At 45.3% G+C, this 288358-nt stretch overlaps 1 protein-coding gene and 1 long non-coding RNA gene across 23 annotated transcripts; both read right to left on the bottom strand.

Annotated features, from left to right (window-relative positions):
- Positions 1-12361: 12361 nt before the first annotated feature.
- On the bottom strand, positions 12362-193436 carry CAMK2B (calcium/calmodulin dependent protein kinase II beta). 22 transcript variants are annotated; one of them, XM_077262699.1, is made up of 23 exons: positions 192945-193426; positions 158167-158261; positions 99560-99619; positions 98296-98350; positions 76479-76544; positions 57056-57128; positions 55990-56092; positions 51936-52019; positions 48441-48535; positions 48195-48317; positions 47972-48055; positions 47845-47887; positions 45448-45522; positions 36651-36688; positions 31699-31770; positions 29552-29596; positions 25769-25817; positions 21563-21691; positions 19917-20036; positions 17468-17543; positions 15611-15657; positions 14158-14392; positions 12389-12983 (listed from the first exon to the last, which is right to left on the bottom strand). In XM_077262699.1, the coding sequence occupies exons 1-22, from the start codon at positions 193001-193003 to the stop codon at positions 14160-14162; spliced, it is 1824 nt and encodes a 607-aa protein (XP_077118814.1). In that variant the 5' UTR covers positions 193004-193426; the 3' UTR covers positions 12389-12983; positions 14158-14159. The 22 variants fall into 22 exon arrangements, with proteins under 22 accessions (XP_077118815.1, XP_077118826.1, XP_077118814.1 ...); XM_077262695.1 differs by having other exon boundaries at positions 15563-15657; XM_077262696.1 differs by lacking the exon at positions 57056-57128 and adding an exon at positions 75184-75256 and having other exon boundaries at positions 15563-15657; positions 192945-193143.
- On the bottom strand, positions 138056-141939 carry LOC143773349 (uncharacterized). Its single transcript, XR_013215153.1, has 3 exons — positions 140952-141939; positions 140728-140905; positions 138056-140681 (listed from the first exon to the last, which is right to left on the bottom strand). It is a non-coding gene; the product is annotated as an uncharacterized LOC143773349 (long non-coding RNA).
- Positions 193437-288358: the final 94922 nt, after the last annotated feature.

Here is a 288358-nt window from a genome sequence, read left to right on the forward strand (position 1 = left end):
GCAAAACCCGTATGACTGGTGGCCTGAGGCTTTTTATAGGGACTCTAGAGACGCCCCGGCCCCCACAAGTTGCCACCGTGTCTCCTGTGTATAAAGGTTGGGCAGCCAACGTGTCGTGCCAGTCTCTGAAGTAATGCATAGAGATCCTTACTCCCTCGGTATTCTGGCCACCGGTATTCCTGCGCTGCAGAAGGAGGCAGCCTCTCACAGGACAGAACTCCTTCTGGTTTCCTCTCCTTTTGCTATGACTTCGTTACTCACTGCAATACACTTCTCTTCTATATCTCTTTCTTTGGATGCTGCCGCACGTGGGGCAGGCGCAGCTCCGTGGACCCTCGTCCTCCTCAGACCTCAGTCTGGATCTGACTGGGAATCATTCCAGCCAGCTCGGCCTGGAGACCTTTCTCTCTCGGTCCCCAGCCAGGAACTCCCTAACTTTCCCTCCAACTACCAGTTTTACCTAACTGTGAGGAGTGGCCTAGTAGATAGAACCTTTGCTCCCCCTGGTGGCTGGAGTGTGAAGTGTGTTGTGTGTGGTTGTGATACCTGGACAGAAGATCTCCTTTATTGCCTTCAGACGTAATATCGCTCCCCCTGGTGGAAGAACAGCATTACTGCAATGACCAGGACTCTGGGGCGCTGCACTCTCCCCCGTTAAATCCAGTACTCCCGGACTGGGAAAAGAAAACAACAATTACAGGTTAGCAAAAGACATGCAAAATTTTGAATGCTATAAAACAAGTTAACATAACTGTGCTTCCCTTTATGGGAGGTGAGAACACTTGAACGTTGCAAACAATAACATATTTACATTGTGCGCGCGACTTTAAATTAAGTAAACAACAATTATTAATTAACTAACTATAAACGACCATCACCCATACGGGTATACTATCTATTAAGTGCAAGAACAAAAACAGTATCTCTCTTTATTCAAGTGCAAATACCCTCTAAGGGTGTACTATAAAACTTCAAAGTGCAAATCAATATGCTATTCTGACTCTTTCTACATATGCAGGACTATCTGTCTACCCCCACGGGCTTACTGCATTTTTCTTCAGTTTATTCCTATGAAACCTAACATTTACTTTAACTTCAATTTTATTCAAAGTACATCACTAAACATTTCGTACTCTTGGCTACATACTATCAGCTATGTATAAACATTATTACTATCTAACTACTTAAGGCAACATTATCACTCTTAGGCGAGGTGCAACAAGTAAACATTCCCTTTAAGGGTAAACCCAAGTCTCTCAATGAGGTAGTGCAAACAATCAAGATGCAAGTCAATCATCAACTTGTAAAACAGCAAGAACTTTCACGATGTCATCTGGAACAGTCTCTTCGAAAAGCTCTTCTTGTAAAACCAGTAGAGAGCACCTTTAAGAAGGTGCAAACTATTTACAGGTACAGTTTGTGATCATACACAGCCCATGATTCTGCAGTTCTTTAAAAACAATTATAACTTGTGCAAAAACAGGTTTGAACTTGGAATCCTCCTGGAACTGAGGACCCCTTTAAGGCATAACCCTGGACAGGTTTTAGCAGCAAAGAAACAGGAAAAGTTTTTTTAAGGAGAACTATTTACATTCCTTCTTCAGGGTTTCAAAGTTTATTTGAACCATTCTGGAAGTAGTACCTGTGGGGGTAGTCGTCTTGGATACTGACGACTAGCTGGTACTACATAGAGTGCATCCGCACTCCTGATGGGTGTTACGCCGCTGCCGTTGCCGCCCACTCATACTCGCCTGTCTTCGGCGTCTCGGCACGCCTCCTCTCCTGCGGCGTCCTCCTCTCTGCACTCGCTCCCGGTCTCTGTTGCTTGTCGGGCGCGCACGCACGCCAGATTCAGCACTGCATGCGCGCACCTCTAACCTTCCTGGTGGCGCTCCTTCCCTCCTCTCTTTCGTCTTGGAGGATCTTCACCCGGAAGTGCCTTGCTGTTTTTGTATGTAAGCTTCCGTTCGCTCCTCTGTGCCTGAAGATCACTTGTGCTCTGCTAGTGCTCTTGGCCCCTCGTTTGTGCTTTATGCTCTTTTGATTCTGGATCTTCCGTTGCCTCTTCCTGCCCTCTCTGTGTTACCAGCACTGTACCACTGCAGTCCTCCTGCCGTCCCTGAGTCACCAAGTCCTGTATCACCGCAGTCCTCCTGCCGTCCCTGAGTTACCAGTCCTGTACCACCACAGCCCTTTCGCTGTCCTTGCATTACCTGTCCTGTATCACCGTAGTCCTGCTGCCGTCCCTGTCCCACCAGACCAGTTTCATTGCAGTCCAGTGCCTCCTTTTATTCCTCTGCTCCCTCTTATCCTTTCGTCTGTTCCCTCTTGCTTCCCCAGCTTCCGTGGTGATAGTCCCTCACGGGCCTGCCCCTAACTCTCCCTGTATAGGGGGCGGTCCACCTGGTCAGCTCGTCCGTGGGGGGATCGTCATCACGGTCCGGTGGGTCCACTTTCCATCTTTTCCCTAGTCTAATGCTCACAATGGGAGTCTGTGTAGCTTGAGTATGAGCATTTGCTGCGGCAAAGGTAGCAGCTGCTGCAAGATCAGTCACTAGAACGGAGTCAGTAGCGGTGGCACGAACAGTCACTGGAGTGGTGTCGGTCATCAGGGCAGGGTCATTCTTCATACCTGCTTCAGATGCGGTCCCTCCGGTGCCGGTCTGCTCCACCTCCGCTGGGGTCTGGAACGCTGGTTGCAGGGCCTTATGCTGCGGCATTGTCATCTCTGTTTGCAGCATCTTGCTTTCCGGCATGGCCTTGCTTTCTGGCTTCGGAGCGCTGGAACTTCTTTCTTGCTCCGGACCAGAAGAGGCTGCCAACAGATGTCTGATGAGGCTCCCGATGAAGGTCTTCTTCCACCCGGCCACAGCTTCCAGCTCCTGGCGCACAAGCTGACAGGTGCGTTCTTCCTTTTATTTCCGCAGGAGGTCCGGATTCATCATCGGTGAAGGGTGCAGTTCTTGAAGGCCCTGGCTGGGAGAGTCCTCGTGCTCCATCCCATGCTCCGGGGTCCGCTCACCTCCCTCCGCCATGTTGGTTTTCGGCACCTCCTCCTTCCTCCGGAGGGCGGTTCCTTCTTCCACCATCCCAGATCAGGAGGCGGACCTTTCTTGTTGACGGGCATATCTCCCGGACATAGTAGTATCTGTGAGGGGCTGGCTCCACTTTCGCGCCGTTCTTCCATGCTACTCTCGCGATGACACGCCCCACTCCTCCTGCACGCCACATGGTGCTGTAATGGCGGCGATTTTGGCTGGAATTTTGTCGGTAATGGCGATACACAATCCTTAAGCAAATCACAGTTCCAACACAGTTCTGACAGTTCTTAGGCGCACATGACCCGATTCTTAGGCTTAAGTAGATCCTGTTTGTGACGCCAAGATGGATCGCCCCCCCATGTAAGGGCAATGGGGTACTCGGCACCGGGTCCTTCGGTTTGGGGGATGTCACGGTGGCCTGACCCGGTCCGTGGCCCCTTGAGGGGTGTCCAATAAAAAGGAAAAGGTCTTTAAAGGGGAAGTGTTCGTGACGCCACCTGTGGTATTCGGTCAGGATGACCGACGCTGCTTAGGGGTACGCTGGAGTGATGTTATGGCAGCTTGATGGTATACCTTCCCACAGGTGAAGTGTATCCCCAGGGCTTCTCAGAGTGTAGATGGTGTGAGGCGCAGTGAATAACGAGGACACAAGGTTGCAGTCTCTTTACCTTTACTGAAGGCTTCAGTGTCCTCAGTCCAGGGCACCGGATAACAGGGTAGGCAGAGTCTGGACGGTCCGAAGGCAAATCCAGAGTCTCCTTATCCAGGTGGAATGCAATAGCCTTCCCATGCGCACAGTAACACAGTAGGTCCCTACTTGCATAAGCTTCAATAAGGTCCTCACTGTTATTACTTCTCTCTCTGTTCCCCATGGTCGGATAGAACAAAACACGTATGACTGGTGGCCTGAGGCTTTTTATAGGGACCCTAGAGACGCCCCGGCCCCCACAATTTGCCACCGTGTCTCCTGTGTATAAAGGTTGGGCAGCCAATGTAGAATTAACTGTCCTGCCAGTCTCTGAAGTAAAGCATAGAGATCCTTACTCCCTCGGTATTCTGGTCACCGGTATTCCTGCGCTGCAGAAGGAGGCAGCCTCTCACAGGACAGAACTCCTTCTGGTTTCCTCTCCTTTTGCTATGACTTCGTTTCTCACTCACTGCAATACACGTCTCTTCTATATCTCTTTCTTTGGATGCTGCCGCACGTGGTGCAGGCGCAGCTCCGTGGACCCTCGTCCTCCTCAGACCTCAGTCTGGATCTGACTGGGAATCATTCCAGCCAGCTCGGCCTGGAGACCTTTCTCTCTCGTTCCCCAGCCAGGAGCTCCCTAACTTTCCCTCCAACTACCAGTTTTACTTAACTGTGAGGAGTTGCCTAGTAGATAGAACCTTTGCTCCCCCTGGTGGCTGGAGTGTGAAGTGTGTTGTGTGTGGTGATACCTGGACAGAAGATCTCCTTTATTGCCTTCAGACGTAATATCGCTCCCCCTGGTGGAAGAACAACATTACTGCAACGACCAGGACTCTGGGGCGCTGCATGTCAATTGACGACTTTTTCATAGAGAACACAGGAGCGCTCGACCAAATCGAGCACTATTGTATATGGGAGTGTCGGCTGAGATAGCTCTCGACAGGACGATTGTCCGAAGCATCGTTTGACCTACAGCCCTCTAATGTGCCGGACGGTGTTACATGGTTTGTGTACAGACCATGATTCTCTTACCGGCAGTGGATCTCTTCTAGGTACAGTATAGTGATTTCTGGTCAGGAGATCCTTGGACAAACGGTTAATTACGGTCCAAAACATGGTCAAGTGAGTGTAGCCTTATATGAGCAATTCCTGCTTTTAGCGTCTTGTCCATGACCCTTTTGTACGGGACATAATCTTGCTCTGTGCTTCTTTGGAGGCTTCATTGGACCAAACTTGATGTTCTGTGGTCATGTAATAAAGACAGGTGGCAAGGCAGATGTGTAGTGATCACTATTGTACCCCATACTTATTCTGGATCCTAGACATGGATACCTTATATCAGATGATATATGAAAAAAAGCTTTTCAGACCGGCATGTGCAACCACCAAGGGTCTCCAGTCTTCATAGACATCACTATGAGGCTGGGACGGGGTGACATGTAGGAATTTGCTTAAGGTTCCAGTAATGGATGCCAACAATTTATGTAGTATGTAAAATAAATCATTATTCTGCCTTTTGATATTTTAAACAATAGGGTAAAGTGCAAAACAGAACAATTAATTGTCATCTGAAGGAAACCATCACCTTTTGCACCAAGACTTGTGGGGTGCATGGGTGTAGAACAAAGCAGACCCTCACCCATGACTATTGTCCTGTGCACCTCACACTTGCACTTGCTTGACTTTCTTTGGGTGCTCTTAATCCTTCTTCAAAGCAATTTAACCTTTCTGTTGAATGTTCTTGAAAATTGATGGTTGATTTAGGGGCAATGTTACAACAACATCGTCCTTACCATTAAAGACCTTTTGATGACTGCAAGTGTTAATGGGAAACTGTCACCCCCTGTAACATCTGGTGGTTGTCGAGCCCCAGTGCAGGAGCCACCGCAGGATAGTTAAGACACCAATGGACGTAGAAGGATGAAATATTGCAATTGCAGGGTGCAGGCGCGGGACAACTGTAACACCCCAGGTAACCGGCTTTTACAGTGGTATTGCCTTCCTCTCGGGGAGGGTGATGCCATGCTTGGAAGCAAGGAAGGATCCCTATAACAGCTAACCAGTGCATGCAACAGTGTTCTGACTCCAGGCCAGAAGGGGGAGCTCGAGACCCGGATTCAGGGGAACTTCCCTATATATTCTGGCTGGAGGAGGAGTTAGTAGGCAGTCTGTCAGAGGGACAGAGGAGAGAGGAAGCAGATAGAGAGAGTCTGAGAGAGGAAAGCTGGGGCGTGCAGACAAGTACAGCTCCTGGACAGAGGAAAGAGAAACAGAGCAGTCTGTAGGAGACTGAAAGGGGAAGAGAAGCAAAGGAGAGTGAAGAGCTAGAGAGAAGCTGTGACTGAGCTTCCTCCACACTGAAGCACAGGAACCGGTGGCTGGAAGACCGAGGCTGTGTGGGACTGTATGCCAGACAGCAGAAACCGGCGGACAGCAGATTGGAAGTTGCCCGTCCACCATTAACACCCGAAGGCACAGCAGCGCATAGAGCCCGGAGTCATCTGAGAGACCCCTGTAAAAAGTTGCCTGCCATGTGGGTAGTGTCCTACCAAAAGGGAGAGAGAGAAAGTGAGGACCTTGTGTGAGGCTTAAGGCAGCAAGGAACTACAACACAGCGCATAGTGGAAGGCTTCCAAACCCACCTGGCTAGGGGGATTCCCAAATCACTTCCAAGCTGGCCAGACCACACCAGCACCTGTGATCCATACCTTGGACTGTGGCTGCCTTACACCATTGAAAAGGTAAAGAGAATGCAACTTTGTGTCCTCTGGTTCTTTCTACACCACCTACCACCTGTCCCAACTACATCGGGATCCCTGGGGATCCAGCTTCACCTGTAGGAAGCCATATCATCCCTGCTGCAGTACCATCATTCCCAGAGGACCCCTTTAAGCAGCGTCGGTCATCCCTGACCGAATACCACAGGTGGTGTCACAAACAAACTTTATTCTTTATTCAACAACCCCTTTAAAGACCAATCCCTTTTACTTGGACGCTCAGGGCCACGAACCGGGTCACTGCCACCGTGACGTATTCCTTTAAGAACCGGCCCGGTACCGAGTAACCCCTAGGCCCTGGCGGGAGCTTCACAACCCTGAGACATCACAGGAGCCTGTGACGCTGATGGGAGGCGACATGCATGACAGAGTTTTCTTCTAGGCACTGCAAAGCTTTACAGACATTATCATCACTGTCCCCATTGAGGCTCACAACCTAAATTCCCTATCACTATGTCTTTGGAGTGTGGGAGGAAACTGGAGAACCCGGAGGAAACCCACGCAAACATGGGAGAACATGCAAACTTCTCCAGATGTCGTCCTTGGTTGAATTTGAACCCAGGACTCCAGCGCTGCAAAGCTAGAGTGCTAACCACTGAGTCGCTAATGCATGGTTTCGGCCAGGTCCCTCTCCACTTGCTGCCAGCACAGGTCTGTCACTGCGTCCGGGAATAGAGAGAGATCTATCACTCCAGGGGAGCGGGCTGGGAGAGGCCATGGCATTTCAGAATTAAACATCCATGGTTGAAATGGTGGATCGGGCAGCATGTGTCAGCTATCAGGATCCCTCTAACACTTTCTCTGTTTTGGTGCTTGAGTTAATTTTCATGGCCGGGAATAACATTTTTTTTTTGCAGTTTATCTGTTCATTCTTTAGAACAATCTAGAGTTAGTGCAAATTGCCTAAAAAAAAAAAAAAAAAACTGATGCAGCAAACTTTGTGGAAACCAAAATTTGTGTCAGTCTGCAAACTTTTGGCCACGACTGGACACCTGAGTTCATGGGCACTATGAGGACCTTTGGGTCCTCATATTTGGGTTGTCCTGGCATAGAAATAGGTGCCGATTTGCAGTTCTAGGCATTGGGCACAACACAAGGTGCGGAGCTCTGTTCACAATTTATATTTGGCCACTGTCAAAGCTTAAAACAGCTGATCGGCTGTGGGATCGGATGTTGGACCCCCACAATCATATTTCGGGGCAACGCCTTTAAAGTAAACCTGTCACCCCCAAAATCGATGGTAAGGTAAGCTCACCGGCATCAGGGGCTTATCTACAGCATTCTGTAATGCTGTAGATAAGCCGCCGATGTTACCTGAAAGAGGAGAAAAAGAGGTTAGATTATACTCACCCAGGGGCGGTTCCGCTCCGATGGGCGTCTCAGGTCCGGTCCGGGGCCTCCTATCTTCATTCCATGACGTCCTCTTCTGGTCTCCGCACCGCTGCTTCGGCGCAGGCGTACTTTGTCTGCCCTGTTGAGGGCAGAGCAAAGTACTGCAGTGCGCAGGCGCCGGTAAGGTCAGAGAGGCCCGGCGCCTGCGCACTGCAGTACTTTGCTCTGCCCTCAACAGGGCAGACAAAGTACGCCTGCGCCGAAGCCGCGGAGACCAGAAGAGGACGTCATGGAATGAAGATGGGAGGCACCGGAGCAGACCTGAGACGCCCATTTTACCACGGACCACAGCGGGACCGCCCAGGTGAGCATATTATAACCTCTTTTTCTCCTCTTTCAGGTAACATTGGGGGCTTATCTACAGCATTACAGAATGCTGTAGATAAGCCCCTGATGACGGTGAGCTTACCTCACCATCGATTTTGGGGGTGACAGGTTCCCTTTAAAAACTTTCATGCTATCTAAGCATCTTCTCTATACCCCATGATTAGAAGGGACCTCCATAATGCTCCACTCTGCCACAATGTTACCAAAAAACGTCAGGAATGGTGAAACCTGAGCTACCGGCTTGAAATGTGCCACATGTATCTGAAGTATCCAGTGTCGGACTCGGGTGCCAAGGGTCCACCACTAACCAACTCCAGGAACCCCACATTTCAACTACATGCAAATGTGACATTATCCTCAATCACAAATGTATATAACAATGAACCAGGTGGATTGTTACATGCGTCTGTACATAGTGGTGTGGTGGTGGTGTGGTGTCATTTTATGTTTGGGTGTGTGTGTGTAGCCCATTCACTATCTCCATCTACCCCCCACCTCCTGAAGATGGCTGGACCATCATTGTAAATACATCATTGTAAATACACACCTGTACTTTGTATCTCCCCACCTCATTGTAGATTGTAAGCTCTCACGAGCAGGGTCGTCTTATTTTGCTTTATTACTGTATTGTTAACGTTGTTACCTATGACTGTTGTGTTTGAAACTGTTAAACTGTAAAGAGCTGCGGAATATGTTGGCGCTATATAAATAAAGATTATTATTATTATTATTATATAGAGCCAAGTACTGCTCATGTAGGAAGGTGGTGGCCAGGGCCGGACTGGCCATCGGGCAGTTCTGGCAAATGCCAGAAGGGCCGGTGCCAGTAGTGGGCCACTGCGCGCCGACTCACCCTTCCCTCCCCCAGCGCCGCCGCATTCAACTATACCGGCGTCTATGACGCCGGTACAGTTGAATGCAATGATGGAGGAGAGAGCGTCACCTGATGCTCCCTCTGCCATCATTCCCCGCTCTGCCTCTGACACTGCGGTTGCACGTGCACTCACTGTGTCCCAGGCAGTGCAGCGGCAGCCGCCGAGACAGGAGCAGGGAGCAACGCGGACACGAGGTGAGGAGTGTGTTTGGTTTTTTTTTACTGGACTGTGGGGCCATTCTAGGGGGGAGGAGAGATGTGGGCTCTGCTGTATACTACTATGTGGGCTCTGCTGTATACTACTATGTGGGCTGTGCTATATACTACTGTGTGGGCTCTGCTGTATATTACTATGTGGGCTGTGCTGTATACTACTATGTGGGCTGTGCTATATACTAGTATGTGAGCTGTGCTATATACTACTATGTGGGCTCTGCTGTATACTACTGTGTGGGCTCTGCTGTATACTACTATGTGGGCAGTGCTGTATACTACTATGTGGGCTCTGCTGTATACTACTATGTGGGCAGTGCTGTATACTACTGTGTGGGCTCTGCTGTATACTATGTGGGCAGTGCTGTATACTACTATGTGAGCTCTGCTGTATACTACTATGTGGGTTCTGCTGTATACTACTATGTGGGCAGTGATGTATACTACTATGTGGGCTCTGCTGTATACTACTTTGTGGGCTGTGCTATATACTACTGTGTGGGCAGTGCTGTATACTGCTAAGTGGGCTGTGCTGTATACTGCTACGTGGGCTGTGCTGTATACTGCTACGTGGGCTGTGTTATCTGCTATGCGGGTTGTGCTATATACTATGGGGGGTATATTATATTCTATGGGGGAGGCCCTGTTATATACTATGTGGCTGTTATATACTATTGTGGGGTATATTATATTCTATGGGGGAGACTGTTATATACTATGGGGGGCTGCATTATATTCTATGGGGGCTACATTATATATTATGGGGAGGTGGGCTGTATTATATTCTATGGAGTGGCTCCATTATACTCTGGAGTGGCTGCATTATATTCTGTAGGGTGGTGGCTGCATTATACTATATGTGGGCTGCATTATACTATATCGAGGACTATGGGGAATACGTTATACTATATGAAGAACTATGGGGTGCATTATACTATGGGAAATGAATTGTACTACATGGATGACTATGGCGGTGCATTATACTATATGGAGCACTATGAGGAGTGTATTTTGCTATATGGATGACTGAGCAGTGTATTTTAATATATGGAGGACTATAGTGAGTGTATTATACTATATGGAGGACTGTGGTGCACATTATAATATATGGAGGACTATGGGGTGTATTTTACTAAACAAGTAAAATGCTGCATATTCAGATTGTTTTTGCTGGAACAAAAATCATTGTTCTCAGCGGCACATCGCCGGTGTAAACTGTAGATGTGCTGCTGATAACATGATACTGTATGGTGATCTGTTAGTGATTGTTCTGTCCCATCATTATTCCTCAGCTGGTGGAAAGAGGCGTTGAACAAGCGTTGAACAACTTCAGTATTGTCGATCAAACTCATTTAGCGGCCTGAACTCAGCGCTTGTAAATACAACCGAAATGCTTTTGTGTGATGTGCAATATGTTAGCATTTGGGGCCCCATTTTAAACTTTGCCTAGGGCCCCACTTTGCCTAAAACTGGCCCTGCCTTCAAGTGTACAAAGATATTATACAGTCACCATGTGACAAGTGGGCCTGTGTAACTTCAAATGCCAGGGCTGAATTTTAGTCCCAGTCCGGCCCTGGTGGTGGCCCACCAGAGGATTCTCCTTTTCTCCAGTGGGCCAGTCCAACCCTGGAAGTAGCGGTATAGATTATTGAATGGGCATAGCAAGAAAAGAAAAGTCACACGTGATACAGTTTTCTTTTTAATTTGCAATATTCTGAAACAAATCAAGAGGAAGGTTTTTTTTGTTTTTTTTTTAAATCCGTTAGTCTTGATCCCCTTATTTTGACACTTACAAGGCTCAGAAAAAAAGAGTGAGAAAGAGACGAGAAAACAGAAATGTAAAGGAAGACAGCAGCAAAAGAACCCCACTGGCATTCATAAAACGAACAAGCTGTCCTCTTGTTTCTCTTATATATATAGATTTATGTATATATATATATGTATTTATAGGATTTCTGTTTAAAGGGCATGCAGAAAAATTAAACAGCAACAAATGAAAACAAGTCAGGCCGGAGATTCGCCTCTCCTCTCCCTTGGGGTCACTGCTCTGAACCCTGTAAACTTGAGTTAATTGGCAATAGGGGTAGGAGTGCTACACGCACCCCACTCTTAGTCTGTTGGGGTTCCGCAGAAGACTCTGTCCCACCAATCTAGATCAGGCACATTTGAGATAATTGCATTTCTGCTTCCATCAATCCCTGAAGATTTGGTTGCTGCTTCTTTCCAGCACATTTAAAGTGGACTCCCAACGCTCACCTATGTGGTTTGAGATTCCACGTGTCTATGCCCTTTTTGTAGTGACACTACGGAGACATGAGGGGGTTGACATACCTCCAATGGCTATCTTCATGCAATAGGTGACTGGTCCACTTCAAGGGCAACACTGTGCATTCTGGAAGATTCAGTACTAACCCAAATTACCCTTGGGTTACGCTTTCCCACCTTGCGAACACAGGAAATCCTATAAAACCTAAACCTTCTGCAAAAATGCCATACCCTACAAAAAAAACCCTAGTAACTAGAATTCACGAAAGTATCTCCTCGCGGGCCAAAGAATGAAACCCAGGCTACGTTAAAGGAAATATATATAGATAAGGTGTACTTTGGAATCCCTGCTATATATATGTATATGCGTCTCAGTATTATAAGGTGACGTCATGGATCCAATGTGCTGACCCCACATGTCAGAGGAGATTGGCACTCACTGAGAACTGACGGACAATAAGCACACTCCATAAAATGCGCCGGCCATGCTTTGGGACTGGCTCTCCCACTGCAGACAATGGATAAAACCATTATTTACAGGGCTTGGGATTGTTGTGAATTATGTATATATATATATATATATATATATATATATATATATATATATATTGTTGGAATATATATATATATTATTTTTATTATTTTTGCATTCCTAAAGCAAAGTAAAACAACATAAAGGGGTTGCAGTGGGGGCCCCCGGGAGAACCGGTTTGCAGAAAATGAATTAAAAAAAATATATATTTTTTTTGTTTATAACTTTTTTTTTTGTTAGGTTTTTTTTAGAACACTTTTTTTTTTTCTTTGTTTTCTCTGTTCTGTTTGGACGACTCATTTCACGTTGGACGCGCAAACACACGGGAAGGAACAGCTCCACGGGAAGGTCACAGTTCTCTCCCCCCAGCCCCTCAAGATTTCAGACAATCCCTTCACCCCTCCACAGCACCCCCCTACCCCCCAAATAAAGCCAAAAAAGACGAAAGGGAAGAGGGCTGAAGGTCAAATATTTCTCTGCGACAAGTCAATGAATGCACTTACTCCCCCGTACAATAGTAGGGGGGTCTTACAGCTGCCCCTCTTCCCCAGCGTAGAAGGGGTAATGCTTAAAGGTCAAAAAAGGAAACACACAGGAGGCTTAGTCCTACGACCTTGTCTTGTCCTCTTGCAAACATTTCATGAGTCCAGGCAGTGGATGTCTGGGAGACGTGTGCACATGGGGGGATTGAGGGCAACAAGAATAGAAGAAGTCTGAATTTGGAGGGGTTGAGGGGGAGGAGGGATGAGAGGGAACGGCACAAGCATGCGGTCACGTGCTTTTCCTCGCCGCTGGAACTCTCTGAGCGGCGGAGCCAAAAGTCTCTGGAACTTCCTCTTTTCTGGTGAAGCCAGGAGAGCATTACTGGAGGCTGCACAAAAACAAAGACATCGGTAACGAAATATGGCAAATTATTGCATTACTAAACACAAAAATCCAAAAATGCCTGGTTGGGGCCCAGGGCAGTGGGACCGGCCGGGGAGCATGGTAAAGCAAATAAAAATGGGCAAAAATTTCGGCCTCTAGTAGAGACAGACCCCAAAAGTCTTGCAACAGTAATTGCAGTGAAATGTGGTCCTACAAAGTATTGACTCAGAAGGCTGAATACAAATGCACAAATTTTCAGATTTATATTTTTTTTTAAAGAACTAGAAAACCATATATCATTTCCATTAGGGGAGCTTTCACATTGCGTTTAGGCACCCATTCGGTGGCCCCGTCGGGGCTTACGTCCAGACCGCCCGCACAAGACTATAGACTATGATGGTGCCGACAGAGCAAATGCGCGCAATGCCATGCATAATTTTTGGACGTATACGCCTACTGGAGGCGGACACTCAGACGTAGTAGATGCCCGAAAATGATGCACGGCAGAGATCACGTTCGCTCTGTCGGCACCATAGTCTATGGCTCCGGTGGCTCATATGTTCTAATCCCAGTTTACGGAGGGGTTCGGACGTAAATCCCGACGAGGCTACTGAACGGATGCCTGAACACAGTGTGAAAGCGCCCTTACACTACACCAATACTCACTAATTTGTGTTAGAATATAATTTAAAATACATTCAAATTTGTGGGTGTAACGTCAAAAAAATGTGGAGAAGTTCACAGGGTATGAATACTTTTTCAAGACACTGTAGATAATAAGAACTGCCATTAAGGCAGCAGTCTAATCTTTTATATTCCAAATTGCTTGTGTTTCAATAAAAATACAGAAATCCCCCCCTCTATGGAAGCAATAAATGACTATAAAACGATCTAGCGCTACCATAAAAAGCAGCTTTATAAGTTGTCTTTATAGCCCATATATCATTCGGCAAACACAGGGCGTAAATTATCCCCCCATATATTAGTAACGGAAGCGCAAAAGTTTTTTCTACAGACATAAAATGACTGTTCTTTATGGGCAGGAATCTTGTCGAGCGCTGAGCTATTTCTTATAAGATTACCAAGCAATATTCTGTAGACTGGCGAGATCTCCAACGTGCCAGTGCATTTGTGTTACAAAATACAAAAAATATAACATTATTATAAGAGTGACTTACTGTCACTGGAGGGGTGCCACGGGGGCCCCTGAGCAGTGGAAGTGGACATTCTGCCACTTGCCATCACGACGATGCCAAACACGGGTCTCTTCGGATTGGCTGGTACGAGGTCGACCCTGTGTATCGATGTACTGTGTCAGGCGTATGTAGGCGATACAGGCGGCGTCCTCTCCTACCACGTGAACGTGAGGATTCAAGATGGTCGTGTGGATTGGCTTGTTGTTCTTGGACAGCACTAGACAAAGGAAAGACGTAAATTAATTCAAAGCTTTCTAATATAATCCGTGTTCCTGGCGTAGCGTTAGGAAATTATTTGATATGATAGAATTGTGGTGTACCTGTTGACGCTAGAGTTGTGGAGTGTGGTTTAGGCCGCGGGCACACTGCTGGATTATGGCTTTGTATTGGGACGTGAATCCCTACTGTCCAACATATTCCTGCACTTTAATATTTTAGCATCCAAAAACTCTCCAAAATAAAGAACGCCAAAAAGAAATCACAGGACGGTATAGTCTACCTCTCTAGCAGGGATCTGTTAGGTGGCACAGGGGATCCCTCATTCCTGACCCTTTATCTATTCTAGATTCTCACTTAAAGAGTATTCCCATCTCCAAGATCCTATCCCAATATTCTGTAGGTGTAATAATAATACTATTAGCAAATACATCCAATTAGAAATGTAGTGTAGTTTTTCTGATTACCTAGGTCGCTTACCTCATGTGCAGGGCATCTGAGTGCAGTCCGATTTTCACAGACTTTACACAATGGAGAAGATGGAGAATTTTTTTTTCCATCTTCTCCACATCCGAGAAAATCAGATCACACTCTGATCAAACTCTGATCATAGTGTGATTTCTTGGATGAGAGAAAATACGGTTGTGTGACCCAAGCCTAAGAGACAGCTCATTGATTTCACCAAATCCTAGTTCCCAAATTGATGCTATCATTAATATTAATGGTTTATCTAGTGAATAAACATCATCTTTTTTTAGGCTACATTCACATGGGGTATTGAATCACATCCGCAAACTGGGAAGGTCACTGGCTCCATCTGTCGCTCCGCGTGCTCGTCCGCATAGTGGACGGGTGCATGACCTGCCTGCATTTAGTTTAAACGCACCCTTAGGAAATTCAGAGTTAATCGAGAGGGATCCACCCTTCCAGGATTATCATATATTAGCAGGGTAGACAGAAGCTCTCCACTATATCTTACTCTCTAAGAGGCAACAGGTGTCCATGGATTCCACAGAATATTACTAAAGTTTTTGTGGCCAGGTGGATCTTTGTGACCTCCTTATCTACGGGGAACCCTTTGAACAAAAAAAGGATTGCCAAAAGTGGTCACACAAAAGACAAACACAAACATGTTCCCAGAAAGAGAATAACAAATAATTGTCATATTTACAGTTTTCAAAGTAAAATCGATGAAAATCTATTCCTTCCACAAGGTTACCCAAAGCTTCTGGCTCAAAAGTGGTCAATCCTGGGTCACAAATCTTCCTGAAAATGAAAGTTAAGTGAGAGGTCTCATTATTCTGAGAATACAGTAATATATTGTATTAACTAAATATAGTCATTCATTAAAGATTGCACTCAGCAAAAGTCAAAGTGTGGTCAGCATACGTAATTTCCTACTTCAGTGCATGTCCACAACAGTCTCCATTTGTATTAACTGAATGCTGATACCATAAAGGTGTCTAGATTCTGGTAATTGCCTGAAAATTGTTCCTAATATGTGTATGCAAGTTTGTTTTTAATTAAAAGTATATATTTTTGAATAAAGAAATAGTGTTCTGATGTGTTTTTATTACAATTTTTCAAACATCAACCATTTGTCTTTTGTAGCCTGCATGTATTCTCATCCATTGCAAGCTGCCCAGTGCGGCTCAGTGTGAGATTCATCACATTAACTCTCTGATAGATCAGTCCGGTCTATAACCTTATTCTTTGCTCTTCTGAGCACAAATCCAAGCTGACATCTTTACAAACAAATAAAAAAGGTGGACCAAAAGGGATAACTGCTCTATGGGCATTCAGGAGGACAAAGAGAGAGGTAGAGACTGTGTAATCAGAGAGCTTATCTGATGGATTTCACAGGAAACAGGACTGAGCAGTGTGCAGTGTATAGGAATACATGCAGGCCACAAAAGACAAGCAGTTGCATATTTTTAATAAAGAGCAATTACAAAATTATTTTTACGCTGTGCAGTGCCAATGTCTTCCAGTCCTTGTTTTAACAAGCTGGCAGCAATGATATGACCACTGCAGTCAATCAATGTCTTCAGGTCTCATGTGGCGGGTGATGATGGCAGTAAAGCGGCGTGTGACGGCTGAGACCACTGAGCGGCTGCAGTATTTATATCATTCCTGGCGGCTGGTAAACAAACACAGGAAATGATCACAGAAGCATCTGCAGTAGATTGGCGTGGGATTAAAACGGTGCGTATTGATTTTTTTTTGTTATATATTTTACTCACTTATATAGCGCCATTAATGCCACAGCGCTTTAGAGACATTATCGGCACTGTCCCCGATGGGGCTCACAATCTAGATTCCCTATCAGTATGTCTTTGGAGTGTGGGAGGAAACCGGAGAACCCGGAGGAAACCCACACAAACACGGGGAGAACATACAAACTCCTTGCAGATTTGGTCCTTGGTGGGATTTGAACCCAGGACTCCAGCGCTGCAAGGAAATCTGTGTCTCAGCCTTTACCTCATGCTTCCCTCAAATTACTTAGCAAATGCCTGCTGACAGATTCTCTTTAAAGGGCACATGTCACTCCCAAATCTCAAATTAAACTATTTAGACAGTCACACATAGGAGTTAGTCCCAGCCCTGCATGTCCACAGTGACTTTGTAGGAGCTCAGCGGTGTCACATTGCTCGATTCCGTCTCTCCTGTCTGCAGCGGCCGCTCGCTGCCCAGAGGATTGCAAAGTATTGGGCAGCTGACGCAAACAAGATAGAGGGAAAAGAAAGCTCCTGCATGGACATTGTTTGCGTGCGCGCTTGCTGCGCTCCTGCACTGTCAGTGTGCACACACAGGCAAGGACTTTGGCTCAGGCAGCTGTCTCTCTGGGCAAAAGAGTGCTATCAATCAAGCAAAATGAGACCTTTTATCTAAAACTAGTGACATTCATACTACAGGTATGATTTTTTTTTTAGGGACTAAGTCCCCTTTATGACTGTAGAAGTGGTTTAGTTTAAGTTTTGGTGATGACAGACTCCCTTTAAGAATTAAAATATGTATAGTGAATATGTCCTCATCCCCCCCCCATTACTATACAGTATGGTCATGAAGAACTCACGCATATGCCTCGAAGTCTCCATTATTCACTGCCTCGATCAGTTGTTCTGTTATCTTAATGATTTCCTGTTTTCGAGCTAGAATAACAAAATAGCCATTAAATAGAGAGATAAATTTTCAGAGGGTAAGCGAGAAAGCCACAAACATGGTCAGCGGAAGGATTAGAAGATGGCAAGAAGATGATAGTGGATATAGGGAACGATGGTGGGTTATTAAGGAGATAAATCAAGTACAATGCAAAAGGAAAACAAAAAGGTTTCAGGAGCACGAACACAGATATGAAGACTAAAAGTAGTGTAAAAAGGGGTTCATGTTATTTGACCCAATGGAACCTGTGGTGTAAAAGAACCTGACATATTGTAAAGTGAAGACACTGTGTTACCGTAGAGTGCAGTCTATGAACGGTAACAGTATTAATGTGACCCCCGTTCCATTAGACCAGCATCCATTAGCTTACTAGCACAATTCCCCACATGACAACAATGGCAATCAAAGATTTAATAAGAGGGGCGGGTGGGATGCTCCACAGTCAACGGTCACTCATAGAAGATGGACACCCCCTGATGAACCTTCCTTTTGTTCCCATCTATTGAAACACACCAATCAGGTAAACTTTACACCATTCTTGATCCATATTCTCCTCCCCACGATTCCCACTCTAAAGCCTAATGCTAAATGTTAACCCCTTACACACTAAAGTTTGGGCCTAAAGTCATGGGGCCCTCCCATAAAGGGGTTGTCCACTACTTGGACAACCCCTTCTCAATCCCTATGTTTCCCGACAGTAAAATAATAGCACTTATACTGACATCCGATGCCGGCGCTATTCCAACCATGTCGGCTCTGGCTCTCCCGGGGCTCAGCGATGGCTTCACTCACCTCTCGTAATTTACATTTGGAGGAAGAGAGAGCGCAGCAGCAGCTCTCACTTCCTCCAGATGTCTTGGTTTGTCTGGAGGAGGGGAGAGTGAAGCCAGCACTGATTGGCCACAGGGATCGCGTAACATAATGTCATGTGAGCCCCGGGAAAGCCAGTGCCGACACCTCGGGAACAGCGCCGGGATTGGAAGTCGGCATAATTGTTATTATTTTACTGGGAGAGAAACATAGGATTAGGATAGAAAACAAATCAATGGCCTGTAGAGATCAGTTGAAAAATTTGCGGGATCGTGGTGCAACGGCCAGGCCGGTAGTCCATGGACACTGGGTTATTGCGCTACAAACCACCTCTTATCTGTTAGTATCCCGAGTTCCTCTTTTAATTCACTGGCCGGGCATGATGTTGTGTGTGCATCATGCCACAATAATGATGTTGCACCAGGCCGGCTAAGCAAAAGAAAAGAAGGCGATGTCAGCAGGTAGGAGATGATTCGTAGGGCTCCCGTCCAGTGGCTATGGAATCCATGGCCGCTGGACTAGGGTCCTGCAAATTCACTCATCTATACTTGGCCATAAATCTGGAACATCAGGTTGTGAGCTGCTGTTTTTGGTCCTGCCTAGGAAGCCTTACGTGCCCTAATAAGTGCCCAATTTGATGAGACAACCAATTTAATGGATAGAAATTAGAAAGTAATAAGAAAGTTTTTCAATACCCTAAACAAAATAATAGGGAATACGAGGAAGAAGATTTAATTTATTTCAGGAAAATAAGCAAATTATTTGAGAGAACATAAAAAATATGGAAGACAATTCTACTTAAAGTAATCAAAGAGCAGAAGGATAAAAGAGAGATAAAAGGAAAAAGAAGATAATGAGTAGAAAATAGACAACTGTATAAATAAGTACAAGTGGTATGAAAAAAATCAGATATCTATAGAAAAAGGATATGCTTTAGAAGGAGAACAAAGAGAAAAAGAGCGTCATGCTGAGAAGATATGTGATGAGTAGGAGCACAGAACTTGTCGTAAGTGGGTCAGACAGGGCTTGCAAGAAATGGAAAAGCATAGTGGAAAATTAAAAATCATCATAAGAGAAAATAAAACTGCAGAAAAAGACCATTCTGGTTAGAAAAATTGTAGAAGAAGAGGAAAAAGTTTGGTGGTTAGGACAAGACAGAGGATTGTGGAAGTTAATAAAAGAGTCTTGTGCTTTGTGTGTAATAATAATAAGAATTTAAGAAATAATAAAAACGAGTTTAAGATGATGAAACGTGAATTCTGAGTGTCACAGAAAAGTACAACTTACGATGAGAAGTGTGTCAAAGACAGAAATTGAGGATGAATTCAACAAGTAAAACTGGAGATCAATAAACATTGTTCATTATGGTGGAACACTTTGAGAGCTGATGTTGGTAAGATGATGTAGACAAGCATCTGAAAGGACCCAGAAGATAGCGTAGAAGAAAGGTGAAGAAATGATATGATGGAAGTCAATGGATAAGAAAGAGGTCCATAGCTGGAAGGCGGTGGGAGCCCGTGTGAGATGCGTTTGTATGCGCGAGTTCTACTTACGCTGTACAAACGGAGAGTTTAGGTGGGGCTGGGAAAGCCGATGCTGCGTGTTGGAGTACTGCACTCCCTCTGCTTCTGAGCCTCGTCTGACTGTGTTAAATATATCTGTAAATCTAGCAGCTGGGAGGGGGACAAAAAGACAGGTACCAGGGAAAGGGATAGAAACCGAGACAAGTGACAGAGGCAGAAAGACAAGAGACAGAAGCAGAAGTCGACAGGAAGAGTGACAGATTGGCAGAGACAAAGGTAGAAGAACAAGAGACAGATCCAAGGAGGTAAAGGAGAGATACAAGTATAGAGATAAGACATAAGAAATGGCAGCAAAACAGAGAGGTAAAGACAAGAGACAGTAACAGAGTTAGTAAGGTTGAGACAGAGGAGTACAGAGAAAGAGTGGAAATGTGGTGGAGAGGTAGCAAGTAAGAAGATGAGACAAATGTAGAAGTACAAGTGATGCAGAGATGCAGAAGCATAGTTGACAAAAAGTTGTAGAAAAACAAAGAATTAACAGCAAAAAAATAAGTAAGAGATAGAAGAAACAGAGTGGTGGAGTAGGTATATAAGGAAGAAGAAGTCGTAAAATAGACAAAGAGACAAAGAGGACATGAGACAGAAGTAAAACATTGGTGGAGACAACGAATCGAAAGATAAGACAAACGGAGAGGTAGCAAAATACAAAAGTACATATGGAATAAAAGTAGAGGTAGTGAAGCAGAGTCAAAGATCGAAACAGATGCAGCGATAAATTGATATAGGACAGAAGTAGACAAGTAGAGACACAGCAGTAGCAAAAAAAAAAGTTGGATAAGAAGAAAAAGAGAGGTAAGCAGCAACAAGACATCAGAGATAAAGATAGAAAAACAAGACAAAGGCCAAAGTGGAGAGATAAAGGATAAATTAAGCGAAAAGCAGAGACAGTAGGCAGAGAGAATATGTAAAGAATGAAGAGAAGTGGGCACAGGTGCAGAAACGAGATAGAGAGGAACAAAGCCAAAAAATAGAGACAGAAGAGCAAAGATAAGTAAAGAGTTTGCGATGCAGAAATGAATCAGGGCAGAAGGCCAGAATATAGAGGAAAATCAAGATTAAATCAAGATAGAAAAAAAAAGACAGGAAGAGCAGTTAGAGATATAGATATTGGAAAGAAGAGTGCAAAAATAAAAGGATTTAGAGATTTAGAGGGGTTGGACCAGTAGGGAAAGAACCAAAGAAAAAAAGAAGAAAACAGATATCAACACAGAAAGAACAGAGACGGCAGCAATGTGAGTGACAAGAAACACAAACAACATCTCATCACAAAAAGGACAATGCCAGTCCCCCACTCCCCCCGTAGTTAGTATTGGCAGTGGCAATCCCCACACACATCACAGTGACAGAAACACGAGGGCCGCTCCGATGAGTCTACCCTTAACTCCCTACCGATTAACAACGCCACAGCCTAATACTCAGATATTCCCATTACATTGTACAATCATGCCATAGCTTTATGCATCAATTAGGAATTACATTATATAGTTAAAAACACCGTAAAAATTGTAATGTAGCATTGAAGCCTACATTTTTAAAGAAGAGATCTTTACTACTGAATAAAACATTTTTCATGCATAGTTTTTATGGTTCTCCTGTTTCCCCATCCTATTACTTACGCTGTGCAAGAGGTGAATGGGGGAAGGATGGGGAGAGGGGCTGCTGAGCGACCGCAGCTTGGGGTCCCTCAGCATCCAGAGCCCCCGAGCCCCGTCTCACTGAGCTTAAAATGTCTGAGAACTTCAGCACTAGAGAGAACCGGGAGAGAAGAGGAGTTGAAGTTGGACAGAGAAGGAGTATATTCCAAAGAGGCATGGCGGGGAAATGAGAACAGCAATTGATGAGGAAAATGGTGGCAGGCCAATTATGAGATTTAGAAGGTATGTAATGATGGGTGAGAGCTAAAGACAAAGAAAACTGGGAGTGGGAAAAAAGAGGAATACCAAAATAATGAGCTATTATGTCTGAATGGGTCAAAATTAGTGATCGGCGCACCCATGTATGTTCAGGTCTGCCGGACTTGGACGAACTTTATAAAAAAAGTTCGGTGTGGGTACAAGAACAGTCCCAAACCCCATTCAAGTGATTGGGGGGCCCAAACATACGGCGTTTTCCACGCTATCCTCTGTGTGACAACGTGAGAAACACCGGATTTGACCGGTGGAAACCTTACTGAAGTTACCGCCAGTCACAGCTATAGGGTATCACTGACCGCTGCGGGTTCCCACGCTGAGTACAGCATGTGAGCCAGTGGTTGTGACTGGGTGGTAAAAAGGTTACCGCTGGGCAGGCGCTGGGTGATGACTACTACTGTCATCAGTGTCACCTGCTCTCACAGCAGAGAGCAGGCGACGTCGATGAGAGTATTCACCTGCCAGCGCCTGTGCATAGTGGTAGCTTTTGGGTTCGCTCACACTTGCATGTAAAATCGGCAAGTGCAATGTGAGAAAAAAAAAAATCGCATTGCATTCTCTACAATAATATTAAATCAGGCAGTGTTCATCTGCAAATTTTTCCTCCCCTGGAATTGGGGTGAGGAAAAAAATAGCATCATGTTGTGTATGGCCGCATAAAACGGCTGACACTCACCAATGCAAGTCAGTGGATGCCAAAAAAAAAATAAAATCACACGGCATACGGACCATGTGTGTCGTCCGATTTTTAACCTCACTCCATCAGCTGAGTACAGTAAATTCGCAGCGTGAACTGTCAGAATAGATAGATATCAGTGAGATATATAATTAGTGCAGTTCGTGTGTAGCTTACTGTACATGAAAAAAAATAGCATGGGTCCCCCTTATTTTTAATATCCAGCTGAGGGAAAGCAGACAGCTGGGGGCTGGTGTTATTATTCTGGTAATGGGGTAATATTTATGAAGCTTCCCAGCCTATTAATAACAGCCTTTACAGGTTATTAAAAAAGGGTCCCGAAAAAAGTGATGTTGAGTCCCCCTATTTTTAATAACCAGCAAAGGCTAAGCAGACAGCTGTGTGCTGATATTAACCCCTTTCTGACATTGGGCGTAAATGTACGCTGATGTCGGACTCCACCTCAGTGCCAGAGCCCGCACCTTTCCGGGCACATGTAGGCTGATTTATACAGCTGACATATGCCCGCAACAGCCACGGGTGGAATCGTGATCCACCCGCAGCTGTTAACCTATTAAATGCCGCTGTCAAACTCTGACAGGGGCATTTAACTAGCGCTTCTGGCAAGCACGCCAGAAATGCTGCGCATCGGTGACCCCATCACGTGATCGTGGATCACAGATGGGTTGGCATGACAATCAGAGATCTCCAGCAGACCTCTATGGTTGTCATTAGCCGGAGGTCGGCGCTCATAGCAAGTGAGCAATTCTGCTACATATATGCGATCTGATTATTGCCTGTATGTAGCAGAGCTGATCAGACAGCTGCAGCTTCTAGTCTCCCATGGAGACTATTGAAGCATGCAAAAACTAAAAAAAAATATTTTTTAAAAATAAAAAATCTAAAAGTTCGCCCCATTCAAAGTAAAACAATAAAAAAAGTAAACACACACATATTTGGTGTTTCTGTGTTCAGAATTGCCCGATCTATCAACATAAAAAAAATTATCCCGATCGCTAAATGGCGTATCGAGAAAAAAAGTCAAACCGACAGAATTACTTTTTTTGGTCACCGCTATATTGCAATAAAATGCAATAACGGGTGATCAAAAGATCGTATGTACACCAAAATGGTATCATTAAACACGTCAGCTCGGCAAACAAAAAAAATAAGCCCTCACCCAACCAGAGATCACGAAAAATGGAGACGAAACGGGTATCGGAAAATTGCGCAATTTTTATTTATTTATTTTTTAACAAACTTAATGACCTGGAGAATCATAATGGCAGGTCAGTTTTAGCATTTAGTGAACATGGTAAAAAAAAAAAAAAGAAAAAAAAAAAAACTGTGGGATTTCACTTTTGTTTGCAATTTCGCTGCAATTTTTTTCCTGTTTTTGAGTACACAACATGGTAAAACCAATGGTATCATTCAAAAGTACAACTCATCCTGCAAAAAAACAAGCCCTCACCTGGCCATTTTGACCCAAAAAAAAAAAAAGCTATGGCTCTGGGAAGAAGGGGAGCAAAAAATTAAAAGGCAAAACCAAAAATACCTCTGGTCATTAAGGGGTTAATAGGCTGGGAAGGTGCCATGCATATTGGCCCTCTCCCAGAATAATAACACCAGCCCTCAGCTGTCCCAGAAATGGTGGATCCATTAGATGTGCCAATTCTGGTGCTTAGCCTCTGCACTTCTGCTTGCTCTGGTGCGTTAGCAAGTGGGGTAATGGTTTTGGGGTTGATGTCAGTAGTGTAATGTCTGCTGACATCAAGCCCAAGAGTTAGTAATGCTGCCAGCGGTGAAATCAGAAAGGCTACCGCAGTTTATCAACTATGAACTGCGATAAGCTTACTGACATCAGCGCTCGTTGCAGCAGCCAGATTCCCACACTACTTTCATAGTGTTCTTGCTGTTGTGCTGAGCGGTCACATTACTGATGTCACCGCTCAGCACTGCATCCGGATGTAGCATAGTAGGGGAATGTCGTGGGATGTGGGTTGGATTTATGGTGGACTCCTTTGGATTATATTATTTTTTAAAGGTAATAAATGGGTACAAGAGGGTCAGGGAGTGCTTTTTACAGTTGAAGGACTTTTCTGTGTGTCTCTATTGCTTTTGACTACGGGCTGAGTAATGGGGGTGTCTTATAGACGCCTCTCCATTACTAACCACTGGGCTTGATGTCAGCGGACATTACACATCTAACATCAACCCCAAATTTTACCCCACTTGCCAACGCACCAGGGCAAGCGGGAAGAGCCAGGCAAAGAGCCAGAATTGGTGCATCTAATAGATGGGCCTTTTCTGGGGTGGCTGAGGACTGCTATTTTTAGGCTGGGGAAAGACAAATATCCATGGACCTTCCCAGACTGAGAATACCAGCCCCCAGCTGTCTGCTTTACCTTGGCTGGTTATCAAAAATAGGGCTCACCCCACGTCATTATTAAATAATTATTTAAATAACTAAAAAAGGATGTGGGGGGCCCCTCTATTTTTAACAACCAGGCACGATAAAGCAGGCAGCCTGCAGCTGTTTGCTTTACCCTCGCTTGTTATCAGAAATAGAGGTGAATCTACATCTTTTTTTTTTTCCTTTATTTTTTTTTAACATACTGTGCCGGCCAATCACACGCATACCAATACTTGACATGGCTGTGATGGGGCCAGAAGTGCCCACACCAGAAAAGCTTGTTGATCGACTGCGCTGCAGCATTTCAGCAAGCTTTATGCGGGCTGCCGAACCCGAACAGTAACACGGACTTCGAGGAGAAGTCCGTGTTTGGTGTCCGTGCACAGACACTAGCTGTCAGGTTCGGAGCCCAAACTTTACTGTTCGTGTTCGATCATCAGTAGTCAAAATCTAAAAAAAAAAGCAATGGAGTAAACAGTTCTTTGAGCAAGTGAATGAATGATTGAAGATATGATAAACTTTTTACAGGGACAGCACATTTAACACATAACAACAGGAAATTACATGGCATGAACGTACCGACGTTACATGGTAACTATACCGTGTACATGTCCATATGTTTGTAAGGTACGAATCCGTGTTGTGTCATTATTGTCATTATATAATGAGGCATATGATATGGCTATAAGAAACATGGCGGAGATGTGTATCAGTATTTTTTACAGTCTCATTGATCAACCAGATGGTCAGTCCACTATAGAAGTTGTAGGTGGTTAATAGAAAGAGAGACGAGATTCTCGTATGCAGGCTGGATCTACCATACCTTTCATCTCCTCATCCTCTGGGTTGGTGTGTGTACTGTCCGAGGATTCCTGCGGGAGAGAGAGAGTAAAACCGTGGGATGTTTAGAAAGGTATAGAAAGCGAAAATCACACTGGTTACAGAGGACATCTATAGGACAATCATGTGATCACGGAATCACAACCAAGATTTATGTAGCTTAACCCCTGGAGAACAATCCCAAAAATACTCTCTTCTCCTTTAAAGCCGACATTACAAAAGCCGCACATCCATTGTTTTATTCTACTGGAAGGAATCTTTGGTGTAGACATATTGGATGCTCCATATATATCCAGATTAACACTGATACCCTATTATCTTAGACTTCAACACCAGGAGAAACTTCAAAAAACAAACCAAGTCAAGCTACGAAAAAGATATACCTGTGACAAGGACAATAAAACTGTGCTTTGTTCACCACAGAACAAAATGGACAGCTATTCAGGGTCCACCAATGAAGGGCTCATGGCCTTCTACTGAGCGGCTAGACCCATGTTATAAAATGATGATGGCGCTCATGTAGCGCTGCGTCTACTTCACAGCCGCGCAAGTGGGCAGGACGCTGCTGTGCAGGGCCACGCTGCAGTACAGTCCCATTAAAGGAGTATCCCCATCTCCAAGATCCTATCCAAAATATTTAGTAGGTGTAATAATAATAATATTAGCAACTAACTCAAATTAGAAACGTAGTATAGTTCTTCTGACTCACTATGTCACTAACCTCATGTGTAGGCCATTGCACATTAGGTATCCATGGTTATGACCACTCACAGTGACAGTTAGTTAGTGGTCGTAACCATGGATATCTAAGCTATTGCAATGTCCTGCGTACAGTGAATCAGGAGAACTATGCTCCATTTCTAATTGGAGGTATTTGCTTATATTATTATTATTATTTCATCTTCTTGGGATCGGATCTTGGAGATGGGAATACCCCTTTAAGTTAATGGGGTCATTCTGCAGTTCCCCGCACAGTTATGTGGCATTGATCACCACTGTGCAGGAAAAACTACATCAGTGTTGCCACTCCTTCATTCTCAGGACTGATTAGAGTCCTAGAAGTCAGAATTTGGACCCCCACAAGCAGGGACGGACTGGGAGTGAAATTCGGCCCTGGCATTAGAAAGCACATAGGCTGATGCTGTTCCTCCCCCTGATGCTCAACTGCACCCTGAGGACGCTGATACTGTTAACAGCATAGCAGAAAATGCCGCCCACGACTGGACCAGCCCACCTGGCATTTGCCAGAATTACCAGATTGCCAGTCCGGCCCTACACTACAAGTCATAAAGTTAACACATGTCCTAACGATATGTCAACACTTTGTTACATGGGAAAACCCCTTTAAACAGATCCCGACAAGTATGGCAGATCATCTGTCAATCTACATGTAAGATGGCAGCCGGGCTGACCCCGATATCAACCACACCATGACGTAACTCATGTATGAACTGCTAAGGATCAGTAAGGCAACCTTTTTTGTAGGAAAATTAATTTAATCTGTGTCATTATGAAGCAATAAAATGTTTTTTGGATTCGATGGAAGTGATGTTTGGGGTAAGGAAATCCTAAAAGAGTAATAATAATAGATTTATCATAAGGCCAGATTTCTAAAAACTGTCTGAAAGAACAACCGCCTCTATGACCCATAGCAACCAATCATAGCGCAGCTTTCATTTTACTAAAGCTGTTTAAGGAATAAAAGGTGAGCTCTGACTGGCTGCTTTGGGCAACAAACACTGCCTTTCATTTAGGCAGTTTTGATAGTGCCTCATTTATCAGAACGGTCTAAAGTCAAAGCTGTTTTGGTTGCCCATAGCTCTTATTTTTAACTCCTTATTTGCCCCCTGACAAACCTGTACATCATACACTGGGTGTTACTGAGCCCCCTCCATACAAGTCAGATGAGGGTGCAGCGTTCAACAGCCGGCATCTGCCTCCAAGAGTCAGAGATGGGAGCGACAAAGCTTAGATCGATGTGATTTAACGAATTAGATGCTGCTGTCAATCACTGACAATAGCATTGAAAATAAAAAAAAATTGTTTTTAAAAGTACTCCAAGAAGCTACAAATTAGAATCAACCTCATTTTTCCTATCTCAAAATAAAGAAATTAAAAATAAACATATTTAATATCACCACATCCACTAAAAATGCTAAAACGCCTAATAAATAAATTGAAATGCGAAAATTGACATTTTTAAGTCCTCTGCAAGCCCCCAAAAATTCAATAAAGATAAAGAACACTAAAAACATTAGGCTACTTTCACACATCAGGTTTTCGCCGTCAGGCTGAATCCGGCTACTTTTGAAAAAAACGGATTCCTTGCAAATTGTAAAAAACTGATGCAACGGATCCATTTTTTTTTTGCCAGATCCGACTAGCTGATATCCGGGCACAAGCTGGGAGAGAGACAGAAAGAAAAGAGAGAGAAAGAAGAGAGAGAGAGAGAAAGAAGAGAGAGAGAGAAAGAAGAGAGAGAAAGAAGAGAGAGAGAGAAAGGAGAGAGAGAGAGAGAGAGAAAGAAGAGAGAGAGAGAGAAAGAAGAGAGAGAAGAGAGAAAGAAGAGATAGAGAGAAAGAAGAGAGAAAGGAGAGAGAAGAAAGAAGAGAGAGAGAAAGAAGAGAGAGAAGAGAGAAAGGAGAGAGAAGAGAGAAAGGAGAGAGAGAAGAGAGACAAGAGAGAAAGAAGAAAGAGAGAAAGAAGAGAGAAAGGAGAGAGAAAGGAGAGAGAGAAGAGAGAAAGAAGAGAGAAAGGAGAGAGAGAAAGAAGAGAGAGAGAAAAAAGAAAGAGAAATAAGAGAGAAAGAAGAGAGAAAAAATGCTGCTACAGGGCATGCTCAATTGAAAAAAAAACGGAATCGGTTGCCGGATTCATCTTTTCACCTCACATTTCACCCGTTTTCCGCCTGAACCATTGCTGTTTAGTTTTTCGACGGACAGAAAAAACGTTCCTATGTACGTTTTCTACGGCCGCCGGAAAACGGATTTTCAACGGATCTGGCAAAAAACGGATGAAACATGAGCCCATCCGGTGCTAATACAAGTCTAAGAGGAAAATAAAAGATCCGTTTTTTCCAAAATTCGCCAGATTGTGCATGGGGGCGAAAACCTGATGTGTGAAAGTAGCCTTATATACCTCCAAAAATACTACCAATACACCATATGTACCAATAAAAACTAAAGCTCTAAACGCAAAAAAAAAAGCTCTCATACAGCTCCATCAACGGAGAAAGAATAAAATTAGGGGTCTCAGAAAATGGTGATATAAGCCAAATTTTTTTTTGTACAAGGCTTTTCTTTAATACAAGTGAATGGTGTCATTTAAAGGTTTAAAAAAAAGATCAAGCCTATAAACGCACAAAAACTTAAGATAGGGGTCCCGATTACTAAACATTCCTAAAACCACATAAGTAACGCCATCTCAGTTACATTTAGATTAATGGGAGTGCTGGAGATCGGGGCCATATAGGAAGCTATCAGTGATATGAATGGCAAATGGCGGGCGAGGGCCCTGTTATAGATTTTGCATTGGGGCCAAAAAATTTCAATTTGCGCCCCTGAAAAAAAGACTAGGCAAAAAGGGTCTCGTGTCTCCTCCAAGGATAAAATCAAGATGTATCACAGACCTATGGAAAACCTACCAGTCAAGATAGAATATAAAGAAACGCACATGGCACTATGTAAAATAGCAACCCCCCTACCGCTGCCTAAAGAGGGGCAGGAAACGTGACATATGAACAGAGAGGTAAAGATATGGCAAATACCTTTATCCCGTCCACCAGGTTATGAATTACTGTGGTTTGAGGCTCCTATAGAGGAAGAAAGAATGAGAAACGGGAAGGAGGAGAGAACTAGAATAGGGAGGAGGGACAGGTACGAGGGTAGATTTCGGATGGCAGGAGAGGGGGCGGTAAGGCTGGATTTAGATGTCAGTCTGAGCAGTAACGGCAGATCACAGTGGTAATCGCCATGTTTGTATATTGAGATGGGAAGGATGTTTTGCTCCTATCATTATTAGTCCTGCAGTTACGGTGTAATATAAGATTAAGGGCTCGCTCACACGAGCATATACATCGGAAGAACGCAGGATGAATGTTATACTACGGGGCACTGCAGATCTGCGATTATTTTCTCATACCGACTCAGCAAATCAGATCACACGCACCCACTCAAGTCTATGGGTGCATGGAAAACATCGGACTGCCTTCGGATGACATCTGAGTGCAGTCCGATTTCTGTTGACTCACATAATGGACAAGATGGATAAGTCTTGTTCTTCATCTTCTCTGCACTTCTGCTACAATTATCCCATCGGAGAGAATGGGATCACACTGAGCTGACAGTCAGATCAGAGTGGCATTAACAAGCCTCGTTCACATGTTCAGTATTTGGTCAGGATTTTATGTCCGTATTTGTCAGACAAAATCAGGAACAATCATAGGAAAAGTATAACAGAAACATGTCACCACTTCTGCATTTATCACCCACTCCTGGTTTTGGCTTACAAATACTGAGGTAAAATACTGACCAAATACTGAATGTGTGAGCGTGGCTTTGTGTATTGCAACCACAGAGGTTCCCAATTTCATCCCCTTGATCAGGATCTGCCGACCATCTGTTCTGTGTGGGTTCTCTGACTGTACATTAATGGCAGATGTTTGGAGAAACAAGCGTCTGGATTGTTTTAAGAGGTAATTTCGTGACAGAAGTGTCTCCCTCTTCCCATTATAATAAAAATGCAGGCTCGATTAAAGGGGTTGACATGTGCGACATGTTCGAGTCCCCGCGGCTGCATGTTTCGCAGCTGGTGGACAGCCACAGAGCATGTGGAGATTGCCTGACAAACACGGGCAATTCCCGCAATTTTTTGTGACTGTCTAACAGCCGTGAAACATGCAGCCGCGGGGACTCGAACATGTCACTCGAGCACCCGCGATCCTCAGATCCTAGGCAAACTGGAGTAACGAGCACTTGCGCTCATCACTACTGACCACCGCTCCCTATTGAGCTGCTGAGCACCGCACTCGGCTTATTTCCAGAAGCCCTATAGAGAATGAATGGAGTGGTGGTCGGGCATCAGATCTGCCGCTCCGTTTTGTAATGTAATGTGGATAAATGTTCCCCATCAAGGATAAAAATTCCCTGTTTTGCTGATTGATACGGTTCCCGGTCGTCGGCCCCTCACCGATCAGCAGGTTATCACCTATCCCAGGTATTGGCGATAACTTGTTTTCTCTGGACAACCCCTTTAAGCTAATCCATGTATACAGGGTGGTCCGAGGACGCAGCTATGTAACTAAACGGGTGCTTGGCCGAAAATTATCTTATGTGCTGTATATGGCCACAAATAATCTCTATATACAAATTTCAAGCTCAGATCTAGGTCCTGATTAATTACTAATCAGGATATCCGTCTGATTGGAACTAAATGAACTAAATTCGCTTCATATAAACCCAGCCTAAGCCGGGGGGGACAGAGGTGAGGGCTGGAAAAAAGATGGTGGGTCCGGAGGACTGAAAAAAATGGAGGAGTGGAAAGACAGGCAAAGACTACTGGACAAATCACAGACCTCTAACTACCACACAGAAAGATAACAGACTAATCTACACCACAGACAGATGACAGACTTCCCAATCCAGAGACAGACCACAAACTTCTGAGCCACAGACAGATTACAACAGAAGTCCAGGACCCCACAGAGACACCTTCCGGAGACAGACCACAGACGTCTCCCAACCACAGACACAAAACAAACTTTCCCGAGGTAAAGGACAGCAAGAAGTGTTTTCTCCACATACAAGAGGACCAGACGTCTCAATGTGCCCTCTGTCCACGGCCCCCCTCCGGTTGTGTTCCCCACAATGCCACAAATACACAAAGTGCTGCTCCGGCCCTTCCCTGTACTCATACCAGGGCAGCTGGAGGAATGGGGCCCTTCGGACTGGTCACTCCAGCGCTGTTCTTGGTACTGTTTGTCTGGGGCTTGAGATGGAGAGATACAGAGAGAGAATTACATGTACAAAACATTTTATAACACACCAGCTATCGACCAGTGCCCCAATCAGTAACGGGGGCAAACGCTGCGATGGTAAAGGCCTTCCGAGTACATGGTGAACATGGTGAAGATGGTAAAATGCTCCATGGCCTACCCCATTTTATCAACCATCCACCGATTTATTGACGATTGGTGAACCTGGTTAACACTTAGGGCTTAAAGGGGTTATTTTACTAATTTAGGATAACACCAATCCACAAAATAGGTGACAATGTATGATAGGTGGACGTGGAACTCCTGGGAACGGAGGTCCTATGTCCCCATTGAGACTGTAGCAGTGATGCGAATATGTGACCACCAGCAGTGGTCCTGTACACGCACTACCCTTGCCATAGACCCAAAGAAGGGAATGAAGTGGTGGTTACACATGTGCATCACCTCATTCTTCACAGAGGGGCACGGAGCCCCCTTTCTTAGGAAAGGTGGGGTTTCAGAGATACATACAGTTATATGAAAAAGTTTGGGCACCCCTATTAATCCTAAGCTTAATGATTTATAAAAATTGTTTTTTTTGCAACAGCTTTTTCAGTTTCATATATCTAATAACTGTTGGACACAGTAATGTTTCTGCCTTGAAATGAGGTTTATTGTACTAACAGAAAATGTGCAATCTGCATTCAAACAAAATTTGACAGGTGCATAAGTATGGGCACCCTTATCATTTTCTTGTTTTAAATACTACCTACTTTTTACTGACTTACTAAAGCACTTTTTTTGGTTTTGTAACCTCATTGAGCTTTGAACTTCATAGCCAGGTGTATACAATCATGAGAAAAGCTACTTAAAGTGGCCACTTGCAAGTTGTTCTCCTGTTTGAATCTCCTCTGAAGAGTGGCATCATGGGCTCCTCAAAACAACTGTCAAATGATCTGAAAACAAAGATTATTCAACATAGTTGTTCAGGGGAAGGATACAAAAGCTGTCTAAGAGATTTAACCTGACAATTTCCACTGTGAGGAACATAGTAAGGAAATGGAAGAACACAGGTACAGTTCTTGTTAAGGCCAGAAGTGGCAGGCCAAGAAAAACATCAGAAAGGCAGAGAAGAAGAATGGTGAGATCAGTCAAGGACAATCCTCAGACCACCTCCAGAGAGCTGCAGCATCAACTTGCTGCAGATGGTGTCACTGTGCATTGGTCAACTATACAACGCACTTTGCACAAGGAGAAGCTGTATGGGAGAGTGATGCGAAAGAAGCCGTTTCTGCAAGCACCCCACAAACAGAGTCGGCTGAGGTATGCAAAAGCACATTTGGAGAAGTCAATTTCTTTTTGGAAGAAGGTCCTGTGGACTGATGAAACCAAGATTGAGTTGTTTGGTCATACAAAAAGGCGTTATGCATGGCGGCAAAAAAACACAGTGCGTTGTATAGTTGACCGATGCACAGTGACACCATCTGCAGCAAGTTGATGCTGCAGCTCTCTGGAGGTGGTCTAAGGATTGTCCTTGACTGATCTCACCATTCTTCTCTGCCTTTCTGATGTTTTTCTTGGCCTGCCATTTCTGGCCTTAACATGAACTGTACCTGTGTTCTTCCATTTCCTTACTATGTTCCTCACAGTGGAAATTGACAGGTTAAACCTCTGAGACAGCTTTTTGTATCCTTCCCCTGAACAACTATGTTGAATAATCTTTGTTTTCAGATCATTTGACAGTTGTTTTGAGGAGCCCATGATGCCACTCTTCAGAGGAGATTCAAACAGGAGAACAACTTGCAAGTGGCCACTTTAAGTAGCTTTTCTCATGATTGCATATACCTGGCTATGAAGTTCAAAGCTCAATGAGGTTACAAAACCAAAAAAAGTGCTTTAGTAAGTCAGTAAAAAGTAGGTAGGAGGATTTAACACAAGAAAATGATAAGGGTGCCCATACTTATGCACCTGTCAAATTTTGTTTGAATGCAGATTGCACATTTTCTGTTGGTACAATAAACCTCATTTCAAGGCAGAAACATTACTGTGTCCAACAGTTATTAGATATATGAAACTGAAATAGCTGTTGCAAAAAAAAACAATTTTTATAAAACATTAAGCTTAAGATTAATAGGGGTGCCCAAACTTTTTCATATGACTGTACATTTATCACATGCCTAGTGGATAGGTGGTCGATGTTGTTGGTGAGATAGGTGCTAAAATAATAGGGTAACAGTTTTGCTCCTGCATTCCAACATGACAGCTGAAAACAGTGATTGGCTGCAGTGGTCACATTAAGGATTGATACAATGAAATCGCAGGAGGACCGCCAGCGTCGTGACTCTGGAGAAGCGGAGGCTTGAATATGTCACTAGTGCTTCGGATTTACAAATGTTCACAGCGTGTAGATAAGAAAGGTAAAATCTCATCCACATGGTAAGTGCTATAATATGCTCTCAGCTCTACTGCAACGTTCTGCTCAGATCGCCCATTACTGCAACGTAATTATGATCTGGGGGAAGAGAGAAGTTACTAAATAAAACCTATGACAGCACTTATCTCACAGGTAGGGAATGTGTCATCAGAAAAAGACATAGGCCCTGATTCACCAGTCTTCATGAGGGGGTGGGTTGGAGGCAGACCTCCCGGATTCATTAAAGGGAATCTGTCAGCAGGTTTTGCTATGTAATCTGACATCAGCATGATGTAGGAACAGAGACTCTGAGTCCAGTGATATATCACTTAGTTTACTGGGTACAGCAGATATGATACAATCACGGTTTTCTCTACTGCAGATCTAGCAGAGCTTGGAACGCCGAGCCCTGCATAACCCCACCCACACCACTGATTGGCTGCTTATCAGTAGTGGGGGCGTGGTTACACAGAACAACTTGACTAGGAGGCTCCAGACACCTAGTCCTGTAGTGATAATCTCCTGCTAATATAACACTGATCTAACTGAAACAGTAAAACACAGCCAAGTAAGTGACACATCACGGGTATCAGGGTTTCTACTCCTACTTCTTGCTGATCTGAGGTTACTTAGCAAAAACCTGCTGACAGATTCCCTTTAAGAAGCACACACATCTTAATGAATCAGGAGAGTCTGACAAGTGGTTTGTGCCTCCTTGCAGGACACAACAAACTTCGTGGACTGGAGTAAGATTTCTGAACTAAGGAACATGACAGCTCATCATAAATTAGACAAGCTGTGACGTCACACCCTCGAAGTAAAAATGTCAAAAGGTGCAAAATTTTGAGACTTTTCAAAGCTATTTATACCAGAATTCTGGCGTAATTGCTTTGATGAATCAGGGACATGGTGTTTAAATCAGGCTTTTTCATGTATGGCCTAAACATTTTTTGTAATTTTTTTTTTCTGGAATGTTTTTTTTTAATATCACGTGTATTGCGATTGGTTGCAACCTGTGTTATCAGCTGCATATAGAGGTGATATCTGTCAATGTAATCCTGCCTCTGTTGATAATGAGACTACTGAAAAGTCCAAGGTAAAGAACAGGAAGCTCGAATTGAAAAAAAAAAAAGAAATTCTTGTATTTTCTCTGAGGCCATAAACATACCTGTCATTTTATTGCTCTTGAACTTTGCCTAATAGCAATAATGAAGAAATACCCTCATATTTTTGGATCTACCATGTGAATGAGATTTTACTACGCTTGTTTGGACACTATGGGACATATTCATCAAGCCTAATGTGCCAGAATTCCGACGTAATTTGTGCCAAAAACTGTATTTCATGACTTGCTTCATATTAGTCATGTGTCTAAGACATTAAGGCACTTTGTGCCTTGTCCGACAAGGGGGCGTGACCCCATTGAGAGGTGGGGGGTTTAGCAGGAAAGGTGCTCTGCCTGACTTGCAACATCCGTGCATCAACATTTTGGGGCAAATTTCTGCACAAATAGGTTGGACAATTAATGGGTACTGCAAACTTAGACTCCATATTCTTAAAGGGGTTTACTGAAAATCTTTTTTCCTGCTGCAGTTTCATAACAAACTGCTTTTTACTCACCGTCCCTGGGTTCAGCACTGAGTCTCTGATGCTGCTCCCTGTGTGGCGCTGATATCATGTCGACAGTACAGCAGCCAGGCAGTTAGCTTAAAGGGGAAACCTGTTTATATTGAACCTTCTGATTGGCTGCTGCGCTGTTGACTAGTCAATATCAGCCAATACTGGGATCAGTACCAGAAACTGAGCGCTGGAGACAGTGAGTAAAGAGTAGTTTGCTATTTTATAACAACGAATGAACATTTTATAAAAGGGCACAACTCCTTTAAGATTAAACAGCAAGAACAACTTTGATAAATCTGGCGTATTTTTAGACTGTCCAAAAATTAGTCAGTAATGATAAACTTACCGTGTATGGTAGCAAAATTTTACATATGTAAAACATGACAAAAAATACAAAAACATTGTCGGTTTCACTGGTGGCACACCCAGTTAATTCACCCAGGGTACTCAGTGGGGGTCCCAGTGATCGGTTCTCCAGTGATCATACACTTACCATAGATTTCGTTGATACATTTTAAATGTAGCTCTAGTTGATAAATGTTGTTCACAGGTAAACGCCTTTGATTAATAGATCAGTGAGAAATAGGAAGGGTGCAGTCAGACGGTCGGATAAATTGGACTGAGATCGTAACGTAATGCACGGACTGGCTGGTGGCTCTCCTGAGCATGACAGATGCATAGACATAAATGAAGCAGTTGCGCTCAGATTGGGAGAGCCACCAGCCAGTCTGTGCTTTACATTCCGATCTATATGTCCGTAAGAGCAGCCCCAAATCATGTCAGCGCACGTCTGGAACGTTAACAGAGAAAAGTTCGAGAATGTCTTACAGAGTCTACTATGATTATACATGTATACATTACCTTTCCAACATCCGTCTTCTTATTCAACAAACTCTTAGCTGCTGCAAAGGGTCCAAGAGAGACAGAGAGACTATGGTCAGCAATGTAATACGCTCCATGACCCAATACACATGGCCAAAGAATACCTGCTTTATTCACTACCCAGTATTATATATCATCTTTTGGCTATATGTCTAGAAATTGTTTTCCTTGTGCACTACAAATAATTTCCCAAAATTAATATTTTTTAAGTGTTCAGATTCCATAAAGTTCACACTTTCTAGTTTACACTTCTGGGACTACTAGCGGATAGATGGGCAGGAACGAAGAGGGTTATAGATGTGACCATGGAGCATTGGTGGTGCTGCTATCAATGAACACAGGATTATTAGGAACAGCCAAGGTCAATACGCTACACTTAGATTGTAAACCTCGATACCCCAGTCCTAGTGGCCGCTGAGCGTCTTGATGATGCCTAGAATGAAGCCCTGGCCCCTTTTCTCATACAGCGTCTGCCTTAAAAGTATTGTCCAGGGTTTGGGCACAAGTATGCAGTCACTTTATAGGACTGCTCACTTGTGAATTCTCACAATGTGTAGTGTGCACATTGTCAGGATTCTCCAGTTCCGATGCCGGGAGCAGTGGGGCACATGACCGCAAGTATGCGATTTGCATTTATACAGATGCTAACTAGACATGGTGTGGCATTGCTCAATAAAAGTGAATTCCATCTAGTCGGAATGTGGCTGGAAGTATGCAAATCGCAAACATGCGATCACATGATTGGCTACTTCTAGCATCGGCAACGGAGAATCCTGACTGCGTGCACACTGCGTTAGTGTGCAGTCACATAGAGTTTTTCCAGATTTGCGACCCAAACATGGTCAACCACTTTAAATTGGGACAACTATTAACAACGGAACTAATTTGATATTGACAGCATAGTCTAAGGTCATGTTCATATACTTAGTAGTTATTTCTATTTTTAGATCCGTTTTGGGATGACAAAGAAAAAACGGAAATAAAATGATCCAGCGCGGGATCCATTTATTTGAATGGGAACAGAAATATCCTAAAATGTCTTCTGTCGGACCGCAATCCGATGTTTAGCTAGATCAAAAAACGGAGTCTGCAGAACTTTTTTGTTCGGCCAAAAATATGGATAGTAACTAGTCTATGGAAAACGGATCATAACGGATATTTATCTGTTATGTCATCTCTCAACTAATCCATTTTTTAAGTACCAAGTTGGCTCGAGAATACTAGATGTATACAGAGACACCTCTACTAAAAACGAATCCATTGCAAACGGAACATAAACAGATGCAAAATAGGACCCAAAATGGGCTCTGTTTGTAATGGATCCAGTTTTAGTGTAAAATGGTTGTACCGCATTGGGTACAAGTCTGTAGTCACTCTATGTGACTGCAGACTTGTGAATCCTCACATCACTCACTGAGCGCTGTGGCTATTCCCCGACACCTGGCGCATGACAAGTATGCGGTTTGCATACATGAGTTCACATGACGGCTAGGCGTGTGCACCTCACTCAGTGTCAGGGTATTATATTACATCTGTCTTTGTGCATAATCTCCAAAAATGGTGACAGCAGAAGGGTAGCACGGGCACTTCTTCCACACACGTCACTGCAAATATACAATTCTGACCACTGCTTTCTGGTTCTGCTATACTTACCTAATTTTGCTGCTGGAGGACAAGGAGGACTCAATGGGCTAATTTTTACCTGTAGCTAAGCCCCTTTTTAAAGGTCATTCATCCTTCACACCCCCTTGATTGGATGCAGGGACTCAGTCTGATGATGGAGCATTCCAGCATCAAGCACAAGAAGCCTTTTCGAAATATTGGTTTTCCAGGTGGTATAGAGAGGTTCGAAAGCGCTTGGAAAACTTGCCAACTTTTCCAGAAGTTTGAGAGGCCTCTCTTTTTTTATGCAAGTCTCCCGAAAGATCCAGGTGAGTTGGCAAGTTTAATGTCAGCTGTCTCTTTGTGTAGTTTGCATGGCATAGCTATAAGTGTGCATAGGTAGGAAACCCATCCAGGACTTGATGCCTGAGGGGTCCCCTGTGCCAAATCAGAAGACCCCAATATTATACTTTTTTTAAGGTTCTAGATAATCATCATATACAAATCTGACCTTGCTCTCCTATTTCTGCCATACCTGCCCACTTTTACTGCTGGAGAACTACCATTGTGCCATAGATCAGTAGGTTTGTGGACTGTGGCATTAGTAAGTGGCACTACGAAGGTCTACTACTTGTTGTGGACTGTGGCACTATGAAGGTCTACTACTTGTATTGCAGCACGCCATTGTTTTCATGGTATATAGCAAAGAAACTCGGCACTCAACTTAACGTGATCAAGTGAGCTTTTAATGGTGTCCACAAGGTTGTAACAGAAACTTTTCTGTCCAGATAATGGACCTTCATCAGTCACCGTTATAGTATATGTAGAGATATGGGTGGACCTGTAATAGAGTGCAGGGTTGAGTATGTCACCACGGAACAGACATACCAACTGTTGAGGGGAATTTCTTCTCCAAGGAGTAAACGGGGTTAATAGAGATAAAGCAAACAGTAAACAGTTAAGCAGAATCGAAAGGGTTAACGAGTGTTCTTGTAACTTATCAGTCCAGGGAGGTCCTGACTGGAGGGTTCTTATTCCAATGTGGGTACAGTCACCAGCAGCGCTTGAGATCCTGAAGTCTCTCCTCTGTCTCCTGGGAACTGGAGACTCCGGGGTTAAGTCTTTTCCAGTGAAGCTGAAAGCAGGAAGTAACTCAGCCACTCTGCTGGGAGTCTCTGTATGGCTACGTTCACATTTGCGTTGTGCGCCGCAGCGTCGGCGCCGCAGCGCACAACGCAAACAAAAACGCGGCAAAACGCACGCTAAAACGCTGCGTTTTGCGCCGCATGCGTCGTTTTTGGCCGAAAGTTGGACGCAAAAAAAATGCAACTTGATGCGTTTCTTGCGTCCAACGCTTGCGGCCATGCGGCGCAAAACGCAGCACAACGCATGTCCATGCGCCCCCATGTTAAATATAGGGGCGCATGACGCATGCGGCGCCGCTGCGGCGCCCGACGCTGCGGCGCTGACCGCAAATGTGAACGTAGCCTATATCAGGCTAGCAGGCTTTCTGCAGTTGCAATGCTACACACACACTGAACAGTTTACTTGTCACACTCAGGGGTCCTGGCTTGTCACTGCGGTCACCGGGGCTGCGAGCTCAGGTCACTGTCAGGGGATACGTCTTCTCTGATTACGGAGACTTCCAAGTCCACACTCTCACATCCAGCCTCCACTACGGCTGGTATCTCAGCCTCAGTGCCCTCATGGGGAGCACTCTCTTTCGGGGAGAATGGCGCTGCAGCCTGCTCTCTGTCTAGCGCGCTGTCCCCTCTGTCTCGCGCGCTCTGCTCTCTAGTGATGTGTCGTTCGCGAACGAGCCGACACAAAGAGCCGGCTCCCTGCTGTGAACGATGGGAGCCGGCACACCAGTGAGAGCCACTAAAATTCCTGAATGGCTCTCACTGGGTGTAAAATCCAGGACTTCGGCAGGCGTAACTCCGCCCACCTGAGCAAAACTCCGCCCACTCTTCAATTTAATTGGCTCTCTAAGAAGTGGGTGGAGTTTCTGTGGTAGGTGGGCGGAGTTTCGGACGCCTGATCAGGTATTCAATAGGGATCTAATACGATCCAAAAAGAGCCGGTTCACGAGCCGAAAGAGCCGGCTCTTTTTGTTGAGCGGAGCCATGAGAGCCGGATCACCAAAAAGAGCCGGACTGCCCATCACTACTGCTCTCCTGCTCTTTTCTGACCACACCCCCCTCTCTTCCTCTCTGCCCCCAGCAGTCACCTGGTCCCTTCTGTCCAGGGCAGAAAGTCTTCCCCCTGACAACCCAGCTGTCTGACTAAGTGGTTCCAGGTAAGGAGCAGGAAAAGCAACCTCCTTACAGACCCATGAGATCACTTATTGCTAGATGCTAGAGGTAATCAATCCAGGCTATTTGTGAAATGACTGCCTTATCAGACCATATAGTAGAGTGCTGCCTGCATGTAGAGGAGGAATGACCTGTATGAGGGCTAGCTGGTCTCCAGAAAGCCCGGGTAGTGTGCACCTGCCTGAATGGCATGGGGATGCACGCACGGATGAGCGGTGGATACTGCGTCCCCACGCCATCCAAGCAGGTGCACACTACCCGGGCTTTCTGGAGACCAGCTAGCCCTCATACAGGTCATTCCTCCTCTACATGCAGGCAGAACTCTACTATATGGTCTGATCTCTCAGCCCCTATCCTGACCACTCACACCTCAATAAAGGCAGTAATTCGCAAATAGCCTGGATTGGTTACCTCTAGCAATAAGTGATCTCATGGGTCCACCCATATCTCTACATATACTATAACGGTGACTGATGAAGGTCCATTATCAGGACCGAAACGTTTCTGTTACTACCTTGTGGACACCATTAAAACATCACTTGATCACGTTAAGTTGAGTGCCGAGTTTCTTTGCTATATATCTTACGGTGTGGGAACCTACTCTGGCACCTCCATTAAAAGGCTTATTTATTTACACTATTGTTTTCATGGTGTCCTGATTTTGTAACTTATTTTATTTCATAGCAAATGATATTGGCACCATTTCACCTAATGTTAGTAATAAATTTGGAGAGGTTGCGTTTAGGTCAGAAACTCCAAAAGAAGGCAAATAGGAAGAGTACAGGCATGTCTTGCTTGTGCCTGGTGCCCCTGACTGCAGAATCTATCCTTCTCAGACACAATGTGGAAAAAGCAGAATATACATTTCCGCGGTATAAAATTAACGCCAGCCATTATAAAACGGGAACCAAAGTACTAGAACTTACCTTGCAATAAATAGAAAAAGGAACGGAAGAATACACAGGAGAAAGACAGAGGTGGGGATGAGAGCCGAGAGAACGTAAGAGAGGGTAAAAGTAGGACGCCAGATATAGGACAGTGTAACAAAGGGGGAGAAAGAAAGAGAAAAAGATAAATTGTGAAACGGTGAGAAAAAGACAGGGGGAAGAGGAAAAGGTACAAAGAAGTAATATACACAGGGTGGGCACTTTAAATGGCAAATTTGTGCAAAATTCGGGCATCGGCAGGCCGGCAAGACAGGACATCCAACACATGCCCAACCACTGAGACACCATCCAAACCACAACGCTCACATCCACTGCCCTTGGGTTAGATGCATGGAACCTGCCTGAGACTCCTAAGAGGCCTGGACATCGTACGCTGCATACATATATATGGGCACCGATTTACATATATACCTGTTATCATTGACTGTAAAAAACCCCCCCACAAAATAATAGATTCAAAACCATATAACGGTGTAAATAGGCTGTAAAACGGAAATGGTAGACTATTATACTGCAAAGGTAGTTCTGTCTTTTTGTTTGCCCAGTGGCTTACTCCCCTCTCCACCTTTTTCTAAAAACACTTGCGTTCTCAGACGAGCTGAATGTGCAGGTGTAAGGGGCCGGAAAAGATGGGTAATATGACTTCCATCTTGCTTGTACGGGAACCTTTATACTTTGGAGGATCTTTCTCATCATAGACAACCGCCTTTACATGGGAGGTGCCATAGCTAGTAGGGTCCAGCTGATTTTGCTCAGCTTGACTGACAGGTCACTCACTAAAGACCTCCTAATCAAGGCAAGCCAAGTGGGGAGAAGCTAGGAGAGCCGCCCAGCGGACTGTTATGCCGGTGCCCGGACTCTTCTATCTTGATTGGCTGATTTTTTAAAGGATAGACCCGAATCATCAAACAGCTTGTGCCACGAAAATGCTATGAAATTTTAGAAAATTTTGCGTAACATGTAGTTGCGCAAATTTTTTGTGCCGTTTGGCATTTTTACCTTAGCTCTAATAAATGATTTGAAATTGATGGAGCTAAGCAGGATGTGACATTGCCCATAACCTAATTATAATTTATGTAGAAAAAGTGGCATAAAATACAGCAGAAATATACCCAAGTCACAGAGTAACATTTCCGTCTCTGGTGCACAGCCAGTAAAAGATGCACCATATTCATTTGGGGCCGAGCACCTCTCTAGTGAACTCTCCATCAAGGCTGGCATGCAAAATCCAATCTTCAGGAATTGGCCTCTGTTTTTTAGGAAAATTTACCATCTTAGGCCACATTCACAAGTTCAGTATTTTACCTCAGAATTTATAAGCCAAAAACAGGAGAGGAACAATCAGAAGGAAAGTATAATAGAAACACGTCACCACTGAGGTAATACTGAGGTAAAATACTGAGCAAATACAGAACGTGTGAAAGTGGTCTTAAGCTATGTGCACACGTTGCGGATTTGGATGCCGTTTTCCATCCGGTTTACAGTACCATGTAAACCTACAGAAAACAAAATCCGCATTGCCCAAGGTGCGGAAAATACCGTGGTGCGTTTTACCTGCGGATTTTTCAAAATCTGTGTGGAACAATCAGCACACGAATCCGCAACGTGTGAACATAGCCTAACAGCCTAAAGCACAAGTGAATACAGAGGGACTTGTTCAGATTTGGATAGCGTAAAATTGATGATGTGTTCCCATTAGGGCAGGTGCAGACGAACGCATATTCTTGTTCAAGAGAATCGGGACGATTCTGCAAATTACACTATAATCAGAGATTGATCAGAGTGTGATTACAGTGTACTCTGATTCTCTCATATGAGGAAAAGATGGAAAAAAAATGTCTCTATCTTCTCCATTCTGTCAGACTGTGAAAATCACACTGCACTCACATGTCATCCAAGTGCCGTCCGATGGTTTACATGGACTCATTGACTTGCACGGCCGTGTGCGATCCAAATATCGGCTAAAGCTGTGATTTTTTTCATCGGAAGAAAGAATTGGACATATGCAAAGCCCCATAGACTAACATTTGTTCAAGTGCGATCTAATGTTTTGAGAATACGGTTGTCTGAACAAGCCCTTAAAATTAACCTATACTGTAGGTGATATCACGGGCAGATTTTATTTTCTGCTGTGTTTTAATTATTGGGAATAGTAGTCAATTTATTGTAATTTCCAAAAATCTCCAGGGACTACCTGAGTGTTTGTTTATTTTATACTCTTCATGAATATAGGCGTTCTGCACATAAATTAAATTTGGGCGGTTCATACATCAAAGCAAATGGCAGAATTCATAGCTGCATAATAAGGGTTCATTCAGATGTCAGTTTTTTTCACATACATGAAAATTGGACTGAGTTTCATCAGTGATTTTCATCGGATTTATCAAAGTTTGGTCAGAGTTTCATCAGCTTTTTTCGTATGTGAAAAAAAAGGTTTCTCTATTGTCTCCTATCTAATAGTATTTCAAAAATGGATGGCAACCAAGTGCTGTAAAAAAAATTTTCACTAACCCATAGAGCTACATCGAGTTTGATCCGATACTTGGAACAATATTGGACATGTCTCCGCAATTTTGCACAGACCTCAAAAAGTCATGAACATGTGAACAGCTTCATAGGTACGAGTGATATCTGTGTTCTGTGAGAGATTTAGAATCCTAGAATCCTAGAATCTTGGAGTTGGAAGGGACCTCCAGGGTCATCATGTCCAACCGCCTGTTCAATGCAGGAGTCACTAAGCCATCCCAGATAGATGTCTGTCCAGCCTCTGTTAGAAGACTTCCATTGATGGAGAACTCACCACCTCTCGTGGCAGGCCTGAAGACATTAACCCCTTGCTTACTCTAATAATAGCTTTTATGCACAGTGACACTCATCTACAACATATACACACATGCACAGTACATGTAAAGAGCACAGTGAGCTTGTTATATCATGAGTGCCATGTACACTGTCAGACTGCGGCTGTAGGTACCTTCTAGGCACGTGCCATGCACAGGACATGCCCAAGCATCCAAGCATGCACCATGGCACATGTACATACACACTACATGCAGCATCTCCAGGGATCACCCAGATAGGAGCCCATATATACAGTACTGTCTACATATCCTGAACTCGGCACAGACAAACACCGGGACATAGTAGGAGAAATGTATACAAACTCAGGGTCGGATATACATGGCACACATTGGCTGCCATTTGGTCATGGCCAAAAAATGTACAAACTGATTCTTGATTCGTAAATTGCAAAAATAAAATTAATAATAATGATTTTTGCAGTATCCCAACCTTGGCTCACTATTCACGTCAATACCCACTTTACTATTCTCAGGTGTAATCTTCTACTACATCTTGGTCCCTAATTCTGGGTTCACACATTGTGCATTAGGTGCGGATTTTACACACGGATTTTCCTGCACATAAAATCCGCAGATTCCGAAAGTGCCAGAAAATTAGATGAGTTTTAATATAATCTCATCTATTTGCTGTGGGGGGGTTTTATTGGAAATTCCTAGTGTAAATTAATTTTTGTGACATTTTCAATTGCGGAAATGTACTTTTATAGTGCAGAATGTATTTATTCTTTTCAATATGGACCCTAAATTCTAAGGTGAATATTAATGGGCTGGCATTGATTTTCTGAACCTTTTATATTAAAACCATTGAATTAGTTAGGAAAATATGTCCGGATTCTTGATGCAGAAATGCTGCGGATTTCAGTTTTGTAAAATCTGCTCCATATAGCAATGTGCAAACCCAGCTTTAATGGGCTTCTTCCAGCTAAGTCTCTTTGTAATAACCCAATCAAGCAGGCAGCTAGGAAAAAAGCAGCCACATGCAGTCACTTCTCAGGGGGGAAAGAAGGGGCAGGTGTGGGGGATAAGGGCACGTGCCATGAGACACTACTACCTTGTTCCACCAACCCCAGGGCTGTACTAGTGGCGGCGGTGGTGATTGTGGCAGGAGCTGTGGTCTGTCTGCCCACTGCGAGGATGACAGAGATCAGAGAAAAAGAGGACGGGGCAGGATTGTTGAGAATGGAGAATAGTGAGCGGTTCGGTGACAGGTTACCGCAGGGCCGTTGTGGTGAACAGGCGAAAGGGAAAGTCAGACATCACATGAAGTAATGGGGAAGGAAGGATGGTAGAGGAAGGAGAATGCAACACATGAGTACAGACAGCCAAGAGAAGAGGAAGAGTGAACAGACCACCAAGGAGAGGTGAGGAGTGTGGGTATGTGGAGATGTGGGATAGTGAGGAGAGGGAGGAAGAGGAGAGATGAAGTAAGTAGAGTAAGGCAGAATGAAAATAAAAAAAAGAGTACAGCAGAGAGATCAGCACATTATGTCCAGTTAGAGATGAGCAATTTGATTAGGGCTGCCCTGGAGCGGCGTTCAGTCCAGTCCTCCATGGCTGCTGGTCTTTACTTCTGCTCTGCATCTTTGGTGCTTAGTAGGACTCACGACATCATGACTAGTAAGTGCTCAAGGAGCACCAGAAGCTGGGCCGGGGCTGTTGTGGATGATCGAACTGGACGCTGGACCAGGCAGCACAAATCAAATTGCTCCAGCAATAACTTCAGTGAATGGTAATTTCCAGATTGGGCTCTGGTCTATACAGCACTGGCTGTATCATGATAGGCTCATATAGAACTGGTTATATAGAAATGGGCTCATATAGCACTGGTTATATCAGAATTGGCCCATATGGTACTGGTTATATCAGAATAGGCCCATATAGTACTGGTTATATCAGAATGGGCTCATATAGTACTGGTTATATCAGAATTGACCCATATAGTGCTGGCTATATCAGAATGGGCTCATATAGCCCAGGGCCTATTCTGATATAACCAGTACCATATGGGCCAATTCTGATATAACCAGAAGTGCTATATAGCACTGGCTATATAGGAATGGGCTCATATAGTACTGGTTATATCATAATGGGCTCATATAGCACTGGTTATATAGGAATGGGCTCACATAGTACTGGTTATATCATAATGGGCTCACGTAGCACTGGTTATATAGGAATGGGCCCACATAGTACTGCTTATATAAAAATGGGCCCATGTAGTACTGGTTATATCATAATGGGCTCATATAGCACTGGTTATATAGGAATGGGCTCATATAGAACTGGTTATATCATAATGGGCTCATATAGCTCTGGTTATATAAAATGGGATCATATAGCTCTGGTTATATCAGAATGGGCTCATATAGCTCTGGTTATATCAGAGTGGGCTCATATAGCTCTGGTTATATCAGAATGGGCTTATTAGCTGTGGTTATATCAGAATGGGCTCATATAGTACTGGGTATATCAAAATTGGCCCATACAGTACTGGTTATATCAGAATGGAACCATATAGTGCTGGCTATATCAGAATAGGCTCATATAGCACTTGTTATATAGAAATGGGCTCATATAGCTCTGGTTATATCATAATGGGCTCATATAGTACTGGTTATATATGAATGGGCTCATATAGTACTGGCTATATGATGATTGGCTCATGTAGCACTGGTTATATAGGAAAGGGCTCATATAGTACTGGTTATGTCATAATGGGCTCATATAGCTCTGGTTATAATAGACTGGGCTCATATAGCTCTGGTTATATTAGAGTGGGCTCACATAGCTCAGGTTATATCAGAATGGGCTTATATAGCTCTGGTTATATCAGAATGGGCTCATATAGCTCTGGTTATATCAGAATGGGCTCAACTAGCACTGGTTATATCATAATGGGCTCATATAGTACTGGTTATATAGGAATGGGCTCATATAGTACTGGTTATATGATGATTGGCTCATGTAGCACTGGTTATATAGGAAAGGACTCATATAGTACTGGATATGTCATAATGGGCTCATATAGCTCTGGTTATATCAGAGTGGGCTCATATAGCTCTGGTTATATCAGAGTGGGCTCAAATAGCTCTGGTTATATCAGAATGGGCTCATATAGCTTTGGTTATATCAGAATGGGCTCATATAGCTCTGGTTATATAAGAATGGGCTCATTTAGCACTGGTTATATAAAAATGACACCATATAGTTCTGGTTATAATAGAATGGGCTCATATAGCTTTGGTTATATCAGAATGGGCTCTGCAGTATATAACACTGGGTATAGTGTAGAATTAACATGTTATCTGCAGAGCATTGCACTGGTTATACCAGAGGAGGATCTTCAGTAATGGGGGAATTACATTGTGGGGGTATTACATTGGTATCCAATCCATATTAATTCTATGGCACAAATACTTATTCTTTGTCTCGATGATCAATCGCTTACCAGAAAAGTTCCTTGTTGCCAACATTGTAGTTAGGATAGCCCCCTACGAATGTACATAATGAGAATTATTGTACTGGCTGTGAAGACGCAGGAGCCTACAAACCTGCGTAGTAGAGCTGATACTCACCTTCAGCTTTCGGCGGGCATTGAACTTCTTGAGGCACTCCACAGTCTCTTGTCTGTGCATCATTGAGGCCACGGTCGAGCGTTGCTATGTAGAGGGAAATGAAGCCAGAATCAAAAGATATCCCTGCAAAACTTTGCTGAGACAGTTCCACTAGAATATATTTAATATCCATAAATACAATCCTAATCATAGCAGAAAGTCAGCACAAAATGGCACCACTTACACAGACCCATGGGTGCTTGAGAGCTTCGTGTGCGGTTATACGCTTGGCAGGGTTAATGGTCAACATCTGGTTAATGAGATTCTTAGCCTCGGGTGTCACCGTGTCCCACTCCGGAGAAGGGAACTAGATGGAGAGACGTATAAGGCCTAACTACATATTCTCACATTATATACCGCAGGTTTAGGTATCTTCTGGTAACCCTATAGAGTATTGTACGAGATACGCGAGGACGGGTTGTCCACTCACATCGTATGCTCCGGCTTTAATTTGCTGGTAGAGTTTGTGCTGATCTTCATCCCAAAATGGAGGATATCCAACCAAAAGAATATACAGGATGACACCTGTTCAGAGAAAAAAAAAAACATGGTATTATCCAGAGCTCTTCTAACTTAAGAAAGCTAATGATATAGTCAGATCCAGTCTGAGGGGTCAAGAGGGGAACAAAATGGTTAATTCAGCGGTATTCTTGGTTTATGTCAGGTACAGGTGGATCAGTCTATCATTACTGACATCCATGGATAGGTTTTGATATTTTGCCATGCACTTCTGTAGCCCACTCCCATCCCACATCCTCATAGTCCCTTTCCCATCCCTTGCTCTCCGTTTGCTTTCTGTCAACAGGTGAGCGATAAATAGTTAGATAATAGATAGATAGTTAGATAATATATAGATAGATAGATAGATAGATAGATAGATTGATAAATAGATAGATAATAGAGAGATAGATAGTTAGATAATAGATAGATTATTATTATTACTATTTATTATTATTATACATTTTTATAGCGCCATTTATTCCATGGTGCTTTACATGTGAATACGGGGCAAATATAGACAAATACAATAAACATGAGCAATAAACAAGGCACTAACAGGTACAGAAGGAGGGAAGACCCTGCCCGCAAGGGCTCACAGTCTGCAGGGGATGGGTGAGGATACACTAGGAGAGGGTAGAGCTGGTTGTGCGGTGGTTCAGTAGGTTAAGGATCACTGCAGGCTAGATAGATAGATAATAGAGAGATAGACAGAAAGATAATAGAGATAGATAGATAGATAGATAGATAGATAGATAGATAGATAGATAGATAATAGAGATATATATATATATAGATAGACAGATAGATAGATAGATAGATAGATAGATAGATAGATAGATAGATAGATAGATAGATAGATAGATAGATATTAGATAGATGATAGATAATACATAGATAGATAGATACATATGACATAGATAAATGATAGAAATAGAGAAATAGAGAGATAATAGATAGACAATAGATAGATGGTAGATAATAGATAGATAGATAGATAGATAGATAGATAGATAGATAGATAGATAGATAGATAGATAGATAGCAGCACGGTGGCTCAGTGGTTAGCACAGCAGCCTTGCAGCGCTGGAGTCCTGGGTTCAAACCCCACTAAGGACAACATCTGCAAAGAGTTTGTATGTTTGTGTGGGTTTCCTCCCACATTCCAAAGTCATACTGATAGGGAATTTAGATTGTGATCCCCAATGGGGACAGCAATGATAATGTGTGCAAACTGTAATGCGCTGTGGAATATGTTAGCGCTATATAAAAATAAAGATTATTATTATTATAGATAGATAGATAGATAGATACAGTGCCTTGCGAAAGTATTTGGCTCCCTGGAACTTTTCAACCTTTTCCCACATATCATGCTTCAAACACAAAGATACCAAATGTTAATTTTTGGTGAAGAATCAACAACAAGTGGAACACAATTGTTAAGTTGAACGTAATTTATTGGTTATTTTAAATTTTTGTGGAAATTCAAAAACTGAAAAGTGGGGCGTGCAATATTATTCGGCCCCTTTAACTTAATTCTTTGTTGAGCAACCATTTCCTGCGATTACAGCTGCAAGTCACTTGGGGTATGTATCTATCAGTTTTGTACATCAAGAGACTGAAATTCTTGCCCATTCTTCCTTGGCAAACAGCTCGAGCTCAGTGAGGTTTGATGGAGATCGTTTGTGAACTGCAGTTTTCAGCTCTTCCCACAGATTCTCGATTGGATTGAGGTCTGGACTCTTTACTTTTTACTACCCTTTACTTTCAGTGCAGCAAACTCACTCCAGAATTTCATTGTGGATCTCTGAATGAACCAATGTTGTCCTAAATGCCTAATGATGATAAATATAATCCACCTGTGTGTAATCAAGTCTCCGTATAAATGCTCCTGCTCTGTGATAGTCTCAGGTTCTGTTTGAAGCACAGAGAGCATCATGGAGACCAAGGAACACAACAGGCAGGTCCGTGATACTGTTGTGGAGAAGTTTAAAGCCGGATTTGGATACAAAATGATTTCTAAAACTTTAAACATCCCAAGGAGCACTGTGCAAGCGATCATATTGAAATGGAAGGAGTATCATACCACTGCAAATCTACCAAGACCCGGCCGTCCCTCAAAACTTTCATCTCAAACAAGGAGAAGACTGATCAGAGATGGAGTCAAGAGGTCCATGATCACTATGGATGAACTGCAGAGATCTACAGCTGAGGTGGGACAGTCTGTCCATAGAACAACAATCAGTCGTACACTGCACAAATCTGACCTTTATGGAAGAGTGGCAAGAAGAAAGCCATTTCTCAAAGATATCCATAAAAAGTGTTGTCTAAAGTTTGCAACAAGCCACCTGGGAGACACACCAAACATGTGGAAGAAGGTGTTCTGGTCAGATGAAACCAAAATTTAACTTTTTGGCAACAATGCTAAACGATATGTTTGGCGTAAAGGCAACACAGCTCATCACCCTGAACACACCATCCCCACTGTCAAACATGGTGGTGGCAGCATCATGGTTTGAGCCTGCTTTTCTTCAGCAGGGACAGGGAAGATGGTTAAAATTGATGGGAAGATGGATGGAGCCAAATACAGGACCATTCTTGAAGAAATCCTGTTGGAGTCTGCAAAAGACCTGAGACTGGGACGGAGATTTGTCTTCCAACAAGACAATGATCCCAAACATAAAGCAAAATCTACAATGGAATGGTTCACAAATAAATGTATCCAGGTGTTAGAATGGCCAAGTCAAAGTCCAGACCTCAATCCAATCGAGAATCTGTGGAAAGAGCTGAAAACTGCTCTTCACAAACGATCTCCATCAAACCTCACTGAGCTCGACCTGTTTACCAAGGAAGAATGGGCAAGAATTTCAGTCTCTCGATGTACAAAACTGATAGCGACATACCCCAAGCGACTTGCAGCTGTAATCGCAGGAAATTGTGGCGCAACAAAGTATTAAGTTAAAGGGGCCGAATAACATTGCACGCCCCACTCTTCAGTTTTTGAACTTCCACAAAAATTTAACATAACCAATAAATTTCGTTCAACTTCACAATTGTGTTCCACTTGTTGTTGATTCTTCACCAAAAATTTACATTTGGTATCTTTATGTTTGAAGCATGATACGTGGGAAAAGGTTGAAAAGTTCCTGGGAGCCGAATATTTTCGCAAGGCACTGTAGATAGATGATAGATAATAGATACAGAGATGATAGATAATAGACAGATACATATTAGATAGATAGATAGATAATAGACATATAGATACATAGATAATAGATACAGCACTTTTAGTACTGCACACAACATCCAGATGAGAAGAAAACATTCTGAACCAAACACATGTTGAATTGTAAATGACACCTGCAGTTCGCGCCATATGGCTTACTGAATTATAATGTCACAGTCATTGCAACGTGTGTGTGCTTACCACATGCCCAAATATCCACTGGTTTTCCATATGCCTCTTTTCGGAGCACCTCTGGGGAAAGGTACCCTGGGGTTCCAGCAAAGCCTGGCACAGAGAGAAGATAATGAGAGCCAGCCCGTACCTCCAGCTGCCAGCAATTTATACAGAGAGCTGCGTGCCAGGGGACTTGGTCACATATTCGCTTACGATAACTCCTGTGTTGAAGATATTTTTTTAGTTTCAGGGACATGAACACAAACAGCCTAATTTTATCTCAATAACTTTGGGCAGATGAAGGATTAAGGTGGATTAAAATGGCTAGTCAATCATTCGATTAATGCCACAGGCAAGAAGCACCAAGTGAACCTGCCTAATCCGTCAGTCTGTGAACAGGCTTCAGACCTGAAAGAAAGGGTGGGGTGTACAGGCCTCATGATAATTTACAGAGTGGGACTTAAGGGGTTAACTTGTTTAAAAGTAAGCACAGGGTGGATTTTATGGGATACCTGCAAGGAAGCTGATGGGTGAGGTAGGAATTGGGGGCAGGGTTATGGGGGGCTATATAATGGGAAGGGAGGATTGTTACCGCCTCTTGCTTCATGGATCCAGCTGCATCGGGACATAAAAAAGATGGAGAAATGGCAGATCTGGTGGCATTGTTGGACCTGGTTTGGGCAGCCACGGCAGTACATGGGGTCCAGGTGGTGCAGGAGCAGCTTCTTGCGGCCTGCATATCCCCACTGGCAGTAGCAATGAGTCTATCCACCCCTGCAGCGCATGCTCAGCAGTTACTGCCGCCAGAACGCTATTCAGTTGAGAATTCGAGAGGTGCCAGAAGGCATTTTAGGAGCCCCTCGCGGACCCTCTGGGGCTGGAGGAGCATAGTTGACCTACGGCTTTTTCTCTGGATCACAGGGGGAATTCTCGCCAAAGCCGCAGTCTACTGGAAGTGGGCATTCCCGCCCTGAGGCCTTCTTCTGGTTCAAGCCTGGTAGGCCCCAGACATGCATAGCGGTGACCCCCGGTGATTTGTTGGCTGGGGGTCGAACACAGCGCCAGGGGGATGTCGAGCAAGGCTTTTTGTAAAAAAATGGGAGGGGGGGGGGAACCCAATACTGTTTTTTAAATTATTAATTTAAATAATTAAAAATTATGTTGTGGGGACCCCTCTATTCTTGATAACCAGCCCTGCTGAAGCTGACAGCTGAGGGTTGAGCACCCAGCTGTGAGCTTTGCCTGGCTGGTTATCAAAAATACAGGGGAACCCACACCGTTTAAAAAAAAATAATATTTATTTACAGCGCAAGAGCCAGCTAATGAATACTCCCATCAGCTGCTCCTGATCTCGCTGTTATTGGCAGCAGCAGGTGTCGGATGATGGGAGCAGTAGTCCCATCCGCTGACACCAGTGACCGGAGGTAAACTTTATATCTCTGATCACAGCTGAGACCTCAAAAGTCAGCGTGGGTACTGCGGCTCTCTGACCAGCGGTGATGATTTCATCTCCGATCAGAAGTGGTGCTTGCACATGACAGCGTGGCAAGCACTAGATGTTCGGGCCTCTCATTCAAGTAAATGGGGTCCGGGTTCAGCTCCGAGTAATGTTCTGGTACCCGAACCTGAACTTTTTATAACTGTTCGGTCGAACCCACCGGACCCGAACATCCAGGCATCCGCCCATCTCTAATGTTTAATAAAGCTGTTGTGACCATTTTAACCAAGTCGCAATCAGTCACATGTTTATTTTTGGATATTTTAGATGTGGTGGAGAGACTGATGGTAATAATTGGAACAACCAAAATCCCTCTTTAACTTGTCATGGTGTCACTCACCATCTTTACTGTGCTAATGTAGAATAGTAAACTAATTTTAATAAAAAGAAAAAAACAATGTTGCTTTTGCTATTGGCACAAATGAAGCATCTGCACAAGCATCTCTGAACTTATCTCCAGACTGAATCGTTATAAAATCTTTTGTGAAAAAAGGAAATATCTGCAGTCACTCTATGTAACAGCAGATTATCTGACTGTAATAGTGCGCAACATGTACGCTGTCAGGTTTCTCCTTTATTTCCAGTCAATCGGGGGATCAAGTGGCCACAAGTATGTAATTTGTCTACTTGCGGTCACATACAGACGAGGTCCTCATTCGTCTCCCTTAATTTTCATTGCAAATCACAAACTTGGGATGGTGTGACCACCAGATGGAGCTGGAAATAAAGAAGAATCCTGATAGTGTGCAGGTTGCACATTGTCAGGATTATGCAATCTGCAGCTACTGAAGAAATGTATGTTGCATCTGGAAAAACACTTTAAAGCTTACTAGTTGAGCATGAGCTCACAGGAGGTAAAGACTTACAGTCCATTTAGACAAGCAGATAATCGTGGAACGAGAGTTTGTAGGTACACTCATTGTGGATTATTGGCCCGTCTAAGTAGTACGGCTCGTTTATCAGGTGCGAATAAGCTGGTTTAAAAATCATTGTTGGCAGAACATAGTCCTGTGTAAACAGATGATGTGCTGCCGATACCAATTATATACTATGAGCACAGAATGATCATATTAACAATTGCTCTGTGAATGTAGAATGTTTGTCACCCTGTGTAAACATGCTTGTAAATTACCACGATTGGTGTATGCAGCTGATCAGCAGTCAAGTCCCGAAGTGGCAGGTGTTAATGTACCATTACCAAAAACCAGTCTTGGTCCAGAGAATTTCACCTCAGGATCTTTTTGCAAGGCTGTATGTAAGCGATTCACAACTAATGTTCATTTTTCAACATCCATCCATCATGCTTCATTTTGCCTTCATGCATTTATGTAACGGAGTGGAGAAGCTGTAGACAGCCCCTTGAAGATCTTATGTCGATATAATCTATTGTCATGCTTGATATATTGTTTTATCTAATTTGTGGCCTTCAGCATCTAGTTAGCCAGAGGATACTGTTAACATGTGGAGAGGAGTTATATGGGCAAAAGGAACTCAGTTCCTGTTGGTCAGGCGGATAGTGGAAAGTAAGATAAAAGGGAAAGACCTATGGTCCTATTGTTCAGAATCGTTTTATCGTTGTTGTATGCGAAGAAAGGAGGAGACCATTCTGGGATAGCAAGATCTGAAGTGAACAATTATTAAGTGGTAGAAGGATTTCTTATCTCAGGCAAATGGGGGCCTACAGCAAGCATTATCTATACTAGGTAAGAAGGTAAAGTGTAGAGAGACCTGAGGGCCACAGAGAAGACTAGCCAGGCTGGGATACGTATTCTCCTAAAGGGATTGTCACAAGTGTGCACAGGTCAAGGGTCATGTGGCCCACATCAATTTGAAGTTGTGAATAGCTGTGAGGGGCCGTATTCTGGACCCACCTGGACCCATGCAGCACTCACAAGGAAAGATGGAGGATCCCAAGATGGTTTGCTTGTTGATTTCCTGCCTCTGGATTGTGCAGAAGATGTACACTTTAAGTGTCATGCCTGCTATCTGGTGTATATACGTTCCACCAGTTTGATTAGTAAAGAGAATTTTATTTTTGCACTCTGGTGTCCATTTTTCATCTCTACATCATCAGGTCTTGGCCTGGCCGGTTTATCTTAAAGGTAGCAGCATACACACCCAGTCAGGAGATCACTTTTTCTGTAATGCCCGGGACACGGAAGCGACCCTCGGCCAGGGAGTCCGCTAGCGTTACATTTACAATCATATGTTGCTTATTTTTACTTTGGCCATGGATAGATTTAGGGGTCATTTTCTCCAAACTGGGGCAGGCATCAGGAGCAGGGTGTTACTAAATTTCAGATGGCACAATTTATGACAGTTCATCTTCGTTGCATACTTATCAACAAGTTCCCAAAGTAGGTAATGTAACCCGCGCCCTCAGCCCCAGCCTGGAACCATCCCCAAAACAGCCCAACCTGGCCACCTGGCCAATCCTTACTGGGATTGTCTCTGCTAAATTGTGACGGTTGCAAGTTGTCCATGTATGATGATAGCTTAACATCAATGTGTCATTGTTTACCTACCTCTGGTATCAGAAAAAAACATATACTGTAGTAATTCCCATGTTGAAACAGAACTTACCAAACCAGGCCTGCTGTTCTCCTTGCACTTCTATGGCCAGGCCAAAGTCCGCCAGCTTGACTGCAGCTCCTTTGCATTTGCTGGCAAGGAGAAGGTTTTCTGGCTGTTATTAACAGAGATATGGTTAGAGGAAGTGACAAGCCAGGACGTTTTATAGTTGCCAGGTACAATCACTCAGGGTGGATTTAGGTGCCCTCAGTAAAGGTAACCAGACTTAAAGCCAAACGAAGGATGTTTGATAAAAATGATATTAAACAGCTTTACGCTGTCTTGAAACCTTTCCCGTAAGTAGGTCTGGTCACCTTCTCTTCATTTCATTGTATGGTCTCCATCTCTGCTACCTGATGTTCTACAGGTGAACACCGACACTAATATCTGGTAATGGTCCGCCTGTGTTGGTTCCATTCAATGAGTAGGAGATTGTAAAATGATATCAAATAATTGGGCCACCTGCTTGGCCAAACGCCCATTGAATGTGGTCAGTGGATTCCATTGGAATGCATTAGTTTGGATAATTTAGAGAAACTATAGATATCAGTGAAAAATTACCTAATTTTAAGATCGTACATTCTCTTGCCCATTGATGTTTTTCAGGCATGGTTGCATTTTGCCACCAGAACTAGAAGAAATGACTTTTGGTTGGGCACCTCTATTCTAGCTGGTAGGACAGGTAGCATCAGAGAGATGGTGAGCATACTGTTGCCGAGCAGGGGAAGATTGGAAAGGATGGAGAACATTGGGAAAATGATGATTCTTTATTCTTTAGGTACAAAAAGTGGATACATTGAAGTTTGGCACTGAATCACACATAGAAACATAAAATAGATATCATATTCCACAGCATGCCATGCATCCTTGCCCCAAAAAAGGTAGGTTTCCAACCCCATCGTCCGCATGCCATGATAACCACAACTGTACCACCATCCACAGTGTTAGCCAGATACAACTTGCCACCAGCATGCAGGGAACACTCCCAGGACGGGCGATGAATTGGAAGGAGAAATGGGCGATGTCCAGCCTGACATGCAGATGCTAAAGAAGATGGCATGGGGGATACAAAACTCACCTTCAGGTCCCTGTGGACAACCCCCATTTGGTGACAGTGGAGGACTGCTTCAAGAATCTGCTGGATGCAATGACTGCGTGCAAACAGCAGGGGGGGCGTTAGTAAGGTCTGTGTGCTCCCTGCCAGCTGATGGAGGAGGGAAGGGGCAGGAGGGGAGGGAGGGGATGCCTGCCAACCAAAATCAACCATTGCACGGGAAGGGGTAAAACCCTTTTGTTGCGATTTGTGATTCCTCCCTGATTTTATTAAAAATCTTCGTTTTGACTCTTAGATGTAGGTCTCACATGCACTGAATAAAAGAGACTAAACCAAGAAAATATTGTCCAGTTCCCTATCTTATAGCGTATAAACAGGGACGCAGGTTATGGAGCCAAGCGAAGGATTGGAGTTCTACTTCTGTTTGGATTCACGCACCAATTTTGCTAGTGGCATACACAGTACAGAGGGGGCTTCAAAGCAAAAATTGGAAGGGACCCAATTATTGTGCTCAGGACAGAAAGCCTAGGCATTTATTTTCCCATTAATGCCAATTCCACGTCCATTGAGCCAAATTCTTCACCTTGTGTGAATTGGGTCCTACACAAAATATTACAGCTTAAGGGAATTGGATCAACCATACTTTCTTCAAGACTCCTATTGCAGATTCATGGTTTAAGTTAAAGAAATAAAATGTATGGAAGACTGCATGTGTAGCTCCAGCCTTTCCCCAGTTTCATACACAGTCGATGCCTATAACCCTGACACTTTGTAAGTAATTTAGATGTAAACTAACAAACAAGACTCACTTTTCAGAATTATGGCGAACCAGGATCTGAGGAAAGGGTGACTTAGCGGGTGATTATTTATTTTTTATCAGCACTAGTGATGAGCGATTGTGCTCTGATGAGGCATTATCCGAGCATGTTCATGTGCTAACCGAGTGTCTTCGGCGTGGTCGAAAAGTATGTTCTAGTCCCTGAGGCTGCATGTCTCATGGCTGTTCGACAGTAGCAACACATGCAGGAATAGCACAACGAACAGCCGCGAGACACGCAGCCACGGGGACGCGAACATATTTTTCAAACATACTGGCTTATCCATTCAAGTCTATCCGAAAAAAAATTGGATGCCGTACGGAGCCACAGTATAGCAAACAAAAAAAAAAACAGATTGTGCACGGGTGACAAGTGGGAAAAAAAAAATCATCCTAGTTTTCTGGATGAAAATTCGACCAATTTTTTTTATACTGTCGTGTGATCCTATCCTTAAAGAGGACCTGACATTTGCCATAAATATGTCAATTTTAAAGATGGTGCGAATGCAGCTGTTCTCCTGAATTGGACTTGATTTCTTTTGTTCCTGCTCCTCGAATATAGCCCGCTCTTCCCTGTATGTAAATCTAGCCTTGATAGACAAGTGGTCATGGTCATCAACCCTTCTCTGCAGGCATCTTGCTGATAATCATGCCTACTTGGCTAAAATACTAGAATTATATACTGGGCCAAGTTGGATATACAGTGGCATGTAAAAGTTTGGACACCCCAGGTCAGAATTACTATTATTGTACACAGTTAAGCAAATTGAAGATGAATTGATCTCTAAATGGCCTAAAGTTAAACATGACACATTTCTATTTTAGGCAAAAAAAAATATAGAGCACACTGTCAATCAAAGTGCTGAGGAGTGATTACAGTGCGCTCATTGTATAGCGAGCCGTAACCGTATCTGCTACTTGCACTGTACAGATGACTGGAAGCGAGCAGCTGTAGGGAGAATATTACTTTTTTTTTCCTGTAGTCACTGCTCCAATGTGCTGTCTAAACAGAATTTAAAGGTGTTGTCCTGTACTTTAAAATAAATGGCCTATGCTTGGGATTGGTCATCAGTACCAGATCAGTGGGTGTGCGATACCCGGCCTCCAAGCCAATCATCTGTTCCCAGTGCCAGCCGATGTAATTAGTTGTAAAGCTACATAGCACAGCTCCACCAACTGTATAGTGGCCATGTTTGGGTACTGCCCCTATGAGGATGAATACGTGTAGACCTGCAGTACCTTGCTGCACCCACTATGCAGTTGACGGAGCGGTGCTGTTGTGCTCCACAAGTAAGCACATCCGGCAGTCACCGGCACCAGGAACAGCTGATCGGCGGGGGTGCTGGGTGTCACAGCCGCACTGATCTGGTATGGGTGACCTATCCTAAAAATATACCATCAATATGAAAGTACTGGACAATCTCTTTATACACTATTCACCTGCAATTTACCCCTATATCTGCATGTAAATAGTATATTTTCAACTAACTTGACATTATAATGTGTGCATAAGTTTGACATTGAAAAGAAAAAATGTAACATATATGGTCAGGTTTTCCTTTAAGGCGTTCACCATGTCATCTTTAAAATTATCTGTAGGGGCATAGAACCTAAATCCAAATTTGAGTCACTTACTGAGCTTCTTGATAAAACACTGCATTATTTTCTGCAGCTCTGCTAGCCCTCTCAGTGATGAGCTCCTGCTATGTAGACCTCCATAATTATGAGCCCTGGCTATCCTCGCTCAGCTCCACTGATTGGCAGCTTTCTATGCACAGTGTATGCGGAAAGCTGTAAATCAATGGTGCAGGTGGAGTTAGACTGAGCTCATCGGCGAGAAGACTAGCATAGGTGCAGTATATAAAATTGTTATATCATCAAAGCGGAATACAGTGGTGGCAGCAGCTTGGAGGGAATTTGATCAGATCCTATCTTCACGCTGCAGCTTTCTCCAGAAAAACTTAACGGGCAGTGCAGATTTTTAAAGCTGTAGCATGTCAATGTCCTATTCTGATGTGGATTGTTCACAAATTTGTTGGAGATTTTCCCAATACTCCGCAAAAAAGTAGTAGGAAATAAGCTAAAAAGCACCCCTAATGGCAGCTAAAAGGGTTTAAATATGGAAATTAAAGGGGTTGATTAGGGTAAAATAAGTATATTTTAACATCAAATCGGGGGAATAACAACGCCTTTAATGCAAGCAGATTTTTTTTAGATTAAAAAAAGAAAGGTGTTCAGATATGGACATTCAGTTTAGCATTGAGGCAGCACAGCTACACATAAGGGACTAACACAAATCACAAAGACACACATCGATCTTATCGATGAGAACGTAAAATCCTGACTGCAGGCAAAAGCTGGCATGTGAAGCAGTTTACTTTTTCCTTCCCCAAATACCTGTATGGTACCAACATATTATTAATTCATGTGTGGTAATAAGGTTGGAATTACTTATCTGGTGCTACATAGGGAGATATAGCAAGGGAAGAGCAGCAGTATTAAGGGTAAAAATGTCACAGGAGACCCCTGAAACCAGAGAGGTGGGTGAAATAGATAGATTATGATGATGATAGATAGATAGATAGATAGATAGATAGATAGATAGATAGATAGATAGATAGATAGATAGATAGATAGATAGATAGATAGATAGATAGATAGTCAAAAAAAGGAAAGTCTAACTCCAAAATAAATAAGAAGGTGATATTGCCTGGGAAGTCCAGAACCATATACTGCTCTGCTGGTGCTGCACCTAATTTTTCCTGATTAATAGAGATATACATACAGTGGGGGAAATAAGTATTTGATCCTTTGCCGATTTTGTAAGTTTGCCCACTGACAAATACATGAACAATCTATAATTTTAAGGGTAGGTTAATTTTAATATTGAGAGATAGAATATCATAAATAAAATCCAGAAAATCACATGACCGCGTATCGCCAATATAGGATCCTTTTTGTAGGTAATCTTCCGCCCCAACTACCCTGCTCCCTTAACAACTCCATTTACCCACCCTAGAAATTCACACAAACACATTAATTTCTTTTGGATAATTTGGCCACAGCGGCCATTTTATTAACAAACAATTACATGAATAACAACATGTATACCATTGTAAATGTAAACAACCTTGAGGGGAGGGTTCTTGGAGCTAAAAAATCTGGCTCATAATAGGCAGAAAGCCACCACAAAAATTTTAACCTAAAACACTTATTTACCCTCAGCCGTAACCAGCAGCTCGAGGGCACCATGTAACCCGTTTCGGGCAAACAAACCCCAAAGCTCCCGAGGTAAACTCCCCGTCCAGAGCCCGTAACAGAAGCCAGATCAACCCTATTAGCATCATCACCAACTCCAAGAACCCCACCCCCCGCCACACATGAACAGCCCTGACCCACCTCAGGCTCGTGAGTGCCCCACCACCGCCATAGCCCTTTCGACTCCTTCCTGTAAACCGAGGGCCCACAAATCCAAACCAATGTCATTGAGATGCACTCCGTCCTCCCTCCAAAAATTACCGATCCCGGACTCTAGTTCAAAATGTCTCACGGCAATGCCCCCGTTCCGAGACACAAAGCTCGCCACCATCCTATTCAGCTTCACCCTGGCCCTATTAATCCCTTTATGAGAACGGGCCTCCCGCCATGTCCGCCGTGGCACAATGTCCGACCAAACCGTCATTACACCAGGAAAAGATATCCACAGTCTCAAAAAATCGAACCGGATATCCCGAATCAGTTCCCTCACTGGTTTTGCTCCTAAATCGTTACCTCCAAGATGAACAACCACGATGTCCGGGGGGCGATCCAAATGGGCGGCGCGGGAAAATTCCGACAACAAACTACGCCACAACATACCCCGAAAACCCATCCATCGAATGACCACTGCATCCCTACCAAAACCCAATTGCCTACCATTCGGCCTAGCATCAGCCCGGAGGGCACCCCAGTAAACGAAAGAGTGTCCAACAATCCAAGCCAAGAAGGGGGTCCGACCTGGAAAACATAACAACAATTAACACTACGCAAAAGCTTGCCCCAGCATCATGGACTCAATGTCGAACATAAGACATATAACGATTCGAACTCCATCTGCCTATTTTCTTAATCACATCCGGACCCAAGCCCAAACCATCGGCTTCGGAAGCGGCCCCAATTCTAAATGAGTGCGACCCGAAATTATCCGGGTTAACACCCAGGAATCCCAAGCCTTTCTTCAATATGGCTACAAATTGGAAACGCGACAGAAAATCCCCTTTTTGGTGTTGTAACAAAGGGCCTGACCTAACCCGGCACATACTCCAATATGCTTCCAAACAGTGTTGCGGGCACATATCGCTACCAGCAACCCTTCCCAACACTACCTTCTTTCCCCTACCCAGCTGATCAGTCTTTGAACGCCTGATCCAGAAGACGATACCGCCATCCCAAAAATCCACATCTTCCACTAGAAGACCACCCGCCTTGCCTTTGCTCGGGGAAACCAACTCTCCCAAGCGCAAAGCGCCAAAAAATGCTAAAGAAAAGGCCAACCGAAACAGTACCACCTCGAACTGAGAACAATAAATGTTCCCTAAAGCCTCACCTAACTGCTGCAACATCCCAAAAGAAATGGGCCTGCGCTTATCAAAAGTCACATTGCCTTTCCTAAAACCCTTCAATGCCTGTCTTATCACGAAATCCTTGGTAACATCCCTTAAACCCTGCAACTGAAAACCGAAAGCTAAACCTGCAATAATCTTGTTCAACCTTGACACAGACCAACCCCACTCCACTACCTTACCTATCAGGGCCAATAACGCCAGTGTCCTATCGCTGTCGGACTCGACCGAGCCGCATTGGGCCAACCAACCTTCCCACATACCCCATGCCGCTGCATACTCTGACCATGTCCTGCTTGACACGGAAGCTTGGATCAATCGACCTCCCCGTCCGCAACAATCTGCCACAAATGCGAAGGACATCCTGCTCCCGTCGCCTCCGAATCTGGTGCCAATTTCCGGAATCGTTCCCACTGCAAACGAGACAAAGCATCGGCTATAGAGTTTTGAACGCCTGGCACGTGCACCGCCGAAATCCATGCATTCAAATCCAAACACTTCAACACCAACTCCCTAACCAGCCTAATTACCGGGGGGGGAGGAAGATGATAGGCTGTTGATCACGGACACCACGCTCGAGTTATCACAATGAAAACGGACCCGCCGGTCCTTAAAAATGTCGCCCCAAATAAACACCGACACCACAATTGGGAACAGCTCCAACAACGCTAAATTCTTGGTAAGCCCATTTCTTCTCCAATCTGCCGGCCACACCCCCGCACTCCATTTTCCTCCACAATAGGCACCATAACCAACTCCACCTGCTGCGTCCGTGTAGATCTCGCAGTCAAAGACATTCAGATCCTCCCGCTGAATAAGCGACCTGCCGTTATAATTTTCCAAGAAACGCTGCCAAACAAGCAGGTCGTCCTTATGCTCTCTACTCAGACGGATAAAATGATGGGCCGACCGGACCCCTGCCGTAGCCCTGGACAATCTGCGGCAAAAAATCCTGCCCATCGGCATAATACGACACGCAAAATTCAGGCGGCCAAGCAACGACTGCAACTCCTTCAGAGTCGTTTTCCACAATTTTCCGATACTGAACACCTCCTGCTTAAGCAACAACAACTTGTCGTCCGGCAACCTGCACTCCATTTTTCAGAATCAATCAAAATCCCTAGGAAACTCAACACCGTGCATGGGCCCTCCGTTTTATCCCGCGCCAAAGGAACACCGAACTGTCCGGCCACCCATTTCATGGTAGCCAGTAGATGTCCACAGACCGCTGAATCCGGTGGACCAACAAACAAAAAATCATCCAAGTAATGAATGACCGAAGGAACATCCGAAACATCTCTAACTACCCATTCCAAAAGAGTACTGAAAGTCTCGAACAACGAGCAAGAAATCGAACAGCCCATAGGCAAACACCTGTCCAAGTAAAAACCCCCCTCCCACCAACAACCTAACAAAGGAATGCTCTGCGGGTGTACCGGCAAAAGCCTAAACGCTGACTCGATGTCAATCTTTGCCAACAAGGCCCCGGCCCCATACCTCCGCACCCACTGCACAGCCGCATCGAATGACGTGTACACAACGGAGCACAATTCCTCAACAATCCCATCGTTAACAGAGGATCCCTTGGGATATGACAGATGCTGAATTAGCCAAAACTTATTCGGCTCCTTCTTAGGTACGACCCCGAGCGGGGAAACAATCACACCTGCCATGGGCAACGAACTAAACGGCCCCGCCATTCTTCCCAATTCGACCTCTTTTGCCAACTTAGCCGTAACAACCTCCGTATGCAAACTTGCTGACCTCAAATTTTTTGTAGAAAAGGGGACCACATGCGTCGGGTGAGGAATCTTAAAACCGTCAAGAGAACCGTCCCTAATAACCTCCGCCTTTTGACGGTCCGGGTATCTATTTAGATAGGGGGCCATCTTTTGAAGCCTCACTGGCGTCACCCCCTTGACCGCCACCCACTGGTGGCTTGCCCCTTGATTTTTTGAAACACTTAGATGCCCCGTGTGGGGCCCCGTTACAATGTGAGCACACGTGTTTAAACTTGCAGGTAGCGCCATACTTGCACTGGCCATCATTAAATTGCCAGCAAGTCCCCGTTCATTCCTTTGCCCCCTGTGACCCCTGTCCTCCTCCACCTTGTCCTGACTGCTGACTGCTACCCCCCCGCCCCCCTGAAAGGACTGCCCATATCGCACAGGGGCCATCACCTTCAACCACAATCCAATGTCCTTTTGATCCCATTTTATCTCGGGGCTAACCGCTTTCCGCTGCCTAAATTGTTCATCGTATCGCAGCCAGGCCTGGCCCCCATAAGTACAATGTGCTTCTCCAATGGCATCAAAATAACAAAAAAGGCCCGAGCTATTCTCTGGGGATTTCTCTCCTATAACACTCGCCAGAATGGCAAAAGCCTGCTGCCAGTTTACGAACGTCTGAGGAATCAAGCGCCAACGTCTCTTTTCCTCCTCTTCCTATCATCTTTCTTTCCTTTGTCCAAGTTAAATTTTTCCAAAGGAAGGAGAGAGAAAATCTCCAAGTATTCATCCTTCCAAATTTTTTCCTTCACCTCTTTCTTCAAATGGGCCCCCAGCGGGCGCTCAAAACACACGTAGACCTCTCCCTTCGCCCTATCATCTAACTTCACCGCATCGCTCTTCCCCGTCTCAATTTGCACCGACACCGACACCCCAGCCACTGGAGCCGGCGGCCCGCTACCAGAGCTCGCAATCTTGCTAGCCCCCCCCCGCTCCGCGACCAGAATCTGGCAACCAAGCCCCTGTGGGCGACGCGCCCAGACCATCCACCACCCCACCATCCATACTCCTCAAAATCTGCGACATACCCACCAAAAGCTCTCTATCGCCCGGAACTCCTGCACTACCACCCCCACCCCGCTCCGCTAACCCCGCCACACCCGGCACAGGAAAAAGACAGGACATATACTCACGGGGCTGCGCAGGTGCTGTGTCCCCACCAGCCGTGCCTCCTGAATCCTGCCGCTCTCCCTCGTCACGATGATCGCTCCCGGAGTCAATGCTGCCACTCAGTTGCCCCAGGCCCACGCCCCTGGCCTCCACGTCACCAGGGGGGACCGAGACTGGCGAAGGCGACCGGTCCCTCGACCTCCTGCTGGATCTCGACCTGGCATCCTCCGTAGGTCCTCTGTGCTCTTCAGCCGGACTGGCCCCTCTGGCCGCCACTCCCGCGGCACGACCGCGTCCCGATCCCTGCCGAACCACTGCAGCCCGCCTGCCCGACATCCTGCTCTGCCGACCTGTCCCCAAGCCGGGTGCACCGTGCGGCCGTGGTCCCGGTGCGCCCGCCGCTGTCCTGTCCGCCTCCAGGCTCCTTGTTGGTGCTGCCCTCGCTGGGCTCCTTCCTCTCCCCGTCGCAGATGCCGCCGCCGCTGGAGCTGCTCCCCGGCGGGTCCTGGCTGTAGTCCCTGGCGCTGCGGCGCCCTCGCGCCCGATGCTAGGCCACACTTCCGGTGCGGCCCTGACTTCCGGTGCAGCGCTGGCGACTGGTCGTGCCTGCACCATCGTCCCAGCGCCTCGTCGCCTCGCGCCGGCAGAGCCGCCGGATGGATTCCTGCCGGAGGAGGGGGCGGGCGGTGTGGCTGCACCGCGTCCCACAGCCCCCGCAGGGTCCCAGGAGGGGCTCCACGGCCTGCGTCTGCCGCGTGGTGTCACCTCGGGGGACAATCTCTCGGGCAGCCTCGTCCTCCTGGTCCTGCTGCCCCGGCTCCCGCTGTCTCCCAGCAGCCCAGTGAGCTGCTCCTCGAGCCATCCGGCCCCACTGGACCGAGCCTCCCTACGAAGCTGGGCGACCAAGCTGTCCACTGTGGCCATGGTGAGTAAACGCTGTGGCAGCAGGTCCACTCTCTTCACCTGTCACAGCAAGACTGATCCCTTCCCGCACTTTTTCCCCAGCCCCCACCTCCTGATTCTAACAAAACCCCGCCCCATACCTAAACCTACCAATCCTGAGACACCTATTTATCTCTTTTAAAAAATTCTCCACTCCTCCCCATGGCAACGCAGTCATGTGGGGGCTTCCTTTTAGCTGCACCCAATACAGCCCCCCCTCTTTGTATAAATTATATATATTTATTTTCATTTTGCAGTGAGAAATAAGTATTTGATCCCCTACCAACCATTAAGAGTTCTGGCTCCTAATCAACTCGTTACCTGCACTAATGACAGCTGTCTTACATAGTCACCTTTATAAAAGACTCCTGTCCACAGACTCAATTAATCAGTCAGACTCTAACCTCTACAACATGGGCAAGACCAAAGAGCTTTGTAAGGATGTCAGGGACAAGATCATAGACCTGCACAATGCTGGAATGGGCTACAAAACCATAAGTAAGATGCTGGGTGAGAAGGAGACAACGGTTGGTGCTATGGTAAGAAAATGAAAGAAAGACAAAATGACTGTCAATCAACATCGATCTGGGGCACCATGCAAAATCTCACCTCGCTGGGTATCCTTGATCATGAGGATGGTGAGAGATCAGTGTAAAACTACATGGAAGGAACTTGTTAATGATCTCAAAGCAGCTGGGACCACAGTAACCAAGAATACCATTGGTAACACATTACACCTTAAAGGTTTAAAATCCTTCAGTGCCCACATGGTCCCCCTGCTCAAGAAGGCATATGTGCAGGCCCATCTGAAGTCTGCCAATGAACACCTGGATGATTCTGTGAGTGATTGGGAGAAGGTGCTGTGGTCAGATGAGACAGACATTGATCTCTTTGGCATTAACTCAACTCATGTTTGGAGGAAGAGAAATGCTGCCTATGACCCAAAGAACACTGTCCCCACTGTCAAGCATGGAGGTGGAAATATTATGTTTTGGGGGTGTATCTCTGCTAAGGGCACAGGACTAGTGATGAGTGAGTATACTTGTTGCTCGGGTTTTCCAAGTATTTGTAAGTGCTCGGAGATTTAGTTTTTGTGGACACAGCTGCATGATTTACGGCTGTTAGCCAGCCTGAGTACATGTGGGGGTTGCCTGGTTGCTAGGGAATCCCCACATGTATTCAAGCTGGCTAGCAGCTGTAAATCATTCAGCTGTGGCAAGGAAAACTAAATCTCTGAACACTAACAAATACTCTGAGATCACCTGAGCGTGCTCGGGAAAACCCAAGCAACAAGTACACTCGCTCATTACTACACAGGACTACTTCACCGCATCAATGGGAGAATGGATGGAGCCATGTACCGTAAAATCCTGAGTGACAACCTCATTCCCTCCACCAGGACATTAAAAATGGATCGTGGCAGGGTCTTCCAAGACATTGACCCAAGACATACAGCCAAGGCAACAAAGGAGTAGCTCAAAAAGAAGCACATTAAGGTCATGGAGTGGCCTAGCCAGTCTCCCAACCTCAATCCCATAGAAAACTTATGGAGGGAGTCGAAGCTCTGAGTTGCCAAGCGACAGCCTCAAAATATTAATGATTAAGAGATGATCTGCAAAGAGGAGTGAACCAAAATTCCTCCTGACATGTACGCAAACCTCATCATCAACCGCTACAAAAATGTCTGACTGCTGTGCTTGCCAATAAGGGATTTACCACAAAGTATTAAGTCTTGTTTGCCAGAGGGATCAAATACTTATTTCTCACTGCACAATGCAAATAAATTTACAGAATTTATACAATGTGATTTTCTGGATTTGATTTTTGATATTCTATCTCTCAATGTTAACCTACCCTTAAAATTATAGACTGTTCATGTCTTTGTCAGTGGGCAAACTTACAAAATCAGCAAGGGATCAATTACTTATTTCCCCCACTGTAGATAGATCGATAGATAGATAGATAGATAGATAGATAGATAGATAGACAGACAGATAGATATATAGATGCACCAAGTATGAAAAGCTATGTTTGAAATATCCAAGGCACCAAATGTTCTCCTCCAAAAAATTATATTTATTGGTCACAGCATACACAGTCTAAAAAAATGTGACGGTTCGGACGCATAGGCCCTCTCTCACGTCATATATATATGGCTTGAGAAAAGCCCTATGTGGCTGAAACGTTGCATTTTACCCAGGATAATCCGATTAATTCCCAATACTCACAGTTTTAAGCATGGCCTAAAAACGCATATCTTTAGACTGGCCTATCGCCATACTTATTCACCCATTCCTGTTTTGCCCATACAATATTTTCTTCAAGATCAGGACCCTCACACACCCCCTCCATGCACTTAATAGGCCTCTGTGTCTGTAGTATACACATACTGGTTGGTGATGATGGCTGTGCAGCGCCCCAGAGTCCTGGTCGTTGCAGTACTGTGGCTCCGCCACTAAGGGGAGCTATGGTACGTCTGATGGTACTGAAGGAGTTCATCTGAGCAGGTATCACAGACACCAATACATTTCACCGCCGGGCCTCCAGGGGGAGCTAAGGGTTCTATTTACTAGGCCACTCTCCACAACACTGGTAAAACTGGGGGTCAGGCAGGAAGTTAGACAGAAAGCTGCCTGGGTTGGAGCCAGGCAACACCTTGTGGCAGAGGGTGTTGCAGGAGAAGATTCAGTAGGGTCCCTGTCAGGGGTGGGATCCTGACAGAGACTTGGCAACTTGAGCGAACGTAACGGGACCGTGCCTGCTCAGTATAGCGGCGGCGCCCAAGGAGGGATTGGAAGCGAGATAGATTGTGCTGAGTGAGAAACGAGATCAAAGCAACAAGGAGAATACCAGTAGGGGTCGTGCTGTAAGACCGAGGCAACATCCTACTGAGGCGCACAACCGGCGGCCGGAACGCCGAGGGAGTATTACAATATTCAGCTTCAAGCAATACTCTAAACCAATGGCAGGACAGTCAGTCAAAGGCAGGCTGTCTCATCTAAATCACCTATGCAGTCTTGGGGGGCAACCTGTGGAGAGGGGCGACTCTAGGGTCCCGGAAGAGCTCCGAGCCTACCCGTCATACGGGTGCCGTTCCAACCGTAACATCAGGGAGGGATGGAGGATTAGCAGAACATCATCTAACCGAGTTGTGAGGGAACTTAAGAAACAGACACAACTGTTGTGGGGACTTTCCATAAGCACAGCAGGGAAGGACCGCAACACATAGCGCTAGAAGGAAGGCACAGATTTCCACCTGTAAAGAGAACTCTGGAGGTGCCATTGGACCGGCCGGACTTGCGCAGCCTGGTTATCCGGATTCCAGACTGAGGACCCAGAGATCTTCAGTAAAGAGGTAAAGAGACTGCAACCTGGTGTCCTCGTTATTTATTGCACCGCACCACCTCCACTACCATCATCCATCATATCTATCACTGTACGCCCCTCGGCAGGGTCACGGACCGGGCCTAGCCACCGTGACAACCCCAGAGCAGAGACTCAGAGGCCTGGTATCGGGTACCCCTCGGCCCTGCGGCAGTGGGGGCGCTACAACTTGGCGTCACGAACAGGATCTACTTAAGCCTGAAGAATCAGGTCATGTGTGCCTTGGAACTGTGATTTATCATGCATGGACTGTGCTTTATTACAAGGACTGTGTGTTGCCACTTGCCGCCAGAAGTTCCCACCAAAACCGCCGCCATTACAGCGCTAAGGAGAGCGCAGGAGCAGAAGAAGGGCGTGGAAGTGGGCGTGAACAAGCTGAAGAGCGCGAAAGACAATGGCCGCCCAGTCTAAATATCTCGGCCCCTTGAGGACGTGTCCGTCAGCAGCCGAGATCCGCCTCCTGATCCTTAATGGTGAGCGGAGACAACGAAAGCGAAACCGCCCATGGAGGAGAGAGCGGGAAAAGGACCAGGAAGAAGCAGTGAGCAACATGGAGGACGCCATGGCGAGCCGCCCGGAGCCGGAGCGTGGGTTCGGAGCAGAGGACTCCCCCAGCCACCCGGAGGGGCACCGCAACCAGGCCTCCACCGCTGATGCTGAATTCCTGCAGGCCGGAGTGGACGAGCTCAGCGACCGACCCCGGCGGACGCAGCTGAGCACTGGGGCCGGGTGGAAGAAGGCCATCATCGAGAGCCTCCCCAGATTTCTGTCGGCAGCCTCGCTTGGTCCGGATCAGGAAAGAAGGTCCAGCGCTCCGAAGCTGGGAAGCAAGGCCCTGCCGGAAAGCGAGGTGCTGCAAGCAGAGATGACAGCGTCGCAGCACAAGGCCCCGCTACCAGCGTTCCAGACCCCAGCGGAGACGGAGCAGACCGGCACCGGAGGGACCGCATCTGAAGCAGGTATGAGAGACGACCCTGCCCTGACTACTGACACCACTTCAGTGACTGCTAGTGCCACAGCTGCTGACTCTGTTCCAGTGACTGACCTTGCAGCAGCCGCTACCTCTGCTGCAGCAAATGCCCATACTCAAGCTGCGCGGACCTCCATCGCTGCGCATGATTTAACCGTACATGAAAGACGGATTAACGGCGTTTGTCCAGCACTGGGTGTAACCCTGTACCTCACTTTTCCCAGGCCAAGAGGGGTTAAGTGCCAGGTACAGCCCTGGAAGCCGTCCAACTAAACCTCGGAAACCTGAAACTGTAAATAGTTAACTGTTTGTTTTCTACTGTTTTGCTGCTAAACCCATTTAGGGTTAACTTTTAAAGGGATCCCTTTGTTGACCCGGGATCCCTATTGTTTTGTTTGTTTTTCTAAGTTTTGCACAAGTTTTCAGAACTGCCGCAATCATGAACAGTGCATGATACAAACTTTTTGTAAATAGTTTGCACCTTCTTAAAGGTGCTCCCTACTGGTTTTACTTAAAGAGAGACTCTTTGCGAAGATACCGCACCGGAGCCTTTGATGAGTATGGACTGGTAGCCTGAGAAGATATGCTACCTCATAAAGACTTGGCCCCCTCTTAAAGGGGATGTTAATCTGTGTACTTATGAGTAATACTGCCTTAGAACAGTAAAGTGATAATGCTGATATGTAATCGTTAATGTAACTAAATAGTTAATTGTAAAAGAATGCTGATAATGTTCCCCGAAGGAAAGTGAAAGTTAGAAGAAAGATGCAGTGGGCCCGTAGGGGTGCATTACATGTCAGTAAGAAAGTAATGAGAAAGTTTAATGTTTTATAGAAAATGTTTGATAATGTTGATAGAAAATGAGGACAGAAAGTGAACCCGTAGGGGTTAGTTAGTGAGTCCTCTTAGGAGCCATATAGAGATGGCTCATTGATCCTAAACTGAAAGTAATGTTATGTTCTATACTGTGTATAGTAGTTGAAGAGACAGAAGGCTCGGGCTGAAAGGAGCGGTCCTGTAAGAAAGGAGAGGCAGTAGGTCTGGTGCCGTTAGGACAGGCGGTCCTGCAGATTTAAAGAAGGAGAATGTAAAAGTTAAATTGCCTTATAATGTGATTATAAGAAGGTCTTTAGCGGATTCAGAGTGTACGTCCTTAAAGGCAATGTTAAATTATTGTTCAAGAATTTGTACTAAGTAGAATACCCGGTTGGGTAAGAACAGTTACTTATAGCATGTTGCTATGATATTTAACCTTGTTTGTAACGTTCAAGTGTCCTCACCTCCCATAAAGGGAAGCTCTGTTCAAGTATACTTATTGTTATTTGCACTCAACAAATTGTATGTCTTTTTGCTAATCTGTATTGTTGTTTTCTTCCCAGTCCCGGAGTACTGGATTTAACCGGGGGGGAGTGCAGCGCCCCAGAGTCCTGGTCGTTGCAGTACTGTGGCTCCGCCACTAAGGGGAGCTATGGTACGTCTGATGGCACTGAAGGAGTTCATCTGAGCAGGTATCACAGACACCAATACATTTCACCGCTGGGCCTCCAGGGGGAGCTAAGGGTTCTATTTACTAGGCCACTCTCCACAACACTGGTAAAACTGGGGGTCAGGCAGGAAGTTAGAGAGAAAGCTGACTGGGTTGGAGCCAGGCAACACCTTGTGGCAGAGGGTGTTGCAGGAGAAGATTCAGTAGGGTCCCTGTCAGGGGTGGGATCCTGACAGAGACTTGGCAACTTGAGCGAACGTAACGGGACCGTGCCTGCTTAGTATAGCGGCGGCGCCCAAGGAGGGATTGGAAGCGAGATAGATTGTGCTGAGTGAGAAACGAGATCAAAGCAACAAGGAGAATACCAGTAGGGGTCGTGCTGTAAGACCGAGGCAACATCCTACTGAGGCGCATAACCGGCGGCCGGAACGCCGAGGGAGTATTACAATATTCAGCTTCAAGCAATACTCTAAACCAACGGCAGGACAGTCAGTCAAAGGCGGGCTGTCTCATCTAAATCACCTATGCAGTCTTGGGGGGCAACCTGTGGAGAGGGGCGACTCTAGGGTCCCGGAAGAGCTCCGAGCCTACCCGTCATACGGGTGCCGTTCCAACCGTAACATCAGGGAGGGACGGAGGATTAGCAGAACATCATCTAACCGAGTTGTGAGGGAACTTAAGAAACAGACACAACAGTTGTGGGGACTTTCCGTAAGCACAGCAGGGAAGGACCACAACATATAGCGCTAGAAGGAAGGCACAGATTTCCACCTGTAAAGAGAACTCTGGAGGTGCCATTGGACCGGCTGGACTTGCGCAGCCTGGTTATCCGGATTCCGGACTGAGGACCCAGAGATCTTCAGTAAAGAGGTAAAGAGACTGCAACCTGGTGTCCTCGTTATTTATTGCGCCGCACCACCTCCACTACCATCATCCATCATATCTATCACTGTACGCCCCTCGGCAGGGTCACGGACCGGGCCTAGCCACCGTGACAACCCCAGAGCAGAGACTCAGAGGCCCGGTATCGGGTACCCCTCGGCCCTGCGGCAGTGGGGGCGCTACAGGTGGACCGTACAATATAAGCACTTTTTACCATTCACATATCGTGTCTCCACTATTTCCTAAAGAACGTCTGGTACCATGGATATTTCGAATTTTGTGGGGTTTGGTAATATTGTGAGGAGTTGCACCTAGGTTGCGCACACCTCGGAGTGGTGCATGAGATGACATAATTTTGAACCATGAAAAGCTTTGTGACCTCTGGTCCTTCAGCTCACGTTTATAGTAGAGTCCAGTAATGGAGTAGGGGCACACATGCAATGATGACCATGATCATTAGGATGGGTGTGGGACAGAGAATATTGTAATTGAGAGACACATGGAAGAGACAGGAGAGAGCACAGGAGGGGGAGGACATAGAAGAGACAGATGGAGGAGGAGATAGACTAAAAATAGGTGCCAAAGCCAGCAAAAAACAAGCATAAGAAACAAAGCGGCGAGGAGGAGGAGAGGGAATGAGAAGTGTAATGTGATGAGAAAACTAGGGGAGAAGATGAGGAATAAGTCTATATACTACAGGGGCAAGAAAGAAGAAAGCAGAGGACTGGATTAAAACTCTATAAAGGGGAGAAGAAGAGTACGGATGACTGGAGGAGAGAGAAGAGAGGGCAGATATGAGTCTATAGGATGCAGTGCACATCATGCAACGAATTACAGAGCATCACGCCACAGGCTCTGTCCTGTTCTCCTGAAATGCTATCCATCCCCATGTCCCCATGGGCAGGTGCGCAGAGCTGTGCATGCTGCAACTTGGACTTCTTTTTCAAAAACTGGGTAACGCGGACTCTGTTTATTGGGTCGGACAAAGTTGGATAAAGAGAATAGCTGAAAGATGGGGACTGCAGGCACCGAGATGGCAGTAATAAAGCTAAAAAAAATAATGCAACATGACACAAACGGGGCAATAAACAGAGAGTATTGTGCTCGGATAGTCACAACTCATACAATTCATACTATAGAAACATACATATATTGCAGGATTGATCTAATGCAGTAAGGATTCGGTGTCGTACCTTCTGGAAGACGATTGGCGGCCCTATACACATGAGCATACGGTTCTATCACTCTGCACAGGACTGTTACCAGATAGGTTAAAAGTGGACCAGTTGGTATCACTATGAGTCTTTTGCTGTTGATGTTTTCAGTAAATTTATGTTTTTTAGAAATATTGGTTCACCCAGTACCTTGGACAATCAAGCACTTGCACCTAGGCTCGGGCTACACAGTGGCTTTAACCGTGAACCAAGACACGTGATTTAAGATGGTTCTATGCCGCTGCTACATCGCGGCACAGCGCAAATACATGGGGTTGCAAAATAGCGTGACTGCGACAAGCAAGTTGCAAAAAGTCTGATTTTTTTGCAACTTGCTTTTCATGGTCGTAGTTCTTTGTGGGACATGTTGAGACCCCATTTATTGGCATTATGCCACAATGTAGCAGCGGCACAACCTGGTTCGTGGCCAAAATCGTCATGCAGCCCCAGATTTACTGATCACGTTACATGTCTCTAACCATGCCAGATTGCCAATTGTAGACAAAAGGGCAGACCTGGTTAGCTATAGGATCAGGCAGGGCATGCAGTGTTATTGGGGTATATTACATGGTGCCTGAATGGACTTTTTTTCATGCAAGCATGCGCCACGTGTGTACTTGATGTGTGCTGTTTTTATCACTAAGTAGTACCTACAACATATGTATGTTTAATTAAGTTCCTTAGGCAGACCCCAGCGCACACCTCAGTGTGTACGGGTGCATAAGTCGCTTGTTGCTGCACAGCCTTTTAATAGATAAGCAGTTTTCGGTTGCACCCCTTCATGCCCGCCTGGATGCACATTCCGGTCATTGCTTTGCACCATCCTCTCTTGCTCCCCCATGCACTGTGTCTCCAGAGCCAGATGATATAGTGATGTGAGGGGTGCAGTACCCACCATGTGCCAGTTCTCACCTGGGACCCCCATGCCATGTCACCCCCTCCCCTTTAGGAATACTAACCTTCAAGTCCCTGTGTACAATGTCACAGGAGTGTGTGAAACAAACACTTTCTAATATCTGATGGAGACAGTGACTGTAAAACAAAAACCAGCAGACCCACAGGGTGGTATAGGAGGACGATGAGATGGGACAAATAAGTGGGGAGGGGGGTGAGAGCACATCAGGGATACAAAGCATATGACATTTGGGTATATGATGGCGGGAAAGGGTACAGTAGTAAGGAAGTGGTGGGTGGCATGCGGAAAAGGATGGATGGCACGAGAGACATGTGGGAAAACCGTGCACCAGGTAAAAAGGCAGACAATATGCATGGTAACAACAGTATAAACACCACCAATATATCACAGAAAGGGAAAAGAGACGGAGGGAGAAAACAGATTGAGAAAAGGAAGAAGGGGACAAGAGGAGAAAACACAGTGTCTTAACATCACGAAACATCACATTAGAATAGAGGCAGCATGCAGGACTATACAGGGACTGCGCACTACAAACAGGCTGCCTGCCGCTCTGTGTGGTGTTACACTAGAAGTCTCAGCATGCTCTGCCAGTCATCACTGGTAGTACGAAAAAATAATTTTTTCTAAAAAAAAAAAAGACCCCATTTATCAAATCTGGTGTGGACAAAAAAGAGCTGTTGCCCATAGCAACCAGAGGCCATAACTTATTTAATAGCAACGAGCGACTCATTCGGTTTCTGCGGGAATTAATTATCACAAATGGGACCCAGAGGACCTCATGGGTCAAGATAACTGGACTCTGATTTCAACAGGAAACACACTTGATAGATGAGGCCTAGAAGGCCTTGTTTATCCAAACTAACAGTAAAACAGCCTTAGTAACCAATCAGAGGTCAGCTTTCATTTCTCAGACTGTCGTGGGACAATGAAAGCTGTTCTCTGATTGGTTGCTATGAGCAAGAAAGACAACGTACTGTTGGTTTTGATAAACGAGGCGCACTGTGGATATGACAATCCTCAATACTGCTGTGTGGGCAAGATGAAACTGCAGGCTCCTGGATATGGAGAAACAGTGATGATATTGGACTGTATTACATGTCTATTGTCAATTTGGAGGCCAAAAGAAAAGTTGCATCACCTGAAATATAGAGCGATAGCCCTTCTTCTAGGAAAAATTACAGCCCCTCAATTGGTTAACACATTTAGATTTCATTTTTGTTCAAGAAATATGTATGTGATTTACACCGAGGCAAGCTAACAAGTCATTTTGACATTGGCTGGAAGGGGATAGGGATGAGGTGTAAGGGGAAGGGTACTCTTGGTCAGGAGGGTGCTCACCTGGCATCAGCTTCACTGTAATATTCTCTTGCCACAATATCCTCAAATAGCTCCCCTCCTGTGACCCTGGGACACAGAACACAAGTCAAAGATATAGATTCCAAACGCCATAAAATACAAAACATGCAACACATTTTTTGGTATTAAAGAGGAGGACGTTTCACTGAATTTTTTAATTTAAACTACGTACCTCCTCCAATTGGCGCTGCTCCACTGATTCCCAAACAGTTTTTCTCTTTCTTCTACGCCCCTCCGTTACAAAGTTATGCCACCCAGTAAAAATGATGCATATTTTCCCAACCAACTGGGTGGATACAATGGAACTTCTCTGGAGGTGTTTGCGTTTTTCTTCTCTGACGCTGGCCAGTCAGAGCATGGCGGCGCCGACAGAAAAGACCCTTGGTATAGACTCTTGGTTAAAGGGAAAGTTTGCAGGATTATTGCCGGGAGGGAAACATGACTTTGAAAAAATGGAGGGTACAGAAGAAAAAAAAACTGTTCCAGAATCAGTGGAGCAGAGGAGATACTCAGTTTAAACTAAAAAATCCAGTGGAAGGTCCTCATTAAAGGGGACATCCCAGCTCTGATTCCAAAAAAGTTGTGACGCTGTGTAAAATGTAAAGAAAACAAGAATGTAACGATTTGGAAATCTCTTATGGTCATATTTTAATCACACACAAAAAATAGAACAGATCAGAAGTCGAAAGTTAGACATTTTTACATTTCATTTGAAAAAAAAAATCATTTAGAAACTGATAGCAACAACACATCTCAAAAAAGATGGGACAGCGTTAAGAAAAAGCTGGAAAAATAAGTGCTATTAATAAACAGCTGGAGGATTAATTTTTAGCTTGGTCCCATGACTGCATTTAAAAAGAGCATGTAAGAGAGGCAGAGTCTCTCAGAAGCAAAGATGGTCAGAGATTCATCAATCTGTGAATGACTGCATCTAAAAATTGTGGAACAATTTCAGAAAAATGTTCCTTAACATGAAACTGCAAAGATTTTGAATATTACACCATTTACAGTACATAATATCAACAAAAGGTTCAGATATTCTGGAAAAATACATATGCAGAAGGGACGAGGCCGACGGTCAATACTGGATGCTCGTGATCTATGGACCCACACAGGCTGCACTGCATTAAAAACGGGCATAATTCGGTCTTGCAAATACCTGCATGGGCTCAGGAATACCTTCAGAAATCATTGTCTGTGAACACAGTTCACCGTGCAAACCACAAATGTAAGATAAAGCTCTATTATACAAAGAAGAAGCCCTGTATCAACACAACCCAGAAACGCTGCCATCTTCTCTGAGCCAAAGTTAATTTAAAATGGACTTAGGCAAAATGGAATACTGTTCTGTGGTCAGATGAATCAAACCGTAAAGGGCCACTGTCACCCCCTCCAGCCGTTATAAACTAAAAGAGCCACCTTGTGCAGCAGTAATGCTACATTCTAACAAGGTGGCTCTTTTAGTTTTAGGTTCAAGTATACTCCAAATAAAGCGTTTTTATACTTAGCCACAATTCCTGTCTCTAGCCAGGTAGGCGGGTCCTCACTCCCCAGCTTGGCCAGCTCCTCTGCCGTCACTCCAATCTTCCTGCGCTTTCGCTGCCGCCCCCTCAGCGCTGTTATCGCTTCAGAACCGGCACCTGCACTGTGTACTGGTGTCCTGCGCAGATGCAGTAAGCTCTGGCCGTTGACGTTCCAGACAGGCTTGCACACTGCGCCTGCGCGGGCATTGCGGCCACCCACCTTTGGAATCCCAGCCCCACACTATGTGTTATGCATTATGCACAGTGCGGGGTGGGGATTCCAAAGGTGGCTGGCCGCAATGCAGGTGCAGTGTGCAAGCCTGTCTGGAACGTCAGACGGCCAGAGCTTACTGCGTCTGCGCAGGACACCAGTACACAGTGCAGGTGCCGGTTCTGAAACGATAACAGCGCTGAGGGGGCGGCAGCGAAAGCGCAGGAAGATTGGAGTGACGGCAGAGGAGCTGGTCAAGCTGGGGAGTGAGGACCCGCCTACCTGGCTAGAGACAGGAATTGTGGCTAAGTATAAAAACGCTTTATTTGGGGTATACTTGAACCTAAAACTAAAAGAGCCACCTTGTTAGAATGCAGCATTACTGCTGCACAAGGTGGCTCTTTTAGTTTATAACGGCTGGAGGGGGGTGACAGTGGCCCTTTAAAATCTTTATGGAAACCACAAATGCCGTGTCCTGCAGACTCAAGAGGAGAGGGACCATCCAGCTTGTTATCAGCTCACAGTTCCTGCACCCACGATGGTATGGGGCAGCATTAGTGCCGATGGCACGGGCATCTTATAACGCACTATCAACGCCGATCATTATATAGAGGTGTTAGTCCAGCATATGTTCCCATCCAGACAACGTCCATTTCAGGGAAGCCCTTGCATATTTCAGCAAGACAATGCTAAACCACATACTGCATCCATCACCATCATGGCTTCACAGAAGAAGAGTCCGGGTGATGAACCGGCTGCCTGTAGTCCAGACCTTCCATCAATAGAAAATATTTGGCGCATTATGAAATGAAAAATCCGGCAAAGAAGATGCCTGACTGCAGAGCAGCTAGAATCAGATCAGAATGGCGCCATATTGCTCTCCCAAAACTCCAGCAATTGTTCTTATCAGTTCCTAGATGTCTACAGTCTGATGTTAAAAAGAGGGAATGTTACATAGTGGCAGACACGGCCCTGTCCCAATGTTCTTGAGAAGTGCTGCTGCCATCAATTTCTAAAGGAGCTAATTTTTTTCAAATGAAATGGAAAAATGTCTAACATTCACCGTCTGGTCTGTGTTCTATGTTCTACTGTGAATAAAATATGGCCATAAAAGACTTCCATATCATTGCATTCTTATTTTCTTCACATTTTACACAGCGTCTCAATTTGGGGTTGTAATTTGGTTTGCATATGACCTTTTTACAAAGCATAAAGGATGTTTTATGGTAATGATGAGCAAACAGAGAAACATAGAGAAGTGGGTTCCTGGGATCTAGAGTATCTAATAGGTGCTCATCCATGGCACACAGTGCTTAATTAGGCCACTTAATTGCTTATCTCCTTAGGAAAAGTAACTACCTGCCAAGGCGAAAGCAATGTCATGGTGTCCTGGAGAACAAGGCCGAATAATGGTCTATGAAGTCCGCTTGTCCAACAACCTTGTAAAACACTTTTATTTTTAGAATATTAGTGATGAAATACCAAGAAGATTATACAACTATTACTAGGACAATCACAACCACCAAGCAGTACAAAATAAAATTAACATATGGCTCCTGACTCATCAAGAAAGGCGCGCTGGAGTAAGAGGCACTAAACTCGTTGGGGTGTGCGACTCTTAAAGAATTTGGCACATTTTTCAAATGCTCTGCGCCATGGCAAGAAAAGTACTCCAGACAGGGACTGGAGTACATTTCTGTCATAAGTTATGCTAAAGCGAACCTGTCACCTCTTTTTTGGCCTACCAGCTAAAAATATCCGTTAATTGAGTGGCACATGCGCATTGCTGCTTTTCGGCTTTTGCCAAGCTGAGGAGGGGTGGAGTGAGGGAACCGAAGCAACGCCTATCGGACCAGACCAAACACATTACCATACAGCACGGGAACAATAAAAAAGGTTTTTATGGGTGATACTTGGGGAGTCAGGGGGTTTCAGAAGTAGTTGTGGAATGCATAACTGACACTCAATTAACTGATATTTTTAGCTCGTAGGCCAAAAAAGAGGTGACAGGTTCCCTTTAAATAATGTTGAGTTTGGCCATTCCCAGCTAAGCTCTGCCCACTTTTCAAAAATTTGAAGGCGCTGGCTGGCGCTGGTGTAAAAATCCCAAAAGTTACAAGATTTTTGAGTAGCCGGTTAGCACTCATCATTGCACACATCAGTGCACGCTATGAGTTTATAGAGTTAAACGAATGCAGATTTTGGGATGAATTTGTTGCAAAATCAAAGGCAAATTTTTTTTTCACCCTGTTTGCACTCTTCGGAAAGTTCTGCTGTCCAGGAGGTTTTTGTAGGGATTGCAAGGTGGGGAGAGTTGCCATCTTTTCTGGGAGTCTGAGATGGATGTTTTGCCTTTTTTGCTCAGATTTTCTGGGAGAATTTGCAAGTGCGCACATGTAGAGTGGGATATCTATCCCCGATTTGCCATTTGGCAGGGGTGGAAGACAAGAGCAGAATTATATGGAAGATGCAGTAGGTTGCAGTCGCACTTGGGCATGGAGCCTAAGGTGGGCCCAAAAGAACGTTTGTCCCATATGAGAAGTCCAACACTATCAAAGCCCCCGTGATCGTGACTCTGCTGGAGATTTCAAATTAGCATCCATGAGGTTCAATTTACATCACTGGTATGAGATGCTGTATTGGTGTAGAACTCAAGAGAGGGGCCCACCGGGAGATTCTCCTGTTACCCTATGGGCCAGTCCGAGCCTGGCTGGACCCCAATAGGTAGAAGGGGTGATCAAGAATAGCTATTACTTGCAAATAAAGAATTGCAGAAAGCAAAAGGTGCTGGCTCTCCGCAGGGTGGGGGCTGTTACAGTCTAATTAAAGATGGATTCGGGTGCTAGTAGCTACACACTGGGTTATATATAGAATGATGAGTCCTAAAATGTGTCACTGCAGCACCTGCTTTCAATAGAAAAAGGAGGGGAGCTGCATAAATTGTGGCACAAAATGTGCGCCGGGAAAGAACAAAGGCGTGTTCATGGCAGGATGGAGGCATACCAAGAGGTGTGCGTGTGTGAGAAATAGCACAGAACTGTGCACATGATGGAGACTGACAATCATGTGGGTGGAGGATGCAAGATAGAAGTCAAGAAGTAGATGTGATGATCGGTAATAATAGAGAATTGGGGGAATGCAGTGGAGGTGGCGTAGGTGGAGGGTGCTGGGCAGCAGGGACAGTGGCATCGCGGGGAAATGGGCGCTAAAGCTGCGGATGAGGTCAGCACAAGAATAGCAGAGGTGGCTGCAGGGGAGGATTGAGAGGCAGTGAATAGCAGATACACTCATGTCTTCATCTAACGCCCACAGAGCTGTAACACCAAACACAGCCTGGTGTATTTATAGGCTGCGTCCCCCCTCCTCTGTGCCTGCACCAAAATCCTCTGCAGGAAGAGCAGTGCGGAGTGAGCTCTGCTATACACGGTAGCTCCAACCTCACATCAAAAGCCTGGAGATCAGCCATCTTGACCAGCGATGCAGGTGCACGGCGTTCTGCATTATACATGCATCATTCATTCATTTTATTCTGTACATTCCACCTGCCGTAGATGATGTTCCATGGAGTAAGTTGTGCCAAATGACAGAAGTCAACAAATGTAAAACCTACAGCAGGTCTTTAATAGAAATTGTTTTTTTCATATGGGCCAAAGGGACCTTTTGGGCCCCCGAGGCTCCAGGGCCCGGGTGCGATTGCAACCCCTGCACCTATTATAGCCATGTATATGACATTGATAGCCCTGCGCTGTATGATACATACAGACACATGTGCAGACACATGTACAGACAGGGAAACGCTCACTAAAAGTAGAAGTTTATTGCTCAAGTACAGAACACGTAATATATATACACCGAGAGATAATAGGGATAATATTCCAATAAATAGCTAATTAGTCTAATAATGGAGGAGATCAATGAGACATGACAAGATGCTATAGTGGTATCTAGATTAGTGGCTCCTTTCCTACGCTATGACTATATCCCCATCTTAAGGGGGCTACTGATTATAAGGGCTCGTGTACATGGCTGTATTTTCCAACCGCGGGAGATCTGACAAACTTCAGATTGCACTCGAACCAATGTTAGTCTATGCGGCCGTGCACATGTCAGATGTTTGTCTAGGACTGAGTCAGTCCGTGGAAAGAATTGCTGCATGCTGGATTTTGGATTACACTGCAAGTCAATGAGTCCATGAGAAACATCGTACTGCACTCGGATGACATCTGAGTGCAGTCTGATTTCCACGGATTGTCAGAACGGAGACATTTTCTAGAGAATCGGATCACGCTATGATGAGACACATGCATGGATTGTCTGTTTATTAGGCAATCCATGTGGAGCGCCCCCAGACGCAGGGCAGTGGGGTACTCGGTACCGGGTCCCTCTGTCTCGGTTCTGGGGATGTCACGGTGGCCCGACCCGGTCCGTGGCCCTGCTAAGGGGCGCCCAATTAAAGGTGATGAAAGTTTGTCAAGTGTTCGTGACGCCACCTGTGGTGTTCGGTCAGGGTGACCGACGCTGCTAGGGGTCCGCTGGGGTGCTGGAATGGCAGCTAGATGGTGTAACTTCCCACAGGTGAAGTATGTCCCCAGGGCTTCCCTTGAGGTGTAGATGGTGATGGTGTAGGTCGCAGTAAATGACGAGGACACAGGGTTGCAGTCTCTTTACCTTTTACTGAAGGCTTTGGCATCCGCAATCCAGAGCACTGCTAACAGGGCTGGCTGAGACCGGCCGGTCCGAAGGCACATCCAGAGTTCCCTTTGCAGGTGGAAATCAGTAGCCTACCTACTAGCGCCTGTGTGTTGTAGTACTTCCCTGCTGAGCACCACAGGATAGTCCTCACAACCATCGTGTATGTTTCTGTTTCTCTCTCCGTCCCCCAGATGGTATGGATAGGACGCACCCGTATTACGGGGTAGGCCTGGAGTTATTTTATAGGGACCTTAGAGACGCCCCTCTCCCACAATTGCCTCCGTTGTCTTCATAGGTATTAAGGTCGGGCAGCCAACTTGGAATCGACTGTCCTGTCGGTCTCTGAAGTAATGCGTAGAGCCTATTACTCCCTCGGTGTTCCGGCCACCGGCTACGCGCCTCAGAAGGATGTTGCCGATCTCGGGGCACGACTCCTCCTGGTGTTATCTCCTTGTGCTGTGATCTCGTTTCTCACTTCTCCACAATATACTTCGCTTCGTGTCCTTTCTTAGGATGCTGCCGCAATGAGGTGCAGGCGCAGCTCCGTAACGCTCTATCTCGTGCTAGGCCACTGTCAGGATCCCACCCCTGACAGGTCCTCCCTGGGTCTCCCCAGTCAGCTTTCTCTCTAACTTCCTATCCGACTCCCAGTTTTACCAGACTGTGAGGAGTGGCCTAGTAAATAGGACCTTTTGCTCCCCCTGGTGGCCGGAGTGTGAAATGTAGTGTGTGACTGTGATACCTGGTCAGGTGAACTCTTTTAGTACAATCAGACGTACCATCACTCCCCCTGGTGGAAGAGCGACAATACTGCAATGACCAGGACTCTGGGGCACTGCACTTGCGTGTGTTGCAGCTGTTGAAATAGCCAAAAGACATGCAGGCGCAGGGACTCAAACATAATATTCGAGCACGCCGAAGTCACTCGGTTAGCGCTCGAGCATGCTGAGATAACACCTTATCCGAGCATGTTTGCTCATCACTAAAGGAAACTAACCTCGAGATATCACTATTGTGTCTTTTGTGCCATCACAGTCTTATTGCTCTCCTACATTATACTATACTACAGATTTCAGCTTTTAGTGAGCGTATAAAAAAAAGGCTTGTATTTAGATTTTTAGGGTAGTGCTTTTTCCAGTGTTAGTATTTATAGTCATCACCTCAACGTAAATTGTAATTTTATTTTTTTAGGGGGCAGCCAGTATTTGTAAGCTAATACATCGCTCTCAGATACATGTAGCACAGACTACTTATTAACCAGAGCACATGCATGCTGCATCCTTAGACCGGGGACTGGCACCATGCCGTTGTAAGACACAGTGGGACACATGCATAGTTCTATTAGGGAAAATTGTCAGTGTTGCTAGGTTACAGGCAATTTTACATTTACCAAATCAATGATTATTTGTATGTCCTTTTTTTTTTTTTTTCATTTTGCTAGAAAACATGTTCCCGTGAGGAGTTTTGAGTGACTAACAGTGAACAGGTCTAACAGTCTGCACCTTATTATATGCACAAGTATCCAATCTATAGTGCTACTGGCACCAATTTGTGCTTCTCATACATACATAGATGTGACTCAATACTTGTCTCATGAAGACAGCCCCATTCATTATGACAGGATGTCAACAAAAGAGGTGCCCTGATAGGGAGTAGGGTATTACACTACATGGCAAAGGTTTTTCCTTCCTTGTCAGCTGAATAAAGCATCTAGTCTTTGCAATCTATTTGCAGACTACAGATTGTTTTATCGGAATGTTTCCATATCTAAGGTTCTATGCACACCAACACTGCTGCTGCTTTTTAGTAAATGTTTTACTTCACCTCACAGTGCTGGATTTACAGTTACACTGCTCAATACTACTTTATAATGTCTTCAATGAAGCTGCAGTGTCTGAGTGAGATAAGGGAGCAGGATCTACTCTTGTTCCAAAAAGATATAAGAGCAGGATCTTATCTTGTCTCAGAGAGATAGGGGAGCATGATCTCCTCTAGTTTCAGAGAGATAGGGGAGCAGGATCTCTCCTTGTCTCAGAGAGATAGGGGAGCAGGATCTCTCCTTGTCTCAGAGAGATAGGGGAGCAGGATCTCACCTTGTCTCAGAGAGATAGGGGATCAGGATCTCTCCTTGTCTCAGAGAGATAGGGGAGCAGGATCTCACCTTGTCTCAGAGAGATAGGGGAGCAGGATCTCACCCTGTCTCACACAAATCACCTAAGCAGACAACGGAGGCAGCTGTGGGAGAGGGGCGACTCTAGGGTCCCGGAAGAACTCCAGGCCTACCCCGTCATACGGGTGCGTCCTACCATATCACCTGGGGGACGGAGAGAACAAACATCAGAGACAGACAGAATCAGTTGTGAGGACTATCCCGGGAGCTCAGCAGGGAAGGACTACAACACACAGCGCTAGAAGGTAGACACTGATTCCCACCTGTAAAGAGAACTCCTGATGTGCCTTTGGACCGGCCGGTCTCAGACAGCCCTGTTGACAGCGCTCTGGACTAAGGATTCTAAAACCTTCAGTAAAGAGGTAAAGAGACTGCAACCTGGTGTCCTCGTTATTTATTGCGACTGGCACTTCACAACTTCACCATCATTCACCACTCTTTTACCGGACGTCCCCCTGACAGGCAGGGCCACGGACCGGGCTTAGCCGCCGTGACAACCCCCCAAAACAGAGACTCTGAGGCCCGGTGCCGGGTACCCCTCGGCCCTGCGGCAGTGGGGGCGCTCCATTTTGGCGTCACGAACAGGATCTACTTAAGCCTGAAGAATCAGGTCATGTGTGCCTTGGAACTGTGATTTATTGTGCTTGGACTGTGTATTGCCATTTACCGCCAAAATTCGCCATTGCCGCGCACGGGGGGAGGAGCCTTAGTTTCGTGGGTGGAACCGGCCAAAAGAAGCGCGGAACGGAAAGCGCGGTAAGGCGCCAATCCCGGAAGAGGAACTCCGACTTCCAGCAGGTTAGTGGGAGGAAGGGACAGCCATGTCCGAGTCGGGAGGAGAGGAGGTGGCGGCTGCAGCCGCGGACGCAGGGGCAGCTCCGGTCCCCGCAGCGGGCGAAGCCGCGGCCCTAATACCACCACTGGCAGCCCCGGAGCCCGCCCCCCCATCAGCCAGGTGGACACTGCCGCTACCACAAAGGCCATAATGCCCTTCTCTATGCCATACCTGCCCGGAGCGGCCTGGCTCCCGCGATACTCTGGGGAGTCACATACATTCACTGACATTAAAGAAGGGCTCTGCAGCCTGCTCGAGTTCTATCCCCTGACCGAGCCTCAGAAGGTTCATATGATAATCGGCCAACTCTTTGGAGCAGCTCTGAGAGAAGTGAAGTCCTGGCCCGCCGCAGATAAGGGAACGGCACAGCAGATTTTTGCAAAGCTTAAAGCCACCTTCGATACCCGTACAGCTACAGAAATTAAATTGACTTTCTATGGGTGCAAACAGAGACCGCAGGATAGCTTACGGGACTATGCCCTTAATCTCCAGGAGGCGATGCGGGCCATTAAGCAGAGTGACCCCGACAGCATGCAGGATGAGGATAAACTTCTGAAGGAGCGGTTCATTGAGGGGCTCCTGTGCAGTCACCAACGGGGCCAATTGTACTTCTTGGCCATGCAAAATCCAGACTTGACTTTTGCGCAATTCAAGGATAAAGCTATCCAGGAATTGCAGGAGCGACAGCCTAGCCGTGCAGCACCTCTCAGGCGCCCCGCTCTCACATACCACCAGGAGGTGGCGTCGGATGTTCCAGTCGCCGCCGAGGCCGATGCCCAGAGCCTAGAAGACGATTCCCCTGCAGGACTCCGCCTCCAGATGCAGGAGCTGACCAAGAGCGTTGCTGCCCTGGCCCGGACGGTGCAGTCCCTACAGGAGGCCCCCAAGGAGAAGATCCAGCTGGCCTCCAGACCGGAGGATGTTCCTTGGATGCGACAGAGGAGGACTCCGCCGACCAGAGGCCGGGCCGACGATCGCTTCCATCAGGATGGACGACCTATCTGCCGCCGCTGTCATCAGGTGGGCCACCTTGCAAGGTACTGTCCTTTAAACGAGCAACCCCTGGGGCAAAGGGCCAACCCCCAGGAGTAGGACGGTCAGGCCCGCAGCATTGGAGAACCAAATACATTGGAGGACGACCAGTTCTCCCTGTAGTGGTTGATGGGATCCCCTTGAACGCTTTGCTGGACACCGGTTCTCAGGTGACAACTATACCTTACGTGCTTTATAAACGGTATTGGGAGGACACCGATATTACTCGTGGCCCTGACGATGATTTCACCATAATAGCCAGTAATGGTCAGCCGTTACCACAAGTGGGGTATAAGGAAGTCACCATCAAAGTGGGGCGGGTGGAATTGAAAGCCCAAGGGATTGTGATTGTTGATATTGATCGTCGAGAATGTAATCCCATGATGACTCTTGGTACTAATGTTATAGAAAATTGTCTTGCAGAAGTTATTGTTTTGTTGCAACAGGTGGCAGAAACTGCTGGTCACAGTGAGCAACGTGCCCTGCAGAAGGAAATCAGAGCTCTGATGCAGAGACAGCAGGTAGAGCTGACTGGTGGTGAGATTGGTCGTGTCACTGTGAGTGATTCAAACCCCATCGCGATACCCCCCAGGAGTGAAATGTTAATATGGTGTCGGGCAGCCATAGGCCTCAGGGGAAAGGACTACCAGGCCTTGGTAGAACCCGTATATTCAGACAATAGGCCTACTATTCTAACCGCCAGGGGGGTGGTTGACGTTCGCCAGGGGAGGGTGCCTGTACGTGTCCTCAATTGTGGGGAGGAAGAAGTTCACCTCACCAAGTATGCCACACTCGCCAAATTGTTCACTGTTAATAATAGTGTGATACAGACACCTGAACCCTTGGTCCCGTCAAACGTGGCAGGGGACAACGCTTCTGCAGAGCACTCGAAAGACTGGTGTCGGGAATTGCATGTGGGCACTGATTCTACCCCATTCCATCAAAAACAGGGGGCCTACAGGGTGGTACACGAGTACGAGCAGGTATTCAGCAAACACCCCTTAGATTTCGGGCAGGTGAAAGGGATCCAACATCATATCCCCACGGGAGATCACTGACCCATAAAAGAGAGATATCGTCCTGTACCCCCAGCTCATTACCAGTGTGCCAAAGACATGTTGCGGGAAATGAAGGAGGCTGGGGTGGTGAGAGACAGCTGTAGCCCCTGGGCAGCTCCATTAGTCCTTGTTAAAAAGAAAGATGGCACCATGAGGATGTGTGTTGATTACAGGCAGTTGAATCGCATTACACATAAGGACGCATACCCACTGCCCAGGATAGAGGAGTCTCTGGCTGCTTTAAAATCTGCTAACTATTTCTCTACCTTAGATCTCACCAGTGGGTACTGGCAGGTTCCTGTGGCGGAGGCGGACAAAGAGAAGACGGCCTTCACGACACCAATGGGTCTCTGCGAATTCAATTACATGCCCTTCGGATTGTGCAATGCTCCAGGGACGTTCCAGAGGATGATGGAGTGCTGCCTGGGACACATGAACTTTGAAACCGTGCTGCTGTATTTGGATGATGTTATTGTTTTCTCTAAGACCTACGAAGACCATCTGAAGCACATGGCCGAGGTGTTTGAAGCTCTGTCCAACTTTGGCTTAAAGGTGAAACCGTCCAAGTGTCATCTGCTGAAACCTAAAGTGCAGTACCTGGGCCATGTGGTGAGCGCTGAAGGAGTGGCCCCAGACCCAGACAAGGTCACGGTGATCAAGGACTGGCCAAAGCCCAGTGACCTCCACGAAGTCCGGCAGTTCCTCGGGCTGGTCGGCTATTACCGGAGGTTCATCAAGGACTTCACCAAGAAGGCCGCACCTTTGCAAAACCTGTTGGTGGGACAACCAAAGAAGACTAAGGGGAGGAACACCCCATTTGACTGGAATGAGGAGCTGGAGGGATCCTTTACTTGTTTGAAGTCGGCACTGACGGGTGAAGAGGTACTGGCCTACCCCGAATATGACCAACCGTTTGTGCTGTACACGGATGCCAGCAATGTGGGATTGGGAGCCGTGCTGTCCCAGGTCCAGAAAGGCAAAGAGAGGGTGATCGCTTACGCCAGCAGAAAACTCCATCCCACGGAAAGAAACCCTGACAACTACAGTTCCTTTAAGCTGGAATTCCTTGCCATCGTCTGGGCAGTGACAGAGAGGTTTAAACACTACCTGGCCTCCGCGAAATTCACCGTCTTCACGGACAACAATCCGCTAACGCATCTGGACACTGCCAAACTCGGGGCCTTGGAACAGCGGTGGATGGCCCGGCTGTCCAACTATGATTTCACCATCAAGTACCGGGCAGGACACAAGAATGCTAATGCCGATGCCTTGTCCCGAATGCCCAATTTGCCAGAAACGGGAGAAGACCCGGAGGCACTTGAAGAGGTGGAGCTGCCTGCCTTCCATCGCCCCAAAGCCACTCAGAACTCTCATCATGTGAAGAACAGGCACAAGAACCAACCGGATGCCACGCTGAATCCCCTGCCCCATCACGGATGGGCGGAAACCCAGGATGGTGACCCCGCGGTCCGTCGGGTGAAAGAGCTCTTGACGCAGGTAGGGTTGCACCCTGGCCCAGATGATCCACAGGAGACCCAACAGCTGTGGAAGGGGAGAAGCAAATTGTTTATCCATGATGGCAAGCTGTGCCGGAGGAGCATCGACCCACGTACTCATGAATTGGTGTGGCAGATAGTGGTGCCAAGGCGAGATGCGCCCATGGTTCTGGGAGCCTACCACGATGGAGCCGGACACTTCGGATGGAGGAAGCTAGAGAGACTACTCCGAGGGAGGTTCTATTGGGCTGGCATGAAGAGAGCCATTGAGAAGTGGTGTCGGGAGTGTGGTCCATGTAGTCTACGCAGGAAGGACCGTGGTAGTCAACGGGCTCCCCTGCGGCCTATCATCACCAAACGGCCGCTCGAACTGGTCGCACTGGATCATGTGAAACTGACACCTAGCCGGTCAGGCTATATCTACGCCCTTACCATCGTAGATCACTACTCCAGATTTTTGGTGGTCGTACCTGTTAAGGATCTAACAGCTAGGACTGCCGCCAAAGCCTTCCAGCAGTATTTTTGTCGGCCCCACGGCTACCCGGAGAAGGTACTGACCGATCAGGGACCAGCATTCGAAGCAGAAGTGTTCCAAGAGTTCTGCCAACTGTACGGGTGTAAGAAGATCAGAACCACCCCATACCATCCTCAAACCAATGGGATGTGCGAAAAGATGAACCAAGTGGTGATCGACTTATTGAAGACCTTACCCGTGGAGGAACGGAACATGTGGCCGACCAAGTTGCCTGACTTGGTGGATATGTACAACCACATCCCAGTAAATTCCACCAATTGCACTCCAGCGTACCTGATGCGAGGAAGGTCTAGAAAGTTACCTGTTGATCTGGACATGGGGGTCCTAGTCCCCGAAGATACCTCGTCGGATGCGGATTGGGATGCAGAAAGGCAGCGAAGGTACCGCCAAGTACAGGAGTGCGTGGAAAAAAGTCTTGCCCAGGCTAGGCAGAAACAAGAAAGGGACTACAACCAGCGTGCTCCTGCGATTCCCCTGTCCCCTGGTGAGCAAGTACTCAAGCGAAAGAGGAGACTACACAAGCTCGATGACCAATGGGAAGCGGAACCGTATACCATCCTGCCATCCGATTTCGACAACACGAAGGTCTGTCTCATCAGCAAGGACGGAGGGGAGACCTCGACAGCGATATCCAGGGATCACTTTAAGGTCTGCCCCGATAAGTTGAGAGAGAAGGACGCGGCCCCAGAAATCTCCCCACCGGTGGAAAAGGAGAAGATGATCCACACCGTCCTTGGAGACTTTCCCCAGTCCTGGACTCAGATAAATCACGCCATCGTGGTACCTGTTCTAACGTTCCCACAGCCGGACCCACCAGAAACAATGGTAGTACCCGACCATCTGGCCCCGCAACCTCAACAAGCCCTACCTGAAGATGCTGTGCCGACCGCTGAACTGGCAGATCCTCCCTCTGCTATCGGTGAGCCTGCCGTACCCACTGTTGCTAGCAGCAGCCCTGAGAGCTCTAGCCTGCCAGCGCTACCCAGACTCACTAGAAGTGTAGCCAGAAGACAGTGCACTACACCAGCGGTAGCAAGTATAGCGGGCCCTGTTAGGTCAATAGCAACCCCTGCGCTGCGAAGGTCCACGCGCAGCACTCAGAATCAAACTCCCCTCCGCTACAAAACTTGGAGGTATTAATAAGGGCTGCTATTTAGTTGAAAATGTTTGTGTACATATCTTTTGTTACAGGTTGTAAAATGGACAATAGAGTAATGGACGGTGAATTGCTCAAAAACTTTCCAAAGGGGGGACCCCTTTGTTTACCCGGGGTCCCCGCTGTTTCAATCATTGAACTGAGAGTCATAAACTGTGCATGACCTAACTTTTGCAACGTTCAAGAGTCCTCACCTCCCATAAAGGGAAGCACTGTTATGTTTAATTGTTTATGCTATTTCAAAATTTTGTGTGTTTTCTGTTAACATGTATTGTTGTTCTTGTTTTCCCAGCCCGGGAGTACTGGATTTAACCGGGGGGAGTGCAGCGCCCCAGAGTCCTGGTCGTTGCAGTGATGTCGCTCTGCCACTAAGGGGAGTGATGTTACGTCTGATTGCACTAAAGGAGTTTCTCTGATCAGGTAACACTCGCACTTCACTTCACACTCCGGCCACCAGGAGGGGTGGTTCTATCTAGTAGGCCACTCCTCACACTCTGGTAAAACTGGGGGTTGGACAGGAAGACAGGGAGAGAAGTAACTGGGAAGAGCTAGTGAGAGGACCTGTCAGGGATGGGATCCTGGCAGACTCCTAAGAGCAGAACTAACCAGTGAACAACGGGAATACAGAAAAGAGGCATTAGGACCAGAAGGAGTCGTGCTGTTAGACCGAGGCAACATCCTTCTGAGGCACAAACAGTCGGTGGCCGGAACGCCGAGCAAGTAAGAGACTCTAAGTACTACTGCAAACCACGGCCGGACAGCCAATTATAGGTTGGCTGTCTCACACAAATCACCTAAGCAGACAACGGAGGCAGCTGTGGGAGAGGGGCGACTCTAGGGTCCCGGAAGAACTCCAGGCCTACCCCGTCATACGGGTGCGTCCTACCATATCACCTGGGGGACGGAGAGAGGACGAACATCGGAGGCAGACAGAATCAGTTGTGAGGACTATCCCGGGAGCTCAGCAGGGAAGGACTACAACACACAGCGCTAGAAGGTAGACACTGATTCCCACCTGTAAAGAGAACTCCTGATGTGCCTTTGGACCGGCCGGTCTCAAACAGCCCTGTTGACAGCGCTCTGGACTGAGGATTCTAAAACCTTCAATAAAGAGGTAAAGAGACTGCAACCTGGTGTCCTCGTTATTTATTGCGACTGGCACTTCACAACTTCACCATCATTCACCACTCTTTTACCGGACGTCCCCCTGACAGGCAGGGCCACGGACCGGGCTTAGCCGCCGTGACAACCCCCCAGAACAGAGACTCTGAGGCCTGGTGCCGGGTACCCCTCGGCCCTGCGGCAGTGGGGGCGCTCCATAAGCATACACTTGTAAGCAGGTAGTTAGGCATACGTTGGACAAATTCTTATTTTGTAAAAGTCTGCACCACATTTATTAAAGTAGCTGATATGTTTCAGGGTTCACAACAGCAAAAGCATTTGTCATGTTTTCTGCAAGGGTGAAGACAATCATAATGCATGCGCCTTCTGATCTCCAAGCTAGGGGGCAGTATCGTCTTCTTTTACAGAGAGTATAATGTCGCTCATCACTTCTCACCATATTGGAATACATGAATTTACATGAAGTGACATCTGTTTAAAATTGCAATACAAACCGTAATTTGCCACTGCAGCAATTCCTAAATAAGAACTTGATCTACATGTGATAAAATATTAAGTCGTGATCCTTAAAAACCACATTCAAACTGAATTTTTTTTTAAATTGTTCATTTGCTTTGCAAATGCAAAGTTAAAGGGGTTGTCCAGTGAAAATAAGTGAAAACACAGCATAGATGATAACATTAAGATCTCGAGGGTCCAGTCGTTGGGAGACATACCAATTGTCAGAACGGGGAACTTTCACCCCTGTTAGAATGGAGCGGCGGTGCTCATGCCCGACTGCCCTCCCATTCATTCACTAGGGGTCTGTCAAGCATTCAAGTGTTCTTTGGCATGAATAAAGTAAGGTTTCATCTAGAAAAAAAACCTGATGATTTTTATATCCGTCTGATATCCAAATGATGTCCATTTTATAAAACAACATATTAAAATATAATAAGCTAAATACAGGTTCCTATTTGAATAATTGCAATGCATCCATGAAAATGCATGATATACGGATACCACCTATATGATCCGGATCATGCACCCCCCATTGACTTATAATGTGCGAGTGTGAACCGAAAAACGGATTAAATTAGTGCATGCTGTGATTTTTTTTACACGCATGCCAGCAGTCCGTGTATAAAAAAGTTCATGTGAACTGCCATATTGACTTGCATTGGTCGTTGTGCTGTCCATATGCCATCTGCTTTGCATACGGACAGCACCAAGACGTTTAGTACGCTCATCTGAATGAGCCCAAATGACGATAAAAGTGCCCCATTCGGATGGGAGGGAGGGTTGGGTTTTTTTCCGGTTAAGTGTTAAATTCATGATATTTATTGGATATCATTACCTGTATAAACTACTATGAATTTAATAAACAGAGTTAAAAAAAAAAAAAAAGTGCCCCATTCTGACGATCAGTGCTGGTCCAGTGGTCGTAGCCCCAACAATCTATAAGTTATAAAGATATCTCCATAAAGAAACTTTCTAAACAGTCTTCATTACAATATTCTACCTTTTGCTTTTGTAGAGTGTCTGTTAATACTTTGTCTAGCTCAGCAAAAAAGATCCAAACCTGTCAGATCTTCTACTCTTGGTTCTGATGGCTCTCTAAACTACGAAAGACAGCAATACCCTGTATACATCCATATGTTACATGGAGCCATTATTACTGGGTGTGAGGCAGTGAGGGGAATCATATATGAACGTCGTTACGTGTCCCCCAGTATGTGCATAGAAACATACCCGCTGGAGAGTATTGTAATTACAGCCACAGCTGTGGATACAATGCAAAATAAAGCTGAGTGCGGACTTGCCCCAAAAATGTGCAATAGGTCTAGAGCAGAAGTGTCAAACTGCATTCCTCGAGGGCCGCCAACAGGTCATGTTTTCAGGATTTCCTTGTATTGCACAGGTGATAATTTAATCACCTGCACAGAATGATTCCAGCACCTTGTGGAATGCTAAGGAAATCCTGAAAACATGACCTGTTGGCGGCCCTCGAGGAATGCAGTTTGACACCTCTGGTCTAGAGGAAGGTTCATCCGAAACGCGCGTCGGGAGGGTGGGAGACGGCATGGCGCATCACTCATCGCTCGTCATCACTTGGTATGTTACTAGATATGTCATATGAATGCCTTGTTGATATCAATCTGTCCCTAGTGGTTGGATACCATTTATATGAATGTTTGGCACTCCAGACTGGGCACTAAACTACCGGTATGTCTAATTTTGACTGTTTGAGTGTCTATGCCACTCTGTCCCCCTACCATGCAGGTTGCAGGTGTTTGCCAATTTTAGCTTTTGCTGTCACTCATGACCTGTTGTATTTGTATTTCTAATAAAATTTATATTTGTAATATTTTGGACTAGTACACTGTTTTTCTTGTGGTAATATAGTCTAATTAGTGTGTCCTGCACATCCAATAATTTTGGCTTTTACATCTAATGTGTTGTTATGATGATGTTCCATCTCCTTAGAAGCCCTGTATGTTTTCCGTGTTTCTATAGGTCTAGAGGAAGCCTGGTATTTGGGGTACATGATTATGCGTGGTGTTATCAAACCCCAATTAAACAAAATTCAAGCCACTCAAAAGTGGGCCTTGCCTCTTACTATGAAAGTAAGAAGAGCATTCCTTGACATCATTCTGTATTACCAACGAATTATACCTAATTTTGCCGTGAGATAGGCATCTTTGACTAATCTCTTAAAGGAAAGAAAATCGGTCAGGGTTCTGTGGAACCATCAGGCAGAAGAAGCATTCCAGATAATGAAGTTGGCACTGTGTGGACAACTCATCCTCACCAGCCGCAACGTTAAGAACAGTTTTATCGTGCTAATGGATGCCTTTGAGGAAGGCCTAGGGGCGGTTCTGTCACCCTGGTTTCTGTTTTGATGAAGAGGTCCTGCGCGGCCTCGAAACACGTTGACCCTGTAAATCTGTTTTATGAATACATTTTATCTGTTGAAATCCATTGTGGATTCATCAGCAGCAGTGCAGGAGTGACATCTCCCTCCCTATCGTTTCGCAGGAGCCACATGTGACTCTTAGTGGCCCTGCAAGTGGCTTCCTACATTCCTAGCGGAAACTCAAAGTATTATTGTGCATTAGTTGGAACAGGGGGATGACAGCATTTCTAGAACTTGTTACCAGGGTTAAAACCATATCACTGCGATTTCACACTATTGTTAAAACCATATTACTTGCAGGGCTGTACTGTATATGTACTGAGCCCAAGGGGGTCACGTGTTGCGGCTGCAGTTTATTTATTTATTTTTTACTGCAATCACATTTAAAAAACACAGCACGATTGCAGTGTGTGAACACAGCTTAATCCAAGTCAATTATTATTATTATTGTCACAATTCACTTGATTAACTAAGCAATTGTGAAAATGATATAGTAATGGTACATAATAAACAATAATAATAATAATATAGACTCCTCAACACTGAAATTACAACTCCAGGATGAAAAAGTCTTAGAATTATGGAAATCACAGGATGAATAGACATATTAATGATATGCAAATACGGTAATAGAAAAATGGAAACAAAATTTTCAAAATCTCTCTATTTCTTTATTAAAGAGTGCCAAATGCAGAAATCCACACACAGCCTTGTCTGCTATCAATGAGGTTATTAATGGTTGTCTGGTGAATGTTCTTCCATGCTGAATGCACTTGCACATATCATCAAGATCTGCTGCTGGCAGTTCTTTTTGCAATTGCCAACAAATGCTGGCCTAGATGTGCTTGGTGGGAGACAAATCCAGAGACACTACAGGACATAGTAGCACGTTTAGACCCACAGGCTGCTCACAGTAGTACAAGGTGTTGGTAAACTGCTCCTGGGACAATTTGGAGAAATGGCGGTACCACTGGACCAAACAACTAAATCAATGTAACGCCGAGCTGTTAGTGGACCTGGAATGAAGACCACAGAGGCCCAGCTACCATAGATTATGTCATGTCACACCATGTAGGACTGGTGTGACGTTACGTCATTGAAGGTCTCTTCATGGTGTTACCCCCATGGTCTCCAGACCAGTCTGTGACTATCATTGCATCCTAGAGAAAAACGGGACTCATCGTTAAAGAGGATAGACCCTCATTCCAGCTTCCATTGCCATCTTGCTCTGTACCATGTTAGCCTTTGGTAGCTATGACATGAGGTCAATGAAGAGGCCACCATGAGTCCTTTCCCTTGCCAGACTGTGTCCGCACTGATCGGACATTGTAAGACGGTGGCAGCAAAAATGCTTGAAGGGGTTATCCCACATTTGAGCTCCAGCAGACACTGAGCTCTTATGTCACTGGCTTGATTTATGATGAGCTCACTGGACAGATGATGATGTAGGGGATGTGAAAGTATTGTTGTTCCCTTCTCCCCAACCCCTTTAAGTGTTTGTAATTAATGTGTTCGTACACAGTGGTACTGCTACACATAAAGTGTATTACCACCATGTACAAGAGCATTGCTGTACCTATTGTATATGGCTCTGAATATTTGATTGTTTACATGCCATTGTTTGCACACACATATGTTTTATAGGGAAAGTTTGTCCGCGGGCCTAGTATAGTGCTAGGGGCGTAGTGTCCATAGTTGGCCACTAGAGGGGGGGGGGCATTATAGTAAATAGTTAGAGTAGGAGGGGCACAGTGGGAATAAGAGGAGTTAGTGCTTCCTAGTTAGTCAGGGCCTGGGCGACTGTGCAGCTCACTGGGCTGCCTAGCCAAGAGTCACTGTGCCCCACAACATTAAGAAAGGTGCCCAGCATAGAACAGGACACCAAAGAATTCCTCTAGGAGGAAAGGAGTACGGGAACGCTGCGGACGCAGCTGAAGGAATCTGTCCCCATAGAGAGAGGAGTTTGTTCAGCCGGGCAGCACAAGCAAGATGTGGCAGGTCTTTGCCTGGGTGGCAGTACTTAGAACCGGGGCGAAGCGGTGTAGGACTCCCCCATGTGAGGCAAAAATTCCGGATGGAATAGATCCTGCGGGGCTGGAAGATTCGGTCTGACCCTCGGCTGAGCATAGTGAAGAAAAGGACAGAGAAGGGACAGAAAGGAACAAATCAACTGTGATACTTAAAGTGCCTGTATTTGAACAAGCTGTGCTGAGTAAAAGAGTTAACATTGAAGTTGAGCTGGAGTGTGCCTCCTTTATTGCGGGACCGTCTGTGAGGAATGCATCTCCGTACCGGGCAAGTCCAGATGGCGCAGAGAGCCAGCTACAAGGTACTGCAACAGAGCGATGTGAACTTACGCAGGAGGGGGTCCAGGGAGTGATACAGGGATTGCTGTCGGCCATGGCTACCTCCCTGGCTCCCCCTTCCTACAATGACATAAATACTCACTTCTGTGATAAGAAAAAAAAATAGGCAGGGAAATGTGTTCCCTCACACAAACAAGCAGCTGAGAGTCTCTGTAGTGTTATCAGTAGATTCACTTTCTCCCCTCACCAGGAGCTTTATACGTGCGACCATGATCTGCAGCAGCTCTTCATGGTCAGACACAGCCATTACACAGTACACAGCAGGGGCACATTCATTTTTTTAAACACATCCAATTGTGGAACTCATAAATATTCCAAGATCTATTGGTTAAAGTGTACTTTGCCTATGGGACAAACCCTTCAAATCCAATCGCCAAGCTATTCATGTGTTTCCAAGAGGAAGAACAGAGGAACCGCACAATACAAGGTCTAAGAGAAGATGCTCCATATTTGTTATTACATGGGGAATAGAAGTATTTACTAGAACAGATATACCGAAACTATTCTTGCATTTCCAGAAAGAATAACTAAGTCAGTGTAACACAAAGTGCTAAGAAAATAATTATTTCATGGAATGTGCACATAGTGTATTTAGTAAAACAGACATGGTAGGGGTGGAAACAGGTTCTCTTTAATTTGCTATTAAAATATCACATTTTTGTTTTATTTATTGAAAGTGGTAATGATGAAATTAGCCAATTACTTACAGATCGAAAATGAGATAGTGGAACCCTTCTTCTGATATACTGTCATGGAGGCGTACTAGAAAGAGAAGAGAAAGAGACATTTAAGAATAGAGTAGAGATAGCAATCATTGATATTTTGAGTTACGTCGCCAACCTCAAAATGCCAATTGTTATGACAGAATCGTGCTGTTCTCGTACTGGTTTTCTCCAGGATAGAAACCCCAGTAGGAAACTGATACTAGAACTGATCCCATGTTTTGCTGTGGAAGCAGTTTTGACTTTCGGTACATCATTTTTGATATTACCACAAATAGAATTGTCCATAAATAATGAAATACTAACTCAACATAGAGGAATCAGCCCCATACATTGCCAGTAGGTACTGTAACCTTGCCATGATATTAAAATAATATGTACATGTAATCTATCTAGCAGAGGAAGTATTTGTGGTTACAGGATAGGCTAATCATGACTACTTCTATAAATCGTGTAAAGGTTTTCTAGAGCAAGCAGGTAGGAGTCATACATAAAGTTGGCTGTTCCCGACAATTTTGGAGGGACAATATGACCATAATGTGGCCTATGAACTCTACCTCCAGAGATGATCTCACAGTAAAGAAGAATTGGACATGTTGAATGTTGTCCCCAGAGGTGTCTGGTAGAAGCTAACCCTCCTTTCCCCATACATAAGCATGTATGCTTGGCCAAGTGTGCATGTCTATGGGGGGTCTGGAGAGCCAGCCCATCGAAAGCTAAGTTCATCCAACAATTATCTAACAGGTATGGCCACGTCTGTACAATTTGGGACCCCAAAAAGAATTCACATTACAGAGCTGTCCTCTGACAATTATTCCTCCCTATCCCTCTCTCCATATACATCCAGCCAAGCATGTAGGTGTTCTCAGAAGGACCACTGCCAGATACCATTGATGGTGCCAGTGGCATAATTTTAAGTTCATAGGCCTCAATGTAAAATCTCCAAAAAGGCCCCCAACTATCACAGGTCAATAACAGTAATTGTAATTTCATTTGTCCCCCTAAGCTCCAGGGACCGAGTGCGATTACAACCCCTGCACCACCCACTATGGTTACGTCCTTGACGATTGCTTATCTCGTTGGGAATAAAATAATTGAGCAGAGGAAATGGAAAAACACTGGATCACCTTCTGGGAAGAGTCAGTAGCCCTCCTAAAATCGTCAGGTTCAGGACATACATCTGGTCAGATTAAGCAAAATTTTTTGAAGTGGTGAATCTGCCCAATAAAAAAGGTAATTATGGTCTTACCAATATTTGGGTGCTTTAACAGGCGGCAGATCCGGGCTTCACGCTCTAGTTTCTGATGATCTGTGTAGTGAGAAGAGAGGGCTCAGGTTAGCACAGAGGCTCTAGGCAGATTTTCCAATGGCGGTCCGTGTACTGAGATCTGCATTGTTCACACTTTAAACAACACCTTTTAATACACAAGACAACAGATAGCATACTTGTTCACTCCAGAATAGGACGGACGCTTTGTACTGAGTGGAATATATAGTGGAGGCAGAAGATCTGAAATAATTGAAGGGGGACTTTGTAAATAAAGAGAGGGCGGAGAGGACAATGGTACGGTACCTTCACCTATAGCACTAAAGAGTTGTTGGGCGCTCCAATTTTCCCATAATACTATATGTTATCGTAAGGAGAATTTTTATACTGAAGGCTATTTACTATACCCATACCAAGAATTGCCAACTATATATCGGTCAGCATAATCCTGAACTGTGCAAAAATCCATAATTATTAAGCGCAACCCATCAGTCATCCATAGTTAGATCCTAACCGTCTTCTATAAAAACTATGGAGGAAGCCTCGTCTACATGAACCCCATTGCCATCTCCAGATCAGAAACTTAAGCTGGTTTTACAAAAAGATAATAGAAAAATAGCATCTAACTAAACAAGCACAAGAACTCCAGGGTGCAAGAATGTAAGAAAAAATGGGACCCTTGAGGAAGCCACAGTCCTGGCGATACGTCTGGCAATTTTGTCTCTTTATAAACTTTTTCTAACTCATGTTTGACCCTTATTGGGATTTCTTTATGTATATTTTGTTTGTTTGTTTTTTTACTTAAAGTTACTGATGTTACATCTTGGGTTAGTTAAGAAGTACTTTGGCTATTTTTGTACATCTGGTCATCATTATGTTACTGATACACTCTATTGTATGTATTGCTATACACCTCTTGTGAACAGAAAAGGGCCTCTTATTACGGCTGGCCTGTTGCATTTGGTGCAAGCAATTGGATGCCTTTTTATTTGTTTTGTATTCTAAATTTAAATAAAGGTATATATTTTTTCATTATATTTTCTTAATTTGTAAAGCGCTGCGGAATATGTTGGCGCTATATAAATAAAATTATTATTATTATTATTATATACTGGCTGCACATCTTCGCTTTGCACAGTATGTCTCTCATTTTTTTTTCTATATAACTTCACCTGAATGTGATGTAGCAGTCTACATTTTATTAGTTATGAACACAACAATTTTTTTTACAAGTATTAAATAGTAATTAAAGGGGTTATCCAGCCTTAGGCAACAAGTTTGCTTACTGCACTGTGTGGATTCTCCGCGGGTGAACATGTGATCGCAAGTAGGCGATTTGCCTGCTTACAGCCACATTCCGACTAGTCTGTATCCGGCCTTGCTCAATACATTTGAATCGCAGTGCCCATCTAGTCGGCATGTGATCACATATATGCAAATCACATATGCAGCGCCCCCACCGCCGCAGGGCCGAGGGGTACCCGGTACCGGGCCTCTGAGTCTCTGCTCTGGGGTTGTCACGGTGGCTAGGCCCGGTCCGTGACCCTGCTGGTGGGGAGGCGACGTACAGTGAATGATAGATGTGGATAGTGTGGTGGTGCGGTGCAGTAAATAACGAGGACACCAGGTTGCAGTCTCTTTACCTCTTTACTGAAGATCTCTGGGTCCTCAGTCCGGATCCCGGATAACCAGGCTGCGCAAGTCCGGCCGGTCCGATGGCACCTCCAGAGTTCTCTTTGCAGGTGGAAATCTGTGCCTTCCTTCTAGCGCTATGTGTTGCGGTCCTTCCCTGCTGTGCTTACGGAAAGTCCCCACAACTGCTGTGTCTGTTTCTTAAGTTCCCTCACAACACGATTAGATGATGTTCTGCTAATCCTCCGTCCCTCCCTGATGTTACGGTTAGGACGGCACCCGTTTGACGGGTAGGCTCAGAGCTCTTCCGGGACCCTAGAGTCGCCCCTCTCCACAAGTTGCCCCCCAAGACTGCATAGGTGATTTAGGTGAGACAGCCCGCCTGAGACTGACTGTCCTGCCGTAGGTTCGAAGTATTGCCTGAAGCTGTATATAGAAATACTTCCTTCGGCGTTCCGGCCACCGGTTGTTTGCGCCTCAGTAGGATGTTGCCTCGGTCTTACAGCACGACTCCTACTGGTGTTCTCCTCTTGCTTTGATCTCGTTTCTCACTCAGCACAATCTATCTCGCTTCTAATCCTTCCTTGGGCACCGCCGCTATGCTGAGCAGGCACGGTCCTGTTACGTTCTTTCCTGTAGCCAGGCCTCTGGCAGGATCCCACCCCTGACAGGGACCCTACCGAATCTTCCCCCACAGCACCCTCTGCCACAAGGTGTTGCCTGGTTCCAACCCAGTCAGCTTTCCTCTCTAACTTCCTGCCTGACCCCCAGTTTTACCAGTCTGTGAGGAGTGGCCTAATGAATAGAACCCTTAGCTCCCCCTGGTGGCCCGACGGTGAAATGTATTGGTGTCTGTGATACCTGGTCAGATGAACTCCTTCAGTGCCATCAGATGTACCATAGCTCCCCTTAGTGGCGGAGCCACAGTACTGCAACGACCAGGACTCTGGGGCGCTGCACATACTTGCGGTCACGTGCCCACTGCTCCCAGCACCAGAGAATCCTCACGCCATAAAAGACGACATGCAGAGAATTTGACAGCTTCTTAATCATTTATGAGGCTGTTGAGCTCAGGTCAGAGATCCCTGCACATTCTGTACAATACGTTCTGTACACGGTCCGTGTTTCATGGACACTTGAAGTCGCCAGTAGGTTGCACAGTCTCAATGTTCATCATAAACAAGTGAGCATGCCGCACAGTCCTGACTCTCGGAGCCCACCGTATATAATAGCACGTGAATGCGACAAGCGTGATTGTTGATGTCATGCTGATTAACAACTTGTGTCCTACAGTCATGCAGCCGGGAATTGGCTGTCAATCAGCATGACATCCGCAGTCCTACCTTGTCAACAGAGCAGAGCGTAAGTGAAGTCGTTGCACTGTTGGAGCCGCAGAATTGGTCTGTGACAGCTCTGTGCCAGCAGACATTGGACACATCAGGCAGGTAGTTAGGCTGATAGTAAAAAATAAATATATAGTCTGGAATAACCCCTTTAAATTCTGATTCAAGAAAACTACCAAGGTCCAACAGCCCTAAGTTGTTGGGCTAGTTTTTTGGGAGCCACAATCATGGATACTGCTGTACAATAGCTTCAAAAACAAAGGTGAAAAATCACTTAAAAATATATTTTTCATATGTATACTACACCATAACCAACATCCAAAAACCACCATCCTGCACATTTCCATCCTTAAAAAATGTATGAAAACCGTATCCATTTTTCATACAATTGCAGTCTGTGGAAGATGGATATCCATATATTGCAATATGTTTTTATTCTTTTTTTCTACATTCTTTCTTTCATATATATATTTTTTTTTTAAAGTCATGGGAAAACTTGACAATCCCCCACCCACATCCTTAAAAATACTTTTTTTTAAAGCTGAGAACGGATGCAATTTATGTTAAGAAACATAATAAAATATATAATCACTGCACTCGTACAGGAGAAGGTTTACTTCAAGGGGATAATTTATTGCTGAAAAGTGAGGCGACAGGAAAAAATGTAACGTTTCGGCCAATCAGTGGCCTTGATCGCAATGTCGCCTTTCGTAGGTTCTTTTCTAGAATTTGAACATGTAGTGTCGTTGAGGTAGATAAATATGAGGGTGTATACATATAATCCACACTGAGGGAAAAAATTTTTTTTTTGCACTGGGGTCCAAAAGACGCCAAGGTAGGAATGCATACAGTGTGCATCGACAGGCAATAAGATTGGTATTTGGTTTTGAAAAATGGACACGTCTGTGTTTAAATGGAGTTACTGTGCTGGTCGGCGTTAGTGATACAGTGGAAATGCTGAGATATATATATCCAGGCAAGGAGGATTTATAGCCAAAAGAGGGTTTGGAAACAAGTCCGTTGGGGGCACAGCTGTGCCTGCAGATCAGGCAGTTTCTCTGGAGTTGCTGCAGGAGCCAGCATTGGTGGCTAAATGGGAGATGCTGACACAGACATGTCTGAGCAGAAGCACCACCGGACTGGACCTGGGCCGGATAGGGTTAGACCCGCATAGCAGGCTGAGCACAGCGTAGAAAAAGCTCAGCAAGGACACCAGACTCCATCTTTAACAAATGAGCCTAGGAAGTTCACAGTCACTGGGTACGGGGTGTTAGACACAGAAGGACTTCAGGAACATAACACAGAGGACACAGTTCAGACAGGATCAGGTACTGGATATGTAGCCTCCAGAATAGGCAGATCTGGGTACTCTGCCCCCAAAACAGGCGTAAAAACAAGACACTAACGGATCTGGGTATTCTGCCCCCAGAGCAGGCGGGATTTGGGTATTCTGCCTCCAGACCAGGAGGAAAAACAAGACACTAACGGATCTGGGTACTCTGCCCCCAGAACAGGTGGAAAACAGGTATCGGCTCTCCCAGAGCATACTGCAGACAGAACGGGAGCTAGATACCTCACACACAAGGCAAGACTCAGAAACACAATGCAATGCTCTGGCAACGCCCAACAGGAAAGAGAGAGTTTATATAGGAGCTGCCCCTCAGCGATAGGCTGAGGAAAGCAACACAGGTGCACACACAAACCCCAATAAAAGCAGGGTAGGTATGGCCGCGCGCACCCTAAGCACAAACAGAAACCATTGCAGCACAAACAGCACAGGGACTGTGGCTTAGGGCACCTGGCCTGAACACACATGGAAAGTCATGCACCAGCTGCAGAGGACCTTGCAACCTACGGATAGCTTCCACAGCGGCAGCCAGGGACCGCACATACAGGTGGTCATGCAGCAGAGCAAAGACATCACAGCACATGTACAGCTACGCAGCGGCACAGGGAACTGAGCCGCATCCATACAGGTAACAGACTACAGTATCCCTGCAAGTTAGAGGGAGAGGAGCAAAGGGTTAAAGCAGATACATGCCGAGTAACGTCGAAGAAACAAGGTATAAACCCACTGGAGTTACAGCATCTTTTGGACCCCAGTGCAAATTTTTTTTTCCCTCAGTGTGGATTGTATGTTTACACCCTCATATTTATCTACCTCAACGATACTACATGTCCAAATTCTAGAAAATAACCTACGAAAGGCGACATTGAGATCAAGGCCACTGATTGGCCGAAACATTAAATTTTTTCCTGTCGCCTCACATTTCACCAATAAATTATCCACTTGAAGCAAAACTTCTCCTGTACGAGTGCAGTGATTATATATTTTATTATCGATGGCATTACTGGCTCCTTTCACTAGCACCGTCACCTCCACAGAAGTCGAGTGCTAGCCTTCTTCTTCTTCTATCTTAAGAAACAGACATACTTGCTTTAAAATGCATCCGTTTTACAAGGATACATTTGTTTGTTTACAATATGCAAATGTGTAGCTGTAAAAAAAAAATACCAAAAATGTGGTGTGAATTAGGCCTAAAACATTTTTCTAGAACTGGTTTTCAGGATGAAAAAATTAAAATGCTGTGGATCCTCCTCTTTCAGAAAGCTCAAAAATAAAAACGACAGACTTGGTGCAAAAAAGTTTACAAAAGGAGCAGAACTTTTAGAAATATGTGTAAAAACAAAAAATAACAAAAACATCTCCACACTGTTGTTCCTATAAAGAAGTACCATGAAGTAGGAGTTTGCAGTTCCCATAGCGGCATCAAAATAAATTTCCTGAACCTTTTTTATATAGTGTAAGCACATTTATTTTGTTCCAAGTCCGGTATGCCCCCCGGACCCCTACTCCACTGACAGGTTCTTCCATTAGCATAATTTATTTATTACTTCCTATTAATCTCTTCTGTGGGAGACTATCTATGATGCATTCTTTCAAGAACGATAATCATCTCCTAGAACTCGGTGACTACTTGTAGTCAATTGCTTAAATATTAAAATATTTTTGCCACCGTTTTTAGTTGAGGTAGGGCAAGAGCTCCCTGGCACACACATGACTACCACCAATACCAGCTGATAGGGGCAACCTACTTGCGCTCATGTAGGGTATGTAGGAAGGTGAGCAATCAGAGGTCCACTTTCTGTCGCAGGATTGGGAGAGGTGTCAGACTGAAGAACATTGGGCCCACCAGAGGATTCGATTCTGAGGGCCCAACTTTCTCCCCCAGTCAACCTAGGAGCTGCAAGGTTTGCACTATGAAATCTCCTGAAGAAGAAGCCAGGGCCCACCGGAGGAATATCCAGTTCTCTGGTGGGCCAGTCCAACCCTGATTAGGAGTATGGTGCCATTGCCACACAATGAATGGTTACATGTCTAGGCCATGAAGACCTATCTCCGATGGTATGGAGCCAATTGGGGCACGCGGGGATGATAAAAAGCAAATTAGATTCAGAGATATGACAGCAAATTGATCCTTTGCAAGAAAGTCTTGCTACTGCTCCTCATTTTTCTCTTTGCTAAGAACAAATATCCTTCCCATTGGCCCCCAAACCTTGTGGTGCAGGGCTGTGAACCCCCACTATTTAACAAAAACCTATGGCACCACACATAATAAGACTTTAGACAAGTAAGGATGGCTTAAGTCCTTAGGAAGCCCGCCTGCCGGGTTTTCACAATCTCAGAACTGCATTCATAGACGTTTCTTTAATGGCACCATCTCACAGGGATAAAGCGTTTCAGGTAGTGAATCCCCTGTGTCAGATCAAGATAAAGGAAATTCTTTGACGAAACTCTTGAATCGTGGAAACCACTTCTCAATAAAAGTTGACATTGTCACAAATGATATCAAAAAGTGTTTTCCTATTTTCTCTTCCATTTGAACATTTTTAGCAGCTCTATTAAAGAGGTTGTCTAGCCTTGGGGTACAGAGCTCAGTCTATGTGACTTCAGACTTGTGAATCCTCATAGTGTGCACAGTCATAATTCTCCAGTGCCTGGGCCAGGAGCGGGTGGTCATACGACCGACTGGAGGTATGTAATTTACATCATTTTGGTCATATTCCAACTAGACATGTCCGGCCTTGCTTAGTACTAGTGAATTGAGCGAGGCCGCATATGTCTAGGCGGCATGTGACCATATGTATGCAAATACATGCGGTCGCATGTCTACTCCCAGCGCCAGCATTGAAGAATCCTGACAGCGGCCACACTGCACGTTGTGAGTATTCATAAGTCTGCAGTCATACAGCGTGACTTCAAACTTGTACCACAATCCTGGATGACTCCTTTAAGGAAAACTGCCAGCTCTACCCTCACCTACTGTATCCTTGTAGATTGTGAGCCCTCGCGGGCAAGATCCTCTCTAATTCTGCACCAGTCACGACTTGCATTGTTTAAGATTACTGTACTTATTTTTTTTCTGTATACCCCTTTTCACATGTAAAGCGCCACGGAATAAATGGCGCTATAATAATAAATAATAATAATAATAATCTTTTTGGTTTTGGAACTCAAGATCATAAACTTCCACCAATGTTAATATTTGTATGAAATGTCAAAAGATGGTTTTAAGGTTTTTTTGCCAAAATCCATAGGGTAGGGTATAACTTGGTGATTGCTGGGGGTCTTACTACTGGGATTCCCCCCAGTGATCGCAAGATAAGGACTCTGCCAAGAATGTGCACCTCCACTTCATTCAATGTCAATGGGACTGCTGGAAATAGCCGAATACAGCGCTCGTCTTTCTCTGGCAGGTCTACAGAAAGTGAATGGAGTGTAGGGAGAGCATGTGCAGGTCTGTTCCATGTGGGATGGTGCCGCAGAGCACCAATATTAGTAATAGATCAGTGCTGTCTGTACGGCATTCTTAAAGTGAGCCTTAGTTTCATTGTTGGAGTATCGGTTTAAGTATCATTGGAACCTCACATGACGTAGACTTCAATAATCAGAGATACAACGATACCTTTTGGAGTCCTAAACTGCGAAGTGCTGAAATGTTCTAACATTTTCTAACCATTATTCACTCATTCCCTAGGAAACTGGGATAATTCCATGGAAAAATGTTTAAAATCTGTGACGGTCCCAGGAGAATAGGTCTACTGACGACTGTGTGACAGAAATGACTCATCTTTATTTTTTGCTTGTTTGGACAAAGCATTGTGCCGAAATTGCAGTTATGAGCACTCAGCCCCCAGGTTGAGATACCAAGTGACAAGATGCTGAGAGCCCGCTGCCAGCACGGCCAGCACTAGGCAGCAATAAGTCAGTACACGTCCTCCACATGACATCACATCCTGCTTCCTATTGGCTAACTCCCATCAATCAATTTCCAGCATTGTGCCCCCAGCCAGCTGCATTGTAGCCAGCTTTAATTTCACGGCTGACGGATTAGCACTTCTGGTGACCTCAGCAATGAGAGTACCATGACTGACTGGCGCAAAATGCCTTATCAGGCAAATAAAACCACAAACTACAAAAATGTAATACGCAATGAGTACCACTAAATAAACTCATTTGTCACAATCTTCTGATAGTAAAACAACAACTTAAAGGGATTGCTGTGGTTGTGTGTGATAGTAATAACCATAACTTGGATTGCAGATTTTCAACTTTAACACTAGACCAAAATTGCAGCAGCTAGAAAGTAGTAGCTCAGACAGATGCCCCCCAGAAGGGGCTTAGGGGAGGGTTCCATGATTCAGGAGGGATGCTAGGCCTGGTTCGGTGTGTGAGGGGTTAATTTTTGGGGAGAGATTTGAGTGGGTAAGGGGAGGGGAATGAGGGGTGAGGGGGTTTGAGGGTCTTTTTAGGTTGGTTAGTAGGAGGGACTGTTGTGGGGCATAGATAGGTTAGTGTCACGAAAGGGGCAGGCATTCTACACCTGGATGCCGGACTTACATCTTCATTAGGACAGTGAACTTACATCGTGGACTTACACCTATGAAGATGGAGGCCTTGCTTCAAGAGATGAGGTCTATGGCGGAACAGAGAAGCCAGCAGTGGTGTTATGACCCCAATGGCGAGGGTCTCAGAGATATCAGCAAGTCTGCGAAGTACAAAAATCCAGCTCATAGGGCAGTGGTAACTGGGTTGACCATATATCTACTCCTAACGCCAACACTAGAAGTAGCCGGGGAACATGCCTACGTTGGTCGCTAGATGTCTCGCACCAGCCGGAGAGCTAACTACCCCTAGAAGAGGAAAACAAAGACCTCTCTTGCCTCCAGAGAAAAGACCCCAAAAGTAGGATAGAAGCCCCCCACAAATAATAACGGTGAGGTAAGAGGAAATGACAAACACAGAGATGAACTAGGTTTAGCAAAGAGAGGCCCACTTACTAATAGCAGAATGTAGAAAGATAACTTATATGGTCAACAAAAACCCTATCAAAAATCCACACTGGAGATTCAAGAACCCCCGAACCGTCTAACGGCCCGGGGGGAGAACACCAGCCACCCTAGAGCTTCCAGCAAGGTCAGGATACAGATTATATACAAGCTGGACAAAAATGCAAACAAAAACAAATAGCAAAAAGCAAGAAAGCAGACTTAGCTTAATCAAACAGGAACCAGGATCAGAAGACAAGAGCACTACAGATTAGCTCTGATATCAACGTTGCCAGGCATTGAACTGAAGGTCCAGGGAGCTTATATAGCAACACCCCTGACCTAACGACCCAGGTGAGCATACAAGGGATGAATGACATACCCAGAGTCAAATCACTAGTAGCCACTAGAGGGAGCCAAAAGGTAAATTCACAACACAGTGGCTCCAGAGCCAGATGGAGCAGTGGACTACAGCCAGAGGAGTCAGCGAGGTGACCGAAGAACTGGTACCTCCAAAATGTTCAAGGAGGTCCCAGCCTCCAGAGAGACTCAGCCCTGATGTGACTCCTCCTGCAAGACGAGCCCCAGCAGAAACCCATCAGGGCCGCCAGCAGTGCCTCTGCCTTCACCGTCAGCATGGCGATCAAGGAGGAATCCACTGCGCTAGCCTGGTATCAGGGAGGAGGTGAGTAATGTCACTGGCCCCTCCTCCTCTTCTGAGTTGCGGCATGGCATCAGCGTGCTGACGCAGTCGGCGGCGTCACGTGAGCTGGCCATGAAACCAGAACTGCAGCCTGCTCAGCTGCGTAGTTCCCACTAGCAGGAGAAGCCGGGAGAAGATCTGCGGTAGGCATCGGGGTCGGTGACGCAACACAGCAGACCCGGGTGTACCAGCAGGAGGGCCAGGAGCCAGCGGTGCTGTCAGTGCTAGGGAGCAGCACAAATGGGCTAAGAAGCAGCAGGGTGGTTCCAGGAGTGCTAGCTGCAGGCATACAGCTGAAGTCCCTGCTCCTTTTCCCAGACGGCGAACAACTCACACCAGCACGACAAGATTGGGTTGTGGGTTGACTATGCCAGGTTGTCATGGAGATGTCCCCAGGCCTGAGTCTGCATCAGAAGAAGAGGGCCAAATGTCATCAGGCAGTGAAAACCAGAGCAGTCGAGGTGGAGGACACGTGACGGCTGTTTCGGGGGTCCCTCGTAAATGTCTGTTCAAGGGTACATACTGGTGATGGTGGTGTGATGGGTTTGAGTTTGGTCGCTGGTAGTAGAGAGAGATCAGAGGACATGGTGGCAGAATTTTTTCGTATGGTTAGCGGTTGGTTATCTCCAGTGGCTGGTGCAGGTCCTAGAGGTGTTTGGCAAGGTAGTGTTCCCACAGTTGGAACAGCCATCTCAGCAGAACCCCTTTCAAGTGTTTTCAAGTGTGTTACTTCGAAGACCCCCATTACTCCTGCTTCTACTTCGAGCAGCAAGGTAGATTTGGTTTGGTTGGTTGACAGATTTAGAGGAGAAGTCTGTGTTTGTTTTGATGGTCCAATGGGGGATCATTTGAAGCAGGAAGTGAGAGAGAAAATCAGGAAGGACAAATATGTTGAGATTTTCCTGGGAGTTCTAGAGGTGTCAGCAGCATCCTTCCAGTACAAGAAAAGATGTTTGTTGGCAATTCAATGAAAAAGAGTGTCGTTTTGGATCATCATGCAAGTTTAAGCATGAACTCTCCATACCAAATATTTTAAGAAGGGAAAGGGCCAAGCCAGTGAGTCTTCAGCAAAAAGGGAAGACTTCGGTGAGAGTAGATTGGATGCTACCTTTTTTAAGTGGTATCCTGATGGGGATGCGGCCTCTTCTTGCAACAGCGTTTCAGTTTTAGTTTTAAGATCTCATGTTTGGTTGAACCATTTACTGTACAGCTGAACATTTTAAGGTCGACCCGTATGCACGGGGATATTGTTAGGGACAAGTTATAGAAAGAAGTTGAGCTCGGCAGGATGGCAGGACCTTTTTATTCCCAGCCATGGCTCGATTTGTGGGGTTCCACCTTGGGAGTGGTTCCTAAAAAGGAGCCTAATAAGTTTAAGCTAATACACCATTTGTCATATCTGACCGGTTCGTCGGCTAATTACGGTATAAGTCCAGAGTTGGTGTCAGTTTCCTATGTACATTTTGATAAGGCAATCGAATGGGTGCGTAGGTGTGGACGGGGGTTGTTGATGGATAAAACAAATATTGAGTCCACATCCCATTTGCTTCTGGATCATCCGGAGAGTTTTCATTTGTTGGGCTGTTTTGGGGATGATACTTTTTATGTAGATTGCTGTTTGCCTATGTGTTGTTCGATTTCATGCACTTATTTTTTAAGAAATTAAGCTGTTTCATTGAATGGCCAAGGAGAGACAAGTCCGGTTTGGACTCAGTTTTGCATCACTTGGAAGATATATTTTGTAATAGACCATAGGGGTCAGTATTTCATTGGCTCATGAAAAGACAGAGGGACCGTCAACGGGTGGGTACATTTTTGCAGGGTGTTTTCGCACAGGATTGCACAAGCTACAGATGGTGTTAATTTTGTTTAGTTGAATGGGGAGCATAAAGCGTATCTGAAGGTTTGGGCTCAGTTCTTGCAGTTTATGATGGACAATCAATGTGGTTGGAGCCAGTAGTATCCATTGTGGACTTGTTGCTTTATACTGATACATCAGGGTCGGGCAGTTTTGGGTGGTTGTTGTTGTGTTGGTGAATGGCCGGATACAAGGAGAGCTTCCTGTGTGATTAAGAACATGGCCTTGCTGGAAATCTTTCCTATTGTGGTGGCTTTGAAAGTTTGGGGCTCTGAACTTAAGAACACAAAAGCATGTTTAATGGGTGACAATTTAAGCGCGGTCCATAGTATAAATAACATGTTGGCAGGATCGCCACCGCTTTATTGTGTCACATGGTTTTGAAGTGCTTCAAATTTAATGTCTGGTTTTGTGCTGCCCATATATGTGGGATGCAGAATTCAATAGCTGACGCTTTGTCTCGGTAGTGGGATCTTATTTCGGTTGAGCCATGAAATCGGTTAGGAATTCGGTCTCCCTGGGCACTTGGACAAAGTATGTGGCAGCTTGGCATCAGTGGCAGGAGCTTATGAACGCAGTAGGGGAGCAAGGTTCGGGGGTTGACAGGTTTTGTGTTACTTTATATGATCGGGAAAACATTTCAAGAGGGTTTGTCGTTGGCTGTTGTTTCTGGCCGGATTTACGGTTTTCTTTGAGTAAATGGGTTGGAAGGATGTTGCGAAAATATTTTTTTGTTCGTCAAGGGCTGAAAGCGTTTTGGAACAGTTGGGTGGTGAAGGATTGGCATCGTCCAGTATCTTTCTCGATTTTGAGTAAGTTATTAAGTTGCCTCTCCCACCTCCGTTTTTAGGTGGTTATACTATTTATTAATGGGATTTTTATATTATTTGTTGTTGTTAACTTAATAAATGAGGCTGCAGTGGCCTGTTTACATTCAACTTCACGCAGTGATGATTTATTTCAGGTAAGAGGTTGGGAAAGGGTTAACTGTGGGGCCTTATATTTAAGGTTGGGCCATTTAGTCATATAATTCCAGAGTCACAAAGTGGCCGTGACTTTTAGGAATATGTGCCACGTTCGCTACAGTCGGCTCCACTCACTCAGTTTTCTTCAGCGGTTGCATGATTGTCACATTAGTCAGTGGCTGACTAATGGGTGTCCACATGTCATGATCTCACCCGCTTGTTAGTATGATCTGGCTATAGTATAACAGGATGATGAATCCTGTCCGCCAATGCCTGATGTTTATGCAAACTCTGAAGATAATTACCGTATGTGGATCTTAGCTAATGTGGCATGTACTCCCAAAAGCCATGGCTGCTTCATTCTACCTGCTGAGAAGGATAAAGTGGTCCAAATGCCACCATTCAATTGATGGGTAGAACCATAATCTCTTTTCCAGGAGCATATGATTATCCATCTACCTGTCTCATATCTATCTAACTAGATAGAAAAATATAAGCAGCAATTTTTCATGCAACAATGGGTTCAAAGCCCCCAAGGTTATAACCAAATCGTCTTGTTTACAAACCCTAAAAATGGGAGCAAAAATTCAATGTCAGATGGGAAGCACGGTAATCGGATTAAAATAGTTTTTCTCCCCATCTGACCTTGGATTGATTACCCATCTGACCCATCTATTCCCTATCTATCTATCTATCTATCTATCTATCTATCTATCTATCTATCTATCTATCTATCTGTCTATAAGTTTTCTATGTAACTTGGTTGTTCGGTTACAACCTGTGGGCTGACACCAGCTGCCACTTTCATATGCTTGTGCCACCTCAGTTTTTGTGTTCGGTCGATACTCCAAAAATCTCTATTTCATTTCTATCTTTAGCACATTTTTCTATTTTCATTTCTATTAACAATGCAGACCTCCCCTTTCTTTCTCCTTTACCACCCTGCCTATTACGCAGCTTTTTATAACCCAAAATTGAGGTCAGCCCCACAGAGAGGCACATGGGGGCCTTGAATGAGGTTACGCAGCACGAGTGGTGAGGTAACTGTGCTACATAAGGTGAAACATGTCTGTTCCACAAGGTGTGTGAAAACCGACCTAATAATGATGAAGTCATTTCTTGCTCGGCAGCACACACACCATTGATCAGTGGGTTAGTCATCCTGCCTGTCAGGCCAGCGCTACAATGGAGCCGGAGTACCTGTAAAAAGGTCTGTTGTAACGAGCATCGTATCCCAGCGGTCACTGTTTGCTATTTTAACCCTTTTATGATTTAATTTTTGCCTATCACCATTTCATTTCACATATTTGGACCAGGAAGGCAAAAGCACCTTGGCCCCGATTCATTACCACAGGCATTTTATACTCCAGTCTCAGTGAGGGGCAGGTAGGAATAACATACGCCAAATTCATTAAGAAGTGGACTTTGACTCATCCTATCAGTGACATTCACCTCCATGTGCCAGTCAGAGACTGGAGTAACATTTCTACAGTAAGGAATTCCGTCACTTTGCATGAATTTGATGGGTGGGTGGGTGGTCGTAGTGATGCCCCTTCCCAGCTCCTCCCCAGCTCTGCTATTTTGTCAGAGCTGTTTGTAACTGGTAAGAAAACACCAAACATCCCTTCTTCTTTTTTCTTCTGAGGTGAATGGAAAAACTGCCAAAATGTGGACTTTTTATACCTAAAATCTTCCCGGTCTTTTATGAAACAGCCAATCATAGTCCACAAAAAGTGCACCAAAAACAGCTGGACATAACTGTCATGAACCTGCTCGTTACCCCGCAGCTTACCAGAATGACCTTTTGACTTCAGTTTGAACATAAGGAAACCATTTTAACCCCATTGCGACTTTCGCAGTACTAGTTCTGCTCTGCAGGAGGTGCATTTGTGACCAGAGCAGTACTAGTACGGTGCCGCAATCACTGCAATCACCAAATTTGTAGCTAAAAAAGATTTTTGTGGGAAGAATGTGATTTTTTTTTACTTTCACGGCTTAACATTATAAACTTCTGTGAAGCACCTGGGGGTTCAAGGTGCTCAATACACATCTAGATAAGTTCCCAAAGGGGTCTAGTTTCCAAAATGGTGTCACTTGTGGGGGGCTTCCACTGTTTAGGCACATCAGCGGCTCTCCAAACTGGACATGGTGTCCACTAATTATTCCATCAAATTTTGCATTCAAAAAGTCAAATGGCGCTCCTTCCCTTCCAAGCCCTGCCGTGCGCCCAAACAGTGGTTTTCCCTCACATATGGGGTATTGGTGTACTCAGGAGAAATGGCACAACAAATTTTATGGAGCAATTTCTCCTGTTGCCCTTATGAAAATGCAAAATATGGAGCTAAAAAAGATTTCTTTGGGAAAAATGTGATTTTTTTATTTCCACGGCTCTACGCTATAAACTTCTCTGAAGCACCTGTGGGTTCAAGGTGCTCAATACACATCTAGATAAGTTCCATAAGGGGTCTAGTTTCCAAAATAGTGTCACTTGTTGGGGGTTTCCACTGTTTAGGCACATCAGGAGCTCCCCAAACGCAACATGGCGTCCGCTAATTATTCCAGCATATTTTACATTCAAAAAGTCAAATGGCACTCCTTCCCTTCCGAGCCCTGTCGTGTGCCAAAACAGTGGTTTTCCCCTACATATCGTATTTTACATCAGTATTTGTAAGTCAAAACCGGGAGTGGGTGATAAATCCAGAAGTGGTGACGTGTCTCTATTATACTTTTCCTCTAATTGTTCCACTCCTGGTTTTGGCTTACAAATACTGATGTAAAATACTGACCAAATACTGCTAGTGTGACAGGCAGCCTAAAGGAAAATTTTTGCAAAAGAATAATAAATTTTTATTTTTTTCATTCCGCATTCCAAAAATTCCTGTGAAGCACCTGAAGGGTTAACAAACTTCCTGAATGTGGTTTTGAGTACCTTGAGGGGTGCAATTTTTAGAATGGTGTCATTTTGGGGTATTTTCTGTCATATAGGCCTCTCAAAGTCACTTCAAGTGTGAGGTGGTTCCTAAAAAAATGGTTTTGCAAAATTTTGTTGTAAAAATGAGAAATCGATGGTCAATTTTAACCCTTATAACTTGCTAACAAAAAAAATATGTTTACAAAATTGTGCTGATGTAAAGTAGACATGTGAGAAATATTATTTATTAACTATGTTGTGCCATATAACTCTCTGATTTAAGGGCATAAAAATTAAAAAGTTTGAAAATTGCAAAATTTTCAAAAATGTCGCCAAATTTCCATTTTTTCACAAATAAACGCAAGTCATATCGAAGAAATTTTAACGCTATCATAAAGTACAATATGTCACGAGAAATCAGCCTCAGAATCACCAGGATCCGTTGAAGCGTTCCAGAGTTATTACCTCATAAAGTGACAGTGGTCAGAATTGGAAAAATTGGCCTGGTCATTAAGGTGAAAACAGGCTAAGTCTCAAAGGGTTTAAACACATATTAAAAACAACACCAAAATGGTAGAATAATTAAAATAGGGTCTGTGTTCCCATGAGACTCCCCCCTACATTTATAATCAGGAGGGGGCTGCCATTCTCTCTATCCTTCCTTAATTGGGCCTCAGTCTTCACCGTCACCCAGCATGGTACTTCATAGTACTTATCCCCAATAATGGTACTACAGTAAGTGAGAGTCCTGCGGTTCCACGTCCTTTTCCCCTTAAGGAAGCTACTTGGCCACTATGACCGTTACTCATCTTCTCTGTTGACCGACACCTTGCAACTACCGCCCGGGACACTCTCTTCGTCTCAGATTCCCTGCGTGAGCCGTTCGGTTACCTCCTGGACTTGCAAGCTCAGTATTGCGTAGCTAGGTTTTCTGCCACAGATTCTGTCTCTTGGTATTCACTCACTCCTTCTGTCACTTTCTAGTGTCTCTCTTCTGGATTTCACTATCTGTTCCCTTGGTCTCCACTTACTTCAGACACACCCTTGTCATGCGACTCTGCTTACTGATCAAACCTTATGTCTGCTTCAACTACAAGCCATGCCCTATCTGACCTCCTAACAGGAAACTGTCTCTGTCTGGTCACTTTAGCCCCTCCAAATCTGGGCTAGTCCTAATTATTAACAATAACCTCCTTACTGTCGGTCAACAAAGCTGTCACTAATAGTGCATGTCACAATACTCATTACTTATTACCACAATACATGTGTCTTCAAGGAGGAACATGGGCAATATGTCCATCTCCTTACATATTCAAGGTGTTTTACTTCAGTTTACTGGCAAAAACTATTTTCCCAATTTGAAGGCTACTCAGAACAGTTACTGGCAGTCGCTACTATCAGATAGTGATACAAATGATAAATGGGAGCTCATTAAAACTAAATTGGTCGATCAGACTGTAAAATATATTCCTATAAGTAACAAGTAGAGATGCCAAAAATTAAACCCTATATGGCTTGCACCTATATTTAGGTTATAAGGTTATTAATCACAAAAAGAGGCATTTAGTACATATAAATCTGAGGGGTCAGCAACACCATTTAAAAAATACAGAAAAAAACGAGCTGAATAGAATCTGTAAAAAAGTAATCAAATAATCTAAAAAAGAAAATGAATGGCAGTAACTGAAAAAGCTAGACAAATCAGAAGACATTCATTGTATATATAAATATAAAAAAACAAGGTCAGTACGAGTGGGACTTCTAAATAATGGTAACGAGGAGATGGTCGTTAAGGATCAAAAGAAGTTAGAACTACTAAATGGGTTCCTAATCTAACATCTAATATACTCAGTAGGTCAAATGTAGATATGATGCAAGCAAAGTTACAGACAATCAATGTGGGCAAGACTGGCTGCATCCAAGGGTTCTTAGGGAACTTGGTTTAGTTATTACTGTGTTCCGATACATAATCCTTAGAGACTCTAGTGACTGGTACTGTAACTGGCGCAAAGCTAATGTGATGCCCATTTTCAAAAAGGATTCCAAGTCTTAACTGGTAAATTATATACCTGTAAGTTTTTAATATCCATTGTGGGAAGAAAAATGTTTGAGGGGCTTATAAGGGATTGTATACAGGAGTGTGTCATAGAAAATAACATTGTAAGTGATAGCCGGTTTTGCTAAGGACAGAAGTTGTCAAACTAACCTGGTTCGTTTTTATGAAGCGGTGAGTAAAAATTTGGACAGAAGGGTAAATGTGTTTTTGGACTGGAAAGGAACGGCATTTGACACTGTCCCACATGGATGCCAAAAGGATAAATTAAGGTATTAGAAACTAAGGTTTGTAACTGCATAGAAAACTGTCTCAAAGATCGCACCCAGAGAGTAGTGTTGAATGACTGGTGCTAATAATGGTCTCCAGTTATAAGATGTGACCCCCAAGGTTCAGTATGAATCTGCTATTATTCAACTTATTTATTAATGATATAGACGATGGGATTAATAGTGTTGTTTCTATTTTTGCACATGATACAAAGTTATGTGCAGTTTTTGAAAAATCTTCATAAGTTACAGGCTGATTTGGACATCCACTTTGCAGATGAGGTTCAATGTGGAGAAATGTAAAGTTATGCACATGGACACTAATAATGTCCGGGAATCTTGTGTTCTAGTAAACTAGGAGAGTCACTTGCAGCGCCCCAGAGTCCTGGTCGTTGCAGTACTGACGCTCCGCCGCTAAGGGGAGTGATGGTACGTCTGATGGCACTTAAGGAGTTCACCTGACCAGGTATCACAGACACCAATACACTTCATAGTCTGGCCTCCAGGGGGAGCAAAGGGCACTATGTATTAGGCCACTCCTCACAATCTGGTAAAACTGGGGGTTAGATAGGAAGTTAGACAGAAGCTGACTGGGTTGGAACCAGGCAACATCCTGTGGCAGAGGGTGTTGCAGTGGAAGATTCAGGGGGGTCCCTGTCAGGGGTGGGATCCTGACAGAGGCCTAGCGAACAAGAGAGAACGTTAAGGAACCGCACCTGCACTACATCGCGGTGGTATCTCAAGAAAGGACAAGAAGCGAGGTTTATTGTGAAGAGTGAGAAACGAGATCACAGCAAAAAGGAGATAACACCAGTAGGAGTCGTGCTGTAAGATCGAGGCAACATCCTACTGAGGCGCGTAGCCGGTGGCCGGAACGCCGAGGAAGTATTGGGCGCCAAGCATTACTTCAAACCAACGGCAGGACAGTTAATTATAGGTTGGCTGTCTCACCTAAATCACCTAAGCAGACATAGGGGGCAACTGTGGGAGAGGGGCATCACTAGGGTCCCGGAAGAACTCCAGGCCTACCCGTCATACGGGTGCGTCCTAGCCATATCATCTGGGGGACGGAGAAGAACATCAGAACAGACTTAAGTTGTGGGAAAGAACATCAGAAACAGACACAACAGTTGTGAGGACTATCCCGTGGTGCTCAGCAGGGAAGTACTACAACACACAGGCGCTAGAAGGAAGGCACAGATTTCCACCTGCAAAGGGAACTCTGGAGGTGCCATCGGGCCGGCCGGTCTCAAACAGCCCTGTTAACCGTACTCCGGATTGAGGATTTTGAAGCCTTCAGTAAAGAGGTAAAGAGACTGCAACCCTGTGTCCTCGTTATTCACCGTGACTTGCACCACGCACCACCACTTTCACCTTTCATTGGACGCCCCTTAGCAGGGTCACGGACCTGGTCTAGCCACCGTGACAACCCCAGAACTGAGACAGAGAGGCCCGGTACCGAGTACCCCGCAGCCCTGCGTCTGGGGGCGCTCCACACTTGCAGAGAAGCATCTGGGTGTACTTGTAGATAACAGACTAAGAGCTCATTCGCATGTCCAGTTTTTCCACTTACGAGAAAAACGGATCAGTTATTCTGATCAGACTTTGATCAGTGTGTGGTCCGAGTGTCATTGGTTTTTCTCATACATGGAGAATCACAAATGGCCTATACAAAAATTATAGTCAAAAGCTGTTTTATGTAAAACCACCTCAAAAGACAAGGGGTTACTTCCTTCATCTGGAGATAGAAAGGTTCAATCTCCAGAAGAGACAAAGAAGAACTACTGATCAGTGGAATATTCTACAACAAGAGCCGGTCACAACGGGAACTGTTGATGGTTTCAAAAAAGGCTTAGATACTTTTTTTTTAAGAAAATAGAATAAATAATTATGTACATGTGTAAGATTCTCAGTGGAACGACAATTGGGATTAGAAAGTAAATATGAGGTCTTTTGAGGTAGACTGGATCATGCATTATGGTCCCATCCCTTGGTTGAACTTGATGGACACGCACTTTTGTATGTAACTAGGATCCTGACAAAACCCCTTTAACGTAGACACAACGATGGACAATTTTGACCATTTATTATGTAGACACAACCCCTAGATAAGAGAAATACCAGAACCAAAACCGAGAAAGGTTAAAAAACGTAATTGCGCCAAGGGATGGACATTTGGGGTGGAACAAACAAGTGCCCAGTGTCTAAGATGAGGCTGGTGTAGGATTGGCATGGACCATGACCACGACGATTCAGACTTTGCTATGTACACCTTTGGGATCAGAGTTTTTGTATTTTAGCCCAAAGTGTGGCATCGATTCAGCTGCCACGTCAAAGTTAATGTGCCGTGTCACAATTGATGAAGGACAGTCTCTCCCAGCAGGCACTCTGTATTTTATAATTATCTAGCTCTTGTCGGTGGTTGTTTTCTGCGCTAGACTGTCAATGGGCACATGGTGGCCATCAACCCCGGACTGTTATCTGCCTGGTCTGGTAGGTCATAAAATGGGCCTCCTGGCTGCTGCTGTCAGTGTACCATCGGTATATAGGTGCCAGCCTCCTCCAGTATTTTCTGAATACGGTACATTATTTCTCGGGTTTTGTAATAGCATAGCATAGTACTCTATTTCATACAAAGGTAAAGACCCCAATTCATTAAGACTGGAGTTTTTGTACGGCACAAGCCACTTATTGAATTCGGCACATTTACTGAGGCGCCTCTGTGCACCTTGCCAGAAATGTTACTCCAGTCCCAGACTGGAGTAACATTTCTGTTGAAAGAAACGCTGCCAGTTTAGATAGTCATCTTTAGGCCGGGGTCACACTAGTGTAGAATACGGACGAGTGCTATGCGAAAAAAACATTGCATAGCACTCGGTCCACTGCTAATCTATGGGGCAGCTCCCATCACCGTTTTTTTTCTCTGGCGTATTCAGCATGCGAGTGAAATTGCAGCATGCTGCGATTGAACATGTATATCGCCCGAGTCTCGCCAAAGCAAGTCTATGGGTGCACCACACAGACCATCAGTATAGCCAATTGAGCCATAAAATTCAATGGGGAAAAACAGTGAGAAATGTAAAGTCATACGCATGTCATATGGATACATAGATGCGAGAAAATCGCATCATAGCATTGCAAACTAATTACACACGGATGACCATACAGAGAACACTTGTGCGACTCTTGGCAGAGAGACTCGGACCGATTTTCCATACAGTAAGGCTACTTTCACACTAGCGTCGTACTCGGCCCGTCGCAGTGCGTCGGGCCGACGTACCGACGCTAGCGTTGTATACGACGCACAATGGGGGCAGCGGATGCATCTTTCCAGCGCATCCGCCGCCCCATTGTGAGGTGTGGGGAGGTGGGGGCGGAGTTCCGGCCGCGCATGCGCGGTCGGAAATGGCGGTCCGTCGGCAGCAAAAAACGTTACATGTAACGTTTTTTGCAGCCGACGGTCCGCCACAACACGGCGCAACCGTCGCACGACGGTTGCGACGTGTGGCAATGCGTCGCAAATGCGTCGCTAATGTTAGTCAATGGTGAAAAAACGCATCCTGCAAGCACTTTTGCAGGATGCGTTTAAAAAACGCATTGCGACGTATTGCAAAAAACGCTAGTGTGAAACTACCCTAAGTGTAACTTCGGCCTTAAGCACACACACAAAAAAAAAATTGCAATCCTAATAAGAGCTTGTTCAAACAGCATTTTTGCTGCTTTTTTCATGCATTTTTTTTGTGTGGGAAAAAAATGCAGCATTTTACAGTAATTGCAAAAAAATGCCATTTCTAAAATTTCATTCCTTTTTTACTCTTTGTGTTTTTGAGTTATTATGCGTTCATTTTGTAACCGCAGCATTAACATTCTTGCAGCATTTTTGGTTTTTTTTACCCATTCAAATGAATGCATCAAAAACGCACGTAATGGAATCAGCATTTTTCCTGCCAACACTTTTTTTGCGCAGAAAAAAAAAACGCGGCAAAAAACACTGTGTAAACATTCCCTAAAAGACACACACGATTGAATAGCTCCGCACTCACATTTATTTTTAGACCACGTTCACATGTTCAGTATTTGGTGATTTTTTTACCTCAGTATTTGTAAGCCAAAATCAGGAGTGGAACAAACAGAGGGAAAGTATAATAGAAGCACGTCACCACTTCTGTATTTATCACCCACTCCTGGTTTTGGATTACAAATACTGAGGTAAAAAACTGACCAAATACTGACCGTGTGAACGTGGCCTTATGGTCATTCTCGCGATGGACCTAATAGTGCAGGCAGTCGTGACCACGGTTAATTCACTATATAAAGGTTCAGTGATGAGTCTGGGTTTAGTAAGGTCCTTGCTGATTCAGTCATGTCAGCTCTATCCGAGTGCAAAGTGATGTTTCCACACCGCATAGACTTGTGTAGGTGCGTGCAATCCGATTCTCAGATGTGCACTGCCTCATAGGTTAACACTGGTCCTAGTGCAATCCAGTTTTTTATTGGATTGCACTGGTCCGATTTATTAGCTTGACTGTGCGAGCCCTAAGGATTACCATTGTCCTCCCATTCACAGTCTGGTATGAACAGCAGTGATGAGCCAAAGTTAGACTGGGCAGGGTCACACAAATGGTAACAACAATTTGTCAGTTTATTCATATATTTCCAGGAGGAATAATAGGAAAGCCACAAAAAAAGGTAATGCTCCATAATTATTTAATAGGGAATACAAGTATTCACCAACAAAGACAAGTGAGGAGAACGGAGAGGTCCTTGTTACTTCTTCCTGTAAGGATCTGAGTATTTGGATGCAGAAATTTCTGCACCATTTCTGCAACTCTTGGCTGGAAAAACACCAAAAATGTCTGCATCCAAATACTCAGCGTGTTCACAGACCCTAATAATCCTCTGCTGACTGCCTGCAGACCTGGTATATGAGCACTATATGGCGACGTTATAGGGTAGAATGGGTTATGTTGGTGGACACTTGTGCCTGACTAACAGTACAAGTGTATGTCCCATCTGGGACATTTGTGGCATATTGATGGGGTATATTATCTGTGTTTGATACATACAGGTTCCTATTAGAAATGAATGGAGCGAGCCGCACATGTGCAGCCACCTCTCCTTTTCTGGAAGCCATCATTGGGTTACCATTCTGCAGCAGGACCTGCATTTATCAAACATACGCTGTATGGCATATCCTTTAAACTTGCCATAAATGTCCCAAAATGGGACACGCAAATTGCCTCTTCAGAGAGGAGGAGGACTTGAACTCTATAGCGCCACCCGTTGGAAGCAGCGATCCTACCGACCCTTGAAATGTGACTTAGGATAGAAGCCAAATCAAAATCTCAATTTGCCGACACGGTGTTTCAGGGTATTGCCCCTCATGAGTGCAAAGTATGAGAACTCATTTGGCTAAATGAGAGGTTCTGGACTGAGGTCTAAGTGGTACATTTTCTCCTTGTAGGATTGCCGCTTCCAACAGGTGGCGCTATAGAGTTCATGTCCTCTTCCTCTCTGAAGAAGAAATTTGCATATTACATTTCCCAGAGGAGCATTGCATGGCGAATAAGCCCCTTTACATTGGCATGCCAGAGCCGGCATGTCACTCTCCACAAGGAGAAATGTGTTATGACCCCAATGGCGAGGGTCTCAGAGGAACGTGGAAGTCTGCAGAATACAAAAATCCAGCTCATAGGGCAGTGGTAACTGGGTTGACCATATATCTACTCCTAACGCCAACACTAGAAGTAGCCGGGGATCATTCCTACGTTGATTCTAGATGACACGCTCCAGCCGGAGAATCTAGCTACCCCTAGTAGAGGAAAACAAAAGACCTTTCTTGCCTCCAGAGAAGGGGACCCCAAAGCTGGATAGAAGCCCCCCACAAATAATAACGGTGAGGTAAGAGGAAATGACAAACACAGAAATGAACCAGGTTTAGCACAGAGAGGCCCGCTTACTGATAGCAGAATAAAGAAAGGTAACTTATATGGTCAACAAAAACCCTATCAAAATCCACACTGGAAATTCAAGAACCCCCGAACCGTCTAACGGTCCGGGGGGAGAACACCAGCCCCCTAGAGCTTCCAGCAAAGGTCAGGATATAGATTTGGAACAAGCTGGACAAAAATACAAAACCAAAACAAATAGCAAAAAGCAAAAAGCAGACTTAGCTGAAATTACTGGAACCAGGATCAGTAGACAAGAGCACAGCAGACTAGCTCTGATAACTACGTTGCCAGGCATAGAACTGAAGGTCCAGGGAGCTTAAATAGCAACACCCCTAACTAACGACCCAGGTGCGGATAAAAGGAATGACAGAAAATTCAGAGTCCAAAAAACTAGTAACCACTAGAGGGAGCAAAAAGCGAATTCACAACAGTACCCCCCCCTTAGTGAGGGGTCACCGAACCCTCACCACGACCACCAGGGCGATCAGGATGAGCGGCATGAAAGGCACGAACTAAATCGGCCGCATGAACATCAGAGGCGACCACCCAGGAATTATCCTCCTGACCATAGCCCTTCCACTTGACCAGGTACTGAAGCCTCCGCCTGGAGAGGCGAGAATCCAAGATCTTCTCCACCACGTACTCCAACTCGCCCTCAACCAACACCGGAGCAGGAGGCTCAGCAGAAGGAACTACAGGCACAATGTACCGCCGCAACAAGGACCTATGAAATACATTGTGAATAGCAAACGACACAGGAAGATCCAGACGAAAAGATACAGGATTAAGGATTTCCAATATCTTGTAAGGCCCAATAAAACGAGGTTTAAATTTGGGAGAGGAGACCTTCATAGGAACAAAGCGGGAAGAAAGCCATACCAAATCCCCAACGCGTAGTCGGGGACCCACACCGCGGCGGCGGTTGGCAAAGCGCTGAGCCTTCTCCTGTGACAACTTCAAGTTGTCCACCACATGATTCCAGATCCGCTGCAACCTATCCACCACAGAATCCACCCCAGGACAGTCAGAAGGCTCCACATGACCCGAAGAAAAGCGAGGATGGAAACCAGAGTTGCAGAAGAAAGGCGAAACCAAGGTGGCGGAACTAGCCCGATTATTAAGGGCAAACTCAGCCAACGGCAAAAATGTCACCCAATCGTCCTGATCAGCAGAGACAAAACACCTCAAATAAGCCTCCAAAGTCTGATTGGTTCGCTCCGTCTGTCCATTAGTCTGAGGATGGAAAGCAGACGAAAACAACAAATCAATGCCCATCCTACTACAAAAGGATCGCCAGAACCTGGAAACGAACTGGGATCCTCTGTCTGACACAATATTCTCAGGGATGCCGTGCAAACGAACCACGTTCTGGAAAAACACAGGAACCAGATCGGAAGAGGAAGGCAGCTTAGGCAAAGGAACCAAATGGACCATCTTGGAGAAGCGATCACATATCACCCAGATAACGGACATGCCCTGAGATAGCGGAAGATCAGAAATGAAATCCATGGAGATATGTGTCCAAGGTCTCTTCGGGACAGGCAAGGGCAAGAGCAAACCGCTGGCACGAGAACAGCAAGGCTTAGCTCGAGCACAAGTCCCACAGGACTGCACAAATGACCGCATATCCCTTGACAAGGAAGGCCACCAAAAGGACCTGGCCACCAGATCTCTGGTGCCAAAAATTCCCGGGTGACCTGCCAACACCGAGGAATGAACCTCGGAAATGACTCTGCTGGTCCACTTATCCGGGACAAACAGTCTGTCAGGTGGACAAGACTCAGGCCTATCAGCCTGAAATCTCTGCAACACACGTCGCAGATCCGGAGAAATAGCTGACAAGATAACTCCATCTTTAAGAATACCAACAGGATCAGCGACTCCAGGAGCATCAGGCACAAAGCTCCTAGAAAGAGCATCGGCCTTCACATTCTTTGAACCTGGTAAATACGAGACAACAAAATCAAAGCGGGAGAAAAACAATGACCAGCGGGCCTGTCTCGGATTAAGGCGTTTAGCAGACTCGAGATACATCAGATTTTTGTGATCAGTCAGGACCACCACACGATGCTTAGCACCCTCGAGCCAATGACGCCACTCCTCAAATGCCCATTTCATGGCCAACAACTCCCGATTGCCCACATCATAATTTCGCTCGGCAGGCGAAAACTTCCTAGAGAAAAAGGCACAAGGTTTCATAACAGAGCAACCAGGGCCTCTCTGCGACAAAACGGCCCCTGCTCCAATCTCTGAAGCATCCACCTCAACCTGAAAGGGAAGTGAGACATCGGGCTGGCACAAAACAGGCGCCGAAGTAAACCGGCGTTTCAACTCCTGGAAAGCCTCCACGGCAGCAGGAGCCCAGTTAGCTACATCGGAGCCCTTCTTGGTCATATCCGTCAAAGGTTTCACAATGCTAGAAAAATTAGCGATAAAACGACGGTAGAAGTTAGCGAAGCCCAAGAACTTCTGAAGACTCTTAACTGACGAGGGCTGAGTCCAATCAAGAATAGCTCGGACCTTGACTGGGTCCATCTCCACAGCAGAAGGGGAAAAAATGAACCCCAAAAAGGGAACCTTCTGTACACCAAAGAGACACTTTGAGCCCTTGACAAACAAAGAATTTTCACGCAAAATTTTAAAGACCAACCTGACCTGCTCCACATGCGAATCCCAATTATCAGAAAAAACCAAAATATCATCCAGATAAACAATCAAAAATTTATCCAGATACTTCCGGAAAATGTCATGCATAAAGGACTGAAAAACTGAAGGCGCATTGGAGAGCCCAAAAGGCATCACCAAGTACTCAAAATGACCTTCGGGCGTATTGAATGCGGTTTTCCATTCATCACCTTGTTTAATGCGCACAAGGTTGTACGCACCACGAAGGTCTATCTTGGTGAACCACTTGGCACCTTTAATCCGGGCAAACAAGTCAGACAACAGCGGCAAAGGATACTGAAATTTGACAGTGATCTTATTTAAAAGCCGATAATCAATACAAGGTCTCAAAGATCCGTCCTTTTTTGCCACAAAAAAGAATCCCGCACCAAGAGGGGAAGAAGACGGACGAATATGTCCTTTCTCCAGAGACTCCTTGATATATGAACGCATAGCGGTATGCTCAGGTACCGACAGATTAAACAGTCTTCCCTTTGGAAATTTACTGCCTGGGATCAAATCTATAGCACAGTCACAGTCCCTATGAGGAGGCAGTGCACTGGACTCAGACTCACTGAAGACATCCTGATAATCAGACAAATACTCCGGAACTTCCGAAGGCGTAGAAGAAGCAATAGACACAGGCAGGGAATCCCCATGAATACCACGACAGCCCCAACTTGAGACTGACATAGCCTTCCAGTCCAGGACTGGATTATGGGTCTGTAACCATGGCAGCCCTAAAACAACCAAATCATGCATTTTATGTAAAACCAGGAAACGTATCACCTCGTGGTGTTCAGGAGTCATGCACATGGTAACCTGTGTCCAATACTGCGGTTTATTTGCTGCCAATGGCGTAGCATCAATACCTCTAAGAGGAATAGGATTTTCTAATGGTTCAAGAGTAAAACCACAGCGCTTAGCAAATGAGAGATCCATAAGACTCAGGGCAGCACCTGAATCTACAAACGCCATGACAGGATAAGATGACAGTGAGCAAATCAAAGTTACAGACAGAATAAATTTAGGTTGCAAATTACCAACGGTGACAGGACTAACAACCTTAGCTATACGTTTAGAGCATGCTGAGATAACATGTGTAGAATCACCACAGTAGTAGCACAAGCCATTCCGGCGTCTATGAATTTTCCGCTCATTTCTAGTCAGGATTCTATCACATTGCATTAAATCAGGTGTCTGTTCAGACAACACCATGAGGGAATTTGCGGTTTTTCTATCACATTGCACCGAATTAGGTGTCTGTTCAGACAACACCATGAGGGAATTTGCGGTTTTGCGCTCCCGCAACCGCCGGTCAATTTGAATAGCCAGTGCCATAGTATCATTCAGACCTGTGGGAATGGGAAAACCCACCATAACATTTTTAATGGCTTCAGAAAGGCCATTTCTAAAATTAGCGGCCAGTGCACACTCGTTCCAATGTGTCAGCACGGACCATTTCCGAAATTTTTGGCAATACACTTCAGCCTCGTCCTGCCCCTGAGACATAGCCAGCAAGGCCTTTTCTGCCTGAATCTCAAGATTGGGTTCCTCATAAAGTAAACCGAGCGCCAGAAAAAACGCATCAATATCAGCCAATGCCGGATCTCCTGGCGCCAGCGAAAAAGCCCAATCCTGAGGGTCGCCCCGTAAGAACGAAATAACAATTTTTACTTGCTGAGCAGAGTCTCCAGATGAACAGGGTCTCAGGGACAAAAACAATTTACAATTATTCACGAAATTCCTAAACTTAAACCTGTCTCCGGAAAACAGTTCAGGAATCGGTATTTTAGGTTCTGACCTAGGATTTCTGATAACATAGTCTTGTATGCCCTGCACACGAGTAGCCAGCTGGTCCACACTTGTAATCAAGGTCTGGACATTCATGTCTGCAGCAAGCATAGCCACTCTGAGGTAAAGGGGAAGAAGAAAAAAAAAAAAAAAAAAACTCAGAATCTTCTTTCTTATAATCCCTCTTCTGCAATGCATTAAACATTTAATACTGGCCTGGCAAACTGTTATGACCCCAATGGCGAGGGTCTCAGAGGAACGTGGAAGTCTGCAGAATACAAAAATCCAGCTCATAGGGCAGTGGTAACTGGGTTGACCATATATCTACTCCTAACGCCAACACTAGAAGTAGCCGGGGATCATTCCTACGTTGATTCTAGATGACACGCTCCAGCCGGAGAATCTAGCTACCCCTAGTAGAGGAAAACAAAAGACCTTTCTTGCCTCCAGAGAAGGGGACCCCAAAGCTGGATAGAAGCCCCCCACAAATAATAACGGTGAGGTAAGAGGAAATGACAAACACAGAAATGAACCAGGTTTAGCACAGAGAGGCCCGCTTACTGATAGCAGAATAAAGAAAGGTAACTTATATGGTCAACAAAAACCCTATCAAAATCCACACTGGAAATTCAAGAACCCCCGAACCGTCTAACGGTCCGGGGGGAGAACACCAGCCCCCTAGAGCTTCCAGCAAAGGTCAGGATATAGATTTGGAACAAGCTGGACAAAAATACAAAACCAAAACAAATAGCAAAAAGCAAAAAGCAGACTTAGCTGAAATTACTGGAACCAGGATCAGTAGACAAGAGCACAGCAGACTAGCTCTGATAACTACGTTGCCAGGCATAGAACTGAAGGTCCAGGGAGCTTAAATAGCAACACCCCTAACTAACGACCCAGGTGCGGATAAAAAGAATGACAGAAAATCCAGAGTCCAAAAAACTAGTAACCACTAGAGGGAGCAAAAAGCGAATTCACAACAGAAATGTTACCTCTTAGACCTCAGTCCAAATGGGACAAACTCTGTATCCCACCTGTACTGTTCTACTTGTGGTGATGGCGTGGTTTATGTATTTAAAGGGAATGGCACCGGACGTGAATATATGTAGTTATTTTAACGGGGGGCAAACGTGCTGATTGAGGAGTTGCCCAACCCATTTTAAAGGAAATGATGTTAATATTTTTTTTTTGTGATGGGGTAGGGGTGAGCAATATGGTAAGTGAGCTGGTGGGGTCTGTGTGCTGGGGCTGATTTTTAGTCCCAGGTGGCCATCCCTCGGTGGGATCTCTGTGCCCTCTGCCAGCAGGTGATGTCTAGCAGGAGACTGGTCAGGGAGCGCTGAGCGTTTCGCCGTCTGCGTGTCTGTTGGCAGTGTGTGGCTGTGTCTGGATCAGGCTGTTAGTTATGCACAGAATGTTCTGTCTGATGCACTGAGGCTGCTCCACACACTACCTGCAATGCAGAGACGACTGCCATCTCGCTGTAACCTCTTCCCTGCCAGGGTGTAGCTAAACAAATGCTTTATAACTTCTTCTGTGCCAAAGATAAACCCATAAACGTCAGCGGCTTCGACGCAGAAGGATGCTGAGAAGTCATCCATTACATGAGAATAATCAGCCCCCTAGTTCTTACCCCGCCAGGAACGACTTACCCAGTAATAACCATATTAACTATAACAGTACCACTGGGACCGTGTATATCCACGACGCCTCTCTGGTCAATATACAAAGCTTTTTTCTAATATCCTCGGACTAGAACAAGTCTTCCACATACTCAGATACATTTTACTTTCCGTAGGGTCCAGTGGCATCAGTCTGCTAAAAATATTCCAGCGTTTTGCAGATCAGTAGTTGAGCTCGAAAACTGTCAATCAATTTTTATGAGCCAAAAATCTGCTCCGAGCAGCTGTCACTTCCTTCCTTATTCACTTCTCGGCGTTATGTGGATTATTCAGCAGAGGGCGACAATGGAGAAGATTTGTAAAATCCCAATGCATGCTGGGAGTAAAATTGAAAAATAAAAAGCTAATTTTCAAAACTTATGTTTTCACTTTTTTTTTAGGAATAATTTATAGGATTGTATTCATTTTTATATCAGTGGTAGATGGGACTATACTTCAAGCGAGTGACTTTAGACCTCTCACTACAATGGTGGAGATGTGGTGCATCTTGGACTTTTGGCTAAGATCAAGTGTAGTATAATTCGAAAAAGCGGGTTTGGTCTGGGCTGCCCTAGTAGGTCGATACATTATGCACATTGGGTACGGTGCACACAGAAGTAAGCCAGGTGGCTTATATAGTCATCGGATGGAAAAATTGGCCCTCCACGATTGCAGCCATTAGATTAGGTAAGTTTGGGAGTCTGGCTTGAGGTGCTAGGTGCCCCATGAATGGCGACCCTGGGGTGCCTTAACTCACTGAGCATGGGAAACCCACTTGAGTTTGTGGCACTTTTATACCGCACTTCACTTCTTTAGTCTTTTTGATTACACACCCTTTTCCTGGATTTTTGGCTTAGATTGGGAATTTTTAAATTCCCGGTAGACGGTTCGGCCAGTATTACACTAGGAACACCTTCATTATTTAATTAATTGTTTTTCACTTGTGTGTCACCCTTTGCACGTGTATCTGTCACTATGACTTTTCAGGGTGCTGCTCCCTTACGGGTTCACTCCTGTTCAGTCTAGGTGGGGAGTGTGTGACCATCAGGTTCTATTCCCCCCCTGACCCCTGACTCTCCTCTTGGGAAAGGAGCTGACCATCGATGGCTCCTAGCTCTCACTTGGGTAGGAACGCAGGCAGATGCTGGGAGCAAGATTGGGTCTCCCATGGCTTCAGCTATGGGAGGCTACTAGTCTCTGACCCTCGCTGTGGCCTTCTAACTCGGAGGGATGGGGAACGTTATTGGGGACCTTTGTCCTTTTGGAGAGGGTTATGATTGGCTGCATCCTAATGCACTTTTTTTGTGGCACCATTTAGTCACTTTCTTAGTGCACTCGGGTATACAGAGCACAGTCTTGGGCATTCAAAGAAAAAATAGATAGAGATGCGGTGCTGCATCTTCCTTGCATGGTGCTTTATCCTTCCTGAAAAATGGTTCCTGTTAGCTGTAACTTTGCTCCCACTTGACTTTTAGGCAAGATACGGAAAACACATTAAAGAACAAAAATTAACAGCGTAGAACGGTTATAAGTGGAAATTTTGGTGCCAGAAATAAGATTGGATAAGGAGGGCAAAAAGAACAAATGCGCTGCGCTGGGACCACTAGTGTCTATCGTCTTTCACTACTCCCCTGTGGACATCTTGCCTCAAGTCTAAAGCTCAGACAGTGGATACATATCCTCTTTTAGACATACCAATTGTTGGTCATTTTCCATGCAGATAAAGCAGATGTGTTTTCAATGGAAGGAAGCTCCATGCGCCTGTACACAATGTGCCTGTGCCTATCATTTGGTCCAACTCAGCCAATCTGACTCGACTGCAGAGCATTGCCTAATACTGCAATTTTTGTTCTATGCGGACTGTGACAAATTGTTAGTGACGTGAGCCATTGATTACTGGGGGTCTGTTGTGCACTGGGAGAACACATACACCAAAAATGTGGTCCTTTGCATAAAGAATTAGCTGCAGCTTTATAAAAAAAAAAGTCTTAATGGACGTGGTTTGGAATTAAAAATAAATAATTGGCCAACCCCCTATAAATGCCAGAGTCGCCCTGGGTGAAATAAGAAATGATTAAACACTTCTCACACATCAGCGCAGTACCAGTGATGTCGGTGCTGGAAGACCCGGCACTCACATAAAATTATGTCCCGTGAGTGCTGCAGCCAATCAGTGATCAGATGCTGCTCATCAATATTCCATCTGAGCAGACACTGATTGGCTGCGGCACTCATGTGACATAACAATATCACATCAGCACCGAGACACCCGGTGCCGACATTGCCATAATTGCACTGGTGCAAGAGGTGAGTATAAGCTTTTCTTATATTACTCAGGGAACTCAAGGGGTCTTTCAACAAATTTTTCATTTTGAACTGGAAATAGTGGCGGCAGATCGGATTAAAAGTTTTTTTTATTATGTCTTCTCTCCATTGCGGAGATATTAGCAATAAACTTATTTGGTACCTAATGAGTTAACTTTAGTTAAGTCCAAGTGGGTGGTATCAGATAATTTTCACTGGGGGTGTGTACTTTTGCCTCCTATATGACACTGACCAATCATAAGTAGGCAGCAACATAGAAGTGCAGAAGGATCTGTGATGATGTCATCAGAGTCACATGGCCTGAGTCCACAGGTCCTGCAAGCCGGAGTGTGCAGCCTAAATAAACACTGAAGATATGTTACACAGCACAGAAGTGTGGGAACATTAACTCCAATTAGTATTCCCAGATCTTCTGTGCTGTGTAATATACCTTCAGTGGCTATTTAGGCTGCACACTCTGGCTTCCAGGACCATGGACTCAGGTCATGTGACCCTGATGACATAATCACAGACCCTTACACACTTCTATGTTGCTGCCTGCTTATGATTGGTCAATGTCATACAGGAAGCAGAAGTACACGCCCCTAGTGAAAAATGTCTAATAACACCTACTTGGGCTTAAAAAAAATTACAAAGCGGAAACATACTAAAATGCATATGTGTTTTTTACCTGTGGGTTTTGCTCATGAAATGCACAGAGAAAAAACACAACATCAGAAACTCATTGTGGGAACTTAATCTAAAAAAGGAGACATCTGGCATTTCTGACAAACTAATGTATAATTTATCAGGTAGGTGCTTGGTAAGACATCCTCTGCACATGTAAATAAAGGCCAGTTTCAGACTAATGTACTACGGGAATCATCTATATTTCAAGCCATTAGAGCCGCTGTCCGTCAAGGTCTTGTGGCCATAATGGCGCTGCATCCATGTCAAGACTGATAAATGTAAACTTGGGCTAATAATAATAATAATAATAATAATAAATAGACTATATAAAGATACATGAATAACATACAAGACATTTTCATAATAATGCTAATAATAATAATTATATTATTTTCGTTATTATTATTCTGAATATATATTTTATCCATACACCTGTATATAATCAATAAATCTTCATTACAGATAAGACAGGATCATTGGGTTCTTTCATACAAACTAGAACATTATTTCAACCCTTCCTATTCCAGGCGACCCTTGAATCGTACTCCTACTACATGTTGAGTATTAATAGAGTTTATGTTCTTGGAACCTCCACGTTCTGTGTGTAAAGACACATCTATCCTGTTATCTTGCTTTCCGGCAACTAGAAATTAAATATCTATTCCTGATCCAGTTTTCTGCAAATTAAATGAAGATCCTCTGGGCTTTAATCCATTTCCTGCCAGGTAGAGCGAAAACATCTGTTAACGTACAGGTAGAAGGATATCATCTATCTGGTGCATCCTTCACTTGGGAGATACAACCCATCTATGTGTTAACCCCAAGATAATACATGGCAGGAGATTCAGCATCTAATAATAAGCTATTGATTGAAATGATGTTTTATAGGTACTGTAGGTCTAAACACAAACTAATACCTTCGATTTGGGTATGCTCACATGTGGCAGATTTGCACTTTGCGTATCCGGGGTACTTTGCCATATAATCTGCCTCAGAAGGCTAACATTGCAATGGATGGGTAGTATGAGCTGCCACGGTTGCGCATATGGACTGGCCCCATTTGGGCTAATAGGTAAGAATTATGGCTCATTCCGTTTTCACTGATAACACTCGTACCTATAACAGTCTATGGGGAAGTTAACATGTTCAATTTTTTCCTCGGTACAAGTAAAGAGTGAAGACATGCCTGATTTTGATCCAAGTCTTGGATAAAACTCTGCAATGCAAGTTTGTGGGTCCGTGAAAAAAAAATTGGACGGCGCTTGGATGCCATCTGTGTGCGGTATGTTTTTCATGGATGTTTATTCTTTTTTATCTGAGAAAAACCTGCTGAAAATCTGACCAAACTCTAATGCTAAAAACTGTCACACGGACCAAACTATGATGGTAAAAACTGACACACGGGCCATACTCTGATGGTAAAAAGTGACACACGGACCACACTCTGATGGTAAAAACAGACACACGGACCACACTCTGATGGTAAAAAGTGACACATGGACCAAACTATGATGGTAAAAACTGACACACGGGCCATACTCTGATGGTAAAAACTGACACACGGACCACACTCTGATGGTAAAAACAGACACACGGACCAAACTCTGATGGTAAAAACAGACACACGGACCAAACTCTGATGGTAAAAACAGACACACGGACCAAACTCTGATGGTAAAAAAAGACACACGGACCAAACTCTGATGGTAAAAAGTGACACACGGACAAAACTCTGATGGTACAAAGTGACACACGGACCACACTCTGATGGTAAAAACAGACACACGGACCACACTCTGATGGTAAAAAGTGACACACGGACCACACTCTGATGGTAAAAACAGACACACGGACCAAACTCTGATGGTAAAAAAAGACACGGACCACACTCTGATGGTAAAAAGTGACACACGGACAAAACTCTGATGGCAAAAACAGACACACGGACCACACTCTGATGGTAAAAACTGACACACGGACCACACTCTGATGGTAAAAACTGACTCACGGACCGAACTCTGATGGTACAAAGTGACACATGGACCACACTCTGATGGTAAAAACTGACACACGGACCAAACTCTGATGGTAAAAAAAGACACGGACCAAACTCTGATGGTAAAAACTGACACACGGACCGAACTCTGATGGTACAAAGTGACACACGGACCACACTCTGATGGTAAAAACTGACACACGGACCACACTCTGATGGTAAAAACTGACACACGGACCACACTCTGATGGTAAAAAGTGACACACGGACCGAACTCTGATGGTAAAAACAGACACACGGACCAAACTCTGATGGTAAAAACTGACACACGGACCACACTCTGATGGTAAAAACTGACACACGGACCACACTCTGATGGTAAAAACTGACTCACGGACCGAACTCTGATGGTACAAAGTGACACATGGACCACACTCTGATGGTAAAAACTGACACACGGACCAAACTCTGATGGTAAAAAAAGACACGGACCAAACTCTGATGGTAAAAACTGACACACGGACCGAACTCTGATGGTACAAAGTGACACACGGACCACACTCTGATGGTAAAAACTGACACACGGACCACACTCTGATGGTAAAAACTGACACACGGACCACACTCTGATGGTAAAAACTGACACACGGACCGAACTCTGATGGTGCAAAGTGACACATGCACCACACTCTGATGGTAAAAAGTGACACATGCACCACACTCTGATGGTAAAAAGTGACACACGGACCACACTCTGATGGTAAAAACAGACACATGGACCAAACTCCGATGGTAAAAACTGACACACTGACCAAACTCTGATGGTAAACACTGACACACAGACCAAACTTTGATGGTAAAAACAAACACAAGGACCAAACTCCAATGGTAATAACTCACACACGGACCAAACTCTGATGCTAAAACTGACTAACGGACCAAACTCTGATGGTCAAAACTGACACACAGACCAAACTCTGATGGTAAAAAGTGACACATGGACCACACTCTAATGGTAAAAACTGACACACGGACCAAACTCTGATGGTAAAAACAAACACACGGACCAGACTCTGATGGTCAAAACTGACCCACAGCCCAAACTCTGATGGTCAAAACAGACATACGGACCAAACTCTGATGGAAATTTTTCGTAGCATGTAATCAGAGTGGTAAAAACCTCATGCATAGGATATGGATTGTCATCAACGCAGAATGCTGTAATCTGCATCAAATCCTCAACATGTGAAAACATTCTAAATATTGTTTGCCAGATCTATAGAAAAGAGAATATCTCAGTTGAAGCCAGCTCTAAAATGTAACCCATGTGTATGACCCTAGTCTAATGGTATGTGCACACAATGTTTTTTTCCAGGTGGATTCCACCTGTAACCCACCTGAAAAAGCAAAAATATTGAACATAATGCACAGCAATGTAAAAACACTGTGTATTTGCTGTGCGCTTATTTAGTCTTTTGTTACTTCTTTTAAACGCTTCAAGCTTTGAAAGCCATGAAGCTGCTTAAAGAAGTGACCACTCTATTCTTCTGGTGGCTTCCGCTTGGAATAGCCAGAATTGACTTCTGACCAGTTCATTGTCAGTTTTGCTGCTGCCTTCTTTTTAAAACATTACATTTTAGGAATACCGGTTTACATGTGGTTTTAGAACAAGTGGTATTCAAGGTGTAAAACATTAATATGTCGATCACAAAATAGAGAAATCACTTATGTTGTCTTATGTGAGGTCTAAAAGTGCATCTGCGACACCCGCTAGGGCCGTGGGGTACTCGGAACTGGGTCGCACGGTTCTTAAAGGGGCTGTCACGGCAGCAGTGATCCGGTCTGTCACCCTGGGCGTGCAATTAAAGGGGATGAATGATGGAAAGGAATAATGTTTATATAGAAAAAGGGGATTATTCGTGATGCCACCTGTGGTAATCGGCTAGAGATGGCCGATGCTGCTTAAGGGGTCCGCTGGGGCCGGTGGTGTTGCAGCTGAGATAGTTTGACTCCCCACAGGTGGAGCGGGGCCCCAGGGCTACCAGTACAGTCTTTGAGGGGTTGTGGATGTTGGGGTACAGGAATGATTGGAGGACACAAGGGCACTGGTGACAGGTGATCTTGGAGGTCTGGGCAGCCAGGAAGCATTACGGGATCCACCTAGCCAGGTGGGGTTGGAAGCCTTCCTACTGCGCCATTCCCTGGTGCTTGGTACTTTTAGATCTCCTCAAGTCCCTCTCTGTCTGTCCACTTAGTGAAACACTACCCACATGGGAGGCAGCTTGAGCCTGTTCCAGGTGCACTCCCTCATGGTGACTCCGGGCTCTGATATGCGGCTGTGCCTTCGGGTGTCAGCTGGAGCCGGGAGACCTGCAATCTCCTGTCCCCCGGACTTGGCTGCGGGGCCTGCAGTTCCCACACAACCATGGATTCCGGTGTCCGGTCTTGGCGCTCCGTACTGAGGTGTGCTCAGTCGCAGCTCCAGTCCCAGGCTCTCCTCACTTCTTGCCTCCTCTTCCTTCACTCTCTCAGACTACACTAACTAAGCCCGCCTCCAGGCCAGAACTTATAGGGAAGATCCCCTGAAACCGGGTTTAGAGCTCCCCCTTCTGGTCTGGAGTCAGGAAATTGTTGCATGCGAACTGTATTACCTGCCAAGGGGATCCCTTTTTGCTTCCTGGCATGACATCACCCCCTGTGAGGGAGGCAATGCCACTGTGGCAACCAGACTCCTGGGGTGCCACACATCTTCAGTCCAGCCACATGGATAAAACCTAAAATCGACTTTATTGAGTGTTGAGTAAAAGCTTGTTGTAATAGAGTAACATCATAAAATGAGGTACAGAGCTTACACTTTTCGAGTAATTAACCCGCTCTTAATCATGGCACACAGTGTTTTTGCGGTGAACACTGTACGCCAAGATTAAGATTGGGTTAACCACTCGAAACACGTAGGATTTGCACCTCATTTTTACGTTGTTGCAACATGTTTTTACTCAACATTCAATAATGAAGGTTTTATCCTCTATTCCTGTAACTGGAATAAAGATGTATTTTTGGAGTCTCATTGGAAGGCTACACAAGAGCATGGTCCGTGCTTTGGACTAAGCCTATCTATACCCGGTAAGATGGTATACGTTTTGGACTTACGAAAGGTCTACCATAATTTACCCTTTGAAAAAGACAAAATAAAACAAATCAGAAATATGCATTGATGTGAAGGTCTCCTGCTCCAGCTATCGCATATGTTTGTTTCTTTATAAATGAGGCCTCATTCACACTTATGTTAGAACATGCATGTGTCGATATTTGCATTAATTCCTTTTTTATTTTTTATTTTTTCATTTTTCTTTTTGCAAGGATGGGTTAAATCCAGTACACAGGCTGATTTCCAAGATCTACGACGAGGTGGGGGATGTAAAGAGGAGGGGGGGGGGGGGGTGCTGTAGGAATCGGCTAAGGTGGGGGGAATAGATGCGACAGAGTGGTATCCATGGTTACCAGCATCACAGTCAGCAGGGCACGCGCCAGCAGGAGAAATATTTTTAACCATAGATTCGATCTCACATTTGTACTGTATCACAGTGCCATCCTCTGCTATTCCTGTACTGACCTAGAATACACAGCCGCTGCCACCACTCATCCAGATGTGACCCACGTTGGCCTGGTAGCATCCATCCACTCTTACATATATTTCTATGGACCTTTCCTACATCTCGTAGAATCCTAATGTTAGGTGAATTAGCGTTCCTTACTCTATATGATTATTATGGTAATCACCCATCAGGGCACCTTATCCCCCCACACCTCAATTCCTTCTTCTCCAGTGAACCTGCATTCATTTCCCATGAGCAGAATTCATCCAGACCACCTAACAAAAGCAAAATGTTCCCAACCTCCACCCTACATTTGGCTGTGGTGCAGCTCTCCTCCCAGCGTGTGGGAAGCTGCCCGTACATTCCACCATCTGTGCCTCGCACCATCTGAATAATGCACAGGTGGGGTATGGGATAAAGGGATGCTCACAGCATTGCTCCCAGACAAGACTAGGATAGTATGAGAAAGGTATATTGCTCTGTTTTATCTTGTACTAATATAATCTGAGGTCCTGATATACATTAAATAACTGGCATTTAGAAATAGGCTTTAAAATTGGTGGTCGAGGAGCTAGACCGCCTCCCTTTGTGAACTCATTGACTCTTTTAAAGAAGACCAGGCAACAGGTCAAAAGTGTCCTGTTTTTGCTGTTATTTTCCGCTGCTCCTAGTTGTTTTTTTTTTTACATTGGCCATATGGTTCTAGAGATATGGGCCTTTTTATGCAGTGCTAATTTTGATGGTCTTTACTAAGGGGGTGGGGCTCACAGGGTAAAAATGCAGAGTAGCCTCAAGACACACCCCAGAGGATCCAGAGAGCCACAAATCATTATAAAGACCATAAAAAACTGGCACAAAAAAAGTTCATATCTCTGGTATCATATGGCAGCTTTAAAAAAAAACAAAAAATAAAACAGATTACTCAGTGGAGCTGTGGAATAAAATAAGAACAAAAATTGGACACTTTTATCCTGGTGACAGGTCCTCTTTAACCCCCCACTGATATATGACGTACAGGTACATCATATACCGGCTCGCTGACTTTGATGTGGGCTTGTAAGCCGAGTCTGAATTTTTCACAGCAGATGATAGCTGTGATATTCAGCCATCATCAGCCTCTAACGGTGTTGGTGAAGTGTAGGTGGTAAATGCCGCTGTCAGTGTCTAACAGCATCATGCACTGAGCGACGACAGGGGGTGAATCTTTCTATGCACCCACCGCAGCTCCCATAATGTGATAGTTGAGCGCCAATGGGTTGCCATGACTGCCAGGGGTCGGCTAAAGATCTCCATGCTTGTCATGATGGCACTCCTGTGAAAACCAGCCTGCAGCTGGCATTCATAGGAGACTGTGATTTTCGCTATACAGAATAATACTGTATTATTTATCTGTATAGTACAAGCAATAGGACGATCACAGGTTCAAGACCCCTAAGGGGACTAATAAATACAGTAGAAAGTGAAAAAAATATTTTAAAAAATATGAAAACCATAAAAAAATATAAAAGCTTGAATCACTCCTCATTTCCCCATTAAAAATAAAGAAATAAAAAATGCACAAATTTGGTATATAATTTGGTATAAAATTTATTAATCCAACCGGTAATTTACTTAATGAGAGAAGAAAATCAAAACTCCAAAATTACTTTTTATCAACAGCTACAACATTGCAACAAAATAGAATAAGGGGCAATCAAAGCATTATAAACCCTAAAATGTTATCAATAGAATTGTTGTTTCAGTACGCAAAAAACAAGCCATCACACGGCTCCATCGACCAAAACTTGAAAATGTTACAATAGAAAAATACTTTGTGAGAAGTCATTTAAAGCCAAGCAATTAAAACCATAATGAATTGTTACCTATTCAGTACAAATATTCAATGACATGCCCAGCGAACACAGACAGAAGAGGGCCCCTGTAAAAGAACAGTATTTGGGCCCTTTGCAGCCCAAGAGCTCATCATAATGCACAATTCTACTAGCTTTGGAGATGAATGAGGCCCCCTTACTTTCTAGGCCCCTGTGATGTTGCCCATGTTGCACTAATGGTATATTCGCCCATCAAGACATATCCCTGAGTCGACGATATGTTCCACATTCTTTATGAATCTGACATTCTTCACATATTAGCACTGCCCCGAGGTACCATTTCAGGTGGGAGGAACATCCGTATCAATCATTATTTATCATCTTAGTGTATGTGGAGCTTTCTACAAATTAAAAAATTACAGAAATCGCAAATAAAAAAAAAGAGCATCTCGTATGGACTTTTAGTCAACCTTTGGTCACCATGCTGTGTCTAGCTTATGGACCTTTAGTCAACCTTGGGCCATCATGCTGTTGTCTAGCTGATGGATCTTTAGTCAACCTTGAGCCACCATGCTGTGGTCTAGCTGATATACATTTAGTCAACCTTGGGCTACCATACTGTGGTCTAGCTGATGGACCTTTAGTCAACTTTGGGCCACCATGCTGTGGTCTAGCTATGGACCTTTAGTCAACCTTGGGCCACCATGCTGTGGTCTAGCTGATGGACCTTTAGTCAACCTTGGGCCACCATGCTGTGGTCTAGCTGATGGACCTTTAGTCAACTTTGGGACCCAATGCTGTGATCTAGCTGATGGACCTTTAGTTAACTTTGGGCCACCATACTGTGGTCTAGCTGATGGACCTTTAGTCAGTCTTGGGCCACCACGCTGTGGTCTAGCTGATGGACCTTTAGTCAACCTTGGGCCATCATGCTGTAGTCTAGCTGATGGACCTTTAGTCAACCTTGGGCCACCATGTTGTGGGCTAGCTGATGGACCTTTAATCAACATTGGGCCACCATGCTGTGGTTAAGCTGATGGGCAAATCTCTATAAATATTAGCATTGGCCAGTTAAGGTGCATTCATAATGGACAATTATTAGGAACAATTGTTCTTAGAATCGCTGGTTTCTCAGTAGTTGGGCAATGTAACCAAGCCACAGATCACCCGACGAACGAGCAAAACGTTCGTTTATTGGATGGAATGATTTTTAAGATTGCTTAAAATTGTTTTTGGCAGCACATCATCCTGTGTAAACAGCCTTTGATGGCCTGTGTGCATAGAACGATCTTTTAGTGATCATTCTGTACTAGAGTTGGTGCCAATCTATTGACACATCCTATTCCATCAGGTCATGACAGTGGTCTGTGGCAGCTGAATGGAAGCAGGAATACCGCCTCTTGGTTGGTACTCTTCTTTTGATTAAAGACCTACCGCTACGTCATCATTATGGTATGATACACATGTGATGTCACACTAGGCCAGCTAATCAAAAGATGAGCCGCAGAAGCCGTCGGATAAGACGTTGCTCTGTCGCTCCCAACTAGCAATCATAGACCAATGGAACGGGATGTCTAAAACAATTTGCACCAACTCTATTCTTAACGCATTGGAAACACGGTACACCTGTCTGAACGCGCTGCTAAACGAATGCCACGCATTGACTTTTATGTAACCAATCTGTAGTCGTTTGATGCCATGGATCAGCCAGTGTATACGAACCCTAAAATAGGTAATACCAATGCCTATTACTCCTAATCCCTAGACTAATTATTGCCAAAGTATGCTTTCCGCCAAGACTGAAGAGAAAATATTGAACTCTCCCTTCACCTTATTGAATAACCCTGTTTGGGCTTCATTTTACCACTTTAATAAAATCATTGAAGGAAGAGCAAACAAGACACATGAAATGAAGACAGGTAGGATGCTCTGCTACTGCCACGACTCACTGATGACATAAATTATGTTGTAACAAGCAGGATTTTAAAAGAAACATGCAAGATCTAATTAATTAATAAGGTAATAAAAAAAGTATGAGTAGGCGGCAATGGTGCAGCAAAAGCAATGGCAATGACGTTGTCTGCAAAGGGGCCCAGGGGCTCCATTCTGACATAATATTTGTTAGAATCTGGGACCCATCGATACCACATTCTTTCATTTATCTAATAGGCTTAAAGGAGACAACAAATCTAGCTATACTTAAATATCCTATTCTTCATTCAGAACAGTTTGTGGGCATACTATAAATCCTGAATTGTCAATATATCACTATATTTTTTTTTATTCTTGAAGCTAATTGGACTTATTGCAAAATATGTCACAGGGTGCACACCAACCATGTACCTGATACACACCTCTACTGTTTCTAACTCTAGGCTCCCCATCTCCCTCCTGCTGTTACTGGCTCTCTCTGTTCTGCATGTTGGGTTATCACAGTAAACCAGTGGGCTCCATTGACATCACGCTTCCTGGCCTTATAGGGTGGCTCAGGCAGCTGGATGCCTCTTGAGTATTCAGGTAGTTGACGTTTAGGCCGCTACGATGAACTGCTTTGCTGCGCCAGCTCTGCTAATGCCTCCTCACTTACCCAGCTCTCCTATAATGCTGGGAGCTCTACTCTATCTGAGGATCTACACTACTGGGCCTCCAGACATACTCAGCACTACTATGTCGCTGGGCTATGCTATATTGCTTCAGTGCGCTTTCTGATATACACAGTTTTGCTGCATCTTTTTACTCTGCTAGCAGGTAGGAGGAGGTTTGAAGGTCTCTCATCTGGCCATGGAATACTTACATGACTGCTGGACCAGGTTACTGCAAATCAGTCTGCTCATCTCTAATAGGCAAACTTGCCACTTAGGCAATAGACTCATTTTGCATAGCCAGGTACCTACCAGCAGGGCAAACTCATGATTACAGTGCTAAATTACAAATACACTTATGCCTGTCAGCAAACTGGGTGTTACGCATTTGTCTTTGATCAGGGTTTAGCTTCCCTCACCTTGGTCCTCTAGATTATGTTGTGCTCCACGTCAGGCTTTACAGATGGCTCGGTGTGATCCCATGTGAGCATCCACCAGGGGCTTAAATAAGGCGCTTCACACACACCTGTGTCTTGGTATTAAGAATTTAGTGATCCTTATTTCTGTCTGTCTGTGGCCTCCAGTATCTGTGATACCTGTCTGCGGTCTCCAAGACGTCTCCTGGCATCCTGCGGCTTCCAATCACTCAGTCTCCTGCACACCTGTGGGTGGTCTCCAGTACCTCTGTTATCTCTCTCCCACTTGCCTCACCTGCATTCTGCACCAAAATCCATGGACCGTGTGCTCACCTGGACCTTGGGCTTGGAGGATTAAGTGAGCTTAATACAGGAATTTTTTTCGTAGGGTGAGAGGCACTGACCTAAATCTAACTTCCTTATTTGCTAAGTTTTTCCTTCATCTGAGGCAAAGATTGAATTTGCTGCCCTAACCCTGTATGGAGTTACCCTAGCCAAAGCAAATTGCTTTTTTGGTGCCGCTGTCCTGGTAGAAAAGCACTCAAAGCTACATCATTGGTTTATGGAGTATGATAGAAAAATGAAGTATATAGAGAAAACCCAAAGAAATATAGGGATGGATATGAATCTAGGACTCCATTGGTAAAGGTGGCAACTGTGCTACCCAAGCTATGCTATGGCATACAGCAGCCCTTCTACACCAAGATGTAAAGTGGGTCAGGTGCCACCTCACCTTGATAACGGAAGATCTCTGAAGTTACTATATTTATTCCATTTTACAGCTCCAAAATAATGGAGTTTGTACCAATAATAACGACTGTAAAATATTAATCTCTCAATGCTGCATCCAGAATGAAGCAGTGACTGATGATGCCGCATGTTGAGCTTCTTTTCATCACGGTAAATTATTCATTCTTCAACCACCTTCCTACTCTCCACCCATAAACTTCTAATGATTAATCACAGCTCAATTCCCCTTTCCTAAGCCATATATCCAGGAGCCCTCATACAGATACTATTTAGGGCTCAGGCACTGGCGCTTGTGTATATACCTAAAATCCACTATATATTACTGATATAACATACTTAAACTCATCACATCAACACATTAAAGAAGCACTCCTCCTATCAAAGTTTTAGCCTCTTAATATATATTATATAGCACTGTGTACTTACCATTGGTCATTTTCCTTTCCTACTCAGTTAATTCTTCTCTTCTCCATTAGGTCTATGACATCACGTGATTAACAACAGACTATCTGAATCTTTCTAAGCTCTGCGTAGAAACAGTAAGTATAATTTCATTGCATGAGTCATCACTAGAACTACAATTCATTGCAAAATCCCTGGCAGCCCAGCTCCACCTCCTCTTCAACTCCTGACCCAGCTGCTCCTTTCCTCCCCCCTGCCAGGGCCCATGCAATGATGCAGAATTGTAGTTCTAATGATAACTCATGCAGGTAAGAGACCTTCTGTTTCTACAAAGAGCTTAGAAAGATTCAGCTAGTCTGTTTTTAATCACGTGTTGTCACAGATCTAATGGAAAAAAGAAGAATTAACTGGGTAGAAGGCAAAATGAGCAATTGTAAGTGCACAGTGCTATATAATATGATGGGTGCAATATATTAAGAAGATAAAAACGTTGATTGGAGGAGGAGGAGTGCTTCTTTAATTCCGCTTTCCACTCAAGGCATCACTAAATTTTGAAAGGCAAAATATTAGAGGTTAAAAATGGTGCACACCCCGACGTGCGTTTCGGATATAATCCTTCGTCAGTGGGTAACAAATGATTATATACCCTGATGAAGGATTATATCTGAAACGCATGTCTTATACAAGTGAGGTATTTAATTATGACCTCATGTTTGGTGCTTTCTTTTGAGTTTTCTGATTTATTCCGAATGGTCTGCCATTCCAATCCTAGCATGCATATGTTATCGACTCCTGTAATATTAAATATCTAATGGTATATATTGTTTCTGACATATATATTGCTTCGGCCAGTGTTTCAGCTTATACAGTATAGAGTATAGAAAAAAGACTATACAAGTTTTGCATCTCCATAATTGTACCAGTCTCAAAAATCATGTTGCAAGGTCATTTTTACTGCACAATGTACACCGTAAAGACAAAACCCATAAAACATTGAGGGAATTGAGTTTTTTTTCCAACATTTGAATTACCATTTTTTTCACATTATGCTATAAAGTGAATGGTGTTATTCCAAAGTACAACTTGCTCTGTACAAAACACAAGACCTTCTACAGCAATGTTCACATAAAAGTAAAAAAGTTATGACTCTTTAACCCCTTCACGACATGCGCCGTACTAGTACGGCGCATGCCGTGTCTCCCCCTTTGATGTGGGCTCCGGCGGTGAGCCCACGTCAAAGTCGCGACATGTCAGCCGTTTTGTACAGCTGACATGTGCGCGCAATAGTGGCGGGTGAAATCGCTATTCACCCGCCGCTATTAACCTGTTAAATGCCGCTGTCAAACGCAGACAGCGGCATTTAACTACCGCATCCGGCCGGGCGGCCGGAAATGACGTCATCGCCGACCCCCGTCACATGATCGGGGGTCGGCGATGCATCAGGAAGGTAACCATAGAGGTCCTTGAGACCTCTATGGTTACTGATGCCGGCCTACTGTGAGCGCCCCCCTGTGGTCGGCGCTCACAGCACACCTGCATTTCAGCTACATAACAGCGATCTGATGATCGCTGTTATGTAGCAGAGCCGATCGGGCTGTGCCTGCTTCTAGCCTTCCATGGAGGCTATTGAAGCATGGCAAATGTGATAAAAAAAAGTTTTTAAAAATGTGAAAAAAATATTAAAAATATAAAAGTTTAAATCACCCCCCTTTCGCCCCATCCTAAATAAAACAATAAAAAAAAAAATCAAACCTACACATATTTGGTATCGCCGCGTTCAGAATCGCCCGATCTATCAATAAAAAAAAGCATTAACCTGATCGCTAAACAGCGTAGCGAGAAAAAAATCCGAAACGCCAGAATTACGTTTTTTTGGTCGCCGCGACATTGCGTTAAAATGCAATAACGGGCGATCAAAAGAATGTATCTGCGCCGAAATGGTACCATTAAAAATGCCAGCTTGGCATGCAAAAAATAAGCCCTCACCCGACCCCAGATCACGAAAATTGGAGACGCTACGGGTATCGGAAAATGGCACTTTTTTTTTTTTTTTTTTTAAGCAAAGTTTGGAATTTTTTTTCACCACTTGGATAAAAAATAACCTAGTCATGTTAGGTGTCTATGAACTCGTAATGACCTAGAGAATCATAATGGCAGGATAGTTTTAGCATTTAGTGAACCTAGCAAAAAAGCCAGACAAAAAACAAGTGTGGGATTGCACTTTTTTTGCAATTTCACCGCACTTGGAATTTTCTTCCTGTTTTCTAGTACACGACATGGTAAAACCAATGATGTCGTTCAAAAGTACAACTTGTCCCGCAAAAAATAAGCTCTCACATGGCCATATTGACGGAAAAATAAAAAAGTTATGGCTCTGGGAAGGAGGGGAGTGAAAAACGAAAACGCAAAAACGAAAAAGGGCCGCGACTTGAAGGGGTTAAAAGACAAAACAAAAGCACAAAAATGCTAAATCACCTTGTTGGGAAGGGGACACGCTAACATAGTACTGTGGGTACGGAAAGTATTCAGAACCCTTTCAATTTTTCACTCTTTGTTTCATTGCAGACACTAGGTAAATTAAAAAAAAGTTCATTTTTTTCTCATTAATGTTCACTCTGCAGCCCATCGTGATTGAAAAAAAAACCCAGAAATGTAGAAAGTTTTTCAAATTTAATAAAAAAGAAAAACTGAAATATCACATGTTCATAAGTATTCAGACCCTTTGCTCAGACACTCATATTTAAGTCACATGCTGTCCATTTCCTTGTGATCCTCCTTGAGATGGTTCTACTCCTTCATTGGAGTCCAGCTGTGTTTAATTAAACTGATAGGACTTGATTTGGAAAGGCACACACCTGTCTATATAAGACCTCACAGCTCACAGTGCATGTCAGACCAAATGAGAATCATGAGGTCAAAGGAACTGGCCAAGGAGCTCAGAGACAGAATTGTAGCAAGGCACAGATCTGGCCAAGGTTACAACAGAATTTCTGCAGTACTCAAGGTTTCTAAGAGCACAGTGGCCTCCATAATCCTTAAATGGAAGAAGTTTGGGACAATCAGAAGTCTTCCTAGACCTGGCCATCCAGCCAAACTGAGCATTCGTGGGAGAAGAGCCTTGGTGAGAGAGGTAAAGCAGAACCCCAAGATCACTGTGGCTGAGCTCCACAGATGCAGTAGGGAGATGGGAGAAAGTTCCATAAAGTCAACTATCACTGCAGCCCTCCACCAGTCGGGCTTTTATGGCAGAGTGGCCCGATGGAAGCCTCTCCTCAGCGCAAGACCTATGAAAGCATGCATAGAGTTTGCTAAAAAAACACATGAAGGTCTCCCAGAATATGAGAAATAAGATTCTCTGGTCTGATGAGACGAAGATAGACCTTTTTGGTGATAATTATAAGCAGTATGTGTGGAGAAAACTAGGCACTGCTCATCACCTGCCCAATACAATCCCAACAGTGAAACATAGCGGTGGCAGCATCATGCTATGGGGGTGTTTTTCAGCTGCAGGGACAGGACAACTGGTTGTCATTGAAGGACACATGAATGCATGGATGAAAACCTCTTCCAGAGTGCTCTGGACCTCAGACTTGCCTGAAGGTTCACCTTACAACAAGACAATGTACTCAGCTAAAATAACAAAGTAGTGGCTTCAGAACAACTCTGTGACCATTCTTGACTGGCCCAGCCAGAGCCCTGACCTAAACCCAATTGAGCATCTCTGGAGAGACCTGAAAATGGCGTCCACCAACATTCACCATCCGCTCTGACGGAACTGGAGAGGATCTGCAAGGAAGAATGGCAGAGGATCCCCAAATCCAGGTGTGAAAAACTTGTTACATCATTCCCAAGAAGACTCATGGCTGTACTAGCTCAAAAGGTGCTTCTACTCAGTACTGAGCTAAGGGTCGGAATACTTAAGACCATGTGATATTTAAGTTTTTCTTTTTTAATATATTTGCAAAAATTTATACATTTCTGTTTTTTTTTCAGTCAAGATGGGGTGCAGAGTGTACATTAATGAGAAAAAAATGAACTTTTTTTGAATTTACCAAATGGCTGCAATGAAACAAAGAGTGACAAGTTTAAAAGGGTATGAATACTTTCCGTACCCACTGTATGTGCATAACTTGAGAACGCCATCATGGTCCCACATCTCTACGAGCTATAGGGGCTATATTCAGATAGGTGAGAACATTTAATATTGTCTTATTGCGGTTTTATTTATTGGCTCTTCAGGACAGCTGAAATGTCCTCCTCTCTGTAATTGGGATTAAAGCAAAGTCTTTTTTTATTGAGGTTGAATTAATTTAATAAGCACCGTAATCACCTTGTATATAGATCAATAATGGTCGGATGAAGGTGAATTTTATGTCTCTAGTTGCCTTCTAAAAGCCTTAGTGTGTCTACGGTATAAACCTATGTATGTAAAATGCAAAATTAGCTCTAACTTGATCTGTATGAATAACCAGAGCTCATGAAAACTGGAGCACCTTCATCCATATCATAAATATCCGGTGTCCCATGAAAACCCATCTGGGCAGAACGAGGGAGTGTTACAGCAACCAATCACACTTCTTAATTTTTCTAGGACATAAAAAGGTACCTTATAATTGACGGTGTGCATTATAGCCTATGTATCCGAGAACCAATTAGTAATAAATGTCCTCCTGTATGATAAAGTGCTGTGTCTGCATGTGCACGGTGACGATACGCTACCCATGCTATTAGGATTTACCCAACAGATGTTGGCAACTTACTTAGATTGCGGCTGTTGTCAGCATTTTATATTGTAAGTCCATCGTACCTGGCTTCCCAAAGGTAGTCTCATTAATAATCCCAATCCACCACATAAATTCCTAATCAGCAATTGCCGAAAATATCACTGGAATATATATGTTTTCATTCTAGTAATGACAGGTTCAGGGTCTATTCACAAGGGTTATTGTGACGGTTTCGGGGACTCTTCTTTCACCTTTCTCTTATCATCTTAACTCTTCCCTGGAGAGATGGTTCATTCCACGATTCCTACATTTTGCATTACTTCCGTTATCAGCAGTTCTCGATTTTTCTTCCATTTTTGCCATTTCCGCTGCAAATCCAGTTTTCTCTCTATTTCCAGATTGTCAGTTGTCTTGAACAATGCTATCTAATGTTTTGATCTGTTGTAAAGTTACGTTGCAAAAGAACTTTAGGCAACAAAGCCTTGGACCAACTACTATTTCTGTACTGCTTAGGCTACGTTCACATTTGCGTTGTGCGCCGCAGCGTCGGCGCCGCAGCGCACAACGCAAACAAAAACGCGGCAAAACGCACGCTAAAACGCTGCGTTTTGCGCCGCATGCGTCGTTTTTGCCCGCAAGTTGGACGCAAAAAAAATGCAACTTGAAGCGTTTCTTGCGTCCAACGCTTGCGGCCATGCGGCGCCAAACGCAGCACAACGCATGTCCATGCGCCCCCATGTTAAGTATAGGGGCGCATGACGCATGCGGCGCCGCTGCGGCGCCCGACGCTGCGGCGCTGACCGCAAATGTGAACGTAGCCTTATAGGTACGTACTTGACAGCGGCAGATTATAACATGGGCGGTTTGTGCAGTCATCCATGACCGCCCTAAAGATTTTAGCCATAAAACTATGCAAAAGTTTTAGGAAGGTGTGGAAAAAAATATTCTCAAAATTAGAAAAGTTAATAGTTAATATTTATCAATTAGCAAAATGCAAGGTGAATGAACCTAACGGAAATCTAAATCATATCAAAATTTGCTGAGACCACTTTTTGCCTTCAAAACAGCATTCATTCTCCTAGGTACAGTTGTGGTCAAAACTTTACATACCCCGGCAGAATTTTTGCTTTCTTGGCCTTTTTTCAGAGAATATGAATGATAACACCAAAACTTTTTCTCCACTCATGGTTAGTGGTTGGGTGCAGCCATTTTTTTCAAACTACTGTGTTTTCTCTTTTTAAATCATAATGACAACCCAAAACATCCAAATGACCCTGATCAAAAGTTCACATACCCTGGTGATTATTGGCCTGATAACATGCACAGAAGTTGACACAAATGAGTTTGAATGGCTACTAAAGGTAACATCCTCACCTGTGACCTGTTTGCTTGTAATCAGTGTGTGTGCATAAAAGCTGAGGGAGTTTCTGGGATCCAGACAGACTCTTGCATCTTTCATCCAGCCACTGGCTTTTTGGATTGTGAGTCATTGGGAAAGCAAAAGAATTGAGAACAGATCTACGGGAAAAGGTAGTTGAACTGTATAAAACAGAAAAGGGATACAAAAAGATATCCAAGGAATTGATAATGCCAGTCAGCAGCGTTCAAACAAATGGAAAATCAGGGGCTCTGTAAAATCAAAACCACGGTCAGGTAGACCAATAAAAATGTCATCCACAACTGCCAGGAAAATTGTTCGGGATGCAAAGAAAAACTAACAAATAACATCAGCTGGAATACAGGACTCTCTGAAAACTAGCGGTGTAGGTGTTTCTAGATGCACAATAAAGAAGCACTTGAAGAAAAATTGGGCTGCATGGTTGAGTCACCAGAAGAAAGCCAATACTGCACAAATGCCACAAAGTATCTTGCCTACAATATGCAAAACAGCACAGAAACAAACCTTAAAACTTCTGGAACAAGGTTATTTGGAGTGAAGAGAGCAAAATTGAACTTTTTGGACACAACCATAAATGTTACATTTGGAGAGAGGTCAAAGGCATATGATGAAAGGAACACCATTCCTACTGTAAAGCACGGAGGTGGATCGCTGATGTTTTGGGGATGTGTAAGCTACAAAGGCACAGGAAACTTGGTCAAAGTTGAAGGAAAGATGAATGCAGCATGTTATCAGCAAATACTGGAGGCAAATTTGCATTCATCAGCCTGGAAGCTGTGCATGGGACGTACTTGGATGTTCCAACATGACAACGATCCAAAAACATAAGGCCAAAACATTGACCTGTCATTGGTTACAGCAGAACAAAGTGAAGGTTCTGGAGTGGCCATCTCAGTCTCCTGACCTTAATATCATTGAGCCATTCTGTGGTGATCTCAAGTGCGCAGTTCATGCTAGGCAGCCCCGGAATTTACAGGAACTGGAGGCTTTTTTGCCAAGAAAAGTGGGCAGCTTTACCACATCCACAAAAGACTTCAAACTGTCATTGATGTTAGAGGGGGCAATACACGGTATTAAGAAATGGGGTATGTTAACGTTTGATCAGGGTCATTTGGATATTTTGGGTTGTCATTCTGATTTAAAAAGAGAAAACACAGTAGTTTGACAATAAATGGCTTCACCAACCATTAACCATGAGTGGAGAATAAGTTTTGGTGTTATCATTCATATTCTCTGAAAAAAGGCCAAGAAAGCAAACATTCTGCTGGGGTATGTAAACGTTTGAGCACAACTGTATGCTTGTACATGAACACAGTTTTTGAAGAAACTTGGCAGAGAGGATGTTCCAAACATCTTGGAAAACTAACCACAGATCTATGGATGTCAGTTGTACGAATCCTTCTGTCTTTTAATTCACTCTGAGACTGGATGATGCTGAGATCAGAGCTCTCTGGGGGCCGAATCATCACATCCACGACTCCTTGTCCTTCTTTACACTAAAGATAGTTTCTAATGAAATTGGCTGTATGTTTGGGGTCCTTGTCCTGCTGAAGAATAAATTTGGAGCCAATCAGATGACTCCCTGATAGTATTGCATGATGGATAAGTATCTGCCTGCATTTCTCAGCATTAAGTACACTATTAATCCTGGCCACATATTCAACTCCAATTGGGGAAATGCAGCCCCAAAAATGTTCACGGAACCTCCACCATGCTTCACTGTTCCTGCAGACACTCATTATTGTGCTCCTCTACAGGACTTTCTTTTACAATCAAGTATTTCATATTTTAACTCATCAGTCCAGAGCACCTAATGCCAATTTTTTGACTCCCCAGTTCCTATATTTTCATGCAGATTTGAGTTGCTTGGCCTTATTTCTATGTCGAAGATATGGCCTTTTGGCTGCAAGTCTTCCATGAAGACCACTTCTGGCCAGACTTTTCCAAACAGTAAGGGTACCGTCACACAGTGCCATTTTCATCGCTACGACGGCACGATTTGTGACGTTCTAGCGATATCGTTACGATATCGTTGTGTCTGACACGCTACTGCGATCCGGAACCCCGCTGAGAATTGTATGTCGTAGCAGATCGTTTGAAACTTTCTTTTGTCGTCTAGTGTCCCGCTGTGGCGGCATGATTGCATCGTGTGACACAGGTTGTATACGATGTGCGCACAGTAACCAACGGCTTCTACATCGCAAATACGTCATGAAATTATCGCTCCAGCGCCGTGTATTGCAACGTGTGACCGCAGTCTACGACGCTGGAGCGATAATCATACGACGCTGCAACGTCACGAATCGTGCCGTCGTAGCGATGAAAATGGCACTGTGTGACGGTACCCTTGGTGTATGTTGTCTCACTGGTTGTAGCTAGCTCTGAGCTGATGGCTGATTTTTTTTTTTTTCCCCATAAACTTGTATTAGTGCCGGATTGCACCAGATGACCTTGCTTCCGGCTGTTTGCTAGAATGGAAGCCTATGGGAGTCGGAAGGTGCCGGATCCAGAAAATGACGGATTCCGGCGCCGGATTCCATTTTTTTAAACTGAGCATGCTCCAAATTTTTTTTAGCCAATTATCTGGATATGCTAGTTGGATCCGTCGAAAAAACGGATCCGTCGCATCAGTTTTTCCCAATCTGCGCCGGATCCGTTTTTTCCAACATTCGCCGGATTGTGCCTGATGCAAAAACCGTGATGTGTGAAAGTAGCCTTAGTGCAACTGTAACTGGAAGAATGCATGCTGCTTTGAAGGCAAAAGGCAGTTACACCAAAATTGTAATTTGATTTCGATTTTTCTTTTGTTGATGCACTTTCCATTTTGTTAACTGATAAAAGAAAACTGTTAACACTTCAGGTTTTTTTTAAAGCATTTTTACTCTGCAACATTTTTGTCTGTCGCCCAATTAATTAGGGAAGGTGACAAAGACTATGAAGGTACTTAGAGGGTATTAGTTTTTTTTGGAATTAGTTATTCATGGCAATAAAAAGGTCCTGTTCTCATTCTCCTGGGTGTTGTTGTACCATGTTAGTGCATCACATGCTTGCTGGCCTTATGGTATCCCCCTTCTCTCCTCTTCTAGTTTAGTGTACTTGGTTCCCTGCCTGGATGGTTTATAGAGCTCCTGCCTGGGTGGTTTATAGAGCTCCTGCCTGGGTGGTTTATAGAGCTCCTAACCTCTTGCTCCTCCTCTTCACCAGCTGCCTGTGACAGAGTTTGTCCTCCCCCCACTGGTGGACACAAACAGAAGAAGGCCCCTGTGCAAGAACAATATATGGGCCCTTTGCAGTCCATTAGCTCTTCATAATGCATAATACCACATGTTTCGGAGGTGGAAATGGGCCTCCCACCTCTTGGGCCCCTGTGCGGCTGCACAGGTTGCACCAATCGTATGTCTGCCCCTGCCTCCCTCTCACCCTTTAAAAAAAAGTTTGTTTTCTTAATTTATATATATATATAAATTTTTAGTTTATTCGCCCTCTGGGAGTTCCGAGGCTGGCAACATGATTTAGGTTAATAATAAAGGTTTTTAAGCAATATGCTGTTTTAAGGAATATTTACAATTTATATAGAAAAAAATATAAGCTATGATCGACTCCTACTCAATAAAAGGTTATCTTGTTTAGGAGAGTATTCTTTATTCATTGCTGGGTTCTATGGTCATGATTATGAGGGAGTGGTATTATGGTCTTCACAATCTTACACACTTGCCCAAGCCTTTTGTGCAGTATTGTACTTTTTCAATATTTTTGCATAAAATCGCTGCAAAAACTTGGTTTGTGCAAAAACAATTCTTTGTGCTCTGGTCCCTTGCATAATTTTGCAAAGAACCTACACAGATGTGGACACAAAACCATTTTTTTTGTATGCAGGTCATGAAGCAGGGGGCATAGCAGCAAGGAAGCACAGAGGGGAGAATGTGAGATGCGGTGTAAGTGGATGGAGTCTGGTCTGTGATCTGTATGAGTTTAAAGGGAACCTGTCACCCCAAAAATCGAAGATGAGCTGCGGCCACCGGCATCAGAGGCTTATCTACAGCATTCTGTAATGCTGTAGATAAGCCCCCGATGTATCCTGAAAGATGAGAAAAAGAGGTTAGATTATACTCACCCAGGGGCGGTCCCGCTGCCCCAGGGGTGGTCCCGCTGCAGTCTGGGTCCGATGGGCATCGCGGTCCAGTCCGGGGCCTTCTATCTTCTTACAGTGACGTCCTCTTCTTGTCTTCATGCCGCAGCTCTGGCGCATGCGTACTTTGTCTGCCCTGTTGAGGGCAGAGCAAAGTACTGCAGTGCGCAGGCGCCGGGAAAGGTCAGAGAGGTCCGGCTCATATTCAATTTTTGGGGTGACAGGTTCCCTTTAAGAGATTTAGTTGGGGTCTTTATTTATTTCAGGGACTGGACTGGAGTCTGAATTTAGTAGTCTGGGATCTACTTTAATTTAAAGAAAACCCAAGATATAAACAAAATAAGCAAATACCCTGTACTAAGTAAAAAAATAGTTATAGTGCATGTAAATAACATAAGATACTTAGTTAACACTATTATGATAAAAAAAAGTGTAAAAGCCATCCCGCCACGAGAAGATGCACCCAATCGGGACAGATGCTAACTCTTGCAGTTAACCACACTGGGTGGCAGCAGATGTCAAAATACATAGGGGCAGAGCAGGACCGAGAACCGACTGTTCAGACACTTGCCCTTGGAAAGCTATATAAACAAAATGCTCAGCCTAAAAAGGGGAACCATGACCCTGTATGTACAAAGTACAAGAAACTAAAGTAAAACCAAAGAAATGAGCCGCAACATATGTTGGTATTAGTGGCTGTGGCCATTTAACAGCCAGAACCTAAGATAAAAACAAAATAAACATATACCCTTCAGTATGTAAATCAATAAATAGAAATTGCACATGTAAATAACATAGGGTACTTAGTTAACACTATTTTGACACTTGTAGTTCAGCTCACCATGTATCAGAACTGTGGGGTCTCCGTCCTGCTCTGCCCCATCTATTTTGATGTCTGCTGACACATTGTGAGGTGCACTATAAGAGTTAGGTTCGGTCTCGATTGTTTACACCTTGTCGTGGTTGGATGGCGTTTAAGCTTTTTTGATCAAAATAGTGTTCACTAAGTACCCTATGTTATTTACTTGTACCATTACTATTCACTTATTTATTTACTTACTATGGGGTATTTGCTCATTTTGTTTTTATCTTGGGTTCTGCCGGTAAATGGCCACAATGTGAACGTGCACCTACACATTGCACTTACACCAACATATGTTCTAGCTCATTTCTTTGGTTTTGCATTAATTTAGAGGTCTAGTCTGGACTCTAAATTAATTAAGGGTCTGGTCTGGAGTCTGTTAAATGTATAAGACTGGGTTTTAAATTTATTTAGGGGTCTTGGGTATGTATAGGTTTTTCTGGGGTCTGAATGTATTTAAGACCCTAGTAGAAGAAAACACGGCACTCAATAGAAAAACGTTTTTTGTAGGTGCTCAAGTAGGGTCTCCAACCCATAGAACAATAATAGAAAAAACTTGGCACTCAGTAGTGAGGAAAATTATTTTGCTTCTTTTTATTATTAATGCATCCAGACAAAATTAACGAATAAACGTTCTCGGTCCGGCAAAGGACCTTCATCAGACAATTCTTTAGTGTGAACTGGATGTAGAAGCAATCTAAGAAGGTATAAGGAGCATCCACAGATTATATAACAGCCTGCTGCAATAAGTATAATCTGCTGCAATAGGTATGATCTGAGATATGGAACACCAATCACACAGGGAGGATGTGGCAACATCAGTTGCAGAGGCAAAGCGCTGTGTCCAGATCAGTGAGGAGGAAGCGTGGCAACGTGCCGTGCAGCAGGAGCGTCCCTGACACAGTTCATATTTTCTGGACATACAGGTAGTGCCAAGTTTTTGCTTTGTATTTTGAACTATATTCATGTGTTCATGACAGTTCTGGTTATGTATTTATGGGGATTCTGGTGCTGTATTAATGCACTGATGGTGTTTCTGGTGCTATATTCAGGTTATAATAGTGCTTATGGTGCTGAATTAATATATTAATGATGGTTCTGGTGCTGTATTTTAGTACTGATGTTGGTTACAGGCTTTATTCATGCATTAATAATAGTTCTGGTGCTGTATTCATGTACTGATTGGTTATGGTTCAATATTCAGGTACTAATGGCGTTTCTGTTGCTGCATCCATGTACTGATGGTGATTTTGATGCTGTATTCATTTACTTTTGACAGTTCTGGTGATGTATTTATGTACTGATAATGGTTCTGGTGCTCTATTCATGTACACAGCTCCATGAAACAAAACATAAAAATGATACAGGTCTCAAACAATGTCAACAAAAAACAACCCTTTTTTTACATCTATGCTAGTGAGATTTTGGTGTCCACAACCCTATAGTACGCTCTACAGTTTCCAGTCCTCTGACCACTTATGGTAGATGGTGGCCACCAAGCCAAAATAACACCTTTAAATGAGTTGTCTGAAATCATGGAAAGAAGGGCAAATGCCATAAAAGCTGTAGCATGGTAAACAAAGCATTAGTATCGCCATTTTAATGGTCAGGGATAGAGATGACCAAATTGATTCAATGCAAATCGAATTCTTGTTGTGTTTTTAGGAATCCGCTGAACCTGGAAAATTTGAATGTTGCTGCCATTTTACACGTTGTATCAGCCACAAGAGGAATACATGACCTCGGTTTGTAAGAAAGCCATGAAACAGTGAACAAGTTCTACAGATAGTAACAGCTCAGCCGTGAAGAACAATTAGGGCTCCCATACACATTAAATCAAAGTTGTCAGAATTTGCCGATATCTACTTGACCGGCAGACGGTGTAATGTGTATAGAGGCGTTGACCGACTGATGGTGGGGAGATGTTGATCGCACACTCCTTGAAATAAGCTGCTGACGGACGTGTTGGTCTTTGGTGTTCTCAAACAGAACATAGAAGTGTTTGGTAGAACGAGCACTCTTGTGTATGGGAGAGTCAGCTGAGATGGCTGTTGGACAAACGATCAGCCCAAAGCATAGATTGGCCTATAGCCATCAGATGTCTATGGCCAGACTTACCATCCATTTACCCCTAGCCTTATATTTCCTTGGTTCCTATTTATTTCTATTGGGTTGAACAAATTGTATTACCCATTTCTATGATTATGACGGTGCATGTTTGTAGTCACCATTGAGCCTAGATCTTGAAGACAGAATGTCATCAACATATAAACTAAAGATGAAGGACTGAACAGCCGCAAACCTCGTAGAAGAGGTTTTGCCTGGGCAGTGATGTGTTCTACTCAATTTCTGTACTGTGATGATCCTGGGCATGCCCAGCCGCCATCCATCCTCTTGATCCCTTGGATAGGCTACACCAGGACAATGATGCATGTGGATAGCAGGAGCTTCTCCCATGGGTATGTCATATAACGAGTGCAGCACAATTATATATTGGATTATGTAATGGCTACTGCAGCATCATGACGAGGTGTTTTCATGAATCAAGACGAGCAAAGTAGCATCTTGGGTGGAGGTCCTCCCTAGAAGATGGTTCATGTCCTAGTGATAAGTCTTCTCATCCTTCTTTTAATTAATCATTATTTATTATTGTTTTTATTGCCTTATAATTCATCCCAAAATTATTACACAGTTTAAAACTTCACTTTTCTTTAGAATTTATTCTTTTCGTTCCGAGTATGATAACACCAGGACCTAAATGTCAAATTGATTTTTAATTTTTATTGTCACTTACCCCTTGCCGATAACTTCTTGGTATTTATGATCTTCGCTGCATATTCATGCCCCGTGCAGAGCTTCACACATCTTCTGACCACTGAGAATGCGCCCCTAGAAATAATAAACAGACGGTTAGAGGCAATAGATCAATAGATCGCCTTTCATTACAACGTCCGAGCATCTATTTAGTGTCTTCAACGGAATATGGCACAATTTGGCACTTTTTCTTTCAAATTATGTGCAGATTATTCCTATGTTAAACATCTGCATAGACATTTGGAGGCACACTTTGTACCCTTAGGCCCTGATTCATCTACGCTGGTGATTTTCTCGCCGGCCTTGAAAGGGAAGGGGAATCTCATTTTGGCACAGCTAGAATTAATAGATGTGAAAACTGAAAAAGTCGCAACATTTTTGCGCAACTCAGAGTTGCACAAAAATTTTGCAATTTTTCGAAGCAATTTACACCAGAATTATGACTAAATTGCTTTAAAAAAATCAAGACCATGTTTTTTTTATATGTGCCATGTTACAGTTTTATACAACTTCCCACTTTTACTGATCTGTAATACAACCAGGTACACAGGCTCACACTGCCAGACCGCGGAACAGGTGAATACCCCAGTGGGCGGCCACCCACCATCCTATATGGGCTGTTGTTGGAACAATACACTTGGTTCACTATGTACAGTCAAAGGCAAGATCTCATCATACATTTAAAGATAATTTGCCAGCAGGTTTTCGCTATGTAATCTGAGAGTAGCATGTAGGGACAAAGACCCTGATTCCAGCGAATTGTCGCTTAGTTTACTGGGTGCAGCAATCGTCACTGTTTCCTCTGGTGTAGCTCTAGCAGTACTCGGAATGCTGAGCCCTGTATAACCCCGCCCACACCACTGATTGGCAGCTTTCTGTGTATAACTCAGCCCACACCACTGATTGGAAGCTTTATGTGTATAACTCCGCCCACACCACTAATTGGAAGCTTTATGTGTATAACCCCGCCCACACCACTGATTGGCAGCTTTCTGTGTATAACTCCGCCCACAACACTGATTGGCAGCTTTCTGTGTATAACTCTGCCCACACCACTGATTGGAAGCTTTATGTGTATAACCCCGCCCCCACCATTGATTGCCAGCTTTCTGTGTATAACCCCACCCACACCACTGATTGGCAGCTTTCTTTGTATAACCCCGCCCACACCACTAATTGGAAGCTTTATGTGTATAACCCCACCCACACCACTGATTGGCAGCTTTCTGTGTACACTGTATATTGACAAAAAGGTGATATCCGAGTGCAGTTTGATGTTTCACACATACCCATAAGCTTCTATGGGCACGTGTGATCCGATTCTCGGATACAATCACAGCATGCCGAATCGGAATGAGAAAATAATCACAGATGTGAGCTGCCCCATAGTTTAACATTGGGCCCCGTGCAATCGGATTTTTTATCTGATTGCACTCTTCTGATTTCATCACAAGTGTGAGTGAGCCCTAAGATTTTCATCAATGTAGCCCGAATGTCATCATTTTTTCTCTTATGTGGATAAATAAAAAGTTTCTCGATCTTCTCCTATGTGAGTATCTGTGAAATTTGGACCGCACTCGCATGTCGTCTGAGAGTGATCCAATTTTTTCATGGACCCCATAGACTTGCATTGAGGATTTTGATCCGACCCTTGGAACAAAATTGGACATGTGTCCAGGGTTTATCCACGGACCGAAAAATCACGGACATATGAATGGCCCCATAAACTACCAAAGGTACGAAGGTGATCAGTGAAAAACACAGATAGCACTCATATGTAAATACTGGACGTGTGAACGAGGCCTAATGCTGGAGTGCTTAGTTGTATCGCAAAATAGTTATTTTTCTCCTTACACGAATCAAATCAAATGAACATATTCCCTGCTGTAAGTAAATAAGTGAAAGCAATAATGCATATAATTAACATTAGGTACTTAGTAAACATTGTTTTTGATTAAAAAAAAGAGTATAAAAGCCATCCAACCGCGACAAGTTGACCCACAATAGGGATGGTCCTAACCTCTAGTATTAAAACCTTACTATGTGTCAAAGTGACGACAGTGTGAATACGGGCAGAGCAGGAACAGGTCCCGAATAATACAGATTATAGGGGAAACCTCACACGATCACTGAGAGGTGCATTTTGAACCAGCCCATCTACGTGACCTATAAGGAGACCTAAGTATACTAGTGATGGGGTCATGCTATTACTTGTGAAAATGTTAAATTACATTATCAATTTGAAGAATAAAATGAACAATAAGAACAAAAGTGCACAAAAATATAAAAGCAAATCCGAAATCCCCCAAAATACCAACTTGCCTTCCTAAATCTGTTCCCTTCCTTTCACTCTATTCATATGACAAATGAAACTCATAAATTTAAAAAATAGTATTCTCTACAAGCACCTTGAAATAAGTCATTCATCCCTTCCTCTACCTCGTAATCCGCTGTGTGGCTGTAAGATATCTGGCTGCAGCAGGAGCCTCCCCCCATTCTAGCAGAGTGTGTTTCAGGAACTTTCTGCAGACTAACAGACCATGAGGCCCACTATATTTCCTGCTGACTTTTTCATTTTTTTTTTTAAGTTTGTTGTTCTTCTAATAGTGTTTGCATCTGACACTCAGTGGGACGGTATCACTTCTTCTATCATCCAGTTGTTGGTAGATGGAATAAATCATCTACCTGCAGAGGAGAATTACAGATCAGTCAGAGAGATGAGCGCCAGAAACCAGATGGACATAGTTGCCCCATTACTAAATAAATATTCTTCTGTCAATACCGAGTTACCATGACATGGTAGTCTGAGCTTTGTTGAATCCTAGCTAGGGATGAATAATATCTGTATTTTATACCATTAGTTCTCATTGTTCTTCTCATCTCTTTGCAAATTGTCTCTTGAGAGAGGAAGATGCCTTGAACTCTAGGCCCATCTATTGGGAGTAGCAATCCTAAAAATCAATATTGAGCCTCTAACAAGCCTTGTCACATGACTTAGGATAGAAATATTACCCCTTAGATCCCTTTCTTCTCTTTCAGACATCATTCTTATCTGCTCTATAGCAATCTATATACAGTAGATGGTCTCCACAAGTGGCTTCCTCATGTGTCTATCTGGCTCTCCATGCTAATACATCAATTTGCTTTTTTTTTTTTTTTAGTTTTTTTAACCCCTTAACGACCGCCGATACGCCTTAAGGCAGTTAAGGGTACTCAAACCACAGCGCAGTTAATTAACGGCGCTGTGGAAAAAGTGAATAGCGCCCCCCAGAGTCGGATTTTCTCTGCGGTCTCGGTTACCGGGGGTAGCCGAGACCCCAGAGAACATGATTCTGGGTTTTTTGTTACTGACCCCCGGGTTGCGATCGCTGGTAATTAACCGTTTACCGGCGGTCGCAAAAAAAAAGAAAAAGCGATGTGTAATTCTCTATCCTCTAATGTGATCGCACATCAGAGGACAGAGAAATAGGAGGATTCGGGGACCCTGTTATACTTACCGGTGTCCCTGGGTCATCCTGTGTCCCCTCCTGGCCGCCGGCTTCTTCCTCCGGTAAGAATGGCGGGTGCATGCGCAGTGCGCCCGCCATCATCTGCCGGCCGGCAGCTAGAGGAGTTGGGGCTAAATTTAGGGTTAGGGTTGGGGCTAAAGTTAGGGCTGGTTAGGGTTGGGGCTAAAGTTAGGGCTAGGGTTAGGGTTGGGGCTAAATTTAGGGTTAGAGTTAGGGTTGGGGCTAAAGTTAGGGTTAGGGTTTGGGCTAAAGTTAGGACTAGGGTTGCGGCTAAAGTTAGGGTTAGAGTTGGGATTAGGGTTAGGGTTTGGATTAGGGTTGGCATTAGGGTTACGTTTGGGATTAGGGTTAGGGTTGGGATTAGGGTTAGGGGTGTATTGGGATTATGGTTAGGTTTGAGGTTAGGGTTGAGATTAGGATTAGGGGTGTGTTGGATTTAGGGTTCTGATTAGGGTTATGGTTGTTTTGGGGTTAGGGTTGGGATTATCGTTAGGGTTGTGATTAGGATTATGGATCGGGTTGGGATTAGGGTTAGGGGTGTGTTGGGGTTAGGGTTGGAGTTAGAATTGGGGGGTTTCCACTGTTTAGGTACATCAGGGGGTCTCTAAACGCCACAGCCAATTTTGCGCTCAAAATGTCAAATGGTGCTCCCTCCCTTCTGAGCTCTGCCGTGCGCCCAAACAGTGGTTTACCCCCACATATGGGGCATCAGCGTACTCGGGATAAATTGGACAACAACTTTTGGGGTTCAATTTCTCCTGTTACCCTTGTGAAAATAAAAACTTGTTGCCTAAAAAATCTTTTTTGTGGAAAAAAAAATGTGTTATTTTCACGACTCTGCATTATAAACTTCTGTGAAGCACTTGGGCATTCAAAGTTCTCACCACACATCTAGTTAAGTTCCTTGGGGGGTCTAGTTTCCAAAATGGGGTCACTTGTGGGGGGTTTCTACTGTTTAGGTACATCAGGGGCTCTGCAAACGCAACATAACGCCCGCAGACCATTCTATCAAAGTCTGCATTCCAAAATGGCGCTCCTTCCCTTCCGAGCTCTGCCATGCACCCAAACAGTGGTTTACCCCCACATATGGGGGGTATGCGTACTCATCTAGTTAAGTTCCTTAAGGGGTCTAGTTTCCAAAATGGTGTCACTTGTGGAGCGTTTCCCCAGTTTAGGCACATCAGGGGCTCTCTAAACGTGACATGGCATCTGATCTCAATTCCAGCCAATTCTGCATTGAAAAAGTCAAATGGCGCTCCTTCTCTTCCAAGCTCTGCGGTGCGCCCAAACAGTGGTTTACCCCCACATATGGGGTATCGGCGTATTCAGGAGAAATTGCACAACAAAATTTATGGTTAAATTTTTGTTTTTACACTTGTGAAAATAAAAAAAAATGGTTCTGAAGTAAAATGTTTGCAAAAAAAGTTAAATGTTCATTTTTTCCTTCCACATTGTTTCATTTCCTGTGAAGCACGTAAAGGGTTAATAAACTTCCTGAATGTGGTTTTGAGCACCTTGAAGGGTGCAGTTTTTAGAATGGTGTCACACTTGGGTATTTTCTATCATATAGACCCCTCAAAATGACTTAAAATGTGATGTGGTCCCTAAAAAAAATGGTGTTGTAAAAATGAGAAATTGCTGGTCAACTTTTAACCCTTATAACTCCCTAAAAAAAAAAAAAATTGTTTCCAAAATTGTGCTGATGTAAAGTAGACATGTGGAAAATGTTATTTATTAACTATTTTTTGTGACATATCTCTCTGATTTAAGGGCATAAAAATACAAAATTTGAAAATTGCAAAATTGTAAAAATTTTCGCCATATTTCCGTTTTTTTTTTTTCATAAATAATCGCAAGTAATATCGAAGAAAGGTTACCACTAACATGAAGTACAATATGTCATGAAAAAACAATCTCGGAATCAGCAGGATCTGTTAAAGTGTTCCAGAGTTATAACCTCATAAAGTGACAGTGGTCAGAATTGTAAAAATTGGTTCGGTCATTAAGTACCAAATTGGCTCTGTCACTTAAGGCCCCGTCACACATAGCGACGCTGCAGCGATACAGACAACGATGCCGATTGCTGCAGCGTCGCTGTTTAGTCGCTGTGTGGTCGCTGGGGAGCTGTCACACAGACCGCTCTCCAGCGACCAACGATGCCGAGGTCCCCGGGTAACCAGGGTAAACATCGGGTTACTAAGCGCAGGGCCGCTCTTAGTAACCCGATGTTTACCCTGGTTACCAGTGTAAAATGTAAAATAACAAACAGTACATACTCACCTTCGCGTCCCCCGGCGTCCGCTTCCTGCACTGACTGAGCGCTGGCCCTAACAGCAGAGCGGTGACGTCACCGCTGTGCTGTACTTTCACTTTACGGAGGCAGTCAGTCAGTGCGGGAAGCGGACGGCAAGGGACCTGACGGACACCGGAATGTGAGTATGTACTGTTTTTTTTTTTTTTACATTTACGATGGTAACCAGGGTAAACATCGGGTTACTAAGCGCGGCCCTGCGCTTAGTAACCCGATGTTTACCCTGGTTACCAGTGAAGACATCGCTGGATCGGTGTCACACACACCGATTCAGCGATGTCAGCGGGACCTCAACGACCAAAAAAAGGTCCAGGCCATTCCGACACGACCAGCGATCTCACAGCAGGGGCCGGGTCGCTGGTACGTGTCAAACATAGCGAGATCGCTACTGAGGTTGCTGTTGCGTCACAAAACTTGTGACTCAGCAGCGATCTCGCTAGTGATCTCGCTATGTGAGACGGGGCCTTAAGGGGTTAAAGGGGTTGTCACATTAAGATAACATCTCAGATTGTAGGTGCCCTTGCCAGGAGCCTCAGAAATCAATTACCATAGTTTAAAAGGCTATGGGAAAGTAGCTAGAGGGAAGCAGAAGTTACTGTTAGTTCATTTTGTTCTCGAAGGTTCATCAAACAAATGAGAAATTATTCTCTGTACTTTGACATCATGGTTTACTATGATTGTACTGTGACATCACAGCTTATTATGATTGGACAGTGACATAACTGTTTGCAATTTTTGTACTGTGACATCACTGTTTACAATTTTTGGACTGTGACATGTCACTGTTTACAACTATTGGACTGTGACATCACTGTTTACAATTTTTGGACTATGACATCACTGTTTACAATTATTGGACTGTGACATCACTGTTTAGAATGACTGCACCGTGACATCACTTTACACAATGATTCAACGGTGACATTACTGTGTACAACAATTGTACTTTGACATCACTATGGTATTATATATCCATGGTCAGGTTGCTCCATTTCACCATATTGTGACAGAGTTGACTGAATACAGCACTGCGCTTTCACTTTTGGTTTGATGGACTTTGAGTGGAGCAGGAGTGCACATGCTCCACCACTTATCCATACATGGCGAAATCGGAACCCCCATTCCTATGGTTAGGAACTAGTGATGGGCATACCCGTGGATGTTCGGGTCCGTTAGGTTCACCGAACATTAAGAAATGTTTGGTTTGGGTACCACAACAGTACCTGAACCCGAACCCAGACCCCATTCAAATGAATGGAAGGCCCGATCATCTGGCATTTCTCACACTATCATCTGTGTGACAGCGCGGGAAACACCGGCTCTGATCGGCGGTAGGTTCGCCACCACCGGTCAGAGCTCTGCGGTTCCCAGGCTGTCACACAGATGACAGCATGTGAGTCAGCAGCTGGGCCCAGCGGTGAAAAGGTTATCGCCAGTCATAGGCGTTTGGCTGATGAGAGTATTCACCAGTGCCTGTTCAACAAATAAACAAGCGTTGTTTGTGCTGTCAAACCTGAAAAGTAACACAGACTTCATGGAGTACTCCATGTTCATGGTCCATGCACAGACACTGGGTGTTTAGTAAAGACCCCGAACTTTACCGTTCGGGGTCGCCCACCCCTATTAGGAACTTATCACCTTTCACAAAATAGCATTCAACACGTGGACAGGAGCGACTATGTATCTGGAAGAAATTAGCCATATTTACAACCCATTCAAACCATTGTATACAGTATGTGAATCTTGGTCAAATGCCAGCGAAAACAGGAGAGTTCACTAAAGATGTCCAAACTCATTAGCTGGCAGATTGATGAACTATTGGACAAACTATCTGGCGAACGATCGTTACGCCAACGCTTCCATACACGTATTGGTTCATATTGGCCAGTATAATTTATAATCTGGCCATACAGTATATGATCAATAACACATAGCGAGAAACGAGCAATCTTTCTGGGAATATTCTTTCCATGAAAGATCGTTTGTGGATAAAAAGATCTTTAATTTAACGAAAGGTCTTTTGCATGACAAAATAAACAAAGATGATCCGCTTCATTTCAGATGTTGACAGTGTGTGATCGGTAATCTAAAACGATCGCTCATTCTTTTAAGCTTTCAATGATGAACGATCGTTTTAGTTGAAATCGTCCATTTTTATCTACTAAAATCTAAAGTCTATGAGCTCCTTTTACAGATTCTATTTACTAAGGAGCAGCTCCATTGAGCTTCATTCAGACTATTGTTTGACAACAGATGCCAGAGCCAGCAGGTGACATGGACAGATCTTCACAGAGCTGCAGAGATCCTTCTTGTTGCCTTAAGGTACCGTCACACTCAGCAACGCTGTGGCGATATAGACAAGGAGCCGACCTAAACTAGATTGCTGAAGCATCGCTGTTTAGGTCGCTGTAGAGACGTCAAACACAGCAATTCCAGAACGATGCAGGAGCGATCCAGTGACATAACGGTGACTCACTTCTCGTTCTCGCTGGTTGTTAGCTCCATGTCAAACATTGCTGGCGTCGTTGCTTTTGATGTCAAACGTGACGATACACGCCGACCTGGCGACGAAATAAAGTTCTGGCCTTCTAGCTCCGACCAGCGATATCACAGCGGGATCCAGATCGCTGCTGCGTGTCAAACACAACGAGATCGCTAACCAGGACGCTGCAACGTCACGGATCGTTGTCGTTCTCATTGCAAAGTTGCTGAGTGTGACGGTACCTTTAGTTTATGTGACATTTTTGAATGAATGGCATTGAGTAAGGATTGTGGATGATCCTTATTTTGATGACATTCTGGTGTCTGGTGACCAGGATTTAGGATTGGATAACTTAATTAGTTTTAGCGACCTTGACTGTATTCAGTAATACAATTGCCACCATTTTACTATTTAGGTATGAAGGACAGATACTTCCATCATTGATGAAGGAAAGGATTTTTTGCAGTAAGAGTAGTTCATGGAATGATTTACCATGAAAACTAATAATATATAAAGCATGTGTGGTAGAGACAGAACCAGTGACAACTTTTCTTGGAATGTTTCTTGGAATCTGAGTAGGATTTCTAACAATTTGACCGAATCTGATGACTTACGAGATAATTTAAAGAAAAAATAATTTCACATTTTATTTCATATTTTGTATTCTAGCAGCATATTTTACTCATACCAGACCACTATTTGCTCCTTGTTTCATTTTTAGACAAATTGTTCCTATAATAATTCCTTTAATGTATTGTTATATTTTTTTGCTCATTTCTGTATTTCTGGTGAATCTTTTCAATACCAAATTATGGTAACTAGAAGTATGGCCAAAAGAGAGAACTTTTGAAAAAATGTTTTGGTATCCTTTGAGCAGTGATCCATGTCCGATTCTAGCTATATTGGTTACTGTGGGCTGGAATTGAAACATATAAACAAGCTCCTTTACCACACCTCCCAACCATTACAGTCCCAGCAGAACAATCTGAAATTCAGGGAGGGGAATGTCCCGACTTCAACTGTATCTGTAACTAACAAACTAAAGCTGCACTCAGTTAAACACTATAGTAAGCAGACATTGAATATATGAAATTGGAATTACATTATTGTTATAGAAAATAAGTAAAAATGAAGGTACTTGGCGCCAATTCTTGTGAGCCCAACAGCCAATGACAAGGCGACTGTCACAACTCATTTTGTGGAAGTCGTGACAGCTCTGGTTCTGCTTTAATTTAATTGTCCTGGTTCCGTATCCTCTGCTGGGTGGAGCTTAGAGCAGAAGCTTGAAAGCTAAGTTTTTTATTCCCTGTTTTTGTCTGTCTCATGCTTGTCACTACCCCTTTGTTTACTCCATCTGCAGTGGTGAGGCTAGCATCCTTGCCGGCCAGTGCACTAGCCAGGGTATAGTGAGGTGACAGCTAGAGACTAGGCATGGGATGGCGGCGGGGAAAAAGACCCGCATAGGGCGTTAGGGGACCTTAGGGATAGGTACAGGCTATGTTAGGCGGTGCCCCATCCCTCGTTCCCTATTATTAGGGCCTTCCTCTTCCTTTTTCCATCCCCGTTGTTGGTGTTTCTTGTCCCGTCCGTTGGACCGACTCTTGTGGGTCGTGACATTATCACCAACAGTACCATTCTTCCGGTGTACCTATGACGCAAGCGGAGGCTATTGCTTGCCTGATCCATACCCTCACGGAAGAGTTAACGGAGCTTCGGTTTCAGGTGGTGCAGCAGTTTCAGGAGGTGTCGGGGTTCTTGATCTCGGCTCAAGTCTAGGCTCAACCGGAACGCAAAATATCTCTCTCTGACAGGTTCTCTGGAGGGAGAGATACATTTATTGTCTTCAAAGAAGCCTAGTAGATTGAGGCATCCTCACCGTACATTATTTCCTGTGTAGTCTGGGGTTAAAGATCCAAAGGCCCCTCATTGAAAAGGGGGTACTGTCACGACTCATTTTGTGGAAGTTGTGACAGCTCTGCCTCTGCTTTAATTTAAACATGGTTTTTCCTTTTGGGACAGCAAGGATTAATGCCAGTTTCCTTGCTGGCAGCTGCTGTGTTGCTGGTCAGTTGATGTGGATGGTGACCACTCCCACCATCCTTTAAATAGTCACCTTACGTATCAGCTGACTGCTGGTGGTAGAGTTTTTCTCTGGAGACCAGCTGAGGAGTTGGGAGCTCTCTGGTGTCATCGTGCATCAGCTGCTTAAGGTCCTGGTTCTGTATCCTCTGCTTTGTGGAGCTTGCAGCAGAAGTTTGAAAGCTAATCTTTCTTGTTCCCTGTTTTTGTCTGTCTCGTGCTTGTCACTACCCCTTTGTTTACTCCATCTGCAGTGGTGAGGCTAGCATCCTTGCCGGCCAGTGCACTAGCCAGGGTATAGTGAGGTGACAGCTAGAGACTAGGCATGGGATGGCGGCGGGAAAAAGGACCCGCATAGGGCATTAGGGGGCCTTAGGGATAGGTACAGGCTATGTTAGGCGGTGCCCCATCGCTCGTTCCCTATTGTTAGGGTCTTCCTCTTCCTTTTTCCATCCCCGTTGTTGGTGTTTGTTGTGCCGCCCGCTGGACCGACCCTTGTGGGTCGTGACATTATCACCAACCGTACCATTCTTCCAGTGTACGTTGGGACCCTAAACCAAACATACCTCTCTCGGGCTGAAAGCCTACAATCACATGGACAGGCATGATGAAACTTTGTTTAACACCGCCATAGGCTGATAGGTGACGTGCTTCGTCATAAGGCATGTGTTACAAATATCAAAACACTGACCGTCACTCCCAAACAGATAATTAAATGTGAACCTTGTCGTTGGCTGTTGGGCACATGTGCATTGGCCAATTTATGCGCTAAGCACTTTCGTTTTTACTTAGTTTAGATAGCAGTGATGCAATTCCAATTTCATATACTCATTGTCTGCATACTATAGTGGGTGAGGCAGTGACCGGTGTCACAGGTAGGGGTCACTGTGTGTTCTCCCCAGGATACGCACGGAGGCGTATTGAGGCCATGGGGGTGCATTGCAGTGACAGGCGTAGCTGTGATTGCAATTGTGAGGCAGTGACCGATGTCACATGTAGGGGTCGCAGTGTGTTCTCCCCAGGATGTGCACAGAGGCATATGGAGGCCCTGAGAGTGCATGACAGTCACAGACGTAGCTGTTATTGCAATGCAGACTAAAAATAAGTGTTAGTTTTGGGCATGTTAGTATCCAGGGCAGAGTTGGGAAAACCTGCTCTGGGTTTTTTTTTTGTATTTTGAAACAGACGGCAGGACGGTAGTCATGCAGTCCGTTTCATTCCAGGCCCGGGTTTTCCATGTGGCTGACGGCCACAGATCCCAGTTAAAATCCCTACAGTAAAGGGTTTGGGTGTGTCAGGGTCAGAGTCAGTATCAGTCTGGTGTATGCTAGAGGTCAGAGCAGTCGGCTCTGCAGAGCTCCTATGTGAGGCAACACAGGCAAGTGGAGCAAAGCAGCCAGGAGAGCTGAGACGCCTGGCACCCACAGCGTTCACAGCGGTGCAGTCACCCACAGTAACTGGTCAGAGGAGGAGTGGCATGTTTAGTGACTGTAAACTGATGGATATCGTGTACTGTGTAAATCTATGCGTAAAGAGACATTAACACGGTGGTGCAGTCACCCATGGCAAGAGGACAGAGGTGGACTGTCATGCTTAGTGACTGTAATCCGGAGGTTATGGTTCCCGGCAGCGACCCGGAGGATATCGGGTACTATGTAGTGCTGTGAATTGGACATTAATGCTACATACTTGTATGAATTGGACATTAATGCTGTGAAGTAACCGCATTAAAGAGACTTTGTGTTGGAACTTTGCTGGGTCACTGCCTCATCACTGCATAAGTGTGCTACTGCTGCACTACAAGCATTAGCAGAATGCGGCTTTAATTTGTTAGCTGCCATATAAAGTGGCTCTCTTAGCTTGCACCTGTTCACATTTGACTTTCTGTTTAGAAGTGACAGTCAGTATTTTGATATTTTAAACTGTATCTGTGTCAGAATAACACAGATACAGTTGAACACAATGGTGGGGCTGGGAGCCGTCGAATCCCTACTCCACCATTTCGTCTGGTTAGAGACTTAAGGATTTACTCATCACATAACATTATCAGGTCACTTGAGTGGGCAACAGAGACCAGTTCAGTCACAGAGGTGCAAAGATGTGAAAGGACACAGAGGCAAATGAGATGTTTGTGTGGGAAGGCATCCTACTGTCTAAGGGCCAATGAACGAGCTTCATACTGTGTGTGTGTGGGGGGGGACTTAAGGGTGGTCTGCTTGGGAAACATACTGTGGGAGAGAAGGATGGGGATGCATCACACTATGTTGGGGGTTTTGGAGGATATCATAATTTAGACTCTGCAAACATAATATATGGGGGAGGACTATGAGGCATTTTACTGTGAGTGGAATTGTGAGGAAATTATGTGTGTGGAGAGATGTGGTGGCATCATAATATGGGATGAGAGTAGCAGCATTATACTGAATGAAGTGAGGGATTGTGGGGGAATTATGTGTGTGGGGGGGCCACAGTGGCTCTATACTGGGCAGAAGGCTGTAAAGGCATAATACTGTGTGTGGGGGGCACTCTGGAGACATCATACTATGTGTAGATGGAAGACTGGGGGCATCATGCTGTAAGGGGTGGCACTGAGGTCATCATAATGGGTGGGGATACTTTGGATGACATGATGAGAGCAGTTTAGAAATAAACTTCAGCAGGAGCAATATTTTTGGGCATGAGGGAAGTGACTTAGCAAAAAATGAAAATTGTCACACTGCACTACACACATTTTAGCATATATTCCTTTCCTAACTTTTAAAGTTGGGAGGTACACTTTTAATAAAGCACACAGCAGCGTGGAGGGTAAGATATCCGTTATTTTTTTAATGCAACAGGGGGACAATAAAGCTTGCGTACTATATTAAATTGCACTAGTATATAATTCAAGTTTATCAAAACCCTAATACTATTTATATACATATTAGCCGATTGTACCTGATCTAATGGTCTGGTATCTCTTAAATAATAAAGGAAACTTTCTTTCTTTTCCCCAATTATTAAGTGAACAAGAAATTGAAAAGTTGATCAGAACTGAATTTAAGAATAGCTTTCAAGTTGATAAAATTGATAACATCTAAATTGATTTTTAGCACTTTTATAATATACAAGTGCTTCTCACTAAATTATATCATCAAAAAGCTAATTTATTTCAGTTCTTCAATACAAAAAGAGAAACTCGTATACAGTATTATATAGTCATGACAAGCAGAGTGATCTATTTCAAATGTTTGTTTCAGTTAATGTTGATGATTATGGCTTACAGCCAATGAAAACCCAAAAGTCATCTCAGTAAATTAGAATACTTTATAACACCAGCTTGAAAAATGATTCTAAAACCTGAAATGTTGGCCTACAGAATTGTATGTTCAGTGAATGCACTCAATACTTGGTCGGGGCTCCTTTTGCATCAATTACTGCATCAATGCGGCGTGCAGTGGCGGATTATGAGGTCAATCTGGGCGGTAGCCCAGGGCCCAGTGGTGTGGGGGGGCCCTGGGCAACCGCTCAGATTGACCGCCGCCATCAGGGCATTACTGCCCTGACAGGCGTATGGGCCCGGTGGGCAGAGGGGGCCCGCATCGGGCCCCGTCTCATCTGCTCACCGGGCCCCTACCGGCGCTGCGGCAGTTTAAAGCTATTGACATGCGGGCGCGCGCCCGCACATCAATAGTTAACAGCCGCTAGCCAATTGGAGGCTTGCAGCTGAAGTCAGCTGCAGCGCGCACGTCACCGGCGTCTGATGTCATTGTCAGTCGCCGGCGAGTGCGCGCTGCTGGAGGGAACATCGCCAAAGGAGCGCGGACAGGTGAGGAGAACTAGGTTTTGTTTTTTTTATTGGGAATGGCAATCTGGGGGGCCCGGGCCAGAATGCGGGACACACTGGGGGCAGAGATGCTGGACACACTGGGGGCAATATGCTGGACACTGGGGGCAGAGATGCTGGACACACTGAGGGCAATATGCTGGACACACTGGGGCAGAGATGCTGGACTCACTGGGGGCAATATGCTGGACACACTGGGAGCAATATGCTGGACACACTGGGGGCAGGATGCTGGACACACTGGGGAAGAATGCTGGACATACTGGGGGCTGAATGCTGGAGACACTGGAAGCTGAATGCTGGACACACTGGGGGCAGAATGCTGGACACACTGGGGGCAGAATGCTGGACACACTGGGGGCAGAATGCTGGACACACTGGGGGCAGAATGCTGGACACACTGGGGGCAATATGCTGGACACACCGGGGGCAATATGCTGGACACACTGGGGCAGAGATGCTGGACACTTGGGGCAGGATGCTGGACACACTGTGGGCAATATGCTGGACACACTGTGGGCAATATGCTGGACACACTGGGGGCAGGATGCTGCACACACTGGGGGCTGAATGCTGGACACACTGGGGACAATATAATGGACACACTGGGGGCAATATGCTGGACACACTGGGGCAGAGATGCTGGACACACTGGGGGCAGGATGCTAGACACACTGTGGGCAATATGCTGGACACTGGGGGCAGAGATGCTGGACACTGGGGGCAGAGATGCTGGACACTGGGGGCAGAGATGCTGGACACACTGGGGCAGGATGCTGGAAACTGGGGGCAGAGATGCTGGAAACTGGGGGCAGAGATGCTGGAAACTGGGGGCAGAGATGCTGGACACTGGGGGCAGAGATTCTGGACATTGGGGGCAGAGATGCTGGACACACTGGGGGCAGGACTGGAGACAGATGGGGCAGGATTGGAGACATGGGCAGAATGTAGATACGGGGCATGATTGGAGACACAGGGCAGAATGAAAGACATGGGGCAGGATTGGAGACAGATCGTGCAGGATCATGGGGCAGGATGGATACGATGGAGACTGATGGGGCAGGATGGGGAGATCATATGGGGCAGGATGTGGAGATCACATGGGGTAGAATGGATACTCATGAGGGCAGGATGGGAGAACATATGGCTGAAGCCAGGAATGAGATGCATTGGGCCAGGATGGGGGATATTATTATTACCATAGGGGCTAGTTAAGGGATATTATTACTGCAGTGATGTATTTATTTTATTTTTTGAGGAGACTGTTTTAAATAGGGGGTGGTCCTGTTACTGTGTAGAGTGACACTATGTCGCCCCTTTTTCTTCATGTGGTGTAATGTAGAAGTTGGGAAAAATTAAGTAATGTGTTCTGCAAGCAGAGCTCGAGATAACTGTGTTATTTCCTGCAGAGACCAGTCCTGGTATAGCGAACTAGGAGAGACAAGAGTGGACCCTCTGGACCGTGGGGAGCCCTACCCCTGGGCGAGCGACCTAGGAGATAACGACCCCTATACAGGGACCGCAAGGAGCAAGCCCAGAGGTCACTTACCCACGGTGAGATACCAGTAGGGACGGCTCCAGGAAGAGAGATAAACGAAGGCAGGATACTGAGGAAAAATACGGGAAGCAGCTAGAGAGCCCGGAGGGCTGGGAGGCAGGAATGGAGCTGAGCTGAGGGAAGGAAAACAAAACAAAGACCATAGGAAAACTACAGGAAAAGAAGAACGGGGACTGCAGGTAACAACAAGGAGGAAACGGAGTGAACCAGAGAGAACCGGAAGGTAGCACGGTAAGGCACAGAGTGCAGGTACTTGAGCAGGGAATACGAAGGGCCAAACGTAATAGCAAACGTGCTAAAACAATCAGGCACCAGGAAGCAGGAAGAACTACCTTTTATAGGAGGAGCAGGAACAGGATTGGATGGAAAGAACATGTGACTTCAGGAGGAGGTAACAGAGACGCTGGGCCTGCGAGCTACAGGGAAGCTAGAGCGCCTGCGCAGAGAAAGAACACCTGCAGAGGAGCGTGCAGACCGGGACGCTGGAGCGATGGAACGAGGACGCTGGAGCGTAGCGGAGGATGTAACAGTACCCCCCTTCTTACACCCCCCTTTACGAAGAGTAGCAAAAAACCTATTGAGAATACGAGGAGCATCAATGTTCTCCAAGGGCTCCCAGGACCTCTCCTCCGGACCAAAACCCTTCCAGTCCACCAGAAAAAACTCTTTTCCCCGAACCTTTTTAACAGCCAAAATGTCCTTAACCTCAAAAATGTTGTCCGTGCTGGCAGGTTGAGAAGAGGAACAAGAGGGAGAATGAAAACGGTTAAAGACGGCTGGTTTGAGAAGAGAGACATGAAACGTATTGGGTATACGGAGCGAAGCAGGCAATTTCAGCTTGTAGGCGACATCGTTGACTCGACGTAGAATCTCAAAAGGACCGATGAACCGTGGACCAAGCTTGTAGGAAGGAATCTTGAGTCTGATGAATTTTGAAGAAAGCCAAACTTTGTCACCAGGAGAAAAAGGAGGAGAATCTAAACGCCTCTTGTCTGCTTGTCTCTTCATTCTAGAAGAAGCTAGATTTAAGGTCCCTTTGAACTCGCTCCAGATGGAAGAAAAGTTGAGAGCCGTAGAGTCAGCAGCTGGAACACCAGAGGCAGGAGAAACCGGTAGGGGAACACTTGGATGCCGTCCAAAAACAACAAAAAATGGAGACTTTGCGGAGGATTCGCTGGAATGGTTGTTATAGGCAAACTCCGCCCAAGGAAGTAGTTCGACCCAGTCATTATGGTGAGCATTAGAAAAATGCCGAAGATAAGCAGCCAAGGTTTGGTTGGTACGTTCTGCTTGACCGTTAGTTTGAGGGTGATACGAGGAAGAGAAGTCCAGATTCACCTTTAAAAGTTTGCACAAAGCTCTCCAAAAGCGGGAAGTAAATTGAACCCCTCTGTCTGACACGATGTGCTGAGGAAGACCATGGAATTTGAAGATGTTAAGAATAAAAATGTTAGCCAACTCAGGAGCTGAAGGTAAACCGGATAATGGAATGAAGTGAGCCATCTTAGAGAATCTGTCCACAACGACGAGGATGACCGTGCAGGCGGAAGAGCAAGGTAGATCGGTGATGAAGTCCATTGCGATGTGTTGCCAAGGTGCGGATGGAACAGGAAGAGGAAGGAGATTTCCATGCGGTAGTCGCCTGGGTACCTTGTTTCTGGCACAAGAAGGACAAGAGGCTACGAAGTCCTTTACGTCTTGACGTAAAGTAGGCCACCAATAGTAACGCGAAATGAGAAGAAAAGTCTTTCTAGTACCGGCATGACCAGCCAATTTGGAAGAATGGCCCCAAGATAAGACCCTCTTAGTGTCTTCATCCAAGACAAGAGTTTTGCCCGGAGGAGGTTGGAACATCCGTAAAGGGGCTACGGTGACCATCTTAGTAGGGTCAATGATGTAAGCTGGCTCCTCTACGGTATCTGACGATTGGAAGGACCTGGACAGGGCGTCAGCTCTTATGTTTTTGTTGCCGGGCCGAAAACGAAGTTCGAACTCAAAGCGAGCAAAGAACAAGGACCATCTAGCTTGACGTGGATTCAATCTTTGCGCAGTCTGTAGGTAAGTAAGATTCTTGTGATCGGAGAAGATTACAAACGGGTGCACCGAGCCCTCCAGTAGATATCTCCACTCGCCTAGAGCCAATTTGATGGCCAGCAATTCTCGATCTCCAATTGTGTAATTTCGTTCAGAGGGTGAAAAGGCTTTTGAGAAGAAGCCGCACGGTGCCGTTAGACCCTCAGGAGTCTTTTGTGAGAGCACAGCTCCAGCTCCGGTAGAGGAGGCGTCAACTTCCAGAATAAAAGGCTTGTTCACCTCCGGGTGATGCAAGACTGGGGCAGAAGAAAAAGATCTCTTGAGAAGGACAAAGGACTTCTCGGCCTCAGGAGACCAATCCTTGGAGCAGGAACCTTTGCGAGTGAGAGAAGAGAGAGGACGAATCATGGAGGAGAAATGTGGGATGAATTGCCTGTAGTAATTAGCGAATCCGATGAAGCGTTGAATGGCTTTCACTCCGCAGGGCCGTGGCCAGTTAATAATGGCATTCACCTTCTCAGGGTCCATCTTAAGGCCGGAGTCAGAGACAATGTAACCAAGGAAAGGTAGTGAGGTTTGCTCAAACAAGCACTTCTCTATCTTGGCATACAAGTGGTTTTCTCTTAGGCGTTGCAAGACCTCGCGGACACTCCTGCGATGTGACGGAAGATCAGAAGAAAAAATAAGAATATCATCCAAATAAACCAAAACACAAGAGTACAGAAGATCCCGGAACACATCGTTAACGAACTCTTGGAAAACCGCAGGAGCGTTGCAGAGACCGAAAGGCATGACTAAATACTCGTAGTGTCCATCCCGGGTGTTAAAAGCTGTTTTCCACTCATCACCAGAGCGGATCCGGACCAAATTGTAAGCGCCTCGTAAATCCAACTTAGTAAAAATACGAGCGCCACGGAGGCGATCGAAGAGCTCCGGTATAAGGGGCAGAGGATACCGATTCTTAATCGTGATGCTGTTCAAACCCCGATAGTCTATACAAGGTCTTAAGGAACCGTCCTTCTTCTTCACAAAGAAGAACCCTGCTCCAGCAGGGGAGGAGGATTTCCGGATGAATCCTTTAGCTAGGTTCTCTTGTATGTACTCAGACATAGATTTGGTCTCATGTTGTGAATTTGGATTCTGGGCTCCCCCGGTGGCCGCTTGTGGAATTGGACTTGTCATCCTCTTTCCTGTTTCACCTGGTTCCATCAGTAGTGGGTGTCGCTATTTAAGCTCATTTCTCTGGTGGTTTCTTGCCGGTCAACAATGTTATCTGATGCCTCTCAGTGCTTGTTCCTGCTTCTAGACTACTACTAGATAAGTTGGACTTTTGTCCATGTTTTGTTTTGCCTATTTGTTCCAGTTCACAGCTGAAGTTTTGTTACTGTGTCTGGAAAGCTCTCGTTGATCAGGGATTGCTACTCTGGCGTTATGAGTTAATGCCAGAGTTTAAGGTAATCTCTGGATGGTGTTTTGTTAGTGTTTTTCTGCTGACCATGAAAGTATACTATCTGTCTTCTGCTATCTAGTAAGCGGACCTCAAATTTGCTAAGACTATTTTCCTGCTGCGTTTGTTGTTTCATCTGAACTCACCGTCATTATATGTGGGGGGCTACTGTCTTCTTTGGAATATTTCTCTAGAGGTGAGCCAGGTCTTATATTTCCCTCTGCTAGCTATTTAGGTCTTAGGCCAGAGCTGGGCATCTAGCTATAAATAGGAAATGCTACCTGGCTATTTCTAGTTGCGCGGCAGGCTTAGTTCATGGTCAGTATAGTTCCATCTTCCGAGAGCTTGTCCCTCTATAGGCTTGCTATGATCTCTGCCTGCAGAGATCATGACAGTTTGACCGGCCAATAAAGTGTTAAAGACCCAGGTTGAGAAAGGAGAGTTATAAGAAGTCTGCTGGAATTTTTTTTTTTTTTTTTTTTCCTCCAGTCTGCCTTGCTGCAGTCTTTTTTCTCTCTCTCCTCCTAATCTCTGTATGGCTCTGTGTGCACCTGACAATAATGGATCTCCAGAGTGTAACTGCGGGTTTGAATAATCTCATCACGAAAGTACAAAATTTACAAGATTTTGTGGTACATGCTCCGGTATCTGAGCCGAGAATTCCTTTGCCGGAGTTCTTCACAGGGAATAGAGCTAGCTTCCAGAATTTCCGAAATAATTGTAAGCTTTATTTGTCCCTGAAGTCTCGTTCAGCTGGAGACCCTGCTCAGCAGGTTAGGATTGTGATTTCCTTGCTCAGGGGTGACCCTCAAGATTGGGCCTTCTCATTGCCAGCAGGGGATCCTGCGTTACGCGATGTGGATGCGTTTTTTCTGGCCTTGGGCTTGCTTTATGAGGAACCTCATTTGGAACTTCAGGCAGAAAAAACTTTGATGGCACTATCTCAGGGGCAAGACGAAGCTGAAGTTTTCTGCCAAAAATTCCGTAAATGGTCTGTGCTTACTCAGTGGAATGAGTGCGCCTTGGCGGCAACTTTCAGAGAAGGTCTCTCTGATGCCGTTAAGGATGTTATGGTGGGGTTCCCTGTGCCTGCAGGTCTGAATGAGTCCATGACAATGGCTATTCAGATTGATAGGCGTCTGCGGGAGCGCAAACCGGTGCACCATCTGGCGGTGTCTATGGAAAAGACGCCAGAAAGTATGCAGTGTGATAGAATTCTGTCCAGGAGCGAGCGACAGAATTTTAGACGGAAGAATGGATTGTGTTTCTATTGTGGGGATTCTACTCATGTTATATCAGCATGCTCTAGGCGTACAAAGAAGCTTGATAAGTCTGTTTCCATTGGCACCATTCAGTCTAAGTTTATTTTGTCTGTAACCCTGATTTGCTCTTTGTCATCCATTGCCACGGACGCCTATGTTGACTCTGGCGCCGCTCTGAGTCTTATGGATTGGTCCTTTGCCAATCGTTGTGGTTTTGATTTAGAGCCTTTGGAGACTCTTATTCCTCTGAAGGGGATTGACTCCACCCCATTGGCTAATAATAAACCACAATACTGGACACAAGTAACCATGCGTATCAATCCGGATCACCAGGAGATTATTCGTTTCCTGGTGCTGTATAATTTACATGACGATTTGGTACTGGGATTGCCATGGTTGCAGTCTCACAACCCAGTCTTGGACTGGAGAGCAATGTCTGTGTTGAGCTGGGGATGTAAGGGTATTCATGGGGACTTACCTTTGGTTTCTATTTCGTCGTCCATTCCCTCTGAAGTCCCTGAGTTCCTCTCTGATTATCAAGATGTCTTTGACGAACCCAAGCTTGGGTCGTTACCTCCGCACCGTGAGTGCGATTGTGCCATAGATTTGATACCGGGTTGTAAATATCCCAAGGGTCGTTTGTTTAATCTGTCTGTGCCGGAACATGCTGCTATGCGGGAATATATAAAGGAGTCTTTGGAAAAGGGACATATTCGTCCATCTTCTTCTCCCTTGGGAGCTGGGTTTTTCTTTGTCTCAAAAAAAGACGGCTCTTTGAGACCATGTATTGATTATCGGCTTCTGAATAAGATCACTGTTAAGTATCAATACCCATTGCCATTGCTTACTGATTTGTTTGCTCGTATAGAGGGTGCTAAGTGGTTCTCTAAAATTGATCTTCGTGGGGCGTATAATTTGGTGCGGATCAGGCAGGGGGATGAGTGGAAGACCGCATTTAATACGCCCGAGGGCCACTTTGAGTATTTGGTCATGCCTTTCGGTCTTTCTAATGCCCCTTCAGTTTTCCAGTCTTTTATGCATGATATTTTCCGCGATTTTCTGGATAAATTTATGATAATATATCTGGATGATATTCTGATTTTTTCTGATGACTGGGACTCTCATGTCCAGCAGGTCAGGAGAGTTTTTCAGGTTCTGCGGTCTAATTCTTTATGTGTGAAGGGGTCTAAGTGCGTTTTTGGGGTCCAGAAAATTTCCTTTTTGGGGTATATTTTTTCTCCCTCTTCCATTGAGATGGATCCCGTCAAGGTGCAAGCTATTTGTGACTGGACTCAGCCCTCCTCTCTTAAGGGTCTTCAGAGATTTTTGGGCTTTGCCAACTTTTACCGCCGATTTATTGCTGGTTTTTCGGATGTCGTTAAACCACTGACTGATTTGACCAGACAAGGCGCTGATGTTGCTAATTGGTCCCCTCATGCTGTAGAGGCCTTTCAGGAGCTTAAGCGCCGTTTTGCCTCTGCCCCTGTGTTGCGTCAGCCTGATGTGAATCTGCCTTTTCAGGTTGAGGTTGACGCTTCGGAGATCGGAGCTGGGGCAGTGTTGTCGCAGAAAGGTTCCGACTGCTCCGTCATTAGGCCTTGTGCCTTCTTTTCTCGCAAATTTTCGCCCGCAGAGCGGAATTATGATGTTGGGAATCGGGAGCTTTTGGCCATGAAGTGGGCGTTTGAGGAGTGGCGCCATTGGCTCGAGGGGGCTAGGCATCAGGTGGTGGTATTGACTGACCACAAAAATTTGATTTATCTTGAGACTGCCAGACGCCTGAATCCTAGACAGGCGCGCTGGTCTTTATTTTTTTCTCGCTTTAATTTTGTGGTGTCATACCTACCGGGTTCTAAGAATGTTAAGGCAGATGCCCTTTCTAGGAGTTTTGACCCGGACTCTCCTGGTAATTCTGAACCCACAGGTATCCTTAGGGAGGGAGTAATTTTGTCGGCCGTTTCTCCTGATCTGCGGCGGTCCTTGCAAGAGTTTCAGGCGGATAGACCGGATCGTTGTCCGCCTGATAGACTGTTTGTTCCGGATGATTGGACCAGCAGAGTCATCTCTGAGGTACATTCTTCTGCATTGGCAGGTCATCCCGGAATTTTTGGTACCAGGGATTTGGTGGCAAGATCCTTCTGGTGGCCTTCCCTGTCACGAGATGTGCGAGTCTTTGTGCAGTCATGTGACGTTTGTGCTCGGGCCAAGTCTTGTAGTTCTCGGGCTAGCGGACTGCTGTTGCCCTTGCCTATTCCTAAGAGGCCTTGGACACACATCTCGATGGATTTTATTTCAGATCTGCCTGTTTCCCAGAAGATGTCTGTCATCTGGGTGGTCTGTGACCGTTTCTCTAAAATGGTCCATTTGGTTCCTCTGCCCAAGTTGCCTTCTTCTTCTGAGTTGGTTCCTCTGTTTTTTCAGAATGTTGTCCGATTGCACGGTATTCCTGAGAATATTGTTTCTGACAGAGGTACCCAATTTGTGTCTAGATTTTGGCGGGCATTCTGTGCTAGGATGGGCATAGATTTGTCTTTTTCATCTGCTTTTCACCCTCAGACTAATGGCCAGACCGAGCGGACTAATCAGACCCTGGAGACATATCTGAGGTGTTTTGTCTCTGCTGACCAGGATGATTGGGTTGCTTTTTTGCCATTGGCAGAGTTCGCCCTCAATAATCGGGCCAGCTCTTCCACCTTGGTGTCCCCGTTTTTCTGTAATTCGGGGTTTCACCCTCGATTTTCCTCCGGTCAGGTGGAATCCTCGGATTGTCCTGGAGTGGATGCGGTGGTGGAGAGATTGCATCACATCTGGGGGCAGGTTATGGACAATTTGAAGTTGTCCCAGGAGAAGACTCAGCGTTTTGCCAACCGTCATCGTCGTGTTGGTTCTCGGCTTTGTGTTGGAGATTTGGTGTGGTTGTCTTCTCGTTTTGTCCCTATGAGGGTCTCTTCTCCTAAGTTTAAACCTCGGTTCATCGGCCCTTATAGAACATTGGAGATTCTTAATCCTGTTTCTTTCCGTTTGGACCTCCCTGCGTCCTTTTCCATTCATAACGTTTTTCATCGGTCGTTATTGCGCAGGTATGAGTTACCTGTGGTACCTTCAGTTGAGCCTCCTGCTCCGGTGTTGGTTGAGGGTGAGTTGGAGTACGTTGTGGAGAAAATTTTGGACTCTCGTGTTTCCAGACGGAGACTCCAGTATCTGGTCAACTGGAAGGGTTACGGCCAGGAGGATAATTCTTGGGTCAATGCATCTGATGTTCATGCTTCTGATCTTGTTCGTGCCTTCCATAGGGCTCATCCTGGTCGCCCTGGTGGATCTGGTGAGGGTTCGGTGCCCCCTCCTTGAGGGGGGGGTACTGTTGTGAATTTGGATTCTGGGCTCCCCCGGTGGCCGCTTGTGGAATTGGACTTGTCATCCTCTTTCCTGTTTCACCTGGTTCCATCAGTAGTGGGTGTCGCTATTTAAGCTCATTTCTCTGGTGGTTTCTTGCCGGTCAACAATGTTATCTGATGCCTCTCAGTGCTTGTTCCTGCTTCTAGACTACTACTAGATAAGTTGGACTTTTGTCCATGTTTTGTTTTGCCTATTTGTTCCAGTTCACAGCTGAAGTTTTGTTACTGTGTCTGGAAAGCTCTCGTTGATCAGGGATTGCTACTCTGGCGTTATGAGTTAATGCCAGAGTTTAAGGTAATCTCTGGATGGTGTTTTGTTAGTGTTTTTCTGCTGACCATGAAAGTATACTATCTGTCTTCTGCTATCTAGTAAGCGGACCTCAAATTTGCTAAGACTATTTTCCTGCTGCGTTTGTTGTTTCATCTGAACTCACCGTCATTATATGTGGGGGGCTACTGTCTTCTTTGGAATATTTCTCTAGAGGTGAGCCAGGTCTTATATTTCCCTCTGCTAGCTATTTAGGTCTTAGGCCAGAGCTGGGCATCTAGCTATAAATAGGAAATGCTACCTGGCTATTTCTAGTTGCGCGGCAGGCTTAGTTCATGGTCAGTATAGTTCCATCTTCCGAGAGCTTGTCCCTCTATAGGCTTGCTATGATCTCTGCCTGCAGAGATCATGACAGTCTCAGCTGCAGAAAGCGGGTAAATCCTTCCCCTAGGTGGAGAACGGCCGGGAAGAAGCTCCACAGGACAATCGTAAGAACGATGGGGAGGAAGATTCTCAGCCTCTCGCTTGTTGAAGACGTCAGCGTAAGACCAGTAAGGAGAAGGTAACCCGTCAGGAACTTCAGCAGGCTGGGTACGAGAAACCGGACATACAGACCGAAGGCAACGATCATGGCACGAAGGACCCCACCGAAGTACATCTCCAGTGCGCCAATTCAGTGTGGGCTCATGTAGTCGAAGCCAAGGGAGACCCAGCAGGAAGGCGTAGGAAAGGTTAGGCAGAACATAAAAAGCGATCTTCTCGCGATGAAGGGCCCCAATTTGTATCTCCACCTCTTCAGTGACGAGGGAAATTGCATCTTGTAAAGGTCTTCCATCCACAGAGGCGATTAGACGGGGGGTGTCCAAAGAGATTACTGGTACGCGAAGCCTCCGAACCGCCTCAAGACTGATAAAATTGCCTGCCGCTCCAGAATCCACATACGCCACCTCGGAAGATTGATGCTGGTTAGAGAAAAAAAGAATGGAAAGAGTCAAAGGTTGAGAGGAAACGCGGGCACCTAGGGAGGCCTCTCTTACCTGTCCTAGGCGGAAGAGTTTTCCGGTCTGTCAGGGCAACTGCGGAGTAAATGGGTTGCACTACCACAATAGAAGCAGAGGCCCTGGGTGCGTCTCTCTTTGCGGCGTTGTTCCGCCATTTTAACTCGATCCACTTGCATAGGTTCAGAGGTTGGAACAGTAGAGGGAACAGAAACGGGAGCACGAGAAATACTAGACTGACGGAAGGTAGCGGAGACAGGCATAGATCTCCTCTCTCTAGCAGACTCCCGCGAACGCTCCTGGAAGCGGAGGTCGATCCGAGTGGCGAGAGAGATAAGGTCCTCCAGGGTAGTTGGAGTGTCACGACCGGCGAGCTCGTCTTTAATACGGCTGGACAGGCCTCGCCAGAAAGCACCCACAAGAGCCTCATTGTTCCACCCTAACTCCGAGGCCAAAGTACGAAAGCGGATGGCATATTGTCCAACGGAAGAAGAACCCTGACGCAGATTAAAGAGAGACTCGGTCGTAGAGGCTAAACGTCCGGGCTCATCGAAAACTTTCCGAAACGTCTCAAGAAAGTCCTCCAGGTGGCTGACAACGGGATCGTCACGCTCCCATAAGGGGTTCACCCAAGCTAATGCCTCCCCCTCAAGATGAGACACTATGAACGCCACTCTCGCCCGATCTGATGGATACTGAAGTGGGAGAAGCTCAAAGTGGAGGCGGCATTGATTTAAAAAACCCCTGCAAAGTTTTGGATCGCCAGAGTACCTGGGAGGTTTACCCAAACGAGGGGGAGGGTGAGCGGTAGACGGAGGACTGGAGTCAAGGGAAGAGGCTTGTGTGACCACAGCTGGGGCAGACTGGAGATTAAACAAACGGTCATCAATAGAGGCCATATAACTCAGCATGCGGGATTGGGTATCGCGTTGCTGGGCAAGCTCTTGTTGGAGACTAGCTAACTGGGCAGCGTTAACTGGGTCTGAAGTCTGTATCGAGGTAAGGCGGGACTCCATAGACTTCATAAAAGCCATTATGCACCGTTGGTTTTCACGCAAATGGGCTAGCTCTTTCTGGGCCGAGAAAGGGGTACCCGCGGGGTCCATGGCCTGATTGTACTATAGCGAACTAGGAGAGACAAGAGTGGACCCTCTGGACCGTGGGGAGCCCTACCCCTGGGCGAGCGACCTAGGAGATAACGACCCCTATACAGGGACCGCAAGGAGCAAGCCCAGAGGTCACTTACCCACGGTGAGATACCAGTAGGGACGGCTCCAGGAAGAGAGATAAACGAAGGCAGGATACTGAGGAAAAATACGGGAAGCAGCTAGAGAGCCCGGAGGGCTGGGAGGCAGGAATGGAGCTGAGCTGAGGGAAGGAAAACAAAACAAAGACCATAGGAAAACTACAGGAAAAGAAGAACGGGGACTGCAGGTAACAACAAGGAGGAAACGGAGTGAACCAGAGAGAACCGGAAGGTAGCACGGTAAGGCACAGAGTGCAGGTACTTGAGCAGGGAATACGAAGGGCCAAACGTAATAGCAAACGTGCTAAAACAATCAGGCACCAGGAAGCAGGAAGAACTACCTTTTATAGGAGGAGCAGGAACAGGATTGGATGGAAAGAACATGTGACTTCAGGAGGAGGTAACAGAGACGCTGGGCCTGCGAGCTACAGGGAAGCTAGAGCGCCTGCGCAGAGAAAGAACACCTGCAGAGGAGCGTGCAGACCGGGACGCTGGAGCGGTGGAAACGGCGACGCTGGAGCGTAGCGGAGGATGTAACACCTGGCTGGATGAAGTGATGGCGGTCTGTGCTGGATGAAAGATGAAGGACTTCACCTAGAGACGTCACTGGTGAGTCAGTGTTACCTATATGCAGCGCCCCAGAGTCCTGGTCGTTGCAGTACTGACGCTCCGCCGCTAAGGGGAGTGATGGTACGTCTGATGGCCCCTAAGGAGTTCACCTGACCAGGTATCACAGGCACCAATACATGTCACACTCTGGCCACCAAGGGGAGCAAAGGGTTCTATGATTAGGCCACTCCTCACAATCTGGTAAAACTGGGGGTCGGACAGAAAGTTAGAGAGAAGCTGACTGGGTTGGATCCAGGCAACACCCTGTGGCAGAGGGTGTTGCAGAGGAAGATTCAGGGGGGTCCCTGTCAGGGGTGGGATCCTGACAGAGGCCTAGCGAACAGGACAGAACATTACGGAACCGCGCCTGCACTTCATTGCGGCGGTATCTTAAGAAAGGACAAGAAGCAAGGTTTATTGTGGAGAAGTGAGAAACGAGATCGCAGCACAAAGGAGATAAAGCCAGTAGGAGTCGTGCCGTAAGATCGAGGCAACATCCTACTGAGGCGCGTAGCCGGTGGCCGGAACGCCGAGGAAGTATTGAGCTCCAAGCATTACTTCAAACCAACGGCAGGACAGTTAACTATAGGTTGCTGTCTCACCTAAATCACCTAAGCAGACATAGGGGGCAATTGTGGGAGAGGGGCAACTCTAGGGTCCCGGAAGAACTCCAGGCCTACCCGTCATACGGGTGCTTCCTAGCCATATCATCTGGGGGACGGAGAAGAACATCAGAACAGATACGAGTTGTGAGGAATAACATCAGAACAGACACAACAGTTGTGAGGACTATCCCGTGGTGCTCAGCAGGGAGGTACTACAACACCCAGGCGCTAGAAGGTAGGCACTGATTTCCACCTGCAAAGGGAACTCTGGATGTGCCTTCGGACCGGCCGGTCTCAGCCAGCCCTGTTAGTAGTGCTCTGGATTGCGGATCCTGAAGCCTTCAGTAAAGAGGTAAAGAGACTGCAACCCTGTGTCCTCGTTATTCATCGCGACTTGCACCACGCACCACCATCTCATCTTTCATTGGACGCCCCTTAGCAGGGTCACGGACCGAGCTTAGCCACCGTGACAACCCCTGGACCGAGACAGAGAGGCCCGGTACCGAGTACCCCGCGGCCCTGCGTCTGGGGGCGCTCCATATACACTGACAGTATACACTGTATACTATATACAGAGGTCCTGTGTATAATGTCACCACCAGTGATCGCTGTATTACCTCTACACAGACACTACATACTAAGTACAGATCTCCTGTGAATACTGGCACTAATGTTGATAGTATTTTTTTTGTTTGTTTGTTTTTTCTTCCTAACTGAAGGGTAAATTGACTAGATCAATGGATGTTTGACAGGTTATAGTTTCAAACAGCAACTATTTTTCTGGAATAATCTGGTTCAGGTATATGATGACCCCGTCGCATGACCCCATCACATAACCCGTCACATGACCCACAGTGTCTGAACAGCCCGGGGCCCTGGCTACCCTTAATCCACCCCTGGCGGCGTGGCATGGAGGCGATCAGCCTGTGGCACTGCTGAGGTGTTATGGATGCCCAGGTTCCATAACCTCACCAGGTCCAAGTGAACTATTTCATAATGTACACAGTTTGTATTGTAGCAGATCCTTCTTTACATATATCATTATTTATCCATGATGGGTTGGCATTTAAAACGTATAACAACTAGGTCAAAATCACCACCATCATCATAATTAGTACTATTCTATTGAATCTTGAAAGCGGAAATTAAATCCAAGCGGCCAAGTACTAGCATACAGATATTTTTAGCTAATTTATGTATCCTTGATCTGATATTTTTGTGTGCCATTAGGAAAAAATGGCCTCTAACAGATTTCTGAACACAAATCCTCATGACCCTCAACAGATGAAGGATTTAAGGATTTGACAACAGCTCTGGCAATTATGTTTGCACAGCTTTTCATTAGAGATGGCTTCATTAAGGCTATTTTAGTGTAGATTTTATTTGTTAAATTCTAAGATAAAATCGGCAGAAATTCTGCACCTAAAATCCGAGCATATTTTCCTCACTTATTTGTTCCTTGCAATTTTCAATCCGTGAATTTTGGGTTCCCATTGAAATGATTGAGTAAAATTTGCACCAAAAAAGATACATTTCCACAACAGAAATTAATTTGCTGCAGACTTTAAAGCACTTTTCAGTTTTTGTTTTTTTTTATTTCAATGCAGGTGAAATCTGAATGTGGCCAGGAGTATGCATATTGCATACTTGCGGTCACATGACTGCTCACTTCCAGCGGCCAGCAGATCCTGACAGTGTGCACCATGCACGCCGTGAGGATTCACAGGTGTGCAGTCAGGTTGAGTGACTGCAGACTTTCGCACCAAACCTGGACAACCCCTTTAAGTTAAAACACTCTGCTGGCACTGTAAAATTCTGCACTTTTTTGAGTGTAAAATCCACACATAAAATCTTCACCAAGTATGTGAAGTCTGAATCATGCCTAATCAAAATTCACCTTACCTTATCCCCTGCACTAGGCATGAGATATTGTAAATGTGGTACGCAGAGTCTTCCTATTGTAAAGTGACTGTAGTCGGTGGCCATGGCCAAGCTGCTACTTCATAACACCCTGGCACTTTACAGGAAAAGATACAGTAGGTCTTGGCAGGATGTTGGTAAAGTGAGGGCTTTGCGCCCGTGCAAGTTGCCTTTAGCTGTTGGTATTGGCAGGCCAGGACCACGAATTTCACAAATTAATGGAGACGTCTGTTCTAACATGGAGACTTTACTGAACTTAATGAGGTTATGTACAAGAAAAAGCGAGTACACAGTCTTAAGCACATTTCCTTCACAGTGAAAAGCATCTTCACACGCATCGTTTCCTTTCACTGTAGTCTACTCCAGGGCCGGTGAAGCACACTGTTTCGCCCTACTTTGTCACTACCCAACTTCTAGGATACAGTCCTAATCATCAAGTTTCTCTCTACTCGCTCAGCGGTTCCGCGTTCTATTACTATGGATGCCTTGGATCTACTGCTCAGGAACCTCACTAGCCCACACTCTCAGTCCTCTTTGGACCTGTTACCTTCAGCCCTAGCAAGCTCTCGGGTTTCTTATGGCACGTCATCCAATCCAAGGAACCCTTAAAGGTGGAAGGCCATTCTGTTTCATCAGTAATACTCTTCAGGATCTCACTATCCCTGTTCGTACGTCTCTTTATGCTGTGGCTCACCCCTTGACAGCACTGCACACTTGTTACTTCTTCAGACTCTAACGTCTATCTAACTCTAACCAGTAAACACAGTCTTTTCCCTATAACTAAGCACTCCCTGTATGCTAGTTCCAACATTGACGCTCTCTCTGACCCTGCAGTCTGTTGCTGGGCAGACATTACCTTTCACCTACATTCTATGCAAACACTACAACACCTATCTATGTCATGCATTGCATGACTATACATTAAACACTACCAAAATTACCTATAACACTGCTATACACTATGGATTACCTTATACTATCAACACTTATCACACTACATACAGTATATATGAGACACAGCCAACCATTGATCCAATCTGATGGCCACAAGGGTCAGAATTGATTTTTGAACAATTTTGATCGATTGGGAGATTGAATATAATTTTTTGTTCTTTACTGCTAACACTCTCTTTTATTTTCTTAGGTATATCTGACACATTATATACAGTGCCTACAAGTAGTATTCAACCCCCTGCAGATTTAGCAGGTTTAATAAGATGCAAATAAGTTAGAGCCTTCAAACTTCAAACAAGAGCAGAATTTATTAACAGATGCATAAATCTTACAAACCAAAAAGTTTTGTTGCTCAGTTAAATTTTTATAAATTTTAAACATAAAAGTGTGGGTCAATTATTATTCAACCCCTAGGTTTAATATTTTGTGGAATAACCTTTGTTTGCAATTACAGCTAATAATCGTCTTTTATAAGACCTGATCAGGCCGGCACAGGTCTCTGGAGTTATCTTGGCCCACTCCTCCATGCAGATCTTCTCCAAGTTATCCAGGTTCTTTGGGTGTCTCATGTGGACTTTAATCTTGAGCTCCTTCCACAAGTTTTCAATTGGGTTAAGGTCAGGAGACTGACTAGGCCACTGCAACACCTTGATTTTTTGCCTCTTGAACCAGGCCTTGGTTTTCTTGGCTGTGTGCTTTGGGTCGTTGTTTTGTTGGAAGATGAAATGACGACCCATCTTAAGATCCTTGATGGAGGAGCGGAGGTTCTTGGCCAAAATCTCCAGGTAGGCCGTGCTATCCATCTTCTCATGGATGCGGACCAGATGGCCAGGCCCCTTGGCTGAGAAACAGCCCCACAGCATGATGCAGCCACCACCATGCTTGACTGTAGGGATGGTATTCTTGGGGTCGTATGCAGTGCCATCCAGTCTCCAAACGTCACGTGTGTGGTTGGCACCAAAGATCTCGATCTTGGTCTCATCAGACCAGAGAACCTTGAACCAGTCAGTCTCAGAGTCCTCCAAGTGATCATGAGCAAACTGTAGACGAGCCTTGACATGACGCTTTGAAAGTAAAGGTACCTTACGGGCTCGTCTGGAATGGAGACCATTGCGGTGGAGTACGTTACTTATGGTATTGACTGAAACCAATGTCCCCACTGCCATGAGATCTTCCCGGAGCTCCTTCCTTGTTGTCCTTGGGTTAGCCTTGACTCTTCGGACAAGCCTGGCCTCGGCACGGGAGGAAACTTTCAAAGGCTGTCCAGGCCGTGGAAGGCTAACAGTAGTTCCATAAGCCTTCCACTTCCGGATGATGCTCCCAACAGTGGAGACAGGCAGGCCCAACTCCTTGGAAAGGGTTTTGTACCCCTTGCCAGCCTTGTGACCCTCCACGATCTTGTCTCTGATGGCCTTGGAATGCTCCTTTGTCTTTCCCATGTTGACCATGTATGAGTGCTGTTCACAAGTTTGGGGAGGGTCTTAAATAGTCAGAAAAGGCTGGAAAAAGAGATAATTAATCCAAACATGTGAATCTCATTGTTCTTTGTGCCTGAACTACTTCTTAATACTTTAGGGGAACCAAACAGAATTCTGGTGGGTTGAGGGGTTGAATAATAAATGACCCTCTGAAAAGACTTTTCCCAATTTAAAAAAAAATAAACAAAGAAATAACATTCTGTTTTGCTGCAGTGCATTTCACACTTCCAGGCTGATCTACAGTCCAAATGTCACAATGCCAATTTAATTCCAAATGTGTAAACCTGCTAAATCTGCAGGGGGTTGAATACTACTTGTAGGCACTGTATATATATATATATATATATATATATATATATATATATATATATATATGATTTAGTATGAAGTATTACGTTGATATGGGTAACAGGTCAACTTTCTATAGATTTTAAAACTTTAACCCTTTATGAAAAGCCTAACAATGGAATCTGTTGATCGAGAATTACAATTCAAGGGCATCACCAACATCCGCCAGTAACAGTGCATGCCCATTATTTTTCTCTGGATACCTTTAGTCTTCATTTTTCAAAAACCGGCACTGAAGACAAATAGACACATGGAAAAAATGTAGTAATTACATCTGATTGTGGGGCTTTCACTGCAAAGGGGTTTAGTAAACCCTATTAAAGACAATGAGTCCTCAACAAAAATTTGAGACAAATTTTAAGGGTGGGAGACAATCTCCCTCCTTTTTTATTGGCTCCTCTGAGAGACACTGGTATACCTCATGCCTTTATTAATTAATTAACCATTATTTACAAGAGATTAGATGTTTATGACCAGCAACATATTCATATCCCCTTCATCGTCATCATCATGATCTGTCACAGGTTCCTTTCCATGTTATAGTATTCTTTCCAATGGCTTGACCATTAAATATAATTATATTAATTGCCTAAATGTGAATTGCTTCTAGACCTATGACCCTTGTATAATGAAGCCAGAGTATCTGCAGGAAACCTATTTTCTAGCCCTATGATTAATGGAAAATATTGAAGAAATGGATCTGGTCCCTTATGAGTATTGTCCAGTGATATATCATGGAGTGTGAAGAAGGATGGTGGTAGCACAATGACAGCAATGGAAACTGCAGATATGTACATAAGCATCCATCATGGATCTATATATAGGTCTCTATTGAGCCCACAACACAGTTACTTTCTCCCTGCTCTCGAGCTGACATATATTAATAAATCTATGAGGAAACACCTGGATCATCATCATCTCCGCAGAGCAGATTGGGGTTATGGTGTTCCAAACAGTACCTAGTCCTGCTCCTGTATGGCAGGGGTGCACAGACAAAAAGTCTGTCCTGGATTTTGGATATTTTGCCAAGAACATGTTTAACAATCACATCTCCAGTGGTCCTTCAATGCATTTGAGTTAAGGACGCTCTGCACTGGTGCAAACATTTAGCCATATTCTACTGCAAGCCTCAATGATGTATGCGATTGATTCATTGATGGCTCTTCTCCATATCTCATTGTCTCGGATCCCTGGTGACTCCCTGACCCTATATCTCACAGGCCCTGTCCTGAAAACCTCATCCATGTGAGAGCCAAGTGTGACATCATAACAGGAGGCGGAATAACGCTCAGGAAACCAGGAGGACCTGCGGGAGGAGGAGGAGGTAGAGGGAGAGCATCCAGGGGACAGAGATTCCAGTGCACCTGCCAATCAAAGCTTCATCTTCATAGACCCTCGTACCAATCACCCATTAAATACCGTAGCCGGGCGGGGAAGAATAACTCCGTTCGATGGCCATATATGGCCATAATTCACATCCATACGTCCTAACTGTTCATCGATAGCCGACACAGATTATTAATATCCATAGCTCACAATTACTTATCAGTAATGAAGTCCATTATCTATGAACTATATCCATCATTGACTTTAAAACGAATACGCTAATTAATAGATGCAGTAATCCGTCCCCCACGGACTTTAGATGTATCAATCACTCTCAGATACTCCCTCTGATATCCCTAATTGACAGTCTCTGCATTTCCAGACTTTGCCAATAGCTCATGCCATACATAGGTAGCCGGAAAATAATGATGTATCAATAACTCAATACGCTCCATACATCGCTCGCCAATTACCAACCGGTACACCCAGGATCATCAATATTAATGCTAAATTATCCCTGGCTATTTGACAAGTACGCAACCTTCTCCTCCCAACACCCCCCCTACGTTATTTCTGCCCGGCAGTGGGTGCCAGTCACCTATGATAATGCCCCTGCAATCCATGACTAGTCTTTAGCTTTACACATCCACCCCCAGCCCCCGTCGCCCCAAACCTCACCCTGAATCTAATCACCTCCCCCGAAGGAATATACGCAGACACACAGCAGTGGCTCCCAGACATAAACACATTATTTGTGCAAATCTATATACAGATCGGCAACGTAGGGGAATGCAACCGGTTTTTCCCATGTACTACAGGTACTCGGACACGTATAGATATCTGCAATAGCATCATGAGTTGGGTTACCAACATTCTTTACTCAGCACCAACGACCCCCTTGCATCACACACCCTACGTGTCCCCATCTGCGGCAGAAGGCCTTAGTTTGCATCCCCCGGTCTTATAAAAAATAACCCATAAATGGTGCATATAGCGTACAGATGTATAAAAACCTAGAATCAAGGGGTGGCGTCAATGGATAGCCCTCCCCACGGGGTGCCTTATTGCTCCGGCTGCAGGTGAGGAATCAGATGGTGCCTTACTTGCCAATCTCTTCATACAGCTGGTATTCATCTGTAAAACGTGTGCAGGTTACAGCCATGTCTGCATGGGATCCGGGCTCTGCAGAGGTTCTTGGCTCTAGGAAGGAAGAGATCTCTTCAGCCTTGATTTAGTGAGACTGGCAGGGGCAAGTGGCTCTGATCTGGGTGATTTGCAACCCTTCTAGTCCTGTTATTTGCTTTTTTTTCTTTCCCGTGTGCCCCTCCTGTAGGGATCTCTGCGTCTCTTTTCTACCAGGAACCAAAAAAAGAATAAAATAAATAAAATATATATATAAAAAAAAAAAAAAAATCCCAGAGATAAAGAATATTAGAGAATGGTCAGAGAGGTATGGGAAGAGAGACAGAGGAGAGGGGAGATTGCAGGAATTAGGGAAGATAGGGAGAAAGAGAGAGAGAGAGAAAGAGAGGAAAGGTAGTCAGGAGCTGCTCTGGATGTGCCTTGCCTGTATTAATTTCAGACTGAGAGAGAACAAGAGGGAGGAATGGGAGGGAGAAAAAGGAGAGAGCGAGAGAGAGGGAGGGCAGAGATAGAGTAGAGATACAGGGGGATGACAGAACGAGAGGGAGAGACAGGAGAGAAAGTGTGAGGACAGGACAGCGGCTCAAATCTACTGGCGATTCTTTCACGCCTAGCACTGCAGATGCAAACGCAAAAGGGTTAATGTAGGCCACCAGCATCTCACGAGACCATCTACTATAGAATAACATGTCAGAATGTATGGATGATATTTGGCCCAGTATGACCAGTTACATCCAATGAACTATTCTCAATGTATTTCCTATTATTTATATTGGCCCACCATATTCCAGAGCTCTATAACGAGAAGGCCATTACATCACTCAATGGGGAGGGAGGAGGCAAACTAATTTATTAAGTGATCACTTGGACAAACAAGATTCAAATTTATGCCTAAACTGGAAATTGATCCATTGAATCACAGGGATCGGGTAAAATTAATTTCATGACATGCCAAACTGAAAAAATGTCTTGTGGATCTATGGCAAGCAATTAAAGGAAATCTGTCACCAGGTTTTTCCTTCCCCATCCGAAAGCAGCATGATGTAGGGGAAGAGATCCCGATTCCAGTGATGTCTTATTTACTGGTTTGCTTGCTGCCATTTTGATAAAATCCCTGTTTTCTCTGCTGCAGATCTAGCAGTTCTCTAAATGCTGAGCTGTGTATAACCCCACCCACAACGCTGATTGGCAGCTTTCAGCTTAAGCTACCAATCAGTGGTGGAGGCGGGTTGGACTACCTGGGAGCAGGCTTACTACTAGTCCTCTAATGATAATCTTCGGCTGATAAAACAGTGATTTTATAAAAACTACACAAAGCAGCCCAGTACGTAATACATCATTGGAACCAGGATCCCTGTCCCTACATTATACTGCTCTCAAATTAAGTAGCAACAACCTGGTGACAGATTCCCTTTAAGTACCGTAGATGCCATGAAGTATTTTGGTTCTAGGAGAATGGGGGGGAACAAGCATTCATCAATCAATACATAAAATTACTATATGTCTCTGGCTAGTTTGGGTTATTACAAAAAAGATAAATGCTAAATGTAAAATCAATAATTATCAGAATCGGAATTGTTTGGGCGAATTTGGAAACGATTTTGGCAGCTGTTTTTCCTTGATAACATTGTATTACGTATTAATACATGGGAACTTACCAATCCCTGTTTTTTACACACTATATTAGTGACCACTGTGGTTTTAAGGCAGCTTTTTTATGTAATCGTTGCAACCTTGAAATATTTCATCCCCCACTGTATATTTTAAATGTCAAAAATAGAAATACAAAGTTGTTGTTTTTCTTTTTACTCTTGCATTTTGTATATATCAGACAAAAAAAAATTATGACACGCTCCATTGGCTGTAATAATGAGACGAAATCCAGCATCGGCAATGCTGAATAAAAGAATCCTCTTAATTTGGCAACACGCTCTACTGGATAACGGAGATATTCTTCCCGTGAAGCATTGCGCCTAGAACAGAGTATATCTCCTAAAACAGCTCCATACTGAGAACTATACTGTGTACAGTACGCTGTGCAGACAGTCTGTATTCATGATACATGGAGCCCCTACAGGTTCAGAGTAGGGATCCATAGGCAATACATGTGCTGCCATGTGGTGCGTCTGGTAGGCGCTGCATTCTGCACTACAATCAATACTTCTAGGGTTGATTATCTCGGTTATATGGCACCATATGAATCTGAATGTGAATCTGGATACGAGGGCTCAGCATCCTGTTGAAGGGAGCCATGGCGCACCATTGCCTTCATTGTGAAGCTTGGCGTAGCTCATAGGCTCCAGGCAGCTGAGCTACACTATATGGACAAAAGTTCTGGGAAACATCTTAATCATTGAATTCAGTTTTTTTCTTCAGTCCCATTGCCCCCAGAATATAACATGTGGTCCTCGCCATGCCGTCTGCCTTAACTAATATTTGTGACAATATGGCTCATTCCAAAGACCTCCCTGATACCAGCGCATTCCTGTAATCGGGGCCACCGGGGTCACAAGTCAGATCATGATACTTCTTCCCTCCTAAATTTTCCCCCCATCACCTATGAGTGATATTATTGAGAGGTGGAAGGTACCGCAACATCTCAGCCACAAAGTTTAGACCATGTAAACTTAGGGTAAGTTCACACAGGGCGTTTTTGCTGCTTTTCTTTTCTGCAGCAAAACCTGAACTTCTTGGCAGGAAAGAAGCTGCGTCACAAATGCAGGTTTAGGTGCGTTTTTGGTGCGTTTTTTTGTTACGTATTTGGTGCATTTTTTGGTGCGTTTTTTTTTCTCTTTGTCCATGCTAATGTCCTTGGATTTTCAGCAGCAAAAATGCAGCAAATAATGATACCTGCGTTTTTGCTGCGCTTTTTTCAACACCCATTCAAGTCAATGGGTGAAAAAACGCAGCAAAAATGCTGTAAGAAGTGACATGCTCTATGTCCAAAAAACGCAGCAAAGCACAAAATACTGATCAAACAAAAAAACAATGTGTGTGCATGAGATTTCTGAAATCTCATAGACTTTGCTGATATTGTAAAAAGCAGCTGAAAATTAGCATTAAAAAACGCAGCAAAAATGCCCTGTGTGAACTTACCCTTCAGCTGTGGGGGCCCCTGAGCAGGACGGGGGGGGGGGGGGCCGGTGCCAGTAGTGTGTCCCCCGCCCATCACCGCACTGATGAGGGAAGGAGTGGTGCACTGCGCTCCTTCTCCCATCATCCCCCTGTCAGCGTCTGACATCACCGACGCTGACAGTGGGCGCGATGACGTCACCACCCGGCGCTCGCTGTCAGAGGATGAGCGGGAGGTCGGAGTACTGCGGGAACAAGGAGGAAGAGAGGTGAGTATTTATTTATTGTTTTTTTATGGGGGCTGCCTTATACTTCAGGATCTGCCTATAAGGGTGCTGCCTTATACTTCAGGATCTGCCTATAGGGGGGCTGCCTTATACTTCAGGATCTGCCTATAGGGGGGCTGCCTTATACTTCAGGATATGCCTATAGGGGGGCTGCCTTATACTTCAGGATCTGCCTATAGGGGGGCTGCCTTATACTGCAGGATCTGCCTATAGGGGGGCTGCCTTATACTTCAGGATCTGCCTATAGGGGGGCTGCCTTATACTTCAGGATCTGCCTATGGGGGGGCTGCATTATACTTCAGGATCTGCCTATGGGGGGGGGGCTGCCTTATACTTCAGGATCTGCCTATAGGGGGGCTGCCTTATACTTCAAGATCTGCCTATAGGGGGGCTGCCTTATACTTTAGGATCTGCCTATAGGGGGGCTGCCTTATACTTCAGGATCTGCCTATAAGGGTGCTGCCTTAACATAACATAGTTAACATAGGTATTAAGGTTGAAGGAAGACTTTTAGTCCATCTAGTTCAACCCATAGCCTAACCTAACATGCCCTAACATGTTGATCCAGAGGAAGGCAAAAAAAAAACATGTGGCAAAGAGTAAGCTCCACATTGGGGAAAAAAATTCCATCCCGACTCCACATACGGCAATCAGACTAGTTCCCTGGATCAACAACCTAACAATAAATCTAGTGTATATAACCTGTAACATTATACTTTTCAAGAAAGGTATCCAGTCCGCTCTTAAATTTAATTAATGAATCACTCATTACAACATCATACGGCAGAGAGTTCCATAGTCTCACTGCTCTTACAGTAAAGATTCCGCGTCTGTTATTATGCTTAAAGGGAACCTGTCACCCGGTTTTTAAAGTATGAGATAAAAATTCCGTTAAATAGGGCCTGAGCTGTGCTTTACAATAGTGTATTTTTTGTCCCCTGATTCCCCACCTATGCTGCCGAAATACCTTACCAAAGTCGCCGTTTTCGCCTGTCAATCACGCTGGTCTGGTCAAAAGGGCGTGGTGAAATGGCTTTTTCTCCCCCACCTCTTGCTTATCTTCCCGGCGTTGGCGTAGTGTTCTGCGCATGCGCAACTGCCGAATGCACTGCGCAGCGGCAGACAAAGAGCACGATCTGCGCTATTCACCGGCTTTTCCGTGGCGGCGGCCATCTTCCTGAGGCCGCGCGTGCGCAGATGGAGTGCTCTGCTGCCCGGGGCTTCAGGAAAATGGCCGCGGGATGCCGCGCGTGCGCAGATGGAAATCGCGGCTGCCATTTTCCTGAAGCAGAGATGCGAACTCGGCTTCAGGAAAATGGCCGCCGTGATGTCCATCTGCGCACGCGCGGCATCCCGCGTTCATTTTCCTGAAGCCCCGAGCAGCAGATCACTCCATCTGCGCACGCGCGGCCTCAGGAAGATGGCCGCCGCCATGGAAAAGCCGGTGAATAGTGCAGATGGCGCTCTTTGTCTGCCGCTGTGCAGTGCATTCGGCAGTTGCGCATGCGCAGAACACTACGCCAACGCCGGGAAGATAAGCAAGAGGTGGGGGAGAAAAAGCCATTTCACCACGCCCTTTTGACCAGACCAGCGTGATTGACAGGCGAAAACGGCGACTTTGGTAAGGTATTTCGGCAGCATAGGTGGGGAATGAGGGGACAAAAAATATACTATTGTAAAGCACAGCTCAGGCCCTATTTAACGGTATTTTTATCTCATACTGAAAAAACGGGGTGACAGGTTCCCTTTAAACCTACTTTCCTCCAGACGTAGAGGATGCCCCCTTGTCCCTGTCTCAGGTCTATGATTAAAAAGATCATCAGAAAGGTCTTTGTACTGTCCCCTCATATACTCGTATTTATACATTAAAATAAGATCACCCCTTAGTCTTCGTTTTTCCAAACTAAATAGCCCCAAGTGTAATAACCTATCCTGGTATTGCAGACCCCCCAGTCCTCTAATAACCTTGGTCGTTCTTCTCTGCACCCGCTCCAGTTCAGCTATGTCTTTCTTATACACCGGAGACCAGAACTGTGCACAGTATTCTAAGTGTGGTCGAACTAGCGACTTGTATAGAGGTAAAATTATTTTCTCCTCATGAGCATCTATGCCTCTTTTAATGCATCCCATTATTTTATTTGCCTTTGTAGCAGCTGCCTGACACTGGCCACTGAATATGAGTTTGTCATCCACCCATACACCCAGGTCTTTTTCATTGACGGTTTTGCCCAGAGTTTTAGAATTAAGCACATAGTTATTCATCTTATTACATCTACCCAAGTGCATGACCTTACATTTATCCCCATTAAAGCTCATTTGCCATTTATCAGCCCAAGCTTCTAGTTTACATAAATCATCCTGTAATGTAAAATTGTCCTCCCCTGTATTGATTACCCTGCAGAGTTTAGTGTCATCTGCAAATATTGAAATTCATTAATAAATATGTTAAAAAGAAGAGGGCCCAATACTGACCCCTGTGGTACCCCACTGCTAACCGCGACCCAGTCCGAGTATGCTCCATTAATAACCACCCTTTATTTCCTATCCCTGAGCAAGCTCTTAACCCACGTACACATATTTTCCCCTATCCCCATTATTCTCATTTTATGTATCAACCTTTTGTGTGGCACCGTATCAAAAGCTTTTGAAAAGTCCATATACACTACGTCCACTGGGTTCCCTTGGTCCAGTCCGGAACTTACGTCTTCATAGAAGCTGACCAGATTAGTCTGACAGGAATGGTTCCTAGTAAACCCATGCTGATACTGGGTCATGAGGTTATTCCTCTTCAGATACTCCATTTTAGCATCTCTTAGAATGCCCTCCAGGATTTTACCCACAGTAGAGGTTAAGCTTACTGGCCTATAATTTCCGAGTTCAGATTTGTCCCCTTTTTGAATATTGGCACCACATTTGCTATACGCCAGTCCTGTGGTACAGACCCTGTTATTATGGACTCTTTAAAGATTAAAAATAATGGTCTATCAATGACTGTACTTAATTCCTGCAGTACTCGGGGGTGTATCCCATCCGGGCCCGGAGATTTGTCAATTTTAGTGATTTTTAGATGCCTCCGTACTTCCTGCTGGGTTAAACAGGTGACATTTAATGGGGAATTTTTATCACTAGTCATTTTGTCTGCTATGGGATTTTCTTGTGTAAATACTGATGAAAAAAAGTCATTTAGCATATTGGCTTTTTCCTCATCCTCATCCACAATTTCACCCAGACTATTTTTTAGGGGGCCAACACTATCATTTTTTAGTTACTTACTATTTACGTAGTTAAAGAATATTTTGGGATTATTTTTACTCTCTCTGGCAATTAGTCTCTCTGTCTCAATCTTTGCTGCCTTGATTTGCTTTTTACAGAATTTATTTAATTTTCTGTATTTATTTAATGCCTCCTCACTACCTACTTCCTTAAGTTCTCTAAATGCTTTCTTTTTGTCCCTTATTGCACCCCTTACAGCTCTATTTAGCCATATTGGTTTCCTCCTATTTCTAGTATGTTTATTCCCATACGGTATATACTGTGCACAGGTCCTATCCAGGATGCTAATAAACGTCTCCCATTTTCTTTTTGTATTTTTATGTCTCAGGATATCGTCCCAGTTAATTGCACCAAGATCATCTCTCATCCGTTGGAAATTTGCCCTCCTGAAGTTTAGTGTCCTTGTCACCCCTCTACTACACATCTTATTAAAGGATACATGAAAACTTATTATTTCTGGCCTGTTGGTTAATATTAGGTCTAGCAGTGCCCCCCTTCTTGTTGGTCCTGAACCAGTTGTGAAAGGTAATTGTCTCTCATAGTTGTCAAAAACCGATTACCTTTACTGGAACTGCAGGTTTCTGTTCCCCAATCTATTTCAGGGTGGTTGAATTCCCCCATAATAATGACTTCTCCTTGAGTCGCAGCTTCATCTATTTGCTTTACGAGGATATTCTCCATTGCTTCCATTATTTTTGGAGATTTATAACAAACCCCTATCAGTAATTTATTATTTTTCCCCCTCCCCTTATCTTCACCCACAGGGACTCTACATTTTCATTAGATTCACCTATATTATCACGTAGGATGGGTTTTAAGGACGATTTTACATATAGACACACCCCACCTCCTCGCTTATCTGTACAGTCATTTCTGAACAGGCTATAGCCCTGCAAGTTAACAGCCCAGTCATGGCTCTCATCCAGCCATGTTTCAGATATCCCCACCATGTCATAATTACGCTCCAACAATATTAATTCTAATTCGTCCATTTTGTTGGCGAGGCTTCTGGCATTAGTATACATGCACTTGATGTTCCTCTCTGTACCTCTATTCTTTCTTAAATTATTAACTGTTCTAACCCCACCCCCCACTTCCTTATTTGTGCCCAGGTCTCTATCTGCACTATCTTCCCTGTTGTGAATTCTGCTCTTGGGCTCCCTCCGGTGGTTGTAAGTGGTAGCGCTGCTGTCTCTGAATCGCAGCATTTATCAGGTGTGTTCACTTTTTGCAAATCTGACTGGGCTATTTAGTCTTGCTTCACCTTTTAGTCAATGCCAGTTGTCCATTGTTCCTGGAGGATTCACATCTCTGCCTGGTCTCTCCTGCTTTGCAGTTCTTTTCATCAAAGATAAGTTCTGGCCTTGATTTTTTGCTGTCCACATGCTGTGGCCTTATTGTTCAGTTCTTTTCCATGTTTTTTGTCTTGTCCAGCTTGGTCTGTATAAGGATTTGTTTAGCCAAGCTGGTATATCTGGAGATGCAGATATACCCTCCATATCTTTAGTTAGCTGTGGAGTTTTTGTATTTTCTGTGGTGGATATTTTCTAGTGTTTTAATACTGACCGCATAGTACTCTGTCCTATCCTTTCTATTTAGCTAGAAGTGGCCTCCTTTGCTAAATTCTGATTTCAGTCTGTGTATGTTTTTTCCCTCTCCTCTCACAGTCAAAATTTGTGGGGGGCTGCCTATCCTTTGGGAATTTTCTCTGAGGCAAGATAGTTTTCCCTTTTCTATCTCTAGGGGTAATTAGTCCTCCGGCTGTGTCGAGATGTCCAGGGAGTGCTAGGTACATTCCACGGCTACTTCTAGTTGCGGTGTTAAGTTCAGGGTCTGCCGTCAGTACAGGTACCACCTTCTCCAGAGTACGTCTCATGCTGCTCTTAGGCCACCAGATCATAACAGTACAACTGGCCAACAATGAGTTAACCGCATCTCAGAAGAAGGGAAGGAAAGTGCTGAGCAATTTTTTTTTTCTGTAGTGTGTTGTGTTTTTTTTTTCTTCCCTCTTTACCTCTGGGTGGCTCAGGAGTTCGGCGCTGGTATGGATGTTCAGGGATTGGCTTCTCGTGTGGATCAACTTGCTGCTAGAGTACAGGGTATTTCCGATTATATCGTTCAGACTCCGGTTTTAGAGCCTAGAATTCCAACTCCTGATTTGTTTTTTGGGGATAGGTCCAAATTTCTGAGCTTTAAAAATAACTGTAAACTGTTTTTTGCTCTGAAACCCCGTTCCTCTGGTGATCCCATCCAGCAGGTTAAAATTGTTATATCTCTGCTGCGTGGTGACCCCCAGGATTGGGCATTTGCCCTGGAACCTGGGAATCCGGCGTTGCTTAATGTAGACACCTTTTTTCAGGGGCTTGGGTTATTGTATGACGAACCTAATTCAGTGGATCATGCTGAGAAGACCTTGTTGGCCCTGTCTCAGGGTCAAGAAGTGGCAGAATCATATTGCCAGCAGTTTAGAAAATGGTCCGTACTGACTAAATGGAATGAGGATGCCTTGGCGGCAATCTTCAGAAAGGGTCTTTCTGAATCCGTTAAAGATGTTATGGTGGGGTTCCCCACGCCTGCTGGTCTGAGTGATTCTATGTCTCTGGCCATTCAGATTGATCGGCGCTTGCGCGAGCGCAAAGTTGTGCACACTATGGCATTGTCTCCCGAGCGGAGTCCTGAGCCTATGCAGTGTGATAGGATTGTGTCTAGAGCTGAACGACAAGGATTCAGACGTCAGAATAGGTTGTGTTTTTACTGTGGCGATTCTGCTCATGTTATTTCTGATTGCCCTAAGCGTACCAAGTGAATCGCTAGTTCTGTTACCATCAGTACTGTACAACCTAAATTTCTGTTATCTGTGACCCTGATCTGCTCATTATCGTCATTTTCTGTCATGGCATTTGTGGATTCAGGCGCCGCTCTAAACATAATGGACTTAGAATTTGCCAGACGTTGTGGTTTCCCCTTGCAGCCTTTGCAGAGTCCTATTCCTTTGAGGGGCATTGATGCTACACCGTTGGCTAAAAATAAGCCTCAGTTTTGGACACAGCTGACCATGTGCATGGCGCCAGCCCATCAGGAAGATTGTCGTTTTCTGGTGTTGCATAATTTGCATGATGCTATTGTGCTGGGTTTCCCATGGTTACAGGTGCATAATCCGGTATTAGATTGGAAATCTATGTCTGTGACTAGTTGGGGTTGTCAGGGGGTTCATGGTGACGTTCCTTTGATGTCAATTGCCTCCTCCCCCTCTTCTGAAATTCCTGAGTTTTTGTCAGATTTCCAGGATGTATTCAATGAGCCCAAGTCCAGTTCCCTTCCACCGCATAGGGACTGTGATTGTGCTATTGACTTGATTCCAGGCTGTAAGTTCCCTAAGGGCCGAATTTTCAACCTGTCTGTGCCAGAACATACCGCCATGCGGAGCTATGTTAAGGAGTCCTTGGAGAAGGGGCATATTCGGCCATCTTCTTCACCATTGGGAGCAGGTTTTTTTTTTGTTGCCAAAAAAGATGGCTCCTTGAGACCCTGTATTGATTATCGCCTCTTGAATAAGATCACGGTCAAATTCCAATACCCTTTGCCTTTGCTTTCTGATCTGTTTGCTAGGATTAAGGGGGCTAGTTGGTTTACTAAGATTGACCTTCGAGGGGCATATAATCTTGTTTGTATTAAGCAGGGTGACGAATGGAAAACTGCGTTTAATACGCCCGAAGGCCATTTTGAATACCTTGTGATGCCATTCGGACTCTCTAATGCTCCATCTGTGTTTCAGTCCTTCATGCATGATATATTTCGGAATTATCTTGATAAATTCATGATTGTATATTTGGATGATATTTTGATTTTTTCAGATGATTGGGAGTCTCATGTGAAACAAGTCAGGATGGTATTTCAGATCCTTCGTGATAATGCCTTGTTTGTGAAGGGGTCTAAGTGCCTCTTTGGAGTACAGAAGATTTCTTTTTTGGGCTTCATTTTTCCTCCCTCATCTATAGAAATGGATCCGGTTAAGGTTCAGGCCATTCATGATTGGATCCAGCCCACATCCGTGAAGAGCCTTCAGAAATGTTTGGGATTTGCTAATTTTTATCGCCGTTTCATTGCCAACTTCTCCAGTGTGGTTAAACCCCTGACCGATTTGACGAAGAAAGGCGCTGATGTGACGAATTGGTCCTCTGCGGCTGTTTCTGCCTTTCAGGAGCTTAAACACTGATTTACTTCTGCCCCTGTGTTGCGTCAGTCGGATGTTTCTCTTCCTTTTCAGGTTGAGGTTGACGCTTCGGAGATTGGGGCAGGGGCCGTTTTGTCTCAGAGGAATTCTGATGGTTCCTTGATGAAACCGTGTGCCTTCTTTTCTCGAAAGTTTTCGCCTGCGGAACGCAATTATGATGTCGGCAATCGTGAGGTGTTGGCTATGAAGTGGGCATTTGAGGAGTGGCGACATTGGCTTGAGGGGGCCAAGCACCGTATTGTGGTCTTGACCGATCATAAGAATCTGATTTATCTCGAGTCTGCCAAACGGCTGAATCCTAGACAGGCCCGATGGTCCCTGTTTTTCTCCCGTTTTGATTTTGTGGTCTCGTATCTTCTGGGTTCTAAGAATGTTAAGGCTGATGCCCTCTCTAGGAGCTTTTTGACTGATTCTCCTGGGGTCCTTGAGCCGGTCGGTATTCTGAAGGAAGGGGTGATTCTTTCTGCCATCTCCCCTGATTTACAACGGGTTCTTCAGGAATTTCAGGCTGATAAACCTGACCGCTGTCCAGTGGGGAAATTGTTTGTTTCTGACAGATGGACTAGTAAAGTGATTTCGGAGGTTCATTGTTCTGTGTTAGCTGGTCATCCGGGGATTTTTGGTACCAGAGATTTGGTTGGTAGGTCCTTTTGGTGGCCTTCTTTGTCACGGGATGTGCGTTCTTTTGTGCAGTCCTGTGGGACTTGTGCGCGGGCCAAGCCTTGCTGTTCCCGCGCTAGTGGGTTGCTTTTGCCTTTGCCGGTCCCTGAGAGGCCTTGGACGCATATTTCTATGGATTTTATTTCGGATCTTCCGGTTTCCCAGAGGATGTCAGTTATCTGGGTGGTTTGTGACCGGTTTTCTAAGATGGTTCATTTGGTACCTTTGCCTAAGTTGCCTTCCTCTTCTGATTTGGTTCCCTTGTTTTTTCAGCATGTGGTTCGTTTGCATGGCATTCCGGAGAATATTGTGTCCGATAGAGGTTCCCAGTTTGTTTCTAGGTTTTGGCGGGCCTTTTGTGCTAGGCTGGGCATTGATTTGTCTTTTTCTTCCGCATTTCATCCTCAGACAAATGGCCAAACCGAGCGAACTAATCAGACTTTGGAAACTTATTTGAGATGCTTTGTGTCTGCTGATCAGGATGATTGGGTGGCTTTCTTGCCATTGGCCGAGTTTGCCCTTAATAATCGGGCTAGTTCTGCTACCTTGGTTTCACCCTTCTTTTGTAACTCTGGTTTTCATCCTCGTTTTTCTTCGGGGCAGGTTGAGCCTTCTGATTGTCCTGTGGTGGACTCTGTAGTTGACAGGTTGCAGCAAATTTGGGCTCATGTTGTTGACAATTTGGTGTTGTCTCAGGAGGGGGCTCAGCGTTTTGCTAACCGTCGTCGGTGTGTTGGTTCCCGGCTTCGGGTTGGGGATCTGGTCTGGTTGTCTTCCCGTCATGTCCCTATGAAGGTTTCTTCCCCTAAGTTTAAGCCTCGGTTTATTGGCCCTTATAGGATTTCTGAGATTATCAATCCAGTGTCTTTTTGTTTGGCCCTTCCAGCCTCTTTTTCCATCCATAATGTTTTTCATAGATCTTTGTTGCGGAAATATGTGCTGCCCGTTGTTCCCTCTGTTGATCCTCCTGCCCCGGTGTTGATTGATGGGGAGTTGGAGTAAGTGGTTGAGAAGATTTTGGATTCTCGTTTTTCGAGGCGGAAGCTTTAGTATCTTGTCAAATGGAATGGTTATGGCCAGGAGGATAATTCTTGGGTTGTTGCCTCCGATGTTCATGCTGATGATTTGGTTCGTGCCTTTCATTTGGCTCGTCCGGATCGGCCTGGGGGCTCTGGTGAGGGTTTGGTGACCCCTCCTCAAGGGGGGGGGTACTGTTGTGAATTCTTCTCTTGGGCACCCTCCGGTGGTTGTAAGTGGTAGCGCTGCTGTCTCTGAATCGCAGCATTTATCAGGTGTGTTCACTTTTTGCAAATCTGACTGGGCTATTTAGTCTTGCTTCACCCTTTAGTCAGTGCCAGTTGTCCATTGTTCCTGGAGGATTCACATCTCTGCCTGGTCTCTCCTGCTTTGCAGTTATTTTCATCAAAGATAAGTTCTGGCCTTGATTTTTTGCTGTCCACATGCTGTGGCCTTATTGTTCAGTTCTTTTCCATGTTTTTTGTCTTGTCCAGCTTGGTCTGTATAAGGATTTGTTTAGCCAAGCTGGTATCTCTGGAGATGCAGATATACCCTCCATATCTTTAGTTAGCTGTGGAGTTTTTGTATTTTTTGTGGCGGATATTTTCTAGTGTTTTAATACTGACCGCATAGTACTCTGTCCTATCCTTTCTATTTAGCTAGAAGTGGCCTCCTTTGCTAAATTCTGATTTCAGTCTGTGTATGTTTTTTCCCTCTCCTCTCACAGTCAATATTTGTGGGGGGCTGCCTATCCTTTGGGAATTTTCTCTGAGGCAAGATAGTTTTCCCTTTTCTATCTCTAGGGGTAATTAGTCCTCCGGCTGTGTCGAGATGTCCAGGGAGTGCTAGGTACATTCCACGGCTACTTCTAGTTGCGGTGTTAAGTTCAGGGTCTGCGGTCAGTACAGGTACCACCTTCTCCAGAGTACGTCTCATGCTGCTCTTAGTGTCATGAATCCCAATGGCTAGGGATAGCACAGGACAAGCAAGGTACAAATATATAACGGACTAGCTCTAGGGTGATGGAACCTGGGCTGACCGCTGCCCTACGCCTGACAAACGCAACTAGAGATAGCCAGGGAGCGTGCCTACGTTGGTTCTAGACGCCACGCACCAGCCTAAGAGCTAACTAGTACTGCAGAGAAAATAAAGACCTCACTTGCCTCCAGAGGAACGAACCCCAAAAGGTATAGTTGCCCCCCACATGTATTGACGGTGAAATGAGAGGAAGGCACACACATAGAGATGATATATATAGGTTTAGCAAATTGAGGCCCGCTGTAAACTAGAAAGCAGAACGATACAAAAGGGGTCTGAGCGGTCAGCAAAAAACCCTAATCAAAAAACCATCCTGAGATTACAAGAACCCATGTGCCAACTCATGGCACATGGGGAGAACCTCAGTCCACTAGAGCTACCAGCTAGCATAGAGACATAATAAGCAAGCTGGACAAAAAACCAAACAACTGAAAATCAGCACTTAGCTTATCCTGAAAGATCTGGGAGCAGGTAGGCAGGAACAAAACAGAGCACATCTGAATACATTGATAGCCGGCAAGGAAATGACAGAAAGGCCAGGTAAAATAGGAAACACCCAGCCTCTGATGGACAGGTGGAAACCAAAGGCCGCAACCCACCAAAGTCACCCAGTACCAGCAGTAACCACCAGAGGGAGCCCACAAACAGAATCCACAACAGTACCCCCCCCTTGAGGAGGGGTCACCGAACCCTCACGAGAACCCCCAGGGCGATCAGGGTGAGCTCTATGGAAGGCGCGGACCAAATCAGTCGCATGAACATCGGAGGCGACCACCCAGGAATTATCCTCCTGACCATAACCCTTCCACTTAACCAAATACTGGAGTTTGCGTCTGGAAACACGAGAATCCAAGATCTTCTCAACAACATACTCCAATTCTCCCTCCACCAGCACCGGAGCAGGAGGCTCAACCGAAGGAACAACGGGCACCTCATACCTCCGCAACAACGACCGATGGAACACATTATGAATAGCAAACGATGCTGGGAGATCCAAACGAAAAGATACAGGGTTAAGAATCTCCGAGATCCTATAAGGACCGATGAACCGAGGCTTGAACTTAGGAGAAGAGACCTTCATAGGGACAAAACGAGAAGACAACCACACCAAATCCCCAACAAGAAGTCGGGGACCCACGCGGCGACGGCGATTAGCAAACTGCTGAGTCTTCTCCTGAGATAACTTCAAATTGTCCACCACCTGATTCCAAATTTGATGTAGCCTGTCCACCACCACGTCCACTCCAGGACAATCCGAAGACTCCACCGGACCAGAGGAAAAACGAGGATGAAACCCCGAATTACAAAAAAAAGGAGAGACCAACGTGGCAGAACTAGCCCGATTATTAAGAGCAAATTCGGCCAGTGGCAAAAAAGCAACCCAGTCATCTTGGTCAGCAGAAACAAAACACCTCAAATAAGTTTCCAAGGTCTGATTAGTTCGCTCCGTCTGGCCATTCGTCTGAGGATGGAATGCAGACGAGAAAGACAAATCAATGCCCATCTTGGCACAAAATGTCCGCCAAAATCTAGACACAAACTGGGATCCCCTGTCAGAAACGATATTCTCCGGAATCCCATGCAAACGAACCACGTTCTGAAAAAATAAAGGGACCAACTCAGAGGAGGAAGGCAACTTAGGCAAGGGCACCAAATGAACCATCTTAGAAAAGCGGTCACACATAACCCAGATAACGGACATTTTCTGTGAAACCGGGAGATCAGAAATAAAATCCATGGAAATGTGCGTCCAAGGCCTCTTCGGGATGGGCAAGGATAACAACAACCCACTGGCCCGAGAACAGCAAGGCTTAGCTCGAGCACACACTTCACAAGACTGCACAAAGGTACGCACATCCCTAGACAAGGAAGGCCACCAAAAAGACCTGGCCACCAAGTCTCTAGTACCAAATATTCCAGGATGACCAGCCAACACAGAAGAATGGACCTCGGAGATGACTCTACTGGTCCAATCATCCGGAACAAACAGTCTTTCTGGTGGACAACGATCCGGTTTATCCACCTGAAACTCCTGCAATGCACGTCGCAAGTCTGGGGATACGGCGGACAATATTACCCCATCCCTAAGGATACCAGTAGGCCCAGAATCTCCAGGAGAGTCAGGCACAAAACTCCTGGAAAGAGCATCTGCCTTCACATTCTTTGAACCTGGCAGGTATGAAACCACGAAATTGAAACGAGAAAAAAACAACGACCAACGAGCCTGTCTAGGATTCAAACGCCTGGCAGACTCAAGGTAAATGAGATTCTTGTGATCAGTCAAGACCACCACACGATGTTTAGCACCCTCAAGCCAATGACGCCACTCCTCAAATGCCCACTTCATGGCCAAAAGCTCCCGATTACCCACATCATAATTGCGCTCGGCGGGCGAGAATTTTCTAGAGAAGAATGCACATGGCTTCATCACCGAGCCATCAGAACTTCTCTGTGACAAAACCGCCCCCGCTCCAATCTCGGAAGCATCAACCTCAACCTGAAAAGGAAGTGAAACATCTGGTTGACACAACACAGGAGCAGAAGAAAACCGGCGCTTAAGTTCCTGAAAGGCCCCCACAGCCGCAGGAGACCAATTAGCAACATCAGCACCCTTTTTAGTCAAATCAGTCAAAGGTTTAACAATACTGGAAACATTTGCAATGAACCGACGATAAAAATTAGCAAACCCCAAGAACTTCTGTAGGCTCTTAACAGATGTAGGTTGTGTCCAGTCACAAATTGCCTGAACCTTGACGGGATCCATCTCAATAGTAGAAGGAGAAAAAATGTACCCCAAAAAAGAAATCTTCTGGACTCCGAAGAGACACTTTGAGCCCTTCACAAACAGAGAATTGGCCCGCAGAACCTGAAACACCTTCTTGACCTGTAGAACATGAGACTCCCAGTCATCAGAAAACACCAAAATATCATCCAAATACACAATCATAAACTTATCCAGATATTCACGGAAAATATTGTGCATAAAGGACTGAAAGACTGACGGAGCATTGGAGAGTCCAAAAGGCATTACCAAATACTCAAAATGGCCCTCAGGCGTATTAAATGCGGTTTTCCACTCATCACCTTGTTTTATCCGCACCAGATTATACGCACCGCGAAGATCTATCTTAGTGAACCACCTAGCCCCCTTAATGCGAGCAAACAAGTCAGTCAATAATGGCAATGGATACTGATATTTGACTGTAATCTTATTCAGAAGGCGATAATCTATACAAGGCCTCAGGGAACCATCTTTTTTTGCCACGAAAAAAAAACCTGCTCCCAGAGGGGACGAAGATGGACGAATATGTCCCTTTTCCAAGGACTCCTTAATATAATTCCGCATAGCAGTATGCTCTGGCAGTGACAGATTAAATAAACGACCCTTAGGGAACTTACTGCCAGGAATCAATTCTATAGCACAGTCACAATCTCTATGAGGAGGGAGCGAATTGAGCTTAGGCTCCTCAAAAACATCCCTATAGTCAGACAAAAACTCAGGGATCTCAGAAGGAGTAGATGAAGCGATTGAAATCGGAGGTGCATGATCATGAACCCCCTGACATCCCCAGCTTAACACAGACATTGTTTTCCAGTCCAGGACAGGATTATGAGTTTGTAACCATGGCAGCCCCAGCACTAGTACATCATGTAAATTATACAGTACAAGGAAGCGAATCACCTCCTGATGAACGGGAGTCATGCGCATGGTCACTTGTGTCCAATACTGCGGCTTATTCATAGCCAATGGTGTAGAGTCAATTCCCTTCAGAGGAATAGGAACTTCCAGAGGCTCCAGACTAAAACCGCAGCGTTTAGCAAATGACCAATCCATAAGACTCAGGGCAGCGCCCGAATCCACATAGGCATCAACGGAAATGGAAGACAGTGAAAAAATCAGAGTCACAGACAAAATGAACTTAGGCTGCAGAGTACCAATGGCAAAAGATTTATCAAGCTTTTTTGTGCGTTTAGAGCATGCTGATATAACATGAGCTGAATCACCACAATAAAAACACAATCCATTTTTCCGCCTATAATTTTGCCGTTCACTTCTGGACTGAATTCTATCACATTGCATAGTCTCAGGTGCCTGTTCAGAAGACACCGCCAACTGGTGCACGGGTTTGCGCTCCCGCAAACGCCGATCAATCTGTATGGCCATAGCCATAGACTCATTCAGACCTGTAGGCGTAGGGAACCCCACCATAATATCCTTAATGGCCTCAGAAAGACCATTTCTGAAGTTTGCAGCCAGGGCGCACTCATTCCACTGAGTAAGCACCGACCATTTCCGAAATTTTTGACAATATATTTCCGCTTCATCATGCCCCTGAGAGAGGGCTAACAAAGCCTTTTCAGCCTGAATCTCCAGGTTGGGTTCCTCATAGAGCAATCCCAATGCCAGAAAAAACGCATCCACACTGAGCAATGCAGGATCCCCTGGTGCCAATGCAAATGCCCAATTCTGAGGGTCGCCCCGCAGGAAAGATATAACAATCCTGACCTGTTGAGCAGGGTCTCCAGAGGAGCGAGATTTTAAAGAAAGAAACAATTTACAATTGTTCCTGAAATTCAGGAAGGTAGATCTATCTCCAGAGAAGAACTCTGGAATAGGAATTCTAGGTTCAGACATGGGAGTGTGAACAACAAAATCCTGTATGTTTTGAACTTTTGCCGCGAGATTACTCAGGCTGGAAGCCAAACTCTGGACATCCATGTTAAACAGCTAAGATCAGAGCCATTCAAGGGTTAAGAGGAGGTAAGAAGCAGCTAGACAGCAATTAAGGGCTAGGCAGCAAAACTCTGAAGGGAAAAAAAAAAAAAAAAATTTCCCTTAAACACTTCTTGTTCTCCTGCTTCAGCCTAAACAATTAACACTTTGTGGGCCGGCTATACTGTCATGAATCCCAATGGCTAGGGATAGCACAGGACAAGCAAGGTACAAATATATAACGGACTAGCTCTAGGGTGATGGAACCTGGGCTGACCGCTGCCCTACGCCTGACAAACGCAACTAGAGATAGCCAGGGAGCGTGCCTACGTTGGTTCTAGACGCCACGCACCAGCCTAAGAGCTAACTAGTACTGCAGAGAAAATAAAGACCTCACTTGCCTCCAGAGGAACGAACCCCAAAAGGTATAGTTGCCCCCCACATGTATTGACGGTGAAATGAGAGGAAGGCACACACATAGAGATGATATATATAGGTTTAGCAAATTGAGGCCCGCTGTAAACTAGAAAGCAGAACGATACAAAAGGGGTCTGAGCGGTCAGCAAAAAACCCTAATCAAAAAACCATCCTGAGATTACAAGAACCCATGTGCCAACTCATGGCACATGGGGAGAACCTCAGTCCACTAGAGCTACCAGCTAGCATAGAGACATAATAAGCAAGCTGGACAAAAAACCAAACAACTGAAAATCAGCACTTAGCTTATCCTGAAAGATCTGGGAGCAGGTAGGCAGGAACAAAACAGAGCACATCTGAATACATTGATAGCCGGCAAGGAAATGACAGAAAGGCCAGGTAAAATAGGAAACACCCAGCCTCTGATGGACAGGTGGAAACCAAAGGCCGCAACCCACCAAAGTCACCCAGTACCAGCAGTAACCACCAGAGGGAGCCCACAAACAGAATCCACAACATCTTAGGCCTCCAGATCATAACACTTCCCCTCCTATAAATTGAATACCCCCCCAATCCCTAGTTTAAACACTCCTCCAGCCTTCTGGCCATTTTCTCCCCCAGCACAGCTGCTGCACCTTCCCCATTGAGGTGCAGCCCGTCCCTAGCGTAGAGCCTGTTGCCAACTGAGAGGTCGGCCCAGTTCTGCAGGAACCCAAACCCCTCCTTCCTACACCAATTCTTGAGCCACTTATTAACCTCCCTAATCTCCTGTTGCCTCTCTGGCGTGGCACGTGGTACAGGCAGTATTTTGGAAAATCCCACGCTGGAGGTACTTGCTCTCAGCTTGCAGCCTAATTCCCTGAAATCATCTTTAAGGACCTTCCACCTACCTCTAACTTTGTCATTTGTGCCAATGTGCACCATGACCGCTGGGTCCTCACCAGCCCCTCCCAGTAATCTGTCAACCCGATCAGCGATGTGTCGGACTCGAGCGCCAGGTAGGCAGCACACCATTTGACGATCCCTGTCTTTGTGACAGATTGCCCTATCTGTTCCCATAATAATTGAGTCCCCCACTACCAGCACCTGTCTGGCCTGCCCTGCTCTCCTATTTCTCTCCTTACTGGAGCAGTCACTCCTCCGGCTTTCAGAGGACATGCCTGGCTGCAGCCCTGCTACCCCTGTACTGGCACCCCCCTCATCTGCCAACTTAGCAAACTTATTGGGGTGTGCCAGATCAGGACTAGCCTCCCTGGCACTCTTCCCTCTACTCGGTCTTCTAACTGTCACCCAGCTTGCTACTCCACTGCCCTGCGGCTCCATCTTACCACCCCCCTTCATCTATCCCATTGAAAGTCTGCTCAGTGAGCAGAAGACCCCTTTCCATATTGTCTATTGATCTCAGTGTTGCCAGCTGCACATTTTGATCCAGAATCTGGGCTTCCAAATGCACAACGTGCTCACATCTCGCACAGCAGTATGCACCCTCGACCGACAGCTCAAGGACTGCATACATGTGGCAAGATGTGCACTGGATGGCATTAACAATAGTGGAGCACATTTCCTAATGGGGATTGCACCAGACAGAAAAGTTAAATAAAAAAAACCAAATGCAAAGTATTAAGATACAGACAGCAATTCAGCAATTCCTCCCTTGGAAACTCCGTGAATCCAAAGTCACTGAATCACAAGTCACACTTAACGCCGTTCACACTTACGCTGAGGTCACACTCAGCTCGTTCACACTCGCTAAGCTGAAGATTTAAAGATTTTTTTTTCTTTTTCCCCTCAGCAGCAATCCACCTTGCTGTTCAATGCACTTCCAAAAAAAAAAGCTTCATGATCTGCCTATAGGGGTGCTGCCTTATACTTCAGGATCTGCCTATAAAGGTGCTGCCTTATACTTCAGGATCTGCCTATAAGGGGGGGCTGCCTTATACTTCAGGATCTGCCTATAGGGGGGGCTGCCTTATACTTCAGGATCTGCCTATAGGGGTGCTGCCTTATACTTCAGGATCTGCCTATAAGGGTGCTGCCTTAAACTTCAGCATCTGCCTATAGAGGGGCTGCCTTATACTTCAGGATCTGCCTATAGGGGGGCTGACTTATACTTCAGGATCTGCCTATAGGGGGCTGCCTTATACTTCAGGATCTGCCTATAGGGGGGCTGCCTTGTACTTCAGGATCTGTGTTGTGAATTCTGCTCTTGGGCTCCCTCCGGTGGTTATAAGTGGTAGCGCTGCTGTCTTTGGATCGCAGCATTCATCAGGTGTGTCCACTTATTGCAATTCTGACTGGGCTATTTAGTCTTGCTTGACCCTTTGGTTAGTGCCAGTTGTCCATTGTTTCCTGGAGGATTCACTTCCCTGCCTGGTCTCTCTTGCTTGCTGTTCATTTCATCAAAGATAAGTTCTGTCTTTGTCTTTTGCAGTCCACATGCAGTGGGCCTGATCGTTCAAGTTATTTTCCATGTTTTGTTTTGTCCAGCTTGGTCTGTATAAGGATTTGTTCACCCAAGCTGGTATCTCTGGAGATGCAGATATACCCTCCATGTCTTTAGTTAGATGTGGAGATTTTGTATTTTCTGTGGTGGATATTTTCTAGTGTTTTAATACTGACCGCATAGTACTCTGTCCTATCCTTTCTATTTAGCTAGAAGTGGCCTCCTGTGCTAAACTCTGATTTCAGTCTGTGTATGTTATTTCCCTCTCCTCTCACAGTCAATATTTGTGGGGGGCTGGCTATCCTTTGGGGATTTTCTCTGAGGCAAGATAGTTTTCCCTTTTCTATCTCTAGGGGTAATTAGTCCTCCGGCTGTGTCAAGATGTCCAGGGAGTGTTAGGTACATTCTACGGCTACTTCTAGTTGCGGTGTTAAGTTCAGGGTCTGCGGTCAGTACAGGTACCACCTTCTCCAGAGTACATCCCATGCTGCTCCTAGGCCACCAGATCATAACAGTACAACTGGCCAATAATGAGTTAATTGCATCTCAGAAGAAGGAAAGGAAAGTGCTGAGCCATTTTTTTTTCTGTAGTCTGTTGTGCCTTTCCTTTCCTCTTTACCTCTGGGTGGTTCAGGACTTTGGTGCTGGTATGGATGTTCAGGGATTGGCTTCTCGTGTGGACCAGCTTGCTGCTAGAGTACAGGGTATTTCCGATTATATCGTTCAGACTCCGGTTTTAGAGCCTAGAATTCCAACTCTTGATTTGTTTTTTGGGGACAGGTCCAAATTTTTGAGCTTTAAAAATAACTGTAAACTGTTTTTAGCTCTGAAACCCCGTTCCTCTGGTGATCCCATCCAGCAGCTTAAAATAGTCATCTCTCTGCTGCGCGGTGACCCTCAGGATTGGGCGTTCTCCCTGGAAGCTGGAAATCCTGCTTTGCTTAATGTAGACACCTTTTTTCAAGCGCTAGGGTTATTGTATGATGAACCTAATTCAGTGGATCATGCTGAGAAGACCTTGTTGGCCCTGTCTCAGGGTCAAGAAGCGGCAGAATTATATTGCCAGAAATTTAGAAAATGGTCTGTGCTGACTAGATGGAATGAGGATGCCTTGGCTGCAATTTTCAGAAAGGGTCTTTCGGAATCTGTTAAAGATGTTATGGTGGGGTTTCCCACACCTGCTGGTCTGAGTGATTCTATGTCTCTGGCCATTCAGATTGATCGGCGCTTACACGAGCGCAGAGTTGTGCGCGCTGTGGCGTTGTCTTCCGAGTGGAGTCCTGAGCCTATGCAGTGTGATAGGATTGTGTCTAGAGCTGAACGACAAGGATTCAGACGTCAGAATAGGTTGTGTTTTTACTGCGGCGATTCTGCTCATGTTATTTCTGATTGCCCTAAGCGTATTAAGAGAATCGCTAGTTCTGTTACCATCAGTACTGTACAACCTAAATTTCTGTTATCTGTGACCCTGATCTGCTCATTATCGTCATTTTCTGTCTTGGCATTTGTGGATTCAGGCGCCGCTTTAAACTTAATGGACTTAGAATTTGCCAGACGTTGTGGGTTCTCTTTGCAGCCTTTGCAGAGTCCTATTCCTTTGAGGGGCATTGATGCTAAACCGCTGGCTAAAAATAAACCTCAGTTTTGGACACAGCTGACCATGTGTATGGCGCCAGCTCATCAGGAAGATTGTCGTTTTCTGGTGTTGCATAATTTGCATGATGCTATTGTGCTGGGTTTCCCATGGTTACAGGTGCATAATCCGGTATTAGATTGGAAATCTATGTCTGTGACTAGTTGGGGTTGTCAGGGGGTTCATGGTGACGTTCCTTTGATGTCAATTACCTCCTCCCCCTCTTCTGAAATTCTTGAGTTTTTGTCAGATTTCCAGGATGTATTTGATGAGCCCAAGTCCAGTTCCCTTCCACCGCATAGGGACTGTGATTGTGCTATTGACTTGATTCCAGGTGGTAAGTTCCCTAAGGGCCGACTTTTTAACCTGTCTGTGCCAGAACATGCCGCTATGCGGAGTTATGTAAAGGAATCTTTGGAGAAGGGGCATATTCAGCCATCTTCTTCACCATTGGGAGCAGGTGTTTTTTTTGGTGCCAAGAAGGATTTCTCCTTGAGTGTTGTGAATTCCGTTCTGGAGCTCCCTCCTGTGGTTGCTAATGGTATTTTTGTGAGTTCTGCCCTTGGGCTCCCTCTGGTGGTTTCGAGTGGAACTGCTGCTCCGTTAGGTAGCTGTAGCAGCTGCCATCACTGATCGCCTTGCCTGGGTTTGTTATTTAAACCTGCTCTGGGCTTTAGTTCTTGCCAGCTGTCAATGTCTTAGGTTGGATTTGGTTCTCTCCTTGCATTTCTCATATGGCCTGTCCTTGTCAGCAAAAGATAAGTTCTGCTAGTTCTTGTTCGTCCATTTGCTTTGGATATTATTGCTTTGCAAATATGTCTTTTTTTGTCCAGCTTGTCACTATGTCATATTCAGGCTAGCTGGAAGCTCTGGGAAGCAGATTTGCCCCTCCACACGGTGAGTCGTTGTGGAGTTCATTTTTTGTAAACTCTGCGTGGATTTTTGTAGTTTTTAATACTGACCGCACAGTATCCTTTTCTCTCTGTCTATCAAGTTTAGTATTGGCCTCCTTTGCTGAAAACTGATCTCATTTCTGTGTATGTCATTTCCCTCTCCACTCACAGCCAATATTTGTGGGGGGCTATCTTACCTTTTGGGGTTTTCTCTGAGGCAAGATAGCTTTCTATTTCCTTCTTTAGGGGTAGTTAATTCTTAGGCTGTGAAGAGGTGTCTAGGGAGAGTCAGGAACATCCCACGGCTATTACTAGTGTTGTTGTTAGGATTAGGGATTGCGGTCAGTAGAGATACCACCTCCTCAGAGCTCGTCCCATGTTGCGTTTTAGCCACCAGGTCATATCGGTGTGGTCTCTTAACCACCAGGTCATAACAGTACAGCTGGCCCACAATGTGTTAAATGCATCTCAAAAGAGGGAAAAGAAAGTTCTGAGTCATTTTTTTTTCCTTTGTAGCTTGTTTTGTTTTTTTTTTCCCCCTTAATCTCTGGGTGGTTCAGGATTTTGGTGCTGATATGGAGGTTCAGGGTCTGTCCTTGCGCGTGGATCAACTCGCTGCAAGGGTACAGAGTATCCAAGATTATGTTGTCCAGACTCCGGTATTAGGGCCTAGAATTCCTATTCCTGATTTATTTTCTGGGGATAGATCTAAATTTTTGAATTTTAAAAATGATTGCAGATTGTTTTTTGCTCTGAGACCCCGTTCCTCTGGTGACCCCATTCAGCAGGTGAAGATTGTTATTTCTTTGCTGCGTGGCGACCCACAGGACTGGGCATTCTCCCTTGAGCCAGGAAATCCTGCATTGCTCAATATTGACGCATTTTTTCAAGCGCTCGGATTGCTGTATGACGAGCCTAATTCTGTGAATCAGGCAGAAAAAACTTTGCTGGCTCTGTGTCAGGGTCAGGAAGCAGCAGAAGTATACTGCCAGAAATTTAGAAAGTGGTCTGTGCTCACAAAATGGAATGAGTATTCCCTGGCAGCGATTTTCAGAAAGGGTCTTTCTGAAGCCCTTAAAGATGTTATGGTGGGGTTTCCCACGCCTACTGGTCTGAATGAGTCAATGTCTTTGGCCATTCAGATTGATCGGCGCCTGCGCGAGCGCAAGGTTGTGCACCATATGGCAGTGTCCTCTGAGCAGAGTCCTGAGCCTATGCAATGTGATAGGATTTTGACTAGAGCAGAAAGGCAGAAATTCAGACGTCAGAATGGCCTGTGTTTTTACTGTGGTGATCCTGCTCATGCTATTTCTGATTGCCCTAAGCGTACTAAGAGGGTCCCTAGGTCTGTTACCATTAGTACTGTACAGCCTAAATTTCTCTTGTCTGTTACCCTGATTTGCTCATTGTCGTCCTTTTCTGTTATGGCATTTGTGGATTCTGGCGCTGCCCTGAACTTAATGGACTTAGAATTTGCCAAGCGCTGTGGTTTTTCCTTGGAGCCTTTGCGGAGTCCTATTCCCTTAAGGGGGATTGATGCTACGCCATTGGCCAAGAATAAACCCCAGTACTGGACACAGTTGACCATGTACATGGCTCCAGCACATCAGGAAAATATTCGCTTTTTGGTGTTGCATAATTTGCATGATGTTGCTGTGCTGGGTTTTCCATGGTTACAGGTACATAATCCAGTGCTGGATTGGAGATCTATGTCTGTAACTGGTTGGGGTTGTCAGGGGATACATAGTGATATATGGACTTTGATGTCCATTTCCTCGTCCCCTTCCTCTGATGTTCCTGAGTTTTTGTCGGATTTCCAGGATATATTTGATGAGCCCAAGTCCAGTTCCCTGCCTCCTCATAGGGACTGCGATTGTGCCATTAATTTGATTCCTGGCTGTAAGTTCCCTAAGGGCCGACTTTTCAATCTGTCTGTGCCAGAGCATGCCGCTATGCAGAGTTATGTAAAGGAGTCCTTGGAGAAGGGGCATATTCGCCCGCCTTCGTCACCATTGGGAGCGGGATTTTTTTTTGTTGCCAAGAAGGATGGTTCCTTGAGACCCTGTATAGATTATCTCCTTCTCAATAAGATCACCGTCAAATTCCAGTACCCTTTACCTTTGCTTTCTGATTTGTTTGCTCGGATTAAGGATGCCAGTTGGTTTACTAAAATCGACCTTCGAGGGGCGTATAATCTCGTGCGTATTAAACAAGGTGATGAATGGAAAACAGCATTTAATACGCCCGAAGGCCATTTTGAATATCTTGTGATGCCATTCGGGCTCTCTAATGCTCCATCGGTATTTCAGTCCTTTATGCATGATATCTTCCGGAGTTATCTGGATAAATTCATGATTGTGTATTTGGATGATATTTTGGTTTTTTCCGATGATTGGGAGTCTCATGAGAAGCAGGTTAGGATGGTATTTCAGGTCCTTCGTGCTAATGCGTTGTTTGTGAAAGGGTCTAAGTGCCTCTTTGTAGTTCAGAAAGTTTCTTTTTTGGGTTTCATTTTTTCTCCCTCGGCTATTGAAATGGACCCTGTTAAAGTCCAGGCCATTCATGATTGGACTCAACCCACATCTGTAAAGAGCCTTCAAAAATTTTTGGGCTTTGCTAATTTTTATCGCCGCTTTATTGCTAATTTTTCTAGTGTGGTGAAGCCTCTGACCGATTTGACGAAGAAAGGCGCTGATGTGATGAATTGGTCCTCTGCGGCTATTGAGGCCTTTCAGGAGCTTAAACGTCGTTTTACTTCTGCCCCTGTGTTGCGTCAGCCAGATGTTTCTCTCCCTTTTCAGGTTGAGGTTGATGCTTCTGAGATTGGGGCAGGGGCTGTTTTGTCTCAGAGAAATTCTGATGGCTCTTTGATGAAACCATGTGCTTTCTTCTCCAGAAAGTTTTCGCCTGCTGAGCGTAATTATGATGTCGGCAATCGGGAGTTGTTGGCTATGAAGTGGGCATTTGAGGAGTGGCGACATTGGCTTGAGGGAGCCAAGCATCGCGTGGTGGTCTTGACTGATCATAAAAATTTGATTTACCTCGAGTCTGCTAAGCGGTTGAATCCTAGACAAGCTCGGTGGTCTCTGTTTTTCTCCCGTTTTGATTTTGTGGTCTCGTATATTCCTGGATCTAAGAATGTGAAGGCTGATGCCCTTTCTAGGAGTTTTTTGCCTGATTCTCCGGGAGTTCTTGAGCCGGCTGGGATTCTCAAGGAGGGGGTGATTCTTTCTGCCATCTCCCCTGATTTGCGGTGGGTACTTCAGGAGTTTCAGGCTGATAAACCTGACCGCTGTCCAGTGGGGAAACTGTTTGTTCCTGATAGATGGACTAGCAGGGTAATTTCTGAGGTTCATTGTTCGGTGTTGGCTGGTCACCCTGGGATTTTCGGTACTAGAGATTTGGTGGCTAGGTCCTTTTGGTGGCCTTCCTTGTCGCGGGATGTGCGTTCGTTTGTGCAGTCCTGTGGGACCTGTGCTCGGGCTAAGCCTTGCTGTTCTCGTGCCAGTGGGTTGCTTTTGCCTTTGCCTATTCCTGAGAGGCCCTGGACGCATATTTCCATGGATTTTATTTCTGATCTTCCTGTTTCTCAGAAGATGTCTGTCATCTGGGTGGTTTGTGACCGGTTTTCTAAGATGGTCCATTTGGTACCGTTGCCTTAGTTGCCTTCCTCCTCTGATTTGGTTCCATTATTTTTTCAGCATGTGGTCCGTTTGCATGGTATTCCGGAGAATATTGTGTCTGACAGAGGGTCCCAGTTCGTTTCTAGGTTTTGGCGGTCCTTTTGTGCTAGAATGGGCATTGATTTGTCTTTTTCTTCAGCGTTCCATCCTCAGACAAATGGCCAAACGGAGCGAACCAATCAGACCTTGGAAACCTATTTGAGATGGTTCGTGTCTGCTGATCAGGATGATTGGGTGACCTTTTTGCCGTTGGCCGAGTTTGCCCTTAACCCCTTAAGCCCCGGGGGTGGTTTGCACGTTAATGACCGGGCCAATTTTTACAATTCTGACCACTGTCCCTTTATGAGGTTATAACTCTGGAACGCTTCAACGGATCTTGGTGATTCTGACATTGTTTTCTCGTGACATATTGTACTTCATGATAGTGGTAACATTTCTTTGATATTACCTGCATTTATTTGTGAAAAAAATGGAAATTTGGTGAAAATTTTGAAAATTTCACAATTTTCCAACTTTGAATTTTTATGCCCTTAAATCACAGAGATATGTCGCGCAAAATACTTAATAAGTAACATTTCCCACATGTCTACTTTACATAAGCACAATTTTGGAAACAAATTTTTTTTTTGTTAGGGAGTTATAAGGGTTAAAAGTTGACCAGCAATTTCTCATTTTTACAACAAAATTTACAAAACCATTTTTTTTAGGGACCACCTCACATTTGAAGTCACATTTAGGGGTCTATATAGCAAAAAATACCCCAAAATGACACCATTCTAAAAACTGCACCCCTGAAGCTGATCAAAACCACATTCAAGAAGTTTATTAACCCTTCTGGTGCTTCATGAGAGCTAAAGCAATGTTGAAGGAAAAAATGAAAATTTAACTTTTTAGTCATGAAAACGATATTTTAGCAACAATTTTTTATTTTCCCAAAGGTAACAGGAGAAATTGGACTGCAAAAGTTGTAGTCCAATTTGTCCTGAGTACGCCAATACCCCATATGTGGGGCGGAACCACTGTTTGGGCGCATGGCAGGGCTCAGAAGGGAAGGAGCGCCATAAGACTTTTTCAAGCTAAAATTAGCTGGAATTGAGATTGGACGCCATGTCGCATTTGGTGAGCCCCTGATGTGCCTAAACAGTGGAAACCCCCCACAAGTGACCCCATTTTGGAAACTAGACCCTCTAAGGAACTTATCTAGATGTGTGGTGAGCACTTTTATCCCCCAAGTGCTTCACAGAAGTTTATACCACCTGTGCGTGAAAATAAAAAATCCTATTTTTCCCACAAACATGATCGTTTAGTCCCCAATTTTTTATTTTCACAAGGGTAACTGAAGAAATTGGACCACAAAAGTTGTAGTCCAATTTGTCCTGAGTACGCCAATACCCCATATGTGGGGCGGAACCACTGTTTGGGCGCATGGCAGGGCTCAGAAGGGAAGGAGCGCCATAAGACTTTTTCAAGCTAAAATTAGCTGGAATTAAGTTTGGACGCCATGTTGCCTTTGGTGAGCCCCTGATGTGCCTAAACAGTGGAAACCCCCACAAGTGACCCCATTTTGGAAACTAGACCCTCTAAGGAACTTATCTAGATGTGTGGTGAGCACTTTTATCCCCCAAGTGCTTCACAGAAGTTTATACCACCCGTGCGTGAAAATAAAAAATCCTATTTTTCCCACAAACATGATCGTTTAGTCCCCAATTTTTTATTTTCACAAGGGTAACTGAAGAAATTGGACCACAAAAGTTGTAGTCCAATTTGTCCTGAGTACGCCAATACCCCATATGTGGGGCGGAACCACTGTTTGGGCGCATGGCAGGGCTCAGAAGGGAAGGAGCGCCATAAGACTTTTTCAAGCTAAAATTAGCTGGAATTGAGATTGGACGCCATGTCGCCTTTGGTGAGCCCCTAATGTGCCTAAACAGTGGAAACCCCCCACAAGTGACCCCATTTTGGAAACTAGACCCTCTAAGGAACTTATCTAGATGTGTGGTGAGCACTTTTATCCCCCACGTGCTTCACAGAAGTTTATACCACCCGTGCGTGAAAATAAAAAATCCTATTTTTCCCACAAACATGATCGTTTAGTCCCCAATTTTTTATTTTCCCAAAGGTAACAGGAGAAATTGGACTGCAAAAGTTGTAGTCCAATTTGTCCTGAGTACGCCAATACCCCATATGTGGGGCGGAACCACTGTTTGGGCGCATGGCAGGGCTCAGAAGGGAAGGAGCGCCATAAGACTTTTTCAAGCTAAAATTAGCTGGAATTGAGATTGGACGCCATGTCGCATTTGGTGAGCCCCTGATGTGCCTAAACAGTGGAAACCCCCCACAAGTGACCCCATTTTGGAAACTAGACCCTCTAAGGAACTTATCTAGATGTGTGGTGAGCACTTTTATCCCCCAAGTGCTTCACAGAAGTTTATACCACCTGTGCGTGAAAATAAAAAATCCTATTTTTCCCACAAACATGATCGTTTAGTCCCCAATTTTTTATTTTCACAAGGGTAACTGAAGAAATTGGACCACAAAAGTTGTAGTCCAATTTGTCCTGAGTACGCCAATACCCCATATGTGGGGCGGAACCACTGTTTGGGCGCATGGCAGGGCTCAGAAGGGAAGGAGCGCCATAAGACTTTTTCAAGCTAAAATTAGCTGGAATTAAGTTTGGACGCCATGTTGCCTTTGGTGAGCCCCTGATGTGCCTAAACAGTGGAAACCCCCACAAGTGACCCCATTTTGGAAACTAGACCCTCTAAGGAACTTATCTAGATGTGTGGTGAGCACTTTTATCCCCCAAGTGCTTCACAGAAGTTTATACCACCCGTGCGTGAAAATAAAAAATCCTATTTTTCCCACAAACATGATCGTTTAGTCCCCAATTTTTTATTTTCACAAGGGTAACTGAAGAAATTGGACCACAAAAGTTGTAGTCCAATTTGTCCTGAGTACGCCAATACCCCATATGTGGGGCGGAACCACTGTTTGGGCGCATGGCAGGGCTCAGAAGGGAAGGAGCGCCATAAGACTTTTTCAAGCTAAAATTAGCTGGAATTGAGATTGGACGCCATGTCGCCTTTGGTGAGCCCCTAATGTGCCTAAACAGTGGAAACCCCCCACAAGTGACCCCATTTTGGAAACTAGACCCTCTAAGGAACTTATCTAGATGTGTGGTGAGCACTTTTATCCCCCACGTGCTTCACAGAAGTTTATACCACCCGTGCGTGAAAATAAAAAATCCTATTTTTCCCACAAACATGATCGTTTAGTCCCCAATTTTTTATTTTCACAAGGGTAACAGGAGAAATTGGACCACAAAAGTTGTTGTCCAATTTGTCCTGAGTAGGATGGTACCCCATATGTGGGAGAAAACTACTGTTTGGGCACACCTCAGGGCTCGGAAGGGAAGTAGTGACGTTTTGGAATGCAGGCTTTGATGGAATCGTCTGCGGCCGTCACGTTCCATTTGATGAGCCCCTGATGTGCCTAACCAGTCGAAACCCCCCACAAGTGACCCCAATTTGGAAACTAGACCCCCTAAGGAACTTGTCTAGATGTGTGGTAAGAACTTTGAACCCCCAAGTGTTTCACTAAAGTTTATAACGCCCGGGTGTGAAAATAAAAAATCCTATTTTTTGCCCACAAAAATGATCTTTTAGTCCCCAATTTTTTAATTTCCCAAGGGTAACAGGAGAAATTGAACCTCAAAAGTTGTTGTCCAATTTGTCCTGAGTACGCTGGTACCCCACATGTGGGAAAAAACTGTTTGGGCACACGTTGGGGCTCGAAAGGGAAGTACTGAAGTTTTGAAATGCAGACTTAGATGGAATCGTCTGCGGGCGTCATGTTCCGTTTGCAGAGCCCCTGATGTGCCTAAACAGGAAAAAAAACCCACAAGTGACAACATTTTGGAAAGTAGGTCCCCAAAGAACTTACGTAGATGTCCCTCCTTTGGAATAAATCAGTTTCCTGTAAATTAATAGTGCATGGAGGTGTGGTACAATTTAAAGCAATCCTTCATACACAGGCCAGGATTTTCGGGGCAGGTGTCGCATTGATAGATGGTGTCCTTCCGTATTCCTCTTTTGTAGCACACTCGGCACCTCTTTTGCGGCTTACCTTTTCTTCCAGTTGGCGGGATCACCCCCGGAAAATGCTGACCTTGTACGATACGTGTACCTTCAGTTCCAGAAGTACTGGGGCCCGCTCCTTCCCTCGTGCCAAACATCAGGGCCTTAACCACTACCTCCTGGAAATGAAGGTATGAAGTATTGGTGTTGTGTGCACATCGTGACAGCAGGAAGGCGTTGAGCATTGCCATTTGTACAATGTGCACGGACAGCTTTTTGTTCCACACCCTGGCCTTTCTCAAAGCACTGTACGGTTGGAGGAGTTGATCAGAGAGATCAACGCCCCCCATGTTTTTGTTGTACCCCAGTACACAGGTCGGTTTGCTGACCTCTGTAGAGGTACCCCTTACAGTGCTGAGGGCGCTGCCATCACCGTGTATGGAGGTCAGTAGAAGGACATCCATTTTGTCCTTGTACTTGACCACCAGCAGGTGGTCGCTACATAGGGCTTTGCTCTCACCTTTTCTGAGAGTCTGCCCAAGTAGCGTCTTCGGGAGGCCTCTCTGATTTTTGCGGACAGTACCGCAGGCTGCGGTACCTCGCGCAGAGAGAGATTTGTAGAGTGGGATGCTGGTGTAAAGTTATCCGTATAGAGGTGATAACCTTTATCCAGCAGTGGGTGCACCAAATCCCACACAATTTTCCCACTCACTCCCAGGATAGAAGGACACTCAGGCGGTTCAATCCTGGTGTCCTTCCCTTCGTAAACTCTAAAGCTGTGGGTGTACCCTGAGGTACTCTCACACAGCTTGTAGAGTTTGATTCCGTACCTGGCCCTTTTGCTGGGCAGGTATTGACGGAATTTGAGCTGCCCCTTAAAATGAATTAAGGACTCATCCACGGAGATGTCCCTTTGAGGCACGTACACTTCAGCAAACTTTTTGTTAAAGTGTTCGATGACCGGCCGAACTTTGAACAGACGGTCAAAGTTGGGGTCATCTCGTGCGGGACACCGTGCATTATCGTTGTAATGCAGGAACTTATGGATGGCCTCAAAACGCGGCCGGCTCATGACCATTCGGAATACTGGAGTGTTATATAAAATATCTTTACTCCAGTATTGCCGAAGTTCAGGCTTCTTTAGGATCCCCATGTGGAGGACCAGGCCCCAAAACTGCATCATTTCAACTGCGTCTACAGGAGACCAGTTAGAATATGATGAACAAGAGTTTTGGTCCAAAAATTGCCGAGCATACAGATTAGTTTGCTCCACCATTAGGTTAACGAAAGCCTCAGAGAAAAAGACTTTGAAAAAGTCTAGTTCTGTGAGGCCGGTGGTGTCAAACTTGATTCCTGATTCTGCCACAAAATCAGGAATCAGTGGCTCGTAATTTTCGGGTGGCGAGGTCCATATGGGGTCCGCAGTGGGGTGCGCTGGTTCGTCTTCAGCAATGGTGGGCGCTTCATCTTCATCTTCATCTTCATCAACGATGGGTTTTGCCTCATCTTCTGTCCTGCGGCGTCTGCGTGGCGGTTCCACAGGGCCGGAGGAGGAAGATGAGGAGTGGGAAGAGGATGAGGAAGAATCAGAAAAATAAAGAAAAGTGGGATCCTCTCCCTCGCTATCAGTGTCGGAGGCAAGGAAAGAATATGCCTCCTCCGCTGAATAGCGCTGTTGAGATGAACGGGACGAGCGGGACATTTTTTTGTAAGTGTGGTGCTTGGGTGTACTTTATTGGTAACTGTGTAAGTGTGGGGGGATAGTGCTTGGTGCAAAACTACTCTAAAAAGAAAAAGCTAAAGGAAAAAAAGCAAATAGGGAAAAAAAATACCTGTGAAAGAAAGTTATAAAACAGCAGGCCCTAGCTCTGATAAGTGAACCGCGTCACTTATCAAAGTTCAGCAGCTGCTGGGTGTGCGAACGGGATGTGAAAAAAAAACAGCAGGCACGAGAGCTCTGATAAGTGAACCGCGTCACTTATCAAAGTTCGGCCGCTGCTGGGTGTGTGAACGGAGATGTGGAAAAAAAAAAAAAGTAAAGGAAGGCACGGGTTAGACGCAGCGGCTGTGTTAGCGCATGTAGATGTAAAAAAAAAAAAGGAAAGGCGCGGGTTAGACGCGGCGGCTGGGTAAGCGCACGGAAATGGGAAAAAAAAAAAAAGAAAAGGAAGGCACGGGTTAGACGCGGTGGCTGTGTTAGCGCACGGAGATGTAAAAAAAAAAAAGAAAGGCGCGGGTTAGACGCGGCGGCTGGGTAAGCGCACGGAAATTGGGAAAAAAAAGAAAAGGAAGGCACGGGTTAGACGCGGCGGCTGTGTTAGCGCACGGAGATGTAAAAAAAAAAAAAAAAGGCGCGGGTTAGACGCGGCGGCTGGGTAAGCGCACGGAAATTGGGGAAAAAAAAGAAAAGGAAGGCACGGGTTAGACGCGGCGGCTGTGTTAGCGCACGGAGATGTACAAAAAAAAAGAAAGGCGCGGGTTAGACGCGGCGGCTGGGTAAGCGCACGGAAATGGGGAAAAAAAAAGAAAAGAAAAGCACGGGTTAGACGCGGCGGCTGTGTTAGCGCACGGAGATGTAAAAAAAAAAAAAAAGAAAGGCACGGGTTAGACGCGGCGGCTGGGTAAGCGCACGGAAATTGGGAAAAAAAAAGAAAAGGAAGGCACGGGTTAGACGCGGCGGCTGTGTTAGCGCACGGAGATGTAAAAAAAAAAAGAAAGGCGCGGGATAGACGCGGCGGCTGGGTGAGCGCACGAAAATGGGAAAAAAAAAAGAAAACGGCAGGCACGAGAGCTTTGATAAGTGAACCGCGTCACTTATCAAAGTTCAGCGGCTGCTGGGTGTGCGCACAGGTGTTGTGAAAAAAAAAAAAAGGAGAACGGCAGGCACAAGCTCTGATAAGTGAACTGCGTCACTTATCAAAGTTTGGCGGCTGCGGGCTGGGTGTATGGAATTGGGCAAAGGGGGCTGATGAAAAAAAAAGCGAGCACGAGTGTTGATCGGTGAACTGCGTCACCAATCAAACCTCGGCGGCTGCTGAACGTGCGAACGGAGGTGGCGCAAAGGGGGACGGAGGGGGTTAAAAAAGGGGGGGGAAGGGGGATGGGGGGGAAGGGGGATGGGGGGATGGGGGGGTGAAGAGAGATCGGGTAGGGGCTGTTAACACTTACGCTTGTAGACTCTCTTCTTTCTTCGGTTTTCTTTCTTCGTTTTTTCTTTCTTCTTGCTTTCGCTGTTTTCAAACGCAGGGGATTGTGGTGTTACAGGCTTCTGTAGCACCACAAGGCCCAGCAAGACAAAATCTGGCTGTGTGACCGCTCTGCAGGAGTCCTCAGCTAGAGTGAGGACCCCTGCAGAGCGGTCAGACAGGTCACCTGCAGGTGACAGACAGGTCACAGAGCGGTCACACCGCTGCTGTGAGCTGTCATTGGTGGGATCGAATGATAACATCGATCCCACCAATCCCTGCAGGTCCTGGTGACCATGGCAACTGCCTAGGATTCTAGGCAGGTCACAGCCAGGTCACCAGCAGGGCACACAGCGGTCACAAAGTGACCGCCGCTGTGCCCTGTGATTGGCGCGATCGTCGATAGCATCGATCGCGCCAATCACCTCCTGCAGGCCCTGCTGGGCCTGCACTAGTCTCTGGCCTGCGATCGGTGCGATTGAAGCACCGATCCAGGCCGCTGCAGCAGGGGAGAGCCGGGGAGGTCCGAGTACAGCAGGGCACAGCGCGGTAATACCGCTGCCGTGCCCAGCGATTGGCGCGATCGATTAGATCGGCGATCGCGCCAATCCGGGGGTCTTTTGCCGGTGCTGTTGTGAATTCTGTTTTTGGGCTCCCTCTGGTGGTTACTGGTGGTACTGGTTGACTGGTGTCTTGTTTTTTCCAGTGCACCTGTTTTCATTAGGAAATTGGGAGTCTCCTATTTAGTCTGGCTTCCCAGTCATTGCAGTGCCGACAATCAATGTTATCAGAGCACCTTGTTGCTTGCTTCCTGCTCCAAGTCTGCAAGTCAGCTAAGTTGAATCTTTGGCTTTTGTGTTTGTTTTGTCCAGCATGCATTTTCATATCTCGTGCGGCTGGAAGCTCTAGTGATCTGGAATTGCTACTCCGGTGTCATGAGTTGACAACGGAGTTAAGGTAATTCCAGGATGGCTGTTCAGTGTTTTGAGGTGACCGCGAAGTCCTCTTTGGTATATTCCGCTATCTAGTCAGAGGGCCTCGCTTTGCTGAATCTATATTCATACTGCGTTTGTGTTTTCCTCTTACCTAACCGTTATTATATGTGGGGGGCTACTATAACCTTTGGGGTTTCCCTGGAGGCAAGTCAGGTCTGTGTATTCCTCTATTAGGGGTAGTTAGTTCTCCGGCTGGCGCGAGGTGTCTAGAGACAACGTAGGCACACCCCCTGGCTATTTTTAGTTGCGTGTTAGGTTCAGTATCGCGGTTACCTAAGATACCATCCTTCCTAGAGCTTGTCCGTTTTTTGCCTAAGTCCCTGCCATTGGGAATCATGACAGTATTGCCGGCCTAATGTATTAAGAGTATTGGCTGAAGAAAGAGAGTAAAAAGAAGTTTCTGACACTTTTTTTTTTTTTTTTGCTCAGAAGTTCTCCTAGCTATAATTGCAGTCTGCTGTTTTTTGTTTTTTTTCTCTCCTCTTAACCCCTGAATGGCTCAGATCTCTGCTGTTGAAAAATGGATATCCAGAGTTTAGCTTCAAACCTAAATGCTCTCGCTTCTAAGGTTCAAAATATCCAAGACGATGAAGTGTCCGAGGGCAAGTTTGCCCATTTATATCCATGATCTGGCTCAGCAAAACTTCCACACCCAGATTCCATTTTAACAAACGTATCTTTACTGTTGTACATTTTTCCTTAACACAGTGAAACACAATAATAAACAACACAAAATATGCCTATTCACAGAAATAAACGTGTAATACAAGCTATCCCTCACTTTCCCTATCCACACGTTACCAGTCTCTTTGCTCCAGAAGATTATCTTCCCACGTCGCAGGCCTGTCTGTCTCTGCAGGGATTAAACAAAGCTCCGTCTCTCAGGTCCAGACTGTAGTCCTTGGGGTACGGCAGGTAGGGGTGGAATATTCGGCCTCTCAACAGAGGACCCGCTTACAGTTCGTGGGTTCAGGATCTGTGGAGATGTCACCGCTGAGTGAATATTCGGCCTCTCAACAGAGGACCCGCTTACAGTTCGTGGGTTCAGGATCTGGAAGTCAGCTTTCAAGGGAGAGGGATCATCCAGACAATCTGTTATATCGCATTCACAGGAGGGTACCAGCATACACAGACTTCCCTCTGCACAGACTGATTTCCCGGGCTCTCCTTCTCTCTCTCCTTCCTGGTCACATGACACAACAGGGGGGAGCTTAGCCAATACAGTTTGTTTCTCTGTAATCACATTCGGCATAGGTATAACTTCTGGCCACACGGGGGCAGTGTCTGTCACAGATTCTTCTATGTCAATGATAACAGAACAGTCAGAGCCGGCCAGCTCATTACAACTATGTTATGCATGCTCCTGTGTCTGAACCCAAGATTCCTATACCCGAGTTCTTTTCTGGAGATAGATCTCGTTTTTTGAATTTTAAGCACAATTGTAAATTGTATCTTTCTCTGAGATCTCGCTCCGCTGGAGATTCCGCTCAGCAGGTTAAAATTGTTATTTCCTTGTTGCGGGGTGACCCCCAGAATTGGGCATTTGCATTGGCACCAGGGGATCCTGCGCTGCTCAGTGTGGATGCGTTTTTTCTGGCACTGGGGTTGCTCTATGAGGAACCTAATTTGGAGATTCAGGCTGAAAAGGCCTTAATAGCCCTCTCTCAACGGCATGATGAAGCTGAAATATATTGTCAAAAATTTCGAAAATGGTCTGTGCTTACTCAGTGGAATGAGTGCGCCCTGGCGGCGAATTTCAGAGAAGGTCTCTCTGACGCCGTTAAAGATGTCATGGTGGGGTTTCCTACGCCCACAGGTCTGAATTAATCCATGACTATGGCTATTCAGATTGATCGGCGTTTACGGGAGCGCAAACCTGTGCACCATTTGGCGGTGTCTTCTGAGCAGGCACCAGAGATTATGCAATGTGATAGAATTCTGTCCAGAGGTGAACGGCAGAATTATAGGCGCAAAAATGGGTTGTGCTTCTACTGTGGTGATTCTGCTCATGTTATATCAGCATGCTCTAAACGCACAAAAAAGGTTGATAAGTCTTTTTCAATTGGCACCTTACAATCTAAGTTTATTTTGTCTGTAACTTTGATTTGTTCATTGTCATCTATCACTGTGGATGCCTATGTGGATTCTGGCGCTTCCTTGAGTCTTATGGATTGGTCCTTTGCCAGACGTTGTGGGTTTAGCCTAGAGCCTTTGGAAGTTCCTATCCCTCTGAAGGGTATCGACTCCACACCTTTGGCTAGGAATAAACCACAATTCTGGACACAAGTGACTATGTGCATGACTCCTGACCATCGGGAGGTGATTCGCTTCCTTGTGTTTCATAACTTGCATGATGTCTTAGTGCTTGGATTGCCATGGTTGCAAACTCATAATCCAGTCCTCGACTGGAAAACAATGTCTGTGTTAAGCTGGGGATGTTGGGGGGCTCATGGGGAAGTACCTTTGGTTTCCATTGCTTCATCTACTCCCTCTGAAATTCCGGCATTTTTGTCTGATTTTTGTGATGTTTTTGAGGAGCCTAAACTTGGTTCTCTTCCCCCTCACCGGGATTGTGATTGCGCTATAGAATTGATTCCTGGCAGCAAGTTTCCCAAGGGTCGTTTGTTCAATCTGTCTGTGCCTGAGCATGCTGCTATGCGAGAGTATATTAAGGAGTCCTTGGAAAAGGGACATATCCGTCCATCCTCATCCCCTTTAGGAGCAGGTTTTTTTTTCGTGGGTAAAAAAGATGGCTCCCTGAGGCCCTGTATTGATTATCGCTTGTTGAATAAGATTACAGTCAAATATCAGTATCCTTTGCCACTATTGACTGATTTATTTGCTCGTATTAAAGGGGCAAAGTGGTTCTCTAAGGTTGATCTTCGGGGTGCGTATAATTTGGTGCGGATTAAGCAGGGAGATGAGTGGAAAACTGCATTTAATACGCCCGAGGGCCATTTTGAGTATTTGGTAATGCCTTTTGGTCTTTCTAATGCTCCTTCAGTCTTTCAGTCCTTTATGCACGATATTTTCCGTAAATACCTGGATAAATTTATGATTGTGTATTTGGATGATATTTTGATTTTTTCGGATGACTGGGAGTCGCACGTTCAACAGGTTAGGAAGGTTTTTCAGGTTTTGCGGTCCAATTTTTTGTTTGTAAAGGGTTCAAAGTGCATTTTTGGGGTTCAGAAGATCTCCTTTTTGGGGTATATTTTTTCCCCTTCTTCTGTTGAGATGGATCCTGTCAAGGTTCGGGCTATTTGTGATTGGACGCAGCCTACTTCCTTGAAGAGTCTTCAGAAGTTCTTGGGCTTTGCTAATTTCTATCGTCGATTTATAACTGGGTTTTCAAGTGTGGTTAGACCTCTGACTGATTTTACTAAGAAGGGTGCTGATGTTGCCAATTGGTCCTCTGCGGCTGTGGAGGCCTTTCGGGAGCTTAAGCGCCGCTTTTCTTCTGCCCCTGTGTTGCGTCAGCCTGATGTTTCGCTCCCTTTTCAGGTTGAGGTTGATGCTTCCGAGATTGGAGCAGGGGCGGTTTTGTCGCAGAAAGGTCCCGATTGCTCAGTGATGAGACCATGTGCATTCTTCTCTCGAAAATTTTCGCCCGCCGAGCGAAATTATGATGTCGGTAATCGGGAGCTCTTGGCTATGAAGTGGGCATTTGAGGAGTGGCGTCATTGGCTTGAGGGTGCTAGACATCAGGTGGTGGTCTTGACTGATCACAAGAATCTGATTTACCTTGAGTCTGCCAGGCGTCTGAATCCTAGACAGGCGCGCTGGTCTTTGTTTTTCTCCCGGTTTAATTTTGTGGTTGTCTTCTCGTTTTGTCCCTATGAAGGTCTCCTCTCCTAAGTTTAAGCCTCGGTTTATAGGTCCTTATAAGATTTTGGAGATTCTTAATCCTGTATCTTTTCGTTTGGATCTACCAGCATCTTTCACCATTCATAATGTCTTCCATCGGTCGTTGTTGCGGAGGTACGAGGTACCGGTTGTTCCTTCTGTTGAGCCTCCTGCTCCTGTGCTGGTGGAGGGTGAATTGGAGTATGTTGTGGAGAAGATTTTGGACTCTCGCATTTCCAGACGGAGACTTCAGTATTTGGTTAAATGGAAGGGATACGGTCAGGAGGATAATTCTTGGGTGACTGCCTCTGATGTTCATGCTTCGGATTTGGTTTGCGCCTTTCATAGGGCGCATCCAGATCGCCCTGGTGGTTCTCATGAGGGTTCGGTGCCCCCTCCTTAAGGGGGGGGTACTGTTGTGAATTCTGTTTTTGGGCTCCCTCTGGTGGTTACTGGTGGTACTGGTTGACTGGTGTCTTGTTTTTTCCAGTGCACCTGTTTTCATTAGGAAATTGGGAGTCTCCTATTTAGTCTGGCTTCCCAGTCATTGCAGTGCCGGCAATCAATGTTATCAGAGCACCTTGTTGCTTGCTTCCTGCTCCAAGTCTGCAAGTCAGCTAAGTTGAATCTTTGGCTTTTGTGTTTGTTTTGTCCAGCATGCATTTCATATCTCATGCGGCTGGAAGCTCTAGTGATCTGGAATTGCTACTCCGGTGTCATGAGTTGACAACGGAGTTAAGGTAATTCCAGGATGGCTGTTCAGGGTTTTGAGGTGACCGCGAAGTCCTCTTTGGTATATTCCGCTATCTAGTCAGAGGGCCTCGCTTTGCTGAATCTATATTCATACTGCGTTTGTGTTTTCCTCTTACCTAACCGTCATTATATGTGGGGGGCTACTATAACCTTTGGGGTTTCCCTGGAGGCAAGTCAGGTCTGTGTATTCCTCTATTAGGGGTAGTTAGTTCTCCGGCTGGCGCGAGGTGTCTAGAGACAACGTAGGCACACCCCCTGGCTATTTTTAGTTGCGTGTTAGGTTCAGTATCGCGGTTACCTAAGATACCATCCTTCCTAGAGCTTGTCCGTTTTTTGCCTAAGTCCCTGCCATTGGGAATCATGACACGGTGCCTGGCATTGCCAGGCACCGGCCCTATGATCGAGTACATCGGTACTCGATCCTAGCCTGGGACTTCATTGTTTCAGCCGCTCCGATTGGCTGAAACAATGAGAAACGCTGTGATTGGCTGTTCAGAATTGAACAGCCAATCACAGCGATCGTGAGGCCTGGGGGGCGGAGCCAGCCCCTGGGATGCCGACGCCATCATCCTGCAGGTGAGATGGCGCCGGAAATTTAATGCGATCACCGCGACTTAAGTCGCGATGTCGCATTAAACAGTATGACGTACTATCCCGTCACCGGGAATTAAGTCCCAGGTCACCTTGACGGGATAGTACGTCATACGGGATTAAGGGGTTAATAATCGGGCTAGTTCTGCTACCTTGGTTTCGCCTTTTTTTTGTAACTTTGGTTTTCATCCTCGTTTTTCTTCAGGGCAGCTTGAGCCTTCTGACTGTCCTGGTGTGGATTCTGTGGTGGACAGGTTGCAGCAAATTTGGACTCATGTGGTGGACAATTTGACGTTGTCTCAGGAAAAGGCTCAACGTTTTGCTAACCGTCGTCGGTGTGTTGGTCCCCGGCTTCGTGTGGGGGATTTGGTCTGGTTGTCTTCTCGTCATGTTCCTATGAAGGTTTCTTCCCCTAAGTTCAAGCCTCGCTTTATTGGGCCTTATAAGATTTCTGAAATTATCAATCCGGTGTCTTTTCGTTTGGCCCTTCCAGCTTCTTTTTCCATTCATAATGTGTTCCATAGATCTTTGTTGCGGAGATATGTGGTACCTATGGTTCCCTCCGTTGATCCTCCTGCTCCGGTGTTGGTTGAGGGGGAATTGGAATATGTGGTGGAGAAGATTTTGGATTCTCGTTTTTCGAGACGGAAGCTTCAGTATCTGGTCAAGTGGAAGGTTTATGGCCAGGAGGATAATTCTTGGGTTGTTGCCTCCGATGTTCATGCTGCCGATTTGGTTCGTGCTTTCCATTTGGCTCCTCCTGATTGGCCTGGGAGCTCTGGTGAGGGTTCGGTGACCCCTCCTCAAGGAGGGGTACTGTTGTGAATTCCGTTCTGGAGCTCCCTCCTGTGGTTGCTAATGGTATTTTTGTGAGTTCTGCCCTTGGGCTCCCTCTGGTGGTTTCGAGTGGAACTGCTGCTCCGTTAGGTAGCTGTAGCAGCTGCCATCACTGATCGCCTTGCCTGGGTTTGTTATTTAAACCTGCTCTGGGCTTTAGTTCTTGCCAGCTGTCAATGTCTTAGGTTGGATTTGGTTCTCTCCTTGCATTTCTCATATGGCCTGTCCTTGTCAGCAAAAGATAAGTTCTGCTAGTTCTTGTTCGTCCATTTGCTTTGGATATTATTGCTTTGCAAATATGTCTTTTTTTGTCCAGCTTGACACTATGTCATATTCAGGCTAGCTGGAAGCTCTGGGAAGCAGATTTGCCCCTCCACACGGTGAGTCGTTGTGGAGTTCATTTTTTGTAAACTCTGCGTGGATTTTTGTAGTTTTTAATACTGACCACACAGTATCCTTTTCTCTCTGTCTATCAAGTTTAGTATTGGCCTCCTTTGCTGAAAACTGATTTCATTTCTGTGTATGTCATTTCCCTCTCCACTCGCAGCCAATATTTGTGGGGGGCTATCTTTCCTTTTGGGGTTTTCTCTGAGGCAAGATAGCTTTCTATTTCCTTCTTTAGGGGTAGTTAATTCTTAGGCTGTGAAGAGGTGTCTAGGGAGAGTCAGGAACATCCCACGGCTATTACTAGTGTTGTTGTTAGGATTAGGGATTGCGGTCAGTAGAGATACCACCTCCTCAGAGCTCGTCCCATGTTGCGTTTTAGCCACCAGGTCATATCGGTGTGGTCTCTTAACCACCAGGTCATAACATTGAGACCCTGTATTGATTATCGCCTCTTGAATAAAATCACGGTCAAATTCCAATACCCTTTGCCTTTGCTTTCTGATTTGTTTGCTAGGATTAAGGGGGCTAGTTGGTTTACTAAGATTGACCTTCGAGGGGCATATAATCTTGTTCGTATTAAGCAGGGTGACGAATGGAAAACTGCGTTTAATACGCCCGAGGGCCATTTTGAATACCTTGTGATGCCATTCGGGCTCTCTAATGCCCCATCTGTGTTTCAGTCCTTCATGCATGATGTATTTCGGAATTATCTTAATAAATTCATGATTGTATATTTGGATGATATTTAGATTTTTTCAGATGATTGGGAGTCTCATGTGAAACAAGTCAGGATAGTATTTCAGATCCTCCGTGATAATGCTTTGTTCGTGAAGGGGTCTAAGTGCCTCTTTGGAGTGCAGAAGGTTTCTTTTTTGGGCTTCATTTTTTCTCCTTCATCTATAGAAATGGATCCGGTTAAGGTTCAGGCCATTCATGATTGGATCCAGCCCACTTCTGTGAAGAGCCTTCAGAAATTTTTGGGCTTTGCTAATTTTTATCACCGTTTCATTGCCAACTTCTCCAGTGTGGTTAAACCCCTGACCGATTTGACGAAGAAAGGCGCTGATGTGGCGAATTGGTCCTCTGCGGCTGTTTCTGCCTTTCAGGAGCTTAAACGCCGATTTACTTCTGCCCCTGTGTTGCGTCAGCCGGATGTCTCCCTTCCATTTCAGGTTGAGGTTGATGCTTCTGAGATTGGGGCAGGGGCCATTTTGTCTCAGAGGAATTCTGATGGTTCCTTGTTGAAACCGTGTGCCTTCTTTTCTCAAAAGTTTTCGCCTGCGGAACGCAATTATGATGTCGGCAATCGTGAGTTGTTGGCTATGAAATGGGCATTTGAGGAGTGGCGTCATTGGCTTGAGGGGGCCAAGTACCGTATTGTGGTCTTGACTGATCATAAGAATCTGATTTACCTCGAGTCTGCCAAGCGGCTGAATCCTAGACAGGCCCGATGGTCCCTGTTTTTCTCCCGTTTTGATTTTGTGGTTTCGTACCTTCCGGGTTCTAAGAATGTTAAGGCTGATGCCCTCTCTAGGAGCTTTTTGCCTGATTCTCCTGGGGTCCTTGAGCCGGGCGGCATTCTGAAGGAAGGGGTGATTCTTTCTGCCATCTCCCCTGATTTACGACGGGCTCTTCAGGAATTTCAGGTCGCTGACCAGTGGGGAAACTGTTTGTTCCTGACAGATGGACTAGTAAAGTGATTTCTGAGGTTCATTGTTCTGTGTTGGCTGGCCATCCTGGGATTTTTGGTACCAGAGATTTGGTTGGTAGGTCCTTTTGGTGGCCTTCTTTGTCTCGGGATTTGCGTTCTTTTGTGCAGTCCTGTGGGACTTGTGCGCGGGCCAAGCCTTGCTGTTCCCGCGCTAGTGGGTTGCTTTTGCCTTTGCCGGTCCCTGAGAGGCCTTGGACGCATATTTCTATGGATTTTATTTCAGATCTTCCGGTTTCCCAGAGAATGTCGGTTGGGTGGTTTGTGACCGGTTTTCTAAGATGGTTCATTTGGTACCTTTGCCTACATTGCCTTCCTCTTCTGATTTGGTTCCGTTGTTTTTTCAGCATGTGGTTCGTTTGCATGGCATTCCGGAGAATATTGTGTCCGACAGAGGTTCTCAGTTTGTTTCTAGGTTTTGGCGAGCCTTTTGTGCTAGGCTGGGTATTGGTTTGTCTTTTTCTTCCACGTTTCATCCTCAGACAAATGGCCAAACCAAGCGAACTAATCAGACTTTGGAAACTTATTTGAGATGCTTTGTGTCTGCTGATCAGGACGATTGGGTGGCTTTCTTGCCATTGGCCGAGTTTGCCCTTAATAATCGGGCTAGTTCTGCTACCTTGGTTTCACCCTTTTTTTGTAATTCTGGTTTTCATCCTCGTTTTTCTTCAGGGCAGATTGAGCCTTCTGATTGTCCTGGGGTGGACTCTGTGGTTGACAGGTTGCAGCAGATTTGGGCTCATGTTGTGGACAATTTGGTGTTGTCTCAGGAGGAGGCTCAGCGTTTTGCTAACCGTCGTCGGTGTGTTGGTTCTCGGCTTCGGGTTGGGGATTTGGTCTGGTTGTCTTCCCGCCATGTTCCTCTGAAGGTTTCTTCCCCTAAGTTCAAGCCTCGGTTTATTGGTCCTTATAGGATTTCTGAGATTGTCAATCCGGTGTCTTTTCGTTTGGCCCTTCCGGCCTCTTTTTCCATTCATAATGTTTTTCATAGATCTTTGTTGCGGAAATATGTGGTGCCTGTTGTTCCCTCGGTTGATCCTCCTGCCCCGGTGTTGGTTGATGGGGAGTTGGAGTATGTGGTTGAGAAGATTTTGGATTCTCGTTTTTCGAGGCGGAGGCTTCAGTATCTTGTCAAATGGAAGGGTTATGACCAGGAGGATAATTCTTGGGTTGTTGCGTCCGATGTTCATGCTGACTATTTGGTTCGTGCCTTTCATTTGGCTCGTCCTGATCGGCCTGGGGGCTCTGGTGAGGGTTCGGTGACCCCTCCTCAAGGGGGGGTACTGTTTTGAATTCTGCTCTTGGGCTCCCTCCGGTGGTTATAAGTGGTAGCGCTGCTGTCTTTGGATCGCAGCATTCATCAGGTGTGTCCACTTATTGCAATTCTGACTATGTAGTCTTGCTTGACCCTTTGGTTAGTGCCAGTTGTCCATTGTTTCCTGGAGGATTCACTTCCCTGCCTGGTCTCTCTTGCTTGCTGTTCATTTCATCAAAGATAAGTTCTGTCTTTGTCTTTTGCAGTCCACATGCAGTGGGCCTGATCGTTCAAGTTATTTTCCATGTTTTGTTTTGTCCAGCTTGGTCTGTATAAGGATTTGTTCACCCAAGCTGGTATCTCTGGAGATGCAGATATACCCTCCATGTCTTTAGTTAAATGTGGAGATTTTATATTTTCTGTGGTGGATATTTTCTAGTGTTTTAATACTGACCGCATAGTACTCTGTCCTATCCTTTCTATTTAGCTAGAAGTGGCCTCCTTTGCTAAACTCTGAGAGGAGAGGGAAATAACATACGCAGACTGAAATCACAGTCAATATTTGTGGGGGGCTGGCTATCCTTTGGGGATTTTATCTGAGGCAAGATAGTTTTCCCTTTTCTATCTCTAGGGGTAATTAGTCCTCCGGCTGTGTCAAGATGTCCAGGGAGTGTTAGGTACATTCCACGGCTACTTCTAGTTGCGGTGTTAAGTTCAGGGTCTGCGGTCAGTACAGGTACCACCTTCTCCAGAGTACGTCCCATGCTGCTCCTAGGCCACCAGATCATAACTGATCTGCCTATGGGGGGCTGCCTTATACTTCAGGATCTTCCTATGGGGGACTGCCTTTTACTACAGGGTCTGCCTATGGGGTGCTGTCTTATACTACAGGGTCTGCCTATGGGGTGCTGCCTTTTACTAGAGTCTGCCTATGGGGTGCTGCCTTATACTACAGGGTCTGCCTATGGGGTGCTGCCTTTTACTAGAGTCTGCCTACGGGGGCTGCCTTATACTACAGGGTCTGCCTATATGGGTGCTGCCTTATACTTTAGAATCTGCCTATGGGGTGCTGCCTTATACTACAGGATCTGCCTATGGGGTGCTGCCTTGTACTACAGGGTCTGCCTATGGGGTGCTATCTTATACTACAGGGTCTACCTATGGGGTGCTGTCTTACACTACAGGGTCTGCCTATAGGGATGCTGACATTTTGGACAATTGTAGCTTCCAAATTTGTTTGGGGAAGACCCTTTTCTGTTCCACCATGACTGTGCCCAGTGCACAAACAAAGGTCCATAAAGACATGGTTGAGTAACTTCGGTGTGTAAGCACTTGACTGTCTGTAAGGAACTCACCCTCAATCCATCCAACACATTTGGGATAGAACAGAGATTTTAAGCTAGGCACTAATAACCAAAAATACTCTTCTGGATGGATGGACAAAAATGCAGACAGAAACACCAAAATCTTATAGACGATAGGAAGCTGTAAAAGCTACAAAGGTCCCCCGACGCCATATCATTGGCTATGGATTTAGAATGGGATGTCATAAAAGCTGCTATAGATGTAATGTGCAGATGTCCCATTACTTATAGTGTATGTGGAATTACGAACAGAATCCTTCCAGTGTAAAGCCACTCAGCTGTTCTTTAACCCCTTCACGACCTTAGACATATCCATACATCTAGGTTGGGAAGTACTTCCCGACTTTTGAATTTTGGATATGTCCAGGCGATCGCTGCCGATTGTTCAGCTGACATGACAGTTGACACGCGGCACTCACTGCCAGGAGCAGTGCCCACACCACTCCCGGCAATTTAACTAGTTTAACCCTCTAAATGCTGCGATTGATATCAATCGCAGCGTTTAGAAGGCAGAGAGAGGGTGGGGGTTCCCTCTGCCCTCCGATCGGCGCCCCCACAGCGTCATCGCGAGGGGCGGATTGTTGCCATGGTGAACCGGTTGTTGTCATCCAGGTCATTCAGCGCGCCGATCTGGGTCATCCTCGTTGAGATGCTGCAGCAGCTGGATTTGGTAAGGGTGCCATTTGGGAGTAGCTAATATCCACCGAAGGGATGTTCGACTGATGCCAGATCGGTGAGCTGATTTTGCAGAATGGGCAAAACAAAAATTGAAGCAGGACCCACAGTTTACACAGAACATTATGTTCAGTGATGAGTAGTGTTGAGCGATACCGTCCGATACTTGAAAGTATCGGTATCGGAAAGTATCGGCCGATACCGGCAAAGTATCGGATCCAATCCGATACCGATACCCGATACCAATACAAGTCAATGGGACTCAAGTATCGGACGGTATTCCTGATGGTTCCCAGGGTCTGAAGGAGAGGAAACTCTCCTTCAGACCCTGGGATTCATATAAATGTGTAAAAGAAAGAATTAAAATAAAAAATATCGCTATACTCACCTCTCCGACGCAGCCTGGACCTCAGCGAGGGAACCGGCAGCGTTGTTTGTTTAAAATTCGCGCTTTTACTTGGTTACGTGAAGTCCCGGCTTGTGATTGGTCAGGGCGGCCATGTTGCCGGGACGCGGACCAATCACAGCAAGCCGTGACGAAATTACGTCACGGCTTGCTGTGATTGGTCCGCGTCCCGGCAACATGGCGCCGTGACCAATCATAAGCCGGGACGTCACTGGAGGCTGGACACGCGCGTTTTTTAAAATGCGCGCATGTCCAGCCTCCCGTGACGTCACGGCTTGTGATTGGTTAATGGCGGCCATGTTGCCGGGACGCGGACCAATCACAGCAAGCCGTGACGAAATTACGTCACGGCTTGCTGTGATTGGTCCGCGTCCCGGCAACATGGCGCCGTGACCAATCATAAGCCGGGACGTCACTGGAGGCTGGACACGCGCGTTTTTTAAAATGCGCGCATGTCCAGCCTCCCGTGACGTCACGGCTTGTGATTGGTTAATGGCGGCCATGTTGCCGGGACGCGGACCAATCACAGCAAGCCGTGACGAAATTACGTCACGGCTTGCTGTGATTGGTCCGCGTCCCGGCAACATGGCGCCGTGACCAATCATAAGCAGGGACGTCACTGGAGGCTGGACACGCGCGCTTTTTAAAATGCGCGCGTGTCCAGCCTCCCGGCTTGTGATTGGTTGACCGCGGTATTTATTCTATTTATGTATTTATTCTTCTTTTTAAGATTTGAAAGCTAGAACGTCCATATCCATCACATTGATTTCTGGGCTATGAAAAGCCTCTTCAGTATTCCAAGAAGCCGCTGTACTATATCCATGCCAGTGCAACCTTCAGAGTGCTGTGCCACTGATGGAGCGTTGGCGCTGCATACTGAGCAGGACCTGGTGATTGATCTAGTAAATTAGAAATGCGTCTTAAAAAAAATGAGATTGACAAAGAAAGATGTAAGATTTTTTTCACAAAACTGAAAATCCGCATTTGAAAATGCGCGTGTGTCCAGCCTCCCGGCTTGTGATTGGTTGACCGCGGCGCAACCAATCACAAGCCGTGACGTCACGGGAGGCTGGACACGCGCGCATTTGAAAATAAGCGCGTGTCCAGCCTCCCGGCTTGTGATTGGTTGACCGCGGCGCAACCAATCACAAGCCGTGACGTCACGGGAGGCTGGACACGCACGCATTTTAAAATAAGCGCGTGTCCAGCCTCCCGTGACGTCCCGGCTTGTGATTGGTCACGGCGGCCATGTTGCCGGGACGCGGACCAATCACAACGCCGGAACGTAATTTTAAAATCCTGCAGGACCTGAAATTACGTCACGGCTTGCTGTGATTGGTCCGTGTCCCGGCAACATGGCCGCCGTGACCAATCACAAGCCGGGACGTCACGGGAGGCTGGACACGCGCTTATTTTAAAATGCGCGCGTGTCCAGCCTCCCGTGACGTCACGGCTTGTGATTGGTCACGGCGCCCATGTGACCACGACGCGCCAATCACAACGCCGGAACGTAATTTTAAAATCCTGCAAGGACCTGAAATTACGTCAAGGCTTGCTGTGATTGGTCCGCGTCCCGGCAACATGGCCGCCGCGACCAATCACAAGCCGGGACTTCACGTAACCAAGTAAACGCGCGAATTTTAAACAAACAACGCTGCCGGTTCCCTCGGTAAGGTGCAGGCTGCGTCGGAGAGGTGAGTATAGCAATATTTTTTATTTTAATTCTCTCTTTTACACATTTTTACATTAATGTTGTTTCGATACCGATACCCGATACCACAAAAATATCGGATCTCGGTATCGGAATTCCGATACAGCAAGTATCGGCCGATACCCGATACTTGCAGTATCGGAATGCTCAACACTAGTGATGAGGCAAACTTTTTTGGGTGGGCCATTTATATGGATACACCTAACTAACATGGGAGTGGTGACAGTTTTCTTGAGTAGGGTGTCTTGCATTGAAATCTGCTGCAATGACCCGGGTACTGCGTTCACCAGACATCAACACAATTTCTATCCGCTCCTCACGTGTTAACCTCTGCGACATGTCAATGGCTGTAACCAAAGCGAAACTTGTAAATAACTCATAAAAGAATAAAGTTACGTTAAAACCAAGCACACCATTGTTTTTCTTGTGAAATTATCAATAAGATTGATGTATCACATGACACTCTTCCCATTGGAAAAAATAAAGTTGGATCCATAATGGCTGACTTCAAAATGGCCGCCATGGTCACCACCCATGTTGAAAAGTTTTTCCCCTCCTACATACTAACGTGCCACAAACAGGAAGTGGATATCACCAAACATTCCCATTTTATTTAGGTGTATCCATATGCATGGCCCACCCAGTATAATGTACCCATAAATAAATATTTTTCTGAAAAAAAAAAGAGAACAAAAAAAGTGCACATATTGGGTATCGCTTCATCTGGAACGACTCGACCTATAAAACTGTCCCACTAGTTAACCCTTTCGATGAACATCATAAAAAAATAAATAGAATATCAGGCAAAAACCTCTGCTTTATTATCATACCGCTGAACAAAATGTGGAATAAGATGCGATCAAAAAGATTAATGTAAATAAAAATGGTATCACTGAAAGCATCATCTTGTCCAGCAACAAAAACAAACTGCCATACAGCTCCATCAGCCGAAAAATAAAAAAGTTATAGTTCTCAGAATACAGCGATGCAAAAATAATTCTTTTTTCTATAAAATAGTTTTTATTGTGTAAAAGCGCCAAAACATAAAAAAAATATAAATGTGGTATCGCTGTAATCATAATAATAATAAGAATAAAGATACCTTGTCAATTTTACCACACGTGGAATGACATAAAAACCCCTTGAAAAAAACTTCCTGAATTGCTGGTTTTTGTTCATTCTGCCTCCCAAAAATCAGAATAGAAAGCGATCAAAAAATGTCATGTGCCTGACATTAATACCTATAAAAATGTCAACTTGTCCTGAAAGAAATGAGCCCTCATATGACTCTGTGGGACAAAATATGTAAAAATTATAGCTCTCAAAATATGGTGATGCAAATAAAAAGCATCTTTGAGTGTGTGACAGCAGCCAAACATAGAAACCCGATATAAATCTGGTATCGCTGTAATTGCACCGACCCGAAGTATAAAATCATCTAATCACTTATACCACACGAGGAATAGCGTAATAATAAATTAAACCAATTTTTCACCTGCTGTTGATTTGTTCATTCTGCCTCCTAAAGATCGCAGTAAGGCTCGGCGCACATTTATACTGCACTTTACGCTGAGAGCTTATGTAACAAGGTGGTCCGGGGTGGTAGGCCCAGCCGAGTCAACTAAGTCACAGTCAGTAGACACCCCCGTACCTTGTACAGAAATAGACAAGACGGACACAGCTCCCCTCATGAGTTACGTCTTTTTCCCCAGTCACTGCAGTCCAGGCAATCACAATCCAGGGTCACAGGAGTAATCCAACAGGGATAACTTTTATTTTTGTAGGATAAACGAGGTAGAAAGAAGTGATTGGATAAAATACGATAGGAACTTCCTGCTCTTTCCCTACTCTTATTCACTGCCATCTCAGCATCAGCCACAGCAGCGATCACCGTTCACAAGCAAAGGTAGTGAAACTTCACTCGCCGGAATCTGGACGCTTTTAGTCCCTTTGGCAGGGTCACTCGCACAGTCTTGTGCCCACCTCGCTGCGTGTGGGTCCGGGGCAGCAGATTCTGTCCCCTCCTGGTGTCTGGCAATGTCCCGGTCATTGCTGAGCTCCTGCCTAGGGCAAACGTTCCCAGGCGACTAACTGGAAGCATTAGCTTCCTGCTCCCTTGAGGCTGCTAGCCCAACCCATCAAATTAACCTTTCCTGTCCCTGCCTCTAACATGTACAGGGCAACACAATACAGTTCAACAGCAATTAAAGGGGAATGCCCCACAACAACTAAATACAGACATAATGTAGTATACTATATAGTAGGATAGCATATTGACATATGACAGCACATGGTTAACACATGAAACGTGACATCTTTTCATAAAATTCACGGAGGTCACACGGAAAGGAGAGAGGAAGCGCAGAGGTCCTGCGCCATCTCCTTACACCTACACCGGGGTTTCCATTTAAATCTCTGAAATACTTGATTCAGACAGAACCTGTGTTGCCGCCATCTTAACCACATAGGTCCACTGCATCCTGATAGTGCATTTGTTTGGAGGCCTGGGCAGGTAAGCATCTCTGCCTTTTTGCTGTTTTTTCTGAATTTTTGGAGGATCTCTGAATCCTCTTTTTGTGCTATTGCCCTTTAGGGTATGTGCACACGTTGCGGATTTCTTGCAGAAAATTCCTGAAGAAAACCGGAAATTTTCTGCAAGAAATCCGCATTTTTTTTTTTGCGTTTTTTTTCCGTTTTTTTCGCGTTTTTTTAGCATTCTGCAAGCGTAATTAGCTTGCAGAATGCTAAAGTTTTCCCTGCGATCTGTAGCATCGCTTGGAAAACTGACTGACAGGTTGGTCACACTTGTCAAACATAGCGTTTGACAAGTGTGACCAACTTTTTACTATAGATGCTGCCTATGCAGCATCTATAGTAAAAGATAGAATGTTTAAAAATAATAAAAAAAATAAAAAAATGCTTATACTCACCCAGACATCTCACCGGCGTCCGTTCCGTATAGCTGGTCTGTGCGCACAGGACCTCCCGTGACGTCACGGTCACGTGAGCGGTCACATGACCGCTCACGACCAATCACAGGACAGTGACGTCATTCGGCGAGGTCCTTCAGCGCACACCAGGTACAGAAACCGAACGGCAGCGTGCGAGGAGGCGGCAAGACATCGAGGGTGAGTATAGGACTGTTTATTATTTTATTTCTTATTTTTTGACCACTTATATGGTGCCCAGTGCGTGGAGGAGAGTCTCCTCTCCTCCACCCTGGGTACCAACCGCATATAATCTGCTTACTTCCCGCATGGTGTGCACAGCCCCGTGCGGGAAGTAAGCAGATCAATGGACCCCTAGGTGTGCGGAATCCCTGCAATTCCGCATTTTTAATGAACATGTTGCTTTTTTTTCCGCTATGCGATTTTTTTGCGGAAAAAATCGCAACATTTGCACCAAAAATGCGGAATACCCTGTAAATAATAGGAGGCTTATGTAAGCGTTTTTTTTCGCGTTTTTATCACGTTTTTATAGCGAAAAAACGCGAAAAAAACGCTAACAATCCTGAACGTGTGCACATGGCCTTAGAATCAGACAGAACCCCCCCGGCAAAGATTCCTTATAATGAGGCAGATGGAGGCACTGTGGACGCCATCAGGCCCATGATGTGTGCAGATAAATGTGATCCCAAACATTAGGAAAAATGTTCCTAACAAAAGCTTCAAATCAATCCACAAAAAAGCAATTCCCCACTCAGGTCCGTCATCTGTTAATGGAAATATAGGGGGCGTCCACGTTACTGGTAGTACAAAGGCACTGGAAAAGCACTATGGCTCCTCGCCCCAATTGAAATCCAGTGAATTCTGCAATTCCAAAATTCAAATGCCCCCTTCTGAGCCCCACAGTATACCTAAACGACATTTAGCATTCACGTTTCTGTAGCAATGAGAGCCCGCCTAATTTTCGGGTGCATGTCTCCAGAAGTACTAGCTAGGCATGATGCACTGGTCACTACAACGTACTGGACACTACAATAGCAGATTTTTTCACTCCGCAACATCCACTGTTGCTTGTATCTATAAAACACTCATGGAGTCAAAATCATCACTACACTTTGAGATAAATTCCCAAAGGGGTATGATTTTCAAAATGAGGTCACTTGAGGGGGGTATTCTCCTCTTCTATCTCGTAGGGGCTATGTATATGGAGTCACCAAACTATTCTAGAAAAATCTGTGCTCCAGAGGCAAATAGCGCTCTGTCCCTCCCAAGTCTTGCCCTGTAGCTAAGGCCTCTTTCACACTTCAGTTGTTTGGCGTCAGTCTAAAACCGCCAGTTTCCTCAAATAACGGATCCGTCATTTTTTTTTGGCGGATCCGTTATTTTCTCATAGACTTGCATTGGCGACGGATTGTGACGGATGGTCGTCCGTTCCATCCGTCATGCGACGGATCCGTCGAAATTTGGCGGACATTGTCTAGACATAGACGGACATTGAAACGTTTTTTGTCAACGCCGAAATGACGGTTCGCGGCGGATCCGTCGCGTCCGTCATTCCATAGAATGGCCGCCTATGGGCAACGGATCGGTCGCGACCGTCATTTCGGCGGATCCGTCGCCCCAATCCGCTTTTTCAATTGCGCATGCTCCAAAAAGTAGATACTTTTCCCAGACAACCCCCAAGTAACGGATCCGTGAAAAAAACGGATCCGTTGGAACCGTTTTCTCAACAATTGTGACGGATCCGTCAATCCGTCACTATGTCGGAAGTGACTGACGCCAAACAACTGAAGTGTGAAAGAAGGCTAAGCAGTACTGTACAGCCACATCAGTGATATTTCTATGTTCAGCAGAAATAGTGCGACACATTTTGGTGCCATTTTTACCCATTTCCCTGTGTGAAAATGTAAAATCTGGGGCTAAAACAACATTTTGTGGTAAAAATGTTATTACTTTTTCTTCACTGCCTAATGGTATAAAATTCTGTGACACACCTGTGGTGTTAATATGTGCACTACATCCTTAGATAAACTCATTGAGAGGTGTAGTTTGAAAAATGGGGTCACTTATGGGATTTTCTGCTGTTCTGGTACCTCAGGGGCTCCCCCAGTGGGCTATGGCACTCACAAACCATAACAGTAAAATCTGCATTAAATTATGGCGCTTCTTCCCTACTGAGTTTTACACTGTCACTTAAAGTAGTTCACGATTACATGTAGGGTACTACCGTACTTAGGAGAAATTACACAACAAACTGAGAGGTCCATTTTTTCCTATTAGCCCTAACAAAAAATAAAAATTTAAGGCTAAAACAATATTTTAAAATGTAATAATTCTTTCTTCACCGCTCAATGGTATAAATTTCTGTGAGGCACATGTGGTGTCCACATGCTCACTGCACTCCTAGATGAATTTATTGAGAGGTGTAATTTGTTAAATGACATCACTTTCTGTTGTTCTGGCACCTCAGGGGCTCTGCTAATGTGACGTGGCACCCTAAAACCAGTGCAGTAAAATCTGAACTCTAATATGGCGTTTCTTCCCTTATGAGCTTTGAACTGTACCTCTAAAGCAATTTTTGACCAAATATTGGATACCGGTGTACTGAGGAGAAATTGCATAACAAAGTTCTCCTGTTACTCTTGTGAAAATTAAAAAATGGGGATAAAAGATCACTTTCAGGGGAAAAATTAGATTTTTTTATTTTCACAACTCAAGTTATAATCTTCTGTGAAGCACCTGGGAGGTCAAAGTGCTCACCACACATCGAGATACATTCCTTGAGGGGTCTAGTTTGCTTGTGTTAAGGCAAGTGAGCATTTTGACCATATCATCATTTTTATGCAGATTTTCCAACTCCGCACTGTATAATCAAGAAATCTTGTTGGATGAAGCAGATCAGGTGACGTGTATTTGTGTAATGAGGAGGATGAGGCCTAAGCAGGGCCGTATTTAGAGTTTGTGCTGCCCTAGGCACTTTTAGTGCTGCCTCCCCCATTGGTATGACTAAGGGCTCATACTCACATGCAAGAATGAGTGTCGCATGTCAATACCCGACACTGAGATCAGAGTCTGTGGCCGCATAGCAGTACACGCTCCGCTCCTGAGTGCCTTGTATTGATGTGCGACACTCATCCGAGTTTCTCGCATGCGAGTATGAGCCCTAATGCAGACACTGTCGGCAGTGACTTAGGCTACTTTACACATACAGCTCTACACACACACACATACAGCTCCGCACACACACACATACAGCCCCACACATACAGCCCCGCACACACACATACAGCTCCACACACACAGCCCCACACATACAGCTCCGCACACACACATACGGCCCTGCACACACACATACAGCTCTGCACACACACATACAGCTCCACACATACAGCCCCGCACATACACATACAGCCCCGCACACACACACATATACACACATACAGCTCTGCACACACTCATACAGCCCCGCACACACACGTACAGCCACGCACACACACACATATACACACACATACAGCTCCGCACACACAGCTCTACACACACACACACAGCTCTGCACACACACACACAGCTCTGCACACACACATACAGCTCCGCACACACACATACACATACAGCTCCGTGCGCACACACAGCTCCGTGCGCACACACAGCTCCGCACACACATACAGCTCCGCACACACAGCTCTGCACACACATACACACATATATATGCAGCGCCCCAGAGTCCTGGTCGTTGCAGTACTGTGGCTCCGCCACTAAGGGGAGCCATGGTACGTCTGATGGCACTGAAGGAGTTCATCTGACCAGGTATCACAGACACCAATACATTTCACAGCCGGGCCTCCAGGGGGAGCTAAGGGTTCTATTCATTAGGCCACTCCTCACATACTGGTAAAACTGGGGGTCAGGCAGGAAGTTAGGGAGAAAGCTGACTGGGTTGGAACCAGGCAACACCTTGTGGCAGAGGGTGTTGTGGGAGAAGATTCGGTAGGGTCCCTGTCAGGGGTGGGATCCTGACAGAGGCCTGGCTACAGGAAAGAACGTAACGGGACCGTGCCTGCTCAGGATAGCGGCGGTGCCCAAGGAAGGATTGGAAGCGAGATAGATTGTGCTGAGTGAGAAACGAGATCAAAGCAAGAGGAGAAATACCAGTAGGAGTCGTGCTGTAAGACCGAGGCAACATCCTACTGAGGCGCACAACCGGCGGCCGGAACGCCGAGGAAGTATATATATATCTAGCTCCAAGCAATACTTCAAACCAACGGCAGGACAGTCAGTCTCAGGCGGGCTGTCTCACATACATCACCTATGAAGACATGGGGGGCGCACTAGGAGAGGGGCGACTCTAGGGTCCCGGAAGAGCTCCGAGCCTACTCGTCATACGGGTGCCGTCCCAACCATAACACCGGGAGGGACGGAGGAGAAGAACATCATCCGAACGAGTTGTGAGGGAACATAAGAAACAGACACAACAGTTGTGGGGACTTTCCGTAAGCACAGCAGGGAAGGACCGCAACACATAGCGCTAGCAGGAAGGCACAGATTTCCACCTGCAAAAAGAACTCTGGAGGTGCCATCGGACCGGCCGGACTTGCGCAGCCTGGTTATCCGGGATCCAGACTGAGGACCCAGAGATCTTCAGTAAAGAGGTAAAGAGACTGCAACCTGGTGTCCTCCTTATTCTATCGCGTCCGGCACTACACCGCATCACCATCCTTATCTATCATTCACTGTACGTCGCCTCCCTACCAGCAGGGTCACGGACCGGGCCTAGCCACCGTGACAACCCCAGAGCAGAGACTCAGAGGCCCGGCACTGGGTATCCCCTCGGCCCTGCGGCGGGTGGGGGCGCTACAAACTTGGCGTCATGAACTGGATCTACTTAAGCCTGAAGAATCAGGTCATGTGTGCCTTGGAACTGTGATTTACTGTGCTTGGACTGTACTTTATTGCAAGGGCTGTGCTGTGCCATTTGCCGCCAAAACCCGCCGCCATCACAGCGCTGAGGAGAGCGCAGGAGAAGAAGAGGGGCGTGGAGTGGGCGTAGACAAGCTGAAGAGCGCGAAGGACAATGGCCGCCCAGTCTAAATATTTCTGTGTCCTGAGGACGTGTCCGTCAGCAGCCGAGGTCCGCCTTCTGATCCTGTTTGGAGGGTGGAGACCATGGAGACAGGGCCGCCCACGAAAGAGACCGCGGGAAGAAGATACTGGAGAGGAGATAAAGATGGCGACGCCGGGAGCATCGCGTGGGGATGACCTGACTCGGCATGGAGCCGCATCACGCATCACCGGACACAGCCTCGGAGACGCCATTGTTGCAGGGACTGGCCCTCACGGAACCATCGATGGGTCGACCCAACTGGCAGATGTCCGAGGAGTGTGTGGCCGCAGCCGAGGCCCGGCAGATAGCACGCCGCTTGGAGGCTGATGCCCGCGTGCTCGCTCGGCTGGGTCAGCCCACGGAGGTCCGCCTGTCTCCGGTGTCCCCTGCTCCTCCCAACCTGGCCGCGGCTGAAGGTACGCTACAGCCACAGGGCATGAGGATCTTGCCGGAGGCCGAACACCTGCTGCACTTGATGACGGCGTGGCGGAGCTGGCCCCAACCTGCAGCCCAGATTGACTTGACCAGCGTAGAGGAAACCCCGCCGTCACACTGGGGTGTAGTGGTGTCCTTTAACTCCCGACGCGGAAGGGGGGTTATACAGGAGATTGGGGAGCCGCTACAGGTCCGTGTGGACCGGGAGGAAGTGGAGCCCTGCGGAGGAAGGTTCGCTCGCGACCTGGAGCCAGGTGACGCTGTGACCTACACCAGGTGGAGGAGGGAAGCAGGTGAAGCTGGCTGGATAGCTCGGGGCGTCCAGCGGTGCGTCGCACTCCAGGCCGCTGCTGAAACATCCGAAGATGAACCTCCTGCCGAAAAGGCAACGGAACCTGTCCCTGCGGAGCAGCGGGGAACCCGGACCCACCATGTACCTTGGGGGCGTGCCGGCCCATCAGTGAGAAGAGCATCACGGCGAGGGATCCTGTCATTGCTGGGGCAGGAACCGCTCCTTGGATCGGCAGCGCGGCCCGTTGGTCTGGTGAGGCCCGGAAGGAAACCACCTTCTGTGCCACAAGAGTAAGATCTTAAAACTCTGCATAATATGTAAATAGTTCTTCAAACTGTTTGTTTTTGCTGCTTTGATATTGCTAAAACCCGTCCAGGGTTAACTCTTAAAGGGATCCCTTTGTTGACCCGGGATCCCTATTGCTTTTTGGTTATTTTTCTACTTTTTGTTTCCTGTTGAAAAGAACTGCCGCCATCATGAACAGTGCATGATACAAACTGCTTGTAAATAGTTTGCACCTTCTTAAAGGTGCTCCCTACTGGTTTTACTTAAAGGACTCTTTGCGAAGATACCGTACCGGAGCCTTTGCTGAGTATGGACTGGTAGCTTGAGAAGATGTGCTACCTCAAAAAGACTTGGTCCCCTCTTAAAGGGGATGTTCACTTGTTGTACTTAAAGAATGGTATTGCCTTACGATGGTTAAGATGGCAATAATGTTTTGAAAGAAAGTTAATGATGCTGCTGATATGTACAAGTTGTATGTAACTAACGTGTTGGAAGAAAGAAGTGTTCAATAATGTGTCCTGAGATAAAGCTAGAAGAAAGATGCAGCAGACCCGTAGGGGTAGACATAGCGTCCTGCATATATGTCAGTAAGAAAAGTAATGAAAGAAGTTTAATGTTTTAAGAAAATGTTTGATAATGTTGATAGAAAAATGAGGACAGGAAGTGAGCCCGTACGGGTTGGTCAGAGAGTTCTCTTAGGAGCCATATAGAGATGGCTCAGTGATTTCAAACTGAAAGTAAATGTTACGTTCTATACTATGTATAGTAGTTGAAAAGGCAGTAGGCCCGGGCTGAAAGGGGCGGTCCTGTAAAGAAAGGAGAGGCAGCAGGCCTGGAGCAGTTAGGACAGGCGGTCCTGCAGACGTAAAGTAGGAGAATGTAGCACAGTTGCTCAAGCCTTATAATGTGTTATAAGAAGGTCTTTAGTGGATTTAGAGTGTACATCCTTAAAGGCAATGTTAAATTATTGTTCAACAATTTTGCACTAAGTAGAATACCCGGTTGGGTAACAGGAGTTGTTTATAGCCTGTAATTTATAATGGTTAAACTAAGTTTGTAACGTTCAAGTGTCCTCACCTCCCATAAAGGGAAGCTCTGTTCAAGTATACTTATTGTTATTGCACTCAACAAAATTGTATGTCTTTTTGCTAACCTGTATTGTTGTTTTCTTCCCAGTCCAGGAGTACTGGATTTAACCGGGGGGGAGTGCAGCGCCCCAGAGTCCTGGTCGTTGCAGTACTGTGGCTCCGCCACTAAGGGGAGCCATGGTACGTCTGATGGCACTGAAGGAGTTCATCTGACCAGGTATCACAGACACCAATACATTTCACAGCCGGGCCTCCAGGGGGAGCTAAGGGTTCTATTCATTAGGCCACTCCTCACATACTGGTAAAACTGGGGGTCAGGCAGGAAGTTAGGGAGAAAGCTGACTGGGTTGGAACCAGGCAACACCTTGTGGCAGAGGGTGTTGTGGGAGAAGATTCGGTAGGGTCCCTGTCAGGGGTGGGATCCTGACAGAGGCCTGGCTACAGGAAAGAACGTAACGGGACCGTGCCTGCTCAGGATACCGGCGGTGCCCAAGGAAGGATTGGAAGCGAGATAGATTGTGCTGAGTGAGAAACGAGATCAAAGCAAGAGGAGAAATACCAGTAGGAGTCGTGCTGTAAGACCGAGGCAACATCCTACTGAGGCGCACAACCGGCGGCCGGAACGCCGAGGAAGTATATATATCTAGCTCCAAGTAATACTTCAAACCAACGGCAGGACAGTCAGTCTCAGGCGGGCTGTCTCACATACATCACCTATGAAGACATGGGGGGCGCACTAGGAGAGGGGCGACTCTAGGGTCCTGGAAGAGCTCCGAGCCTACTCGTCATACGGGTGCCGTCCCAACCATAACACCGGGAGGGACGGAGGAGAAGAACATCATCCGAACGAGTTGTGAGGGAACATAAGAAACAGACACAACAGTTGTGGGGACTTTCCGTAAGCACAGCAGGGAAGGACCGCAACGCATAGCGCTAGCAGGAAGGCACAGATTTCCACCTGCAAAGAGAACTCTGGAGGTGCCATCGGACCGGCCGGACTTGCGCAGCCTGGTGAACCGTATTCCGGACTGAGGACCCAGAGACCTTCAGTAAAGAGGTAAAGAGACTGCAACCTGGTGTCCTCGTTATTTACTGCACCGCACCACCACCACCATCCATATCTATCATTTACTGTACGCCCCTTCAGCAGGGTCACGGACCGGGCCTAGCCACCGTGACAACCCCAGAGCAGAGAACCAGAGGCCTGGTACCGGGTACCCCTCGGCCCTGCGGCGGGTGGGGGCGCTACATATACAGCTACACACATGCAGCTCCACACACACACACAGCCCCCCCACGCACACAGCTCCGCACACACAGCTCCGAATACACACACATACAGCTACAAACACAGAGCTCCGCACACACACACACACACATATACAGCTACACAAACACAGCTCCGCACACACGCACACATACAGCTCTGCACACACACACACAGCCCCCCCACGCACACAGCTCCAGATACATACACACAGCTACACACACACAGCTCCGCACCCACACACACACAGCTACACACACACAGCTCCGCACACACACACATACAGCTCCACACACACACATATACAGCTACACACACAGCTCCGCACTCACACAGCCCCACACACACACATACAGCTCCACACACACATCTACACACACACATACAGCTCCACACACACATATACAGCTACACACATACAGCTCCACACACACATATACAGCTTCACACACACAGCCCCCCCCCACACATACAGCTCCACACGCACAGACATATACAGCTCCGAACACACATACACATACAGCTCTGCACACACACATATACAGCTACACACACACAGCTCCACACACACACAGCCCCCCCACACATACAGCTCCACACACACACACATACAGCTCCACACACACACATATACAGCTACACACACAGTTCCGCGCACACACACAAAGCTCCGCACACACATACGAAGCTCCGCACGCACACACAAAGCTCAGCACACACAGCTCCACGCACACACACACAACTCGGCGCACACACACATCTCTGCGCACACACACAGCTCCGCACACACACACAGCTCCGCGCACACACATCTCCACACACACACACAGCTCCACACACACAGCTCCGCCCACACACACACAGCTCCGCACACACACAGCTCCGCACACACACACAGCTCTGCACACACACAGCTCCGCACACACAGCTCCTCGCACATACACACACAGCTCCGCACACACACACCCACAGCCCCGCTTGTTTGCTCCCAGGACCCACCCTACTTCACTCTATTTGGGTCCGACTCCTGGGAGCAAACAAACATCAAACATTCCAGTGCATGGCTCCAGCCTCAGGCACTGTCTGCAGGCAGAAACGACACTGAGGAATCTAAAGGCCCCGTCACACTTAGCGACGCTGCAGCGATACAGACAACGATGCCGATCGCTGCAGCGTCGCTGTTTAGTCATTGTGTGGTCGCTGGGGAGCTGTCACACAGACAGCTCTCCAGCGACCAACGATGCCGAGGTCCCCGGGTAACCAGGGTAAACACACACAGCGCGGCCCTGAGCTTAGTAACCCGATGTTTACCCTGGTTACCAGTGAAGACATCGCTGAATCCGTGTCACACACACCAATTCAGCGATGTCAGCGGGACCTCAACGATCAAAAAAAGGTCCAGGCCATTCCGACACGACCAGCGATCTCACAGCAGGGGCCTGGTCGCTGCTACGTGTCAAACATAGCGAGATCGCTACTGAGGTCGCTGTTGCGTCACAAAATTTGTGACTCAGCAGCGATCTCGCTAGCGACCTCGCTTAGTGTGATGGGGGCTTAAGGGAAGGGGTGAGGGGAGTCATGACAGAGCCAGGCAGCAGCAGGCAGCAGGCGGGTGGGAGATCATTACAGTACTTACTGTGTACTGCTCTACTGCGAGTCCTGGCCAGCAATGTGTGTGTCCCAGGCAGGGCCGGACTGGCCATAGGGCACTTCTGGCAAATGCCAGAAGGGCCGGTGCCAGTGGTGGGCCGCTCAATCCGCCGCCCCCGCCGTCGCATTCAACTACACCGGCGTATAGACGCCGGTACAGTTGAATGCAATGATGGAGGAGAGAGCGTCTACAGACGCTCCTCTCCCATCATTCCCCGCTCTGCCTCTGACACTGCGGGTGCGCGATGATGTCATATCATCGCACACCTGCTGTGTCCCGGGCAGACTGCAGCTGCTGAGACAGGAGCAGGAACCAGGAAGCAACGCTGGGCACGAGGAGAGGTGAGGAGAGTTTTTTTTTTTCTGGACTGTGGGGCCATTCTCGGAGGAGGTGAGGGGAGGAAGAGAAGAGATGTGGGCTGTATATAGTTCTCTGTGGGCTGTGCTCTGTGCTGTATACTACTGTGGGCTGTATATAGTACTCTGTGGGCTGTGCTCTGTGCTGTATACTGCTGTGGGCTGTATATAGTTCTCTGGGCTGTGCTCTGTGCTGTATACTGCTCTGTGCTATATATAGTTCTCTGTGGGCTGTGCTCTGTGCTGTATACTGCTGTGGGCTGTATATAGTTCTCTGTGGGCTGTGCTCTGTGCTGTATACTGCTGTGGGCTGTATATAGTTCTCTGTGGGCTGTGCTCTGTGCTGTATACCACTGTGGGCTGTATATAGTTCTCTCTGGGCTGTGCTCTGTGCTGTATACTGCTGTGGGCTGTATATAGTTATCTGTGGGCTGTGCTCTGTGCTGTATACTGCTGTGGGCTGTATATAGTTCTCTGGGCTGTGCTCTGTGCTGTATACTGCTGTGGGCTGTATATAGTTCTCTGTGGGCTGTGCTCTGTGCTGTATACTGCTGTGGGCTGTATATAGTTCTCTGTGGGCTGTGCTCTGTGCTGTATACTGCTGTGGGCTGTATATAGTTCTCTGGGCTGTGCTCTGTGCTGTATACTGCTGTGGGCTGTATATAGTTATCTGTGGGCTGTGCTCTGTGCTGTATATAGTTATCTGTGGGCTGTGCTCTGTGCTGTATACCACTGTGGGCTGTATATAGTACTCTGTGGGCTGTGCTCTGTGCTGTATACTGCTGTGGGCTGTATATAGTACTCTGTGGGCTGTGCTCTGTGCTGTATACTACTGTGTGCTATATATAGTTCTCTGGGCTGTGCTCTGTGCTGTATGCTACTGTGGGCTGTATATAGTTCTCTGTGGGCTGTGCTCTGTGCTGTATATAGTTCTCTGTGGGCTGTGCTCTGTGCTGTATACTACTGTGGGCTGTATATAGTTCTCTGTGGGCTGTGCTCTGTGCTGTATACTACTGTGGGCTGTATATAGTTCTCTGTGGGCTGTGCTCTGTGCTGTATACTACTGTGTGCTGTATATAGTTCTCTGTGGGCTGTGCTGTATATAGTACTCTGTGGGCTGTGCTGTATATAGTACTCTGTGGGCTGTGCTGTATATAGTACTCTGTGGGCTGTGCTGTATATAGTACTCTGTGGGCTGTGCTGTATATAGTACTCTGTGGGCTGTGCTGTATATAGTACTCTGTGGGCTGTGCTGTATATAGTACTCTGTGGGCTGTGCTGTATATAGTACTCTGTGGGCTGTGCTGTGTATAGTACTCTGTGGGCTGTGCTGTATATAGTACTCTCTGGGCTGTGCTGTATATAGTACTCTCTGGGCTGTGCTGTATATAGTACTCTCTGGGCTGTGCTGTATATAGTACTCTCTGGGCTGTGCTGTATATAGTACTCTCTGGGCTGTGCTTTATATAGTACTCTGGGCTGTGCTGTATATAGTACTCTGGGCTGTGCTGTATATAGTACTCTGGGCTGTGCTTTATATAGTTCTCTGTGGGCTGTGCTGTATATAGTTCTCTGTGGGCTGTGCTGTATATAGTTCTCTGTGGGCTGTGCTGTATATATTACTTTGTGGGCTGTGCTGTATATATTACTTTGTGGGCTGTGCTGTATATATTACTCTGTGGGCTGTGCTGTATACTACTGTGTGGACTGTGCTGTATACTTCTACGTGGGCTGTGCTGTATACTACTGTGTGGTCTGTGCTGTATACTACTGTGTGGTCTGTGCTGAATACTGCTGTGTGATCTACTACGCGAGCTGTGCTATAGTATGCAGGCTGTGCTGTATACTATGCGGTTTGTGCTATATAATATGCGGGCTTTGCTATATACTATGGGGAGTATATTATATTCTATGGGGGAGGCCATGTTATGTACTATGTGGCTGTGTTATATACTATTGTGGGGGTATATTATATTCTATGGGGGAGGCTGCGTTATATACTATGGGGGGCTGCATTATATTCTATGGGGGGCTACATTATATATTATGGGGAGGTGGGCTGTATTATATTCTATGGGGGTTACATACTCTGGGGTGGCTGCATTATACTCTGTGGGGTGGCTGCATTATACTCTGGGGTGGCTGCATTATACTCTGGGGTGGCTGCATTATACTCTGGGGTGGCTGCATTATACTCTGGGGTGGCTGCATTATACTATATGTGGGCTGCATTATACTGTATCGAGGACTATGGGGAATACGTTATACTATATGAAGAACTATGGGGTGCATTATACTATGGGAAGTGAATTGTACTACATGGATGACTGTGGCGGTGCATTATACTATATGGAGCACTATGAGGATTGTATTATGCTATATGGAGGACTATGAGGATTGTATTATGCTATATGGAGGACTATGAGGAGTGTATTATACTATGTGGAGGACTGAGCAGTGTATTTTAATATATGGAGGACTATAGGGAGTGTATTATACTATATGGAGGACTATGGAGCACATTATAATATATGGAGGACTATGGGGTGTATTTTACTAAACAAGTAAAATGCTGCATATTCGGATTGTTTTTGCTGGAACTAAAAGCCTTGTTGTCAGCAGCACATTGCCAGTGTAAACTGTAGATGTGCTGCTGAAAACATGATACTGTATGGTGATCTGTTAGTGATCTATTAGTGATCGTTCTGTCTCATCATTATTCCTCAGCTGGTGGAAAGAGGCCGGGAAACAAGCGTTGAACAACTTCAGTATTGTCGATCAAACTTGTTTAGCGGCCTGAACTCAGCGCACGTAAATACAACAGAAAGGCTTCTGTGTGATGTGCAATATGTTAGCATTTGGGGACCCATTTTAAACTTTGCCTAGGGCCCCACTTTGCCTAAAACCGGCCCTGCCTACAAGTGTACAAAGGTATTATACAGTCACCATGTGACAAGTGGGCCTGTGTAACTTCAAATGCCAGGGCTGAATTTTAGTCCCAGTCCGGCCCTGGTCCCAGGGTCGGGTAACAGGGCGCCGCCGCTCCACCTCTGCCCCAGTAAGTGGACTTCCGGGCATGCAGGAGTTAGGCTGTGAGCAGGGGGTCACTGTGTCACACTCAGCAGGGAGTAGGGAGAGTCGGCATCAGCACCATGTGTTCTGACTGCCGCTCTGCCGCCCCCTGTCTTCAGGAACCAAGGGACGCACTGGAATAATTGGGGAAAAAAAAGAAAAAAACCTTGCTCAGGCACCTCCCCCCGCATCTTCCCGCCCTAGGCACGTGCCCTCAAGTGCCTGGTGGCAAATACGGCCCTGGACCTAAGGATACGACCTTTATCAAGGTGCACAGAATTATTATGCAACTTGTTTTCCTCAGGCAAAATGGGTCAAAAGAGAAATTTACCAGACTCCAAAAAGTCAGAAATCGTGGAAACTCTTACAGAGGATGCAGCAGTCTTGTAATTGCCAAGATATTGGGGCAATCAGAGAACCATCAGAAGTTTTATTGCAAATAGTCACCAGGGAGCAAAATGTGTTGAGGGAAAAAAAAAGCAGATTAACTGCCAAAGATGTGAGAAGAATCAAAATGAAGCGACCAGGAGCCATTATCCTCCAGTGCTGTTATTTTTCAGGGCTCCAGCCCCCCTGGAGGCCCAGAAATACAAGTTGTTCAGTGCTCAGAGACATATCCAAGGTGAGGAGGCTGACACCCAACCACCACTGAGCAAGACACAGAAGTACAAGGAGTTCAGTGCTCAGAGACATGGCCGAGGTGAGGAGGCTGACACCAACCACCACTGAACAAGACACAGAAGTACAAGGAGTTCAGTGCTCAGAGCTATGGCCGAGGTGAGGAGGCTAACACCTGACCACCACTGAGCAAGACACAGAAGTACAAGGAGTTCAGTGCTCAGAGACACGGCCGAGGTGAGGAGGCTGACACCTGACCATCACTGAGCATGACACAGAAGTACAAGGTGTTCAATGCTCAGAGACATAGCCAAGGTGAGGAGGCTGAAACCGACCACCACTGAACAAGACAAAGGAGGTGAAATGTCAAGATGGGGCCAAGAAATATCTGAATACAGAATTGTCAACGGTTTTAAGGACTGATGAGATGAGAGCAACTCTTGAGGGACCAGATGGTTGAGCTTGTGGCTAGATCATTAGCGGACACAGATCTCCACTTCGACTCAGACGCCAGCAAGTTGGAGGTGGCGACTGCTGTGGGCAGGTAATATTTATGAGCTAGTTGGACCTTTTTGGGTTGAAAATGGATTCAATATTAATTTCCAAACCAATTGACAGTTTTTAGAAGACACTTTCTTCAAGCAGTGATACAGGAAAAAGTCTGCATCTTTCAAGAAAACCATGATTGTTACGCAGGACAACGCTCCATCACATCATCGAAGTCTCCACTGCTCAGTGCCAGTAGAGGCCTTAAAGAGTAATCATCGTTTTAGGTTTTTATTTCGGAAATCAAGAGTACACCTGAAAATAAGCAACTTTATAATATACCTTATCAGAACAATTTGCTTCTTTCTCTGCCAAAGTACCAGTAGCAGCTGCCATCTCCCATCTCAATAATGGGAAACCCTGTCTTCCCTGAATACAGGTTTCACCCCACAATTGCTAATTATGCAAATTGTCTCTTCAGAGAGGAAGAGAACTATAACTCTAGTGCCACCTATTGGAAGGTAGCAATCCTACAAGTCAATGTCGACCCTTTAACGAGCCTTGTCACAAGACTTAGGATAATAGCCAAACCAGAATCTCAATTTGCAGACACTGTGTTACGGGGTACTGCCTCTCGTCAGTGCAAACTGGAGATCTGGTTTGGCTGTGTGAGAGGCGTCCGACCGATATCCAAGAAGTATCGTGTCTCCTTGCGGAGATTGACATGCTAAGCATGCCGAGATGAGGAGACTTAAAGCCGCAATGCTCCTCTGTCAAATATGCTAATTATACAAATTGTCTCTTCAGAGAGGAGGAGAACTAGAACTCTAGTGCCACCTATTGGAAGATAGCAATCCTACAAGTGCTGCATGTATGCCAACTTAAACCAAGCTCAATTTTGTGTTTATTCTTTGTATTTTTGCATTCTGTGCAAGCTGGGGTGTGGCCTCCCTCACATGAGCTGGAAATTACACTTAAAGGCTTCCCCAGAACGGTGTCCACAGGTCGGGACCCGGTCCTTTTGTCTGCCCTAATTCACACACTGAGTTCAACTCTGACACATGGTAAAGCATACAAAACCTACAAGAAACAAAATGAGCAAAAACTCTGCTGTAGCTAAATAAGTAAAAACCAAAAGTGCATTTAAATAATGCAGGGCTCTTAGTAATACTGTTTTTGATTAAAAATAGCATAAAAGACATCCCACCATCGACAAGGTGACCCTGTCCTACGCTGTCTAATATTAAAAACCATACCATGTGTCAGAGTTGACCTCAGTGTGTGAATAAGGGCCGACAAAAGGACCGGATCCTGGCCTGTGAACACCAGTCTGGAGAAGCCTTTAAGTGTAATTTCCAGCTCAGGAGAGGGAGGACACACCCTGGCTTGCACAGAATGCAAAAATACAAAAAATAAATAAAAAATTGAGCTTGGTTTAAGTTGGTATACATGCAGCACATAAACGCATGTTCACATTGTTAACCTTATCGGGGCTGCTGGGTAAACATGAATTGTCCAATTTATGCGCTAAGTAATCTTACTTTTTCCTATTTTCTAGAGCAGTAACGAAATTCAAATTTCATAGATTTCATGTATACATGCTATAGCGCCACAGAGTGGAACTTTATTTGTTATTTATGGAGATGGCTACTCTTAGTATACTCCTGTACACACCTGTTTCTGTTTGGAAGTGATGGTCAGTCTTTTGTTAATGGTGCTGTACTGGGACAGATTGATTTGCTAGTTATCATTCTGTCCCCATCATTCTCTGTCAGCCAGTATAAAGATGCCGCCAAACAAGCCCCAAACGACTTGAATATTGTTGATCACACTGGTTTAGCGTCCTGAACTCAGCGTATGTAAATACAACCGAAATTATTCTGTGTGATGGTGCAATACGTTATTATTTGGGGACCCACTTTGTCTAAAAACAGCCCTAACCAGGCTTGTATGATTTTTATATGGGCTAAATCCCCTGTATCACTGCATAACTAGCTAATTCTACATTTTGTTGGTTAGTTTTAAGATAAAAAATAAAAGGTATAACTTGAAGCCTCTGGCCCTCCCAGTGCAAAAACTATAAGAGAGCCCCAACCGACCCTTAGACACCAGGTCCCGAGAGCAACTGTTATTTCTCCATCCCCAAAACCAGGGACCTATAGTTTGGGCAGCATTAATGTCCTGACAGGTTGCTTTTAAGAGTATGCTAATTGCCTTTCAATTAAAAGAAATGTATTGATAGGATTGACTTCTCCAGATGCGACTCTAGGAGATTACCGGGACATTTAAGAACAAAAAATGTTGAGGTAAAATGGTAACAGCAATGAAGAAGTTACACTGTGACCCTTCACCTGACCCTTCACCTCACCCTTCACCTCACCCTTTCTCTACTCCCTGGCCCTCCTAGTTAGTAAGCAGAGATGGACTTATGGACTCCTTTACTTGCATTTGTCCTAGACCATGCAGCTATAGTCGGTGCCATGTTACCATGGTAACTGCTACTAGAACAATTACATAGCAATATGCTGCCCCCCACCTCACATACTGGAGGGGGAGTCCCTAATAGGGAGAGAGTCAGAGAAGAGAACTAAAAATTTGTAGTCTTAAACATTGTGTGTGCGTGTCTAAAAATATCCCACCATAATGTGTACGAGGCATATAAAGTCTGTTATTAGCTGCTGGAGTATATAGGGCCGTGTTGTCATGTTGTGTATGGCATGAAGCACATGACCTACAGCGTATTTTCAGGTGTGATTCCTGATAAATAATACTATGGGTATCCCACTAAGGCGCACACATCAGTAGTATTTTAGATAAAGTTTGTAGAATAAAGCATACAGCATTCTGTATGGAGCACTATGTGGGGTCATTATACTCTGCGGAGCACTATGTGGGGTCATTATACTGTATGGAGCACTTTGTGTGGCCCATTATACTGTATGGAGCACTATGTGGGGCCATTTATACTATATGAAGAACTATGTGGGTCCCATTATTACCCTATGTGGGTATGGAGGACTATGTGGAGCCCATTATTCTGTATAGATGACTATGTGGGACACATTACACTGTATGGATTACTATGTGATGCCCTTTATACTGTATGGAGGACTATGTGGAGCCCATTATTCTGTATAGATGACTATGTGGGACACATTACACTGTATGGATTACTATGTGGTGCCCTTTATACTGTATGGAGGACTATGTGGGGCCCATTATACTGTATGAAGCACTATATGGGGCCCTTTATACTGTATGGAGCACTATTCAGGGCCATTATACGGTATGGAGCACTATGTGTGACTATTATACTGTATTGAGCATTATGTGAAGCCCATTATACTGTATGGAGGACTATGTTGGGCCCATTAGACTATATGGAGCACTATGTGGGGCCCATTATACCGTATGGAGGACATTGTGAGACCCACTGCACTTTGTGGAGCCCATTATACTGTATGGAGCACTTTGCAGGATCATTAAACTGTTTGAAGTACTATGTGGGGCCCTTATACTGTATAGAGCACTATGTGGGGGCAATTATACTGTATGGAGGACAATATGGGGCCAATTTTACTGTATGGAGACTAGGTGAGTTTCATTATACTGCATGGAGCACTGTGGAGCCCATTATACTGCTTGGAGCTCTATATGGTGCCCTTTATACTGTATGGAGCACTTTGTGGGCCCATTATACTGTATGGAGCACTATGTGGGCCCATTGTACTGCATTGAGCAGTATATGGGCCCCTTTATACTATATGGAGGACTATGTGGGGCCCATTATACTGTATGGATGGAGAACTATGTGTGGGCAATTATATCGTATGGAGGACTATGTGGGGCCAATTTTACTGTATGGAGACTATGTGAGTCTCATTATACGCATGGAGCACTGTGTGGAGCCCATTATACTGTATGGAACACTTTATGGGGACAATAAACTGTTTGGAGTACTATATGGAGCCCATTATACTGTGTAGAGATCTATGTGGGGCCCATTATACTGTATGGAGTTCTATGTGGGGTCATTATACTGTATGGAGCACTATGTGGGTCCTATTTTACTGAATGGAGCACTATGTGGGGCAATTATACTGTATGGAGCAGTATGTGAGGTGTTGTGAATTAGACTTTTTGGCTCCCTCTGGTGGTTACTAGTGATATGACTCTGGGATTTTCTTCCCTCAGTTTGCACCCACCTGGGTCGTTAGTCCAGGGGTGTTGCTATATAAACCTCTTGGATCCTTAGTCCAGTGCCTGGCATCGTTGTAATCAGATCCTTTTTGTTTGCTCCTATCTGCTGGTCCTGGTTCGTGCAAAATTAAGCTAAGTCCTGCTTCTTTGTTTTTTCAGTTATTTGCTTGCTCTCATTTTTGTCCAGCTTGTACTATATGTGATTCCTGACCTTGCTGGAAGCTCTAGGGGGCTGGTGTTCTCCCCCCGGGCCGTTAGACGGTTCGGGGGTTCTTGAATTTCCAGCGTGGATATTTTTGATAGGGTTTTTGCTGACCATATAAGTTATCTTACTATATTCTGCTATTAGCTAGTGGGCCTCTCTTTGCTAAATACCTAGCTCATTCTTAAGTTTGTCTTTTCCTCTTACCTCACCGTTATTATTTGTTGGGGGCTTGTATCCTACTTTTGGGGTCTTTTTCTCTGGAGGCAAGAAAGGTCTTTCTTTTCCCTTCTAGGGTTAGTTAGTTCTCCGGCTGGCGCGAGACGTCTAGAATCAACGTAGGCACGTTCCCCGGCTGCTGTTATTTGTGGTGCTAGGATTAGATATATGGTCAGCCCAGTTACCACTGCCCTATGAGCTGGTTTTTGTGTTTGCAGACTTGGTAACTATTTCTGAGACCCTCTGCCATTGGGGTCATAACAGTATGCCAGGCCAACATTGAATGTTTAATGCATTGCAGAAGTGGGATAATAAGAAAGGAAATTCTGAGTTTTTTTTTTTTTTTCTTTCTTTCCTCTCTTCCTCCCCTTTACCTTTGAGTGGCTTGTGCTTGCTGCAGACATGAATGTCCAGACCTTGATTACAAGTGTAGACCAGCTTGCTGCTCGTGTGCAGGGCATACAAGATTTTGTTACCAGTAGTCCTATGTCTGAACCTAAAATACCTATTCCTGAACTGTTTTCTGGAGACCGATTTAGGTTTAGGAATTTCAGGAATAATTGTAAATTGTTTCTTTCTCTGAGACCCCGTTCATCTGGAGATTCAGCTCAGCAAGTTAAAATTGTTATCTCTTTTTTACGGCGCGACCCTCAGGATTGGGCTTTCTCGCTAGCGCCAGGAGATCCGGCATTGGCAAATATTGATGCGTTTTTTCTGGCGCTCGGATTGCTTTACGAGGAACCCAATCTTGAAGTTCAGGCAGAAAAAGCCTTGCTGGCTATTTCTCAGGGCCAGGATGAAGCTGAAGTGTATTGCCAAAAATTTCGGAAATGGTCCGTGCTTACTCAGTGGAATGAGTGTGCTCTGGCCGCAAATTTCAGAAATGGCCTTTCTGAAGCCATTAAGAATGTGATGGTGGGTTTCCCCATTCCTACAAGTCTGAATGATTCCATGGCGCTGGCTATTCAAATTGACCGGCGTTTGCGGGAGCGCAAAACCGCTAATCCTCTGGTGGTGTTGTCTGAACAAACACCTGATTTAATGCAATGTGATAGAATTCAGACTAGAAATGAGCGGAAAAATCATAGACGTCAGAATGGGTTGTGTTTTTACTGTGGTGATTCTACACATGTTATATCAGCATGCTCTAAACGCCTAACAAGGGTTGTTAGTCCTGTCGCCATTGGTAATTTGCAACCTAAATTTATTTTGTCTGTGACTTTAATTTGCTCATTGTCTTCTTACCCTGTTATGGCGTTTGTGGATTCAGGTGCTGCCCTGAGTCTTATGGATCTGTCATTTGCCAAGCGCTGTGGTTTTGTTCTTGAACCGTTGGTAAATCCTATTCCTCTTAGAGGTATTGATGCTACGCCATTGGCGGAAAATAAACCGCAGTTTTGGACGCAGGTAACCATGTGCATGACTCCTGAACATCGGGAGTTGATTCGTTTTCTTGTTCTGCATAAAATGCATGATTTGGTCGTTTTGGGTCTGCCATGGTTACAGACCCACAATCCAGTCTTGGATTGGAAGGCAATGTCTGTGTCAAGTTGGGGTTGTCAGGGAATTCATGCTGATTCCCCGCCGGTGTCTATTGCTTCCTCTACTCCTTCGGAAGTTCCTGAGTATTTGTCTGATTATCAGGATGTATTCAGCGAGTCCAGATCCAGTGCTCTGCCTCCTCATAGGGACTGTGACTGCGCCATAGATTTGATTCCAGGTAGTAAATTTCCTAAGGGTAGATTATTTAATCTGTCTGTACCTGAGCATGCCGCAATGCCTTCGTATATCAAGGAGTCTCTGGAGAAGGGGCATATCCGTCCATCCTCTTCCCCTCTTGGTGCGGGATTCTTTTTTGTGGCCAAGAAGGACGGATCTTTGAGACCTTGTATTGACTATCGTCTTCTGAATAAAATCACTGTTAAATTTCAGTATCCTTTGCCTCTGTTGTCGGACTTGTTTGCCCGGATTAAAGGTGCCAAGTGGTTCACCAAGATAGATCTACGTGGTGCGTACAACCTTGTGCGCATTAAGCAAGGAGATGAATGGAAGACTGCATTTAATACGCCCGAAGGTCATTTTGAGTACTTGGTGATGCCTTTTGGGCTCTCTAATGCTCCCTCAGTGTTTCAGTCCTTTATGCATGATATTTTCCGGAAGTATCTGGATAAATTTATGATTGTTTATCTGGATGATATTCTGGTTTTCTCTGAAGATTGGGACTCTCATGTGGAGCAGGTCAGGATGGTGTTTCAGGTTTTGCGTGAGAACGCGTTGTTTGTTAAGGGCTCAAAGTGTCTCTTTGGAGTACAGAAGGTTCCCTTTTTGGGATTTATTTTTTCCCCTTCTGCTGTGGAGATGGACCCAGTCAAGGTCCGAGCTATTCATGATTGGACTCAACCCACGTCAGTTAAGAGTCTTCAGAAGTTCTTGGGTTTTGCTAACTTCTACCGTCGTTTTATCGCTAATTTTTCTAGCGTTGTTAAACCTTTGACGGATATGACCAAGAAAGGTTCTGATGTTGCTAACTGGGCTCCTGCAGCCGTGGAGGCGTTCCAAGAGTTGAAGCGCCGGTTTACTTCAGCGCCTGTTTTGTGCCAGCCTGATGTCTCACTTCCCTTTCAGGTCGAAGTGGATGCTTCGGAGATTGGGGCAGGGGCCGTTTTGTCACAGAGAGGCCCTGGTTGCTCGGTAATGAGACCATGTGCTTTCTTCTCTAGGAAGTTTTCGCCTGCTGAGCGGAATTATGATGTTGGCAATCGGGAGTTGCTGGCCATGAAGTGGGCATTTGAGGAGTGGCGTCATTGGCTCGAAGGTGCTAAGCATCGTGTGGTGGTCTTGACTGATCACAAAAATTTGATGTATCTCGAGTCTGCTAAACGCCTGAATCCTAGACAGGCCCGCTGGTCATTGTTTTTCTCCCGTTTTGACTTTGTGGTCTCGTATTTACCAGGTTCAAAGAATGTGAAGGCTGATGCTCTTTCAAGGAGCTTTGTGCCTGACTCTCCTGGAGCCGCAGAACCTGTTGGTATTCTTAAAGAGGGAGTTATCTTGTCAGCCATTTCTCCTGATTTGCGACGCGTGTTGCAGAGATTTCAGGCTGGTAGACCTGACTCTTGTCCACCTGACAGACTGTTTGTTCCTGATAAGTGGACCAGCAGAGTCATTTCCGAGGTTCATTCCTCGGTGTTGGCAGGTCATCCGGGAATTTTTGGCACCAGAGATCTGGTGGCTAGGTCCTTTTGGTGGCCTTCCTTGTCACGGGATGTGCGGTCATTTGTGCAGTCCTGTGGGACTTGTGCTCGAGCTAAGCCTTGCTGTTCTCGTGCCAGCGGGTTGCTCTTGCCCTTGCCTGTCCCGAAGAGGCCTTGGACACACATTTCCATGGATTTCATTTCTTATCTCCCGGTGTCTCGGGGCATGTCTGTCATCTGGGTGGTATGTGATCGCTTTTCTAAAATGGTCCATTTGGTGCCTTTGCCTAAGCTGCCTTCCTGTTCCGATCTGGTTCCTGTGTTCTTTCAGAATGTGGTTCGTTTACACGGCATTCCTGAGAATATTGTGTCTGACAGAGGATCCCAGTTTGTTTCCAGGTTCTGGCGATCCTTTTGTGCTAGGATGGGCATTGATTTGTCGTTCTCGTCTGCCTTTCATCCTCAGACTAATGGACAAACGGAGCGAACTAATCAGACTCTGGAGGCTTATTTGAGGTGTTTTGTTTCGGCAGATCAGGATGATTGGGTGACCTTCTTGCCGTTGGCTGAGTTTGCCCTTAATAATCGGGCTAGTTCCGCTACTTTGGTTTCGCCACTTTTCTGCAACTCTGGTTTCCATCCTCGTTTTTCCTCGGGACATGTGGAGCCTTCTGACTGTCCTGGGGTGGATTCTGTAGTGGATAGGTTGCAGCAGATCTGGAATCATGTGGTGGACAACTTGAAGTTGTCACAGGAGAAGGCTCAGCGTTTTGCCAACCGCCGCCGCGGTGTGGGTCCCCGACTTCGTGTTGGGGATTTGGTATGGCTGTCTTCTCGATTTGTTCCTATGAAGGTCTCATCTCCTAAATTCAAGCCTCGCTTCATCGGTCCTTACAAGATATTGGAAATCCTTAATCCAGTTTCCTTTCGCTTGGATCTTCCGGTGTCGTTTGCCATTCACAACGTGTTCCATAGGTCTTTGTTGCGGCGCTACGTTGTGCCTGTGGTTCCTTCTGTTGAGCCTCCTGCTCCGGTGTTGGTTGAGGGCGAGTTGGAGTACGTGGTGGAGAAGATCTTGGATTCTCGTCTCTCCAGACGGAGGCTTCAGTATCTGGTCAAGTGGAAGGGCTATGGTCAGGAGGATAACTCCTGGGTGGTTGCCTCTGATGTGCATGCGGCCGATTTGGTTCGTGCCTTTCACGCTGCTCATCCTGATCGCCCTGGTGGTCGTAGTGAGGGTTCGGTGACCCCTCCTTAAGGGGGGGGTACTGTTGTGAATTAGACTTTTTGGCTCCCTCTGGTGGTTACTAGTGATATGACTCTGGGATTTTCTTCCCTCAGTTTGCACCCACCTGGGTCGTTAGTCCAGGGGTGTTGCTATATAAACCTCTTGGATCCTTAGTCCAGTGCCTGGCATCGTTGTAATCAGATCCTTTTTGTTTGCTCCTATCTGCTGGTCCTGGTTCGTGCAAAATTAAGCTAAGTCCTGCTTCTTTGTTTTTTCAGTTATTTGCTTGCTCTCATTTTTGTCCAGCTTGTACTATATGTGATTCCTGACCTTGCTGGAAGCTCTAGGGGGCTGGTGTTCTCCCCCCGGGCCGTTAGACGGTTCGGGGGTTCTTGAACTTCCAGCGTGGATATTTTTGATAGGGTTTTTGCTGACCATATAAGTTATCTTACTATATTCTGCTATTAGCTAGTGGGCCTCTCTTTGCTAAATACCTAGCTCATTCTTACGTTTGTCTTTTCCTCTTACCTCACCGTTATTATTTGTTGGGGGCTTGTATCCTACTTTTGGGGTCTTTTTCTCTGGAGGCAAGAAAGGTCTTTCTTTTCCCTTCTAGGGTTAGTTAGTTCTCCGGCTGGCGCGAGACGTCTAGAATCAACGTAGGCACGTTCCCCGGCTGCTGTTATTTGTGGTGCTAGGATTAGATATATGGTCAGCCCAGTTACCACTGCCCTATGAGCTGGTTTTTGTGTTTGCAGACTTGGTAACTATTTCTGAGACCCTCTGCCATTGGGGTCATAACAGTGAGGCCAATTATACTGTATGGAACACTATGTGGGGGCATTTATACTTTATGGAGTACTATGTGGGTCCCATTATACGGTATGGAGGACTATGTGGGGCCCATTATTCTGTAAGGAGTACTGTGTGGGGCCCTTTATGCTATATGCAGGAAAATGTATGGCCTATTATACTGTATGAAGGGAAATGTGGGGCCCATTATACTGTATGGAAGACTATGTGGCGTCCATTATACTGTATGGAGCACTATATGGGGCCCATTATACAACATGAAGCCTTATATGGCACCCTTTATACTGCACTGAGGACTATGGGGTGTCCATTATACTGTATGGAGCACTATGTTACATAGTTACATAGTTATTAAGGTTGAAGGAAGACTTTAAGTCCATCTAGTTCAACCCATAGCCTAACCTAACATGCCCTAACATGTTGATCCAGGGGAAGGCAAAAAAACCCCATGTGGTAAGAGTAAGCTCCACCATGGGGAAAAAAATTCCTTCCCGACCCCACATACGGCAATCAGACTAGTTCCCTGGATCAACGCCCTATCAAGGAATCTAGTGTATATACCCTGTAACATTATACTTTTCCAGAAAGGCATCCAGTCCCCTCTTAAATTTAAGTAATGAATCACTCATTACAACATCATACGGCAGAGAGTTCCATAGTCTCACTGCTCTTACAGTAAAGAACCCGCGTCTGTTATTATGCTTAAACCTGTGAAGCCCATTATACTATATAGAGCCCTATGTGGTTCCTTTATACTGTATGGAACACTATGTGTGTCCATTATACTTTATGGAGGATTATGTGGGTCCCTTTATACTGTATGGAGGACTATGTGGGGCCTATTATATTATATGAAGTGCTATATGGGGCCCTTTATACTGTATGGAGCACTATGTGGAACCTTTTATACTGTATGGACCACTATGTGGGGCCCATTATACTGTATGGAGCACTATGTGGGGCCATTATACTGTATGGAACACTATGTGTGGCTATTATACTCGGTGTCGGACTGGGGTAACAAGGGCCCACCAATAACATTGACTTTGGGGGGGTCCACTTTTCACCTGCATGCAAATATTATACTACCTTTGTTCACAAATGTACCTATGTCTCTATATAATAATAAACTGGGTAGCGTGGTTAATGAATGAGAAGATGCTACTTTTTCTGTACATCAAGTGAGTGACTCAAGTGAATTATGCCAAGTACTGCCCATACATTGGGGTTGGGGGCCCAGATCTACACAAGGTCCCACCGGGGGATTCCCCTGTTACCCTGTGGGCCAGTCCAAGCCTGTGGAGCACTATGTGGAGCCTATTATACTGTATGGAGGACAATGTGGTACCATTATACTTGTAAGGAGGACTATGTTGGGCCCATTATACTATATGGAGCACTATGTGGAGCCCATTGTACCATAAGTAGGACATTGTATATTATATATATATACACATTGCTCAAAAAAATTTAAGCAAACACTTAACCCCTTTACCCCCTCTGCCATTTTCCGTTTTTGCGCATTGTTTTTTTACTCCCCTTCTTCCCAGAGCCATAACTTTTTTATTTTCCATCAATATGACCAAATGAGGGCTTGCTTTTTGCGGAACAAGTGGTACATTTGAATAACACCATTGGCTTTAACATATTGTGCACTGGAAAATGGGAAAAAAATTCCAAGTGCGGTGAAATTGCACAAAAAAAAAGTGCAATTCCACAGTTGATTTTTTTTTTCCAATGTTCACTAAATGCTAAAACTGACCTGCCATTATGATTTCACGAGTTCACTGACACCATATATGTCTAGGTTCTTTTTTTTTTTAAGTGGTGAAAAAAAATCCAAAATCTGTTAAAAAAAAAGGCGCCATTTTCCGAGACCTGTAGCGTCTCCATTTTTCATGATCTGGGGCTGGGTGAGAGCTTAATTTTTGCCCGCCAAGCTGACTTTTTTTTAATACCATTTGGGAGTACATACGATCTTTTGATCACCCGTTATTGCATTTTATTGCAATGTAGCCCAACCAAAAAAACGTAACACTGGCATTTTAAATTTTTGTTTCTCATTCCGCCGTTATCCGAAATGTTGGCTTACTGAAATATATGTCCAGTAAATGCACTCAATACTCGGTCGGGGCTCCTTTTGCTTCAATTACTGCATCAATGCGGCGTGGCATGGAGGTGATCAGCCTGTGGCACTGCTGACATGTTATGGAAGCCCAGGTTGATATTAGCCTTCAGCTCATCTGTATTTTTGGGTCTGGTGTCTCTCATCTTCCTCTTGACAATACCCCATGTTTGCTGGCCAATCAAGCACAGTGATACTGTTGCTTGTAAACCAGGTATTGGTACTTTTGGCAGTGTGGACAGGTGCCAAGTCCTGCTGGAGAATGAAATTTACATCTCCAAACATCTTGCCAGCAGAGGTAAGCATGAAGTGCTCTAAAATTTCCTGGTAGACGGCTGCGCTGACTTTGGTCTTGATAAAACACAGTGGACCTACACCAGCACATGACATGGCTCCCCAAACCATCATTGATTGTGGAAGCTTCACACTAGACCTCAAGCAGCTTGGATTGTGGCCTCTCCACTCTTCCTCCAGACTCTGGGGCCTTGATTTCCAAATGAAATGCAAAATTTAGTTTAATCTGAAAACAACACCTTAGACCTCTGACAACAGTCCAGTTCTTTTTCTCCTTGGCCCAGGTAAGATGCTTCTGGCGTTGTCTATTGGTCATGAGTGGCCTGACACAAGGAATGTGACACTTGTAGCCCATGTCCTGGATATGTCTGTGTGTGGTGGCTCTTGAAGCAATGACTCCAGCAGCAGTCCACTCCTTGTGAATCTCCCCCAAATTTTTAAATGGCCTTTTCTTAACAATCCTTTCAAGGCTGCGGTTATCCCGGTTGCTTGTGCTCCTTTGTCAACCACACTCTTTCCTTCCACTCAACTTTCCATTAATATGCTTGGATACAGCACTCTGTGAACAACCAGCTTCTTTAGCAATGACCTCTTGTGTCTTACCCTCCTTGTGGAGTGTGTCAATGACTGCCTTCTGGACATATGTCAAGGCAGCAGTCTTCCCCATGATTGTGGAACCTACTGAAACAGACTAAGGGACTTTTTAATTGCTTAGGAAGCCTTTGCAGGTGTTTTTTGTTAATTATTCTAATTTACTGAGATAATGACATTTGAATGTTCATTGGCTGTAAGCCATAATCATCAACATTAACAGAAATAAACACTTGAAATGGCAGGCAGTATAACAGCTTTTAAAAAAAGGTTGGATGACTTGCTCAATATATATATAACATTGCAGATTATAGTTAATAAAGTAACAAAATGCACTTTTGGTGTAGAAAGGTTGAACATGATGGACCGCGGTCTTTTTTCAACCTATGTAACTAGGTACTATGTTGCTGTACTGTGAGCAAAAGCCTGCAGGTTATTAGGCCTTAATTCCACAATCATGGAGTCTGTTTCCAACTGTTTTTCAGAAAAACAGGCACACCAGTAGCTGCTGAATGTGATTTTATATGGCACCCCCCACACACAGTTTAGTGCAGTCCCCACACACACAGTATAGTGCAGCCCCCCACACACAGTATAGTGCAGCCCCCCATACACAGTATAGTGCAGCCCCCCACACGCACAGTATAGTGCTGTCCCCCCACACACAGTATAGAGGAGCAGGGGCCCTAGGTTGCTGCCTGGTCTGCCTGCCCCTAACGCCGACCCTGCCTCTCGTTTCCGGGAACAGGCCGGCAGATCTCAGCCAGCGCAATGCACATGCTCCAGAAATGTTTTTCCAGGAAGATGACGCAGAGGGCCAGGGGACAGAGCAGGAGGGCCTGGAGGATGGCTTAGATACCAGGGGAACTTGAGGGACCTCATTTCTCTCTCCTCTGCCATGTATATCATGTCAGAGGAGAGAAAGAAATAGTAACAATGGACACAGGGGTTTTTTTTGTGATCGGGGACTGGAGAATCGGGCCCTGATCATATTCTCTAGGGTCTCAGCTACCGTAGCCGATACCCCCAATATATATATTGACTCTGGGGGGCGCTAGACCCTTATTCACGATTGACAGAATAAGGCCACTTGGCAGCAGCCATTTTAATCTGTATCAGTGGTCATTAAGGGGTTATCTGTTCACAATAACAGTAATTTTGACTAGAGCTGTCCAAGCTTTTACATGCCACTGTGTATATATATACAGTATATATATATATATATATATATATATATATATATATATATATATATATTTATATTTATATATACAGTGTCATGTAAAAGTTTAGACACCCCTGGTCAAATTTACTGTTATTGTGAACAGTTAAGCAAGTTGAAGATGAAATGGTCTCTTAAAGACCTAAAGATAAAGATGACACATTTCCTTGGCATTTTCGCCCAAAAATATATATATTTTCATCTCTTACATTTTAAAAATTACAAAAAGGAAAATGGGCCAATGCAAGCACGGGGGGAACATCATACTTTGGGGGTGCTTTTCTGCAAAGGTGACAGGACTACACTGAATTCAAGGGAGGATGGATGGGGTAAGTAAGAGCATTGAGGACGGGTTGTCACTTAGTCTTCCAGCATGACGATGATCCGAACCAGACAGATAGGGCAACTAAGAAGTGGCTGCATAAGAGACATATCGAGGTCCTGGAGTGACCTAGCCGATCTCCAGACCTGAGCCCAATAGAAAATCTTTGGAGGGAGCTGAAACTCAACGTTGCCCAGAAACAGCCCCGAAACCTAAAAGATCTGTATGGAGGAGGGGGCCAAATCCTTTCTGCAGTGTGTGCAGACCTGGCCAAGTACTATAGGAAACGTCAGACCTCTGTAATTGCAAACAAAGGTTTCTGTACCAAATATTAAGTTCTGATTTTCTAATGTATCAAATACTGAATTTCTGCAATAAAATGCAAATTAATTATGTATAAACCATACAATGTGATTTTCTGGATTTTATTTTTAGATTCTGTCTCTCACAGTTGAAGTGTACCTATGATAAAAATTACAGATCTGTCCATTCTTTGTAGGTGGGAAAACTCGGCACTGTATCAAATACTTATTTTCCCCACTGTATTTATATTAGACAGAATTACCTCATAAGTTATATGGCAAAAATAAAGATCTGCCTGCTGACAGTGAATGCCAAAAGTTTACAGATGGCAAGTAAATTCAAAATGTTAAATAATGGAAGTTATATAGAACAGTATTTACAGTAACTTTCATTGTTCACTTACATTCTATTACACTAAGGAAGTAGAATATTTTGGTCCAAAATTGTCCATACCCTTTAGGATATGATATAATGTGATTTGCCTAGACCTGGTCAATGTACGTGCAGCTCCTGCGTACACAAGGCCACTTGATGAAAGCAGCAGGCCTGTATGACTCATGGATGGGTCATCACACAACATAATTCTCATCCTGCTGGACTCTCCTCATTACCTCTGCATTTATTAGCTTTCTGGTTGTGATGTACAAACCAACAACCCTGAAGGTGACTCCGCAAGCTGCGGCTGCCATCATGAGCCTCAGTAAAGTGATCATTTAGAAGGTTTACGTGGCTCCTGTAACCTGTTGGCCCTTGTGATCAGAATGGGGCACGTGTTATACTGGTACTTTGCCAACATAGTAAAGGCTTCAGTGTTTTTCATGCTATTTTTGGCTGAAAGGTAGCAAGTCCCAGTGGTTAACACTGTCCATGTGGGTATCGGGTATCATACAGTGACCAAATGAGAAGCTTTGCCCATGAGCGGTTTTCCAAACTCACAGCAAGTGGTGTAAGACTCCTCTTTAGAGTGTCTAACGGGGAGACACGTGATCATGTCAACCCAATTCCCCCTTTTCTGTTCCAATTTCTCCTCTCATTTTCCTCCATTTTATTATACTTTATTAGTTCCCCCCTTTTTCCCCATCGTGTGGTCAGCTGTCCTTCGGAAACAGCTTGTTTTTTTCACCCTTATGTCCACAAGTAGGTGGACTGTACTATCGCATTCCTACCGCCATTGTCTCCCTAAAACTCATTGACCCCCTCTTCCCGATGAGATCTATTGTCTGAACATCTTCGGGAATGGCTGGACTCATTACTGCAACCATTTGCCCAGAGATACTCTGGCTTTCTTAAGGATTCTCGAGATTGTATTGGAATAATTGTTGCGTTTTTCTTGGTGCCCCAATTTTGTTTGGTTAAGCTGTGTTGTTATACAGTATCTCTGTACTCTTGTATACCCTATATTATTGCTATTGATGCTTTGAAATTTCATCTATCTCAGTAGAGTGACTACATGACATAGAACTTTAAAAAAAAAAATTCTCCAATAGAGATGAGCGATTTTTATGAAGCTGTATATTTTATCTCTACATTTGGTCCTATGGAATCCGTGCTTCAACACGCCCAGAGCCCTGAGGAGCTGTTTTTTTTTTTTAAATACAGGGATATTTGTAATAATAATAATAAGAATAATAATCTTTATTTATATAGCGCCAACATATTCTGCAGCGCTTTACAGTTTAACAGTTTTAATCACAACAGTCATAAGTAACAATGTTAACAATACAATAATAAAGCACAATAAGCCGCCCCTGCTTGTGAGAGCTTACAATTTACAATGAGGTGGGGAGATACAAAGTACAAGTGTGTATTTACAATGATGTATTTACAATGATGGTCCAGCCATCTTCAGGGGGTGGGGGATGGATGGAGATAGTGAATGGGCTACACACACAAACATAAAATTACTTTGATTAGGGAACGTGATAGGCCGCTTTGAACAAATGTGTTGTGATTCGGTTCGTGGGCTCCCCCGGTGGTCTCTTGTGGTACTGGTGTCCTGCAAGCTTTGCCTTCTCAGTTCACCTGTTCCTATCAGGATGTGGGAGTATCCTATTTAACCTTGCTCCTCAGTCATTCTAATGCTGGCCATCAATGTATCCAGAGTGATTCTGTTGCATGTTCCTGCTCCCAGTTTTCTGCTCAGCTAAGTTGGACACTTTAGTCCTTAAGTCTATTTTTGTATGTTTTGTCCAGTTTGCACTTATGTGAATCTCTGCAGCTGGAAGCTCTTGTTGGGCTGAAATTACCACTCCAGTGGCATGAGTTGTCACATGAGTTAAGGTAATTTCAGGATGGTGTTTTGAAGGGTTTTGCAGCTGACCGCGAAGTCCTCTGTTGTATCTTTCTGCTATTTAGTTAGCGGGCCTCTCTGTGCTAAATCTGCTTTCATACTACGTGTGTCTTTTCATCTGCTCTCACCGTTATTATATGTGGGGGGCTGCTATCTCCTGTGGGGACATTCTCTGGAGGCAAGCCAGGACTGTGTTTTCTTCTACCAGGGGTAGTTAGTTCTCCGGCTGGCGCGCGGCATCTAGAGACAACGCAGGAATGCCCCCTGGCTACTTCTAGTGTGGTGTGTAGGTTTAGCATCGCGGTCAGCTCTAGTTTCCATCACCCGAGAGCTTGTCCGTTTATTCTATGCTTCTGATGTTTCCTTGCCATTGGAAACCATAACAGTATGGCCAGCCCAAATGTTTAATCTATAGGCTGAAGCAGGAGAGAAAAGGAACTGTGTGAAACTTTTTTTTTTTTTTCCTTCCTCTGAAGTTGCACTCCAGCTCTAATTGCAGTCTCCTGTTTTCCTCTCCTCTTAACCCCTGAATGGCTCAGACTTTATCTGTTGAAATATGGATCCCCAGAGTCTGGCTACCAATTTGAATAATCTTGCCTCTAAAGTTCAGAATATACAAGATTTTTTGTTACATGCTCCTCGGTCTGAACCTAAAATTCCTATACCGGAGTTTTTTTCTGGAGATCGATCTTGTTTTCTAAATTTTAAATACAATTGTAAATTGTTTCTTTCGCTGAGATCTCATTCTGCTGGAGATCCTGCCCAGCAAGTAAAAATTGTTATTTCTTTACTGCGGGGTGACCCCCAAAATTGGGCATTTTCATTGGCACCAGGGGATCCTGCGTTGCTCAATGTGGATGCGTTTTTTCTGGCTTTGGGGTTGCTTTATGAGGAACCAAATTTGGAGATTCAGGCTGAGAAAGCCCTAATAGCCCTCTCTCAGGGGCAAGATGAAGCCGAAATATATTGCCAAAAATTTCGAAAATGGTCTGTGCTTACTCAGTGGAATGAGTGCGCTCTGGCGGCAATTTTCAGAGAAGGTCTCTCTGATGCTGTAAAAGACGTCATGGTGGGGTTTCCTGCGCCTACTGGTCTGAATGAGTCCATGACAATGGCAATTCAGATTGATCGGCGTTTACGGGAACGCAAACCTGTGCACCAGTTGGCGGTGTCTTCTGAAGAGGCACCACAGAGTATGCAATGTGATAGCTTTCTGTCCAGAAGCGAACGACAGATTTATAGGCGCAAAAATCATTTGTGCTTCTATTGTGGAAATTCTACTCATGTTATATCAGCATGCTCTAAACGAACAAAGAAAGTTGATAAATCCTCTGCTATTGGCACTTTGCAGTCCAAGTTTATTTTGTCTGTAACTCTAATTTGTTCGTTATCTTCTATTGTTGCGGATGCGTATGTGGATTCTGGCGCCGCTTTGAGTCTTATGGATTGGTCCTTTGCCAGGCGCTGTGGGTTTGATCTAGAGCCTCTGGAAGTTCCTATACCTTTAAAGGGTATTGATTCTACACCATTGGCTAGTAATAAACCACAATACTGGACACAAGTGACTATGCGTATGACTCCAGACCATCAAGAGGTGATTCGCTTCCTTGTACTGTATAATCTACATGATGTGTTGGTGCTGGGATTGCCATGGTTGCAAACTCATAACCCAGTCCTTGACTGGAAAACAATGTCTGTACTAAGCTGGGGATGTCAGGGAAATCATGGGGACACATCTTTGGTCTCCATTGCTTCATCTATTCCCTCTGAAATTCCTGAGTTTTTGTCTGATTATCGTGAGGTTTTTGAGGAATCTACTCTTAATTCTCTTCCTCCTCACAGAGATTGCGATTGCGCCATAGATTTGATCCCTGGCAGTAAATTTCCTAAGGGTCGTCTATTCAATCTGTCTGTACCTGAACATGCTGCCATGCGAGAGTATATTAGGGAGTCCTTGGAAAAGGGACATATTCGTCCTTCTTCGTCTCCTCTTGGAGCGGGGTTCTTTTTCGTAGCTAAAAGCGATGGTTCTTTGAGACCTTGTATTGATTATAGACTCTTGAATAAGATCACAGTCAAGTATCAGTATCCTTTGCCATTGCTGACAGATTTATTTGCTCGCATTGAGGGGGCGAAGTGGTTCTCTAAGATTGATCTTCGCGGTGCGTATAATTTGGTGCGAATTAAGCAGGGGGATGAGTGGAAAACCGCATTTAATACGCCCGAGGGCCATTTTGAGTATTTGGTGATGCCTTTTGGTCTGTCAAATGCCCCTTCGGTCTTTCAGTCTTTTATGCACAATATTTTCCGTGAATATCTGGATAAATTTATGATTGTGTATTTGGACGATATCTTGATTTTTTCAGATGACTGGGAATCTCATGTTCAACAAGTTAGGAGGGTTTTTCAGGTTTTGCGGACCAATTCTCTGTTTGTTAAAGGTTCAAAGTGTGTTTTTGGGGTTCAGAAGATTTCTTTTTTGGGGTACATTTTTTCCCCCTCTTCTATTGAGATGGATCCTGTGAAGGTTCGGGCTATTTGTGACTGGACGCAACCGACTTCTCTTAAGGGCCTTCAGAAATTTTTGGGCTTTGCTAACTTTTATCGTCGATTCATAACTGGTTTTTCTAGCGTTGTCAGGCCTTTGACTGATTTGACTAAAAAGGGTGCTGATGTTGTAGATTGGTCTCCTGCTGCTGTGGAGGCCTTTCGGGAGCTTAAGTGCCGTTTTTCTTCTGCTCCGGTGTTGTGCCAGCCTGATGTTTCTCTTCCTTTTCAGGTGGAAGTTGATGCTTCCGAGATCGGAGCGGGGGCGGTTTTGTCGCAGAAAAGTTCAGATTGTTCAGTGATGAGACCTTGTGCGTTCTTTTCTCGAAAATTTTCGCCCGCCGAGCGAAATTATGACGTCGGTAATCGGGAGCTTTTGGCGATGAAGTGGGCATTCGAGGAGTGGCGTCTGTTGTGAATTTGCTTTTTGCTCCCTCTAGTGGTTACTAGTTTTTTTGACTCTGGTTTTTCTGTCATTCCTTTTATCCGCACCTGGGTCGTTAGTTAGGGGTGTTGCTATATAAGCTCCCTAGACCTTCAGTTCAATGCCTGGCAACGTAGTTATCAGAGCTAGTCTGCTGTGCTCTTGTCTACTGATCCTGGTTCCAGTTATATCAGCTAAGTCTGCCTTTTGCTTTTTGCTATTTGTTTTGGTTTTGTATTTTTGTCCAGCTTGTTCCAAATCTATATCCTGACCTTTGCTGGAAGCTCTTGGGGGCTGGTGTTCTCCCCCCGGACCGTTAGACGGTTCGGGGGTTCTTGAATTTCCAGTGTGGATTTTGATAGGGTTTTTGTTGACCATATAAGTTACCTTTCTTTATTCTGCTATCAGTTAGCGGGCCTCTCTGTGCTAAACCTGGTTCATTTCTGTGTTTGTCATTTCCTCTTACCTCACCGTTATTATTTGTGGGGGGCTTCTATCCAGCTTTGGGGTCCCCTTCTCTGGAGGCAAGAAAGGTCTTTTGTTTTCCTCTACTAGGGGTAGCTAGATTCTCCGGCTGGAGCGTGTCATCTAGAATCAACGTAGGAATGATCCCCGGCTACTTCTAGTGTTGGCGTTAGGAGTAGATATATGGTCAACCCAGTTACCACTGCCCTATGAGCTGGATTTTTGTATTCTGCAGACTTCCACGTACCTCTGAGACCCTCGCCATTGGGGTCATAACAGTTTGCCAGGCCAGTATTAAATGTTTAATGCGTTGCAGAAGAGGGATTATAAGAAAGAAGATTCTGAGTTTTTTTTTTTTTTTTTTCTTTCTTCTTCCCCTTTACCTCAGAGTGGCTATGCTTGCTGCAGACATGAATGTCCAGACCTTGATTACAAGTGTGGACCAGCTGGCTACTCGTGTGCAGGGCATACAAGACTATGTTATCAGAAATCCTAGGTCAGAACCTAAAATACCGATTCCTGAACTGTTTTCCGGAGACAGGTTTAAGTTTAGGAATTTTATGAATAATTGTAAATTGTTTTTGTCCCTGAGACCCTGTTCATCTGGAGACTCTGCTCAGCAAGTAAAAATAGTTATTTCGTTCTTACGGGGCGACCCTCAGGATTGGGCTTTTTCGCTGGCGCCAGGAGATCCGGCATTGGCTGATATTGATGCGTTTTTTCTGGCGCTCGGTTTACTTTATGAGGAACCCAATCTTGAGATTCAGGCAGAAAAGGCCTTGCTGGCTATGTCTCAGGGGCAGGACGAGGCTGAAGTGTATTGCCAAAAATTTCGGAAATGGTCCGTGCTGACACATTGGAACGAGTGTGCACTGGCCGCTAATTTTAGAAATGGCCTATCTGAAGCCATTAAGAATGTTATGGTGGGTTTTCCCATTCCCACAGGTCTCAATGATACTATGGCACTGGCTATTCAAATTGACCGGCGGTTGCGGGAGCGCAAAACCGCAAATTCCCTCATGGTGTTGTCTGAACAGACACCTAATTCGGTGCAATGTGATAGAAAAACCGCAAATTCCCTCATGGTGTTGTCTGAACAGACACCTGATTTAATGCAATGTGATAGAATCCTGACTAGAAATGAGCGGAAAATTCATAGACGCCGGAATGGCTTGTGCTACTACTGTGGTGATTCTACACATGTTATCTCAGCATGCTCTAAACGTATAGCTAAGGTTGTTAGTCCTGTCACCGTTGGTAATTTGCAACCTAAATTTATTCTGTCTGTAACTTTGATTTGCTCACTGTCGTCTTATCCTGTCATGGCGTTTGTAGATTCAGGTGCTGCCCTGAGTCTTATGGATCTGTCATTTGCTAAGCACTGTGGTTTTACTCTTGAACCATTAGAAAATCCTATTCCTCTTAGGGGTATTGATGCTACGCCATTGGCAGCAAATAAACCGCAGTATTGGACACAGGTTATCATGTGCATGACTCCTGAACACCGCGAGGTGATACGTTTCCTGGTTTTACATAAAATGCATGATTTGGTTGTTTTAGGGCTGCCATGGTTACAGACCCATAATCCAGTCCTGGACTGGAAGGCTATGTCAGTCTCAAGTTGGGGCTGTCGTGGTATTCATGGGGATTCCCTGCCTGTGTCTATTGCTTCTTCTACGCCTTCGGAAGTTCCGGAGTATTTGTCTGATTATCAGGATGTCTTCAGTGAGTCTGAGTCCAGTGCACTGCCTCCTCATAGGGACTGTGACTGTGCTATAGATTTGATCCCAGGCAGTAAGTTTCCTAAGGGAAGACTGTTTAATCTGTCGGTACCTGAACATACCGCTATGCGTTCATATATCAAGGAGTCTCTGGAGAAAGGACATATTCGTCCGTCTTCTTCCCCCCTTGGTGCGGGATTCTTTTTTGTGGCAAAAAAGGACGGATCTTTGAGACCTTGTATTGATTATCGGCTTTTAAATAAGATCACTGTCAAATTTCAGTATCCTTTACCGCTGTTGTCTGACTTGTTTGCCCGGATTAAAGGTGCCAAGTGGTTCACCAAGATAGACCTTCGTGGTGCGTACAACCTTGTGCGCATTAAGCAAGGTGATGAATGGAAAACCGCATTCAATACGCCCGAAGGTCATTTTGAGTACTTGGTGATGCCTTTTGGGCTCTCCAATGCGCCTTCAGTTTTTCAGTCCTTTATGCATGACATTTTCCGGAAGTATCTGGATAAATTTTTGATTGTTTATCTGGATGATATTTTGGTTTTTTCTGATGATTGGGATTCGCATGTGGAGCAGGTCAGGTTGGTCTTTAAAATTTTGCGTGAAAATTCTTTGTTTGTCAAGGGCTCAAAGTGTCTCTTTGGTGTACAGAAGGTTCCCTTTTTGGGGTTCATTTTTTCCCCTTCTGCTGTGGAGATGGACCCAGTCAAGGTCCGAGCTATTCTTGATTGGACTCAGCCCTCGTCGGTTAAGAGTCTTCAGAAGTTCTTGGGTTTCGCTAACTTCTACCGTCGTTTTATCGCTAATTTTTCTAGCATTGTGAAACCGTTGACGGATATGACCAAGAAGGGCTCCGATGTAGCTAACTGGGCTCCTGCTGCCGTGGAGGCTTTCCAGGAGTTGAAGCGCCGGTTTACTTCGGCGCCTGTTTTGTGCCAGCCCGATGTCTCACTTCCCTTTCAGGTTGAGGTGGATGCTTCAGAGATTGGAGCAGGGGCCGTTTTGTCGCAGAGAGGCCCTGGTTGCTCTGTTATGAAACCTTGTGCCTTTTTCTCCAGGAAGTTTTCGCCTGCCGAGCGAAATTATGATGTGGGCAATCGGGAGTTGTTGGCCATGAAATGGGCATTTGAGGAGTGGCGTCATTGGCTCGAGGGTGCTAAGCATCGTGTGGTGGTCTTGACTGATCACAAAAATCTGATGTATCTCGAGTCTGCTAAACGCCTTAATCCGAGACAGGCCCGCTGGTCATTGTTTTTCTCACGCTTTGATTTTGTTGTCTCGTATTTACCAGGTTCAAAGAATGTGAAGGCCGATGCTCTTTCTAGGAGCTTTGTGCCTGATGCTCCTGGAGTCGCTGATCCTGTTGGTATTCTTAAAGATGGAGTTATCTTGTCAGCTATTTCTCCGGATCTGCGACGTGTGTTGCAGAGATTTCAGGCTGATAGGCCTGAGTCTTGTCCACCTGACAGACTGTTTGTCCCGGATAAATGGACCAGCAGAGTCATTTCCGAGGTTCATTCCTCGGTGTTGGCAGGTCACCCGGGAATTTTTGGCACCAGAGATCTGGTGGCCAGGTCCTTTTGGTGGCCTTCCTTGTCAAGGGATGTGCGGTCATTTGTGCAGTCCTGTGGGACTTGTGCTCGAGCTAAGCCTTGCTGTTCTCGTGCCAGCGGTTTGCTCTTGCCCTTGCCTGTCCCGAAGAGACCTTGGACACATATCTCCATGGATTTCATTTCTGATCTTCCGCTATCTCAGGGCATGTCCGTTATCTGGGTGATATGTGATCGCTTCTCCAAGATGGTCCATTTGGTTCCTTTGCCTAAGCTGCCTTCCTCTTCCGATCTGGTTCCTGTGTTTTTCCAGAACGTGGTTCGTTTGCACGGCATCCCTGAGAATATTGTGTCAGACAGAGGATCCCAGTTCGTTTCTAGGTTCTGGCGATCCTTTTGTAGTAGGATGGGCATTGATTTGTCGTTTTCGTCTGCTTTCCATCCTCAGACTAATGGACAGACGGAGCGAACCAATCAGACTTTGGAGGCTTATTTGAGGTGTTTTGTCTCTGCTGATCAGGACGATTGGGTGACATTCTTGCCGTTGGCTGAGTTTGCCCTTAATAATCGGGCTAGTTCCGCCACCTTGGTTTCGCCTTTTTTCTGCAACTCTGGTTTCCATCCTCGCTTTTCTTCGGGTCATGTGGAGCCTTCTGACTGTCCTGGGGTGGATTCTGTGGTAGATAGGTTGCAGCGGATCTGGAATCATGTGGTGGACAACTTGAAGTTGTCACAGGAGAGGGCTCAGCGCTTTGCCAACCGCCGCCGCGGTGTGGGTCCCCGACTACGCGTTGGGGATTTGGTATGGCTTTCTTCCCGCTTTGTTCCTATGAAGGTCTCCTCTCCCAAATTTAAACCTCGTTTTATTGGGCCTTACAAGATATTGGAAATCCTTAATCCTGTATCTTTTCGTCTGGATCTTCCTGTGTCGTTTGCTATTCACAATGTATTTCATAGGTCCTTGTTGCGGCGGTACATTGTGCCTGTAGTTCCTTCTGCTGAGCCTCCTGCTCCGGTGTTGGTTGAGGGCGAGTTGGAGTACGTGGTGGAGAAGATCTTGGATTCTCGCCTCTCCAGGCGGAGGCTTCAGTACCTGGTCAAGTGGAAGGGCTATGGTCAGGAGGATAATTCCTGGGTGGTCGCCTCTGATGTTCATGCGGCCGATTTAGTTCGTGCCTTTCATGCCGCTCATCCTGATCGCCCTGGTGGTCGTGGTGAGGGTTCGGTGACCCCTCACTAAGGGGGGGGTACTGTTGTGAATTTGCTTTTTGCTCCCTCTAGTGGTTACTAGTTTTTTTGACTCTGGTTTTTCTGTCATTCCTTTTATCCGCACCTGGGTCGTTAGTTAGGGGTGTTGCTATATAAGCTCCCTAGACCTTCAGTTCAATGCCTGGCAACGTAGTTATCAGAGCTAGTCTGCTGTGCTCTTGTCTACTGATCCTGGTTCCAGTTATATCAGCTAAGTCTGCCTTTTGCTTTTTGCTATTTGTTTTGGTTTTGTATTTTTGTCCAGCTTGTTCCAAATCTATATCCTGACCTTTGCTGGAAGCTCTTGGGGGCTGGTGTTCTCCCCCCGGACCGTTAGACGGTTCGGGGGTTCTTGAATTTCCAGTGTGGATTTTGATAGGGTTTTTGTTGACCATATAAGTTACCTTTCTTTATTCTGCTATCAGTAAGTGGGCCTCTCTGTGCTAAACCTGGTTCATTTCTGTGTTTGTCATTTCCTCTTACCTCACCGTTATTATTTGTGGGGGGCTTCTATCCAGCTTTGGGGTCCCCTTCTCTGGAGGCAAGAAAGGTCTTTTGTTTTCCTCTACTAGGGGTAGCTAGATTCTCCGGCTGGAGCGTGTCATCTAGAATCAACGTAGGAATGATCCCCGGCTACTTCTAGTGTTGGCGTTAGGAGTAGATATATGGTCAACCCAGTTACCACTGCCCTATGAGCTGGATTTTTGTATTCTGCAGACTTCCACGTACCTCTGAGACCCTCGCCATTGGGGTCATAACAGGCGTCATTGGCTTGAGGGTGCTAAACATCAGGTGGTGGTCTTGACTGATCACAAAAATTTGATTTATCTTGAGTCGGCCAGACGTCTGAATCCTAGACAGGCGCGCTGGTCGTTGTTTTTCTCCCGGTTTAATTTTGTGGTTTCGTATCTGCCAGGTACTAAGAATGTGAAGGCGGATGCCCTTTCTAGGAGTTTTGAACCTGATTCCCCTGGTGATTCTAAACCTACGGGTATACTTAAGGATGGGGTGATATTGTCTGCTGTCTTCCCAGACCTGCGACGTGCTTTACAAGAGTTTCAGGCGGATCGGCCTGATCGTTGTCCGCCTGGTAGATTGTTTGTGCCGGATGAGTGGACCAATAGAGTCATCTCGGAGGTTCATTCTTCTGCGTTGGCAGGTCATCCGGGAATTTTTGGTACCAGAGATTTGGTGGCTAGGTCCTTCTGGTGGCCTTCCCTGTCTCGGGACGTGCGTACTTTTGTGCAGTCTTGCGATGTTTGTGCTCGGGCCAAGCCTTGTTCTTCTCGGGCTAGTGGGTTGTTGTTGCCCTTGCCTGTTCCTAAGAGGCCTTGGACACACATCTCTATGGATTTTATTTCTGATCTCCCTGTTTCTCAGAAGATGTCCGTCATTTGGGTGGTGTGTGACCGCTTTTCTAAGATGGTTCATTTGGTGCCCTTGCCCAAGCTGCCTTCCTCATCTGAGTTGGTGCCCCTGTTTTTTCAGAATGTGGTTCGGCTGCATGGTATTCCGGAGAATATCGTTTCCGACAGGGGATCCCAGTTTGTGTCCAGATTTTGGCGGGCGTTTTGTGCCAGGATGGGCATTGATTTGTCTTTTTCGTCTGCATTTCATCCCCAGACAAATGGCCAGACGGAACGTACTAATCAGACCTTGGAGACTTATTTGAGGTGTTTCGTGTCTGCTGATCAGGATGACTGGGTCTCCTTTTTGCCGTTGGCTGAGTTTGCCCTTAATAATCGGGCCAGTTCTGCCACTTTGGTCTCCCCTTTCTTTTGCAATTCAGGGTTCCATCCTCGTTTTTCATCTGGTCAGGTGGAGTCTTCGGATTGTCCTGGAGTGGATACCATGGTGGATAGGTTGCATCGTATTTGGGGGCAGGTGGTGGACAATTTGGAGTTGTCCCAGGAGAGGACTCAACGTTTTGCTAATCGCCATCGTCGTGTTGGTCCTCGTCTTCGTGTTGGGGACTTGGTGTGGTTGTCCTCCCGTTTTGTCCCTATGAGGGTCTCTTCTCCTAAGTTTAAGCCTCGGTTCATCGGTCCTTATAAGATTTTGGAAATTCTTAACCCTGTGTCTTTTCGTTTGGACCTCCCAGCATCCTTTGCTATCCATAATGTCTTCCATCGGTCATTATTGCGGAGGTATGAGGTACCACTTGTGCCTTCTGTTGAGCCTCCTGCTCCTGTGCTGGTTGAGGGTGAATTGGAGTACGTGGTGGAGAAAATCTTGGACTCCCGTGTTTCCAGACGGAGACTTCAATATCTGGTGAAATGGAAGGGCTACGGTCAAGAGGATAATTCTTGGGTTACAGCTTCTGATGTTCATGCTTCTGATTTGGTCCGTGCCTTTCATAGGGCTCATCCAGATCGCCCTGGTGGTTCTTGTGAGGGTTCGGTGCCCCCTCCTTAAGGGGGGGGTACTGTTGTGATTCGGTTCGTGGGCTCCCCCGGTGGTCTCTTGTGGTACTGGTGTCCTGCAAGCTTTGCCTTCTCAGTTCACCTGTTCCTATCAGGATGTGGGAGTATCCTATTTAACCTTGCTCCTCAGTCATTCTAATGCTGGCCATCAATGTATCCAGAGTGATTCTGTTGCATGTTCCTGCTCCCAGTTTTCTGCTCAGCTAAGTTGGACACTTTAGTCCTTAAGTCTATTTTTGTATGTTTTGTCCAGTTTGCACTTATGTGAATCTCTGCAGCTGGAAGCTCTTGTTGGGCTGAAATTACCACTCCAGTGGCATGAGTTGTCACATGAGTTAAGGTAATTTCAGGATGGTGTTTTGAAGGGTTTTGCAGCTGACCGCGAAGTCCTCTGTTGTATCTTTCTGCTATTTAGTTAGCGGGCCTCTCTGTGCTAAATCTGCTTTCATACTACGTGTGTCTTTTCATCTGCTCTCACCGTTATTATATGTGGGGGGCTGCTATCTCCTGTGGGGACATTCTCTGGAGGCAAGCCAGGACTGTGTTTTCTTCTACCAGGGGTAGTTAGTTCTCCGGCTGGCGCGCGGCATCTAGAGACAACGCAGGAATGCCCCCTGGCTACTTCTAGTGTGGTGTGTAGGTTTAGCATCGCGGTCAGCTCTAGTTTCCATCACCCGAGAGCTTGTCCGTTTATTCTATGCTTCTGATGTTTCCTTGCCATTGGAAACCATAACACAAATGTGTTTTGAGGGATTCCCTAAAACTATGCAAATTATGGATGGTCCTAATATCTAGAGCATTCCAGAGGATTGGCGCAGCACGGGAGAAGTCTTGGAGTCAGGAGTGGGAGGTACGGATTAGTGCAGAGGTTAGTCGAAAGTCATTTGCAGAGCGCAGCGGTCGGTTAGGCCGATAGACAGAAATGAGGGAGGAGATGTTTCATTCTTGAACAAATGTATTTCGGACCATCCATCTTCCCCTCGATTTGGACCATTTTCCCTGTCCCTGCTGCCGAAAAACATCCCACAGTGTGGCCAAAAGTTCAATTTTTGGTTTCATCTGACCACAGCACCTTACTCCATACATTTGAGGAGTCTCCCATATCTTTTGGCAAACTCAAAACCAGCGTTACTATTTTTGTGTGTAAGAAAAGCTTTATTTATATTAACTTTTCTATAAAGGCCACCGTGAGGTGAGTATAATGCAATGTATGTGGCACCCCAGGAGTT

This window comes from Ranitomeya variabilis, chromosome 5, assembly GCF_051348905.1.
Source record: "Ranitomeya variabilis isolate aRanVar5 chromosome 5, aRanVar5.hap1, whole genome shotgun sequence".
NCBI lineage: Eukaryota > Metazoa > Chordata > Amphibia > Anura > Dendrobatidae > Ranitomeya > Ranitomeya variabilis.

What these genes read in the sequence shown, in the direction of transcription:
- CAMK2B (XM_077262695.1), bottom strand. Translation starts at nt 193,003, where the DNA reads ATGGCTGTAACCTGCACACGTTTTACAGATGAATACCAGCTGTATGAA. An exon ending in CCTGGGGTTGGTGGAACAAG is followed by an intron (nt 36,689 to 45,447) that starts GTAGTAGTGTCT and finishes CCTTTGCAGCAG; the next exon opens with CTAAGAGTTTGTTGAATAAG. An exon ending in AGAAGACGGATGTTGGAAAG is followed by an intron (nt 31,771 to 36,650) that starts GTAATGTATACA and finishes CTCCATCTCAAG; the next exon opens with CCCCAGACAAACAGTACCAA.